Source organism: Wyeomyia smithii, chromosome 1 (assembly GCF_029784165.1).
Source record: "Wyeomyia smithii strain HCP4-BCI-WySm-NY-G18 chromosome 1, ASM2978416v1, whole genome shotgun sequence".
Lineage (NCBI taxonomy): Eukaryota > Metazoa > Arthropoda > Insecta > Diptera > Culicidae > Wyeomyia > Wyeomyia smithii.
In genome coordinates, this window is record NC_073694.1 from 25,376,801 (window position 1) to 25,647,465 (window position 270,665).

At 37.5% G+C, this 270,665-nt stretch overlaps 5 protein-coding genes across 14 annotated transcripts; 3 read left to right on the forward strand and 2 right to left on the reverse strand.

Moving 5' to 3' along the window:
* The first annotated feature begins 898 nt into the window (after positions 1 to 898).
* LOC129718107 (uncharacterized) lies at positions 899 to 3,334 on the forward strand. Its single transcript, XM_055668527.1, has 2 exons — positions 899 to 2,738; positions 2,799 to 3,334. The coding sequence occupies exons 1-2, from the start codon at positions 2,679 to 2,681 to the stop codon at positions 3,219 to 3,221; spliced, it is 483 nt and encodes a 160-aa protein (XP_055524502.1). The 5' UTR covers positions 899 to 2,678; the 3' UTR covers positions 3,222 to 3,334.
* Positions 1,493 to 2,498, reverse strand: LOC129718106 (malignant T-cell-amplified sequence 1 homolog). The gene is made up of 4 exons (XM_055668526.1): positions 2,336 to 2,498; positions 2,114 to 2,266; positions 1,752 to 2,054; positions 1,493 to 1,688 (listed from the first exon to the last, which is right to left on the reverse strand). The coding sequence occupies exons 1-4, from the start codon at positions 2,344 to 2,346 to the stop codon at positions 1,607 to 1,609; spliced, it is 549 nt and encodes a 182-aa protein (XP_055524501.1). The 5' UTR covers positions 2,347 to 2,498; the 3' UTR covers positions 1,493 to 1,606.
* A 3,864-nt stretch (positions 3,335 to 7,198) lies between the features above and the next one.
* LOC129716646 (uncharacterized protein K02A2.6-like) lies at positions 7,199 to 10,018 on the forward strand. The gene is made up of 4 exons (XM_055666481.1): positions 7,199 to 7,402; positions 8,739 to 9,012; positions 9,458 to 9,849; positions 9,920 to 10,018. The coding sequence occupies exons 1-4, from the start codon at positions 7,199 to 7,201 to the stop codon at positions 10,016 to 10,018; spliced, it is 969 nt and encodes a 322-aa protein (XP_055522456.1).
* A 9,400-nt stretch (positions 10,019 to 19,418) lies between these two features.
* LOC129718514 (blood vessel epicardial substance) lies at positions 19,419 to 228,547 on the reverse strand. 10 transcript variants are annotated; one of them, XR_008727133.1, is made up of 10 exons: positions 228,487 to 228,547; positions 227,852 to 228,039; positions 195,739 to 196,943; positions 62,403 to 62,560; positions 38,065 to 38,167; positions 37,850 to 37,999; positions 37,627 to 37,786; positions 36,800 to 37,227; positions 36,462 to 36,494; positions 19,419 to 20,879 (listed from the first exon to the last, which is right to left on the reverse strand). XR_008727133.1 is itself a non-coding variant. In XM_055671321.1 (8 exons), exons 2-8 carry the CDS (start codon positions 196,576 to 196,578, stop codon positions 20,815 to 20,817), a joined length of 1,509 nt encoding a protein of 502 aa, XP_055527296.1. In that variant the 5' UTR covers positions 196,579 to 196,943; positions 227,852 to 228,542; the 3' UTR covers positions 19,419 to 20,814. The 10 variants fall into 10 exon arrangements, 2 of the variants coding, with proteins under 2 accessions (XP_055527296.1, XP_055527822.1); XR_008727361.1 differs by having other exon boundaries at positions 195,739 to 196,088; positions 196,287 to 196,943; positions 227,852 to 228,542; XR_008727328.1 differs by having other exon boundaries at positions 195,739 to 196,088; positions 196,176 to 196,943; positions 227,852 to 228,542.
* On the forward strand, positions 100,894 to 103,196 carry LOC129721367 (transmembrane protein 205). The gene is made up of 2 exons (XM_055674275.1): positions 100,894 to 101,312; positions 101,758 to 103,196. Exons 1-2 carry the CDS (start codon positions 101,056 to 101,058, stop codon positions 102,467 to 102,469), a joined length of 969 nt encoding a protein of 322 aa, XP_055530250.1. The 5' UTR covers positions 100,894 to 101,055; the 3' UTR covers positions 102,470 to 103,196.
* Positions 228,548 to 270,665: the final 42,118 nt, after the last annotated feature.

Below are 270,665 nucleotides of genomic sequence, written 5' to 3' on the forward strand. Positions count from 1 at the left end.
AAACAAATAAACATTTATCACTTGTATCAGCTGTACTGTACACTGTAAAAAATCGACACGCTACTGCCAAGTGGATTCCACTTACTTCTGTGCTAATAGATGGAATATTTCATATTCACGTGGGCAAAATTATTCAAATACCCCCTGATATTAGGTTCATAGGTCAGAACTGACTCCCCAAAGCCGAAAATTGGTGTCCGAACATTTGGTATAGTGAGGGTTGTTTTTCTGTATCGCAAGTTATTCAAAACTTGAGGAAAATGTGAAGATAGTGGGATTTTTTGAGTTACATCATTGACAGATGCTCCTCTACGTAACATCTTTTCCTGCTAGGATACCATTAAGATAGCAGCATAGTATGTAGAAGCGCTATCGTTAGGCTGACCAGATTTTCTCGGGATAAAAACGGGACAAATGGTTTCAAAAAACGGGACACATGATAAAATTGATTTTTGGAAATTTTCACCAACCAAAGCATACAAACAATTTTTCATTGCTTTGATGAACTTGCCCGATCCTGAAGAGTGTGATTTTTTGAAATGAGTTCCTGAAACTTGTCACATGATGATCGAGATTTTGACTAACAATTGGGTTATTTAGCTATTAACGGATTTCCGATTTCCGAGAGAGTGTAATTTTCTGAGCAAAACGTATTTTTTAAAACTTTATATCATTATTCTTCGATTTTTAAATGAAGAATAAAAATTCGCTCTAAATCGCTACAATTGAGCAAGTTGAGCTGGCGTACTCGGATGAGACAATGCTGCTGGGTTTGAGTCGCAATTGTCGTTGGATTACACATCTGAAATTAAGTGCTTTTGCTTTTAACAACGAAAGCTTCGGTGACTGCATAAATTGGTTTTCGCTTAGGGAATTCACTTGAGTCGTATCAACATAGATTGGTTGTTACGGCACCTATATTGAAGGAGCTTAAAGCTTTTACGCCCGAGACATTCGAGCTAAAGTGGGCGGTGAGTTGAGATCCATCGGAATTGGGAGTAAAGTGGCTTCGAGTATTCTAAACTCGGTTTGCTTAAATAATCTTTCCGAGCTGGTGCTCTACGTTAGTGGCGCTAACTGCAGTGCGCTGGAATTGGTTGGAAATTTAAACATGCTTGGGAACTTGAGAGAGCTTACGGTGAAATGTTCTAAGTCCTGTTGGGGACTTGATTTGAGTGCCCTGTTCGGTAACGTATGCGTTAGCCCGAAGTCAGCCCGAATCTGGAGAAGCTCACTATATTTAGCAATCGTTTTAATGTGGTGACATTGCAATACTCTGACCTGCGGTCATTGGTTCATCTGGAAAAGCTGGAGACGCTAGAGATGCAATTCGTCAAGTTGTTGAATGTCGGAGAAATGATTCGGTTGAACAATCTTGTGGTTGTTAGTTTTTCCGGCTGCGAAGCGACCGATTCCGATGGGAACAGCATAGACTTTTTCATTGTGACAGATAAGTCTAACGCGTTGTAGAATAATCACAAGACTGTGACCATTTGCATCAAGCGCACATCAATTTATTAAACCTTACCTGGTAGGAAATTTTACATTTTATATCTTGTTTAGATTTATAAGAGAACACAGCTCCGAATAGGATGGTGGTGGACCTTTACTTAACCGGTTTCATTTGCCAGAGACCATCGTTGAGGTAGTGACAGTTCTCCACTCCCACGCCCTTGTTGACTTTGGCACTAGAACAAAAAAAAAAAATAAGTGTCACAGAAATAGGAAAGTTTAAAAAAAAAAACACTCACATATCTTCGGTGGAAAGTGTCGTCTGTCCGATCGCCAGTGCGTGCTCTTTCCCCTCGGCCATAATCGCCACCACGGTGCCTTTGTCGACCGGAGTCATACAGGCCCCCGGTGAGGTCAGCCCCGGGCACATAATGTTCGCTCCGCTCAGCACGAACCGGATGGCACCCTTGTCAACCTGCTGCATCGGCAGGAAGAAGGGAAACCTGTGAAACAGCCGCAACGTTGGCATCCACGAGCCCTCCCGGTGCCGAAAGAACAGCTGGTCGCCGGAACTGCTCACCAGGATCTCGATGTGGTCGTGACTACATGGTAAATAAAATTAATTTGTTTTTGTCATCAAAAAGCAGCAAGGAAAGGTTACCATTTTACGATGCGAAACTGGTCCTTCTTCGGCAGCACCTGGTCAATGTGGGTCTCGATGTGCGGAAACTGCTCAAGCAGTTTATTCCGGATGCCCTTCTGCACTGAGGACTTTAGCTGTTGAACACCGGAGATGCTCTCTTTTTCGTCGAATCTGTCAGGGTGCAAAAAAAAATCAAATTTTCTACTAATTGTAGCGACTAGCCACTCCATTTGAGCTTACTTTTTAAACATCCTGTACTGTTGTCCTGTCCTGAATTCAAAAACTTTTCGGTGGAACAGTTTGTAAGATCGAAATAATTACAGGATGTTTTGGAATACCGCACCAAGACCGCCAGGCAAGCTGCATTCGGTTCCGTTGACGTTTGCTGTTTTTTTTTTTGCTGACGGACAAGCACGGAAAATGACAGACGTGAACGAAGAATGATGTTCGTCATTTGTAAGGTTCCACAGCCGGCTGTGTCAAAACGTCAACCGATTGTAAACAAGATATAAGTCGGGTAGAAAAATTTAAACTTCTCGATAATTTATACCATTAGAGTAACAAACTGAGAAGTTCTATTTCAATGGATATTCTTCATCCGCACATGCTTAGTAAGCAGCAGCTGTTGGCAATATTTCATCAGGTAGTTTCAAATTACAACAGTTACAAATTGAATTGCTTTCTATCAGTTTTCAACCCTCAGCGTCACTTCCACATTCCACGCCTGGAGGAATTAAGTCGTGATGAGTTAATCGAACTCTACAGTAAGCATCTGCTTCCGTTACCCCGAAGGGGTAGCCGTCCCAATAACCAATCGTCAGATGTAGAAATGAAAGACACTTCGCGTCCCACCAGCAGTTCAAAAACACCCTCGCCAAACGTCCGGCAGCGAATTGTATACTCGGAAACTGCAAGCCCACCGGAAACAGTGGACAACGTCAGTCACGGAGTGAAAAAGATTCGCCTAGTCTCCCCTGCTAATGGTGTTAGCCTGAGTACAACACAGAATCAACCAAGCAACGGTAAACGACGGCTGCCGGAAGTTAGTCCGAGTCGAGGGGTTAACTGCGCACCTAGCAGACCACTGCAGACTTCCAGCAAGCGACAGAAAATTACCTGGCCGTAGGTTGGAGTTAATGGTATGTTATTTTGAGATTACCCTGGAAGTATGTAAGTTTTTACTCCCTCTGTACTGACGTCAGTATTGACCATTAGATAAGATGAATAATTTAGAGCAGACCATTTATGTCGATATTTGTAATTGTTTTGAAGATGCCATTTTAATTTAAAGCTTTTTTCGAGTGAGCGTATAAAGTTGCAAAATTTATTAACATATTTGGGATACGGTTTGAACCCCCAAAACTGTGACTAAAGCTGTTTACGAAATTTTTTTAAACCGTAGCTTCTTAATCATGCGTGAAAAATGTATTTGACAGTTTGATCGCTTACTAACCTCACTTAAACTAGCGGAGGTAAGAAGACGCATTGTTTACCCAGACGAAGTGGCATTTTGTTAACCCTAGCAAAAAATTCTCTGAGATCGAGAGACATTTGCGAGCATGAGGATAGTTTTTCACGAGATAGCTCGGAGAAAGTACGCACATTCGTTGAATAGTTCTAAACAAAAGGTAATTAGGTAGTTAGACCGTTTTTGAGTGAATTTTATAATAATTTCTGAATAACTACCGCAGTTTCTTCATTATGCCGGACTGGAGTTTGCTTCCATTTGATCCACTGGAAGGCATTTTTTGGCTGCTGGCATTTAAAGATCGCCTTGCCTGTACGCTCGTGTGTCGCCGATGGAATGAGACGTTTTTCTCCTGTCCGGCGTTGTTTGGGAAAGTTTTGTTCGAGATTGAAAACCGCCCCAAATACGATCCATTGTGCGTCACAGTCAACGTAACTATCGCAATTGGGCCTTCGATTTAGATCGCTGGGATCCGGTAACAACTGTTGACGTGTGCCTGGCGGAAGCTGGGAATCGATGCACGTTGAAAGCTGTATATCTAACTGGCTGTATGACGTCGCTAGTCGGTTGTTTGCAGCGGAATGCCGCAGTGTTTGGTTCTATAACAGAGCTTAGATTGAAAGCTACATCCTACTCCAAGTACGGATTCAGTTGTCCCATAGCGCAGACATTTGGTTCTCAACAGCTGAAGATTTTTATTTATATTCAGGAATATCTCCATATCGCACAAGTTCCAGTGGCATTAGTTCTCGAGACACCTAATTTAGTCTTCAACTTCAATGATAGTACGCTTACGGGAAGAGTATCCTTATGTTATCGAGTTCCCTATTGAAAGCGAGTTTTCACTAGCAGTGGAGTTGAAAGATAGTACGAAATTAGAGCAGCTCGATTTAATTGCTGCAAATCATATAATAGGAAACTTCTTAGCCCAAAAACGCGACTCCTTGAAGCGTTTGAACATACAATGTGTGAGAAACTTGACAGTGCAACAGGATTGGAATTCAGTCTTCGTAAATATGCCAAATCTAGAGCAAGTTGAGTTTGAATACGTTGACGAAACCATTCTGGCAGCTTTAAGCCGCAATTGTCGAAAAATTACCCATCTAGAAGCAGATGATTTTGTGTTTGAGGATGGAAGTTTCGGCGACTCCATAAATTGGTCTTCGCTTAAGGAATTGCGTTTAGCTGGTACACTTGGTTTAGGCAGCGGTTCGACGCTAATTCACTTGGAGAATTTGACTCTTCTTGACTTCAAGGGCTATAACTATGGATCGGACCGGCATAAATTGATTGTAACAGTACCTTATATAAAAGTGTTCAAGGCTCGTGACGTCACACATGAGACATTCGTCCTAAACCCGGGCGAACAGTTAGAATCATTTGATTGTGGCCATGCAGTGACGCCGAGTTACTTCAACTCGTATTACTTGAAAAATCTTCGTGATATGGTGCTCCGTGTTGATAAAAGTGCGCTGAAATGGGTTGACAATTTCAGCATGCTAGAGAATTTAACACGGCTTAGAGTGAAATGCTCTAACTTTCGTCGGGTTCTTGATTTCGGCGCCTTGTTCAAAAGTATATGCGTTAGCTGCCCGAACTTGAAGAAGCTCATTATAGTAGGCTGTCGTCCGATTAAGGTGACATTGCAGTACTCTCACCTGATGTCAGTGCTACACTTGGAAAACTTGAAGACGCTAGTGATAGTATGCGTCAAGTTGTTAAATGCTGGAGAAAAGATTTGGTTGAAAAGCCTTGCGAAGGTTGATTTTTCCAAATGCGTAGTAACCGGTTCCGATGGGACCAAGAAAGAATTTCCTATCGTGAGAGATGGATGTGAGGATGAAACAGATATCTATTGCGATTAGTTGGCGTTGACACTAAAGATTTCATGTCAAAATATAAGGATACTATTATAGCACGAGAGGTTGCAAAACTTTTTTCGAAATTTTTTGGTCGATTTTTTTTCCAAAATTTGGTTTCATGTTATAGATAATTAAATAAGTTTTTTTATTAGTTTCCTACTTTCCAGCGAAAAAAGGAGGACACCACTTCCAATTATATCTTAATTGAATACAAAATATTCGAGTCATCCAGCACTAGAAACACTGTTATTTTTATTTATTACCGAAACAGCGAAACCATGCCTGATGGTTTATATTCAACTAAAATCGCATCGGAAAACTGCATTGCAAGCGTTCTTTGTAGAAATTTATTCCTTGCGGAAACAACTTCAGTCTACCGTGCTGGATCGAAATCCGTACACCTAAGCACATGATAATCTTCGACAGTCAATATAAAATCAAGAAATCACATATTGCTTTGAACTGACATGTTTAGTTATAGGTCTACTTATATTTTATCACTATTTTCCAGCAAAATGATTAAAATCACTCCGAAACTCGAAAAAATCATCTTTAAATAGAACATGTTTTGAATCAAAATCGTACACAGTTTTTTGTCTGAATCAAAACCCGTACACTTTTGAATCGAAATCCGCACACACGCGATAAAGACTGGATCAAAGTCCATACGACAATAAATCAAACTCCGTATAGATGAAGAAGTACAAAAAAGAACATCTTTTATTTATAATTTATCTTTAAATTACCGAATAAGTATATATTGAGGATCAACTGGCTTCTAAAGTTTCACACGGTTTTCTAATTTTTGATATCAGCTGAAATAGTGCAACTTTCGTAGCGTTTCGTAGTAACCGGAACGCCGGAACCTCTCGAAGCTTCCCGGTACGACTTTCCCTTGCGCACCTCAGTCACTGCTCGTTTAAAATTGTTTGCCGTATATTTATACTTGTTTCCTTCCATTATATGCTGAAAACAGAAGAAAGTTCAACAATATATGCATGATACACACGCTGTACGTATTTCGATTCAAGCAAATAACAAGAATCAAAATCCGTACGGCACAGTTTTTGTTGAATAAATACAACTTACACTATTTATTAGACAACATACAGCTCGAAAATGACAAAGACTTACCTTTTCCATCAATTTTAAAAAGATTCACAGAGTAAAACACTTATATCCCACTTGAAAATTGTTTTTATCTGAAGAACGTTTCCTTAGTAAATTCTCTAACGATACAACGAAATGACAACTGAAACCGATACACGATTGATTTTTCATTTTTAATATTTTTATTTCATGGCCTACTGGCCATAGTTTAATTTAACAGAAGGCCAACAACTCAACGGATATGTACATGTAACTATCATATGAATTTTCACTTTTATAATGCTTAAAACTGAAGAAAAACATCAAGGTGTACGGATTTCGATACTGTACGGGTTTCGATCCAGCACGGTACAGAGTGTTATCAACTTTGAGTGTTCGCTTCTGTGTCACTCCAAGATGAGAGTGTACCATAGGCATAACAACATCATAGGCATGTTGCCAGGTTGGCCATGATTTGTAGCTATGGTACGAAGCCAACAAATTGAAAAGTTCTGCTCATTATCATCGTAACCACCGAACTGATCGAAATACATAGTTACTTCTATTGTAAAGAACATTACATTTTTAGGCGACGAGGAAAAGTGCTGTTCCCTGAAGCAACTTTGTTCCTGTAATGATAATTGAAGTTCGCACTGAAACTCTCAAACTGTCACGAATTAAAGAATGGTCGATCAAGATCTGAAGGACGCGATTCTCCGGTTGACGGACCTCATTGCAAACCAGCAACAGCATATTGCAGCTCTTCAACATGGTAACGCCAATCTCGTTGGTAGCGAGAAGATCATCGAGTCACTCTCCTCTGGAATCGAGGAATTTCACTACGACCCAGACGGCGGTATTTCCTTAGATTCGTGGTACGCACGCACGGTATGAGGACGTGTTTAAGGAGGATGGAAAGAATTTGGATGACAAAGCTAAAGTTAGACTGCTTCTGAGGAAAATCGGCAATCAATTTCACGAACGCTACGTCAATACTGTTTTACCAAGCCATCCCCGTGATTTTTAATTTGAAGACACCGTTAAGAAATTGAAGAAATTCAACGCACGCTATCAGTGTCTCCAATACGTCAAGAGCGAAGCCGATGATGTTTCGTTATACGCTAAGGGGAGACAACTGGGTATAGATTTGCATCCACTTTGGGAACCACTCGCTGATTGGTTGAAATTGAAAACCCCGAGTGCGTTAAGGTGAAACGGGACGTGGTCGCGATCAACTCGAATTTTGCAATCTAATTTTTTCTTGATTTATGAAAACTACGTACATGAAACTTTGATCAATTGTTTTCACAACTGTTGCATGCCTGAGGTAGCAATTTGAGCGCTGTTTATTTAGTGGAAGCCGAATTTTTACGCTCAAACTACAAAAGCAAAAAGAACTCTAACCTCAAAATTGTATAGGAAAAGGCCACAATCCCGTTTCACCTTAAAATTTATCATCAGGCTTGCTGGCAGTGTTGCTGCACAACATGTTTCGTTGTTTTGATTTATGTTTTTTCATGATGTCATCTGTTATAATATAAAATATTTTCAAGTTAGCATTTGAAATAAAGTACAAAGCGTACAAATACGGGTGTAATAAGAGATCCGACTTGGATCATCACTGATACCAATTACCAAAAGATCTAAAAGTGCGCAAGGAGTTAATACGGTTTTGCGTGAAGCATAAGAACAGCACCGCTGCTCATTGTCGGAAATAAATAGTGTAGTGTTAGCTTATTTCTACTTTTGAGTCCGTTCTGGATTAAGTTAGGAACATACCAGGCATATTCAAAAGGGTCAATGAATCATAATCATTGATGGATGACACGTTTGATTTTAAGGATATTCAAGATGCAGATTCTCCGGTAACCCCCAGACGATTAAACTATCGCCTGCAGGAGGAATTGTGCATAATGCTGATAAAAAGCATTAATAACATTCAAGTATTTTCACTCGGAAAATGAATGGAATGGAATGGCATCACTTATGAAAAAAACAACAGGGATCATCGAGGTGGGTGAGGAAGAAGAGTAAGAAGCCAGATGTCTTCCCTTAGTTCATACGCAGCTTCGGTCAACAAACATTGTGTAGCGTTTCAGATTGAAAAACTATCCAGTGACCAACGCATGTCAACGCAATTTCTCGTCATCACGCTTCAGATAAAAAAGAGAAGTAGTCACCAAAAACACCTTGCTGGTTCTGTGGGAATTTTCATTATGTCAAGGAGTGTCCTTACCAGCCGCATATCTGTACGAAATGCAAACGAAAGGGCCACAAGGAAGGGTACTGCTCTTTATCCGAAAAGAAGCCATCAAAGCAAATCGACAAGCCGAAACCTAAAGACAATGATAAGTCCAAGGGTATTGCGGTTAAGAGAGTTGATCTTATAAAGAAGCGGAAGTATATAAAGATTGCCATCAACAGATCAGCAGCAACGCTGCAACTCGATTGTGCTTCCGACACTGCCATCATCTCCAAGCTCACTTGGAAATCGATAGGTAAGCCTGTCATCGATTAAACGGAAATCGCAGCCGTAAGCGCATCAGGTGACAGCAGCAACATCGTGAGTGAGTTCAGAACGAAGGAAGGACGAGTCTTCGTTGCAAACAATCCGGATCTCAACGTTTTCGGGATGAAAACAATTGAGCTGTTCGATCTCTGATCGGTTCCCTTCAGTTCGTTAGTCAACACCATTCAGCAACATTCTAAGGTAACAATGCAGAAGTTGCAAGCTAAGTATCCTGAAGTTATTTCAGTCAACCCTCGGATGCTGCAAACAAGCTAGAGTGACAATCTACTTGAAGCCAGATGCATGACCAGTGTACTGCCCAAAGAGACCTGTTGCCTACGCTGCCCTTCCGAAAGTTGACGCAGAGCTTCAGAGACTTCAAGACAACGGCATCATCTCACCAGTCCAATTCTCCGATTGGGCTGCACCTATAGTCGTGGTTCGCAAATCCGATGTCTCCGTACGCATTTGTGGTGACTACTCAACCGGCCTCAATGGCGCACTCGAGTCAGATCGACATCCACTGCCGCATCCGGATGATATTTTCGCTGAACTAGCCGGCTGCCGTTTTTTCTCCTGTATCGATTTTTCGGATGCCTATCTCCAAGTCGAAGTTGAAGAAGAATCTCGAAAGCTGCTCACTATAAACACGCACAAGGGTTTGTTCCAGTATAATAGATTACCACCTGGTGTTAAATCTGCGCCTGGAGCGTTTCAGAGAATAGTCGATAGTATGGTTGCTGGAATACCATGTGTGAAGCCATACCTGGACGGTATATTGATCGCTGGAAGGACTCAGGAAGAACATGATTGCAGTTTAAACAGTGTACTTCAGCGGATTCAAGAATTTGGATTCCACCTGCGTATCGAAAAATGTTGTTTTTTCTCTTCCGCAGATTAAGTTTCTGAGTCATATTGTCGACCAACATGGTCTCCGCCCAGACCCAGCCAAAACTGTTGCTATTTCCGAAATGTCACCACCAAGAACGGCTTAAGCGCCGAAATTCTGCATCGCTTCCCTGATGAATCTTTTAGGCGTCGCACACAAATTATGTAACGCTAACGCAGTCTGACCCCCCTCCGAAATTTTCTATTCGAGCAAACATTACAGTTACGTAGCTGTCTCCAATACCCCTCCCCCTTTCCCTTACGTAACAATAAGTAACGCAGACGCAACCCGCCTCCCCTCCCCCTTCATGCGCTACGTAATTTGTGTACGACGCCTCAGAGCTATTGCATACGCGTCAAGGTCGCTTACGCCCGCGGAAACGAATTATAGTCAAACTAAGAAGGAGGCGCTCGATATTTGGTTGTAAATTCATGCTACAGACTGACCATAAGTCACTTCTCAAGATATTTGGTATTAAAAAAGGAATTCCCATATACACAGTCAATCGTTTTCAGCGTTGGGCGCTAACGATGTTGCTCTACAATTTCGATATCCAATACATTTCAACCGCTAATTTTGGACACGCTGACCTGTTGTCACGGCTGATGACCTGTCACAGTAAGCCAGATGAGGAATATGTGATTGCTGCACTTCAAATGGAGACTGACGTAAAAGCAATACTCGAAGATGCGATCTCTAGTTTGCCAGTTACATCGAATATGATCGCCAAGGAAACCCAAAACGAAATAAATTGCATCTATAACGGCTGGCCAAAAACTGCGAACGAACTCCGTACTCCCGCTGCTCAACAGTTCTTCTCCCGACGAGATGGTCTTCAAGTTACCCAAGGATGTTATGTTTTGCGATCGTGTTGTAGTGCCTGTACGATTTCGCAAGCGTATTATTCGATTACTTCACCGTGGACATCCCGGAATCGATCGAATGAAATCACTAGCAAGAAGCTACGTTTACTGGCCCAACATCGATGATGGAGTTGAATCATTTGTGCGCCAGTGTCGTTTCTGTGCAGTTGCAGCAAAATCGCCTCGCAAGACTTCACTCGAATCATGGCCGACGCTTATTCCATGTGGCCGGAAATCTCCAGAACCCGGAGCACAACCACTACTGTGACGTTGGAAATTTTACAAGAAACATTCGCGAGATACGGAAACCCGCAAACTCTTGTATCTGACAATGGTACGCAATTCGTTAGTGATCGGTTTGAACGTTTCTGTCAAGAAAGCGGTATCCAGCGCCTGACGATCAAACGGACAAGCTGAACGCTTCGTCGATACTCTAAAAAGAGGACTAAAGAAACTTGTCGAAAGGGAAAAGGCAGTGACGTTTCAGCATCTACAAACGTTTCTTTCAGATTATCGGTCAATGCCAAAAAGAAACGTTCCTGAAAACAAGACTCCTGCACATCTATTCTCAGATCGACCTTTGCGGATAACTTTGGACCTGTCAAAGCCGTGTCTTCCAAGTCCAACCATGATTAACAACAAACAGAATGCTCAATTCAACAAACGACACGGTGCGGTGACTAGAGCTTTCGATTCCGAAGCATTGGTTTTCGCTCAGGTTCATCACAACAATTCTACCAAATGGATTTTTGGGCATATAATCGAGCGCAAGGGTGCTGTTAACTACACTGTGCTGCTTGAGAATGGGCGCCTCATTCGAACACATACAAACCAACTACGACAACGGTTTTCAAGTGAAAGTGATGCTGTCTTGGGACATAACAATCAACTTCCTTTGGAGCTGCTCATTGACGAATTCCTACTTCAAGAGTCGCAAACCCTGGTTACAGAAAAACTACCAGAAAATCGGGAATTGGTGAACCAGATTCAGACATTACAATAACGGGCGGCTCGAATGTGGCAGTTAAAAATTCTCCAGAGCATGTTAGACAAGAGTAGCTTTTAAGAAGCACTAATATTGATTGCAAGGTATGTAGAATTGTTATATTTACAATATAAATGCATCTTAATGATATATTCAACGATACGGATTTTTTTTCCAGAGGCTGTTTATAAACAAACATCTTCGCAATCAAACATGTTTCCAATATGGCCGATTCTGCATTTGACATACCGTTACACCATGTCTCTATACATCATGGCAGAGGCCTGAAGACAAATGATTTTACCGTAACACAATATGGCGTCGTTTGTTTATATTAATTAAGGGAGATTGACCCTTTATTGAGATGTTGGAAATCCTAGAATATTATTAAATTAAATTAACTATAAATAAAGATTTGGATACGGTAATAACAAAATTATTACCGGTATTCGAACCGGTGATATCTTTGTCGTCGAGCATATCCAACTCGGTGATACCTGCAATCATCAAACTCGGAACTGCACTCGGCAATAACTTACGCTCGCCGTTCACTAAATATTTTGTTCGCAGAAGTGGCGAGAACAAATCCTTGCGCTTGGAAATGGAGAAAATTCGACACCAACGACGATTTCTTTTGTGATCAGTTGGAAATCTTAAATGTCAATCTATTAGTGGGGCTTACATGTGATACAAGCTGTACTATTCACTTGTGTGTTGAAACTCCACATTTACTTCATGAAAAATGCATGTTACTATCACAGGACAGAATAATGCACTTCATCTTTCACAACATGACACGATAAGCGTTACAGTAACGGTATATTCGATAAAAAATCGCAAAATTAGCGAAAGAACCCGAAACATAAAAAAAAACTCGAAAATATGAAAATGTAACCACGGTTATACCAGTCTCCCCTACTCGTGATTGCGCGTGAAAAGAAACGTCAAGGAACCAATGATTCAGCAGGGCGGCGGTTCTTGTTACGCTCGCTTTATATGTAAGCTGACAGCCACTTCTAGCCCCTGGTTTTATCTCATTCATCAGTTACCATTTCAAGTGTTATTGTTTGGTTTTTAATTTTTCTTCTTCATTCAAGCTCGGCTCTTTTTATTTTGTTTAAATTTTATTGATATTTCTTTATTTCATTTTCTTCATGCTTTATATTTTTAGTTTCTGTCATGTTTTATATCTTTTCATTTTTCCATTTTGTTTGTTCTCATTTTATTACACGCTTTTGTCTTTTTTAATTGCAATTTAACTATTTTTCTACTGTTTATTTCTTTTTTTCTGTTTTCTTTCTAAACCATACTTTTTTTCCAATTCTTCGTTCTGTTTATTTGTGGTAAATACAGTGGGATTTCGATTCTATCACAGTCAAAATAACACTTTCCGGTAAATCTAGCGAAACTTTGGATTCGAAGAAATAATGGAGCTTAGCATTTTTTGTTACATAGCAGTGAAAACTAACGAAAAAAAATAAAAATGTATCGTTTATTCGTTGGATTCACGGGAGGATGTTTTTTTGATTGTGATAAAACTGAAATTCTACTGTACTCTGTCAGGAAAGGAACCAAAATAAAACAAAACTATTAATAACCCTTTTTGCCTTTCTCCTAGAAAGGTATAGCAATCACTGGAAAAACCAAAGGTATAAAAGTGCTCCAAAGGGTCGAATCTCGTATATCAATCGACTTAGTTTGACGAGCTGAGAATTTTCTGTATGTGTGTGTGTATGTGTGTGTGTATGTAACGCTCTCCCAATCTCACTCGATTTTCTCAGAGATGGCTGGACCGATCTTCATTAAATTAATTGCAAATGAGAGGTCTAGTTGCCCCATAAGACCCTATTGAATTTCATTGCAATCGGATTTTTAGTTTAGAGGTTATGTTAAAAAATGTGAAAACCACGAAACATCATTATCTCAGAAACTACTGAACCGATTTTAACAAAATTGGTTTTAAATGAACGAGCTACTTAAAAAACCCTTAACTTTTGAGTTTCATGAAGATTGAACGTGTGGTTCAGAAGTTATTTAAAGAAACGTGTTCTGGAGAGTGTTTAATCTCACTCATGTTTCTCAGAGATGGCTGTACCGATTTTCATTAAATCAGTGTCAAATGGAAGGCCAAACTGCCCCATAAGACCCTATTGATTTGTTTTGCAATCGGACTATTACTTTGCCTGTTATGTTTAAAAATGTGAAATCCAGCTATGAAAAGAAACATATTCCGAAGACTATTTAAACTCACTCAATTTTCTCAGAGATGGCTGAACCGATTTCCACGAAATTAGTGTCAAATGAAAGGTCTAGCTGCCTCATAACACCCTGTTGAATTTCAATGTAATCGGTCTGTTACTTTGTCTGTAATGTATTAAATATGAAAATCACGAAACTTCATTATCTCAGAAAGTACACAACCGATTTGAACAATATTGGTATCAAATGAGCGGGCTAGTTAAGGGTTAATTGACGAATTTTATAGTGATTAAACACGTGGTTCAAAAATTGTGAAAAGAAACATGTAACGGTTACTTTTCAAATTCACTCGTTTTCCCAAAAATGGCTGGACTATCAACAATCTTAGTGTCAAATGAAAAGTTTGGCTTTCCTATAGGTTCCCATTTTATTTGACTATAATCGTATTTTTATTCCAACCGTAATGTATTAAATTATAAAAACAACGAAAGTCTATTATCTCAAAGATCACACGATTTATTTGAACATATCTAGTGTCATTTGAACGGGTTGTCTCTCAAACTCTCAAGTACGAAATTTCATAGCAATTTGATATGTGGTTCAACAGTTATGAAAAGAAGCAAAATTCAAAGACTATTTAAAACTGTAACTGCTGTGATCAAAACATATGGCCTCAACAAAATTTAAATTTGGTATTGTGCTATTCGTACGTTCCCGGTATTGCTCGTGATAGAAGTGTACGAAATTCAAAGTCATTTTTCCAATTTCGCTATTTCTTCAGCACGGATATTTTACTCCTAATTAATAATTTTGTTAACTTTTTGCCTTTCTCCTAGAAAGGTATTTTGCAATCACTTGCAAAACCGAAGATATGAAAGTGCTCCAAAGGGCCGAATGGCATATATCACTCGAATCAGTTCGACGAGCTGAGCATTTTCTGCATGTATGTGTGTGTGTGTGCAGATTGTTATTTTCACTCACTTTTCTCAGAGATGGCTGGACCGATTTCCACAAAATCAGTGTCATATGAAAGGTCTAGTTAACCCATAAGACCCCATTGATTTTTTTGCAATCGGACTGTTACTTTGCCTGGTATGTTTAAAAATGTGAAATCTAGCTATGAAAAGAAACATATTCCGAAGAATACATAAACTCACTCACTTTTCTTAGAGATGGCTGAACCGATTTTCACGAAATTAGCGCCTAATGAAAGATCTAGCTGACTCGTAACACCCTATTGAATTAAACTGTAATCGAACTGTAACTTCGTTTGTAATGTACCGAATTGTGAAAATCACGAAACTTCATTATCTCAGAAAGTACACAACCGATTTGATCAATTGTATTATCAGATGAACAGGCTAGTTAAGGGTTGACTGATGAATTATGATTTAACACGCCCTATACGTTCCCATTTCATTTGATTATAATCGAACTAAGCAACCGTTATGTATTAAATTGTTAATGAAACAACGAAATTCTATTATCTCAAAGATTACACGACTTATTTGAACAATACTAGTTTCATACGAACGAGTCATCTCTCAAACTCACAAATAACAAACTTTATAACAATTGGTTCAAAAGTTATGGAAAGAAAAGAAATTCAAAGGCTATTTAAAACTATACCTGCTTTGATCAATATATGTGGCCACAATATAATTCAAATGTGGTATCGTACCATTTGAATGTTCCCGGTAACGCTCGTGATTGAATTGTTCGAAATTAAGAGTCATTTCTTTTATTTCGCTATTTATTGTGCATTAACATTACGTCAAATTTCATATTTTATACTTCTATTACAACATCATTATTTTAGAACCCAAAAAGTGAATACACATTTATTGGATTGAAGCGTTCGAGTAAATCTATTTTTACAAATAATAAGTTTGAATGAGAAAGGCTGGGTCTGACCGCTAGGTGGATTAATTCAGGTTTTTTTACTCACTTTCGAACCCTAATGTTGACTGCTCAAAGGTGCTTCCGACACATCTCCGGGACGACAAGTCAACTTGGCCGAGTTTCTTCACATCTCGTAGTCTGGTCAGTGGATTTTTACTTCTCCAACTCAGGCAATAAAACTCCTGAAACACCGAACATTTGCAATACCGAATGCCGGAACGGAAAAAATCCATACCCACCAATGCTCGTTGTTTTGGAAATATCCGGGTTCAACCGAATTTATTTTACTTCGCTGTAACGCTGAAGTCAAATTCGAAACGAAAACCTCGAGAAAACCTAAATTAATCCACCTAGCGGTCAGACCCAGCCTTTCTCATTCAATTTTTTATTTGTAAAAATAGATTTACACGAATGCTTCAATCCAATAAATGTATATTCACTCTTTAGGTTCTAAAATATTGATGTTGTAATTTTCACATATAAAAATGCAGTCAAGTCTGTTTGTCTGTCTGATCCATATAGGCCCGAAAACTACCGAACCGATCGACGTGAAAATTTGTATGTAGGGGTTTTTGGTGCCGATAAAGGTTCCTATGATAGTTTGAGACCCCTCCCTCTTCTGGAAGGGAGGGGTCCCATACAAATGAAACATAAATTTCTGCACAACTCAAACCAAGCAAATGAAACCGAATTTGGCATGTGAATGTTTTTAGAGGTAAAAAATATGTTCCATAATCGACCACAGATAGCATTTTAAATTCTAAGATGGCGACTTCCGGTTTCTGAAAACAGCAGAAAATGACCAAATACCACCCAATATGAGCTTTTCTTTAACCAGTATGCCGTTCAAAATCCAGAAATTGTCTCCAAATGCCATTATGAAATCCAAAATGGCGACTTCCGGTGTCGGAAAAACAGCGGCAAATGACCAAATACCACCCAATATGGGTATTTCCGGAACCGTAATGATGCACTGGAGCCACAAATCGACTTCAGACAACATTTTGAATTGTAAGATGGCAACTTTCGGTTTCTGGAAAATAGCCTGTAATGGACGATTCCCATTAAATATTAGTATTTCTGGAATCAGAAAGATGCACAGAAGCTAAAAATTGATCACAGACACAATCTTGAATTTTAAGATGGTGACTTCCGGTGTCTGGCAAACAGCCGGAAATGACCAAATACCATTCAATATGAATGTTTTCGGAACCAGAACCTCGCCCAGATGCCAGAAATTGATTTCACAGACAATTTTAAAGTCCAAAATGACAACTTTCGGCTTCTGAAAAACAGTCCAAAGTGACCAAATATCACCCAATATGAGTTTTTCTTTAACCAGTATCCTAAATACCATTTTGAAATCCAAGATGGCGACTTCCGGTTTGTGAAAAACAGCCTAAAATAAACAAATACTATCCAATATGAGTATCTCTGGAACCAGAATGATGCAAGGAGCTAACAATTGACCTCAGGCACCATTTTGAATTACTAAATGGCAACTTATAGGCAACAGTCGGAAATGACCGAAAAATATTCAATATGGATATTTCCGTAAACGTGATGATGCATAGAAACCAAACAATGACCCTGGACACTATTTTGAATTTGAAGACGACCACTGTTAGTTTCTGGAAAACAACCAAAAATACCTCCCAATATGGGTATTTCCGGTGTCAGATTGATGCCAGAAAATCTGCTGATAATGACAGAATATCACCCAATATGAATATATTCAGAATTAAGGCGATGTACAGAAGCCAAAAGACGAGGATGTTGTCATTTCGATAAAACCAATCATTTCAAACGATTTGTTATTTGACTTTGATCATATCCTATGGCCAATTCGTCGTGCATTTGCAGACTTCAAACAAACCGCAAGGAATCAATGAACTTGGAACGTTCAAATAGTACGACACACATTTAAATTATGTTGAGGCCACATATATCGATCAAAGCAGGTATAGTTTTCAATAGTCTTTGAATTTCTCTTCTTTCCATAACTTTTGAGCCACATATCAAATTGTTATGAAGTTTGTTATATGTAAGTTTGAGAGATGACTCGTTCGTATGACACTAGTTATGTTCAAATAAGTAATGTAATCTTTGAGATAATAGACTTTCGTTGTTTTATTTACAATTTAATACATAACGGTTGCTTAAGTTCGATTATAATCAAATGAAATGGGAACGTGTAGGGCAGCCAAACTTTGAAACCACGTGTTCAATCATAATTCATTAGTTAACCCTTAACTAGCCCGCTCATCTGATAATAATAATCAAATCGGTTTTGTAGTTTCTGAGATAATGAAGTTTCGTGATTTTCACAAGTCGGCACATTACAAATGAAGTTACAGTTCGATTACAGTAAAATTCAATAGGGTCTTCTGAGGCAGCTAGACCATTCATTTGACACTGATTTTGTGGAAATCGGGTCAGCCATCACTGAGAAAAGTGAGTGAGTCCAAGTAATGTTCTGAATATGTTCCTTTGCATAGATGGATTTCACATTTTTAAACATAACAGGCAAAGTAATAGTCCGATTGCAAAACAAATCAATAGGGTCTTATAGGGCAATTAGACCTTCCATTTGACACTGATTTAATGAAAATCGGTACAGCCATCTCTGAAAAACATGAGTGAGATTAAACAGTCTTCAGAACACGTTTCTTTTCATAACTTTTGAACCACGAGTTCAATCTTTATGAAATTCAAAACTTAAGGGTTTTTTTAGGTAGCCCGTTCTTTTGAGACCAATTTTGTTCAAATCGGTTGTGTAGTTTCTGAGATATTGATGTTTCATGATTTTCACATTTTTAAACATAACCTCTAAACTAAAAATCCAACAAGACCTTTCATTTGCAATTAATTTCATGAAAATCGGTCCAGCCATCTCTGAGAAAAGTGAGTGAGAATAAAAATCTGCACATACACACACACACACATACACACACACATACAGAAAATGCTCAGCTCGTCGAGCTGAGTCGAGTGATATATGCCATTCGGCCCTTTGGAGCACTTTTATACATTCGGTTTTGCAAGTGATTGCTATACCTTTCTAGGAGAAAGGCAAAAATATCACAATGTCAACGGTTGCTGTGATTGCTATATGAATTACGAAATACAAAAACGTCCGCAGTAACAGTGCTGTCAGCGAAAGGAGTGAATGCGTGTGGAATGCATGCCAACTCAAATTTAGTCAAAAAATCGGTAATTGAAACGCAACAGAGCAAATGAATGTAAATTTCGATTGAGCTGAGGAAGCTACTACTTTGAAGAAGTAATATTTTTACTTCTCTATTTAGTAGACTCTTCTAGCTAATCATTCTTAAATATTATGTCAACATTGATTTTCGGATACTCTCAAGGAAATTACTTTTTTAAACCACGTCCTGAAACTATTCATTTACGTTCTCAACCTCGACACATTAATCTCAGAATTATTCGTCTGTTGTTAGAAAAAATAATAAACATGAACTTACCTGGGCGAATCAGAGCGGAACCGGAAGTGTCATCCATCAAACTATATTCCCTCAGAGGCGGGGGCGGGAGTCTCAAATTGGCGTATCTCTGGTTTATTTTAAAATAATAATTACTCTTTCGATTAGAACGATTAAATCTCTATCTCTCTCTGTTTTTTTTTCTGTATTAGGTATGTATCGCTAGCACTTTTTTGTTTCATTTTCGTTCCGAGAGCCGTTCCGTACTTTGCTTTCGCTGCAGCAGTCCGTTTAAATCTAACTAACCTACAAGATAGTTTCTCTTTCTCTCTTTCTGACAGACAAACACACAGTCATTCGCTTTTTTTTCGCTTGCTCGAAAACAAACTTGTAGTAAGGTAATGGGTTCCATTTTGCTCGTCCCTTGGTTGTTTCACTTGTCATCAGCTCGTGTCGTGTTAAGTTATTTTTCTTCTCTTTTTAAATTATTGTTTCAATACATTATTAACACTGGAAGTTAACTTCATTCTCCTTCGGGATTAGATTGATTTTTTTATTAATCTCTGGTTTAGCTTATAGGTTGTTATTCTCTTGGTTTTAGCTCGTTTTTTTATTTGATCCTACCTACAACTTTTAACGAATGTTTTCCATCCATTCGTTTTTTCCTTTCAATTGTAATTCCCAACTCTTTTAGATTTTTGTAACGTTTGGTTTTATTTCTTCTGCTGGTTAACTAAATTTAACTTCTAACATCAAGAGCTTCAAGATTATAACTTCATCATAATCATCTATAACAGTAACTATATTTTATGACTAATTATTTTACACCCTTTGTGTGTTGATTCTGTTTCTGTCTAGTGAAATTTTGTGTTTGTTTATTTCTACACACGGATCCTTTCCTTTGATCACAAGATAGCACAAGAAAATTCAGCAACAAGGCTTCCATCTTTTGTTTCTCTATGAGTGCTGCTTCTAGGGTGTTCATCTGAGGGGGAAAACTTCTTTTCGCTTTGACTCATCATTATAAGAACTACAGATATACGTATAAATATAAATATTTCCTATCGAACAATTGTACAACAAAGAACGCAGGAACTAAGCCAAGAAAGTATATAGGTATTTTTTTTTTCTTTGCAAAATACTAATTAGCGCAGCGAGGAAACAGACGCCCGGACCTGCTGCTACTTGCGGCGCCCTGAAAGGTGATCTGTTTACGCAATAATTAATTGATTCTGGGAACGGTAAAAAGCGCAGCTTTTTACCACCCACTGCCATTCGATTCGGTGCTCCTCCTCTCCTGCTGCTGCTGCTGCAGTGCTTCTAGCCGTGTCCAGTCGACATCCAGTGCGATGATGCCGTGATGCAGATCCCCCGGCAGGACATTGCTGCTGCTGCTGCCACCACCGGTGCCGATCGGTTGCCCAAGGGGACAAAACTGCCGCTGTTGCTGTTGATGGTTGGGAGGAAGTTGCCGTCCGGAGGAGGAGGAGGAGCACCGCCAGGCCTAATATTAAACGGCCGTCTCGTGGTCGGTTTCGTCGATTCGGCCGAGTCGCCACGCGTTCGGATCCGCCGCTGAGAAGAAGTTCAATTTAGTATGTTTAGTAGTTCGTGGAAAATGAAACAGGAAAAAAAAAATCTAGTAAATGGGAACTTTTCATGCAGGTGAAAACAGTTAGTGATTACAGTTATACGTCACAAATACACCGACAAACGAAAATAGTATCACAGTTAGAAATAATTACTAAAACTATGTTGTTAGATTATATTGTAGGATATGGCTTTTTATAAGGTATGACTAAATTGTCTCCAACATTCGGGAGCACTTTTACATTTGAATCAAACGCTAAAAGAACTCTCCAACTCACATAAATTATCCCTTTTTTAAATATTTGATATCATTAGTGTCATATTTGTATTATTTTTGAAGCATTTTCATGACAATTTAATGTCGTTTGATGTTCTTTTCGATGTGTTCCAATTCCATTGTTTGTTTTATTTGCAAACTTTTTTCTTGTATCATGAAACCCGTAATCAAAAAATGGCGATATAGAATATAATCAAAATACAAAAAAACATCACCTAAGTTTAAGTAACCTATAAATTCTTTACAAAGACGAAGACCTTCATGAAGGCAACCACCAAACAACAAAAATGACATGAAAGTTTGCTAAAATACACAAAAGGGCAAAAGGAATAAACATGACATAGGAATAATGCTTATATAAAATAAAAATAACATCAAATCAGTCATAATTATCATAAGTGATAGTGATATGATTGACGCCATAAATAAACATTAAACCGTAAACACGATAAAAATGATATATTATCAGAACGAAAATAAGGTAAAATGGTAAAAAGTAATATAAATTACTAAATATAATAAATTTGTTATTTTCGTGGAGATTTTTTGCCATTTTCTGTTATTTTACATAAAAAATTATGATATTATAAACAGAATTCGATATTTTACGTGAGAGATACAACAATGATATTAAAATGACAAGAATATAACAAATTTACTAAAAAAAATAAAACGACAACAACATAAGGTGACGTTTATAAAAAAATGAAGACATTGATGGCATAAAAACAATAAACTATACACAATCAAAATAGAGAATGACATAAAATATTACGAAAAGAAATTGTCATAAATGACAAAACAACTACAAATACCTTAAATATGTTTCTGTTTGGCACAAAAAAAAAACAGACTAACAAGCAAACGATAAAAAGTGTGTAAAAAACAGTTTGTGTGCGCAAAAATATACCCTCCGAATTAAACCCCTCGTCATGCTGAATGGTAGCGTAAAGTGTGATGTCGCTACCGTCGCCGTGGAGCGAACGTCATAGCAAATATATTTCAACGTCAGTACCAAAGGGAATGAAAAGTACATACACTGATGAACATGCAGGTTGTTAAGCGACGGTAGCGACATTACACTTTACTGTACCATTCAGCATGACGACGGGTTTATTTCGGAGGATATTTCGTAGCTCACATACACAATTTTACACACTTTTTTCCGGCTGTTTATTCGTCGCCTGTTAGTCCTGTAAGTCTATTCTCTGTGTGTTTGGTTTGATAATGAATTTTAGTATTTTACAGCAACAAATACAGACACCGGCATAAAAAAGATCCACCCCTAGGAAAGAAATTTTCGAAAAAAAAACACCATTATTTCTATTTCAGGAATATGAAAGTTAATCTCCTTACTTCATTTTGCTGAAGCAGTATCTATGTTTTTCATTTAAAAAACATTTTAATAGAGTGTTTACTTATCGGTTTGTTTTTATTAGGTATGACAGAAAAAAGATATTTTTTCCATGTAATTCACAATTCAACACCCCCCCCCCGTTTTGACGCTTTAAGTCTTAAAAAGTGTTATTTATAGAGCTGTGGAGAAATGACAGGAGGCAAATTTTTCATGCAGGTCCGAAACCTTATTCTGCGTGATGCTAAGCGAGATGAATCTCAACGAAAAATAGCGGAAAGTTCGGAGTGAGCCGTGGAGCAGTGCAAAAAGATCCTAGTAAAGCATAAAGAGCTCGGTACTGTTGCTTATCGACCGGGAAGAGGTTCGAAACGCAAGAGCAGTACGCCAACCTATGACCAGATCATCCGGCAGATCAAGAAAGATTCACGCAAAACCGTGCGAGCAATAAAGGAAATGTTGGATTTGGCCATCTCAAATCGTAGTATTCGACGACGGGGTTTGAAGAACATTTTTGCTAAAAAAAAAAAACAGTGATTAGCGACGTAAACAAAATTAAACGCCTTCTCTTCGCCAGAAACCACATCAACAAGCCCGTGAAGTTCTGGAAGCCTGGTCATATGAGTCGAAAATTGAGCTCTTCAACAAGAAGCGGCGATCAAGAGTTTGGAGGAAGAACAATGAAATCCTCTAGAATAGATATCTACAGCCAACAAATGGAGCACAGCGGTGGGAACATTATGGTTTGGGGCTGCTTCTCATGGTTTGGCGTAGGAAATTTGTCCGAAATCAGGAGGAGTCGATGCTTAAAATGGGACTGGAAAATAATTATGTCTTTCAGCAAGACAACGACCCAAAACACATAGCGAAGAAAACACAAGCATTCTTCCGGTTAACCCACATAAAATTAATGAAACGGCCAACCCCAATTTGAACCTAGTTGAAAATCCGTGGGCTATTCAGTTTTCCACGAGCAGTAATGGCGGATAGTGCACGCAGCCCATTTTGACGTTTCCTGTAGGTCTGGTAATTTCCAACCGCGGTAACGGAGTGAAAAACTTAAATATTTCGCAACGTAGCATAGCAACTTTAATAAACAGTTTTGTTTACTTGGATCCGCGCATGCGCACGACCAAATTTAAATAACAAAACACCCATTGTTTGTTGAAGTTGCTATGCAACGTTACGACGTTGTTATATTTTCTACTCCGTTACTGCGATTAAAACTTCCCTGACCTACAGAAAACGTCAGAATGGGCTGCGTGCACTGTCCGTGATCCAAGTATAGATGACAGTTCTACAAGGTGTGCTACATTTTTGTCTATCTACGCAAACAAACAAATCTCGTTATGAGAATTCTCGCGTTTTGTATGGAATTCGGAACATTTTTGCAAATTTCTCATTTTATGTTGTTTTATATTTGATTTTTTTAATAGGAGAGCGAATCTCCAGTTGAAACACACTAAAAATTGATATTAATTTAGATTAGGTGTGAAAAATTGCGACAATATGTCGAAATAAAATATATAAAAATGCTATATTTCAAATCGTTGGAGCATAATCTTAGTCATTGTCATAGCTCATGACTTTTGTTACTGTTACAGCACTTAACCATGGCTGTTGCGTAAAATCCAATGGTTAAAACCCCTAAGCTAAGGTGTTATGCGACCCGTGCCGATGGATGACGTGGTGGGGGGGGGGGGGGGGTTTAAGAAATACCCAGCCTCTAACGGAGCCTGTGGAGTACCAGGGCACCCTTCACAGTAATTAGCCCTTACTGCATCACGCGGGTCACTGATGCAGCGGACTCTTCTTTACCCAGCGACTCGTGGGAATTTTATGAACGACAAAACTTCACAAAATTCGGCAACCGGCAGCCTTTCTTTGCCGGAACCCATGGACTCATCGGAGCGTAGTCCAATAAAAACAAACGCACCGGGCAGAACGGAGGAGATGGAGCATGAGGATGATTTCAACCTCGACAGCGAATCGCTGGACGGAGGACCCTCTGCTTCATCCTTAATCCTACATTCTCCACAAGGGAATGACGAAAGTCAAATGGAGTTAGTTCCCGGTCCACAGACAAGGCCCGATGACGAAGGGAAACCCGAATCATCGGCACCCCTTGTCAAGCGACTTTCAAATGCGCAGAGGCGGCGACTGAGCAAAAATCTCCGCTCCGGTCTCTCGTACGAAGAAGCCAGGAAGCTGGCCCTCCTTCCAACAGAGCAGCCTGCTCAGTCGAACCAAGTCGCCGTCAAGCGACAGCGGTCGGACGACTTGGTGTCCCCAAATAGCAGTACTAAGTGTCCCCAGCCTAAAAAACTGCGGAACGGCACTGGTTTGGGGTCATCGGGTTCGAAGCCGCTCTCGAAGGCCACATATAGGGAAATGGTGGGAGCTATAAGCCTTGCGGTTACTTCTGCTACCCACCCCAGCTCCCTACTCACAACGGACCAGCTTCAGGCCGTCCGGACCTTCATCCTCGATCACATTGCGGACCAGGAAAATCCAACCACCAAGCCCAAGTTTAACGGTTGCCATCTAAAAAATGGCTTCCTGCAACTTGCCTGTGCCGACAATGACACAGTGCAGTGGTTGGAAAGGGAGGTACCTTCTCTCGTACCATGGGAGGGAGCACAACTTCGTGTATACCACATGAAGGATCTGCCGAAGGCCAGGCGGTATGCCGGTTACTTCGCGGACAGTGCGAACTCTCCGGACGAGAAGATTCTTCGTTCACTCCAGAATCAGAACGACCATCTCTCTACCAAAATGTGGCGAGTCTGTAACCGCAAATTGGTAAAGACCTTGGTCGAACTAGTTCTGGATATTGACGAAGAATCGGCCAAACTCGTTGAGAGTAGTAATAATGAACTGCACTACGGTTTCGGCAAAGCACGCATCCAAAAGGTAAGCGGAAGGCCGAACGTTACAGGCGGGAAAGACTCCGTCAAAATGTCAGGGAAGGTACGTGCGGGTAACTCCTCCGGGAGTACTCTGCCACCACCCAGGCAAAACGATCCTGCGAATGGGCTAAAGGTTCGCGTGGGAAACTCCTCCGGCAGTGCCCCACAACCACCCAAACGCAACCCTGCGATTGGGAAGGTACGCGCAGGATGCTCCCCCGTGAGTGCCCTGTCACCACCCAAACAACGCAACCCCGCGGCTGCTCGGACGGTTCCGCCGAAGACTCGCAAGAGTGTGAAGCATCAACCACCGAAAAGTCGCACCCCCCGGAGTCAAAAACCGCCACAGTGTGCGCGACGACCTTCTGTTGCCAATCGACTGCTGCAACCGAAGCCGGACAGTGAGGAAGAGCAACTTTCATCAACCAGCCAAACCACTGTTGGCAGCCGTCAGCCAATACCAGGATCATCTTCCGATCCGGACAAAGACGGCAACTTCACTGCAAAGTGAGCAGCCTTCGCTGCGTGCAAGCGAATCTCCATCACGCAAAAGGCGCCTCGGGTGTTCTTTGCAGGAGATTCGCCAAAGAGCAGCTAGCGGCTGCATTCATCCAGGAGCCGTGGATCAACGAATCCAAAGTTCTCGGACTTAACGCTCCTAACGGTAGGTTAATCTACTGTGACACGCAGTCCAAACCAAGGACTGCAATTCTGCTAAATAGAGAACTAAAATTTTTACCTATTACAGAATTTATCCAACGCGACGTCGTTGCCGTCACGGTTGAAGTACCGACAACCAGAGGAAAGCAGGAAATGGTTGTCGCGTCGGCCTACTTCCCGGGCGACCAAGGTGATATACCGCCACCCGAAGTTGCTGCGCTCGTGCGGTACTGCAAGGCCATCAACAAGCCGTTTCTGATCGGCTGCGATGCCAACGCTCACCACACGATCTGGGGCAGCAGGGGTGAGTACCTACTTGAATACCTTACTTCTAACGATGTCAATGTATGTAATGTAGGGAATAACCCCACGTTTATCAACGCTATCAGACAGGAGGTCCTTGATCTCACTCTGTGTAGCGCCTCTATTTCTGAAAGGATTAAAAATTGGCATGTCTCCGATGAAACTAGTTTGTCGGACCACAGACACATCGTTTTTAATATAGAGGCTAACCCTCTGAAAAGAGAGCTGTTCAGAAATCCTAAGAATACAGATTGGGAACCCTTTAAGGAACACCTGATCGATTCACGAACTTTCAGTTACAGCAACATTCGAAATTCAGTTGACCTGAATTCGGCAGAAAATAATCTACAAAACAGAATCATGGAAGCTTTCGACGCTGACTGTCCACTAACACAGCGGTCAGTATGCCGTGACGTACCCTGGTGGAATGATCAACTTAGTGACCTTCGTCGGGAAACTAGGCGGTTATTCAACAGGGCAAAAGTCACGTCTAACTGGGACGACTACAGGGCGTCCCTCACTAAGTACAACGCCGAGCTACGCAAGGCTAAACGGAAATCCAGAGTTAGTTTCTGTGAAAGAATCCAAACTCTGCCGGAAGCTACGCGGCTCCAAAAGGCGATGTCCAAAGACCATACTAACGGTTTAGGACAGGTGAGGAAAGAGGATGGATGCCTCACTGTCACTACCAAGGAAACGCTGGAGGTTCTTATGAACACCCACCTTCCTGGATCGACAGAGACCGAAGAACTGAATAGTGATGGGTCGCGGCAGGACAATTCGAGACATATGGCGTCTCGGGAGTCCATCCTGCTGGCCCGTCGACTGTTCACGGAAGCTTCAATAGGTTGGGCTCTAAGCTCATTCGACCCTATGAAGTCTCCTGGTCCAGACGGCATACTACCCATCTTTCTACAAAAATCGGCCGCAGTTATCATGTCCGAGCTCATCAACCTCTTCAGAGCCAGCTTTATCCTGGGCCATATTCCGGATAACTGGCTGAAGGTGAAGGTAGTGTTTATCCCCAAAGTTGGAAGAAAGGACAAAACCCTACCCAAAACTTTCAGACCCATAAGTCTGACTTCATCGCTTCTCAAGTTGATGGAGAAAATAATGGATAAATATATCCGTGATGAGTTTCTTAAAGACTCCCCGCTGAACAGAAACCAACATGCCTATCAAAGCGGCAAGTCAACAGAAACTGCTCTTCACAGCTTAGTGACGTTGATTGAAAAATCCCTGAGTTATCAGGAGACGGCGCTATGTGCCTTTCTTGATATTGAAGGGGCCTTCGATAACACGTCCTTTGCATCAATTGATACGGCTCTTTCTCATAAGGGAATCGACCACACTTCAAGGAGCTGGATACCCGCAATGCTCTCTAGCAGAGTGATCACAGCAACCTTGGGAGATTCGTCTGTAACAATGTCAGAGATCAAGGGATGCCCGCAAGGAGGAGTTCTCTCGCCCTTGTTATGGTCACTAGTTGTCGACGCACTTCTCAACAAGCTTTCACAGCTTGGTTACGAGGTCATTGGATACGCCGATGACATCGTCCTCATCGTCAGAGGTAAAGATGACGCAACTCTGTCGAGCCGAATGCAAACGGCTCTGAATACCACCATGTCATGGTGTTTACAGGAGGGTATAAACATAAAACCCTTAAAAACAGTCCTAATTCCATTCGGCAGACGAAGGACGATCTCCATTACTCCTCCAATACTGAATGGAGTTAGACTGGGCTTCAGCAATGAAGTCAAATATCTCGGAATTATTCTGGACAAGAAACTGAACTGGTCTGCACAACTGGATCACGCCGCTGAGAAAGCGATCTCAGCGATCTGGGCCTGCAGAGCTCTGTTCGGTAAGACCTGGGGACTGAAACCAGACTTGGCACTCTGGTCTTACAAGACCATTGCCCGACCAAGAATCACCTATGCTGCCCTAGTGTGGTGGCCTATGGTTAACGAAGTGACTGCGCAAGCCAAACTCAAAAAAGTTCAAAGACTTGCATGTCTTTCGGTTACCAGCGCTATGCGAACAACTCTAACTGCAGCCATGGAAGCTATGCTTTGCCTACTACCTCTACATCTTCATGTGAAAAAGGAAGCAGAGCTTGGCGCTCTAAGGTTGCAAAGGAGGAAAACCATACTTGAAGGGGACCAAATCGGCCACCATCGCATACTTAGGGAGTTCAATCTAACTCCGCTATTAATCACAGTCTCCGACTGGATGGACGTTAGGACCAGCATGGATATTCCATATAGAGTGATTGAAACAAACCGCTCTATGTGGAACAATGGAGGGCCTAATCTTCCACCTGGCATCGTCAGTTTTTATACGGACGGCTCGAAAATGGGATCCCTAACGGGATCTGGTATATACGGACCCGGTATCAGGGAAACGTTTTCCCTGGGAAAATGGCCCACTGTTTTTCAAGCAGAGGTATATGCCATATATATCTGCGCAAAAATATGTCTGCAACGCAACTACAGACATGCGAAAATCGGTATATTCTCGGACAGTCAAGCAGCACTACTAGCACTTAAGTCCGTCAAATGCGCTTCCAAACTTGTTTGGGAATGCATTGAAACTCTACGGGAACTTTCCCGACAGAATTCAGTTTTTCTGTTTGTTGAGTCGAGGGTAAAGAACACGCTGACTACCTAGCAAGACAGGGATCGGCTCAGCGGTTTATTGGCCCCGAGCCGTTTCTGGGTACGTCTATTTCCGCTATCAAAAGCGAACTACTAACTTGGGAAAGGCTAGAAATAGTATCCCAATGGCAACAGGCATAGGGTTGTAGACAAGGCAAACAGTTTATCTATCCGAACCCTGGAACCGCCAGAAAGCTACTTAGTCTAAATCGAAGTGACCTACGGATAATCACGGGACTCCTCACCGGACACTGTCCCGCTTTTTATCATTTAAAGAAAATCGGCGTAGTGTTGAACGACACCTGCCGATTCTGCAAATCTGAACCAGAGAGTTCAGAGCATTAGCTTTGCTCTTGCGAAGCTCTTGCTTCCTCTAGGTACAACTTCTTAGGAAGTTACCTTTTAACTCCATACCAAGCATGGAGCTCCAATCCCAAGCAGGTCATTAGTTTCATCAACTATGTTGTACCTAATTGGGGTACAGGTTTACAACAAAACACCAAATCAATGAGTACGAACAATCCGTAACCTGTGCACAGCAATCGGGGCCCGCCACAAAAGACAATCAGCAAGAATGTCGCAGTGGCATTTCAGTACCCAGTGCCCTTCAGGCATACAGAGAAAAAAATGCATCGACGTGAATAGCATACCTTTAAGAATTGCCATCTATACTTGGGTCCGCGATTACCGTTCGTGGAAAGCTGGATGCTTGACAACAAGGTGGATACAACAGGTGTCACCAAAACAAACAAAGTTTTTTTAGCCCTGCAAAAGGCTTGGGACGATTTGGACCCACAGAACCTCCGGAACCTCGCCGAAAGCATGCCAAAGCGTCTTCAATTGGTGATTGAGAAAGTTGAATAGAGCTAAACCACATCAATACTGTGCGGAATAAGTACGACTGATGATCGAAATTGAAACCTGTACCCAGGGTTGCCACCTTTATTTCTGTATTTTTTCTCGAAAATATCTGTATATCTGTATATTTCACGGGCTAAATAATCTGTATAAAAAATCTGTATCGAGCAAACTAAGAATGTTGGATAAAAAACTTATTTCTTAAAGAATATTTTGAAACAAATCATCGTTTTTTGCTCTAGCTTGATTTTTTTTTTGTTTCAAATTTATGATCAGGCGATGAGCAAATTTAATAACTGAACACGGTATTACTTATTTTTCTCTACGTGATGTTCATGCATGCTTTTGTTAATGTAATTTTAATAGCCCCTGCTTGGGCGCATCAAATTATTTAAATTTTCCAATTTCACGAATGTTTTGGGATTGATTAAAGCTACCGTTTTTACGACAGGTTCGGTTAAATCGTACCGCTTTGCCTTGTCCAAACCACGTCCCGCTTCTTCTGCAACGATACCAACATAAACAACATCAAGTTTTTTCACAAAAGTTTGAAAGTCGTTGGATCGAATTCAACATTTGAAGAAATTGATTTCAGAAGAATCGGTACATAGCATCCCTGCCTGTACCAAAAAATCACTAATGGAAAATGAACCACGGTTTCTTGAGCGCCGAAGTTCACCGAAGCATGTGTGCATAATACATATTCTGATTTTGATCTCTGTTAATGTATTCATTTTACAACTGTTTCGTTATGCATTTTACACAACCTTTGTGCGTTGTCAGAGCAATCATTGTGCGTTTTGAAAGGACACTTCGGTTGATCGAGGCTTGAGCTTTTGCGTGCTACTAAGCGTCTATTCCTCAGGTAAGGGGCGGCTCACAACAGCGTCTTTCCCACAACAGCGGGCGGCTTAATTGAGAAACGTGCTCTCCTGAACGCTATAACTGAGATGGCAGCCCTATCGCGAGACTCGGTAGGTTCCCTAATACAAACAATAAAAAATATAACTCGGAACATTCCACAGTGTCTAAAAATTAAGATTTGCGGCTAAAATTGTAGCAAATCTTATTTTTCAAGCAATAAAATAAGGTCGATAGTGTATACAACCGAAAGATCATATTAATTTTACGTTGTCACAACGTATTTTGGATTGAATTGGTATGATATACGAAGAATTGCGTTGACAAATCACCCAAAAATTCAAAACTTATAGAAAAATGAAAAATGTTCAATCTTTTATTTCTACAAAAACGCAAATTTTCCACAAACTTTTAACATAGATCCTTGAAAGGCACAGGTAGGGCTCTTAGGCACAAAATCAGGAACTGTGCTTATATTTGATGTTTTTGAAGGTCAAAATCAGGAAAACTTTGCATATTTTTACGAGTCCTGTGGCAAACTCTGCGGTGTTAAAATTAATTACTCTTCAGTAGGATTTTAAATATTCCAACATATTCAGAAAAAACTGTTTTCTTCATTAATGAAAAAGGTAGCTTTGTAGGAGTTTTTCTACATGGATCGTTTTTATGTATCATGATTTCATTCGGTAAAAATATAGATCAAAAACTACAAAATAGTTCAATAAAAGAAGCATTGAAACAACAAAAAAGATTGTTCAAGTTTCGGAAACGAGTTGATAAATATTTTTCAACGTCAAAAAGCGGGAGCGATGACGGATAATTATTCACAAACAGTAGCAATAGGGTGCCAATGAAAATGGACTCTCGTTTGGTGGTAGGCTCAAATGTTTCGTCCTCTCGGAAAAAGTTCCCAAAAGTTGAATCCAGAATTTTGAAAAAAGATCACCGGTAAAAAATGCAAAAATGATAAAAAAATCCATTTTTTGACTTCCTCCAGCTCAAAATTTTCTATGTAACACCAACGGAAAGAGTACCTACAAACAACAGCAGTGTCCCAGTTCCCGGTATCCTAGAGGTCAAAAGGGAGAATAAGTCACCAGAAAACAATAGAGCCGCAGGCAAGAAGAAACTGTCTGTAAAACTCTATAAACACAGTATAAACAATACTGAGTAATTTTGCAGCATTTTGGGAGACGAAAGACTACCGGTAGAATGAATGGAAGGAGTTGTATGCCCTATTTATAAAAAAGTGATCTGCTACAATGCAACAAATATGATGATATAACGTTGATTAACGCCTTCCACAAAGTTCTCTTTCAGGATTAGTAGTATCAAGCGAACTTCGAAGCACGAATCAAATTTTCACTCTACGGCGTATCCTTCAGAATGGTTGGGAATACCCACAAATCACGTCTTTGTGGACTCTACCATATCTTGGTGGTAGAGGAAATGCTTAGCCAACCTGTTCACCAAGATGGTGCGGCTCAAAACAGCGTCTGTTCTTCATGTTAAGGGTGGTTGATCAACATCCTGGTGCCAGCATAGGACTCTAAACAGTGCTGTCACGATGGTCCTCCGGTGAGACTGGAGTTTGATGCAGGGTTTACAAGCCAGCCGTAAAAACAATCAGTACTGGAAGAAAATAATTTTGAAACGGATCGGAACAATCGGCATAGACCTAGGCAACGAAAACCGATCAACGATAAAAAAAACTCGGATCTTTGATCTGCAATCTGTTATTTTTTTTTTTGGAAAGTATCTGCATTTTTTCCGACTTACTGAGGGTCCGCAAGTTCGACATTATAGCGCTGCAGAAAATGTGCTGTATGGGAGTATAAGTACCTACGTACAGAGTGGGTTACATCATCTATCAAAGCTGCAGCAACACGCACGAGCTGGGCACAGTTTTCATTGTGATGGGCGTAATGCCTTCTGTCGCCAACATTTGATGATTTCCATGACAGGCTTCAATTAAGCGTGGAAAGGGAGGAATGTGGGCAGCCTCAATTCTTCGACGACATGATGTTGATCAGAAGAAACGAAACTTTGGAGAAAAGCTGGTTACCCAAACAGGAAAAAGGGCGGTATCGAACCTTAACTCTGAAAGTCCATTTACGCATAAACGCAACACGACATTGGCTCTCGTGGACAGAGTAATCAAATTGACGGATGCGGAAGACTATCCACAGACGATTGAAAATGTCAAAAATACATTGAAGTGCAACAACTATTCTGATTGGTTCATCCAAGATGTTCTGAAACAAAGAGTACATAAGCACTACAACGGACCTTAGAATAATGGTAAAAAAGAGGAGACCAAATATTTCGCTACGTCGTATGTTTCACGCTTGAGTGAGTGACCGTTCCGATAATTATAAATACACTTACGATCAACCGTCATTTCAAATAACGTGCAGTATTCAACCAAACGTTGGCTGCGTCCTGTTGTTTACATCGAAAAGAAACAGATGCTATCATTTTATCTAACATTTAGTGCGAAATTTCGAAAACGCGTGGCCTTTCTCCCGAGCAAAGAAAGCGAATTGTGCACAAATGGGGTCTTTCTATAAGAAAATTAGCCAGAGAAGAAGGTATAAGTGTCGGAGCAGTTCAAACCGCATTGCGGAAGTACTGTGAAGAGTGCACATTTACTGATGCCCCAAGACGTGGTAGAAAACCTGGGCCTGTTGATCCCACAATGGACGAAAAGGTTAAGGAATACTACAAGCGGCATCCTTCAGTATCAGTACGAGATGTGGCGAGAAAGCTTGGAACCTCGGCAAGTAACGTTATGCGTGCCAAGGGAAGAATGGGTCTGCAGACCCGTCGGGAGCAGAAGCAGCCAAAACGAAATCCAAAACAAGCTGAATCTGTGAAACCGAGAGCTCGGAAGCTTTATGACAAACTTCTGACCAAAAGAATGGGGTGTGTTATCATGGATGACGAAACCTACATAAAACTGGACTATAAGACTCTGCCAGGACCGCAATTTCATACATCACCGAAGGGAAAGGATGTCCCTGGACCAGTGAAAGCCATTTACACCGAAAAATTCGGCAAGAAGGTAATGGTTTGGCAGGCCATTTGTGAATGTGGGAAAATATCTCGTCCATTCATTACGAATGATACAATGAATGGTAAAATTTACGTGAAAAAGTGTTTGCAGAAAAGGTTGTTACCCATGGTTAAGCAGTATAACAATCCTCCAATCTTTTGGCCCGATCTTGCTTCCTGCCATTACTCTAAGGATGCACTAGGGTGGTATACAACAAATAATGTCACATGTGTCCCAAAGGAGATGAATCCTCCAAACTGCCCTGAAATTCGCCCTATTGAAACTTTTTGGGCTTTGACTAAGGCAAAGCTGAGGAAATATGTCAAACCAGCGGACAATGTTGAAAAATTCAAAAAAGATTGGCTTAAAGTGGTGAAAATGGTCGGAGAATACACTGTGCAAAAGCTTTTGAGTAGTGTTGAGAGAAAAGTTAGAGAACTCGCGTATCCTACGAAAAATAAATATTTCAGAATAAAATGACCCGAAAAATCCCGTATTTTCTGTTTTATTCAAGAAAGAAGATGTATTTATAATTTTCGGAACAGTCTATAAGGCGAGGTCTTTCCTGCTTCCTGTTCAACATTGCGCTTGGAGGTGTTATGAAACGTGCGGCTTTTAACATGTGGGGCACGATCTTCAATAAATCCAGCCAGGTTATCTGCTTCGCTAACGACTTGGATCTTGTCGGAAGGACGTTCCTAGCGGTTGTTGAACAATACACCAAGCTGAAGGATTAAAGGTGAATACGTCGAAAACCAAGTATCTGCTAGTAGGGAGAACAGAGCGCGTATGATCCCTATGATCGCATAGGCAGTAGCGTACTGATCGACGGAGATGAATTCGAGGTGGTTGACAAATTTGTGTACCTCGGATCATTGGAAACGTCAGACAACATCTGCAGTAGATAAATCCGTGGACGTACTGTAGCTGTAGGTCGTGCCTACTACGGACTCCACAAGCTGTTGAGATCTGGCAAAATCCCCCCCGTACCAAGTGCACCATGTACAAGAGTTGTCAAAAATACATCCACGTGGACTGTGGATGACTTCTAATATCCTAATACGATTTCACCCTTTCTTTCACGCTTACCGCCTCCTTCGTTCTGTCAAATACCGCCAATTATAGTTCCCTGCCGAACTTTCATATGGGTACTTCTGGCCAGTTTTATATAAAGGGAGGGTAATTGGTGACTGAGTATAAACCCATGCCTCAGTCGTCTGGCCTGATTCTACCAAGATTTGAACTTAGGGGCCGTTCCTAAACCACAGGGTCATATTTTGATCGCCATCCCCCCTCCCTTTTCGACTTTAACCACGTGGTCTTTTCATATGCCAAGTGCCAAAAATTCGCTTAAATTTTTTACAGTTTTATTATTAACCTTTCAGTACATTCTATATTTCTAAAATGCAAAAGCGTCATTCTTGACTTGTTGGTAATAATAAATTATAAGTCAGTTAAAAAGACCACGTGGTCATTCCGTTAATTCCCCCAACCCCGTGCGTGGTCTTTTGACAAACCCCCCCGTCCCCCTCTTTATGACCACGTGGTTTAGGAACGGCCCCTCACGATCACCCGCTTGTCAAAGAAGACTCTGTAACCTTGCAGCTACTCAGCTCACCTGCAAAAAATCTAACTTTAGGAGTATTTTCTAGGTCGATAATAAAAACATTTAAGAGCTAAAACGATTTGTTTGATCGGTAGATATAGTAAAAATATAAAAAAAAATATAAAATATTAAAAAAAGATTCATACACTGTGAAAAATATCTAGAAAAATGTTGTTTTTTTTACAATTGTTTCAGGCTATTTCTTTAAGTTTAGTCAACAGTTGATATTTAGTTCAACTTAACGTATTTTTAACTTCATGTGCTGGTCAAACACATTGAAAATATTATTAAAATGAAAAGAAACTGACACATATGTAATGTGAAAATGATTTCAACGGTATAAAATGGTATGGAAACGTCGTGAAAATAACAGAATATCTCGTAAAACAAAAAAAGTACATAAAAATTATGTGAAAACCATAAAACTAGCGAAATATTTACAATTGATTTTAACAGACAATATTGTTGTTTGATTTGATCTTGTTAGTTGTTTAGAGTCATAACAGTGGAACAAAAATAGTATAATCAACACACAAAAATAATTGAAAATGAACATTTTTAGTTCAATGATTATAGTTAATTATTCCGTTTAATATTCAATAAATATATTACAGGTAAAACTTCAATTCTGAAACGATTTTTTTTGTTAGTTAGAATACTTTAATTTCAAGAAACAAATGTTGCTCTTGGTGTGATGGTTGAGAAATTTCTGCACACAGAGAAAAATGTCAAATAAAGTCGAGGTCTAGAAAACCACCACGCGTCTCCTTCGTTTAGATAAAAACTGGTTACTAGCAGTGCAGATAAGTGCCACAACATTGGTGCAGGGAGTGACGAAAAGTAAAAAAAAAAAAAGACAAGGACAGCAAACATGAAAGACGTTAAGTGCATTGTTTGAAGGGAGTTTACGGATTACAGATGCAGAGAAACGCACAGTGAGGTGTTTTGTGGATGGTGCGATTTGAAACATTCCCATTTTTCTCTAATTTAATAGGTTTCTCAAACGAAACCCACTTGAAAAACTTACCACAGTAGTAGTATTTCGATATCCTAGGCAGAGCTAGGGTGGGGAAGCGGAGAGGAAAGCAGTCGGTCGTTTCAGAAAAATCGCATTCGGTGGAAAATGGGATGATGGATTATGGAGGAAAATGTTGGTGGGTATAAAAAAAAATAAAAAGAGAAGAAGTAAAACGTATGAATTAGGATATTAAAAGATCAGCTATAATGAGTCATCGTTTGATTGGTAGATAAAAATATTAGGAAGCAAAAAACCGCCATTCAAGCTTAACTTTTAGTTTTAGCAAAACCACGCCAAGTTTAAAATTCACAAACCCAAACTAAAAAAAAAAGAAAACAAAAACTTACCGAAAAAAGTTACGCTCAAAATCAGATTATGAATAAAACAAAATAGGTCAGACTTGTTGAGGAGTTCGTTGCTGTACGTTCCGTTCGAATTCGTTGTTGTTGTTGATTGTCGTTGTTAGGAGACTTCTTCGATTGCGTTGCAGCTTTCAAGACGTAAATAGTTTTCACGTAGACATAGAAAAATCTCTCTCAAAAGAAAGCGGTATGATCAAACTAACAAACAAATATAGGTAAAAAAATACAATCTCAAACTGAACCAATTTGAGGGACTAGACTTCGAAACGTTGTTGTTGAGGTGCCCGGGGCCCGTCACACGTCGTAGATCTTCTTGATGAACTTGTTCTCGACCGAGTGCAGCAGTCGCATATGGAGTGACATCAACGGTGACGGATTGGCCGTGTTCAGCAGCAGCGGTAGACTCTCTTCTTCTGGTTGTTTCCCGGGCCGGATAGGGTAAGTTGGGGTATGATGATTCATAATGAAAATAAAAGCGAAACAAGGTAGAAACATGCACAGGAATGTAGAATTTAAAACAAAATTACAATGTAATAATCAATTGCGAAACGTTCGAATTTGCGTAAAAATCGTCAACATGAGCAGTTAAGTAAATGGCTGCTTTGAAAAAATAAGAATAATTTGCATACATTCCACTCGCACAGTCTTAATGGCATTAATGAACATTGGAGGCATTGAAAAAATAACTGACATTTGCCTTCAACAGAACTCGCAACTACCGAAAAACTGTAAACGCCTAATAACGCATAGAGAGAGAAACGCTAGAAAGCTCTGGGCAGGTCCGAGCGGTCGGCCCCAAAACGGTCACCTACCCTGCAGCTGCCGGTTGATGAGTGCTGTGATCCCGTGGCCTCCACCGCCGTTACTCTCGCCAGATTTGCTGTTCTTCATCACCAGCATCGGTTTGTCTTCGGCGTCCTCACCGTAACCGGAGGAAATGTACCCGTTGCTTTGGGCCATCGTTTCGCTGACCTGCAATTGAAATTAAAATCGTAAATCGTGTTTTTTCTGTGTGTTCTTGATTAACACACAAACCTGCGTCACCTGCATCAGCTTCTTCACGACATCCCGCCCGAGGATGTGATCGAACACGGCCTGCAGGAACGGTTCCGCCATAATTGACAGTTTCAGTTTGTCCCGGTGCCAGATTAGAACCCGAGACTCTTCCATCGCCATGATTGATACCTGCGAGGAAAGAAGAAGCCGGGATTAATTTGTGAACTAGTGTGCATGCCGCAGTGCAAACTCACCTGAAAATAATCATCCGTGGACACTCCAAACCACTCGGGTGAGTCCAGAAATTGGTGCGGGAAGACGATGTGCAGTGCTTTTTGATTCTGGGAAACCACCAGCCTGGATGAGATGAGAAGAATGAAGCAATCAAGGATTAGAGATTTTATCGTAACATAATTGACGTTCAGCGAACGTTAAGAGTTTTCGACCTTGGCTAAAATATGGATATGACCAACCGCCACTGAGCTCAATAGGTGAGAGCTAATGGACTTCATCAAATGCTATCGGGTAAGATAAATGGCACCTCATTTAGTTGTCTCTGATTGCAGCGAATGGCAGAATAGCCACGGTAAGCTCGACCCCATAGATGCTAGTGGGGCCGGTTATGTTGCTATGCCAAGATGTATCCAAATTTGAATTCGAGATGTTGCTTAGAAGCAAATTCAAAATGGCGATCGATATGTCAAGTATATCTCATCCTATTAATCTACAAAACGGTTTCTATGAAATATTGATCAGTGTGGATTCAACTGATGAAATGATTCTACGAAAAGGTCTTTAATTTTATTCGATCTGCTTGAACATCAGAACTTCGAGAAACGTAGAATTGATGTTTTTATACATAGAATTTACTCAGAAATGAAAAATAACAATCTCAAAAACATATGAAAATCAACCGAAATTGACGAAAGATGGATTTTAATTTGAGCAAATGACAAAACTGAACAAAGAAAGTCTTCTTTGAACAAAAAAGGTTGTGATAGTAGATCTATTTTGATATGGTCCGCCTTACTCTAGATGCATTAAATTTGACATAAAACTATTGCTGAACAAATGTCCAATTTGATCTGCTTTTATAATTTTTGTGATTACCGTAAGCCAGCTACAGCATTCCAACTTTTCTCTTAAGACAATCCTCTCTCACTCATCAAGTTCCGTTCTTGAAACCCTTAATGAAATGCCACAGAAAGGTTCTGGACCTCTAAAATTTTCAGAAGAACTTTGTCTTACTAATGAATCGGTTTTTTCATTGCATTCAATTCTGCAGTGTCTCGGTACCCAGCTTAAAAGAATCTGTTTGTTTTTTGCTAACTTCCGAAGTGAAAGAATGCATTCCCACCCTAGTTAAGACTGGCAATTGATGCTTTAGAAGCTTTGAGTGCTGCCTGATTCTTGGAGAAAATACCGATATTTGCATGTCGGTAATTCTATTTAAACAAACATTAAATTATTGCATACATTCCAGCTTGGAAAACTATTGGACAGTGTTCCATAAAAATATACTAATTTATTCCAGGCCCGGTGATAACAGTTTTGGTGGCTTCATTTAATGAAACTGTCGGTGTAGAAGATTATTGAGCCCTGTTGAACTACTGGTCCTCCATTTTCTTAAGTTTGTCGGGCTACTTCTCATAACTTTGCATATTGATACACGATTTGCGGTCGTACCATTTGTTTTTGACTACCATTACTATATCGTCAACAAAATCCATCACCTCAAAGCCCTCTTCACTCAGGCTCTTTAAAAGATCATCAACAACTAATGACCAAAGCATTGGTGAGAGAATGCCCCCTTGGAGGCATACTTAAGTTGTTTTTCTCTTTTGGTATGTGACCCTAGTTGAGCTTTTCTTTTCCGATTTTTAAACATAGTATGAATCCATTTTTGGTCGATCGGTTTGCCGCCCACACGGTTGTGATATCGGGTTCGATTCCCGGTCAGGTCGAGGATCTTTTCGAGCTGAAAGTTTTCTCGACACCGCGCTGGGACCCAGTGTATCGTTGTACTCATCTTATCCTACACATGAAAAATGTGCCAAAAACAATATCGATAACGAATTCTTCAACTAATCTAGTTGATCGAGACCGCTATAAGCCCCACAAGCTAACGTGCGATATTGTTTTTTTATGAATCCATTTCACTATACTTTCATCAATGCCGTGCTTACCCATAGTTTTTTGCATTGAATGATAAGAGGCGTTATCAAATGCTCCTTCGAAGCCGAGAAATGTGGAAAATGCAATTTCTTTCGTTTCAATAGTACTCTCGATTTTGCTCACCAACATATGCAACGCATCATGTTGACTTTTTTTTTATCAGGGGAATAGAATTACGTTAGAATAATTATTTTTTCAAAAACTTAATCTTTCGTACAAAAATGTTATTCATTTCTCCATGCTCGACTTTCTACCAGTTCGTCAGTTGGTGAAATATTTTTTTTCCATTGCGCTTTTTTTTCTAGAGCATTATGAGTTGTCTACAATTCGGTCTTGGACAATTTTTATGTATGTACAACTAATGATGCCAAATTGCATACACCCTTTCTAAAAATCAGTCTTGAGTCTGAAAAAATCCTCCATTGATGAAAAATACTCAGTTTGCTTAGCCAAACACGTGTGCAAAGTTTCATTCAAATAAAAATGGTCGATAAAATTTTCGCGAATTTCTAGATCATTTGGCATGGAATTGTTCAAAAGTAACTGATTAACCATTAGATGGACTATTTTTATGCCATCAAATGAAATTCAGTTTTTCCATAATTTTTAACAGTAAGAATGTTAAGCTAATTGATCTAAAGGCTTCCGGGAGCGTTTTATCTCACTTTCCAGTCTTTGCCATAAATATAACTTTAGTTTGCCTCCAGCTTGTAGGTATATAATTTAGTGTTAGACTTGCGCATCATTATTTTTCGCCCTTCCAAAGCAGTTTTGATTTCGTCAACATTTTTGACATTGTTAAACACATTCGTTTAACAATTATTGATAATTTTAAGCATTTTAATGGAGTTTCTAACAAATTGCAAGAATTTTCAACATATTTAAAATATCCTATTTTTAATAAATTTTGAAATTTTTCATTTAAATGATAAAAAACACAATTAACAATAACAATTTCTTTTAAATGTTAAACAAAGAGGGCCAATTTATTTGTGAAGAAAAAAAAAAAAAGAGGGCCAATTTCAAAAAGTTCACACAGTTTGAAACTGTTTTAATATAAGCAAAAAACCGACGAGAAAGAGATAGAAAGTTCTTTTAAAAATTGAAATGTGAAAAACAATAAAACGATACAGAAAAAAATAAAAATTTCATTGAAAGGGACATCCATAAACGACGTAGCTTTTTTAGGTTTTTTGAACCCTCCCTTCCCCATCGTAGCATTTCGTCACAAAGTCAGACCCCCCTTACGTAGCTTTAAACCCCCCCCCCACACGACATTTTTTGTAAATTTTATTATTAAAAACACAACCTTATATCATAAATGAACAAGGAAGTAATAAAAATGACCCTAAACAGACAAAACAGTGATTAGAAAGAACAATTAGAAAAAATCCAAACTTTTTTCTTAGTTTCATATTTACTACGTAACTTGGAATGACCCCCTACTCTTTCCGTCATAACACTTCGCCTCAAAACTGCAACCCTCCCTCCTCGAATGCTACGTCATTTATGGATGTTCCCTAAGCTGATAACTGATTGAATATCTTTTTGAAATTTTCAAGTCCTTACCATTTGGTACTACCCTTTTTTGACATGTTTTATTTAATGGCATTTTCGCTTTTTTTACATTGTATACCTTTTTGAACCTCTAGTAAATTGCTATCTTTATCCTTCATTTTTTATGTTCAATTCTTCATTTTTCTTTCTTTATTCGTTATTCGTTATTCTTTATTCTTTATTCCTTATTCCACATTCCTTACTCCTTACTGCAAATTTCTTATTTCTTATTCCTTATTTCTTATACCTTATTCTTTATTCCTTATTCTTTATTCCTTATTCTTTATTCCTCATTCATCATTCTTTATTCCTTATTCCTTATTCGTTACTCTTTATTCCTAATTCCTTATTCCTTATTATTGATTCCTTATTCGTTATTAATTATTCGTTATTCCTCATTCCCAATTCTTTATTCTTAATACTTAATTCTAAATTTTTAATTCCTATTTCCCAATTCTTAATTCCTAATTCTTTATTACTAATTCTTAATTCTAGATTCTTTATCCTCTATTTTTTATTATTTTTTCATCATTCATTTCAATAAAGAATAAATTCTTTGTTCTTTGCTCTTTGTTCTTTGTTATTTGTTCTATATTCTTTATCCTTTATTCTTTATCCTCTATTCTTTATTCTTTTTCCTTCGTTCTTTATCCTCCATTCTTTGTTATTTTTTCTTCATTCTTTATTCTTTATCTTTTTTATTCTTTTTATTCTTTTTTAATTTTTTTATTCTTTCTATTCTTTCTATTCTATCTATTCTTTTTATTCTTTTTATTCTTTTTATTCTTTTTATTCTTTTTATTCTTTCTATTCTTTTTATTCTTTTTATCCTTTTTATTCTTTTCATTCTTTTCATTCTTTTTATTCTTTTTATTCATTTTATTCTTTCTATTCTTTCTATTCTTTCTATTCCATCTATTCTTTCAATTCCTTTCTATTCTTTTTATTCCTTTTATTCTTTTTAATGTTTTTATTTCTTTATTCTTTCTATTCTTTCTATTCTTTGTATTCTTTTTATTGTTTCAATTTTTTTATTCTTGCTATTCTTTCTATTCTTTGTATTTTTTGTATTCTTTGAATTCTTTTTATTCTTTTTATTCTCTCTATTCTTTTAATTCTTTTAATTCTTCTAATTCTTTTAATTCTTTTCAATCTTTTTATTTTTTCTAGTCTTTTTATTCTTTTAATTCTCTTAGTTCTTTTCATTCTTTTTATTCTTTTTATTCCTTTAATTCTTTTTATTCTTTCTATTCTTCTTTTTCTTTTCGTTTTATTTATCCTATTTATTCTTTTTATTCTTTTTATTCTTTTTATTCTTTTTATTCTTTTCATTCTTTTTGTTCTTTTTATTTTTTTTATTCTTTTTATTCTTTTTATTCTTTTTGTTCTTTTTATTCTGTTTTTCTTTTTATTCTTTTCATTCTTTTTACTCCTTTTTTATTCTTTTCATTCTTTTTATTCTTTTTATTTTTTTATTCTTTTCATTCTTTTTATTATTTTAATTCTTTTTATTCTTTTTATTCTTTGTATTATTTTAATTCTTTTCATTCTTATTATTTTTTTATTTTTTTAATTCTTTTTAGTCTTTTTATTCTTTTTCTTCTTTGTAATATTTTAATTATTTTATTTCTTTTTATTCTTATTATTTTTTTATTCTTTTTATTCTTTTCATTCTTTTTATATCTTTTATTCTTTATATTCTTTATTCTTTATTCTTTATTCTTTATTCTTTACTCTTTACTCTTTACTCTTCACTCTTTACTCTTTACTCTTCACTCTTCACTCTTTACTCTTTACTCTTTACTCTTTACTCTTTACTCTTTACTCATTACTCTTTACTCTTTACTCTTTACTCTTTACTCTTTATTCTTTACTCTTTACTCTTTACTCTTTACTCTTTACTCTTTACTCTTCACTCTTTACTCTTTACTCTTTACTCTTTACTCTTTACTCTTTACTCTTCACTCTTTACTCTTTACTCTTTACTGTTTACTCTTTATTCTTTACTCTTTACTCTTTACTCTTTACTCTTTACTTTTTACTGTTTACTCTTTATTCTTTACTCTTTACTCTTTACTCTTTACTCTTTACTCTTTACTCTTTACTCTTTACTCTTTACTCTTAACTCTTTACTCTTTACTCTTTATTCTTTACTCTTTATTCTTTACTCTTAACTCTTTACTCTTTACTCTTTACTCTTTACTCTTTACTCTTTACTCTTTACTCTTTACTCTTTACTCTTTACTCTTTACTCTTTACTCTTTACTCTTTACTCTTTATTCTTTATTCTTTATTTTTTGTTCTTTATTCTTCATTCTTTATTCTTTATTCTTTATACTTTATTCTTTATTCTTTATTCTTTATTCTTCATTCTTTATTCTTTATTCTTTATTCTTTATTCTTTATTCTTTATTCTTTATTCTTTATTCTTTATTCTTTATTCTTTATTCTTTATTCTTTATTCTTTATTCTTTATTCTTTATTCTTTATTCTTTATTCTTTATTCTTTATTCTTTATTCTTTATTCTTTATTCTTTATTCTTTATTCTTTATTCTTTATTCTTTATTCTTTATTCTTTATTCTTTATTCTTTATTCTTTATTCTTTATTCTTTATTCTTTATTCTTTATTCTTTATTCTTTATTCTTTATTCTTTATTCTTTATGCTTTATTCACATGCTAAATTTGGTTCCATTTACTCGGTTAGTTCTCTAAATGTGCAGAAATTTGTTTCATATGTATGGAACCCCTCCCTTCCAGACAAGGGAGGGGCGTCGAACCATGGACATATTAGTTACCCCTTAAAACATCCACATGCCAAATTCGGTTTCATTTGCTTGGTTTGCTCTTGAGTTGTGCAGAAATTTATGTTTCATTTGTATGGGACCCCTGCCTTCCAGAAGAGGGAGGGGTCTCAAACTATCATAGGAACCTTTATCGGCACCAAAAACCCCTACATACAAATTTTCACGTCGATCGGTTCGGGAGTTTTCGAGCCTATATGGATCAGACAGACAGACAGACCGGACTGCATTTTTATTTGAATAGATCATTATTCTTTGTTGCTTCCGGCACTTTCAAACACTTCTGACGCTTCCTAGCGTTTTTGGCATGTTTTACCATCTTCGCCTTAAAATTCTCTGACACTTTTCAACATTTTCGGTTTTTTAATACATTTATGATACTTTTCTATAATGTTTTTCGTTTTTTGGAATTTTTGACTATTTTTTGCAATTTTCATTATATCGAGGTTTTCGACACTTTCTAGCATTTCAAATGCTATTGAATGTGTTTGACTTGGGAAACCGCTTCAATATTTATCTCAACACCTAAATTCATCTTATCGCTCTGATTTGTCTAATTTACCGTTAAATCTCACTATTTTTCTTCGAAGTAAAACTTTCGACTGAACTCGACTGAATCGAGAGGTAAAATTACAATTACATTTACTCCGAAAAAAAAACAGTAAAACTTGACGGTAAAATAGACAAAAAAAAGGCAATGAGATTAATATAAGTGTTAAGATGAATATAAAAGCGATTCCCCTATTTGAACATATTTAATTTCTTTTACAATTGTCGATTATTTTCAAAATCTTTTAAAAAATTTACCAAATTTCAAAAGTTTTCAACATATTTAACACGTCGGATTCAAATTGATATAAAATCAATTTTGATAATGAATAAGAGCAACCAATTAGGTTACTATGGAGAGGGGTACTATAGTAACGGAAGAGATTTATCAAATCATTGATGAAGCTAAAAGAAAAAGAAACTTGAGGTACACCGGATTTATCTGGTTTAAATGAAAACAAAGAGCCATTACAGAACACAGCTAAAAGGCAATTTTCTAGATATGATTTTGTTAGGTTAACGGCAGTGATAGAAAACTGGAAAGAAATATAACATTAAATTATTGATGCTATGAAAAATATAATATAGGCGAAACAAGTAAAGTTCGAATCACAGCAAAATTGCCCAAATCAATCAAAACTGAAAATAATAACGAATGATAAACAATAAATCTGAAAAACAGAATAGAATAGAAAAATTCGTTACAAAAATGAAAAAATTGACAAAAACTTGGAAAAATCGAAGCAAGAAATTTGACAAAAGCAAATAACGTTTTTTCCACCAGAAAATGGTAAAAGATTGATGTAAAAAACCAAAATCACGAAGAAAGAAACTACAATGACAACATTTGATTTTGTTTAAAATTACACTTTCGGTGAACAGAAAAAAGTTCATCCCAATAAATTTACCAAGCTTGATTTATTTTATTCATTTATTATTTTACTGATGAAAAAAAAAATGAGAATAATGAGCACCCTAAAAATGACAGAATACTACTGGTAAGCAAAATTATTAACTAACAAAATTTGATAAAGGAGTGAAAAGGTGGTAAACCTTGATAATATTACAATAATAATATAAAATAATATTTGGTCACCAATCAATGAAAAATTTTGTTTATCAACAAAAAAAAAAACGCGGAAAATTAAAACTTATATACTTTTTTTTTTCTTCACAAATCATTTGTTTGACACGGCACAAATACAATTCAATGTTTAACGGCGCCAATTATATCGGATGACTTAAAATCTATAAGCAAATTTTTTATCCTCGCTGCCGACTACGAGCTGAAATTAAGTCTATCTTAAAACTAGCATGTATTATTCCATCAGTGTTTTGTAGTCTGATGATCATCGAATGAATATGCAGCATGTATGGATTTGTTCTGCTAAGCCACGATGTCATGAGCTGGGACAGGGGCTTCAAATCCTCGGGTTCTGAGGGTATTGTGCGGGGTCTAGTTGCTGGTTTTGGTTCGTTGTTGTTGTTCGCTGGTGTTCAAGTTGCCATATGGTGTGTGCCGCTGAGCCAAGATATAAAGAAAGGCCTCGGGTTTTCCTGGCGAGTTCGTGGGGTTCAATTGCTGGTTCCAAAATCGAGGTCTACGACGTGTTCTTGCCGTTTTGTTGAATGTGGGTGGAAAGGAATGGGACTAGACTTGGGCATGGATGGATTTCAGGAAAATGTATATAAGGGTCATGTAGGGTAGGTCGCGACTCGCCAAGACATCACGAACAGGGACAGCCGGTTCTCTACCCTCGGCCCGGAGGGAAGTTATAAATTTAGACCTGGCGTCACGGTGTACAGGGCATGACCAAACAACGTGCTCTATGTCGTTATAACCTTCACCACAGGCACAGATACCACTTTCTCCGAGCCCAATACGACGGAAGTGCGCATCAAATCTATAGTGATTGGACATAAGCCGAGACATCACGCAAATGAAATCTCGACCTACATCCAACCCCTTGAACCACGGATTCGTCGATACCTTGGGTATAATGGAATATAACCACCTTCCCAGTTCCCCTCTGGTCCAAGATTTCTGCCAACTGATGATCGTGTTCTCACGTACAAATGCGAAAAATTCATTAAAAGCAATTGGTCTTTCATAAATTTCACCGTTTGATGCGCCCACCTTAGCCAAAGAGTCCGCTTTCTCATTGCCCGGTATCGAGCAGTGAGAAGGGACCCACGCTAAGATAATCGGATACGATTTTTCGGATAAAGCACTCAAATGTTCCCGTATTTTCCCCAGGAAATACGGAGAGTGCTTAACATCTTTCATCGATCGGAGAGCCTCAATGGAACTGAGACTGTCCGTAAAGATGAAATAATGGTCCTTGGGCATTTTTTCGATAATCCCTAGGGTATACTGAATAGCAGCTAATTCTGCGACGTAAACAGAAGCAGGATTATCGAGCTTATGGGAGACGGTTAAATTGTTATTGAAGATACCGAAGCCAGTGGACCCATCGAGAAGTGATCCGTCAGTGTAGAACATATTGTCGCAGTTGATGTTTCGATATTTATTGGAAAAAATTTTGGGGATCTGCTGCACGCGTAAATGATCCGGGATTCCACGAGTTTCTTCTATCATGGATGTATCGAAAAACACAGTAGAATCAGAAGTATTTGATAAGTCGACACGATTTGGAATATTCGAAGAAGGGTTAATATTTTGGGACATGTGATTGAAATACAATGTCATAAAACGGGTTTGAGAATTGAGTTCGATTAACCTTTCAAAATTTTCAATCACAGGACGGTTCAAGACCTCACATTTGTTAAGATTACGAGAAGACAGGCTCCAGAAGCGGTTTTGCAACGGTAGAACTCCGGCTAAGACCTCCAAACTCATCGTATGGGTCGATTGCACGCAACCTAAGGCGATACGCAAACAACGATATTGTATTCGCTCCAGTTTGATCAAATGTGTGTTTGCTGCGGAGCGGAAGCAGAAACACCCGTACTCAATTACAGACAATATCGTTGTTTGGTAAAGCCTTATAAGGTCTCCTGGGTGGGCTCCACACCATGATCCGGTTATTGTACGAAGAAAATTTACTCTTTGCTGACTTTTCTTCATCAGATACCTAACATGGCAACCCCAGGTGCCCTTAGATTCGAACCAGATACCAAGATACTTACGCACCAAAACCTGAGAGATCGTTTTACCCATTAATTGTGGTTGGAGCTGAGCAGGTTCATGCTTCCTAGAAAAAACTACTATCTCAGTCTTCTCCGGAGAGAATTCGATACCTAGCTGTAGAGCCCAAGCAGACAAATTGTCCAAGGTATCTTGCAATGGTCCTTGCAAATCGGCAGCTTTGGCTCCTGTAACAGAGACCACGCTGTCGTCGGCAAGTTGTCTTATCGTGCATGAATTTGCCAGACATTCGTCGATGTCATTTACATAAAAATTGTAAAGAAGGGGGCTTCAACATGAGCCCTGGGGAAGACCCATGTAGCTAATCCGAAAAGTTGCCAATTCGCCATGCGTAAAATGCATGTGCTTTTCGGACAACAAATTGTGCAAAAAATTGTTCAAAATTGGAGAAAATCCTTGTCGGTGAAGTTTACCCGAAAGAATGTCAATCGAAACGGAATCAAAAGCCCCCTTAATGTCCAAGAACGCAGACGCCATTTGTTCTTTACGAGCATACGCCAGCTGAATATCTGTTGAAAGCAACGCAAGACAATCATTCGTCCCTTTGGCTCGGCGGAAGCCAAACTGAGTATCTGATAGTAGAGCATTTGATTCGACCCAATGGTCTAAACGACGGAGTATCATTTTTTCCATCAATTTCCGGATACAGGATAGCATTGCAATCGGCCTATAAGAGTTGTGATCAGAAGCTGGTTTCCCCGGTTTTTGGATGGCGATCACCTTCACTTGCCTCCAATCCTGCGGTACAATGTTTTGATCCAGGAACTTATTGAACAAGTTCAACAAGCGCCTCTTGGCATTGCCGGGTAGATTCTTCAACAAGTTGAATTTGATTCTATCTAACCCAGGCGCGTTATTGTTACAGGACAGGAGGGCAACTGAAAATTCTGCCATCGTAAAAGGTGATTTTATCGCGTCGTGGCCCGGAGACGTATCGCGAACAAAGTTTTGCGCAGGAACAGAGTCCGGACATACTTTCCTGGCAAAATCAAATATCCACCTACTTGAAGACTCCTCGCTTTCGTTGACCGTTACGCGATTCCGCATTCTTCGGGCTGTGTTCCAAAGAGTGCTCATTGATGTCTCCCTCGATGTCTCGTTTACGAACCGACGCCAATATCCGCGTTTCTTTGCTTTAGACAAGCCTTTAAGCTTGGTATCAAGCTCCGAATACCGTAAATAGTCGCCAGGTATACCTCCCTTCTGGAAGGCCAAAAACGCGTCGGATCTTTGCATGTAGACATCGAAGCACTCTTTGTCCCACCACGGAGTTGGAGGCCGCACTTTGATCGTTACGCCGGGATATTTCTTCGTTTGGGCTTGCAACGCGGCGTCGAGAATCAAGCCCGCGAGGAGGTTGTATTCTTCAAGTGGTGGATGATGTTGAATCGACTCGACCGCTTTTGAAATCATTTCCTCGTATAACTTCCAATCGACATTCCGTGTGAGGTCATACGGAATGTCAATTGGTCGCATGCGAGTTGAACCGTTAGTAATTGAAATAAGAATAGGCAAATGGTCGCTACCGTGAGGATCGAGGATTACCTTCCATGTGCAATCCGACCGTAGCGACGTCGAACATAAGGATAGATCCAAAGCGCTTGGGCGCGCTGGAGGTTTCGGGATACGTGTCATTTCACCGTTGTTCAAAATAGTCCTGTCGAAGTCATCGCAAAGGTTATAGATTAAAGAGGAGCAGTTAGAGTTGAAGTCTCCCAAAATCAAACGTGGCGAGGGAAGAAGTTCTATTAAATCAAAGAGCAGCCGTTGCCCAACCTGTGCTCTGGGAGGAATATGTATTGAGGCAATACAAAGCTCTTTACCTTGTATTGTCATTTGACATGCGACAACTTCGATGCCTGGAATCGAGGGGAGGTTAATACGATATAAAGAATAGCACTTTTTAATCCCTAGAAGTACTCCTCCATATGGGGTGTCTCGATCAAGGCGAATAATATTAAAATCATGGAAGTTGAGATCAATATTTGAAGTAAGCCAAGTTTCACAAAGGGAAAATGCATCGCATTTGTTTTTATTTATCAAAACTTTAAATGAATCAATTTTTGGTAAAATACTTCTACAATTCCACTGTAAGACAGAGATAGGATCCTTCATATACGCAGATGAATTAGGCATCGAAGAATACAATCGCAGCAAGGAGGGGCCATTGGGCAGTCAACTGCTTCAAAAATGATCTAACTGTTGGGAGAAGTACTGTGAGGAAATTTTTAATTGGATCAGGTATATTGAAGTTTTTAAAAATCCAGTCCACGATGTTAGAAAAATTCACCAATCCAGAGTTTATTTGATTATCTGGGTGTGCAAAAGGAACAACTGGGGTTTTAGATGTTCCAGGAAGTGCTGGGAACTCCTTCTGGGACTTTAAATTTGCAAGCCCAGGAGGAGTTTGCTTCGGCTTTTCCGCAGCACTTTTAGATTTGTTCGTATTATTCATTCCATCTTGAGAAACCTTAGGTCCTTTCCTGGGAAGCTTAGGAGAGGAAAGATTTTTCCTCTTCCTAGACTCCCCAAGACAGGCAAAAGAAGTTCCCTCTAGTGGTTCGTCAGAGTCGGTTTCATCTGAAGCCAACAGATCAAAGGGGTTCGATGTTATGGTAGAAGTGGTCACGGTCTTCTTAAGAATCTCAGCGTAAGAACGCTTTGAGCGCTCCTTAAGAGACCGTTTAATTTTATCTCTGCGTTGCATGTACACCGGGCATGCGGAAAGCTCATGCAGATTTTCCCCGCAGTGAATACACTTTTCAGCGCTTACACTGCAGGAATCTTCCGCATGAGTCTCCCCACACTTGCCACACCGTGCCTTATTGCAGCAGTAGGCAGCTGTATGGCCTAACTGCTTGCAATGGGTGCAATTCATAACACGTGGCACATACAAACGCACAGGCAGACGAACCTGGTTGATAGAAACGTGGCTAGGGAGTGCAGATCCGGCAAACGTAACGCGAAACGAGTCTGACGGAGTGTATACTTTTTTACCGGAGACGAGCGACATGGACCGTAATTGCTTAACATCCAATACTTTCGCCTCGGTAGTGGATTTTTTGAAGCAGCCGACGCCGCTTCCCAGAATACACTCAACAGTCAGACTCGAATCGGTTATTACACCGTCGATCTCCACGTCTCGTGCAGGTACATACACGCGATACTCGCGTGTAAAGAGCTCAGAGCGAGCTATATCGTTGGCCTGATCCAGATCATTGACCACGACACGGAGCTTGTTTGGTCTGACTTTTGCGATTTCGGTCACGGCCTTGTATCGTGACGTCAGATCTTTCGCGATTTGTAACGTGTTCAGTGATTTTCCTCCTGGTTTGGGCCTCATGTAGAGAACCAGTGGATCCGTTGATCCGTCTGGGTAAAGCCTGGGACGAGGAGTGACTAAAGCAGGGACAGAGGGGGGGGGGTGAACAGGAGGGTCAGGGTCGGGTGGGTTTGGAGACGGGGGATCGGGGGCTAAGGGATCCACATCCATTGCGCTCAAACTAGCGCAACAGTACAGTGGCAAAGAATCACGTACCTCTTTTTTGTCGTCTTCAATAGCACAATGGCCGAGTCTTTCGGTGCTGGAACGGGCAGCTTCGCAGCGACACAGCTATAACACAATAGCAGGATGGTCATCCTGGATTATCAGTTTGTCTTTACACCGCACTTCGCACTCTTTGAAACACGACCGAGTAAGCAATGCTTTTTTTCTTCTTCACACAGTAGCGATTTTAAAGCGAGACAATCACTTAATGCGTCCGTTTTCGTCGAGCGTTCGGGACGGAATGAAAACTTATATACTGATTTTCGATGATTTCCTAGAAAGAAAATATTCAATTTTCGACTCTGGTCTGTGACCAAAATAACAGTGCTAGTAAGATTTAGTAGTGAATCGGCAATACCTACTAGTAGTGACAACCTTGGGAGTAAACCATTTTATAATGCTCTGGTGCAAAAAGTGGGATGATAAAAAACATATGCTGATGCGCACGGAGCATGTGAGGATGCTTTGCTCACTGAAGAGCGTAAACTCCGAGAGAGGTAAAGAAAATAGAATTTCCTGAGTTGTGTGAACTCTCCTTCACTAAACGTGGGAAAATTCTTCTCACTTCATTCTCAACACTTTCAGTATCCATCTGTTCGCTGATCTTCGTCTTAAATTCCGCAACATAACCACAAAAGAAAGATAACATTTGCTTGCTAAGAATAAAATCAACCTTTTGTGCAGCTTCGTTACCTTGTCAAATCAGGAGTAGCAAGTCATTAACCCACTCTCATCATTCGCGCCCCGACCGCATTGACTGACTGACTAATGGACCTGTCCAACTGCACTTACTTAGCGGGTAAATAAAAGAAACAGCCGCGACAAAAGCGCGCTCACGGGAATCGCGATCAGCAGCAACAACAGCATACATGAGGAGCGACGTACACACAAAACCAACACGAAACCGCCATCTCGGTGCACCACACGCGGGAGAAACCCCACGAGACACTGACCTGCGCCAAGCCGGTCCTGCGCGGGCCATAAAATCGAAAGTAAACAAAACAAACTCAAATCGGACGGAATCGACGACCACCAGCAAGCGAACGTAAACCGGTTGTGTCCGTTCGGATTCACGTGTGTGTATACTAAAAAAAAAAAAAACACACAAAAGGTTGTCAAATATGGTATTGAAATTCCGCTATCAGTTAACTGACAGCAAACTGATAAGCACTTACGTGTAAGTCACAATTTGTAGACAAGGCTATCCCGGGAGCGAGTGCGGGGTTACCTGATTGCTCCAATTGTGCGAAAGTTTGACTAACTGACCGCAAAATTTGGCTTGTCGTTTGAGCTGGGATGATTTATGATGACACCGATAGCGAGCGCGCGCGGTCCTGGCAACAGAACCCACCAAAATCCAGTTCACAAAAAAAAACTTCTCCCGTTACGTTGCGATGATTGGTCTGCGAAATTTATGCGCTTCTCTCCTGAGTCTAGTGGTAATTTATGTGCTGTACTTTAGTCTAGTGTCGCATTCCGTACGTCCTCCATCTGGTCAACAACTCAATTGTTTGTTAGTTGCTTACTGTGGCCGACCCCGAGAGCTTGATTAAAAAAAATGCCGTCAGAGGGTGCGAATTTGATAAACAAATTTTATGACCTATTTAGGAGCGGAAATTTTTCAGCCGAACGATTCCCCCCTCGGACAACAGCTCAAGCTTTACCTGTCTTCTGCCTAATCAGCTGCCTAATTTTTTATCAATAAAATCTGAAACCAATATGACCAAACGTGGCACCGCTACAATTGCATCATACATCATTGACACCGGTCCTCGCGGCAACGGAATGGTAGGTATTTGATTCCACCAGGTGAATTTTTCCCGCTTTCGATAACGTAGTTGTTGGCAAGTAAATGGAAGAAGAAAAAAGCAAACAGTTTACCTACGACGTGCGCTCGCCATGACGTAATGGTTAATTGATTTACGGTTCCGCGAAATTGCCGAAAATTGACTCAATAAGAAGTGCAGCGGACTGAGTGATGTACCGTGATTCACGTAGTTCCACGTAGTTTTGATATCTTCGTTCTGACAACTGCTTTTTTCCAGTAAAAGAAATGGCAGAGATTACTTTTTCTATTAGAACATGTGTATAAATAGAAGCTTTCTATAATTTGGTTTGATTGTTCTTATACTTAGCAAACTGCTTCTGCTATCTAATGCTGCGATGTCGATATGATAAAAAGGTGAAAAATAGAATTGCGAAAACTTAGTTCTTGCTGGTTGGTGTGCTTAAAGCTTGATAAGTTTTCTTAGATTCGTTGCTATTCTATGATTTTCTTTTTTACTTTCTCAATTTGATTGATTACCTTGCAGTGCTGACGAAAAAAAAAAAAAACAATTCACGATTGTGTGATATCGCCAACATTTACTGCAAAAGACAGGAAGAAGCACCGTGATTCATTTGGTTTACTTTGTTTGATATGAGAACCGCTTGATTACCTTTCTTATATATTCAAATATTGAATACAGTTCAATGTTTCTTACTAGACTTTGTAAAAAAGCTTGCTCAAATATCCAATAGTATTTATTTTGTTAATTTTCTACAGATATTTCAATATACAGTACCTACTTTATAAGCCATTTTCAACATTCTAGACAAGTTTTTGTCAGCTGTTTTTTTCCTAATTTCGATTTTTCACTCAAATATGCTCAATGGTCATGTTTTGTCAAGTCTGAAAACATTTCTTTCACATGTTTTTTGTTTGGTATCATGTTCTCTAATTTTTTTTATAACTTTTGTAAAATTTGTGAGCTTGTTAGCGATTTTTTATTCTGGTTCTGATTCCAATACAAGTATACCATCTTCATTCATCAATAGATGATAAATGGCCGAATAATTCGAATTAACGAATCCACAAGGAAAATTTTAAAAAGAGAAATCGAGTAAATTTTTCATGATATCATGAAATCATGAAAACAAAAGATATAATAAAAATAAAAATAGGCTTAGCACTTTATAAGTTTGTGATAACAAAAAAACAAAACTAGACAAATATGACAAAAAAATACAAAATGGGTATTTTCTTATTTCAAGTAACACCCAATTGTAGACAAAAACAACAATTAAAATATGACGAACAAATATAAAAAGTCTAAAAAAAAACTACAATTGCAGGTGAAATGAAGAGAAAGGGTGAAAATTTGTAAGCAAACGAAAGACAAGACGAGGTTCTAAATTAGGAAAATATATTGGAAAACAAAAAAAAAACAGGTAATAAAAATTGAATGCCAATTACCGATTCTGAAGGTTGTATTATGTTGCGATTTTATGTTAGTTTCATTACAATTCAGATTACATTTAATTCGCTTTATAATGATTCTTCATGTCGAAAAAAAGAAATTCAAATGATCATCGCAAATAATTAAATATTTTTTCATCTATTAATTACCTATTCAATTTTGAAATACATAATGATAAAATATTACACTGTTTTCCAAATACACTAAGGTCGCTTTTTACGCGTTTTTTTTTACGCGGGTTCCGGAATTTACGATTTTTTTTTACGCGGATTCCAGAATTTACGCGGGTTTTTTTACGCGGATTCCGGAATTTACGCGGTATTTTTTTGCCCGGATTTCGGTTTCCCTTCACTCGGAACGCAAAATTAACGATGGTTTTTTTACGCGGATTCCGGAATTTACGCGGTTTTTCACGCGGTTTTTTTTTACGCGGCACGTATCCCCCGCGTAAAAAGCGACTTCAGTGTGTTTCATTCCGCTGCTCATTGAGTTTTGGAATAGTTTTTACTATCACAAATATGGCTTTTCAGACATTTCCTCTACTTTATTTCAATGCCTCAGTTGATATTCTATATTCTCAGCTAATAAACCAAATATTGATAAAACCTAACGAATGATTAACGAGAAGAGAAATGACATAAAAAAGGCATTGATAAAACCAATTAGAGCACTGGAATTGTAAAAATATACAAAAATAAAGCGTAAATAAAACAATAACAAAACATTAAAAAAAAAAATAACAAAAAACATAATTATAGCTTTACAAATTCAACCAAAGAGTAAACAAAAAGAAATACCTACAAAGAACTACGGAAAGATCTTAATCTCTATCGAAAACAATAAAAAATCGCCAAAACAAATGGAATGTCAACAGAGAAATAAGAATAGTAGAACAATGAAAAAAAAAAACATAGGTTACAAATGGAGATATTGTTTGTTAAAACTTAATACCAAATTGTGAAATTAAGGGAAATATCGACAGAACATAAACAAAATCAACTCTGAAAGTATGATGAGTCGTAGGGTTGAACAATATTTTAAAAACAGTTAAAAAATCGGAAAAAATAAGCAAAAATGAATAACAACAAGAAGTAAAATAATCGAGTTGAAAATTTGGAAAACGTAAATATTTTCAATTGTTTGAAATTAAGGGATTAAAAGTCAAAAAAAGACAAACTAAAGCTAACAAAATATAATGAAAAACTATCTTGATTTCTAGGAGAAAAAATCGAAATCGGCACAAAAAATGAGTTGGTAATGTTATCTAAATGTCGAAAAATGCTGAAAACAGAGTTATTTCTATCCGCAAATTAAGATCAAAATCAGCAAAAAAGAAAAAACAAATAACAAATAAGAGCAGTTAATATTCGGGAATATGATTTTGTAAATGTAGCCTACTCTCTGGTTTAACTATTTGAAGAAATAAGAAACTAGAACGTAACGCATAAAAAGCGACTTTAGTGTCAAGTAGTTGATATTGGACCTTTCCGAATTAATTTCAAATTTTTTGTGCTTCCTTTTTTTTTTTTAATATTACTGTTGATTAATAAATTATTGTTTATTCGTTGATTGACATATTTCGGTGTGTTTTTTGTGATAATTTCCCTTCTAATTTTTTTATGTCTGTTTTCCAGGTTTTTGCGCAGCCTTAGTTTATTTCATACTTATTTTACCCTTTATACACTATGAAATATTTAACATTTTCTTATCACTTTCATGTATCTTAATCGGTTTTGTTTATCACCGGTTTTTTTTTTCATTGTGAGCTAGTTTTTTGTTAGTATCAGACCTGCTACAGGTTGGCTGCGATATTGTATTTTAAAATCGTTTAATTCGTTCCCAAGGGAGTCGCGATTTGTGTTAACACAATAGGCGTAGACGAGAGACTATCTTGTTAGCCTGGGCAAGTATTCTTTGGTCTCGAGCAGCGTTCCTGAACAGAGTCACAGCAGGACACTAGATTCAAGCAATACCCGGATGAAACGTCCGGGCCGTTGGTTGTCTTCTTCCGGACCAAATCGAAACCACATTTATGTAACATTTATGTTATGCAAAATTAAGCAGACAATGTGTGCAGCAGGGGAAGCGAAAAATAAGCAAACTGGAAATATGATACAGATTTGGAAAAGTATACGGCATCCCGACGGGACTTGAACCCGCATTCAACTGTTACCGAGAGCTTCAAGGTTCGCCCAAACAAATTTTCGGTGACAGTCAAATGCGATTGCTTGCAGTGAGTTTTTTCACGCGAGAATACCGTCTATACATCCCTGCTAGCATTGTTGAGATCGACAGTGTCGTCACCAAGCTGTTCTGACTGGTGACGACTTGCTGTGTTGGCCGATTTAAGAATATCAACATTCAGCCAGTAAGGCAGCTTCCAAAAATTACGTAACGCTCATAGGGGGGAGCGTAACGATTTGTTACACAGGGAAGGGAGGAAGTAAGATCAGCGTTACGTAACGAAAAATCTCTGAGGAGACTCTTCAAAAACTAAATAATGACCAATACGATAAATAGGTTGTAGCAGAAGTAAAATAGTAAACGGGCTAAATTAAAAATTGAAAAATATCAAACCAGAGCAAAAATTCGAAACAAATGTATTGAATAAAATTCACGAATAAACTGACATGAGAAATAACGAATGAGATGAGAGATAAATACAAATAGGCTGGAGGTACAGGAAAAAGAGAGTAAGTAGTATCCAAAATAGCAGAAAATTTAATTAAAAATTACAAAAGAGGCAAAGGAATAAAATATGACAAACCAAAGCATAAAAAGTAAATAAAAATTGGTTGGAATATTCATAGAAAGTTAGAAAAGCTGTAAAAAAGCTAAAATAAAACCCATGAATCGCAAAGAAAAACAAGATGAAATTAAAATACAGTAAAGAAACAACAGCTAAAAAGAAACTGTATGATAATCACATAAAACAAAATCAGGAAAAAACTGTTAAATTATTCGTAAAGAAAAGCTTTCATTTTTCATGTTTGTAAATTTTTCATATTTTTGTATAGTTTTTAATTTTTTCAATCCTTTTGTAGGAACCGATTGAAGTTATAAAGAGAAGTAAATTAAATCACCAAATAATTATTGGATATTTACAAAAAAGCACAGAGAATCAAATAAAAATGATGATGCAAGAAATTCAAAGAAAATAAAAAAAAAGAAGAACAAATAAAGATAAATATCTATGATGAGAATCGATAAATATTAAGCTAATGGTAAATTATATGTTGCAATCATAACATGTGGATAGTCTAATCAAGCTGTCGTTCGTTCTTCAATTTTAACAGAAAATATCTTTTCTGAATTTTTACACCTTTTATCCTTCTCTGTAATTGTATTTTTTACAATGTTTATGACTAGAATTCTTTTTAATGGTTTTATTCCGTTTGTTGTTCTTTATTGTTATTATTTTTGTTATTATTTTTCCTTTTCTACGACTGCTGAAATAAGCTCCTCATGAGTTTTTATGTTCAATTTTCATTTTAAATTTTATTCACTAGTTCATGAACCCATATGTTTTCGATGTTCGTTTATACTATCATATGTGTTAACATTTTCACTATACCTAAATAGGTATTCTAGGTAAACGTTCTAGGATTTTTTTTCTTATAAACTATCATTCCTTTTTCTAAATATACTAAATTACTTTTTCGTTCATTTTCAATTTCATTATGGTCGTTTCTTTATTCTTTGTATTCATTTTATTCTATTCTAACCTTTTTACTGCAATTTTGTCATTCAAAATGTTTTGCAAATTATTACACTATCTGTCTTTTTTTCTATTTATCGTTTTTTTTTTAATTTTCGTGCTTCAATTAAAGTTCAGACTTTGTTTTTATGTTCGTCTTTCTGTTTGTTTTCCTTTAATGCAAGAAACTAGTGAAACCACCTGGGGAAGCTAGTACTAATCCCCATCTTTCGAGTGAAGACTGTTATTTTTGCAGCTTTTTGTAGCTTTTCGAGAAATTTTAGTTTGAAAAAGTGCATTTTTTTATCTAAAATCTCCTAAACCCTATGAAAAAGTTGAGAATTTGGCCAAGGTATGTTCGGCAGAATAATATATTTTTTAAATTAAAAAAATGCCTAGAACATAGTAGGCCTCTAAAATCACATCAGAAAAGGCTGTTTGGTATTTTTCGATTTTTATAAACATCAAGAATGTATAAAACTACCTGTATGTGATTGATTTTGAAGAGATAGAACCAAAATGTCTTCAGCAAAGTTTTTCTACATAAGATTGTCTACAACTTTGCTGAAGACTTTGTTTTGATCTGATAAATAAATAAAACAATAAAAATTTTATCTCACTTTTAGGTGGATTATTCAAAAGTTTATTTGCATCAAAAGATGCCGCTTAAGATCTACAAAAACTTTGTCTAATACACTCTAGCATTTAAATGACATTTTCATACTCAAAAGGCTGACGATCACGTTTTTCGTGTTTTAAACCACTGTGTGGCGGGGAGATCCAAGATGGCGGCCAATTTTTTTCTACTTTAAATGAAAGCTCTATCATTCCTCTTTAAAACGATGTGTTGGTTGCAGGGGGTTCAATGACAAATTCAAGAGAAGTAAATCAATAAAAAGTTCAAGAATTGCTCAAAAATCAATTTTTGTAAAAACCGTTTAACCGATTTGTGCCCGAGGGGTCCATCAATATAAACTAACCAAAGTGGTTTTCTCATTTTTTCACTACTTTCAATCATTTAGACACAAATATATCCTTTTTGATAGACCTCATGTCACCAGTGCCACAGTGTTTTATTATGCTATTTCGTGCGCAAAATTAATAGCGTTTTCAAATTTGATTTTAGTGATATACTTTATTGGGAAAACTTCCTATGTATTTTATTGTGCATCTTTTACGATCCAGTGATTAATTCAAAAATTTATTTATTTATTTTTTCAGGACAGTGAGATAGATAGCTAGTGTCTTTGAAAAAGTTGTGGCAAATGGTTTAACTACCAACTTTGTCGAAGGTCTTGGATTTATATCTCTTATGTTAAAAAAGATATAAAAAGTTTTACATGCAAAGTTCACTCAAATCACATTTTTGGTGAACATTTGATCTTGCTATGTTTCAAAATAAAAGAGTTATTCAACCAAATACGGTTTTTCAAGGGTTAGTTTAACTTTAAATTACTCAGCCGTATGCAAAAATACGCAGATAACTTTTTGATGTTCTGAAAGCACGTCTATTCTACTTCCAAAAAAAAAAAAAAAAATAGAAAATCATTGTCTAATAGAGTCTTTTTGTTTTTCAATGAAAAAATCTTTTGCATGAAACTTCTGACTTTATCAAATAACTTTGTTATTTCTGAATATAGCGTGTTACGATCTTCAGCAAAAATTTAAATCCAATAGAATCGCGTGATTTTTTCATCATGAAAGATCATAAACATATAGAAAATCATAGGAAAGAGTTAAAATGAAAAATATGAATTTTTGGTCAAAGTACAAATAAGCTAAAAATCATGGTTTACTAATACTTGCTACCCGCTGAGATATCTACTTCACAAAATTATTTATTTTTTTCAAATTTTGTATAATATTTTCACTTGAGTACTTCAAAAACTTCTGTACTCGGAAGAAAACGACGTAATTATTCAATTTCTATCGAGAAAAAAATTTTAAAAAATAATTCGAGTGAACTCATAAAAATATTACAATAAAACGTGAAATTCAGACAAAATTTATAAAAACTCGTAGATCTCTGAAACTTAAAGAGTTAGAAATTTTGTATACACTGTAAAGTTTCATGGAATTTAGAAATCTACAACTTTGTGGAATACCGCAAAGCTCTAGCGCGTAAGGGAAAGAAGTTAGCATCGCAACGCCACCGTAGCGGCTAAATTCTGAACCAATTCAAACATCCAAAAGGACGCCCTAACTATACCAAGAAACTTTGTAGAAGATCGGAAACCGATTGGTCAAACCATAAGAGCGCTATTAATTTCGTTCCGCTAGATTCCATTTCTGGCCCAGTGTGCAATGGATGAAAAATTTATCTAAATGTTTGAAATGATTGAAACAAGTGAATAAACCAAGACGTTAAGAAAAGAACAATATTCCAAAAAAGATGCATAAGAAATAAAAATTATGGAACAAAATCTACACGTTTTACAAGAGCATAGAGTTATTTTTAAATTTTGGAAAATATGAAAACTGAGAACAAATAAACCAAAATTAAATATCTAAACTAAAAATATATCTAGTAGAATTAATGTAAAACGAAGGAAAAAATAAGAAAATGACAAACAAAAAAAGGAATCAGTCTGGTAAGTATTGTAGGAAAATAAACAGAAAGACGAATAAAAAGAACAACGTCAGAATTTTCAATGAACCACTGAGAAAATTTTAAAAAAACGTTAAAGAGGAAAAAAAGACAGACAGTGTTATAATTTGCAATACATTTTGAATGAAACAAATTGCCATGTTAGAATAGAATGAAATATATAAATAAAGAACACAGTATCGGCCATAATAAAATAGAAAATTAATGACAAAGTAGTTCAACACAATTGGAAAAATGATCAATACTTGATACAAAAAAAATATTAAACGTTGAATGAGTCTAGTGAAAATGTTCACGAAAACGATAGCATAAGCAAACATCGGATAAGTATGGGTTTTAAAACAGCTGAATAAAGAAAAAACATAAAAAAAAGAAACAAAATCATGGAACTGTGTAAATACCCGTAAAGACAGCGACAAAAAGCATTTAATAAAAAATGCAAAAAAGATCTTAAAGAGGCGAACAGAATTAAAGAAAGAAGACTGCTTAAAAAGAGAATCAGCAGAAATGAAAAAAAATATGAAAAAGAAACACTTATGAGCAGCAAAGTGTTGAATAAAACCAACAAAAAAAAAAACATTCCAATAAAAAAAAAATTGTGAGAAATGTTATTAAAGAGCAGAACAGAACGCTTAGGTGAAGAAAAAAAAGCAGAACAGAATATGTGAAAACTAAAAAGGCATTTTTTGTTTGAAATGGAGGAAAAAGAGCTAAAACAGAGTACAACAATGAATCCAAAAATTATTTTGGATAAAAGAAAAACTGTAATATTCATAAATAGATAACAAAGTTAGGATTTAATCGGCTAGTTTGCACTCCTTGGGTTAACAATTTTTTGGACCGAATTTTTGCAACTGTTTTTTAGTTCACGCGTCCTATATAGAAACTTTGTCAATTGGGAAAAATTAACACTTCTACGCATGATTCAACAAGAATTGCTTTCGTGAGTGGCAACCAAAAGCGTTTTTTCCATATTTTGATCACATTATGCAACAAGTTGAAAACATGTTGACACGCAGCCGCCCCTGATCGCTTTGTTTTTTTTTTTTGTGCATATTGAAAACATCCGAAAAAACCAATCATAAAAATGCTGATTCTTGAATGGATCCAGCAGAATTCGTCTTGAAGCAGCATGATGGAATGAATTCGCAATAAATCACCACCTGTTTTTTATGGTGGGTTATCCAAGAATTGCGCAGAGTCACAGTTAGTCTAACAAAGTCACGGTGCAGAATAATCATACTCACTTCCCCGACAGCACCAGCGACAGACTGTCCACCTTGGTGACCTTCTCCTGTGCGTAGATCTCCTGGTACTTGAGCGACCGGACCAGTTTCATGCAGTTCAGCACCTTCTTGAACTGATGCCGGGACACCCTCAACGGTTTGAAGAGGGCCACATACACCTGCGTTACAGAGAGAGAGGAAGAAAAGAGAATCCGGTTAATATTGGTTGTCCTTAATTCGCTCGGTCAATAGGGTGAAGCGAAAAACATGTTTTTCAGCCCATTGATAGACCGAACCAGGCCGATGCGATGATTGTCTCTAGGCGCGCATATGACGACCGTGGCGTGTGGGGGTGGAACATGTGATGGCAATAGACAATTGATGTTTTTTTTCAGAAAGGTAAATTTTACGCTGGCAGACGTCATCGCCAGAGTAGGTACATCTTGGTTGTGGGTGCGAAGATGAGTGAGTTGTTCGCTTTTAGAAGGCACGGTTTTTTTCTGCCCGCATACACACAACATCGCGTACGCAGTACGAACCAATTGAAGACGTCAAAGCGTTAGTCAGTGTTTCTATTTTGCTTGCTTTTTGTTTGCTCTTAACGCGCAATACAATAGTCGGAACGGAATACAGACAGGACCACGTGGCGGAGATCGTCACTAGGAATGTCACGTTACGAGTGTGGTAAAATTTTTATCACAAAGTTGTCAAGTGCAGCGACCACGCAGTGACGTCGTGCTGCTTGTAATGAGATCCAATAGACAATAACTGTTGTTATCTTGCTGTGGGTTCAATATGAAAATTTTATCAACAGATTATTTTGTTGACTGCTCCGTCTGCAGAAAACAGTGGAAACGAATTGAGCTAACCTACGTAATCGGAGTGTTCAGTTATATAAGGCAAATTGCAATTTAAGAAAATTGTTTGTTAAATTATGTCGATTTAAACATTTTTTTTCAAATTCTGTAAATTTTTAATTCTGAAAAATATGAAGCAGAAGCTTCTGAACCAAAGTATGACCTTTCTAAGTCAAACTGCAAATGACCATAAATACACACAAGATGAAGAGTAAACATAACTTTAAATGGCTTAGATAAAACATTTTTATGGCATTTCATCCTTAAGCCCATTATTAGTCAGCTGTGAACTCCCATGCTCCGATACCACATCTAATTTCACCCAGATGGAAATCATCCTATTATCGATTGAAACTATCGTGATTCACGCCGGCCAGTCTCGTGAAGCAACTCGAGCACAGAAGGCCCATTCAGGTGAAGCACCATCAGCGTGAGCATTTCGGCCGACTGCCCACCCACGGACCGAAACCCGTATCGTAACGAATTTAATTAACACTTTGCCACTTTGATGGCCAACTCCTCAGGACGGGTCCAGTACTCTAGGCTTGCAGTCTCCATTGACAGTCCACATGGACGACAGACCATGGCCGTGTAGTGTTGAAGCCCAAAGGTAATTGGGAGTCGATGGGGGTTTAATTAAAGTGTGCGAAGCGAGGATACAAAATTGAATTCCTCCAGCTGGCCTTTCTGGGTAGGAAACTGATCCATCCCCCGTCGACTCTTGAAACCGGTATCGTGCTGGGATGATCGAGTGGAGATGTTTAAGCGGTTAAATATTAAATAATTATAAAAGCCAGAGTAAAAAAGCTTTCCCACGAAATGGGTTTCACGACGTGACGGAGCTTATTAGTTATGCTAATGGAATGTGGACAAAATATTTCACAGATCGTAAATGCGGTTGGCGGCGCTTCGGAACCTTCCGAGCAATGATGGATTAAAGAACATTGACAAATTACTGACCTCCCAAAGTGGGTTTGCTTGTGTCATTTGTGTTACGACGTCGAGCAACATTCGGGCCTATCTTATCAAAACTGGTGCGGATTTTTCATCCGATAGTCGGTTTTCACGTGTAAAGCTATGTATTACACAGTTCCAAAAAATGAAATTTAAAACTGACATTAATTGGAAACATACAAAGGAATCAAGCACATAAAGTGAATTACATACACAATTTTACATCGTAATTGATGCACATTACAGGATCATTTCGAAACATGTAACTTTACACGGTAAGTGATGTAAACTTACAAAGCATCTGTAAAGTTCATCGTCTAGATGAACCATGGTACATGCATGTACGAATATGTTGTGTTCATTCATGTGAATTTACATCGACAGTGAAAATTTAAATCAAGGAAGAGACGAAATAGCTTGCTGAAAATCGTGTGCTAGTGAGCTCATTCTGTGTAGGTCGTTCAAAGGTGGAAGTAATAATTCAATCGGTAACGGAAAAAAAATTAAAATACTAGTGTTAACATGTTATATTGTGAACATTTTGGATAATTCTCACTATGAAACAATTATTAGAAACATTGATGATTTTATAGATAGCACGCCTATTACGGTTTTCCGCGAAAACGAACAATATCTTTTTATAAAACACGCATTACCTATAGTTTAAGGAAAAAGTTATTGCTTATGGTTAGAATCATCATGGAATACACAATTTTTAAAATATGCGGTTCATCACGCAATGTACGATTGGCTATTCCAGCATTACCAGATGTTTTAAGTTTACTTGAGCAAGCTAAGTTATAGAAACTTTAGCGGTACTAATGCAGCGCTCATACACAAATACTGTATCGTAAAATTAATTAACTCCATTGACGTGCAATGGAAGATACTCAGTTTACAACTGGATATTTGTATAAAAGCGCTATGTGAATACCGTCCCATTAATGGAAATTAATTTTCTAAATATTGTTATTTTTCCCAGGAACAATTGCTTTCGGAAAAAAGTCGATTTAATCGTCACAGAATCAGATGGATGCCGAATAACAACTGAATTAGCGTTACTTGTATTCCAAAACACTATGTTAATGCTACTTCCAAGGGATGAATTCTGGACTCCAAGCTTTCTGTCCGAAAAACAGCCAAATCCGAGCTGTATATCTCCAAAAGGTATGTTCATATATCGGTCACAGGTTTCCTTATTGTTTCGAGTGTTGTGTTGTCTTCTAGTTTTGCGTTAAAATGAAGGTTTAGGATTAGTTCAATCAATTCACGTATTTTACAATGCTGTATGTGAATATCATGATATTTTACTTTTAGGAGCAATCCGCCAACCAAACTAATATTGATAACGAACATTACCTGACTTTGACACAAGAGTTATTGATAATATTATTGCTTTTTGGTTTCTACTCAGGTCTCAGAATGACAGTTTTCTATTATAGACACTATATGTATAGACCTGCGGACTGAATTGTAGTGAGCAGAGATGCCATTTATTTTAAACAATGTTTGCAACTACAGTAAAGTTTTTTTTACACTTTTTTCTACGCGGGTCGCTTTTCTTAATTACTCCGAAACAAAAACATTACAAGTTCGAATTCATTTCAATCACGTTTTCCGTTTAAGACCAAAGGTAATCATAAATCTGTTTCCAAAAAAACACAATTTTTGTTGTAAACTGAAAATTTACTAGGTTGAATTTTGGTCCTTAAATTGACCAAAATCATATTGAAACGAGGTTCAAACATCTGAAGACGGTTTTCTTCGTTAAATTTGCAATTTAAAATAGTCTTTTTACGCGATCCCATGCAAATTTCAAACGCATCCCTCGTATATGTTGTTGTGTATACTGTATGTTGTTGTAATTGTATATGTCTTATGAACAGTATAGTGTTTGAAATATGTCCGTGCTTGTAAGGAAAAATATTTGAACAATACGTGATTTTGAGTCACGTCGTAGATCTTCAGAAACCAGCAGATGGAAACAAATTTTTAAGTGACGCATAATTTAACGGGACAGGGAAAACTAGCAATACTTAGAGGAAGAGATATGCGAAGAGAATATCGTGAGCCAAACGAACATGTCAAAATCCGAGCCAAACGAACAAGAAAGGTTACACATTGAAAGGTATTGCAATCAGGAACAATAAAGGATATATTCATTTTTACACGTTTTCGCTAAGCAATGAATTGGGAATGCTCCAAAATCGCTTTATCACAGTGATTTTTAACTGGTGGCTCACAAACCTTTTGTTTGGTAAACAAAACAAAAATCAAATATGTTGAAAGTATATAAAATTAAACATGAACATAAAATTTAACACTTTCACGGTTTTTGTGATGCACTTTATTATTCACCAGGGTTGGCATTGCGCAGCTTGATTCGAGCGATTTTCACTATTTTCGAGTACGTCACATACTGCCAGTTTTGCTTTAAGCTCAAAAGGAGCTGTCATTGTCATTTATCCTTCGGCTCATCTAACCCGCAAAGTCGAAAAAAAAACAAGAAAAACGAAACGTAACGCCCACCAGCAATCATTTAGTTTTGTTCGAGTTACTCGAAACGAAATGCGCAGCATCACCCCAGGACTTCCACCGTCACAATCAGTTATACGAGTCGAAAAAGTTAGTCAACATTGCACTTTGAGAAGAAACCCGGCACCTCTGACATGTTAAACCTAGTTGCCATATTGGCGGTTTTTCCATCGCTTATCTCTTTCTCTCTCTCTGAGCAGAGTCTATGTTTATAATAAGAGTCCCGCAAAGATGAAACCAAAGGAACCAAATCAGTGTCAAACGAGGGCACCAATCGAGCAATGTAAATAAACAAGGTGATAATGTTAGGAGTGGATGAAAAGTGTTGTAATTGAGCGTAATGAAGAATATGTGTTTTTTCCGAAGTTTTACTTACACATTTTAATCCAACATTGAACCTGTACACTGGTTCACTTAAATTTAACAAAACATCACCGGTGTAATCTTTCAAAACTGTGTACCTTGTGAATAATTTAAAAAAATGATATTCGCTTATGCATGGTGAAAAACAGAACTGTATAGTTTTTGGCAACAAACGGCACAAAAACTGTGTTGCCGAAACGATAGATTTTCTCTTTGCGGGACTCTATACACACATAGACTCTGGTTTTAACGAGCCATCTTGGGTTGGAAGAGAAGTGAAGTTATTGGAAAAAATAACCTGGCATCCCTGTTCACGACGACGTTTCCAATACCATAGTCAATAGTGAGCTTGTTTATAAGCACAAGTTGATTACATTGAACTAAAGCTAACAATGAAAAAATCATAAGAACTAATATCAAGCTGTTTTGCTCTGCGCCTTCGAATCTGAACAAAACCAGCTTGCTAGTCGTAGCGTTTATTGTTTAACCACAAAATCAGTTGACAAACAATTTAGAAAAAAAATCATACATATTTTATCTTCATATTGCTGAGAAAACTAGAACCAAAGCCGTGTTAAAGTGAAATTAGGACTACTGCCGTTTTACAATTACAGAGTATGCGGTTTTAACAATCAATCGCATTTCTTGAAAAAAAAGGTTGTTTATTTTTTACCTAGCAAAATGCATGTGTTTGTGAAACATAAAACTGTTCAAAAGCATCTATGCAAATGTGATTCGGGTGAAATTATTTTGTTTCATGCCAGCCCATTGGTGCCAGTTAAAGAATACCATTTTACAGCACCAGCATATGGTCTTTTATCGCTCAATGTTTCCATTATTATTTATTTTCAGTTTATGCAAAACTACAAATATTTACAAATTGTGAGGCGCCATAATTCCGTGCGGTTTCTTATCCCGTGCATTTCGTATCACAATGTGAAAAAAACCCTATGCATGAATTTCGAAAAAATATTTTACTCAATACAGAAAGTCATCATCAAACATACATTTTGAAATTTTCCGGTATTTGAATATTTTACATTTTGATACGTAGTACACGGAATAAGGAGCCTCACGGAATAAGGGCGTCTCAAGGTATCCAACAAAATTAATAAATCTTCCGATGTAAACGTATTAAATTTATAATGACAGTGATTTGTTTTCTTTGAATTGGGTCATTTTACAAATTTGTTATAGAATTTTGATGTACTACTTTTGTCGTTGTTTTTAATACTAAGAGTATAAATCGCCGTTTTTATACCTGTTATATTTTGTATAAGAATTTATGGTTCTTAAACAGCTTCTTTTCATTTTCAGCTATGACGCAAAATGAGACTGTTCAACTTGAAAAATTTTGCGACGAGAATCAAACAAGTTTATATCTGGAGACAACGAGAAATGCGAAGCGAGTCGAAATCCCGACAGCTTTAACTCATTCTGATTGCGAAATTTCTACTGATACGGCACTAGATGTTATATCTGAAAATGAAAATGTAAGTGATGTTAGTGTAACAGAAATATATGATGAACCGATTTTTGCAGTAGGTCTAAATGAGGAGAACATTTCGCCGAATATAAATCCAGATGAACCAACGAATGAAATTGTTTTAAAAAAAGACACAAGAAGCATGCTTCAATAGAAATGAAGTTTAGATGCTTTGTAATCAATTGGGATAAAGTGAGTGATAAAGTTATTCAACGCCTGAACAATCTGCAAGCGTTCAAGGATAATAATCCCAAAGTGGCCGTGCCATGTAGTATTCGATTCTCGAAAACGGACTTGAACGATCTCGTGAATATTGTTGTTGATCATTTGAGAATGATTGACACTCAGATTGCAGCCAAAACAATGGAATCCGTAGCAAAAATGATTTTCACTAAATTCCCGTGTCTCGATTTTGAGGACGATGATGGTTTTGGTGAAGGAAACGGTCATATCGCTTTAAACTATAAAATGATAAACCGTAACACCTATCTTAACAGGTTCAAAGACCCTAATATTCCGCACGTTTCATCTGGTCAAACAAGAAGGAGAAGTAACATTAGAGCAGGCACTATAAAGGAGTATTGGGAAAAATCGACGAAAGATTGTGCTTCGGATGTTTTATCAAAACTACTGCGAAATGAACCGGACTTACTCACCCCAAGTTTCATAATTGAAACACAAGCCTACATTCGCAATCGCATAGATGAAAATAAAAAAATGTCGACTCTTATAATGGATTTTCCTGTTTGACGTCGTCGTAAACTGGTTTACTACCATTTTGAACAATGCACTGGAATAGAAGCGAAATCACTAGAAAACTACTTTCTAATGAAGAGACAAAAAATTATCAGTTTTTCTAAAAAGCGACCAAAAAAGTTACACCTCACAGAGGCGTGTACGGACATCCAAATCTTTCAATTTTTATGCAGTCTTGTTGGGGATGAATGGAGTGAGCTCCTGTGTGTCAAAGAGGTAATATAATGAATAATAAAAATTTATTGATATTAATTTTAGTTTGTATGCAGTTAGGAACAGGCTTGGAAGGCATCGTGACTTATTCACCAAGCCCTATGTTGGTTTAAATAGGTAACTATTGTTCTGTTACATTGATCTGCAAGTAGCATACTTATACATTATTCACATGGTGCAATATTTAAATACACTTTTCACGCTTGTGGTAGTTGTATATATACATATATTAGGGTATGTTTAACTGTGTATGTGTGTTTATTATTGCCTATTTGTGTGTAGTGTATTACCGTGTATTGTGTGTAGTGTAGTGTATTATTAAAAACATATCTGCATCTGCATTATTTGTTTGGATATAAATATCTGAGCTCCGGCTGTTACCTATAGATTAAAATGAGGCAACGTTTCGTAGAAATTGGAAAATGTAAGCAATTTTACGATGTTTCGTGTAAAATTATATGTACATGAAATTTATATTTATGATGTATTTGAAATCGCGCTGTAAAAATAAATGTTCATATAAATTTACAATATATTATATTACATTACATGTGATTATAATGCAACACATAATATTACATGGTTTTCGATGCTCCCTTTATGTGCATGTAAACAAACGTAAATTTACACGAATTCTTTTTACTGTGTAGGTAAGCATTAGGCCTACCCAATAATTGATTAGAGTCGTTCACGTTTGTAGTAAAAATGCGTACAGCTTACCATCTAAATGTTTGTCCGATAAAAAGTTCAACGGTTTGTTGCGAAATGAAATAAAAAGAAATTACTAACAGTAAAATAAGAGAAAAATGCCGTACGGCCGTCACTTTGTCATATGATCTGACCAACAACGCTGTCAGTAAACCCGAATTCATCGTACGATAAGACTTCGTGACGTTATCACGCGACTGCATCTCGTGTCTTTCGTTGTAGCGTAGTTCTTTCTTACAAGCAAAGTTGATCCATTAATTATTCTCTAGGTGATATAGACCGTTCCGATAGTTATAAATACACTTACGATCAACCGTCATTTCAAATAACGTGCAGTATTCAACCAAACGTTGGCTGCGTCCTGTTGTTTACACCCGAAAGAAACAGATGCTGTCATTATTTCTAACATTTAGTGCGAAATTTTGGAAATGCGTGGCCTTTCTCCCGAGCAAAGAAAGCGAATTGTGCACAAATGGGGCACCGTGAGTGGTCTTTCTATAAGAAAATTAGCCAGAGAAGAAGGTATAAGTGTCGGAGCAGTTCAAACCGCATTGCGGAAGTACTGTGAAGAGTGCACATTTACTGATGCCCCAAGACGTGGTAGAAAACCCGGGCCTGTTGATCCCACAATGGACGAAAAGGTTAAGGAATACTACAAGCGGCATCCTTCAGTATCAGTACGAGATGTGGCGATAAAGCTTGGAACCTCGGCGAGTAACGTAATGAGTGCCAAGGGAAGAATGGGTCTGCAGACCCGTCGGAAGCAGAAGCAGCCAAAACGAAATCCAAACCAAGCTGAATCTGTGAAACGAGAGCTCGGAAGCTTTATGACAAACTTCTGACCAGAAAAGTGGGGTGTGTTATCATGGGTGACGAAACCTACATAAAACTGGACTATAAGACTCTGCCAGGACCGCAATTTTGTACATCACCGAAGGGAAAGGATGTCCCTGGACCAGTGAAAGCTATTTACACCGAAAAATTCGGCAAGAAGGTAATGGTTTGGCAGGCCATTTGTGAATGTGGGAAAATATCTCGTCCATTCATTACGAATGACACAATGAATGGTAAAATTTACGTGAAAGAGTGTTTGCAGAAAAGGTTGTTACCCATGGTTAAGCAGCATAACAATCCTCCAATCTTTTGGCCCGATCTTGCCTCCTGCCATTACTTTAAGGATGCAATAGGGTGGTATAAAACAAATAATGTCACATGTGTCCCAAAGGAGATGAATCCTCAAAACTGCCCTGAAATTCGCCCTATTGAAACTTTTTGGGCTTTGACCAAGGCAAAGCTGAGGAAATAGGTCAAACCAGCGGACAATGTAGAAAAATTTAAAAAAGATTGGCTTCAAGTGGTAAAAATGGTCGGAGAACACACTGTGCAAAAGCTTATGAGTAGTGTTAAGAGAAAAGTTAGAGAACTCGCGTATCCTACGAAAAATATTCCTAACTTGAATTGAAACTGGAAAGAAAACACTTAGTATCTATATTTCAGAATAAAATGACCCGAAAAATCCTGTATTTTTTGTTTTATTCAAGAAAGAAGATGTATTTATAATTTTCGGAGCAGTCTATAAATGTTGTTTTGGTTACTCGAATGCACAACGACCCGTCCACCGAGAGTATAACCCTCGGTTGTCACGAATAAAAGCTAGCATGCACAAATTTATGTTTCTTTGTCTATCATTATTGTCACTGTTGCAAGATTGGATCGACCAGCAGCAAGCAAGGCTGCGGCATGCCGCAGTGCAACAGACGGCGATTCGAAATATAATATGTTTGTATGCTGCATTGCTGCAACACCCGTTCATTCGGTCGCAGCCTTCCGTTGTAGCGGACGGACCAGCAGAGGAAATCGGCGGACCACATTGGTGAATGAATGTCACCTTCCACAGCGCTAAAGTTTGGATCTTCCGTCTGTGGGGAAAGCATCGTTATACTGACATGTCTGTAGCATTGCCAATCATGTCCGGGCATTTTAGTGATTTGAGTTTTTGGTGAGCAATTTTTCATTTTGTCAACTTTTGTTTATGCTTCGTTCAAGCTTTTTAATTTTATTTTACTTTTTAACAATGTTCAATTTTCAAGTGAATGATTTTGTCATTGTTATGAGTTTCTATTTTTGGTTAGTTTTCTGACAGTTATTCGTTGATTTTTGGAATCATTACCCAATTACTATTGATTTCAAAACCAGTATTTTTTTCTCGCTTTTTTGCTGATTTTTCATTTATCGATTTATATTTGAATATTTAAAACACTTTTCAACTTTTCTTTTTGATCAGTAAAAAATTTAGTAATACTCTTCTCAAGGTAATTTTTGATAATATTAAGCTTTGACTTTTATGATCGCTACAAATGGTTTCAGAGATTGTTGATTAAATTAGATTCTTGAAAAAAAAAATTCATTCATCACAATTTTGTCTCTTCCACAAAACGCTGTTTTTTTTGAATTTTTTTTTATTTGTTTTTATTTTTTGCTTTCAACAGTTTTTAGCTCGGTTCTCACAATGTCATTATTCATTATTTTATTATTTGTTTGGCATTCCGTCATAATGACATGGCCTGATTCCCAAAGTTTTCCAATTCACTCGGTTATTGGCTGCCGCTCTCCAATCTCTGGGACACCGTGTACTCCCCGCCAGATCTCGCTCCACCCATTTTGCCCACTGCGCTGCGTTGTCCGGCATTGCAACATGCCCCGCCCAGCGTATCCGTCCAGGTTTAGCCACCTTCTGAATACTGGGTTTGCCGTAGAGCTGCGCCAGTTCATGGTTCATCGTCCGCCTCCATATTCCGTTCGCTGGCACACAATGTTCTTCATTCTGTACTCTTGCCTTTCTCTAGCCTCCAAAAATGTGTGATACGTCAAACTTGAAATCATTTAGCAGTTGATCATCAGCTGATTGATTCATCGGATTTCTGGTCATTTTGGAAGGAAAAAGCAACTTTTTTCAGATAATTGGTTAAATTATCTGGTTGGTTAAAAGCTAACCGTTTCCCAATTAGGAAACCTTTTCAACAATTGTTGACTCTTGCCTCTCACAACCGTCAAAACTGTGATAAGATCATTTGAAAGCCAATTTGGAATTGTTTCCTGCCTCTTCCTAATTTTTAGCAGTTTTCGGCGATTCTGAGCCTAGCTTAAAAAAAGTTTCTATTTTAACATTCACCAAGATTCTACTACTAAATGAACTTAATAATTATAACAATGTAATAATTAACTTACCTACATATTTTAAGAAACAAATTACTATTTTTTGTACTACTCTTCGTTTTTCCTTATTGTGTTTTATCAATTTTTATCAATTTGTGTAAAATACATCTTTATTTGTCATGAATTTTCTAGAATTTTCGGCACCAATTTCGTTGCTGAATTCTTGATTTTTCGAAACTTCCGTTCATCGGTTACCTTTATGTTGTAGTTATTCGTTATTTTTACTTAACAGTTCTTGAACGTTGATGTCTGAATCAATAGGTGAAGTTTCCCCAAAACTTTTTTAAAAAAATTAACGATACATTTCAGTGATATAGTGAACTTATGCAAAAAATTAGCTAAAATCAATTCTAAAAGCAGCGGCTAGCCAAACACAAACTCGCTTTCTGTTCACGATGTTGATTATAGACCCGTGTTGTGTGTCCCCACCTTTTTCAAATTACGTCATTCCCCCAGTTTCGCAAGGCGCAGAGAGATTTAGTTTCGTGTGAAATGCGAATGTATGAAAAGGAATGTCATTTCACGTTAGTTGTCCTAATAACTGGACCATGACATTTTTGATCTTCGGCTCTGAGAATAGAAATTTGGATTTTGCTAAGGATTTTTGGGCATTTTCGAGACAGTCATTGCAAAAGTGTTTTTGGAGTCTCTTGAAATCTTGATATTGGAGACTTTTTCAAAACAATTTTTAAACATTTTCGAAACACTTGACACAATTCGAAGGCATTTTCTTTTTTTTTGGGTTATTTTTGTGACATTTTGGGTAACATTTTTCAGGTAACATTTTTGACAAAGTAGTAATCATTTTCAGAGATTTTTAAGACCAATGCGTGATTGTGAAGGCATTTTGAGACACTCAAAAGGTATATTTGTAAAGTATGAACCTATGTTGTGATTGGCTCTGCCATTTTTCCAAGGCCTGCCATTTTCATAGTTTCGCAAGACGTTTTATTTCAAATATACGAAAAATGAATCTCTTTTCGTGTAAGCAAACAGTTGAATTAGACCGATGAAGCTTTCAGCCAGGCAGCAAAATAACACATTGTACATATGGTGTTGCGGGCTCGAAGGAAGGCCAAGGTTATTTTTGTTCTGTATTGTTCTATTTTTCTAGTTTGAATATATTTTGAGGATATGGCTAGTTGATGTTGTTTACTTCAGTGCTGTGTATTTATATAACATTGTATTGTAAACTGATTTAATATGAAACGAGAGGTCTTCTTAGTTTAAAGCATTTGTTCAAGTTCAAAAAATGATTGTTGGTTTCAGATGCATGCATGCATTGGTGAATCAACGAAAACCAGAAACCCAGAGAACCAGTAGCAACCAGCAAAAATGTTCCCTTGTTATGACGCGAGAGTATCGATTCATTCCGAAATGCAGTCTGCAAATACCTACAGTGCAAAAATCCCACCAATGATATTCACAGGTTTCTGGAACAAAAAAAAAAAACCCACTCCATCAAGGATTCACCTCCAATCGAATTTCCAAGATAGTAAAGTTTTTCGCACACCTTCACCACAGGTCATCCCCTCAAGCCGGATTTACCCGAACGCTCTGCTAATCAGTTCATGAGCCAGAGCGCAAGAAGCAAACGTGCCAAATATCACATCTTCCAGCAAACAATTGCTCGAAAGCAGCTGTGTAATTGGGTCCTTCGCTTGCAATTCGCGTCCAGACAGAAGTGGGAAAGAAAAAGCGTTTATCATCTTGTGATATAGGTACCTGTGCGACAACGGAACGCCTTTTACAACCGTCGATTTTACGACACCGGTGGAGCAGTAGATTGGCGTTATCTTCTGGCGGTGGGGGAGGGTACTGTTTCACCCCGAAACGCGTGTACGAAACGATTTTTGTCCTCTGACCCTAGCCGTTGAGTCAAGTTTCAATTTTTTGTTACTCATTGAAGATAGGTGAAGTGAACTTTGATCGAATAGGTTTTATGAAAAAGCCCTCATTTCAAGTCGATAATTAGGAATTACAGCGAAAATATTAGGCTGAGTCAGAATAATTTCACAATGTGCGGAGTATTTTACGATCGATATTGCACTCAACCGAGTCATCCTTGTTTACGGACACTCGAATTAGGTTTATGTGCTATCCATATCGCACTACCAAATAGGGTGTGCGGCTCTTTGGAGTGCGTAATTCTGGGGCACCACAGTTCATGCGTTGACCACCTGCAAAGTTCGAAATCCAAAGTGTGGAGTTGTGATTAGAGGCCGCCGTGTGTTTTTTTTCTTTGTACTCTGATTTACACTGTTATCGAGTGGGCACGTGTAGCGCCATTCATTGCGCTCGTGTCGTTAGAACGCAGAGAGTGAGCCGATATGGGGGACCAGTTTATACTGGTTTTGTCTGGGCGCAAATCCAGGTGATTTTTGCTGAAGCGATCAACTTCCTTTCTTCCTGGTTTCAGTGTCAGTTTTGAGATAAGAACATGGAAGTACTCCAACTCCAGGTAGTTAGTGAATATTGTGTAACAGATTTGCTGGACACTATTTAGTTGTGAAATTTGCCACTACACGCGACTACAAAGCAAGTTTATTGTATGTGATGCCGAAATTCAAAAATTGTAACATTGTAATCATTTCCATAATAAACAAAATTCACGATTTTTTTAATTTTACCTTCAAATTCAATTTGTTGATGAAATACGAATAACTATTTTGTATAGAGATTTGATAAGTGAATAGTCATGAACGGACTTCCGCTTACCTCTGGGACTTTACAGCCTTCTTGTGTGTTATTTCCTTCGTTAGAAATATTTCGTAACGACTTTTATTTTCAGACACTAAAATTTTACAGTTTCTTCATAATACAAAAACGATTTCAAATATAATATTATTTATCTGCTTGAGCTTAATTCGAAAAGATTGCCAATTTATAACGGTATTTTATAATGAAATATATCAGCTTCGATAAATAATGTCGGTTAGTTTAAACCAGTACCAAATATAAATAAGCTAAGTGTGCATCTCTAATCAGCCGATTGAACGAAAAATAAACTTACAACAGCTTAATAAATATGTGTAGAAAAAAGGCCTAATAGAATCGGGTATAAATATTATGTATGATCACATCACTCATCGAGGTGAATCCTGATCCAACTTACCCTTCCCTACTAACAAAAACCTCCTTCCTGCGGCTTTTGTGGAGATGCAGAGGTCAACACGGTCTCGAAATAGCAAGAGTCACGCTAACATCCCTTGGCTTTCTCCCACCTGAATGCAAAGACGTGGCCGGCGTTGTTATTGACCCTTCAAAGTATTAGGTCAATCTCGGAGTGCAACCACTGATATGTGCAGTCAGTTAAGCTAAGCTGAAACGTGTCAATTTTGATAAATTAAATGTTAATTAATTTCAAATTGAACTCAGAATTTTGAAAAAAAAAAAGAAAATGTCAAATCGAAAAGTAATCCTAAATTAAGCACAGAATCTCTAAAAATCGCATTTAAAGGTCATAGAAGGTAAAACTATAGATTGAACCTCTAACTATGCTGCCCGGGAAAGAGTACCACTCTCTTTTCCAGAAGCACCAAAATAGTACATTTTTCATCCTTCCTTCACGATAGTTGACACCTTATATCCCATGGGAAACAACGACGGTCGCATGGCTCAAGTGTACAGCGAAGTAATTAAAAGCGATAGGGCTAGAAGAGGACAAAAATTAGAATTTTCCAAGATTTAGAAATAATTCATAATTTATTTATCTTGGGTGCTTCTTCGGTAGGGTATGAATAAGTTCTGTTCATTCAATAAAATTTACATACAAGGACTTCGATATCACAAGTTCTAGTCTTCGCAGCAGAAAACACTCAAGAACTGAATAATATTTTATTTATTGTAACACTTTTCATTTAAAGCTTAGGAGGCTGCCCACAGGAAAATTGTCGATCAAATGATTTCTATGTTAGCCTTGGCCTTCGAAGCCTTCAAGAACATTCACTTTAATCTCTCAAAAGCAGAAAAGTTGCGGACTTCAAACCAAGAAAATGGTAAAAAACATGTCAACAATGTATTAAATGTCGAAAATGTGAAAATATTTTAAGTTTTAAAACTGCAAAAAATGCCAAGACTCGCAATACTTGAACAATACTGAAAAGTCACAATAGTGATAAAAATTATTATCAAGGACGTTGAAAACGTCGAGAATGTCAAAAAAGACCATAAGAATCTTAAAAATATCGAATATCTCGAAGAATGTTACGAACGATCAAGTATTATTGGAAGTTTTCAAAAATTGTTGCAAATAATTGAAAATTTCAAACATGTCAAAAAAAGCAAAAAATATATTTTTCACTCCAAATTTGCATTTTTCCAAGTTTGCCATTTTGAGTAAATATCACCGTTACGTAATTGTCTCAGCTGACTCTTCTCCCCTTCTCTCATGCGTTACGTAATTTGTGTACGACGCTAAATTTAAATGTAGCCTTAAGACAGAAAGGAAATTAGTTCAATGGGAGAACACCGACTGAAAGTTCCGATCTTGCAAGCCATAGTTATAAACAGTATGTCACTGATATTCTCTGTGTGTTAGGTGACACTCTATCCCAGTTATAAACCTGACTTTCACATGGTAGTGTGTAGGGAGGCGCAATTACGTTTTCCGGTACTTTAATTCCGGTAGTTTCCGGTAGTTTAATTGGATAAAACACCATACCGGAGACATCGCAACTTCAATCCTCGTTCATTTTTCGCATTCTCGTAAAGTTACATACACTGTCTACTTACAAATAATTTAACTCCAGTCCAAACTTAAAATGTAAGAGAAAAAAAATGAGGGGAGCTGCGTAGCCGCAAGGTTACAGAGTCCGCTTTGTCAAGCGGATGGTCGTGGGTTCGAATCTTAGTAGAACCAGGCCAATCCGATGTCAAAAAGGACTTAAGCATGGGTTTATTCTCAGGCTTCCCACCAGTTACCCTTCCTTTACGCTGAAATCTACAATACCTTTGCGTGACTTCCTCTTAACAAAAAATAAGTCCCTCTTATCAATTAAACTGGCCAGAAGGACGCACGACGAAACTTTTCCAGGGAATTATAATTGGTGATATTTGGCAAGAGGAACGAGTATCGGTATGGTAGAACAGTAAGTATCTCACAATAGATCTACGATTCTGGTCGCAGTGAGGAAGTCCATACAGGAAAAAAAAGAGAAAAAAGACGAACCAATTCGTGAAGTGAAAGCCCATATCGACGATAGCATGTATGGTTGTATATAACATTCGGAAAACGATACGCACATCCTTCAGCACACAGCCGCTCTATTACCGAGTTTGCTTTCGCACGAGGCCTGTCGTTAAGGAGCCGAGGAGTCTGTATTTTACTCCTACAGCTTTATATTACAGCCGTCACACGACATTCGTCATAGGCAAATAAAAAAACATGTCTTCAGGAGATTTGGGCTGTTAACGCACTGTTTGTGTAGTGTTGGCACGAACGTCTATATAAAAAACAGCGTCTTCTTTCTTCTACATTCGCTATTCCGAAGACATCTTTCGAATACTACCGAATCAACATGCGAAGTACATTTTTTGTTTCCTTTTGTGGTGCTCTGTTGCCAAAACGTTCTCAATATGATTACCCGACTGCTAGCTCGGGGAGCTATCGCAAACACACAGCAACAGAAAAAGTTTTTTGAGAAGACAGGTAAAACAAGAGGTAGTCACGGTGCTCCCACAGACCGTTATTAAAAAAAAGCACCAAAGAATCTGAGTACACCATTCGATTCGTTATAACGTCCAGAATCTCTGGTCAAAATTTCAAAATCATCGTACGGTACATTTTTGAGTAATGCCCTTTTGAAGGTCGTAAAGTACAAAAAAGTGATATAAAAACGACGAAATACTCAATGTAAAACACGTTTTTCAGCCACAATGTTATAAAACAACTTCCAAAATAGTTTCTACACATTCCAAGTATGATATTTCAAGACATTTGCAATTGGTGGAAAGATTTATTTGAAAATCTCACAGTGCACAGTGTTCTAAATTCGACCGTACGATGATTTTGAAATTTTGACCAGAGATTCTGCACGTTATAACGAATCGAATGGTGTACTCAGATTCTCTGGTGCATTTTTTTTATAATAACGGTCTGTGGGAGCACCGTGGTAGTACTTTTGGAATGCCTGGTCAAAGATGAAAAAAATGTGAAAAATCACGAAAAATGTTTGAAAATACCAAGTTGTCCTAATTTTTAGACATACTGAAAAAGATATCCATGTTGAGAATTTCAGCAATGATATGAAATGTCTAAAAAGGCAAAAACCTTGAAAACATCGAACATGTTAAAAATGGTACGAATATTGAAAATGTCAAAAGTGTCATCGAAATTGGAAATGTAAAAAAAAAATAAAAAATTGTCAAGAAAATCAAAACTGCAACTGAAAAATATCAAAAAGTAAAACAGGATAAAAAAAATGAAAGGGGTTTATGAAAAGGACAAAAACAGAAATAATTTCAAAACTTCCAGCAATTTTTGAAAAAGAAGTACATTCATGAAGTTAAAAAAAGTTCTTTTCGATAGAAAAGTAAAATTAAAAAAAATTACCAAAATCCAAACACTGTAGACCGATAGAGGCTACCAAGCTGAAAAATTTCTAGCAAAATGTGTTTTTTTGATATTTTTTTTCTACTTGTTTTCTTTTTTATAAGACTGGAACTTTAAAAAATACTGTTTTGAACAAAAAAACTATAAATAAAATATTTTGAAAAGTTCACTGGAAAAAATTTTTTTTTAGTAAAACTGCATAATGTTAGGCGAACATTGATATTTCGCATCCCGACGGGACATATCATATTTCCAGTTCGCTTATTTTTCGCTTTTCCTATTGCACATATTGTCTGCTTAATGAACTTGAATGTTAACGGGTAAAAGCCGTTTTTAAAAATAGAAATTTAGTTCGACAAACATTGATAGTTGTTCAAACTTGTAAAAATAAAATTTAAAAAAGCTACGATAATCGAAAAAACATTTTTTTTTAATTTTTTGCACTATATTTTTCTTTTGAAGGACAAAAGAAGGTAATTCCAAGGCTGATCTAAGGCAGCACAAAAACTTTGTACTGCCTTAGATCAGATTTCATGAACTGAGTCTCTTTCAAAGCTAAATAATATTGCTAAGAACCAAAACAATTTGTTTTCGGAAAACTTGTGGATAGTGATTTTGTCTTCCAAAGAGATTATACACTTAAACATTCGTAAAATTCTTTTAATATTATATTGAACTTGAACAATCATCAATGTTTAGCGAACATTGTGTGGTTTTTGTAAAAAAAAGAGATTTTCAAAGTGTGTGCTTTTTTAAACTATTTTTTTGCCTTTCTTCTTAAAACAACACTTTGTTTTTCTACGGTTTATTTTATTTCTGGAAAGACAAAGTTACTATCGACAACTTTGCCGAAGAGATGAAACCAATTCAACAAACTGTTCTGTAAAACATATTTTTCTTTAGAAAATTTAAACTTTTGTTTTTTTTTATTTCTTCTTGATCAATTTGCCTGATTGTACCTCTTTTTTTCTTGAAAACAGTTTTTAAAACAGTACTGTACATTTTTTCGGATAGAGAAGTTCACCATTTACAACCATGCGCGAGATAAGATGCGTTTCGCGCAACTGGGAAAATGACACAATCTGAAAAAAAAGGTTGGGCCACTTACAACATTGCACACTTATTTCAAAGCTGCAAAAACGTGATCGAAATTATTTTGAGTCAAAAAAAATATTTTAGAGCCGTAGTGTCGTCAGAAAAGTTGATCCATTGATTATGCTCCATTTTATAGAGGTTACAATTTTATGATTAATCCACTTAACAGTGAGAAACAAATTTTCCTTTTTTTATTCTTGAATATAAAATCCACTTGGTGTAATAAATTGTAGAACATTTCAAAGGGAACAACTTTAATGAAGACATATCTACCTATTTAAAAGGAATTTTGTGGACTTTTTTTTATAGATTGCCACTAAAATTTTTTTAATATAACGCTTGATAGTGATTTTCTACCATTTCTCAATGTTCTACAATGTTGTTTGCTTTAACAAGACAAACAATTTCATCAAAGAAAGTATAATTTCATATCACATACTGCTTTGGTAATGATTGTTATTGAAACAATGCACTAATTCACTAAAAGATATTTACAAATTATGCAAATATCTGCAGACAAAATCATTTTTACATTGAGTTAGGCATTTGTTTCTTGCTGCCTCCTGCATTTTTGCTGTGTAAATGTCTGTAAGTAAATTAGAGCATTATATAAAAAAAAAATTCTCAATAACTAAATAAATATAAGAGATAAAAATAAACTTTCTTCGGTGAACTTGTGTGTTTAATTATAGTGAACAACATTGTAAAACATTGAGAAATCACAATAAAAAATTATATTGAAAAATGATTTTAAGGGGCATTCTGAAGAAAACTTCTCAAAGTTCATAGAAGTATGGTTTCTTTGACAAAGTTGTTTCCTAAAGAATGCATAAAGGAACGTGTGTGCAATGTTTTAGCCAAATCGAAACGGTGCGGTTAAAATCGTTGTTCTTTGTTGCTAATTGCTGAAAATTGTATATGGTTTAAGATGTTTGCGTCCCGCGAAGCTAGGAAAATGACATAATTTGAAAAAAAGGTGGGGCCACTTACAACATGGGTCTGAAATAAACAACGTGAACAAAAAGCGAACAAGTAATTGAATAACTACTGTTTTTCCAATCGATTATTAGTAATTTTTGCACTGGTTTACAATTGAAAAGATGTCATAATCATTAAACCAAAAGTTTGGAGAAAAATTTCCCTTATTGATTAAGATACTGGTGTTCAAGAACGGGTTAATAAAGGTATTAATCCATGCATTTAAAACGGCACGTTCGATTCTAGACAATACCATCCTGTTATCAGCTATAGAAGCGAGCTCCTGTTTGGTTTAACGCTGCGAAATTGAACCAAAAATAGTTGACTTTCAACTCAAGTATTCATAGATTTACTATTGAAAAGATAGGCCTATTATTATACCACAGGTTTGTGGTAACCTTCACCTTTCGATTATACAACATTATACAACATAATACGCATTTTTAAAAGACACATTTACGCTACACTTTCTACAGCACGCCATCCTGGCAAAGTAAGACGCAGTCCTACGTTAAAAAGGGTCAATAAATGGCAAAAATGACAAGATACGCACTAGAAAATAGCGGTAAAAATGACACAAATGATAAGAAATAGCCAGAATAATAGAAATAATACAAGTGACCAACATGTCAAAGAAAAAATGATAATAAAATTAACAATATGACAAAAAAGACGAAAATTTCAGAATGCTCAAAAATGTGAAAATTAAGAACAAATTGAGAAATTTAAGAAAAAAGAAACCGACAAAATCAAGAAAGACACAATTGACGAAAAGAGCAATAGTAAAGTAAAAATAACAGAAATATCTGAAGCTGTACTTAAAACAGATGAACTCAAGGAAAAAAATTGTCAACAAGCCCATAAAAGAAGAAAAATTCAATCCTATACACAACGAACTCAATACACGACTTTAAAGAACCAATAAATGCAGAGATACAATGGAAAAATATCAACAATTTGTCAAAGTGAAAATACACTTATTTCAAACAATGATGATACAAAATCGAAAATTAACGGTAGAGTTTGAGAGAGATGATTATATTTTATATAAAATGTGGAAGATTTAAAAAACAAATGTTCATTGCAATGTATAAAAACGAGTTACAGAAGATTAGATTACGAAAGAGGTGTTAAGACTACAACATATATAAGCAAGGTTTTTCAAAAATACAATTAAACAATGATTCAAAAGTCGAATCAATGCATAATTAAGAAAGTTATCAGTTCACGGATATACACATTTACGAAGAGTTCGATTTCCTGCATGGATCGAATGATTTAAACAAACGATAAGTTGAAGGCAAGAACTGCTGAAAATTGAAGAGTCAAACCTAGAAGAAACCCTTATAGCTTTCGTCTAAAAAAAAATTTGTCAACTAGACGGATCATGCGCTTTGACTAAGCCAAAATATAAACAAAATCTGCTGTATAAGCATCGCGTTATTCTACCCACTGTTGCATGTGTTCTTAGACCTACTTGAAATGGTACCGAACACGGAAGCGTCAAGGCGATCCGCTAGCCATGCACGCGTACGATCCAACCAAACTGTAAACCGATCTTCCTTGACCCGTGTCACCAACAACAGTTTTGTTTTTAAATTTATCATCAATTTATTATCCTAAAATAAACATAAACTAACACGGCTAATGTCGCTGGAAGCGAGCAAATCATAAAATTAGCATTGCTTTCTTTGAAAAATGAGAAAATTGGACTCCCGCTCGACACTGCTGCTACTGTAGCCGTCGTTCACCGTGCACGTTCGCCAATTTCTCGATCATGAATTTCCCAGTTTAACTCTACAGTTTATTAAGCCTATGATGATGATAGGCGGGAGTGTATAATGGGACGGTCGGTCGGTCCCCTACATTAGCAATCGTCTTTCAACGTTCGAGCGGGCGGCGACCGGCGACGGCGCAACGGTCCAGCCGAAAGTGGACTGCAGCCCAGACTGCATAGCGAAGCATATAGCCGAGGTATTTGCAAAGGAGCGTGAAAATTCGCGTAAAACTGTCTACTTGAGACTGGTCACGTAGACACTTTTCAGTCCAGAGCTACTCAGAGGCGTTCGGTCTCGAAGCACGGTCAGCTGAACTACTTTCCGAACGTCGGCCGGCCGGACGGACGGGCTGGCCATATTCTGTGCGTCCCCACTGCACTGCTGCACCCTTTGCCCATGCGAATCGTTATAATGCAATTCGACAAACGGGTAACAAACTATACCGAAAGGTATAGTTGGAGAGACCGATTGTACCCTTGATTACCGTTTGAAAGAAGGGTGGAGAAGTGGGGTGCTGCTTTCGCCCGACGTCGCTGAACTCTGCCAGGTTCGAAGAGAGAGCGGGATAGCGGGAAACCGCCGGATCTGAACTTTTGAAACGTGAAACGTCCGTACCGTAGACTAGAAGCCGCGACGAACACCAAGACGATGAAGAGGACTCCACTTCACAAATCAGCTGGAAGGAAGCGCAAGTCACCGCCGCAGCGCCACACGAGCACGAGTGTGGGTCGGTCGGGTAAACCAGCGACATGCGGTCCTATTTGTTGTGGTGTTTATGACTCGCCGCATTAGATTTCGATGCAACCCGATGGGACTACTGACGACGGGGCGTTCGAGTTTTTTTTCGCATTTTTCTTCTCTAACGCAGGTTGATACTGTTGCAAAAAAAAATTATCGAAAAAAAACCGTCTCGTCTGTCTTGGTGAAATGCGATGGGCGCGTGAAAGCGCTAGCCTCAACTGAAGCGAGAATCGGTGAGTATGAGCGAGAGTACAGCCGCCGCCGCCGTCGTTCGGTAGAAACCAGCTGTCGGGTTCGGGACAGGGTTGAATTTGACCGGAAGCTAATCAGTCCTAATGGGGTCGATCCAGAAATGAATGATGATTCCATACGGGTTGTATTTCTATACAGGCAATTTAAATAAATTACCCGGTAAGGGCGATGCGAATGTTGGCAGAAGTTAAAACGTTATCTTCCATTAGGAAGATAAATAAAAATTGAATACGAGAAAGATTGGACCCATTTTCAGTTCTACTTCTCACCATTTTTTTTGTGAATCAGAAATTCAGACTTTCGGGGCACTCACCGCTCGAATAACGTGTACAATTTTAGTCCAGGATTTTTTTCACCGTTTTTACAGTAGGTTTTATGTTCTACAACAACACCATCGTATTTCGTCAGCAACTTTTTGTTAAGGTTCCTCGAGCGATTTTTCTTGCTTCTATAACTAAATGAATTTCGGCTTCTTTTGTATACGAGCTTTTTTTCGTGCTCAAAATTGCTTTTTGTAAGCCAGCTGGTGGTAGCTGTCGAAAAAACGAACTGATTTTCGTCTTGGCTATCGTAACGGTCAGAGCGAAGAGCTCAAAATGACGCTGTTGTGAAGTTTATTCTAAGTTAGATTCTACTTTAGATTGTAATTGATGGCGTAGGACACAGCTGTTCATTTCATAACTTTTCACTTTCAATTGACTTAAGCCTAGCCCTAATGTTGCCATGAGTGAGCTTTGACATTAAAGTGAAGGACAAGAAGTAGTACCAGGACGCCAACGGTTTGTTGAAAAGTGAAAAAAGTATTGGTCTGGAATTTGTTCCTTGCGGAATATTGAAACGAGTAAGCAGTCTTTAGACTTTGAATAAAAATGAGGCACAATTTTTTGTCTGAAAAGATCTTATAAATCAAGCTCTTGCATAGTAGCTTTCAGCCTAGAAAATCTCAAATTTAATTAAAACTGTATTTAGGAATCAGACCTCTTCGAAAGCCATTCCAACAGGGTTGATTTTTCGTTTCTTATTGGGGTATTTTTGATGGGTGTCCAAAATGTCTCCATTCAATATGGCATTTTTCATCTTCATATCTCGATATCTCAGGTATAGTACCTGTAACAGTTCTGAAATATTGACCTTTTCCTAATTAAAATGTCCACTTTCTTAGAAAAAAAAGAAACATAATTCGGCAACATTTTTTCCGATTTTTGTTCGCCTGAAATCCTATAGTGCGCTACCCCTACAGCTGATACTGTCGCTACCGCACAAAGGCAACTTTTTACTAGAGGAAGATCACAACTGACACTGCTATCGCTACTACTGTTACCTGCTGCTACTTGGTTGGGTCTGTCCTAGTGGCCATCCACTAGTAAACTGATTGGTTTTAGCAGAAGCAGACTCTTATATAGCCCGACGAGTACCGATTAACTAGGCATAATATTAGGCATTAGGCGACCTTCAAAAAGTCGACATTTGAGTTTCAACAAGGCTTGACAATTTTCATTAATAACTTAGTTCAAATAATCAAATTACAATTTTTCGCATTCAGGCGGATGCATAAATAATTTTACAATCGATTGCTGCAAGAACAAAGGATCTCAATTGAAAACTAACCGACAATTAGCATTTGACATTTTTTCCCTTTTAAACCTCTACGTAACCGAAGTTTCTGAGAGACGTATCTCTCACATAGCATATTGTTCCTGAGAGACGTATCTCTACGTCAAAAAGTCACATATAGTTGAAACAGTATCTCTCCAGATAGTTATAATTGACGATACTTGGCGGGGTAACTAACGAGGGTCGATAAAGAAGAGCAGTCGGCTCTAAATATAACCGTGTAGAGAAAAGAGTAAAAGTTAAAAAATCCGTTAGTGACAAAAGTAACTCCATCCTCATGCAGAGGTGAACTCGGTCTCTGGCAACAACGACTGTAACACTTCCAACTTTCCTTCCCTAACCGACCGTAAGGACGTAGTCGGCGCGGTGAGACTTCTGACAGTTTTGCCACGTTTCTCTGTTTTTTAGTTTTTCCAAGTAACAACGCTCCTAGTGAAATGAATACAATTCTAGTTGCAATCATTCTTGAAAAGTTAGGAAAAAATCCAAATTATTGATTTTTATTTTACCGGTGAACATTCACTCTGCTTTTGTCACGTATTGAGGAGAATAACAAATCTAGTTCCTTGATTCTCTAAAAATTCGTTGTGAAAAAACTTCCAGAATTTCCTTTCCTTTTTTGTTTTTATTTTCGAGTAAAAATCGACTTTCGCATATTTTCGGAAACTTGATTCTCGGTTTCTAAGGATCATCCTGGTTGTAGAAACTGTGAATAAAGTCATAGTTTTCTACAGCTTCCTAGAAACCGGAAGTCGCCATCTTGAATTTTTAGGTAGCGACGAACATCATGTTCCGGTTTTCAGAAATCAACTTCTGAACTCCAGACTCAGGGCCCAAAAGACATCGAATTCATTCTAAAAGTTTCCATAATGCACGAAAAATCTTAACTATCAGCCCCCTCCTTCTTTGGTGGATGTCTCTCCCTCTTCCTTATACATCTATGACCACTTCCTTTGTACGAAGAATACTTTTTGGTGAAAAATTGATGAAGACTACATGTCGTAGTTCGGAATACGTACCTGCAGACGAGTAAATTTAATATTTAATTTTGAAGTTTATAGTAGAATTAAACAAAAAATTGTCTTTGTTTCGATATTTAAAAATTGTTCTTTCATTTCTCCATGCAGGGTTTTTCATTCAAAGTTTGGGAATATGTTAGGTTTACATAAAAAAACAACAATGTTAAGTTTACATAAAAAAACGATTTTCGGGGAAAGATTTCATCCGTTTAGAATTGAATGTATAATTGAGTGTTCATTTTTTAATTTTCTCAACTTAAGCCCAAACTAACATGCAAACGGATGCATAAACGAAGTTAACTATTCCAGTTTTTTGATTTAAATTGACCATTCAAATTAAATACTTTATCAAATACTTAACCTTCCAGAAACAAAAGTTTTTCATTTGGTCGGTGTGCGACCAGACCGAACCAAGCGCTAAAAACATTATTTCGAGTAATCGGCGATCAAAGTTTACTCATCCCGTATGCTTTCTGTAAGCTTCTGCAGAGAAATTTTGTTATAATACCATTATAAACTGTTTAAATGATTTCGTTTTTTTCATGAAAGATAGATTAGCAATTTTAACATCCACTAGTGTTAAAAACTCAGTTCTCAAAAAAATGGCGCTTGGTTCGGTCTGGTCGCATGCCGACCATTTCTCCATCCCAGACTTTAAATTAAAAGTTTCATAATAACTTCAAGTTTCTTTAAAAAAATAAACTTTTTTTAATAAAAATTTAGTATAATTTTTTTCAATAGAAAAAAACTTCGTTTCATCGTATAGATAATTATTCTCGATTCACTCACAGATCTTCAAAATTTTCCGTATGAGTTGCAACGTCAGGCAGCAAACCCACGTGAACGTTCTTTTACAATATTTCAGCTTTAAATAAGCCATACTTGGAACTAGAAGTATTTTTTCCTATTATATATATATATATATATATATATATATATATATATATATATATATTTATATATATATGTATATATATATATATATATTTATATATATATATATATATATATATATATATATATATATATATATATATATATATATATATATATATATATATATATATATATATATATATATATATATATAGTCAAGTCAAAAACTGTGTCTAATCTCATCATAGAATTTATTTATATTCAAGTCAGACATGTATTTGATTTCTTATTTTTATTGAATCGCTGATTATTCAATTCAGATGCTTTTTCGAACACGATTCAGCACATTTTGCGAATTTCCAGCATTTGTGATATTGCCACTACGGAATACTATTTTATTCTATTTTGCAATAGTTCCATGTTATTTTTGTACGAGTAGGTGGCATATGATGTCCCGCAAGAACAGGTGAACTTTTCTTTCTGATTCATACAGGGTGATTGGTTCCTTGTTGGAAGTATTTTAGGGGCTAGAAGAGGACCACATTTGATGAAGAATATTCTGCTACGCATATGCCCTAACGTTAATCTACTCAGAGTTATTAAACTTTTCTTGTTTCTTGAAAATTCTTTGCTTAAAGTAGCTCTAATTTTGAATGTATTTCACTTAGAAGAATTCCATTGATTTTATTTGAAAGCTGAGAAATGCCTATACCTACTAGATACAGCCTTCGAATGTCAAAAAATAAAATAATATTTTGGAAGCAAAAAAGGATAAGAAATGGCACAGTTTTGAATTAATTTCGATGTTTTCTCACAAATAATCATAGTTATTATTGTTGTTTTTAGCTTAAATTGAACGTTTGAAACCATCTCTACAGTTCGTTCTTCGACACCATATTTTTATCTGCTACAGTTTTTGAGAAATTTCAGGTTTAATGCAGCATGTTTGGTGGCTGGCAATCCAATCACAAGTTTTGCAGCATTCAAATTGTTTCTTTAACTCAAGCAAATTAAAGGTTGGTGTCGAAGAATGAACTGTAAAGCGGTTTGAAATGGTCAACTTAAGCTGAAAGAAAACAACATTAACCAGGTTTATTTGTGAGAAAACATCCAAATTCATTCAAAACTGTGCTATTTTTCTAACATATTGTGAATATTTCAAATATTTCTAACTGATTTGGTGTACACTGACCTGAAGGCAGCATTTGATCGTGTCGACCATCTTATTTTGTTGAAGACGCTGAGACGTTCAGGTTCTTCGGATTGACGTGTTTTGCATGTATCTTTGTGAGAGAAGAAACGGGTTATCGCAGTTAGAATGGTTCTGCAAAAAGTCAGGTGTCCCGTAAGGAAGCACATTGGGACTATTGTTATTTTCCTTGTTCATCAACATCGTCACGTTTCTGTTGCCTCGTGAATGATCATCAAATCTATTGATGATTGCTTTACATTGCAGAGGTTGTTAAATATTTTTGCCGGTTGGTGTCGCAGGAACAGACTTACGCTTAGTATTGTAAAATGCAATGTTATAAGCTTCTATTCATTAATATTATCAGTATTATTTCAATATACTATTGATGGGAGTTCTTTAAAAAAAATCAATGCGTCTATGGCTGTCTATCCTGAAATGTTCATCTTTAAGTGTGTCGAATTGTATTTGTTGTATTTTTATTTGTAATTTATGTTCGAGATCGGTTTTTGGACTGGTTTGTGAAAGGACGTGTTGTTTCAACTCAAATTGGCGAGCTGAAAAAATAATTAAGAGCTGATTGATAGATGGTGTAGAAAATTCTATGGGCGAAACAAGCTTCGGATTTCGGATAAAAAGAGCCACCGAAATAAATTAAAGCATTTTGCGTTTTTTGTAGACTGTGGAAAGACTGAGAGAATTGATCTAAAATAATTTCCCTGGGGCATAATGCATCAGAATGCTCTAAGCAAATGCGAATCTATGACTGACGGATACTTCAAAAAATTACTAACGATAGCTTGATAGATTAGAGCTTGCCCTTACAGTACTTCCGTTACTAAACGTCAGCTGGCACTGTTTGACTTTGGAACAGTGACTTTGTTTGTACTTACAACTAGCAGAAGTCTGACGCCTGGTTCTAAGCTTGGGAAAAAAATCCAGCAGGGTGTGAGGACTACGATTAGCCCCCACCTTAAAGTACGTGTTAGCAATGCACTATAGACTGTTTTAACAGTATACTAAGTCGTGTACGGGTGACTGTTTACCCGCAAATGTGTAAACATAAATCTCACCTCTAATAACAACACATAACATGAAACCGCGCGTTATCACTATTTTCTATTTATTTCAAACGGGTTGGATTTGTACGGATTGACTTACATGCTTTAGTCGCCTGTTCGGTAAGCTACATGTGCCTTGTTTTTTTTTTCACTTACCTGGAAGATAAAAGAAAAAAAATAAAATTAGCTAAAAACTTTCGCAGACTACAACCCAGAGCTCCCACAGAAGAAGAAAAACCCCGCAATTTATCACTCAATTATTTCTTCTTAATTTCGAAGCGCATCCGTTATGAACTGGCCAGCAATAATAATTCGATAATATCTGCGAAACATGTTTGCGCATCCCGGGGGGAAATTTTTTCCAGCTCCGGCAATGGATCACTTAGCAGTCGCTGTTTGCCTAACTTAACACCATGTAACCGTTTTTTAGTTTTTTTTTTCTGTCAGTCTGACTGACCAAAAGAGGTAAGTTGGCGCGACCTCAGTGCCGTGCAGAACCGCAGGGAGCGCTTCGAAGTGCATGGCCCTACTGCTGCAGGGCAGTGCAAAAAGATTCGCCGACAATCGAACGAAGTTTTGTCTTTGCGATGGGGTGTCCGCGAGGGGATATGAAAAAAATTAAATAAGGTAACTGAACCAAGGATTGTGGAGGGTATAATTTACACGTGCTTGCAGTGGCCGATGCTGTTGCTAACCCAAGCTAGCAAACGTCCAGCTCTGGACTAGACGTTGAATGAAGTCGGTGAGGTTTGTTTTTGTCTTGGACAAATAGATAGATAGATAGCAACAACAGTTTTGAGATAGTCATGCTGCAGTTGCACAAAAAGCTTTGTGTTTGCTCCGGATTACCTACTTCCTAAATGGGCGGTTTTAACAAAGGAAGCTCCGGAAAGTTCTTTCTGACTGTCTCACCTCACTAAACCTTGTTAAACCCCGGAAAATAACATGATAGCGAATTATAAAAATTACATAAAGGAAAGGTAAAATGATAAAATGAACGAATATTCTGGAATTTGATTTCGCAAAACTACTCGACATTGTGAATAAGCGAATTGAAAAAAAAAATCTAAATTAAACGGAATGTTTTCTGAAAAAAAATTGAAATCTTGTAAGTACTTTTTAAACGCAATAAAAATGGAAGTAATTGGACGTTTTTGTCAATAGTTATTCAAGTATAAATATATACAAAGCAAATAGAAAACACATTAAAAGTATGTAAAGTGCACAAAATGATGGTAACTTCGTATAATTTTTTTCCAAATCATTTTGAAAAAACAAAATTCAAAACGCCAAGAAACACTCAAGGTACAAACAGACAAGACGATAATGTGAATAATAGTAGAAATGTCATAAAATCAGGCTTTGCTAAAAAAAATATTAGAAATACACTGCTAGGTGGACAGTTTCGTGTGTTTTTCAAGGATAGAACCTACGATTTATTATTGCCCAGTCATGCTTCGGTGGCAGGAACCTTTGTGTAGTTTTCCTACGGATTTCAGTCGGATTTATGGAGACTTATCATTGAGGTGAATCGTTTTAGCTGTATCACCCCTATCGTTCTCTAACTGCTCAAATTACGTAGAGTTCATCTTCTTTCACGCACCAGAGTTCGAAAAAAAAATTGAACAGTAACCCAAAACTGAGCGGTAAAACTCCAAGCAGTGATTTTCGCATGGTCTGCGATCCGCAGACAGTGTCTGCTGTCCACCGGAAAGAATTAAAATATTATCAAAACAATGCGCGGAGCGGAACTCGATGATCCGGCCAAATCTTTGCGCATCCACCGATAACTGGATAGTCGCTTCTTTGTCGGCACAGGAAAAAACCCAATTGGGTGCAAACATGTGCCACCTGCGAACACACACACACATACACAGGGGAAATTTCGTCTGCCCAGCCGTCGGCTGGACACTTTCCGGTGTTAGGAGATTCCATTGTTGCTGAAATAAAAAAAAAAATACCACAGCCAGACGATCATTTGCAGCAAGCGCTTGTAAAGTCGCATTAGGGGCGCGTTACTTTACACAGATGCCGCTGCACTGATAAACGCTAAAACCCATCGAAGAGAACGCAGCAGCAGCAGCAGCAGCAGCTTAACGGGGATCAGGCTCTGGAGAGTCTCTCGAGAAGGGACTTCATTTCATTGAACAACCGGAATTTCGCAAAAAGAATCCAACCCGTGCGCGGTTATTCTCCATTGTTGTTTTCGTTTTATTAATAGACTTTTAGTCACTTAATCTGGGCGGGTCCTTCAGATAAGTTGGATTCCAAACACGGGGAGGAGTGAAGCTTTTCCACCAAGACCATCCAGGATGGGAAGACGTGAGGGTCATTCAAGGACTGACCGTTTCGATTGCGAGATAATAAGCTGCTGTCATGTGCCATGGAGAGCATTTTTGTTTGTTGTTACTCAACTGGGGACTCATCCGCGTTTGTAATTGCTTAATGCCTTGATAGTGCTAACCAGATCGGATTAAATTTAAGTGAATGTTTTTATTTTAGAAACACTTGCGAGCGGGGAGACTTCGAAAGGAAGCGATGAGGGTTATGCATTGTTTATCAATTGGTAAGGGAAAGGTTAGGAATTGTACTCTGCGATGTAAAGTGTACGTGACAAGATAATTTCCTGTTTTCATATTAAATACTCGTAAAAACTTGATAATGGTTGGGATTACGAAAAGGCAAATGTGGCAACTCTTTACACTATGCATTATGCACGACTCAAATGATTTAATATTTTTGCATTCATTCATTGTCTCAAATAAAAGTGTCAAGAGTGTTGAAATGTGTCGAAAATCGTATAAAAAAATGGCCTCAGAATCACGAAAACGCTTTTTCAAAGTCTAGATAAGTTGAGTTCAGAATCATCAGGAAAGCCTTTTAGAGGTTAGGAAATAAACGTAAGATCGTTTAAAAATCGTAAGCTGCACAAATCTATGTCAGAGTCGTTAGAAAACTCTTGCAAGGCTCTACAATGGAAATTATTCTTAATTTGGCTTAGAATCACAGCTCAAAATGCTTCCAAAGAAACAAATAAGGAAAAGATCTCAAACTAAGTTGAAAATCAGGAATGATACTGAAAAAAAAATGAGAATCACGAAAAGAACGCTCCTAAAGACAAGAAGAAGGAAACAAAATGCTTAGCAAAAAAGGTCAAAGGTAGTTATTGAAAAAAAAAATAATAAAAGATTCCAAATCTGGTTCCAAATCGCAAATCACGCAGGAATATTAAGCTTGAAGCCTTTCACACTGGCTCCTGAATTTATTTTATTTCAGCCTTGATTTGGGTTTTTTTTTTGAATTTTCAGTTTTTGGTATCACAAAAAATGCTTGTAAAAATCATAAAAGGTAGCCTTAAAAAAACAACTCTTGGCTTGAGCCCTCTAAAAATGCTCCTGAAAATTGTTTTTGTTTTTCAATGGGACGAGATCAAATAAGGTTTACTTTATTAGAATCGTGAGAAATACGCTTCTAAAGGTTGAAAAATTTGAATTCTTGGAAAAAGTAACTGAAAGCGGGAAAAAATCACTCCAAATCGGGAAATTACGCCTGCAAAATAAAACAATACTAAGGATGATGATCATGACAATTCAGCAAAATATGATCCCAAATGAATCACAGACTCGCGAAAAATCTCTTTTGAGAACCTGAAAAGACTGGACAAGAATTTGATTTTAAATTAATTTTGGAATTTTTCACAAACTATTGCCAAAGTCACAAAAAAGTTGAAGAGTTTGTTTTAAGACACGAGCCCAAGCTTAACGTAGAATTACGACAGCATTTCTTATGTCAATGTTTTTTCTCGCAATAGGCTTGGGAATACGATCGAAACGTTCTAATGTTGATACTGTTGAAAGAAAGATGAAAAAAAAGTGAAGCCATTCGATTGAGAAGTAGTTAAGAGTTTGCCACCCGCACGCATTGTTACATTCTGTTGCCTATCTGCGAGCTATCATGAACAACTGAGTAACTGATAAAGTTCTAAAAATGATAGAAAATGCTGTCAAGATAAGGACAAACCAAGAATCATTCCACACATTATGCAAATGGCAATCAATTTTTACATTACAGTATTTAAAATTTTTCTGCTACTAGCGCATTGTACACAAGCTTTCCATCTTATTCAAGCTATAGAAAACGGCAAAGAAATGTTTCGTTTTATCTTTTTCAGTTTGTCGTCTGCATAGCTCCTCCTTCTCCACGATTTTCTCTCCAAAGCCTGGTATAGAAGGTAGAAAAAATCAGAAACCGAAATGTACCTTACGGGTGGTCTGATCGTGGCAAAGAGAATTTGAGTAAACTCAATTTAAAAACATGACAAAAATTTAAATAGTTTTATATATTATGCATAGAAAAGCAGGCAGATTTATTTTTCTGGTATTTTTTCTTGTAACTAGAAATAATTACCTTCAATTTGATCCAAAAAGATTCAAAATCGATCAACTGATTCAAAAGGTATGTTTTTTTTTTAAATTAAATACATCGAATCGACTGTCGTTTTTTTATGGTCACCCTATTTCGAAGTTGGTCACGCAAATACTTCAATTGTGCTCAAAATCGCAGGGATGAATCTATGTTGAAAATAATCAAACCCGTATTTTTTCGTTGAGTTGTTAGGAGGACTAGCTCCGAAATAGGGTGACCATAAAAAACGGCTATACGATATATTTTATTTAAAAAAATTCATAACTTTTGAACCAGTTGATCGATTTTCGATCTTTTTGAATCAAATTAAAGAAGATTACTTCTAGTTGTAAGAAAAAATACCAGAAAAATTAAACTATGTGCTTTTCTATGCGTAACATATAAAATTATTGAAATTTTTGTCATGATTTTAAATTGAATTTAGGCTGATACAAATTTCGAATTCTTTTTATGTCCGAGGTTATCAAAGTTAGCAAAGGGGGTGGCAAAAAATAAATAACACCGAGACGAAAAAAAAGGAATATCTTTGATCAAAGTTTGTGTGAAAGTTATGACGTTTGTAACTTGCATTCAAATAAATGTTGAAAAATAATATTTTTTTATTATTATTATTTATTTCGCTTGTCTTTTGACGACACTCTCGCTGTCAGTGGACTTGTTCGTTGCTAAATAAAGCATTTATGCTGTCAGAAAACCAATAAAATGAACAAAACGGTTTGAGCTTTTTTTTCTTCCCCTTCCAATATTCAAGATTTTTGAAGGGGGGGGGGGTGACATAAAATGAAAATAAAATTTGTAACGGCCTTACTCAAATTTTAAAATAACATATTTTAAAAAATTCTTCCATTTATAGAGTCAAGTATACCCTTCGAAATGAGACCAAGAGATATTTTCTATGTTTGCCCCAAAAAGAATGACAAACAAATGAAAAACGCATATTTTTTTATGAAAAACATTAATAACTTTGAGTAGAATTGAGATATTTACGATATCAGAACTGCAAATTGTTTCTCTTTATCATATGCAACAACTTTCTAGAAGAAAGTTTATCTCTAAACCATTGTTTTAGAGCTCTAGGCCTAAATTTCCCCCTAAACTTGGTTTCTGGACCAATTGTGCACCAGTGGTCTGACAGGCAATGAAGACATGCTAACTTTTATACGTGACTATTGAGATATATACTTTCGGTGGGCGTGCCGTTGTGCACTCGAGCGAGCGAAACGACTACAACTACAAAACTTTTGTGTAAAAAATATGCATTACGCAATTCACTGAATAACGCTTTTACAATCAGAATGAAGCAGAAAATATTAGTATGAAACCAAAAAAAAGAAAACTTAAAAAATAGAACAAATAACGTGTGATTTCAATTTGGACTCCAAATATCAAGGCTGTTATCCGTTCGAAACGATTTTAGTCACGAGAGAAAAAAAGTGTCTGAAAAGGCTTCTAGTGACCAGAGACTGTTAAAATAGATAATAATCCCCAATTGACTTCGGAATGGCGTATAAAAACGAAAAGGAAAAAAAATAGTTCAAATGGGGTTACTCAAAGAAAAGGTTATGAAAATTATCCTAAATTAATATCTAAATTGTTGGAAACAAAAAAAAAAAAAAGGTTGAAACACAATAAACCGTTTTCCTAAAATTAGAAAAAAAGTTACAGTCAGACTCACAATCCCTAAAGTCCCAAATTACGAAAATATATTTATGTCAGTTTAAAGTTATGTAAAAAAATGACAATGGAATTAGGTACAGAAGTACTAAAAAAAGTCAGAATCGCGATAAACAATGTCAGAAAAGGCACAAAAGATATCCCAAATTAAGTAGAAAATAATTCTTCGAGACACGAAAGAGCAAACACAAAAGACAAAAAGAGACACGAAAGAGCAAACACAAAAGAACAAAAAGAAATCATGATCAAATCTAAGATTCCATAAAACAAGTTTTTTCTAATCTCTAAAATAGATTATGATTACAGTTTGAAGCGCATAAAAAGTTTGTAATTAACTTAAAGATGAGACTGAAGTCTTGAAAAAAAAAAAGCTAATGAAAATATGTTTTTATGAAAACATTGTAGTATCTACTTGTCATTGTAGAACTATCACGAAACTATTTTAAAGGTCAGAAAAGTCTAAGTAAGAACGATTCTTAAGATAATCAAAAGTAAATTTTTAACGAACAACAGTGGTCCTAGAGTGCTACCTTGTGGAACGTCATACGATTGCGATTACTTTTTAGGTCAGTGATGGTCACAAATTGTTGTCGGTCAGTCAGGTAGCTTTTCAAGAGTAACCATGCGTTCCCTCCTATACCATAGCTTTCGAGTTTGAGGAGTAGAAGCTCTTGACTTATGGTATCGAACGCCTTGAGAAGTAACGCTCCTGCATATTTTCGATTACCAATCGTTCTTGCAGTTTCATTTACTAGCTCACATGTGGTGGTGAGAACACAGCATCAAACCCTTAATCCGTATTGTCGTTCATAGATTAGGTTGTTGGAGAACAAAAACATTGACACTCTTGAAGCAATCATCCAAAGGTTTCAAAATTTTACTAATCATTGGCAACACCGCAATAGGTCGATAACTATTTGTAAATTTCGGATCACCTGATTTAAAACTTGGCACAACACGGGCTGTTTTCAAGCATACTCATGCGGAATTAACTCTCTTTAAGTCTTGCGAATCTGGATGAATAATATAACTTGAAAAAAGGTGGGGGCACTAACAACATGGGTATAAAATAAACATTGTGAACAGTGAAGTGAGCTCGTGATTGGTTAATCGCTACATTTCGAATTTATTTGTAGTAAATTTTTTGACTGGTTTGCAATTGAAAAGATAACCATACTATAAATGATAGATTTTTACCTCAGCTTTTCATTAAGTTACTATTGAAATGGTATGCTAACTATTATAGCACAAGTTTTAGGACATTTTAGGAGGACACATTTCGTTACAAGAATTCCATCCTGCTAAAGTAAGCTACGAAAATTCTTCTGAAAACCAGAGAAAATTCAAACTCTTTAAAATGGCTACATTGCGTTTAAGGGATAAATCCACTTCAGTGTAGATCCAAAAATTAAAGCTGCGAATCGTTGAAAATGCATCCCAAGATCAGAGAAATTCATTCAAATAAGTAGAAGCTCAGATTTACTAAATATCGCTTCTAATAAATTCAAAATATAGAAAATAAAACGTGAACTCGAATTAGCCCTAAATTTGAACATTTGTCTAGAAGTTAACCCAAACCAGGAAAGAGAATGAGTCTAATTTGAGCTTGAAAAAGTGAGTCCAAAGGCCATAAATTACCAAACATAGATGGATCCCAAGCTAAGCCAAAAATGGAAAAAAAAAAAAACCGAATTAGCTCAGAATTGCAAACCGAAACGGGCTCAGAATTTACGGCGGGATTTTTTTCGTTTTTGTACACGTTTTTACGCAATTTTGAGATCAATCACTTTTATAAAATAAATAAATTTACGGTAAACGATCTTGTATAAAGGAAGAACATCCAAAGGTCAACAGTTACGAATCACAAAGAAAAAAAAAACGCTTGAAAAATGCTAGGAATAATCCACACAAGAAATGATTAATTCATTAAGTTAAAAAAAAGATTTGAAAAATTTACCCTTTACATTGCTTGGATCAATATGGGTTTTCATGTGGTGACCGGTTTAAAGGGGAAATTTAATTCCTTTTTTCGGTGATTGACCATGTGCAATAAGTTTCCTTCTAATCGACACAGTAATTCTTGTGATTACCTGGATGCAACTCGACATTTCAGTGTCAAAAATATCTACCCTTAGCTTGTTCAAATTTTATGTTGATTAGATAAAAATATGAGACCTCAAATGTGATCCTTGAGGAACTCTATATAAATTTTAATGATTCCAAGTGCGTATTATGAAAATCAATTGTTAATCAACATGTAGTGTTCTATCATTTAAGTTTGATTCACAGCGACTTTTTTCCAGTAATTTGGGAATAAAAATATCAAAAAAACATATATTTTGCAAATTTTGTGAGTGAGCACAATCTTTTATAGAAATTTTATCTAAATCTATGTTACAAAATGGCAGTTTTTAATTTAGAATAATGCTTTTGGAAAATTGGATTTCAAATTTTAACACGGAGAGAAATTAGTTTTCACCTCACAAAATGATCTTCAAACTCCTATTATCCAACAACATGCCAAAAATGGGAAAAAATTAGACTCAAGAGTCATATAGTAAGCATAAATTTGGATTTAGTGTTTGTTCCATTTAGGTTTTCAAAGCGATAATATTACATGCAATACTAGTTTAGATATTCAGTTCTTACGCTGTACTTTTTGAATGGAATGATTTTTTTAATGTTTAGCATATTATTTTGATTCCAAAAATTTAATCATATATTTTTGTTGAAAATAAACTAAACTTAAAGCTGAAATTGAAAAAAAAAAATTCCAAATTTATCTCAAAAAATCTGAGAAAAAAAACTGCTGAAAGCTTAAGGAGAATCCAAATGAGGTTGGAATCACGAAAAATGCTTGCAAACACCAACAATTGCCATCCTAACATGGAACTCAATTTAGGCAAAAAATCGTTTAAAACGCTCCTGAAAACTAGAATAGGCCAATACGAATAATCCTAAACCAACTTAAGATTCTTTTAAAGCCGAAGAACGAAATGATTCCAAATTATTTTAAATAATCTCGAAAAGTCCTACGTCTGAAGGTCGGAAAACAAAATGGGTTTTAATCGTGCTCAACATTTAATAACCAAAAACAAGAACAGGTTCGGATAAGTTAAAGACAGTGAAATTTTATGTTCTTCAAATCCAAACAGTCCAAATCAGAAACGTTGAGGCTACGACTCAAGAAGTCCAAACGAAAAATATTATCCCAAATCAAGCTTAAATTCGCTTCGTTTCCCGCGTGAATCCGGTGGGAAACTTTAACTAGCCGACTGCCCGGCAGGACAACCGAAATAAAAAATGAAGGGTTGTTTTGTGAAATCCAATAAACAACTTCGGATGGACGTTTCTTTGAAGAGGGATGCTGGTGGTTAGTGTCCCTCGAAAAAGGCCCCCACGGGTGGTAAGCGATGTCAGAAAAAGGTATTGCTGTGCATAATAATTTTGTTGGCTGATTCGATCTGTTTTCGTATAGATGATTGAGTCCCGAGTGGAGAAAAATTTTTCTGCTTGTAGCTATTCAAATCAGCAGCGAAGTAGATTTTTCGATAGCTTCAAAATGATAATTTTTCTTGTCCGGTATTTATGAATTAGTCACATGCCCAAGTTGACGATCTGCCAACAAGCAGTTCTGGGTAAAAATAGCGCAATCACATGGAGGTGCAAATTTATCCCTTTTCCTGTGCCAATAATTTTCACACTGTTTTGCCGGAGTTTCCGACCGTACGAAGAAGCCGACGCCGAACCACGTGCGAAAAACGTCACGCCGATCTGCGCTGTCCCAGTGGATCACCACGCGAGTGGATCAAAACGGCGATCGTCGATCGTGACGCATCATCGGGCGCTCGGGTTTCCTAACTGCTGCCGATCGATACCGGCGACGTCATCACGTGGGCCGGATCGAATCGGGAAACGATGACGAGAAAAGCATCCGTTCGTGTGTGCATATTACGAAATATGATCAAAGTCTCGCGGTCACACCTCCCAAAGTGTGTGGTGTGTGTGCGCGCAAAGGGGTGGCCAACGGTGGCGGTGCGGTATTTCCCGTCGGTGAGAATCGGCGAGAGTAGTGATGAGACCGGCTTATCGCGCAAATCGAGGCGACTTTGAGTGTGGTAGTAAAAACTCGACCTTATATATACGATGGTCGCTGCGAAGAAGGCTTCATAATCAAGCCGCGCATCGAAGAGCAAACAACAGTGAAGTGAACAGCAAGTAATAAACCAAAGCCTGAGTTCGGAGTGATAAGAACTGTTCGTGCTGTGCACCGTTTGTTGGAAAATTAAAAATAAAATAGTCAAGTGTAGCGAAGCAATATAAAAATAAAAATGTGTCTAAAGGAGATGGATCATCCGGTTAGTAGGCTGAGTGATCAGCTGTTGGCTGATCGAGTTGAAGGTGATCCAAGTGTGCGACGAAATGGAGAGTTTAAATTGTCTGAAAGTGGGTTGAAAGTGGCCAGTGCCACCGCAGTGGAACAAGAGCTGTACCGGGACATTTTGGCTGGTGGAACGGAAGCCACCAGGAAGCTGTTCGAGGGCATCATGCGCGGATGCGAAAAGCTGCGCCGAAGCACCGCCTACAAGTAAGTTACCAACTTCCGCGATATGGATCGCGCTCTCTATCATGCGTCAATCCTGCGCGTGCAGATTCACAATCGTTATCACCTTGGAACAGAAGCGTGGCAAAAACAGCCAGCAATTGATTGGCTTGAAGGTGTGCGAAGGGAGGGCGCGGGAGCACCGGGGTGACGATTGCGGGGAGTTGTGCGAAAATCACGTACGCCACTCGAGAGTCGAGAGTCCAACCGCAACGTCACAGTGCTATAGTGCTACCCTGCTCGCACACTGCTCAGGTACTCAACTCCGACTCCAAGTTTCTTTTGCAAATCTTCTTTTTCTACCTGGGTGATGGCCAGTGATGTGTCGATGACCTCTAAGACCGTTGAATTAGGAAGCCCACAATTAGATCCGTGGAAATGTTTCGGGGGCAATTTACTAATGAAGTTGCAATTTTCTCCTTTGTTTCAGGATCCTCACTCGTACCACGCAACCATCGCATGCAATTTCGATGCTGTTCGTTTCCTTCATGCTGTTGGTGCTGTGGCCGAACATTGTAGGCCAATCGGCGGATGCTGACAGTGAGTGTGCCCGACCGACGGCAAGCCGTGCCGGTGTGCTGGTTTCCTTGGCCTACATCGGTTCCTTCGCGATGCATTTTGGGGCCCAAATGTGGATGACCTTCGTGTCAGGTTTGGCGCTCTACTTCAACCTGCCACGTCACACCTTCGGGCGGATTCAGGAGATCCTGTTCCCGAAATATTTCTCCATGGGAACGGCACTCAGCGTTGTAACACTGCTGGCTTTTATAAAACTACAACAAGCCGCCCATCCGGAACTGAGTACGGCTTCTTTAAACAATTGGGAACCTACGCTGCTACTGCAGGTTGTGGCGCTGGCTCTGTGTGCCGCCCTTGAACTAATCGTGTGGCTTTACATGGCCCCTCCAATGCTGCGTCTGATGCATCTGAAGTACAACTTCGAAGCCCGGGAAACCGTCGGCCAGGAAGTGGGCCAATTCAGTGGCACGGAAAACGCCCAGCTGCGTCGCTCGAACCCGTACCAAAACGTGCACAAGCGTTTCCGCCAGATTCACATGGCGACCGCGATGACCAACATGGGTTCCCTACTGTGCACCTTCATCCATTTGCACTATCTGGCTTCGCGGGTTGAGCTGCGCTGAAAGGGTGAGAACGACCCGAGATAAACTAGGACGCCATTTTGTTGCAGGCGCTGGCGCTGCGTAACAGACTGAGATGAGATGAGACGAGATGAGAGATGTGTGCGTGTGTTCACAGCGTCCCCCCCCCTCCGGGGGAGGGGACAATTCCAGCTGTAAGCACAGTATTATCCATGGGAGATATTAGAATCAAAATTTTGCCACAAAATCTAGTCCATTTTTCGCTTTAGCGAAAGTTAGTAAGGTCACATCGAAAAAGCATACACACACATACTAAATCTACTTCAGATCCATTAGCACTGAACTTTTAGTGATTATTGCAAGATGAGATTAAAACTACCGTTAGAGGTTTAGTTAGTAAGTTTCGTTTTTATGATCCTATTTATTGCAATATTCGAAAAATTCTGTGTTAGGAAGCAAAACAGGTAAACCAAAACAAAAAATTGTTAAGCGAGAATAAAAGATCTGAAGTAGCGTTTTTAGGGTTTTAGCATAACTTTAGGTTTAAGTAGTATAATCAATTGTAGCCAATAGTTTGCCCAACTAGTACCAATCGTGGCAGCTAATCTATTTATTTGTGTTCCATACCCCTAGTTAGCAGCTTACGTAAGAGAGCAGCTGGTATACGATCGTGTTAGTAGAAATTCAATTAATGTAAACTTACGCCCGATCTTCGTTCGTTCCGAACGAAGACAGCAGTAATAAATTCAGAAATTTATTCAAATCAAAATCCGTTCATTCAATGCTTACAAAAAAACAGTAAAGAAATCCAAACCAAAAAAAAATCATCAATGAACCGCCAAGAATAGTGCGTGTGTCCGAGTCGGTCGGATCTGGTTCAGAAGCGGTATCGTTTTTTTTTCTTTTTCTATTTCGTTGAAAGGTGCAAATCGATAAAAGAGAAAAAATAAAACCCGTGACAGATAAACGTCACGCGTTTACTGCGCGGCGACGACGATAATCGGAGCACATTCAATCCCTCCTTTCACCCGTACGAGAGTTACGAAGTCGGAAAAAGGCGTGCGTAGTCGGGAGGTTCTATTTTGCTCGATACGATTGTTCAAAATTGCCGATCGTTGTTGTTGTTTTCTATTTTACTTATTTTTGCAGAGGGCGATCCACGTCAATCCGAGCGATCGTTTTGCGTTTGATCTTCATTAGCTGTTTCCGAGCATCCTGTCAAACTGCGGTCGCAAAGTGCAAGTGGTGGGCGACACCAATGGTGATATACTACGCCGTAGATGGAAATTTTTTTTTCCTCAACTGGCCATTATTTTTTGCTCGGAAGAGGTTTTGGTTTGAATGAAAACAAACGGAAGTAGGGTCTCCAGAAGACACTTTCAATTTTTGGTTTGGTTTCAAATTGTTTTAATTTTTTTGTTTTGAGTTGTTGATTTGTGATTCTAAGTTTTGATATTTTGGACGTTTTATTTATTTATTTTGTTATTTTTAAAGGTAAATTACTTCTTAATTTAGTTTTTTTATACATTATGTTCACGAATTTCATTTATTTTTTTTAAATTCTAATTTAAGATGATTTTTTATTTTATTTCAATTTTGATTTTCGTTTTTTTTATTCGATTTCTGTTATTTTTTTTGTCATTTCTTAAACTATTCATTTAGATTTTTTATTTTTTGACTATCGATTTTGAAAAATTTACCAATATATTTATATTTCGTTTATTATTGATTTTCGAATTGTTGATTTTCGAATATTTTGCATTTTGCTCTTCTTGATCATTGAATATGTTTCATTTTCAATTTTTTACCTCGCGCTTCTCAGATTTTTTCGATTTTTTTGTTGTTTTGATTTTTTGTTTTCACGTTTATTTTTGTTACGTAGATTTTTGAGTATTTCATCATTCATGCATTTCAATATCCGAATTAATTCTCATTATTTTTCGATTGTTTTTCATATTCGTTAGTTTTGGGATTACCTGATGTTGGTTTTTCATATTTATTAATTTCTCTGGAATCCTAGTTAAGTGATATCAAATGCTTCGGTGTTCTTGATTATTTTAAATTTACTTTTGGCTTTTCGTTTTTTTTTTGTGCTCGATCTTCATTAACATTCCGATCATCCTAGCTTCGGTCACACTGTGCAGAGGAGCAAATGGTGATCTCTCTAGAGCGACGTAAATTGGCGGGGACATGATTTACTACGCTGTAGATATGTTTTTCTCAATTGTCTATTTATTGCCATGATTTGCTCGGAAGCGATTTTGGGTTGAATGACAAGCAAACGGAAACAAGGTCTTTGGAGTGCACTTATATTATGTTTTGGTTTAATTTTAAATTCTTTTGGTCATTTTTTTTTTGCATTTGGTAAATGTGTGACTGATTTTGACGTTTTATTTTATTGTTTAAATTTTTTAAACTTATTTATTGTGTTTTATTCCTGTCGTATTTCTATTTGGATTTCCACAATTCGCTGGTTGTAATGATTTTTAATTTTCGTATTTATTTTTCCTTGATTTTGTTCGATTCTAAGTTTTTGTTAAGGTAATTAGGACGACATTGATTTTCAATTTATGTACTATTTTCAAATTTTGCAATCCGTTCTTATTTCGCATATTCTTGATTTCCGACTGTTATTTAATTTGACATTTACCTACAATAATTTCATTTTCAATTATTCCAATGTTCAAATTGTTGGTTCAAGAGTATTTAATTTTTAGTTATTTCAAATTTCACTATTTCTGGTTGTCGACGTTTTTTTATTTTTTTTTATAGACGTAAAATAACGTCTTAGGGCAATATACCCAATCCGCACGAGAGTCATAAATAAAATAAGGCTTTGTCCCCCGAATGTTTGAAAAAATAACATGGAACAACAGTTTTTGTAGTCGAGTAACTAAATTTGTAAAATAAAAATGTAAATATTCAAAATACTACAAGGTATACAGCCCTAGGGGTTGTATAAAATGGTGACGTAGGACAAAATGTATATATTATATTATATTATATTATATTATATTATATTATATTTGATGGTCGTTACTGTAAAACTAACCATGCATGAATACCTGAAAATTTTACACTATTAGTAGTTGCGTAAATTCCCATAACTCTTATCTTCAAGCATCTATAGTTCTGAAAAGCACCGATTCCATAATCTTCAGTATGAAATTCGTGCTACAGAACGCTGATGATCGCATCATCGGTAGCATTGAGTATTTTGCTTGACCGCGCATAATAAAGTTTGATCTCCGCTATGCCAGCTAAATACTCTGCACCGTACGATGATAACTGTTGCTGCCGTATGCAAAATAAAGGTAACTTGTTCCGCAGTGCCTGGAAGATGACATGTATGCAGCTCTCGTTTCTCAATTTTGCGTAGCTCTAACAGCTCTACTCCACTCGCTATTGTGTGACAAACTAGACTGAAGCCGAGTTTTATAAACGCAGTCTTTTGTATCGAGTTCAGGGTAGATTTTTGCCATAAGGGCGTGGCCACGCAGTTTCGAGAAAGACAAACGTAACAAAACACTTTGTTAAGTCAAAATATGTAGGCAGTGGAATTTATTCCGTCCATGTTATTGTTATCCGTGCTCGGGAAGCAAGGGAATAGCAAGGAAAATGTATGGGAAAGCTTGACCTTGGACCTTTTTTCACCATTAAGTAATAAAGCAACAATGTTAAACATTATATCAAACAATTGTCACACATTTTATCTATCCACCGATACCTAAAAGACTAAGATGCATTAAGTCGTTCGCTTGCTATAATCGTTTGAAATCTGACGCAACATTTGCCAGTTTCATTTTCAATTTCACAAAACGTAATCTAGTATAGAAAACAAAGACGTAGTCCTACGTCAAAACACAATAAAGCCATGATTTAAAAATATTTTTTTTTTGTCTCTGTGACAATTGAATTACAATTTTTTTCACATGCCCTAGTACTTTTTATTGTATTTTACGATTCAATTTTTAATAATCTCACATTATAGGTACATGATCATATTGTTACATTAATCCAATTAAAACATGGTCATATCACTTATCAAAGTGAACCCTGATCAGAAACCCAGCCAACTAACAAAAACTGTCATTGTAGGGATGCACAGGTATACTCGGTCTCTAACAAAGCAAAAAATACATTCTAACATTCCTTTCTTACGGTAGGCTTCGTGCGGCACTGGCACTACTCGAAATTCATAGTTCCATTTGTGCCGGTTTTGCACGAAACCGACGCGTGGACGTAGACGTGACTGGCGCCGTTTTTTGTCTATAAAAAATCGGCTCATTGAATAATGCACAGTGAGAACGAATTACCAATCCAAGTAGTCTTTCAGTTGATTCATTGTGCATCTTGAATGGCTCGGACCCATCATGGAGTAGCGACCATTGATATCTAAACCAGAATGAAGTTGCTTAAGTACACCGTAAAGCTATCTGGTGTTGATAGCGAATTGTCACGCATGTTGTAATACGTGTTATTGTTGGCAGTGTATGAAGTGAATAATAAAAGAACTAGATTCTGCACATGTCATCGGCTAACGGTGATCTACAATAATGATCCATTTAACAAAATTTTCATGGCACGTCTTAGCGCCTCAAAATTATCAAATTAAGGTAGTTATTATTTTCCGGCTACTCTTTAAAACGTTTCAAATAGTGATAAAAAGTTGTGTTTTTGAACTTTTTGTTTCTGGCAGCATTTCTCCTAACTCAAGCCATAACTATATGCTTGCTGACGATTATACAGTAGACGAAAAACTAATGTACTTCGGACACAACGCCCGTCCCCTTTTTCAAATTCTTTCATTCTACCACCTACGTCGCGCTGCCTCGTTGTTGCGTGAATTCGATCCGTTAGTATTTAAGACAATCATATGGGTATTTTCCCCATTACATCGCTGTTCCGCTCAATCGAACATGCAAGTTACAATTTCTCATGCAGAGCTTCAATTCCCGGTAGGTCGAATTCATTTTATGCTGCCTAATGGTCACTTCTAATGTTATGCCGAATATCCAAGCTGTTTTGCTCCCGAAAGAAACCGACAAGAAAGCATAATTCGAATAATTCCCAGCTTTGTAAAAACCAAAACCAATCGTCCTTGTAAGGACAATATTATTTATATAACTTAATAATAATATCATTTTTAAAGTTTTTGTCTCCAATTGAAATTTAAAATTGGACATGACATTTTTACCTAGCGTGGTTCAGGTCCACCCACACTGTTTTGTTTCGATGGTGAAGTGGGTACTCTACCTGCAATTGTGTTCTACATTCAACATTATTTTCGAATGACTTTAGGTCAATGAAACAAGGTATCTCTTCAACATTACCAATCATTTATACTGAAATTTAACGCTTCACACCATCAAATTGATCAACTTCAAAAAGTCCTATCAGAGTTTTTGTTACTCCGATGATACTCAAAATACCTATACAGATCGACTCGATTACTCGGCGACTCGGTTATACGGTGACTCGATCATCCGGGATTCGATTATCCGGAATTTTAGACTCGATTATCCCTGGAATATTTTTTTTGCTGTTTCAATATGTTTTCAATATGTATTCTGAAATTTTAGCTTTATTATTACTTTCAGCACATTTGTTACCATTTTTGTCCTTTCTGGCATGTTTGGGACATGTCCGAGTTAAGTGAAATAATCAGTGTCAAATTTTGTTGTTGCTTCTCACGAATTAACCCCTTTTTTCCACAGAAATGATTTCTGGTTGCGCCACTGCACCATTCAAGCAACATTACGAAAGAAAAAAATTATTTTACGTTCGGTAAAGACAAATTGTGTGGGAGAATTCGACTGTTTAGCAGTCGGTTTCGGTTTAGCAGTCGTTCATCTCAGTATTTAGAACGAAGTTATTGTCATTCGTCCCAGCGTTTCAGCACTTGTTGGTGCCTTCATCAGGGGAAACTGTGTAAAGGAGCTGTTTATTTACAATTTTACAGCTTACAAATTTTTTCGCGACATACAATAATAATTATCGGACTACGTTAGGTGGTTGCATCTATAGATCACCAATCAATAATTTTAAATTTTCTTAGACAATCCGATATAAACTCTAAATAAAATAATATAACATGAAAAAAATAGCACACATTTTTTGCTTACGTTGATACGTTTGGTGGTTGGAGGAATTAATTTTCACTATCGGGGTGTATTTCCTCGTTAAGACTAGTTTTTTCATATTATATTAATTTATTTAGGGTTATATTGGATTGTCTAAGAAAATTTAAAATAATTGACTGATTATCTTCAGATGCATCTCTACCTGACGTAGTCCGATAATTATTATTGTAAGTCGAGAAAAAAATTGTAAAATGTAAATTTGTTAATAAATAGCCCCTTTACACAGTTTCCCCTGATGAAGGCACTAACAAGTGCTGAAACGCTGGGACGAATGACAATAAACTCGTTATGAATACTGAGATGAATGACTGCTAAGCCGAAGCCCAATTATTGGTGAAGGCAAATTCGTAAAAAATTCGTAAAAAATAATTGAATAATTGAATCCGACCTGTACTTGAACTTTAACGATTTGTTTTTCTAAAATAAGAATGGCCAAAAAATCAACTATTTTAAAAATTTACAACTTTTAAAATTTGCAATTTTGGAGCCGTTTAACCTACGTTGGGGTCTTTTTAGATCCAATTTTTTGGGAATCGATATTTTTAAACCCGACTATATATTTTGGATTAGATTTCTCTACTTTGTTGCTTGAACGTTAAGGCATCGAAAAATACACTTTCCATTTTTCTCCATTAGGTGGTTGTTGTGATATTTTTTTTTGTGGAAATTCGGTAAGATTTTAACGCGATTTTCATGTAAATAATATCTCATAGCTTATTGTACTTTTGCTGTTTACACCAGTAGAATTATTTACAACGCTATTTCAAACAAAGAAATTTTGTTAAAGGGTTGAGTCGGTTGTAGAAATTAATAAATTCGTTTCCGAGAGAAACGAGTGATAAAGATTTTTCAGATGGTAATGAAAACGAATATGTTCCAAAAGTAGTAATAGAAAATGAAGAATTTGTGGAGTGTAACGCAGAAGTCGTTTAGAATGAGAAGAGATTTTCCCACATTTTTTCAATTTCGTCATGGGTAACCTAACCCAATATATGAGGGTCGAAAAAGACCCTCTAAAGTAAAATTAGTCGATTTTTTTTCCAACGTTGGTCTACGGGTAATCGATTCAAAATCTTCTCGCATCGAATAGGTTATTAAAAGTCATTATTGACACCGTCAAGGAAAAAATTTTGATACAAACCGTATTTTGCCGTTGTAGAAGATTTGAGACCCAGGACACCCTTTTCGTCGATAGTTTATTTCGGATTCCTTACCAACTTTTACATAAAATATCCAATTTTAACGGAGATATATTTTATTATTCTTGAGACTGAATTTTTTCAATCTTCAATATCCACCTTGACTGACTACCATGCGTCTCCATTGAAAAAAGTTTCCTCAATCCAAAAATATCAGCCGATAGGGTCCCCTGGGTTATGAGCCCTCCAAAACAGCAAAATACGGTTTGTTTCACGAATCACCAGTACTTTTTACTCAATGGGCACGGTGGTCATGGTGGATATTGAACTTAAAAAAAAATTGTATTCCAAAATAAAAGAATCCAATCCGTGAAATTTTGAAGTTTTATTTAATTTTTTTAAGGAACTCAAAACAATCAAACGATGGGGTCTTCTGGGTCTCAAATCTTCCAAAATGGCAAAATACGGATTGTAAATTTTTCGAACTGAATTTCTATTTTTAACGAAGGCTTTTACCCGTTAACACACAAGTTTATTAAGCAGACAGTATGAGCAGTAGGGAGAGCGAAAAATAAGCGGACTGGAAATATGATACAGATTTGGAAAAATATACCGCATCCCCCGCTTATTTTTCGCTCTCCCTACTGCTCATACTGTCTGCTTAATGAACGGTTTGTAAGTATCATAATTTTTGCATTTTTATTCAAAGTACAGTTTGACATTTTTCCTTGCCTAATTTGAATCCAAAATATTCGAAATCGGACAAACTACTTAAAAGATACTAAATTTTGAAAACCAAAAATTCAGAGCAAGATTGACTTTTTTTTGGCTACACTATTTCAGAAAATGTTAAAAGGACCAAACAAAAAATACGGGTAAAAGACCTTTTCGATGAAGTATAAGTATAGCAATTTCGATCGATGATCGAAGCAAAAAAAATCCGATAGAACTTTTTTGCATGGAATTGCTGTCTATGTATTTCAATGGATTTTCAATGCGATTTTTTTAAATTTTTTCTAATATAGACATTGGAGTGTTTCGATTTTATTAGTTTTCGCCTTCAGATCTTTCTATTTGCGATTTAAAATTTTAGATTCTGCAGTTTTAAATTTATTTATTGTTTTTATTTCTCATTTTAGGATTGAAAGTTTACAATTTTCAACTTAGTCTGGACTTTGATTAGATCTTGAATGCTATCGACATTCTAGTTTCGTGATGTCAGATGTGTCTGTTTTTTGTTTATTTCCAAATATTATAACCTGTTTCTACATTTTCTATTTTGTTTATTTTGTCCTCGATCCCCATAAATTTTCCTAGCATCCTGTTTAACTGAGGTTATATAGTGCAGGTGTACAGCTGGTGATCTTCCGAGCGACGTAAATTAGTGGAAACATGATTTACTGCGCAGTGGATGATTTTTTTTGGAGTTCTTTGTTTGTTTCTTCGAAGCGGTTTGAGCTTAAAAGCAAATACCGGAAGGCAGGGTTTTGCGACTCAATATTTGGTTTATTTTCTTTTCATCATCGATTTTTCTACAATTTTGTTGAGTATTGACTTTCATTTTTGATATTTGCAGCTCTTGTCTAAATTGTTTTTTGAATATTTGTATGAATTTTAATTACTTTGTTGTCAATTTGATTTTATATTCGTTCCGTAGTTTTATTCTTTCATTTTTGTTCGAGTTTCCTTGTCGGTCACGGTGTCTCTGGTTGAAGAACTTATCAAAAAAAAAATTAGTATCGCTCTGATACTCGTCATTCGAAAGCTTGAGCTGTCCCCTTTAATATCCTACCAAAATTAAAATGTTCTATCGGGGGGTCTAGAACAATTTGTTTTCGAACATATATTTGTAATTGAAAAACTAGTGAAATGGAAATAAATAATATGTTTCAGAAATACAAGAAGTTATCAGGGTTCTCTGCTCGTACTGAAATATTCAGGGTTGTTTTTATTTATATAACAAAACAAAGCTTTACATAATAGCAGATTTTTTGAAAAGGGTTAAGTGGGGTCTGCTGTGGTTTCATTATAGGATATTTGCATTTTTCTTCAAAAAATAGTGATTATTACAGCTCTTTTTTGCTTGTCAACAAAACTGGACCCTGTATCCAAGCTATACGTTTTATCGAGCAACTCAAGAGCTTTCATTTGATGTTATTAAAAACTGGGCCGTTTTAGTAACGACCGAGAAAATTTCATTATTCATACATGTTTTAAATCATTATTTAAACTCATTGTGTCAGGAGCGCAATTACGTTTTGTATCGATGTCCCCTAATCGAGCTTAAATTTCTTTGGGACGTTTCATGGGAAAGGACTTAGTGGAGTGAAATGCAGAGCGGGATTCGGGTGTTGGGGGCCTCTTTCCTCAAAAATATTAGTTGAAATGATTTAACGCTTCGCTGGAAGGTGACGAGCAAAACAAAAAAAAGGTCTCCAACCTGTATTCACGTCTGGTCTAGAACCAGGGCGGCCCCTCGTGTCGAAAAGTCCGGGGCATTTGACCCCCCCCCACTTAAATCCGGGCCTGGTGAAATGGTATTTAAACTCCAGGTGCTGCTAAAATCATTATGTTACTGTAACTTTGAGTATAATGCATCGATTTTTCTGCAATTCGGTATGCTTATTGTACCATTAGGAATGTTTGAAGTACTGGCTACTAGAGATGGTCAGGTTTGGCTTTTTTCAAACCCGTACCCGAATTTTGTTTTTCGGTTGAAACGCGAACCCGACCCGAACCCGAAACTTTTTTTTCCGATCAAACCCGAACCCGAAAATTTTATTTTTGGCAAACCCGAATCCGAAGCTGTGAAACCCGAGCCCGAGATTTTTTTTGGAGGTCAATTTTTTAAAATCCAATTTGAGACTGGGATGTTATAGAGCTATAGACTGCTATAGCCAGCATTTTAAATGCAGGTACAAAATAGAGTTGCGCTCCTTGAGTAACAGGTTGAAATGAAGGTCTAAACCTTGTTATGAAAAAATCGATTTATTTTTAAACGGTGCACTTTTTAAATACCTCCAATAAAAACTATTGAGTTGATTTATAAAACGTATTGTTTAATTGAAAGACCTAGTTCTGATGACAAAAAAACTCCAAAAATCACCATGTTTTTGAAGAAAAATGTAAATATCTAATTATGTAACCTCGACAGCAACCTTCAATAACCGATATTGCATATTTTTATAGGATAGAATTACCATATCAATTTTCAGAGAAATCGATTAAGCGTACAAAAAGTTATAGCTTTTTTTTGTATTTTCAGTAGTTTTTGGACTCAAAATTTTCGAGTCTTTTTTACCCCACTTTATCCTTTTCAAAAAATCTAAGATTATGCCAAATATTGTTTCATTATATGAAAAAACAAAACTTGAAGGTTTCAACACTATCTGATCGGGCCCCCCAGCACCTAAATCCCTTGATAAGTATACAAAGTTCCCATTCCACCAGCTTTTCAATTACAAAAAAACCTAAATTAATCCACCTAGCGGTCAGACTCAGCCTTTCTCATTCAAACTTATTATTTGTAAAAATAGATTTACATGAATGCTTAAATCCAATAAAAGTATGTTCACTCTTAGAGTTCTAAAATATTGATGTTGTAATTGAAGTATAAAATCTGAAATTTGACGTAATTATAGTGCTCAAGAAATAGCGAAATAAAAGAAATGACTCTTAATTTCGAACAATTTGATCACGAGTGATACCGGGAACGTTCAAATAGTACGATACCACAATTAAATCATGTTGAGGCCAATATATTGATCAAGGCAGGTATAGTGTTGAATAGTGTTGAACAGTCTTTGAATTTCTTTTCTCTCCAAAATTTTTGAACAGTATATCAAATTGTTATGAAGTTTGTTATTTGTAAGTTTGAGATATGACTCGTTTGTATGACACTAGTTAAGTTCAAATAAGTAGTGTAATACTTGAGATAATAGACTTTCGTTGTTTCAACAATTTAATACATACCCATAGGGCAGCCAAACTTTGAAACCACGTGTTCAATCATAATTTATCAATTAACCCTTAACTAGCCCGTTCATCTGATATCAATATTGTTCAAATCGGTTCTGTAGTTTCTAAGTTAATGATATTAAATTCAATAGGGTGATATGAGGCAGCTAGACCTTTCATTTGACACTAATTTTGTGGAAATCGGTTCAACCATCTCTGAGAAAAGTGAGTGAGCACAAGTAGTCTTCGGAATATATTCCTTTTCATAGCTGGATTTCACATTTTTAAACATAACAGGCAAAGTAATAATCCGTTTGCAAAAAAAGAAAATCAATAGGGTCTTATGGGGCGACAAGACCTTCCATATGACACTGATTTTATGAAAATTGGTCCAGCCATCTCTGAGATACATGAGTGAGATTAAATAGTTTTCAGAACACGTTTCTTTCCATAACTTCTGAACCACATGTTCAATCTTCATAAAATTCAAAAGTTAAGGGTTTTTTAGGTAACCCGTTAATTTGAAACCAATTTTGTTCAAATTGGTTGTTTAGTTTCTGAGATATTGATGTTTCGTGATTTTTACATTTTGATACATAAACTATAAAGTAAAAATCAGATTGCAAAAAAATTCAATAGGGTCTTATGGGGCAACTAGACCTTTCATTTGCAATTAGTTTCATTGAAATCGGTTCAGCCATCTCTGAGAAAATCGAGTGAGATTGGGAGAGCGTTACACACTCATGTACAGAAAATGCTTAGCTCGTCGAACTGAGTCGAGTGATATACGACATTCGGCCCTTTTGAACACTTTCATATTTTTAGTTTTTGCGGTAATTGCTAATACCTTTCTAGGAGAAAGGCAATATGAGAAAGGCAAAAAGTGAAATGATAGAAATGACTTTATATTTCAAATTCAATTCCAAGCAAGGCCGCAAACATTGAAATAGTACAACATCAAATTTTAATGATGTTTAGGCCACATATTTTGATCGTAGCTATAGTTTTAAACAGTCTGCGGGCTACGTTTCTTTCTATAACTTTCAAACCACATGCTTAAACATTATGAAATTCATTGTTTAAGGGTTTAAAAGCCCATTTATTAGATTTTCATCTATGTTCAAAGCTTTTGAAATATGAGAGCGATTTTCACATTCTGACGCAGCGCCAAAACTAAAAGTTTGATTACAATGAAATTCAATAGCAACCTAAGCGGCAAATAGACCTTTCATTTGACACCAAGATAGGAAGAATCGATCAGACCATCTCTGAGAAAAGTGAGTGCGAAAAAAAGGTGCACATACACACGTACACACCCACACACAAACATATACACCTATACATGCGTACATGCAGAGAATGCTCAATTCGTGGAACTTAGTCGAGTAGTATATGACATTCGACCATTTGGATCACTTTTCTACCTTTTAACTAGCCAGTGATTGTTAGGAGAATGTCAACATGTTTACTTGCATTATGTGATTTCACATTTTTAGGAACAACGAAAAAAGTTACAATCCGATTACAATGAAATTCAATAGCAACCTATTGGGCATATAGAGCTTTCATTTGACACTAATTTTGTGAAAATCGGTTCAGCCATCTCTGAGAAAAATTAATAATAACTTTTGAACCACATGTTCAATCATTACGAAATTTAGAAGTTAAGGGTTTTGGAGGCAGCCCAATCATTTGAAACCAGTTTTATTGAAATCGGTTATGTGGTTTCTGAGATATTGATGTTTCGTGATTTTTACATTTTGATACATAACCTCTAAACTAAAAATTCGATTACAATGAAATTCAATAGCAACCTATGGCGTAACTAAACCTTTCATTTGCGATTAATTTTATGAAAATCGGTCCAGCCATCTCTGAGAAAAGTGAGTGAGAAAAAAAAGTTGCACATACACACACACACACATACACACATACATACATACATACAGAAAATGCTCAGTTCGTCGAAAGGGGTCGAGTGGTATATGACATTCGGCCATTGGGACCACTTTTATACCTTTGGTTTTTCCAGTGATTGCTATACCTTTCTAGGAGAAAGGCAAAAATTGTTCTGGACCCGCCGATAGAACATTTCAATTTTAGTAGTATATTAAAGCTGAGCTTTCGAATGATGAGTATAAGAGCGATACTAATTTTTTTCGGATAAGTTTCTTCTACCAGAGACACCGTGCGGTTTTAAAGTTTCCAATCCTTTGGTATACATGACGAGGAAGATTACAAGTAGTAATTGAAAAACGTAACTGCGGACGAGTAAATTCATCATTTACTTTTGAAATTGATAGTAGAATTTAATGGAAACATTCTATTTTTTCGATACTCTATATTCATTCTGCTAATACGCTCGAAATATATTTTCCTCGGAAATGACACTTATCTTCCGCTGTCTTGGCCTTTTATGATTCCGATGCTCACTTCTCATGTAAATATACAAGGATATGCCTTTTAATAGTATTAATTTGATTTACTTCGAACTTTTAGCTTTTACTTTTGACCTGCATTCTTTACATTACATACAATCGGTTGTTTTCAAAGATAGAGAAAAAATCTTTTTTACGAAGATACTTAAAATTAATGGAGCTATAACATTGTAGAATAAGTTTTTCTTTTATATACAATGGTAAAAGAGTAAGATACTCGATTATATCGAAAATTTTGGTCACTCTAATTTTCGATAATTTTTTAATAAGCGCTTTATCATATTTACCAACTTTGTAGAACAAAGTTTTTCTCTAAAATATTGCTATAGAGCTCTAGACCCAAATTTCCCCCTAAATTTGGTTTCTGGACCATTGTGCAGTGAGAAATAAAAATCATCAAAATCAGAGTCTGTAATACAGAACCATGAAATTTGTGATCCGCAATCCACAGTCGTACATGAATTAAAAAAATTACAGTTTGTTCAAGGTTTTCTACGATATAAACTATTGAAAATTTAGTATTCAGTTTAACATCTCAGTTTTAAGTCAAGTATTTTAAATATTGTAATATATATTATATATATTATTAATATTGTCAATCCAGGCCATAAAAGCCGGGTTCTAACATTCGAGCCGAAGTGAACACAAAAACTACAATCTTGAGATTAAACTTCTGTACTTAGTTGACAAAATACAGACTCGAGAAAAACTTATTAAAATCAAAGTAGATAACAGAAGAAAACTGATAAAAAAGTAATACCACAAAGCCCGGAGTTCTGAATCTAAAAGACCAGCAACAGTGATCTATGGATTTAAAATGCAAAATATGTAGTCTTGAATTGATAATTGAATTATAACGCAATTAAAGTCGAAGCAGAAAAAAAACGAAAACGAAAGAGCACGAAAAATCTCAATGCAACGAGCTTTCGATTGACCATAAATTCTGAATAACAAGCGATGCATCGTTTTAATTCAATTTATCTCCCGAACTCGCAGCTCAATAATTCGAGAGAGCCAACTCGAACAGAAAACGATAATGTGGATAGTCTGCTGAATGGACATCATAAAATAAAAGGCTGTCCACACGCTGTTTGCTTTTAAATTTGTTGAAAGTTTAGTCGCCGGAGGCTAGAGGTGCTAATTGTTCTCGAAATCGTCCAATAATACCGTCGTGTTTTCGGTTCGAAATTCCCACTCCTGACGGTCGGTAGATTTCATTCGGAGGATGTCACACGAATGGCTGGCGGGTCTCCAATATCTGAGAGTGGTTTTGAGAAGGAGTTAACCGCCATGCGGTTGCTCCCCAGTCGGTCTAGTGATTCGTTGGAGCATTCACAGTAAGGCTAAACTTTATTGCAGGGATTTTTGAGCGACGAGTTCGCCCGAATAGGTGCAGAATGGAAACGATACCCGAGAACAACGGTTGTCACCGCAAGCAAGGATGATGTGCATATCCCAACAAAAGTGTATAATGAACACGGTGAAAGGGTGGTTTGCGGTTCAGGAAGCAAAACCGTGTTAAAATGATTGGTTTGAACTGGTAAAATCTGGCCAGTGAGCAAATTATATCACTTCCAGTGATGATGGCTCTAGCAATCATTTCAATAAAAGTCGGATTACTATATTTACCGGGTGTTTTTGTTCCCCAATCTAGCATTTCCATGCCTAATTACTGAATGATTTGCTGCCGATCCCAACTCAATCGACGAGTTTATGCAAGCGCCGATATGAATTTATAATTTATGAAAAAAGGTTTTCGGCCCCCCACAGAAAAATACACCTGGTTTTGGTGGTAAAAAATGGTTCCTCCAGACTGCGTACGTGATTTTTGGCTCGTACGAAAAACGGATCTGGAGCATATAGATTCACTTTTGAAAAAAAAATGAGCATTGAAAACGAAAAAAAAAGAAGGGTCATAAAGGGTATTAAGTTATAAAAGGCTCAAAAAAGGAAGCGCGAACGTCCCCAGAGCTTTGAAACTCCATACAAAGAAGGGTTTACTTGATTGGGATGATCACTGAAAATAATTTTAAGTGCAATGCCTTGCTCATTTCAAGATGGCTTGACAAAGTTTTTTTTTTGATTCTTTTAGCACCAATATTTAGTGGTTAATTTGTGGTTTCGAAATCCAATTTGTGGTAATTTGTGGTTGAGTAATTTCTGAGCAATTTTCAGAAAACTGAGTCAAGCCATCTCTGAAAATGATTTCGCTTCAAATGAATCGGACAACGATGGTAATACATCAATCGAAAGCTCTTAATTTGTGGTTCACGAAAATGTAGTTTTTGTAGGCATACTTCATAATAAAATAATTAAAAAACTATTATTTAAATTTTCGAATATTGTTTACCTCTTGTTGTCAACACAGACCGTACGCGGCGCTGGTAGACCATCAAGATGATTTTTTCTCAGAAAGCTTTCGTGTAGCGATGAGTATGGTGAAACTAGAGATACTCAGAGGGAGAGATATGCGGTGAGCCAAACGAACAAGAAAGGTAACACCACATTGAGAGGTATTGCAATCAGGTACAAAAAAGAACCTGTTCATTTCTATACGATTTTTTGTTCTATTGCCAATGAATGAGTGATTTTTACCCGGAGTTCAACAAACCTTGTGTATAGGTAACAAAATAAGTGAAGGTGTATAAAATTAAACAAAAGCATAAAATATATCACCTTAACAGTTTTTGCGAAGCACTTCACTATTCTTAAGGACTTTCACCGTCACCACCGATTATACAAGTCGAATGTTAGTCAACATTGCGCTTTGAGAAGAGATCTGGCACCTCTGACATATGAAACCCAGTTGCCGAATTGGCGATTTTTTTCACCGCGAATCTCTTCCTCTGAGTATTTCTAGGTGAAACAGTATGTAAACAGCAGCGATACTATATGTGCAGATTTGCTGCGAAATGCAAATGTTGATCAATTAGCAGATATTTGTAGTTGACAAGCCTCCGTGTGTTTTACGTAAATTTCCTCAAAATAAGTGATGTTTTACGTAGACATGCGAGCGTAATTTTCTCGATCTTCGGTCGAATCATTTCCGGAAATGTAGTTTTGCCATTTACCGATTGTTTGAAAAAAAAAAAAAACCTAAATTAATACACCTAGGGGTGTGATCTGGTCTTTCTCATACAAAATCTATTATATGTTAAAATCTATTAACACATACGTTTTAACTCTTGGAATAAATTACAGCCTGATAATAATAAAGAACATTTTTTTGTTTCGATAAATATAATAATATTTTGCAGAGGCGACGCGTGACCAAGTGGGCCACCTGTTCAATCGACATTTGCAACATTAAAACAACAGTATTGCGATAACAGATTTTAAAAGTTTTATTTATCAACATTTATTTATATAACAAAGGAATCCTTCGGTTTACTTTTAACGCAAACTTGTCGATAATATCGTCGTAAAATAATGGCGTCAGCATCATCTCATGGAGTAAATCTTTCTCCACAGCCATCATCATAATACCAAATAATCGATTCTGGCCCGATTTAGACCGCAAATAATTTTTGATCCGTCGGAGAACCGAAAACGTTCGTTCGACGGACGCCGTTGTATTAGGCAATGTCAGTATCATTCTGGCCAGGCGAAGCGTTTCGGAGAAAGTTTGATGCAGGTTTTGTCCAAGGATAAACGAAATTAAATACAATATATTTTTGCCTCTGAACTCTTCGCGCGAGTAAAGAACGGTCAGCTCATTATACAGCATTCGCTTCATCGAATTTAGAATGGTACGAAATAAGCATTTTCAAATTCTTTGTAGGGAATGTGACATCGAATTCGGCAAATTTTTCGTGATTCAACAAAATGATGAATTTGTATTCATCTAGTTCTTTGAATCGTTTAGACATTTCGTCAATAATTTTGTCAATGATAAAGTCATATATGGGACGATAATTGATACCGTTGCTATCAGTGATCGTTTCGCCAGAAACATCAATTGCATCATTAAGCGTTCTGTAGAAATGATGCTCTGCTTTGAGCTCTTCGATAGAAGCGAGGCAAGCCTTGACGTTACGTAAACATTCTACTACGTCCAATTCTTTTGTTTGCAAAATTTGATACAGTACATCTGTATGTGCAAAAATATTAGCAAAAGTTTGAGCGAGAATACGGTATTGAATTCAAGCATGAATGCGTGAAGACCTCTGGCTGTTGTACAAGTTTCAGCATCAAAGACACTGTCGCCAAGATAAATCTCACCCAAACATTCATTAATCGCTGCATAATTCGAATCAATTATTTTGATCATACGCGAATTATACGACCATTTGGTCTTGCAAACATTTGGTATGTGGGTCTCCATAAATTGCTTTAATGTCTCGCTGCGTTTAGGTGACTGCGAGAAAAATGCCGCGAGTGATGAGATCGTGTTGAAAAACCTTGCTGATTTCTTGTTATTTGTGCACGAGTGAAGTAGCACCAAATTAAGCACATGTGAGCGGCAGTGGATATATCCAGCTTTTGGAAACCGTTGCTTCACCAATGTTTGCACTCCAGATTTGTCCCCGGACATTACAGCAGCTCCATCATAGCTCTGAGCTACAACTTTGTCACCATCAAGACCAAAATACGCTGCTTTTTCATCAACGTGTCCGGCCAACGCAGCGGCGGTTTTGTCACTGCTAACGTCTGCCAATCTAACGAGCCTTTCAACTGGTGTTCCTAAAATTTTGATGAACAAAAAAATGTTTGAGCCTCGTTGAATTAAAAAAAAATCAACTATTTGTTAACATATTTGCAAAATTTATTTTATGAATATTTCTTACCATCGGGTCGTAAGTAGCGCAGAGTACAAGATAGTTGCGATAACCGAGCCGAATCTGTTGATTCATCCATCATAATGGACACGAACTCAGCATCAAGAACTTCTCTTTTAATTGTTTGAAGCATGTAGCTTTCAATGCATTCTATAAGCTCATTCTGAATTCCTCCCGACGTTCCACTGAAAACATTATTATTTTTAAAATCCTGGAACGCTGGATCCCTGGCGGCGATCAACGTGCAGAGGTCTTTATAATTTCCTCTGTTCGTGGAATCGGAACATTCATAATGTCCGCGAAAGGCGAGACCGTGAGTGCCAAGGAAACAGGAGATCTCAATTAAAGTTCGCATACCCTTCCGGTTTTTCGTTACTTCTTCGTTATGCTTAATGCGGGCGATCCGCCGGCTATGGTCAAGTGCTTCGTCTATCCTCATTTGCCCGAACATCGATAAGGCAAGTGAATTGTTTATGTGATCTTTAGAGCTCGAATGCGTTTTAATTGACGCAGAAAGGTGATTCAGATCACTATATCCTTCCTTGCTCCAAACATTTTTTTCATTGGCGCTACGGAAAAGCAACCATGGCCAGCAGAAAAGTTTATTTAATTTCGCCGATCCACAAGGCCATTGCTGGTCATACGATGACACATTAAAGTTGCGGGACATAATTTTCCCCTTCAACTTATACGTGGATTTTAATTGTTCCATAGGTGGACGAGGAACCGGATGTCCAATAACTTTAATTTTTTCTTCCATGGTTCTGGCGGCAAACGGGCGCTTTAGCATTTGCTCAATAATGCAATGATCCATAACGTTGTCCATCTGGAAATCCACGCAAACAATCTCCAGTAGGTATATGGTAGTTTGTGGTGATTAATTGAAATATAATATGATGAAGTAATTAAGCTTTACTCACCACGTATCGTTCCTCAAACGAGATTGAAATTTCACACAAGAAAGCAACAGAAATTTGAAGGATGGAGCAATGGTAGTCTTAGCCGTCACAAACAAATCAAAAGCAACCGTAACGTGAGCAGTCAAACATGTACTATACCGACTATACCATTCTAGTTACCATACTATGGTTCAAGTTATTGAATGAACAACATCGAGAAAAAAGGCTTGAATCGAAACCACACATCAACGAAAAAACACCACTACATCTACATCTGAAATTTGTGGAAATAAATTGAAAATCAAAAAAATGTTCGAATGTTCGAAATAACATTAAGGTTACAAGAAAACTTAATGATGTCGGATCCATGCTACAAATGAGAAATAATTCGAGTAATTGTTCCGAAATTGTCTACCTGTCCTATGAACAGGTTGAACAGGTGGACGAGACGCCTCTGATATTTTGGTAACCAACTACGCAACTGTATTCGACTGTTGGGTATTTTAGGGAACGGTTGAAACGCATGGTAAATGCCCAAAGGTGTGAGTCCTGACTAGAATCAAAATTCGATATTTTCTCGTCTCAGTAATATGCTACTACAACTACCCCCTGAATAATAAAACAAAAAAGTTTTCAACGGCAGCTACAACTGTATGTCGTATACAGTAAGGTCGCTTTTTACGCGGTTTTTTACGCGGGTTGCTTTCCTCCATTACTCAAAAACGGTACAAGATATCGACCTCATTTCAATCACGTTTTCCGTTTTAGGCCACGAGTGATCATATATCAGTTTAAAAAAAAATCACAATTTTTGGTGTAAATACTCAAAATTTAAAATATTGAATTTTGGTCTCTAGATTGGCCACTATCATATTCAAACGAGGTTTTAACGTTTTAGGACGGTTTTCTTTGTTATATTTGCAACTCAAAAAAGTCGTTTTTTACGCGGACCCATACAAATTTGGAACGCATCCCCCGCGTAAAAAACGACCTTAGTGTATATGAACGACTGTCGATATGTTCTAGATGACCCACTAGCACTAACATCGGCAGGTGCCAGTACTATGCTCATCCAACGCCGCGTACGGTCGGTGTAGACAACAAGAGGTAAACAATGTTCAAAAATTCAAATAATAGTTTTTTACTTATTTTAATTTGAACTATGCCTACAAAAACTACATTTTCGTGAACCACAAATTAAGAGCTTTCGATTGATGTATATATCATCGTTGTCCGATTCATTTGAAGCGAAATCATTTTCAGAGATGGCTTGACTCAGTTTTCTGAAAATTTCTCAGAAATTACTCAACCACAAATTACCACAAATTGGATTTCGAAACCACAAATTAACCACTAAATATTGGTGCTAAAAGAATTAAAAAAATACGTTGTCAAGCCATCTTGAAATGAGCCAATGCCTTCCTGTTCTAATAGAGTTTAGTATTAATCAGAGGAAGTTTAATATTAATACAAAGAGACTCAGCATGATTAAAAAAAAACATTCTCTAACATCTGTCTAAAATTAGCAATAATTATGGTTTATATAATTTAGACACTTAGACAGTAAAATTTGATGATTGCAATTGATTGAAAAGATCAAAAAAGAACATAATTCCAAACAAAACTTACGAAGGCAAAACTTAATGAATAATATAAAAATAAAAATAAAATAAAATGATCCCTAATCGAGCTCAGGACGGTAAAAAATCGCTTCTAGAGACAAGAAAAGTAACAGAATCTCATAACTCATAACTTGGAGGTTGTTATCAAACCTTTTTTTGGAGTGGTAAAATATAGTATTGATTAGGCTTTTGGAATTTCTAAGGTATTTTGAAGTGTTGATGACACAGTCGTTGGTCTGTGTTGGCAAATTATCACATTTCCAAAGCGCTGATGCCAAAATATGGTGCCTGGCGAAACGCCAGAAAAATTTCAGTCGAAACATTATAAATAGAGTTCATAAAATCAATGTCAAAACTATGCTTATGAGTGTTAATATCAAATCAAAATGAAATGTTGATGACAAAATAAAAGTTACAACAGTCTGAATATATTTGAAAGGATTTGGACTGGTAATATTTTACAAACAAGCAATAAAAATTATCATTAACGATTTTAGCGTATTGTGTTGTGTCTGCTCGTGCCACAAAAAACAACCGATTCTCCTTTTCCTCTTAGCACCGAGATGCTCAAAGAATGGCACACACTGCCGGCCAGTTAAGAATTCAGCTTCGATTAAATATCACGTTTCCCAGTTGCACAATTCTGGCAGACTCTCTCTCTCTCTACAGCGCATCGCATGCAGTGCAGACCTTCAGAGAATTAGTCCGTCAGCTGACATTATTATGCTCGCATATGCTGTGCTCTTGCTGCGCCGCCGCCGCCAGCACCAGCAACCCTAACCTGGCCCGGTCGGATACGGTGACGTTATTGACCGAACCGCGACTCGCCGGAGTCTGGTGACGGTGGTGTTTTCTTCTCTGTTGCTACGCCGGTCGTTTACCTTCACAGCTTCACCTTTTTCTCGCAGTCTCCCCGCAGTTCGGTCGAATTGGTCGTCTTGGTACCGGGTCCCCTCACTACACCCCCTTTCAAGTCCTGGCTACTGTTGCTGGGTCGAGGATTTCACCGCGACTGAGTTTAATTGCATCATTTCGGGTTTTATTGGCCGTTGGTCAGACGAGCTCGCAATTTACGACATGCATCCTGCACTCATAACCCAGAGCGTATTTTATACTTCATTTTCATAGCTTCCGCTAGTGTCTGCATTACAGGACAGGGTTTGCACAACTGTCACTTCCAGAAGGTCGCCCGGGGAGTGTTTCAAGACTTGTCGTGCTTGTAGAAAAATACTTTACGTAAATTACGCTTAACGCCCGAGAGCAGAAAATCACCATTTTGACATGAAACCTAATCGCACGTTCCGTGCCATTAATGATACATCACTTAATAAGCCATAATCAAATCATAATTACTATGCTACTTATTCATGCGATCGTACCGTTTAATTATTTTTTTCGTTAGCGTCACCACGCCGCTTACTGATTAAAATGTGTTCGCACTTTGCAGCGTGCGGCGTCCGGTTTCGGATTCGGTTCGGATGATGCTGTTTGTCAACCACACTTCACACACGCACGTACACACAAATATGTACGTTAAAAAATTCCGCTCAAAACAGATTTATCAGTCGCTGCTGCTCGTCACGATTGCGTATCATCAATGTCAATTTTTAGCACCCATATAGAAGTAGAACCGGCCCGCGCGATGATAACAGTAGCTTTTTGCACACGTGTGAGTGTTTCTTTGTAGAACCACGTTGTCAATTGAACTATTTTCGAAGTGTGTTTTTTTCAATTCGTTGTGTCGTAAAATTTTACAGCTTACACTTTTACCGCCTGCCACAGTTGGACGGAACGATGTTTAACTTAGTAACAAGTTCATAGAAACTTTGCATGTTTTTTGGGATCCCTCTCTGTATCAACAACTTTCATATTGATGCTATACCATCTACCACATACTGCGGCTTCAGGTGCTTTGATGTGATGCGTACGAGGCTGCGGACATGAAAAAAGAACAAGCAGTTTATTCCCGTTTATTGAATAGCCGTTCTAACAGGTGACAGGAGGTGAAGCGAAAACTGGTACCACCGCACAGTGGTCCAATAAGGCAAAAAGTGGAACTTAGATCCATAGCGGTCTTTTTAAATTTTTATATCTGATTTTTATGGTTGTCATCTTTTTCTACATTCCAATTTAATATAGGATATTTTTGTTATTAATTACCAGAAAAACAAATTTTATTGTCTAATTTTTTTTTAGTTTCAATTTTCAATATGTTTTAATTTTCTTTTCTTTCTTATTTTTGTTTTATTTACTCTTATATTTTGTGAATTCCTGTCTACAAAAATCTAATTTTTTATTTTATTTTATATATTTTGATTTTTGATCAAGCCGATTTTTGAATTTTCTTGTTTTTTCTTTATTTCTACTTCGAATTCTGACAAAACGTATTGAGAATACTGTCTTTTTCAATAAATTTTATATTTTCTGACCAAGAAGATCCCGAGTAGAATCTAAAACAAAATATAAGTAAAAAATTTTAAAATGTAAAAGTGATAAGGCAAAACTCATATACCAGAAAGAACAAAATCTATAATTTACATAGAAGAAAAAAATTTGCTTCCATAATCTGAGGAGTCGAGTCAGAGCTCAAGAACCATACTTTTTCAATTAATTGTGCATCAGCAATATTTTAATACTCTATAGGACAATAAAATTTGAGCTTGCTGAAATTAAAATCCAGCTTAAGAGCTTAATTCTAGGCCTTTCAAATCCAGAACCTAGAGTTCTATAAAAGCTCGAGGTTCTCAATTCAATCTCAAACTTTAAGTGGAACTTAGATCCATAGCGCCTTTCACCTTCATCCTAGCTTAATAGTGTCTTCGGAGCAATTGTTTGTATGAATGACCCGCATAACAGCAAATTGTCAAAAAATATGAAAAGTTTACTATACTAAAAATAAAAACAGTAACTTTTTTGTGTTAAGAGATAGAAGAATAGTTTGTTCAGCAAAGTTGTAGAAAATTCAAAAATATGAAACTTTGTTGAATAAATAAAAATCCTATCTTTTTTCGGTACAAAGTTATCTATTATCTATTTATATAAAAGAGAAGTTTTGTATGTATGTATGTATGTATGTTCCAGCATAACTCTCGAAGGCCTGAACCGATTTCAACCAAACTTGGCATACGTGTTTTTTGTGTAAAGGAAGTGGTCTTAGAAATATTGGATAGGGGAAGGGGTCACCCTTAAAGAAGAAGAAATGGAAACCTTTCATTGAGTTTTGATGATTTTCGGGATGTCCAGAGACCGAAACATGATGTTCGATGCCATTTTCAATCCAAGATGGCGACTTCCGGTTTCTGGGAAGCCATTTAAAGCTGTGGAAAACACTAACAAACCCCCCAATGTTGCAGTTTTCGGAGCAAAAATGACTCTTAAGGACCGGTAATCATTATCTGACGATACTTTGAAACTTGGGTTACCGACTTCCGGTTTCTGGAAATCTGCGAATATTAATAATTGAATTATATGCTTGGCAATATGGGTATTTTCAGAATCGGAATGACGTCGTCATACGAAAATCGATCATATATTTCCAAATAATGGCCTTTTTTGAAACGTAGTGACGTCTGTTTGCAGCCGAAAATCGGCTTTCGTGCAAATGTTTCTAGAGAAGTGTTTCAAACATCCAACCCGCTTTGATTCGTTTTTGGAACGATTTCTTGACATATTTCTTGCATAATTTGATAACGGAGAGTCCAATTTAGCGTTTTGGATAAAAAATATGTTTGGAAAAGTTGCTGAAGCTCAACTATTACCGAATAAAAATTTAGTTAAGGGCATCGATCAAATAAGATAAGAGCTCCTACAATCCAGCTATTTATTTGAAAAAAAGTTTTGTATGTATGTATGTATGTTCCAGCATAACTCTCGAATGTTTGTACCGATTTAAACCAAACTTGACATACGTGTTCTTTGTACAGAGAAAGTGGTCATAGAAATAGTGTGAAGAAGGAGGTGCAACCCCCAAAGGAGGAGAGGGTCTTAATTGATCTAAAAATCTATTTTCATGCATTATGGGAACTTTCTGAATGAATACGATGGTTTTTAGGCCTTTGGTCATATCTGGAGACCGGAAACTGATTTCCAGAGACCGGAACATGATGTCGAAAAGAGCAAGGAGCAGCTATCAAAGAGGGAGGGGGTCTTAATTTATAAGAAAATCAGGTCTTTTAGTGCCCTATGGAAACTTTTTGAAGAGGTACGATAACTTCCATGGCCTCGGTCGGTCATGGCCAGAAGTTGATGTCTAGGGGCCGGAATATGATTCCCGATGTTTTTGGCGACTTTTGGTTGCTGGGAAGCAGTATACAACTGTAGAAAACGTTTACAAACCTCCAAACATTGGTATTTCCGGAACCCGGATCTTTTAGAAAGCAGAACTAAAAATCCCATGACATTTTTTAAATTCAATATGGCGACTTCCGGTTTTAGAGTTTTATGAAAAACGAATATATGCTCTGCAATATGTATATTTTCGAATTCAAGATGACTTCCAGAATCCAAATATTCATCTCCGGCCCAAATTTTTAAATCGTGCATGGCGGATTACATTTTCTGGAAAGGTTACTAGAATACAGAAGAAGGCTTGGACGAAATATTGAAACGTTGTTTAGAAATCAATTCCGCGATTTCTGCTTTCTGTCAAGCTGTGTAAAACTAAGTAAAATGGTTAACTAATGTCAATGCACTTAAGTAACTTTTTACGCGGGGGATACATACCGCGTAAAAAAACCGCGTAAATTCCGGAATCCGTGTAAAATAAAACCGCGTAATTTCCGGAATACGCATAAAAAAACAGCGTTAATTCTGCATTCCGAGTAAAGGGAAACCGAAATCCACGCAAAAATAAATACCGCGTAAATTCCGGAATCCGCGTAAAAAATCCGCGAAAAAAAAAACGCGTAAAAAGCGACCTATTTCTAGAAGGAGAACTATGTTCAGAAAATGACAACGGGCGTCCAACGCTATTTTCAAATTCCTGAAGAAAAATATTCAAATACTCCTTGATATTAGGTTCATAAGTCAGAGCTGATTCCCCTAAATCGAAAATTGGTGTCCGAACGTTTGGTATAGCGAAGGTTTTTTTCTGCACTGGAAGTTATTCAAAACTTGAGAAAAATCTGGAGATAGTCCCCGTATCTCCAAATTATTAATTAATTCATGAAGACTGATGTTCAACTATAACGATGATATTGATATTGTTTACACAAAAAAAGTAAAACGAGAAGACATAGCAAGCAAAAATTTTAACTATTAGAGATGAGCCTAGGCTATTGATTATGTAATTTGAGTTTATTGTAAGTTAATCGATACCGTCGAAGATGCTGATGAGGCAATCCATTTTCCAACGGAATTTTTGAACTCACTCGACCCAATTGGAATGCCTCCGCATCGATTGTGAATCAACGAAAAAGGTGGTATATAAGCAAGTTTATTACTAAAATAGAAATATTATTTGAAATGCTCGGGCTGGAAAAAATATATGGAAATATAGAAAATCATAAAAAAGCAGCAATTTTTACACGAGCAAGGCCGGGTTCATTCAGCTAGTAAAGTATAAAACATGGAACTTATTTAAAAGTTAGTTTTTTGTACTTAACTTTTGTTAGTTGTATTTTACACGAAAGTGTAGTTCGGAGGAATTGTTGAAGCGTACAAAACACACATTTTTACCAAAGATCATATATCTCCCGGACTCTTCCTTACAAAGTTATATCATATTTTAGCTTATGTTTCCGATAACTTCAAAAACGTATAGGTTAAAAAGGGGCAAGTGGAATCATGATGTCAATACTTTTCCTTGAAGTTAAACTGAAGTACTATAAACTCCTTTAGATTCCATTTGTCCCAATCCACTCATATTAGAGTACGGCGAGCTTATATTACAGTAGGTTTTCATATATCAAAAATACTAACTTTTTTGTGTCAAGAGATAGAGGAATGGTTTATTCGGCAAAGTTTTAGAACGTGAAAAAATATGAAGCTTTGTTGAACAAGCAAAATTCCTATCTTCATTGGGAGCAGAGCTACAGCGTATATTCTATGAAAGTTAGGTTTTTGTACTTAACTTTTGTTAGTTACATTTTACAAGAAAACGTTGTTCTAATGAAGCATTTGGACATACAAAACACACGTTTTTGTTGTAGACCACACATCTCCAGGACTTTTCCTTACAAAGTTATAGTTCATTTCAGCATATTTTTTTGATAACTTTAACAACGTATAGAATAAAGATTAGCTGGATTGAGACGGATTAAACCTATAACAGTTTTGAGCACTCAAGCTATACTTCGAGAAAAAGTATCGACATCATGATTCCACTTGCTCCTTTTTACTTCATACGTTCTCAAAGTTTTCGAAAAAATAAGCTAAAATATGCTATAACTTTGTAAGGAAAAGTCCTGGAGATGTGTGGTCTCCAACAAAAACGTGTGTTTTGTATGCCCAAATGCTTCTTAAAAACAACGTTTTCTTGTAAAATGTAAGTAACAAAAGTTAAGTGCAAAAAATTTACTTTGAAATAAGTTTTATAAAAAATACTCTGTAACTTTGTACTCAATGAAGATAGGAATTTTGTTTGTTCAACAAAGTTTCATATTTTTGCACGTTCTAAAACTTTGCCGGATAAACCATTCCTCTATCTCTTAACACAAAAAAGTTATTATTTTTGATATATGAAAACCTCTTGTAATATATGCTCGCCGTACTCTAATATAGGTGAATTGGGACAAATGGAATCTAAAGGAGTTTATAGTACTTCAGTTTACCTTCAAGGAAAAGTATTGATTCCACTTGCCCCTTTTTAACCTATACGTTTTTGAAGTTATCGGAAACATAAGCTAAAATATGATATAACTTTGTAAGAAAAAGTCCTGGAGATATATGATCTTTGGTAAAAATGTGTGTTTTGTATGCTCCAACAATTCCTCCGAACTACACTTTCGTGTAAAATACAACTGACAAAAGTAAGGTACAAAAAACTAACTTTCAAATAAGTTCTATGTTTTATACTTTATAACTTTGTGCCGAAAAAAAATGGGATTTTCATATGTACAACAAAGTTATATATTTTTAAATTTTTTACAACTTAGCCGAAAAACTATTCTTCTATCTCTAACCACGAAAAAGTTAATTTTTTTATTTTTAGTATAGTAAACTTTTCATATTTTTTGATGATTTGCGATTATGCGGGTCATTCATACAAACAATTGCTCCGAAGACACTATTAAGCTAGGATGAAGGTGAAAGGCGCTATGAAATTGAGTTCCACTTTTTGCCTTATTGGACCACTGTGCACCGATCGGACGGTTTAGGTTGATGACACTCGCGGAGGCTTCCACTTCAATTATACGGTTTTAGTGAATTGAGATCAAGCAAACAGTAGCTCGGTTGATTGTGAGTGCTTTCGATGGTTATAGAGATTGTCAGGAGCTATGTTTTTGCTTTCAGCCTCAAATGAGAAGTGGATGGTATTGAATGTCCCCACTGCTTTTTCCACTGTAGATTATGATGTGCGTTATTGTTCAAAAAATGTTCGATGACATGTTTTATACAATCATCTTCATTTTCTGCTTTAAGAAGTACATACTTTCAACAATTGTAAGCCTGTTGTCAAAACTGTTACTACCTTCCCTAGCTCTGCCATCAAAAGTTTTTCCGGTCGATTCTTAGTTAAGCTTAGGATAATTTTCTTTTGTTAAAATTTCTGGATTTATTGTTCATGATTTTTATCGTAAAAAAAAAAATGAAATGCTTTGATTATTGATATCAAAAGCAATTATCCAATAGAGGAATCTGTACTGGCTCCCAAATCAAAATATTTGGCGGAGCCCTCACATTTTTTAATCAATGAAAAAATTGAGAAAGTTTTTCTAATATTTCGAAAATACAGACGCCCCGCCAAATATTATATTGATAGAAAAAAAGTATACAGCGCTAGAGGTTGTGTAAAATGATGACGCGGGATCTTAACAGAATCTTGACAGAATCAGGCAATTTATCTAGTGGCTCACGCATGTTTATTCTCAGGCTTCCCGTAGATCCTTTCTTCATTGTACATTCTACAACATCCGAATAAATTTTGTTTACACTTTTAGATATTGTGTCCGTCATCGTTGTGGAATGAGCACCATAATTTTACCAGCATGAAACCCAGAAAAGAGAATCTACACGGTAAGAGTGTAGTTCTAGCGTATCTACACCGCAAAAACGAACTCGGCATTAAATACGTTTATAATATACGGCATTACATGTCGCTGTCAAACAGAGCATGTTTGTGCAGTTTTAACAAGAATTTCATGACGAGCAAATTCAAAATATAACACGGAATATAACGTCAATTGATTTTAAGACTGGAACAAATACAAATTTCACAGTTTGGTATGATTGATGGTAAACGTGGCTAACTACTGGTCAGATTCGTACCACAAAGATCCCTTTCAAAATTTACGAAAAATCTAGTGTTGTAAGTATCGTATCGATTTTTAGTTGTGCCAGTTTTGAAATCAAATTAGACAAAGTAAATATTTGCTATTATTGGTACGAGTTTTATTTGCACATCATGAAATCCGGACTAAAAATAGCAAACGTTTGCTTTGTTTAATCTGCTTCTAGACTGCTTAGTCACCTGCATACCAGGGTGGGACAAAAAAAAATGCAGCAGTATTGCTAGTAAAATTCAATGGTGAGCCGTTCGTCAGATATTCATTCAGTCTGGGGTGAATATCTATTTTCACAAGCAAGGTAGCGCCTTGCGGTCTTCAGAAGAGTTTTTCCCAGGAAAATTTCCTATAAATATCATGTATTGATATGTTTTTAGGAGCCAACTGGACATCTGTATAGTAAAAGTTTTGAAAAAGTGGCTTTTCCCATATAAAATCGTATGGAAGCTTTAAAAATCGGGCGCAAACCGGGCGTTTCACCGATCGATCTGAAAAGTTACACAGTTGTTATAGGACCCATAAGGAACACGAAAAGTGCATGGGAGCGAAAAAATAACACCATCGTTTTTTTCCCATATAACCGAGTCCCAGTCTAATGCCCATGTTCTCCAGATACTTTTTCACTGTTTTACCGCATGCACCATCCTCCCGGCCAAGTGCACAAAACGATTTAGCCACTTTTCCCTCGGTCTTCCTCTTCAGCATCCTTTGAGGCTTCTTGTCGCTCAGGGTCGTCGGCCGTCCAGAACCGGGTTTCTTTCGATACTCTGATCGTTGTCCAATAGTGTCAAGATGTTGTAGATGCCGGAACGCTTTTGACGCGGCGGGGTACCGTTCTTTGAAAGCGCAAACTTCTGAACGGAGTAGCTTCACTTGTTTCGCCTTCACAGTTAGAGTTTGACTTATAGAGCTGTCAATTTTTTTGCTAACTCATGGGTTACTATGATTAATGATGCATGAGTAGTGTCGTCAGTGCGATTGAAGGTAAACCCATGTAAAAACGGCAATTTTCGTCCATTTTTTTAACGCAAACGTTTTGTTTTATCCTGTAAAATAATCAATTATTTTTATATTTTCATGCAATTTTTAATCAAATTTTATTCCGACTTTTAGTCACTATTTGGTCACTTCTTCCATCAACTTAGTCGCTAAAACCACTATTTTTAACATCGTTGACCGCTACCAGTCCTGGCCTTTATAGATATTCTAATACAAACGTGAGATCATTTTTCCTTCAAACTTTTTCAACCTGCAAGGCCATTTGTTATCGTTAGAAACTTAATGTGGAATCAGTTTCTAGTTTGAAAACATGGGATCAATCAACGACTCCTAGAAGTCTTTTTTGTTGTTTTTGAGCTCAACTCAGAAACATTTTAATTTTTTGAACTTCTCTGAATTTTAGTCTAAGATAAAATTCAAATTTCTCGAGTATGGATATATTTTGGGTTCAATTTCATCCCCGGCATCATCTAGTCGTTTTTTTTTGCAATTCTGAGTCGAATTTTGGTTTGTTTTCAGGCCTGGCTCTTTTCGGGTTGAGTTAATTTTCATTTGCATTCTTGCGCTGGTCTTGTGGATTTTTTTTCGTGATTGCAATTCGTGATTTTTTTGCAGTTTGCCTAATTTAGAATCGTTTTGCATTTGTCTATTAAAACAATTATTATTGATTTTGAGACAAATACTCCTATTTGAATTTGTCGACTTCAGGATATTTTGTTGGTGAATTTGAAGCAAACTAGGAGTTATTCTTTGGTGGCGCAGCATTCATCGTTTATACAAGCTATTTCCGATTTACTGAGAGTCTTTTTGATAAATTTAGGCAATATGGAAATTCTGAGATAAACTTGGGGGGTTTTGAGACCTCTGGCTAACATTTTTTCTACAAATCTGAGATTAGTTTGCACACTTAATTCATCTCGGCTAACTTCCCAACAGCTGATTGAGCTCGGCGAAGTTTTTAACAAATGTCAGCAATATATTTCGACGAACACTCAGCAAATATATCGATTTACCGTAAACCAGCAAGTATTGACATTTCATGTACCGAAGTTCTTGAAAATTCCACCGAAAACTTGGAGAACATTTCGCTGAATTTATCAGCTGTTGAGTTCTCGGCAATAAAATCTAAGTGTGTGGGATATTTTTACCTTTTCTGGTTCTAGAAACTTTGCCTTTATCTGAATTCATTTTAAGGACATTTCCCTTTTCAGATATTTTTGGGTGTCATCAATTCTCCGCAATCCTGAATTTTATTTTTACGCTCGGTTTTGAGCTAAATTTTTGGCTTTTTTAATTCCTAAAAGCGGATTTTTTGACGATTTCGAATTAATTTTGGAACAACATTTGCTCTACCGGAACTTGTCCTCAGTTTCCCCAGAAGAAAAAAGCAGAACACTGTAGGTTAATGAGGAAGAACGGGGTTACCGTTACATCCGCCCCCACCTCCAACATGGTGTGAGTTTTCTAGAGGAGAAAGACTTGCATCATCCTGTTATACTGGCATCCAGGTATAAATCGTATACTTATGATGGTCTATTTAAATTTTACAATTTTTCGTGTATGTAAATCTAGATAAGTGTAACTGATTACTTATGAACAGGCTGATTTTCCCGGAAGAAAAACAGGACAAATGGGTTCAAAAACGAGACACTTAGGAAAAAAAAAAGATTTCTGAATATTTTGAATAACCAAAGCATTGATATTTTCTGTTTTTTTAGCTTAAGTTAGTTTTTCTAAGAAATAAGAGGAAACAGATTAAGAATCTGTTTAAATTACGTGACGAAAACTTTAAAAGGAGTTTTTTTTTCAAAGTCATAAATTTCGTTACCGATTTAACTAACCATTTTATTTCGCAGCTCATCGGAACGTGTGAAATTGCATGCAAAAGGTAGCCCCACCCGACAAACGACGGCCGGAGGTGAAGGCAATTTGCCTTGGCTTGAAGCTGTATCAAGCTGAAGCTGGTGTGTAAGGTCGCACCGGCATTGACTGCCATTCTTGGCCTGCCTGGTCGGAAGACACGACGATTTATTGAGGTTCTCCTGCTTATCTTCCTCCTTTGGGTGAAGGTAGGTCATGCATTGAAGAAAGAATATATCAAGCCGATGATCGAATTGGTACAATTTAGTTGTTTATGTTTATCAGCCGCAAAATATATTTTTAGAAATAAGACTTCTGTAGCAATTAGAAGCTGTTGTGAATAAATTTTAAAAATACAAAACTGGTTCTAAAGTTGTGACAAGCTTGCACCTGAGACATAATCTAACGTGTAAGGTTAAATTAAATTTTTTGCTTTCTGTAGTGAGCAAGCCGTGATCTTCAGCCTAAATGGCGGCTATCGACTGTGATACTAGAATATGTGCTGAATTGGATAAGCACTAATAACTACAATGCCTACGTTCAGGCGCACGTCTGGCTGATGCTCATGGAAATTAGGTTGGTAAAAAAAATATTGTGTCAAAATATAGATATCTAACAATAATGTCACTTATACTTTCCCAACCAGAATATCAATTAGCAATAGGATAGACATCTCTAGGAGCTTTTCCCTTCTTAGAACTTTTTCTGAGCACTCTTTCGAATAGTCTCCGCAAGGACCGTTTTGCGCAGAGTGCTTCAAATTCAAAAGTTTCTAGATTTTATCAAAAAAAAAAAAAAAAAACAACTCCATCCACGCGCCCCAGGGCAGCCCACCGCAGTTCAGCGGCTCCGGTGTGGTAGGGGTGGAAAAAGAATAAATATCCAAACGTGATTATCGTTCACAAAGTTTGTGCAAAGATGTGAAAATCGTTTGAACGTGGGCCAGCCACATTTTTCCACTTTGTGTCTGTTTGTTCGCTTTCCACTTTGCTCCCCTCCTGTGACGGCCGGCCAGTCCACGCGATGTGGTCGATTCGAGTGGATGCTCCGTGTGAAAAACTACCCCGAAAAAAGCCTCCCCACAGCGTCACGGTGGAAGCGGGCGGGAGGAGAATGTTTTGCATTCCCAGCCTTCTATAATGGCATTCGTAGCAAAATGGAAACCATAAATTTGATACGCCTTGTAGGGAACCCCCTGTTGATTGATGGGTGAGGAGGGGGATCAGAATCAAAGCGTTGAAAAATTGATTAATTTGGCAACAGAAAGCTTGCTGGCGGTGTGTTGAAAGAGCGACTGACGCGGAGCTCATTTGCGATAAACGGTTCCCACAAGGCGACGCTAAATTGTGTATTTTGGGGCGGCGGTGGACGAGGCCTACACGTGCCAACAGCCCTAAGCAATTGGATTTGATTTCGAGAGGTAAATGTGTTAGCTTTGGGGTGGAAGTGTGCCGTAAAACAAGGACGCCGTTCAGCAATTTCCGAAGCTACCCTAGCCGCGGTGGGAAAATTGGCAGCTCTTTTGACGTTCGTTGGTTTGAATTGGTGTACTTATCCTAATTCAATAACCAACAGAGCATAAATAGGGTTTCGTCACATCCGCGCCCTGTTGGGATAATTGGATTTGTCCGAAAAAAAGGATAAATTTGATGCGGTGATATTTAAATTTCCCCAGCAGAATTTCTCCGAAAGCCCCCCATAATCTTTCCGCTCTGTTTCCAATTCCTCCTTTCAGAAAAATTTCAATAGAAAGCCCTTCCCGCCTTGACATTCAACGGTATAATGACGCACGGATCCACCCTTCAGCTGGGGGAAATAATATATGTACTCACTTCGGCTCGTTACGGCGGAGCTCAGCTAAAGGTTACTAATACCGTGTGCACCGTACAAGGTTCGGATGAGGATTCTTTTCACGGTGAGTTCACCTCTTTACCAGTAGCAGCAGCATACAGAAAAAGCATACAACGTTTTTTTTCGTCGGCGATTCACTTACCTGTAAAGAAAGAAAGCAAAAAATTCATTTAATTACATTTGTTGGGATAATTGTATAAGCAGAAGATAGCACAACGATAACGCTGAGATGGAAGGACAATATTTGAAGAGATGCTGTCGCAATCCGTTCCATAACAAAGGGCGACAAGGTGGATGATGTAACTCTGGAGTTTCTACCTGAAGAAACTTGATAATAATGCAATATAACGAATATTCAAAATCAAATTCAAATTTTCTCCCTGCTTGTGCACTTGTTTGCTGTCAGCTTTGATCACGGTCCTCTTAAATGTTCTTGTGGTTACAGTATTTTTTACTTGAATGATTTTCTGCTTTCACGCTTTTTGCTTTTTTCTTTTGGTACTACACTGCCCATAATTCAAAAATTGGCTAATATGCCAGTTTTACCAAAATCGAGAAAACAGTTTCTCGTGATGGTACACACCCTAAACAAGGTCCCTACGGAAGCCGATTGTCAAAAAATGCATTTGGGAAGGCAGCAAACGTGAAACAATTTTGGCTAATATCCAAAATAATTGAGAATTTGGCTAAAATCCAATATCCAATATGAACCTGTGGTATGTTCACGAACCAGTGTATTATTACTGAACTGTGTTTCTTCTAACTTTCGAAAGTGTGTTGTAGCTTGGTGGTTACTGGCGACAGGTGAGCGATCGTAAGGCCCTTGCATCAAATTTGACTTTTTCACGAAGAATATTTGATGCTACAAGAATTTAGTTGTTGTACTGCGAAACCCAATGATCAAAACGTGTGACTGTTTCCTCCTGTCATAAATCTTTACATTTTAAAAAAAATGATATTTAGCTCTTTGATTAGGAGTAATATTAATAAAGAGAAGATTCAGATTACATTTTGGATTTGATGAGAAAAAATAGGAAAGTGGATTGTGAGATTACCATGAATAATAATATTTTCGTTATATTATTATGGTGCTTATTACGGGAGTCACTTCACGGTGAAATATATTTCACTCTCACGCTCACTTCACTTTTTTAGACCTATTCCAGATTCCACCTCAAGTAAGGTGACAAAGATCACCTCCGTGAAGTGAGATTGGCAGTGAAGTGAAAAAGAAAATAGGACAAGTGAAATGAACGAGTTTCCCAGCTCAAAAATTTCCCGAAGTCCCGGAAAGTCGATTGAGCTGAAATTTTGTATGAGGACATTTTTCGACAAGAGGAATCTTTTGAGCCCTACCACTAAACGAAATTCGAAGGTAAATTTTTCCCTTACGTTCCATCGGCCGCAGCTCAAAAATTTGTAAGTCCCAGAAAGTCGATGTTTTTCAAGGGGAAAAAAAAAGATTAGCCTTGTTACTGGAAAATAAATCCCATATATTTCATCCCTAGATTATAAATCAATCGATTTTTACACTTCCCTATCTTCGTGAAATCATTTCACCGTTCAAAATGGTCGTGAAATAATTCCACGCGAAACGTCGCTTTAACCGTTTCCATTTCACTCATATGACACTCATAATAACCCAGATTTCACGGCAGATGTCACCTTGCGACGTTTTTCTCACTTACGTGAGTCCCGTAATAGGACTTCATTCACTTCACTCTGATTTCACCGTGAAGTGACTCCCGTAATAAGCACCTATATTGCTGCACGCAACAATTGTCTCGTCGTCCTTTTCATCCTCACTTGTGCTTCCGTGTTGTTTTGACGTAGAATACGTCTTACGGCAACATATACAGGGGTCCAACTTGAATACAGGGATCCAATTTAGAAAACCGAAAACATCGAGAGCGTCACGAAAATTGTCCAATTTCAAACGTTTTAAACTCAGTCAGGGTCCAACTGATTTCCGTCATTTTTGCAGCAATCGATTGGAAAATCATTTGAGCACCCGTCCAAATGCATAAAATTGTAATCTGATTGTTCGAACTATTGTACTATTGAAAATTGTTGAACCTTTTCGAAACGTAAATGTCGGCTTGCTGCCTTTCCTTAAAAAGGACGACAGAATGAAGTACCTTGTTAGCCGGGAATGCACTCGTTGGGCTATATAAGAGACTGCTGCTCCTCAAGCAAGCTCAGTTCACTAGCAGCGGGCAGCAGCGGCGGACAGTAGCAGCGATGGCAGTGGGCAAAGGCGGCGTAAAGCAACAGCGGTGGCGGTACTGGTTAACTGTATTTCCTATCTTTTTAAGTTCGGCTCCCCTTCGATCTGAGTTGGACCCCACCAGCGGTAATCCAACTCATATATCGTTGGGTGAATACAGCCAGGAACTGAATGAGACTCGCACCGCCAGATAGTTTGAGAAGCCACCATCATCCAGCGTGTATGTATATATAAAGGGTGTGTGCACATTTATAACGTGTGTGAATATCTATAGCGTGTGTCGCTAGCGTGCGTGACTAGCTATAAGCGCGTGCATGTCTATCCAGCTTTTTACAGCCATAATGGCGGGTGCAATAATGCGCGTTCGTAATTTGTGAACCTTTCTGCTTACGTCAGATTTGTGATTTCTGCAATTTTGGCAATATTAATGTTGCCAGATTTATTGATTTTCCTGCGAAATACATGAATAGTCAAACTGACGTAAGCAGAGTTGTCAAAAGGGTAGGTAACCTATTAAGAATTTTTCATTAAAGCGTCCGCCATTAAAAAGCTGGATAGCGTGTGTGGCTTGCTATATAGCTTGCGTGCTAACGCTATATAGCGTGTGCATGTCTATAGCGTGTCTGTGCATGTTTAAAGCGTGTGTGGCTTGCTATATAGCGTGTGTGGTTAGCAGTATAGCGATGAAAATTATCATACAGTTGCAAATAAATCACCTCATGTTGATTTTAAACATTACAGTAAATCATTCAGAACTAAATCAAGAATTTTCCATGTTGAAAAAACAATATTCAGTTGTTAACATATGGCATTGACAAACACTATTAACCTCTTTTGACTTCAGCTAAGCCTCAAAGTTTACTGAGTGTATTTCAACATTTATTTGAAGAATGTTTGAGCCAGTGAGGCTGAATCACATAATTTTTCGCTCAAGTCCTACTATTTGCAGAAATCAGTTGGAATATTATCTACGCTACCGCAAACTGCACGAAATTGTTCGTATTATAGCTAGTTAACCGTGAATGCACTATTGGCCCTCGTCTATAACCTCTTCGTAGCCACTGACTAAATTAAGCTATCGCAGTGAAACTTGATACAAAAAATAGCCTCAAACAACTCAATTTCATTCTTATTTTGGATACGGCAGCATGTGAAACTGCATAGCTGCACATAACTTCTACTGTTGTTCATTGTCGTTACCGGTGCCGTCTGTAGAGGTGAACGTCATCTGGAGCAGAGAGAACATTAAATTAATTAGCTCCATTGAGTGTATTCCCAAACCTATTGCAAGAAATACATTGACTTAAGACAGTCTGTCGTATTATACGTTAACTCTGCGGTTATGTCTTATAAACAACCTCTTCAACTTTTATTAAATTTAAAACCATTTTCATCACCAACGAGTACGATATAATTCACATCGTATGGATATTAGCCAAATCGCACACCGTTTTGTCAACTGACCTTTCGTTTATAATTGAAAAAAAACGGCTACTGTGTTAAAAATACATGGCGGATGGAATTTTTCTACAGATTTCTCTGTTTCAACTCAACGGCAAGGTTCCAGCATATATGAAGGGTGAAATACTCAATAAAAAAGTTGTCAGGAACAGTCAAAATATGTTGTACCGACAAAAAACTTTCAAATGCGTTTTTCTCGATTTGATGCCTAAATTGGCATATTGGCCAATTTTTGAATTATGGGCAGTACAGTCATACCTCGATATAAAGCAACCTCGATATAACGTAACTCGATATAACGTAACTTTTACCTTGATATAACGTAACTTTGAAAATGTATTGAAATTGAAAATAAATGATACAGCAACTGTTTTCGGCGTATAAATTGCTTCAAAAAAGTGTTTGTAGCAAGTTTTAAGATTAATGAAACTAATGCAGAAATTGTCCTAAATGGGCATAAAAAAGGTTTAAAATACTAATAGGTGATGAAAAATAGGTTTTCACGCATCCTTCAGTAACAATTCACAGTCTTGCATCAATTAGAAAAAAATTTTTTTTGCTTGTTAAAATTTTCTCTAAATGGGCATAAGAAAGGATAAAAAATACTGATAGGTGATGGAATATAGGTTTTCGCGCAGTAACCGTTAACAGTCTTGCATCAATTAAAAAAATTTTTTTTTGCTTGTTGAAAATTGTCCTAAATGGGCATAAGAATGGTTTAGAATTACTGATAGGTGATGGGAAATAGGTTTTCACGTACTTTGAATAACCTGTGTATCAATTGAAAAAAAATTTTTTTTGCTCCTGAAAATATTTCTAAATGGGCATAAGAAAGGTTTAAAAATACTGATAGGTGATGGAAAATAGGTTTTCGCGCATATTTGAAGAACCATTAACATTCTTGCATAAATTAAAAAAAAATTTTTTTTTGCTTCGATATAACGTAACTCGATATAACGTAACGAAAATAAAAATAAAGTTGCCTTTAATCGAGGTATGACTGTAGTACTATTACTGTCTTCTCCACATTTTTTTTATTATTTTAATTTTACTTTTTTCCAATATTCGGCTAATATACTTCTGGTTTTTGTACTATTTTATATAGCATCCCCTTTTTTATTGTTTTAATGATCTTTTTCTTCTGTTTTTTTTTCATATTCTCGAAATGCCATTTCAACGCGATTTTTGTCTCATCGCATCATCGCATTCTCGTTGAAGGTTCATTGTTTGTTGTCTGTATTTCATTTTGATGTTCACTTTCTGTCCATTCCGCACGAGGTTTTTCTGATTTTTTTTCTATTTTCGTAATGTTTTGATTCTTAATGTTCTAGTCTAGTTTTTTTTTAAATAGTTTTGTGTTTCCTCTTCTGATTTTATTGTTCTTTTTTTCTTTCTTTTTTATTCTTAAATTCTAATGTTTTTGTCTTCTTTTAATACAATTTTGCCTTCTTTTCTTTTCTGTATTGATTCTGTATTGAACTTCACTTATTTTACTAATTTCCTTCTTATTTCACTTGTTTTTTTTTTATTTTCATGGCGTTATTATTTCCCACTATCGATTTTTAACCTTCATTCTAGGTTTTAATTTATTCTCTTGGTGTTTGCTTTTACTTTCTAACTATTTCTCTTTAACATTTTTTTCTATCATTTTCTTCAACAAGGCTTAGTATTTCGTCGCTGTTTTCATATTTTTTGCCAATTTTTATCTTATTCTGCAGTATGTTCATCATCCAGTCGTTGGTTATTCAATAACTGTACGCCCTTTGATTCCTTTTCTATTTGTTTGGCACTGATTGCTTTTCGTTACTTTCTTGCTTGCTGTTTAAGAAAATTTTTAATATTGTTTGGTGGAATTCCAGTTTCCTTTTTGTTTTTTTTCATAACCTCATTGTTTTCTCATTGTTTTCTTTACAATTTGGACTGTTTTGTTCCACTTTCTCGAGCTTTTATGTCCTGCTGTTGATTGACTGTTTCTTCGAGGTTGTACATATGTTTACAGTACACTGCTGATGCTATTATTAGTAATTCCAGTTTTCTTCTTTTTTTTTCTCAAAACCTTTTCGATTTTCTCATTTTTTATCTCTTCATTCTTCATGTTTTCATTGCCTAATGTATTCTCATTTTTTAATTGTTTTGTTTATATACACTTTTTGTCCACTGCATATTTCTGCTATGTCTTTCGTTTGTGTTCTTTTCTCTCCGCTTCGTCTCACAATTCTTAGCTCGGAGTTACCAAAGTTTGTTTTTATAGCTTTCTCTTCGCTACTTGCATATTTCTGCTGCTGTTTTTTCCAATTCCATTTTTGTTATGTTATTATAATTGTTATTTGTTATCTTTTGTTCTTTCCTTATTCGTTTTCCTAATTTGTCATATTAAAATTTGTCACTTATCTCGATCCTGTTGCTTCAATATTGTCAATATTTAATTTTCTATTCACAGTTGCATTTGAAGTGTTTTCTAATCGCTTTTTTCGTATGCTCTCATTTTTATACTGAATGTTTCCCTTTATTGTTATTTTGTGTACTTTCAAATTTGTGTGGTTTTGCCTACACGCTTGAATAGTCGCTGATTTTCTCTTAATGTTATCACTGTTTCTTTTTTTAACTGCTTCTTTTATCTAGCTCTCGTCGTTCTTTGCTATTATAGTCTTTTCTCTTGGTGCTACAACTCTTTAATTTTTTTAACTGATAAACAATATCGTGATTTCCTTACGTTTTCTTTAATATTTCTACTACTCTGAGTTCGAACAATTATGCCGTTTTCCTATTATTTTTCTTTTGTTCCGCTGTTACACGTAAGTTTTTGATTGGTTTTTAAATTGTTTTGTTTTGTTTTATTCACTAGAATACTTACTTTCTCTATTTATCATCCTGGTTTCACTCAGGTTTTGCTTTATTACTCTGTTGATATTTTTCTCTCCTCTCGTTCTTTAGTCTTCATTTACATCTCGGTTCAAAGTTATTTTCTCAATTTTGTATCATACTTTCTCGTTGTTTTCACATTTTTTGGTCTCTCGCTGTTTACAATAGGTTTCTGATACTGTTCATAGTCTTTTCATTGTGTCGTTTCCTAGTTTTTTTGCCTTTGTAAAATTATTCTCCACACTCTACTTTTGATTTATTTTTCGTAACTCGCTGTATTGGAAATTTTTCATCACTGCTTTGTTATATTCTCTTACTATTTATGTTTATACTCATTATTTTTTTTTGTCTTCAAATTTTTTAGAAATGGTCCATTTTTTAAATTTTTTTCTTTAATTTTTAATTTGATTGTCTATAACCTGTTGTTGATTTGTCTTTAACCTGTTGTTGATTTACTCTTGTTATGTATTTCCCTCACTTCGTTTACTTTTAACAGGTCCGGTGATTGTTATGTTTATTTATTTTTCTTTATGTTGTGTTTGTTGTTTGATTTGTTGTTATTGTGATGTTAGTCAGTTTTCTTCTGCTTTCTCGATATTCTTTTTTTTTCATACTATCACCATCATATTGCCTTATTTTCTTTCTTGTTTCATTTCCTCGATGATCTGACTAGTTCGATATTTCATCGTTAGCTCTCCTTTTTTCAAGATGATTTTTTTAAATTTTCTTCTCAGTACTACTACTGCCTTTTCTTTACAATGCTATCTGTACGAACAGCTACTTTTCACGCTCTGTATCTCTAGTAGTTTCATGTTTTTGCTTTGTTTACTGTATGTCATCCTTGGTTAGTTAGTTTGTTTACGTTAAAATTTATTTGGCCTGAATTTCACTTGTTTCTCGTTTTTGTTGTTTAAAAGTTGTTTATTCTTCATTATTGCACTATCTTCTCTTACTGTTTCATTTTTTTTCTGATTTTTATATCAAGTTCTAACTATCATCTGTACATTTTCTTTAGTAAAACTGGTTATTCGGCTATCCAGTCATCTGCTTATTAAAAACGGAGATTTATCTTCTATTTCCGACGTTTCGATTTAATATAAATTAACTCACTATTGAATCGGAAATAGAAAATAAATTTTCGTTTTGATAAGCAGATGACTGAAAGCCGAAAAAAACAATTTTACTAAAGTAATTATCAGTTGTACATTTTCTTCGATTTTTCTGCTATTTTTTCACTGCGTGTTTTATATTTTTCTTTGTTTCCTTACTGTTATATTGCTATATTAAATTATTTCCAAACTGTTTCATGTTTTTATTCCACTTTTTGCTTTTTTCATATTGATTGTAGTATTTTTTCCTATATTTTTCACCTTTGGTGTACTCGAGTTTTGTTCCATTTCCCTGTTGATACTTTTTTTTCTCATTTCTTAGCCTCGTCTTATTCGTATTCTTATTTTTAGCTTTTTCTTCTTTTGTCACAATATTCTACGTTTGCTTTATTTTTCATTGTTTGCTCTCTGTGAATTTTTCGTTGTTTTGTTATATTTTCTTATTGGTTCGCTATAAGTTCTTTTTTGTTTTCAAATTTATTCTAAATAGTTTATTTTTTTCTTGATTTTTTAAAGTTTTCTGACTTTTCATTTGATATTTGTTTTGCAGTTTGCATTTGTTATTTACAATGTTATAACCTTTTTCGGGGTTTTTAATGTTTCAATTCCATTTCTATATTTTTTGTTATTGTTTTTGGTTATAATTGTTTTTCTTCCATTAGTTTCTTGTGTGCTATTTTTCTCAGACCGTTTCGGATAATTTTCTTTTATTCTTCTTATTTTTATATTTTTTGTTTGTTTCTTAGTTCCTGTCAATCTAAGTTTTTTCTTCGATTGTATGGTCCCTTTATCCTCAATATTTTATCACTGCTCCGCTATATTTGTGTTTTGTTTATTGGATACGGCTACTTTTTTATTTTCTTAAAAATTTTTTCATTGTGGCCTATTTTTTCTGGATTTATTGATTTTATGATTTCTTTTTCTGATGTTTTCATTTTATTTGCAGTATATTTTCATTGTTTTTTTTTATATTTTCATTGTTTTTTTTTATTTTCAAATTTATGTGGTTTGGTTTTCATGCTTTCCTTGATGTATGCTTTCTATGATTTTACTAATTTTATATTTGTTATAGCACTCTTTTCTGTTGAGTCTATCACTGTTAGATTTTTTCGCTGACTTTTTATCGTGTTCTGTCATTTGTACATTCTCTTTGATTTTCCTGTAATTTACACTGGTTTGCTTGAATTTTTCTTAACTTTCTCAATGATCCCGTAAAAAAGTCCCTCTCATAACAAAACTAGCCAGAAGAACGCCCAACGAAATTTTTTCAGGGAATTATAGTTGGAGATATTGGAGGGAGAAACGAGGCTCGGTAGAGCAGAGCAGCAAGCGTGTGAAAGGAAGGATAAAATCATATTGCACACAAGCACGGATAAATAATAAGCATGCCACTTCTGAGTGGCGGTATTGCTAATAACAGAAGTGCGGAATACAGCAGACACCCAGCATATCTAACAGTTGATCAAAGATTCTGGTCGCAGTGAGTAAGTCCGTACAGGATAAAAAATTTCGATCGTTATTTTACATTGTTTTCTTAATTGGTTTTAATTTTTTTTCTTAACGTTTTCTTGTTTTTTCCTCCTTGGTTTACTCATGTTAGGTTCTATTTGCCTGTGTTATTCTTTGATTGTCTCGTTCTTTAGCTTTCATATCCATATTGTTTTCAAGATATTTTTTCCTACTTTTATGTATTTTGCCATCGCAAGCATGTTGTTTTTTGTTGTTTCATAAAAGATTTTCTTATTTTTTTCCCTTATTTATTAGTCATTTTTTATTTGCTTACTATTTTCTGTTTTCTCGTTGTTTTCACAGAATTTTTCTGTGTTTTCAACTGGTTTTGCACAATATTTATCATCCAATTGTTTCCTACTCGCTTACTGTCTTTCGTTCGATTCTATTATTTTTTATGCCTTTTTATTATAGCTCTGATTTTATTTTCTTGCAGTATCTAGCAGGTTTCCGCTACTGTTTATCGTTATTCCATTTTCCTTAATTTTTTTCTCATAGCCTACTTGTCTTCTGATTTTTTATCTCTTTATTCTTCATGTTCTACCTGGTTTGTAAAATTTTTCTCAATATTTTACTTTTGCTTTATTCTTTGTAATATTTTTTATTGCTTGCTGTATACTTTTACTTATGTTTTTTGTTTTGTTTTTAATTTTTTTGTGAGCATGCAAAATGACGTAGTTTTTTTGGGTTTTTTTGAACAGCTCTTCCCCCTCTTCCATCGTAGCATTTCGTCACAAAGTCAGACCTCCTCTAGATAATTACGTAGCTTTATAATAACCCTTCAGTTCTTCAGTTTGATTTGTGGTTTAGTAGTTTTCATTTTTTATTTAAATAGTTTTATTTTCATTGGGGGTTTCACTATTTTATCTTCGAATTCTCAATGTTTTTACCCTCTGTTGTTGTTTTGTAATTATTATTGTTCTCCTTCCAATTCGTTTTGGAATGTGAGACACGGTGTTTGTTATGTTTTATTTTCTATTTTCTTCATTAATTTAATTTTGTTATTCCTTTTTATCCACTAGTTCGAAATTTTTAATGCTGTTTTGGTAGTTTCTTCTTCTTTTTTATGTTTTTTGTACTAGTTGCATTTTCGTTTGTTTTCTAATGCTCTTTCGTTTTCTTATTAATTATTTCAAAGTTGTTCGTATTAATGCTTTGTTTTGTTTCATTTTCTCGATTTTTTAGCTGAAACATTATTTCCTTGTTTGCTCTCTTTGTTTGTATTTTTTGCAAATTTTGTCATCAAAAACATACATTGTATCATAAATGGACAAGAAAAGACAAGAAGGTATTGAAATTCACTTTAAACAGACAATCAAAAAAAACAATTTTGTTCCTAATTTCATAGCTTGGCTTGACCCCTCATCCCTCGTCAAGTTCATCACAAAACTGCAAAACCCCACCCCACTCCCCTCGAATACTACGTCATTCATGGATGTTTCCTTTCGAAACGGTTCATTTTCGTCTAGATTTCTATGACTTTCTTCTTCAGTTTGAGTTGTAGTTTAGTATTTTTCATTTGTTATTTACATTGTTTTTTTTAATTTTTTTTTAGGTTTTTTACTATTCCATCTTCGAACTGTCAATGTTTTTACCCTCTGTTGTTATTTTGTAACTGTTATTGTTCTTCTCCCAATTCGTTTTGAATGTAAGACACGGTGTTCGTTGTTTTTTTTAATTTTCTCCATTATTTTATTTTTTATTGCTCTCTGTTTAATGCTGTTATGTTGTAGTTTCTTCTTTTTTTTTACTTTTTTATGTTTTTTTGTGCTATAAATTGCATTTTCGTTTGTTTCCTTTGTTCCAAAGTTGTTCGTAACAATGCTTGATTTTGTTTCATTTTCTCGATTTTTTAGCTTTTTTAATGTTTCATTGTTTGCTCCTTTTATTTGTTGTATTGAATCTTTGTTTCTCTTTTTTTAAATTTTACTTTTTTTCCAAATTGTATTCGAAGTGTTTTTTTTTATTATTTTTGTAGCCTCTATCATTATTTTTTCCATGTTTTGGGGTTGTTTTGTTTGCTTACTTCTTATTACTTATTGTTGAAATGGTGCTTATTCTTTATTTGTGTTCTCTTTTCTATTAAAGCTAATACTGTTAATTTCTTTTGCTGATTTTTTACCATGTTGCGTATGTTTTCTGAATGTATTTGCAGCGATTTTCATTATCTTGCAATCACCCGGGGAAAAAAAGATCGATCGTTGTTTTACATTATTTTCTTAGTTGTTTTGATTTTTTTTATGTTTTCCTAAGTATTCGCTTCTTCTTTTTTCCTCCTTGGTTTACTCGTGTTAGGTTCTATTTTTCTGTTGTTATCATTTGCTTGTTTCGTTCTTTAGCTTCTATATCCAAATTATTTTCAAGATAATTTTTCCTTCCTTTTGGTATATTTCACATCGAAAACATGTTGTTTTTGTTGTTTCATAATAAATTTTCTTTTTCTGTTTTCCCTTATTTAATAGTAATTTTTTGTTTGTTTACTATTTCTGTTTTCTCGTTGGTTCACAATATTTTTCTGTGTTTTCTACTGGTTCTACATAATATTTATCATCCAATTGGTCCCTACTCGCTTACTGACTTTCGTTCGATTCTATCACTTTTTTATGCTTTTCTATTATAGCTCTGATTTTGTTTTCATGCAGTATCCAGTAGGTTTCTGCTGCTGTTTATCGTTATTCCATTTGCTTTTTGTTTTTTGTTTTTCTCGTAGCCTTTCTGTTTTCTTATTTTTCTTCTCTAGATTTGCGTTCTTTACCTTCCTTTGTTCAATTTTTCTCAATTTTCTACTTTCACTTTATTATTTTATATTTTTTATTACCTTGGTGCCTGTTTGAACTTATGTTTTTATTTTATTTGGTTTTAATTTTTTTCAAAAATGAAACAAATTTTTCGCATCAATTTTTATTACGCACTTTTTACTGATTTTAAGTTTGATTTTTGATATTTTTTTGTAGTTTACATCTGTTGTTCACATTGGTTTTAAACCTTTTTTCGGGGTTTCAATTGTTTTATCACTAAGTGCTCAATGTTTTTTACCCTCTGTTGTTGTTGTTTTCCTTCAACATCAATTTCGAAAATTAGACACGGCGTTTGTTATGTTTAATTTTTTAAATTTTATTTATTTGTTTTATTTTTTATTGCTTTCTATCCACTAACTGTAAATTTTCAATGCTGTTCATAAAAGTTTCTTTTGCTTCTTGTTATATTTGTGTTTTTTTTTTTGGTTTTTCGTTTTGTTATGTTATATTATTATTTGCACTTCTCTTGTTTTCTCATTGGGCCATTTTCGTTCTAAATCGTTCATTTTGGTGGCTCCTCTTGTTGCACAATATTTTAGCTTGTTTTATGTTTCTTGTTTGGTCCCTGTATTCGCAATATTGAGTCTCTTTTTCTCAATTTCTCTTTTTTTTTCAATTTTCCTGCTTTTTTCACAGTTGTATTTGGCGTTTTTTATTATTATTGCACGTTTCATGATTATTTTTCCTATGTTTTTGTTTTGTTTAATATTTTTCTATTTTTCTCTATCCTTTTATTTTTTTCTGTCTTCATTCTGACTTATAATTTCTTGATAAGTTATCACTATGCTCCCACAGTTTTTCAGTTTTTAAATTTTTTTCTTCACTCTTAACTTTGTTAATAATTCAAACTTTTCAAACTTAAGTAATTTTATGTCTAACCATATTTTCCTTGTTTTAACATTGTCCACAATCTGTTTTTCCGCTGTGTTTTCTACAAGTTCTCTCGTCTATTTTCTTATTTCAGGGACCGTCCACATTCCACGTGAACAGCTCTGGGAGGGGGAGGAGGAGGAGGAGGAGGGGGGGGGGTATGTGTAATATCCACGGTCCATATAAAATTTTCAGAATTTATATGGTCAGTTGTCCACGGAGCGAAAGCGGGAGGGTCAAAATCGTTAAAAATCTGTCCACGTGGAATGTTGCTGGCCCCTTGTCCCGTTGTTTATTTTGACCTTTTCGTGCCACAAACACGACGGCAAAAGTTCACAATCGCTCAGTTGATCAGTAAATTTGCTCCATCACTGACTGAGCGTCGATGATGGTGCTACTGGCCACCAAACAGACAGCCCGTCAAGGCTCAGTTCAAGGCCGAAAACGTCAATCCATCCGGCAGCAGCGACCGGGAGCCTATCGTCTACAAAAGATACAAAAGTGTTTTTTTTTTCTCTTTTTATTCATCCCTTAGACTGGTCAACTTTTTTACGCTCGCGAAACTGATGTGATGTTTCCTAGACGTTGACTAGCATTTCAAAATTTCAGACGAATGTAGACTATCGATTTTTGTTTTCTGCCCGGTCAGCCCAAAGCTGCGTAAAACGAACACGAACCTCCTCCCGGCACGGCAGTGGCGCCTCACTGCTTCCCCAATATGTGCCAACATCGATAAATATTTTGTTCTACCCCGGAGACAACAAAGCCACAGAAGCAAAGCGCGGTGACAGAAAGGTCCTGGAGGGATGGGGAAATAATGAGATCTATATTGACTTGACACGGGTGGAAACGTTGTTGGGGCGACAGTTTGTCACAGCGAAAGCGTTGAAGCGAAGGACGAGAAAAACCGCGACAGAGACGCGCGGGGTGTTTACATATTTGATGCTTTCTGAAAGGCGAAGCGGCTTGGGCTCATGAAATATGTACGCGAATAAACTACACAGCTATTAAACATTCAGGTATTTTCTTCGGTTGTTTCTACTAGATTCGCCTTTAAGATCAAACGTTGTGAAAAACAGAAAGTCGGTTGCACTTAGCTTCAGCTAGCCCTCGAGTGGTACCTAGAGCGGGAGTGTGTGTAAAAATAAAAACCTCTTAATTTTCCGCCTGTGCATCGTCCACAACTAGCTTTTCCGCACGGGCTGTTGCCTGCCGAAAAAAACCTACCTACCACTTTTATCGAGCACTTACTTTCAACTCTCGCTTTTTCCGGTTTTCCTTCGGCCTCCGGCCGGGCGAATCTGAGCTGCACGTGTGTCGAAATTCCGTTGCATCGGTGCATTTTTTGGTCCACCAGGCTGAAGTTTTCCACAGACAAACGGAACAAACCCTTGATTGAAATTCGTTTGTATATTTGACGTAAAAAAAAACTTCCATAGTCATGAGGTCAAATACATCACCGACGTTTCGGTCATTTTTTAACGAACTTCTTCGCAGGGAATCATAGTGCGTCCACTTGTCGCGTATCCGGCGGCCTGTTTTACAAACTACTTTTGCCAGAGGAGTTGTGCTGCTGTTTAATGTTTTTCTCATAGCTCAGTCTCATCAATGATTCAAGCGGTGTGGCGTCAATTCAAGAGCACACATATTCACACACACATCGGGAGTGGTTGGAATTCGACCGGGAAGCCATTCGGTTTGGTGAAAGGGAAAATCCTGGCGGCAGGCAGCCAACCAGCCAGCCGCGACAGACGGTGGCGGTCTCTGTGGTGCTGTTTGCATTGCAATATGGATTATGTATCCGAGTGTGTATGTGTGTCTGTATGTGCGCGGAATGTGCAGAAAACCCATTTTCTTTGCAGTGTTCACATGAAAGCAAAGCTCTCTCTCTCTCTCTCTGCCAGAAAAGGGTTGCGACTGTGGCCGTTCGAGTCCTTCTGGCGTAAAAGAGGAAAGTTTGCTGCGGGTGATGATGGTGATGTAATCGGCTTTGCCTTCCGGCGTACGAAATCCTTATCGTATCGATGTTATTTACTTGCGTTCAAAGGGGGCTTGCTCCGTCCGTACGTACGTTAGGGTAATCGCTGCAAAGTGGATGAAAATCGATCTCTGAGGAGAAGACAATTTGTTCCAATGGTACAGCTGACTACATGCCGTTTCGTAAAGAAATCGGGTGATTTTCCAGTAAAAAATTCTGAACCTGCATATATTTCATTGCTTTATGAAGATTGTTTGATTGTATTACAAGATTTCTGGGAGCTGACAAACATGATTATTTAAATGGGGTTTCGGACTCCGGAGCACAGAAGAAAAAAGTTGTTTTATTCTACGATAATTCATCAAAGCTATGCAGCAGCAGACAACGTTATTGCTTTATGATGCTATGATTATGACTCCCATGTACTAAACACTTTGAAAATGCCTGTTTCATATTCACATGTTCCTCAAGGCAACACGCTTGAGTCGCTTTTTTTTATTTTTTTTATATATTTCTATTTCTCGTTACGTATATATAAAAAAAATCACCACTTATATTGAAACTCCAAAAAAACTGCATAAACACGTTTTTGAGCTTTATTTTTTTTAAATAAACTCATACAAATACTATATCCTACTTAGTTACTGCAATGAAAAAATCCAAAATTCACCGTAAAGTATAAACAATGTTATTGCTTCGATTCAATTGAAGAAAATTGAAAAAAAAAACTAGAATAAAAATGGGGACACCTAGAACAATAGACAGAAACAGGCAGAAAATACAGAGAAACAAAGAAAAGACGATTACGCGATAAACCCCAAAAAAAAGTTGAGAAAATACAAAAACAATCGATAATAAAACAAAAACAATACAGCCAACGGCAACGCAAATTTCTATAATTAGAGAAAAATTCAAAGAACTGAAAACAGAGAAAAAATCGAGTTAATATTGGTATAGAAAAGGAGGAAAAACAGCGAAAGAAAAAATACAAAATAGAAAAAAAAATAAACAAAACAATAAAATAGCCTTAAACATTACACAAAAAGAGATAAAATATTAAAAATTGAAAGAGCACACATAAAAAATGAAAACAAAAACAGGCAAGAGCAATGAAACAACAGAAGACAAATAAAAACATGAACAATAAAATAGAATCATGAGAAACGTTATTAGAAATATACCGGATACAGCAAAAGAGAGATAACCACACGAAATTAGAAGAAAAGCCAACGAACATGTAAAAAGCAATGTGAAGAGAGAGAGAGAGAAAACGAATACTGTAGTAAATTTAAAAAAAAGCAACATGGAACTTTATGAAAAATTTGAAGAATGTAAAAAAAAAGAAAAGTAATGTAAAAGAAAAACAGAAAAATAGCAGACTAAGTAAGCTAACAAGCAGAAAAATTAGAGATAACGTAGAAAAGATATGCACAATATGGTAGAAAAATCAGCAGAAAAAATTACAGCAACAGCTCCAATAGAAGAGAGAAGAACATTCAGCAATTGTAAACAAAACGACAAAAAATTGAAAGTAAACAAAATAACAATAGGGATAAAGAGCGTTTAAGGTAAAAAAAATCTTTGCAAGTGTAAAAAAAAAGGAATAGTACAACTGAATAAAAAACGAATTTTCAGAAACGAGGATTCAATAATGACAATACTAGGAGCCAACAATAAAATATAAAACTAGGTAGAGCATCAATAAAATGAAATAAAAAATGGTAATAGAACAAATGACAAAAATAAAAGTTAAATAAAGCTAGATGAAAGAGCATCGAAAATTTACGGTTACTAAATCAAACGTAATAAAAAGATAGAAAAGAAAAATAATATGTGAAATTAATTAACAACGAGCTAAACAAATCAATTCAAAAATTAACTGTTTTTTTACCTAGCTTCTGGAAACAGACAGTAATAATTATAACAAAATTGACACTGCAGGTAACAAACAACGAAAAATAAAGGCAAAGTAGAGTATCAAAAAAACGAGGTGAAGTAGAAAAAAGAGTAAAATAATAACGGGGAAATAAAAAAAATACCTTGTTACAACCAGAGTGAAAAAAAGACTGCAAATACTTTAGAAAACATAAAAAACATAACGTAACGATAAGTAACGTTCGATATGACTCCCCCCCTAAAATTACGTAATGCTGGACAACCTGCCTCCCCCCTCCAAATTTTCAATTTTGAGCAAACATCATTGTTACCCAACGGTCTCAACAACCCCCCCCCCTCCCTTCTATGTAACAATAAGTAACGCATACTCAACCCCCCTCCCCTTCATGCGTTACGTAATTTGTGTACGACGTCCAAACAAATAAAATTACGAGAATTTAAAAGTTAGGAAAAAAACGAAAAAGGGATACATACAGTAAACAAAATAAAAACATATAAAACATAATGATGAAGAATGAAAAAAATAATTAAAAAAAAACAAAGTCGAATGTGAAAAAAAGTAGTAAAACTGAAAAAAAAAACAATGAGAAAACGAAAAAATTAAACTCAAAAACAAAACAGACAACAGAAAAAAAGAAAAACCTAAGAGAAACAGCATTAAAAATTTACAGTCAGTGAATAGGAAGCAATAAAGAATTTAATAAATATCTATACATATAAGAATAGGAAACTTGTATGTAGGGTTTTTTGTAGGGTTTTTCTCATATCATATCATATTTCCAGTTCGCTTATTTTTCGCTTTCCCTACTGCACATACTGTCTGCCTAATGAAATTTTTTATTACTTTCTTATTTTAACTTTGCTTTATTATTATTATTAAATCTTAGCTCAGTTTGGTTTCAGTTCAGTTCAATTTCGGTTAAGTTTTAGAGTGGTTTTCGTTCAGTTTCATTAACATCAAAATCGATTTACTTTCAGTTTTGTTCAGATACAATCCAGTTAGAGTTCAGTTTCAGTCTAGTTTCCATTCGATTTCAGTTCAATTTCAGTGTATTCTTCGGCCGGATGTGTTTTCGATTCCACCGTGGAACTTGCAAGTTTCAGTTTAGCTACAATTCAGTTTCGGATCACTCTCACTTCAGTTCTAGTCGTGTCGATTCATTTCCAATTGAGTTTTAATTTAGTTTCTGCTCGGTTTCTACTTTGTTTCAGTTCAGTTTCAAATCAGTTTCAGGTACATTCTAGTTCTGTTTGGTTTGGATGCAATTGCTGTTCAGTTTAGTTTCAATGCAGTTTCCGTTCAGTTCTGTTTAGATACAAACCAATTGCAGTTCAGTTTTTAAGTAGTTTCCAGTTGAGTTTTAACCTAATATCAGGTCAGATGGGAATTACAAAACAGCGAAACTTGTAAGTTTCTATCTAGTTGCAGATCTCTTTCACTTCAGTTATAGTTGCTTCGATTCAGTTTCAATTGAGTTTTGGATAAGTTTTTATTTTTTTTTGTTCGGTTTAAAAATAGTCTCAGTTACATTCCAGTTCTGCTTCGATTTGGCTGCAGTCACAGTTTAGTTAAGTTTCAGGTTGTTTTAAGTTGGGCAGTTTTAGTTCGTTTACACGTGAATTTTAATTTAGTTGTAGTTAAGTTTCGTTATAGGCTTAATTAGATTGGATCGATTTGTTCCAGTTTCAAATCAGAATAAAATTTTATTGAGTTTCGGGAGGGCTATCTGACAAAGTGTTGCAACCCATGCGGAAAATTCTTTTCTTCGCAAAAGGAGAGGGTGTCGAAAACAGTTATTTATCCGCTGTATAATAATTGAACGTTAATTGATTCATTATATAAAACATTTTTTTTAAAGGCCAAATATAGAAAAAAATGAAAATTATTCAAAACAAATAATAAAAAAATTTAAAAATGTTTCAAAAAAAATGCAAAAAAAATAGACAAAAGTAAAAAAAAATAAATTAAATAGAAAATTTAAAAAAATTAGAATAAAAAGTAGGAGGTTGTATCCAAGACACGACCGCATAAATGACGAAGAACTACGTACACTATTAAAAAATGCATTGAGTGTTTCATTACCCTAGCAACACAACTGGTTTTATCAAAGTTTTATAGCGCTTTTTTGGCTGTATTGAGCGCTATAAAACTTTGATAAAACCAATCTTTTTACTTGGGCAATAAGTTATAATGTCTACTAATGAAGGGTTCTGAATTTCGTGAACCGGATTCAGCAGTTAGCAGAACGTGCCGAGTTAAAAACCATACACAGCACACACACACACAAATCATACCATATCATAGACACACACACATCATACCATATCATACAGACACACACACATTATATCATATCATTCACACACACACATCATACCATATCATCATACCATATCATACACACATACACACATGATACCATATCATACACATACAGCAAGCAAGCGACCAATCAGAGGACGTTATTTTTATTTCAACAAGGCTTGACAATTTTCAATAGTGCAATAGTTCTTAGATTCAAACAACATTTTTCTGCATTTGGGCAGATGCGTGTATAATTTTCCAATCGATTGCTGCAAGAATGAAGAAAATCGGTTGAAAACCAACCGACCTATGAGCATTTGAAAAGGGACAAATTTCGTCCCAGTTTTTCAGTTTGCATCCCTGTGTTGTATGCTAAAGTAAAACGTAGTTCTACGTCAAAAGGCATTTTGCTGTTCAAAATCGGTTGCTGATCGCAACCATTGTACTGCCCCACCAGTGGGGGAGTTAAGATACACGGACAACATGCACTGTGGAAGCTATTTCACCTTCTGTAAATTAGACGGCCGCGACAGATGTAACTGCTAGAATCCGCACAGAATGCTTGCTTACGTTGTCAAAAATTATTAACTTTCAATGACTTGTTTATTTGCCTTGAAAAAAGGCATTTTGCTGTTCAAAATTGAATTTGGTGATGACGATCTTCATGCTGCCCTAACACGGGGGAATAATGGCAGTCTGGCGACACACGCTGAGAAGAACCGCGCTGCTCCTGAGACGTGGTGACCAACCACAGGGCTAGTACTGCTACTAAGGAAGGACGACTGCTGTTGACAACTTGTCGCTGTCCAGAACTATTATTAGCGGCTTCGGCTGAAACAGGCTCTTATATAGGCCAAATAGCATGTTTTCAATTTCAAGGTATATGATTCTGTCGACCGTGCTTGGGAAGCAATCATATAACGACCAATCAGAGGACGTAATTTTCGTTTAAACAAGGCTTGACCATTATCAATAGTACAATAGTTTGCATAATCAATCAACAATTTTCTACATTTGGGTGGATGCGTGTATAATTTTCCAAACAATTGCTGCAAAAATGAAGGAAATGGTTGAAAACAAACCGATTTATAAGCATTTAAAAAGGGATATATTTCTACCCCTTTTCGTTAATAGTTTTCCTATTTACATCCCTATGTGGTAGGCTAAAGAAAAACGTAGTTCTACGTCAAAAATACTACAAGGTATACAGCCCTAGAGTTGTATGGATTGGTGACGTGGGACTAAACACTGTAATTAGAGGGATTCTTTGTTACAAAATGCGCATACAGGATCAATTTGTTTGCTCAATGATTCACGTATTTTTATTCTCAACTTTCCCTTCAAATCTATTTTTGAAAATATATTTAACAACACTCGAAAAAATTTTGTTTACATCATGTTGTGCCTGTAGTATTTTGTTATGCAAACAACATTTTTCAACGAGGCATAAGCATATTGTTCTTGTTGAAAAAGCACCAAGAATTTCTCGTAATGTGTCAATATCGGAATTAACTATATTTACTCCCAAACCAAATCCAATAATACTTACGTTATCATAATGAGTAATTTTATCTTATTTAACTATGATTAGATTTAATTTTTTATACGGATCTTACTTTTAAAATAATATGAAAGCCTTTACATAGGTTCACTAATAGGCAAACGTAAGAAGATATGTTAAACAAAATTATCAATAAGTTCCAGCAAAAAATCGTATCAATCAACAGTTACAACGAAATTGAAGCTCAAAAAGTTTCATTTTTGTTCTTTTGCGCGCCAAGTTTTTTCTTTTCCTAACAATTACTTTCACTGTATTACGAGGACAGCTACGTATATTATTTGTCATGTTACAAATGAAAAAATATCATCTAACAATGTTCAAGTTTTAAAATGATTGAATAAATCTTAGTCAATGGACAACAAATTCACAAGCATCCGCGGGTTCTTACTCTTCCATAAATTTGTATATTTAGGAAGTTACTTATTTGATATTATCCAGTCATGAATATTTGGTGGATATCGAAACTGAAATGAAATAAAAATAACTTATAGCTTATAACCGTTGCAAAAATGTAAGATTCTTGTTGGGTGATTTATGGTGATCATATTCATGAGATAAACTTTTAAACACCATCAGCAGCAGCTATTCAGTTTTTCCCCGCTTGCACACGTATAAAAGTGTACGAATAGAAGTGTACCGCTGGAATCATAGAAGACGAGAAACCTCTGGCTCTCTGCTACACATATACTGTACGGTACTGTAGCTTTCACCAGCATGTTTTCTTTCAAGACATCAGTTTTTATTACGTTCTAACAGCAGATTTAGAAATTGTTCAAGAAAAAGGGTTATTTTAAACCTTCTGACAAACCTTTACCTTCAAGACATCAAATTAGTCTAAGTTCATGAAAGCAAACATAAATTGACCTATTGAGATGGGGAGACTCTGTCAATTTTTCTTTTGGTATTGATAAAGAGAATATGAGAGGGAATGGTTGGTGTCTATTCATGTTGTCTTTGCTAGGAATGCTCGCATGTGATTGGTTCTTGTTCGCGTAAATTTGTCCTTGGCACTTTTTATCAATTTTCAGCGCTGAGCAATGAAATAATAATAATAACTAGTGTATTACAAAATTGTCCAACTTTTTATCTATCCAACAACATATTGGTTATTGTTATCCAGATTGTTATGCTGTTATTATCGTTTGAAATCTGACGCAACATTTGCCAGATTCATTTCCTTTTTACAGAATCCCAGTATAGAAAACAAAGACGTGGTCCCACGTCAAAAAAAAAATATTAACGAATTTTAAAAAATATAAATATATCAAAAAATCAAAAATAGTAAGAAAATAAAAAAAAATGAGGTTTCAAATTTTTTTTACGTTAACGTTTACAGTAAAAAAACCACGAGATTTGATTGTTTTGTGTAAGAAAGGTGTAAGTGGGTTAATCAATAATAAAATTCTTCTTATTTATTCATAAAACAACAAAGCAAAATGAACAAATGATTGTGATTCGATTATATAGTAATAGTAATTTTTGAGAAAATTTGATTATATAGTTATAGTAATACAACATAAAAACTAAAAAAAAAATAGAAAAATGCTTTAAAAAAGAGAATGAAAATAGAAAATATAACACAGAGAGTAAACAACGATGGACAGATAAATACTGAAAAAATGTAAGGGTTGTGTCTAAGACACGATCGCCCAGTTGACGTACAACTAGGTGAAGTCCGTTTTGTCATTAAAACGAGAAGAATTGATGATCGATTGCCGCTAATAACTTTTGCATCCGATAAGATATGATTGAAATATAAGCGCTGTTAGATTCTCAATTTGTAACTGTAATTTTCAGTGAAACGTAGACCTACGTCAACATAAAATGACCTGGTTCTAAAAGAAATAAAATACAATTTTAGTAGCGATATGCAAACAAGCAAATATTGCAAGAGCATACTATACTCAAGGAATAAAACAAAGTGCATTCAAAGATGTGAAAAAATCGAAAAATTGTGTAAAAATTATAATTTAAAGTGACGGACGACACAAGGATCAAACAGAATAATAGAACAAAGGAAAAGGATAGCAGCATACAACTGTAAGAATACATAGAGTGAAGGTTCAGCAAAAACAAGGAAGAAAAAATGAGATAAAATGAATACAAAAGAGAAATCAAAGAAAAACCAGAGTAAAACTGTTAGGAGGAAGGAACACTTGTTTGAAACTGACAAGAAACGGTGAAAAGCAGAAAAGAAATTAAAAGAAAATGAAGCTCTACCAAAATATTGCGAATCTGTCTGTGAAAAAACTGGAAACTAAACGACCACTAAGAATTAACAGAGACAAAAAAAAAAACAAAAAAACACATAATAAACAAATCATAGAAATATTAGAAGTAATTGTGAAGAAAATATATAAAAAACTGCGTAAAGAGGCTGAGAAAGTACACAAAAAAAAACAAAATAACATTAAGTCAAGGAACAGAGCAAAATTCACTCGAAGAGTTGAAAAAATTACAAGCCTCTTTGTAAATAATCGAAGAATTATAAATAAAAGCAGTGACAGACGATACCGAGAATAAAAAAGTGTAAAAACGAGCGGAAATGTAGTAAAAAAAGGAAACAATATTTAAAACGATGGTATGAATAAAACGAAAAGAAAGTAGCAGATAAGAAACCGAAAAAAAAATACTTTGAACAGGAAACAGAAACGGAAGCAATCAGGAATAGCGCTGAATCAACAAGAAGAAGAGAGTTCAGCGCCAGTTTAGTGTTCTAGTTTCATTCCAGTTGCAGTTTTAGTTCAATTTTAATTTAGTTTTAGCGTAGTTTCAATTTAGTTTCAATTATGTTGCCGCACAATAAAATTTTATTTTAGTTTCAGTTTAGTTTCGGCTCAGATTTAGTTGAGTTATAGTTCAGTTTTAATGAAGTTTCAGTTGAGTTTGAGTTTGTACTCAATTTCGGTTCAGTTTGGTTTTCATTTAGTTTCCGTCAAGTCTTCAGTTCCAGTTTTGTTTTACCTGAGTTCCAATTTAGTACTGAGTTTCAGTTCAATTCACAATCATTCATATTTGAATTAAAATCCATTCTGTTTAAAACTGATGCATCGAGTAGAACGGAACAAAAGGAACGCTAACTAGTTCCGGTTCGCGAAACAACTATCGCGTATCGCGATTCCTGAAATCAGAGCGTCAGAATCGATCGGTGCAACTGCATTGCAGTGTTTCTATATGCAAACGAGAAATTCCAGCTTCGCTGGTTTCGCGATTCTTTTTCACATTCAATACTGAATGTGCGATATCGAAAACAAACCCCACAATCAAACTTGTAATTATACAAAAACCAATGTTGAAATATTTGCCATAAAATTATCATCAAATCGCTCTCTATTGCGGTGAGTGTTGTTGTAATAAAAATTAAAATAAACACATTACTTTGGCAACCAGCAACCCAGAACAAAAAGCCCCTGCAAGTAGGCAGCACCACTTGCAACCGGAATTTCCATTATCCAGCGGGAAAAAGCACTCCCCGTGACCTCCTAATGGTATAATATGTCAGAATGGAAACTGCATTGTTCCGCATATGTGTGAGCGTTTTTGTGTGTGGCGCCACGACCGTCTCAGTAGCGTCACTTCAGTTTTATAGCACATCACGGCAGCAGCAACGCTGAACGAGGAAGTAGTTAATATTTCTCACTTACACATTCCCTTCTGGTGGCCGGGACCCTCCTCGCTTGGACCATACGAGGAGTGTTTTTTTTGCTGCTCTCAAAACTAGCGGCTTCGACCAGCAACGTCACCGCGGTCGTGGACGGCATAATGGTTGATTGTTGCACTTCTTCCGGTGCCCGCATTTTCCATACCAACCACGGGCAGAGGAAAAAGTTTCCGGTTCAGCTAGCAAGCGGCACGAAGAAGCTAAAGCATCAGTATACAACAGCTAGCCACAAAGTAATGGAAGTTGGAAGCACTCAGAGTTGTTTAATGAAAAAACTTTTATTCCAGCTCGCGGCTTGGTTTGTTCTTCGTTTGCGCCCGTCACATCGGAACTAGGGGACACTCACACCCCGTCTTCAAAAAATAGCTGACTAAAAACTATGAAGCCAATGCAAACAACTTCGATGAAACGGGCTGTTCAAAATATAAATTTTATAAAGTAGCGATTTTAGAATTATTAGTCACGCGGAATATTCCAACAGTAAAAAACATTCTAAACGAAAAAACCTTGAAAAGACCTTCAACTAAACGCTCCATTTCACCGAATCTTAAATCTCAATCTGCACAAGCGAGATTTTGTCATCAACAGTAAGTCCCCTTCAGCACAAGCGGCACCACAAATTGGTCGCCATGCCGCAGTGCTAAGCCAGTTTCTCCGTTCCACCCGCAGCAGTAAATAGGCTTGATTTCCGGATGGTCGCATCCAGTTAAATCCTGCTTCGCACTGTTTTTTTTTTTCTACTCGAGTGAAGTCCCATTGCTCGCAGGACGAAGCCAGAAAATGTGCTTTCATAATTAATTTATGCCCTCCAGTTGGAACGAAGCCCGAGAACTGGAGATTATAACGCTTCGCAGTTTGGCTGAGGTTTGTGTCCTAAGGGGGACTTTGGAAACTGCACGCCAACATTGGATTGTTATGATTATTTCACGGACGTAAATTGCTAACGAACAGATTAATTGCAAGATGCACCAACGAAAATAAATCTTACGTTCCAGGAAAACGTGATAAATTGCATTGAATGCTGAGGTTAGTGTTCGAAGCTACCAGAATCAGCAAAAGAGAACCTTGATTGAGTACGTGAACGGAATTAATTATTAGCTGTTAGAAACATTTTTTCACTCCTTCTTCTATAGGATCACGGCTCCAATCGGAAAACCAATCTTTGCGGATCGAATCGCGCTCGGAAAACGTGCCACAGTCATTGAGTCGGCAAACGGCTTCCAAGGTCTTGCCCCACTCCTTGCGAAATCCCCGAATGCTAGCTTGCAGACGTTGCCAAAAATGCTAATTTTCTATCGAAAAGTCGCAAAACTTTCCGACAATAGCGCTTTGCCAGTCTGCCTGCCTGCCTGCCTGTGCCTGCCAAGCGATACGCAAGTGTATCTTCCGGTTGACGGATTTTCCTGCAATCATTTCCACTTTCTTCTGGCGTTTCTGGCTGTGTGGCTAGAAACAAGAAGGGAGAGAGAGGGAAAACGCGATAAAACTTTTCCACAAGGTCAAACAGTTCATTTTCTTTCATTTCGTGTGTGGAGATTTTGCGGTACACGTGTGGCTGGCTGCTTTTTTGGCGGAAATTCCTAGTCATTTCCGGATAATTGGTGATTTGGCGCGTTGCTGTTTGAGATGATGCAGCTGAATAAACGATTTAATAGATTTAATATGAGAAATCTAAAAACTTTGAGTATGAGTTTTGGGAATTATAGAAATTAGAGAACTGGCAAAGTTTTAAATGTTTTAGAGAATTTACAGTTTTTCAAGAATTTTATATATACGTGTTAAAAACGGATAGAAATTAGAGGAAAGAATTTATTACAGCAAATGGAAAAAAAAATCAATAATTAAACAGAATAAAAATAAAGAACGTAGAGAGACAGGCGGTTTTTGAGTTGAAATTAAGTTAGTATGATAGTGTAATAAGTTGAAAGCTTTGTCAAAAGTTGTCACGAAGCTTCAAGGTAATGGGAAAAGTGTAAGTTGTTTGTAACTATTGCTGAAACATTTAAAAAAAAATACCAAAAAACAAAACAAGAAGTTCTAGAAACAATCGTTGAAGTTTCGCCAAAAATTGCGATAAAATATTTAAAAGTCTAACAATCATGAAAAATAGTTCAATCTTGAAAAATATAAAAACATCCATTAAAATGCCGACATACAAGCAATTAAATATTGTTGAAAAGTCTTCAGAAAACTAGGAAAAAGACCAAAATCGAGTTCGATTTACAAAAAAATAATCAACAAGGAAAATGGTACGAAATTGCTCAAAATCTGCAACAATTTGGGACAAAAGATGTAAAGAAGTCGTTAACACTGAAAAAAAAAACTCCAAAAAGTCGTTCAAAATTTAGCAGTCCAAAAGTGATAGAAAAGTTCTTGATGAGTTTATCCAACAAAATTATAGAAAAATGCAAACCGTTATTAAAAAGATGTTAAACGGCGAAAAAAAAGCAAAATTTCTCTTAAATATTTCAAATGATAAATAGAATTTATATTCATATTGTCTTGTCTCCTAAATTCAGAATTCCCTGATGAAGGTGCAATATATACCGAAACGTTGGTTGGAAGAGCGATATTAATTCGTTTTATTGCTGAAAGACTGCGAAGCCGAAAAACACCCCCTGATAAAATCCCTCAGTCGATAGCCTTTTCCGTATCGGAACTCGACCTTCTGTTTATTATACACAGACTTCGCAGCCAACTGTTGAGTGTACAGGACAATTGCGGGGCTAGCGTTACGATCCTACTGACACTCACAGTCTCTCCCGAGCCGAGACTCGAACCTACGACAACTGGCTTGTTAGGCCAGCATCCTACCTCGAGACCAAATGTTGAAAAAATGTTAAAACATATATCCAAAAAATTAGATGTTGCAAAAAAGTAAGCCTAAAAAAAGTTATTTTGAAAACCTTCTGAACAATACACCGCATTCCAAGTTATGGAAAAACATTAACACAATACTAGGGAAGTCTTCTAAAAATACAAATTTAACGCTGTCAATAAACGGCACGCTAACCGTTGACAGCAAAACCATCTGTGAAGCATTTAATGAACATTTTTCGACGGTTGGTTCCAAATTAGCTTCTGATATAAATGCTACCAATGGGAATCCGTTACGTTACATAAATCCGGTTTCTGATTCTATTTTTCTCCACCCGTCATCAATCAATGAGGTTCTACTGTTGATCAATGAACTCAAAACTAATAAGAGTGCAGGGCCTGATAATATACCGGCAAGAATAGCAAAAAATAACGTTCTTCATTTCTCACGAATTTTGTCTGAATCATTTGATTCGATGATTGTAACAGTGAAGGAAATGAAATGATTTTGAGCTGATTGTTTTTTCATCTTGAGTTGTGCACATCATGAAGTGCACAGTTCATGACTAAAATTGTATCCTCTCAATACGTAATAAAATGTTGGTGCCTTGGTCACTCGGAGATGACAAATACAACAGTTGACTACATACAACTCTGAGAATAGAGTGAGAGTCCCATAAACGTTGGTTGGATTGCATCTCGCATCGCAGTGACGCAGCAGCGATGATGCGGTGCGGTGATGATGGGAGGGAGAGTAAGTAGTTCGGAAGGTATTTTTTTCAGCAGGTTTTCTATAGCAGCCAAACAGATACCTAAATGTGCTATGTTTGTTACCGAGAAATCATACGTTTGTTGTATTGCGTTGCGATTTCGTCAATGACATTACTCACTAGTTTTTGTTATGATTAGTGAATGGAATATTTTCCTCATACTAATTTGGGTAGTAACGTTATGGAAGAGTGAGAGGGGATGGAGTTTTGAAAATTTTTGAATAATGCTTGACTTGCTTTTGAACTGGTTTTGGATGCATCATTGCAGATTTTGATACTGCATTTTCACGTTTCAGTGCTGCGATTTTCAGGTTTTAGTGCTGTATGCCAATTGTGTTGAACCGAATATATTTGTACAGAAGTACAGAAATAACACCGAGAGGTAAAATAAGGCTTCTTTAGCAAAATCTTTAGCAAAAATTTGTAGAGGTTTGTAGAATTATCATTCTTATTAAACATATGCTGGCAACGACATTTTTATTATCACTGGACTTGTTTATTCATACTAAATTCAACAAGGAACTTGGAATATAAGCATAACAACTCAGATCTTTTTTTCCCTTCCTTTTCAATTTTCTATATTTCTGAGTACAAATGACATAAAGTATTTACAGATCAAATTTGTAACGGCTAATTTAACAAACATATTTACCCTAGTAAAAATGTTATGCAACTTAAATCCAAACAAAATATGGCAAGTATTTTTTACTTCTAATACCTGATTAATACCTGATAAAATCTGCAATATTTTGCAAATCATTAAAACTTTTTCTATCTTTCACAACAGTTCGAAAAACATAGAGGAGAAACAATTGGTATAATAAAAAGCTCATCGAAGCTTTTTTCCTGATTGGTCTGATTCCAATTAGTCGAATGTTCGCGGAATACCAGTTCAAGAAACACTAGTTAGGGCCAACAATAGTGCTCTTAAAAGGCTTCGCGCTCATTCCACAGCCCTCCGACCGAAAAGCATTGCCACAACGATTATAAGGTTAGTTTCAGAGCTATATGCTCTGTACTGAAAACAGTTACAGTTTGAACCTTTGTTTTTATTTGTTTTGTAAATATTCGAACTGTTATTAAAATTTGTATACACTTGTAACAGCAAGGAAAAAATTCTTAATACATATTTAGAAGAAATTTGTTTTGTAAGTTCTCCGTACGTCACAATTGAATCAGTTGTAACACACCCTGTTGACACAGTGCGGTTCGATGGTTCGATTTTGGTAACATATTTATTTGCTTTCTTTGACCACAGGGGGTTTGTTTCTGAAAAGTTGGTTGGTTTGTAACGACAGATGTTGTTTGGCCATAATGGGTCAAGTAGGAGAAACATGCTGTTAGTGATAAATCAAACGGGCCCGTAACATCAAAATTGCACAAAAGCTTGAAAACTCCGAAATTCAAAGAGTAGTAAATCTAGAATTTGTTTATATTAAAATGTTAATCTGACTTAACACAAACTAATTATATGTAAGGAATAACCCATCGTGAAAAAGTTGAAGAGGTTGTTTATTAGACACGACCGCAGAGTTAACCTAGAATACGACAGCCTGTCTTAAGTCAATGTATTTCTTGCAATAGGTTTGGGAATACACTCAATGGGGTTAATCAATTTAATGGTCTCTCTGTTCCAGATGATGTTTACCTCTACAGACGGCACCGGTAACGACAAAGAACAACAGCGGAAGCTATGTGCAGCTAAGCAGTTTCACTTGACGCCATATCCAAAACAAGAATGAAATTGTATTGTTTTGTGGCTTTCTTTTGTATCAAGTTACACTGAGAAAGCTTAATTTAGGCAGTGGCTACGATGAGGGCCAATAGTGCATTCCCGGTAACCTAGGTTTAATACGAACAATTTTCTGCAGTTTGCAGTAGCGTAGATAATTTTAAAACTGATCGCTGCAAATAGTAGGACTTGAGCGAAAAATTATGTGATTCAGGTTCACTGGCGCAAACATTCTTCAAATAAATGTTAAAATACACTCAGTAAACTTTGAGGCTTAGCTGAAGTCAAAAGTGGTTAAAAATGTTTGTCAATGCCATTTATTGACAACTGAATATTGTTTTTTGACATGGCAAATTTTTGATTTAGTTCTGAATGATTTACTGTGTAAAATCAACATGAGATGATTTATTTGAAACTATATATGATAATATTTATAGCTATACTGCTAGTCACGCACGCTATATAGCTAGCCACGCACGCTGTAGATATGCACACAAGCTATATAGATAGCCACGCACGCTATAAACATGCACAGACATGTTATAGACATGCACAGACACGCTATAGACAAGCACAGCAACTATATAACCATGCACACGCAAGCCACGCACGCTATAGACATGCACGCGCTATATAGCAAGCCACGCACGCTAGCGACACACGCTATAAATATTCACACACGTCATATATGTGCACACACCCTATATATATACACCCTGGAAGATGGTGGCTTCTCAAACCACCTGGCGGCGGAGTCTCATTTAATTTCTGGCTGTATTCACCCAACGATATCTGAATTGAATTATCACTGGTGGGGTCCAACTCAGATCAAAAGGGAGCCGAACTGAACAAGTTAGGTTCTGCAGCTAACCACTACCGCCGCCGCTGTTGCCCGCTGCTGCTCCACGCCGCGTTTGCCCACTGCCATCGCTGCTACTGTCCGCCGCTGCTGCCTGCTGCTAGTAAACTGAGATTGCTTGAGGAGAAGCAGTCTCTTATATAGCCCAACGAGTGCATTCCTGGCTAACTAGGTACTCCATTCTGTCGTCCTTTTTAGGGAAAGGCAGCAAGCAACCAATCAAAGGTCGACATTTACGTTTCGACAAGGTTCAACAATTTTCAATAGTACAATAGTTCGAACAGTCAGATTACAATTTTCTGCATTTGGACGGTTGCTTAAATGATTTTCCAATCGATTGCTGCAAAAATGACGGAAATCGGTTGAAAACTGACTGAGTTTAGAACGTTTGAAATAGGACAATTTTCGTGACGCTCTCCATGTTTTCGGTTTTCGAAATTGGATCCCTGTATTGAAGTTGAACCCCTATATATGTTGCCGTAAGACGTATTCTACGTCAAAAAAATCAATTTTGTCAATGATCAAGGAACAACTTTATTTGAAATAAAAAAGTCTCTCTCTCGCTCGGGGAAAACTAATAGTGTCAGAAGGATCGTAGCTCTAGCCCCGCAATAGTCCTGTACACTCAACAGTTGGCTGCGAAGTCTGTGTATAACAAACAGAAGTCAAATTTCAAGACGGAATGTAGCACCAAGGCATTGCTTTACATTATCAATACACAAAATTTAAAATTGTTAAAAAAGTTGTTTGAGTTAATATTTCCGAAATCTCATTTTTTGTTATGAAAACACTTTAAACCCCGTTGAGTTGAGTGAGAGTAGGAAAACACGAACTCTCTTTCTTGAAAAAAAAAAAATCCCCATCATTGAGTAAATATTTACGATCCAACTTCTCTTATTCATTACTTGTTCATAACGCGACTAACTTTATATTCTCAGCTGTGCACATAGAGAATAACATATATTGCGTGCTCCCACGATGAAAAGTACATCGTAAGAAGGAAGGCGGAGAGAGTGCACCAGTAACGATTTTTTTTTATATGGTGCTCTTTTGTGATCTTCGTTATTCACCTACCATGGAGGTCTGTTTGCAAATGTGCGAAGAATAAGAATAACTCGCACACTGACGACGATGTCAACGCATCATAGGCTTGGTTTATACGTAATTATTAGTCGCTAGAAGCGATTTTTTTCCATCGGTGATTGTAACTTGGTCTAATCCAAATTAAAAAAAAAAACTAAAATTAAAACTGCCAAACTAGTGCCTATATTTAAATCTGGGGACCCTGGCGACCCATATCAACGTTATCAGTGTTCAACAAAATATTCGAGAAGTTACTAATGAAACGCTTGATTAGTTTTCTGGAAAAGCGTGATATATTTTATAGTCTGCAATATGGTTTTCGTTACGGAAGTAGCACTACAATGGCGGTAGCTGTGCTCAAAAAAACGTTCGACACGACACGTGATTGAGTCACGAGATTTTAATAAAAAAAACCGCACCAATATGCGAACAGCATCATTCGTTGTTACTCTAGCAATAGAGCTTAATACGTTGCTTATGAGGGCGAAACAAGCTCTAAAAGAGACATAAGTACTGGAGTCCCACAGAGAAGTAACATTGGCCCTTTACTTTTTCTTCTCTATATCAACGATATCAGTGAAATCAACCTGGTGGGTACAATTAGATTATTCGCTGATGATACAGCTATTTTTTATCCTCATATCACTTTAAATAATATTATTGCAAATATAAAGCTAGATTCACTATTGCTAGTTATCAATGCTACAATAATTGAGAAAGTTGAGTCCTATGAATATTTAGGAATCTACCTTGACTCTACTTTATCTTGGGATCTTCAGTCACTAGTAAAATCTTTTCCATGTGTGGATTATTGAGACGTGTCAGTTCCTTCCTTCTCCAAAAGGCTATGTTGCTTTTTGAAGTAGAATACTTCTCTCAGGAAGTTCGGCTACATAGGGATGTGAAATGAAAATCTAAAACCGAAAAAAGTGAAAAATATGTCCAATTTCAAATGCTAATAAATCGGTTAGTATTCGATGGATTTCCTTCGTTTTTGCAGCAATAGATTGGAAAATCTTCTAAGATTCTTCCCAAAATAAGATAATTGTAATTTTATTATTCACACTATTGTACTATTGAAAATAGTCAAACCTTGTCAAAACGAAAAATTCGACCTCTGATTGGTCGTTATATGCTTGCTTCCCAAGCACGGTCGACAGGATCATATACCTTGCAATTGAAAACATGCTATTTGGCCTATATAAGAGCCTGTTTCAGCCGGAGCCGCTCATAATAGTTCTAGACAGCAACAACAGCAGTCGTCTTTTCTTAGCAGCAGCACTAGCCCTGTGGTTGGTCACCACGTCTCAGCAGCAGCGCGGTTTTTCTCAGCGTGTGTCGCCAGACAGCCATTATTCCCCCCGTGTTGGGGCAGCATGAAGATTGCCATCAGGAAATCCAATTTTGGAAATCAAAATGCCTTTTTCAAGGCGAATAAACAAGCCATTGAAATTTAATAATTTTTGTCAACGAAAGCAAGCATTCTGTGTTGCATCCTAGCAATTTAAATTTGTCGCACCCGTCTAATTTACTGAATGTGAAATAGCTTCCACAGTGCATGTTGTCCGTGTATCTTGATTCCCCCAACGTTAGGGCAGCTCAAAGGTTGTAATTAGCAACCGATTTTGAACCGCAAAATGCTTTTTTTTTGCAAGGCAAATAAAAAAATATTTGAAGGATATTAATTTTCTGGCATCAACACAAGCAGACATTCTGTGCGGGATACAATCAAATTCTGTTGTAGTTGTCTAATTTTTACTTTTACTTTATTTAGTAAACCCCCCACTGTAGGGGCAGCGCAAAGGCTGCGATCAGCATAACCAACTTTGAATTACAAACTGCCCTGTTAGACCGCATGCACAAAGACAGTTAGTTCGACTATGCAGAGCTAATATGAAGTCGATTCAATCAATCAGCAGTAACAGAATTTCGTCGTCTCCCAGTTGCCAAGTTGCAACATGATGCAACACGCAACAGCGAGCAAACGTAATCGCTTGATGTTACAAACCGCAATAAGATACGGGTTAAAACCGTTGCGTATGTGAGAGCACCATCGGTGTTTATTCGCTGGATACAAAAATCAAATGCGAATTGTGGAAAAATTTGTCTGAAGAACATTAGGGAATGGAACAACTGAACTGATAGGGCGTGGCCTATTACGTAGCACCCTTCGGCTATAAAAGAGTGTTTCTGAAAAAACTAGCTACATTCATTAGTCGGAAGGTGAGCTGGATGGACCGTCTTCAACGTTGACAGCAGCAGCAGCAGATATCAGCACTCAGCGGTAACAGACTATATCAGCGGGTTGCGTCTGTGGCTGCTTTCAAATTAAACAAATCACTTGCCCTGTGGTTGGTCACCACGTCATCATCACCGCCACGTCATCATCATCGCCACCTGAGAACGAACGCCAACGCGAGCGATCGGGCGAGGTTTTTGCCGTACATCAGTCGGCGCTTCCTCTAATGGAAAAGTTGGATCATTTTGTTCAGAAGAATATTACTGTCGGTAATATTACAGAGCTGTGATTGCATTATATCCGATATGGTATTGAACAAATGTTCTTTTGAGGATAAATAAAACACTTAATTTGAAGAGTTAATAGTTTTGGGTACCAGTAGCAGTATGGTAACAGCCTCAGCGGTAGGTGCAGCCGGTACTTCCATGAGGCGGATGTTATAAGGAAGTAAATGAAAGTGGCATGGCGAAACAGTTCGGGTGTGCTTAGACGCGCGTCATTTTTCGTTGTTGATATTATTCCCCACATGAAACGAAGCGCTTTCGTACGATAGCGGCGGTATTAGCGGTAGACGCATTTTCCAACACTTACGCCACTAAAGCCGTGTTTAATTTTCAATGTGAAAACACCTTTCTATTGTCTTGGCCGTGCACATTAGGCCTCTGCCAGGCTAAACGCGAAAAGCGGCGTGAACCGTTTCGCCCGGTCGTAAGTTAATGTGCAGCCGTAAGTAGAGCTGTGTAAAAGTATTCTACTTCAACCTCGCGGTCGTGGCTTTGCACACAACCCTCCTGTGATTTTTACTTTGTATATTCTCATCTGAGACATTTGATCATTGTATGCGATAGAGCTTGTAAGTCGAAATTAAAAAAAACTCCAGACCTTACAAAACCGTTGTCTTAAAAATATTCATAAATTACCCTTCTTATTCCCATCGGTACAATTATACACTGACTTTTCCGATAAAATATTACCAATCCTCGGGCTATGCGAAGAACAAACATTGATCCTAATCCACAACTGCTTACACAACCCACAGCAATTGCATAATTTACTTTCAAACATGCCTTCCAGAATTCATAATAATAGACAATTCTATCACCTCTCAAGATCCCACGCGCATTCTAATTTTGGTCAAAATCGAATTTCATTTATAGGACCAACAAAGTACAACAATTTGCCGAGAGCACTTCAACAAACAACCAACTCATTCCGAGTTGTGCTCTCGTCGTGTTCGGTCGCAATTTTTTTTTCGATCTCGGTAGTGCCGACCAGTAATCCGCCTTCAAGGTCACCGTGCATTGTGTCGCGTGTGCACTGCTGCTCGTTGCCGTCGTCGCTGTTGAAGACAGCAAAAACTTCAAAACAAGGAAGAAGAAGTCAACAACAGCCAGTGCGTTGTGTCGCTACTTGGAGAGATCCAGTACCCGGCGCACTGCTGTTTGGCTGTATTGGTGCTGCTGTGTGGCTGGAACGGCGGCAGCTTTTGCTACCGGACTCTTGTGTGAAGGACTGGAGATTGGCATCGCCCGTGCGCTGATTGTGGTGAAGAGCGGCTGCAGAAGCTAAGTAGTTTTTTTTTTCTTGGTTTTTTTGCTACAATATTATTTGCTGATTGGCATTTTGCGTGTGTGGCTCACGTGTCCAACATGGACGACCGGTTGCCGGAGGGAAAAGCTGGTATTGGGGCTGTATTTTTCCGGCCGTAAGTAAAAGCATTGAACACAATGCAAATTTGTAGAGATCTGGCACGGTTTACAGCCGTGACTGAAAGTACTATAGTTATAGCCCAAATGAACTGCGTGTTTTGGTGTCCAACCTCAAGCAAGCAAACGAGATTGCTGTTTGTGAGCTCTTCATGCGGGAGTACCACGTGTACATTCCAGCTCGCGTAGTTGAGATTGACGGTGTGGTCAGCGAATCGAGTCTGACCGTCGAGGACCTGTTGAAGGCTGGAGAAGGCATTTTCAAGGGCTCCAGCCTTAAACCAGTCAAGATACTCGAATGTGAGCAATTACACTTAGTATCGCTCGACAAGGGTGTAAAAACATACACCCCATCAGACTCTTTTCGCGTGACTTTCGCCGGGTCTGCTCTGCCGAGCTATGTGCTCGTGGACAAAGTGCGTCTACCCGTGCGCTTGTTTGAGCCGCGGGTAATGAATTGCCTCAAGTGCAAACAGTTGGGCCATACGGTCTCCCACTGTGGCAATAAAGCACGTTGTGGCAAGTGCGGAGAGCAACATGCGGATGACGCCTGTAATAAGGGTGCTGAAAAGTGCCTTTATTGTGGGCAGACTCCGCATGAGCTGTCTGCATGTCCCGCGTACAAACAGCGCCAAGAGAAGATCAAGCGGTCTCTGAAAGAGCGCTCTAAGCGCACTTTTGCAGAAATGCTCAAAGAGGCCGCTGCCAGCAAACTGGTTTCCCCGAATCTTTTTGAGGTCTTGACATCCGATGAGTCTGATTCTGACTATTCAGTTGGGGAACCTTCTTTTGTTGAACCCGGGAAATCTAGGAAGAGGATAAACCTTTCTTCCCCTAGGCTTCCTAGGAAAGGACAGAGAAGGTCTCCATCTGAAGTGACTGATACTAAGAAACAAAAAAGTGCTGTAGAAAATCCGAAGCAAACTCCTCCGGGATTGGCAAAATTAAATTCAAGTAAGGAGTTTCCGGCACTTCCAGGAACATCAAAAAACCCAACTTTTCGTCCAAGATTCAGCAAGAATCTGGACTGCTGAAGTTTTCAGATATTGTGGATTGGATTTTTGAAAATTTTAACATAACTGATCATCTTAAAAGTCTTCGGCTGGCATTTATACCAACAGTTAAAACGTTTTTGAAGCAGTTGACTGCTAAATGGCCCCTCCTTGCAGCGATCGTATCCTCCGATGGCTAATTCATCGGCTGAGATAAAGGATTCTATCTCTGTTTTACAGTGGAATTGTAGAAGTATCATCCCCAAAATTGATTCATTTAAAGTTTTGATTAATAAGCATAAATGCGATGCATTTTCCCTTTGTGAAACTTGGCTCACTTCAAATGTAGATCTTAACTTCCATGATTTTAATATAATTCGCCTTGACCGAGACACCCCTTACGGAGGAGTACTTTTAGGGATTAAAAAGTGCTATTCTTTCTATCGTATTAACCTCCCCTCGATTCCAGGCATCGAAGTTGTCGCATGTCAAATGACAATACAAGGTAAAGAGCTTTGTATTGCCTCAATATATATTCCTCCCAGAGCACAGGTTGGGCAACGGCTGCTCTTTGATTAATAGAACTTCTTCCCTCGCCACGTTTGATTTTGGGAGACTTCAACTCTCATGGTGTGGCTTGGGGTTCCCCTTCTACTGATAACCGTTCCTCTTTGATCTATAACCTCTGCGACGACTTCGACATGACAATTTTAAACAACGGGTACATGACACGCGTTCCGAAACCTCCAGCGCGCCCCAGTGCTTTAGATTTATCTTTATGTTCAACAGCGCTACGGTTGGATTGCATATGGAAGGTAGTCCTTGATCCCCACGGTAGCGATCATTTGCCTATCCAAATTTCAATTGATAATGGTTTAACTCGCACGCGATCAGTTGATATTCCGTATGACCTCACACGGAATATCGATTGAAAGTTATACGAGGAAATGATTTCAGAAGCTGTCGAGTCGATTCAACATCACCCACCACTTGAAGAATACAACCTCCTCGCGGGCTTGATTCTCGATATCCCGGCGTGATTATCAAAGAACGGCCTCCCACTCCCACAACGCGTTTAAGGCCTTCTTTCGGGTGAAACGTAAACCCGACGACTTTAAGCGGTATTTGGAGCTTGAGACCAGGTCTAAAAGCTTGGTCCGAGCAAAGAAACGCGGATATTGGCGTCGGTTCGTTAACGAAACGTCGAGGAAGACATCGATGAGCACTCATTAAAACACAGCCCGAAGAATGCGAAATCGTTTAACGGTCAACGAAAGCGGGGAGTCTTCAAGTCGGTGGATATTTGATTTTGCCAGGAAAGTATGTCCGGACTCTGTTCCTGCGCAAAACTTTGTTCGCGATACGTCTCCAGGCCACGACGCGATAGAATCACCTTTTACGATGGCAGAGTTTTCAGTTGCCCTCCTGTCCTGTAACAATAATGCACCTGGGTTAGATAGAATCAAATTCAACTTATTGAAGAATCTACCCGGCACTGCCAAGAGGCGCTTGTTGAACTTGTTCAATAAGTTCCTGGAGCAAAACATTGTACCGCAGGATTGGAGGCAAGTGAGGGTGATCGCCATCCAAAAACCGGGAAAACCAGCTTCTGATCACAACTCTTATAGGCCGATTGCAATGCTATCCTGTATCCGGCAATTGATGGAGAAAATGATACTCCGTCGTTTAGACCATTGGATCGAATCAAACGGTCTACTATCAGATACTCAATTCGGCTTCCGCCGTGCCAAAGGAACGAATGATTGTCTTGCGTTGCTTTCAACAGATATTCAGCTAGCCTATGCTCGCAAAGAACAAATGGCATCTGTGTTCTTGGACATTAAGGGAGCTTTTGATTCCGTTTCTATTGACATTCTTTCGGGCAAACTTCACCGACAAGGATTTTCACCAATTTTGAAATTTTTTTTGCATAATTTGTTGTCCGAAAAGCATATGCATTTTACGTATGGCGATTTGGCAACGTTTCGTATTAGCTACATGGGTCTTCCCCAGGGCTCATGCTTAAGCCCCCTTCTTTACAATTTTTATGTGAATGACATTGACGCATGTCTGGCAAATTTATGCACGATAAGACAACTTGCAGACGACAGGGTGGTCTCTGTTACAGGAGCCAAAGCTGCCGATTTGCAAGGACCATTGCAAGATACCTTGGACAATTTGTCTGCTTGGGCTTTACAGCTAGTTATCGAATCCTATCCGGAGAAGACTGAGATATCAGTTTTTTTTTCTAGGAAGCGCGAGCCTGCTCAGCTCCACTTACAGTTAATGGGTGAAACGATTTCTCAGGTTTTGGTATATAAATATCTTGGTGTCTGGTTCGATTCGAAAGGCACCTGGGGATGTCACGTTCGGTATTTGATGAAAAAATGTCAACAGAGAGTGAATATTCTCCGGACAATTACTGGATCATGGTGGGGCGCCCACACAGGACACCTTATAAGGCTTTACCAAACAACGATATTGTCGGTGCTTGAGTACGGGTGTTTCTGCTTCCGCTCCGCTGCAAACACCCATTTAATCAAGCTGGAACGATTGCAGTATCGTTGTTTGCGTATTGCCTTAGGTTGCATGCATTCGACCCATACGATGAGTTTTAAAGTTTTGGCGGGCGTTCCCCCATTAAAAGACCGCTTTTGGGATCTGACTACTCATATTTTCATCAAATGTGAGGTTTTGAACCCCTTGGTAATTGAAAATTTCGATAGGCTAGTTGAACTTAATTCTCAAACCCGTTTCATGACTGTGTATTTCAATCACATGTCTCAAAGTATAAATCCTTCCTCATACACCTCCAATCGTGTCAACTTGTTAGAAACTTATGTTTCTACTGTGTTTTTCGATACATCCATGATGGAAGAAACTTGTGGAATCCCGGATCATTTACGCGTGCAGCAGATCCCTAAAATATTTTATAACAAATATAAAAACATCAACTGCGACAATGCGTTTTATACTGATGGATCACTTCTCAACGGGTCCACTGGCTTCGGTAGCTTCAACAATAATTTTACCGCCTCCTACAAGCTCGTTAATCCTGCTTATGTTTACGTCGCAGAATTAGCTGCAATTCAGTATACCTTAGGGATTATTGAAACAATGCCCACGGACCATTACTTCATCTTTACGGGCAGTCTCAGTTCTATTGAGGCTCTCCGATCGATGAAAGATGTTGAGCACTCTCCGTATTTCCTGGGGAAAGTACGGGAACATCTGAGTGCTTTATCCGAAAAATCTTCTCAGATTACCTCAGTGTGGGTCCCTTCTTATTGTTCCATTCCGGGCAATGAGAAAGCGGACACTTTGGCTAAGGTGGACGCAACAAACGATGATATTTATAACAGACCGATTGCCTACAATGAATTTTTAAATATTTTCACGTCAGAATACACTTTTCAACTGGCAGGCCTCGTGGGATAAGGGAGAACTGGGGAGGTGGGTACACAGCATCATCCCCAAGGTTTCCACAGAACCTTGGTTTCGAAGGTTGGATGTAGGACGAGATGTCATTCGCATGATGTCTCGAATTTTGTCCAACCACTACGGATTAGATGCACATCTCCTGCGTATTGGGCTGGCGAGGCGAGCAGTAATCATTGCGTTTGTGGATTGGGGTATCAAGACATTGAACACGTGGTTTGGGTGTGTGTTGAATTCCGCGGCGCCAGATCTCTACTTTTGGATACCCTCAGGGCCCGAGGAATACAGCCCTATGTGCCAGTTCGTGATGATCTCTTTTTTTTTTCAGGGGGATTTGTTAGTAGCTTAAGTATTTATGATAAATATTAGTAAATAATGAGTATGTGTGTCCAATCACAAATGGTGACTTCTCAACACTGTTAGAAATTTGTAATTTTAATTGTTAGGATTTGTTTGCTTTCGCAATTAGGACTTATCATTCGTAGGGATTTAAACCTACTTGTCAGAAAAGGGGAAGTAAACTTACAACTAACTTAATTGCTAACTTATTGGCTATAAAGAGAGCTTATCGTAGCAATTGAGGATTGCAACGATTTTTGTCGTAAAATTGTTAATAATTTTATTTGACATAGCTTCTAATGGTTCAACACCAGTAAGTCTATGTAATTCGAGTGTACCAAACCAAGGAGGACGCTTCAAAATCATTTTCAGAATTTTATTCTGAATCCTTTGGAGCGTTTTCTTCCTTGTTGAACAGCAACTTGACCAGATCGGTACAGCACTAAGCATTGCTGGTCTAAAAATTTGTTTGTAAATCAAAAGTTTGTTCTTTAAACAAAGTTTAGAATTCCAGTTAATGAAAGGATATAAACATCTCGTATATTTGATGCACTTGGCTTGTATACTCTCAATGTGCTCTTTGAAAATAAATTTTTTTATCATAAATTAGTCCCAAGTACTTAACCTTGTCGGACCAACTTAAAATAACCCCATTCATCTTGACAACGTGATTATTGTTTGGCTTCAGGAAAGAAGCCCTAGGCTTATGCGGAAAAATTATCATTTGAGTTTTAGAAGCATTGGGAGAGATTTTCCACTTTTGCAAGTAGGAAGAAAAAATATCTAAACTTTTCTGCAATCGACTGCATATGACACGAAGACTTTTTCCTTTTACGGAAATGCTTGTGTCATCGCAGAACAATGACTTTGTGCATCCTGGAGGCAAAACAGGAAGATCTGAAGTGAATATGTTGTACAGGACTGGACCCAAGACTGAACCTTGAGGTACACCTGCTCTGACAGGAAATCTATCAGATTTTGAATTCTGATAGACAACCTGCAGAGTTCGATCAGTAAGATAATTTTTTAAAATTGCTTTTTCTATGTCTAAAAGAGCAGCTCCAGTGGAATAACCTTCAGATTTGTTAGCTCGTATCATATTAGTAACTCTGAGCAATTGATGAGTTGTGGAATGCCCATGGCGAAATCCAAACTGTTCATTTGCAAAAATTGAATTTTCATTGATGTGTGACATCATTCTGTTAAGAATAATTCTCTCAAACAGTTTACTTATTGAAGAAAGCAAACTGATTGGTCGATAACTTGAAACTTCAGCTGGGTTCTTATCCGGTTTTAAAATGGGAGTAATTTTTGCATTTTTCCATAATTTGGGAAAATATGCAAATTTGAAGCAGCAATTGAAAATTTTCACTAAAAATTCCATTGTGCTCTCAGGGAGATGTTTGATTAGTATATTAAAGATTCCATCGTCACCAGGTGCTTTCATATTTTTGAAATTTTTAATAATTGATTTAATCTCATTCAAGTTAGTTTCAATTATTTGTGCAGGTAAAAAATTCTGGGAAGAAATTAAATCGAATTGACGTGTGACTTCATTTTCAATTGGACTCACAAAATTCAAATTTGAGATATGAACATTCTCAAACTGCTGAGCAAGTCTTTGAGTCTTTTGTTCATTGGATACAAGAAAACGTTCACCATCTTTTAAAACTGGAATAGGCTTTGAAGGTTTCTTAAGAATCTTCGACAGCTTCCAAAATGGTTTTGAATATGGTTTCAATTTTTCATCTTTAGTCTCAAAATTTTGATTTCTCAGAAGAGTAAATCTATGCTTAATCTCTTTCTGTAAATCTTTATAAATAGTTTTAAAAACAGGGTCACGAGAACGTTGATATTGACGTCTGCGGACATTTTTCAAACGAATTAGAAGTTGAAGATTTTCGTCAATTATTGATGAATCAAATTTCACTTGACACCTTTGGAACAGAATAATTCCTGGCATCAACAATTGCACATTTTAATGCTTCCAAAGCGGAATCAATATTCACTTCGTTTTGCAAATCAAGCTCATTATTGAAATTTCTCTCAATATGAGTTTTGTATCTTTCCCAATTAGCCTTGTTATAATTAAAAACAGAGCTCATAGGGTTTAAAACTGATTCATGTGATAAAGAAAAAGTTATTGGAAGATGGTCAGAATCAAAGTCAGCATGTGTGATCAAATCACTACATACATGACTTTGATCTGTAAGCACCAAATCAATTGTTGAAGGGTTTCTTACAGAAGAAAAGCATGTAGGACTATTCGGAGACAAAAGAGAATAGTATCCTGAAGAACAATCATTGAATAAAATGTCACCATTGGAATTACTTTGAGAATTATTCCATGAACGATGTTTAGCGTTAAAATCGCCGATTATGAAAAATTTCGAACGATTTCTGGTGAGTTTTTGTTTTTTAAAATAATTTTTGAGCTCGCGTGTGCATTGAAATGGTAAATATGCTGCGGCAATAAATAAAATCCCAAGTTCAGTTTGAACTTCAATTCCCAAAGTTTCAATAACTTTCGTCTCAAGATGGGGAAGAGCACGATGTTTGATTCGGCGATGAATAACAATTGCAACTCCACCGCCGGAACCCTGAATCCTATCATATCTATGAACCACGTAATTGGGATCATATTTTAATTTTATGTTAGGTTTCAAGAATGTTTCAGTAATAATTGCAATATGCACATTATTTACTGTTAGAAAATTAAAAAGCTCATTCTCATTGGCCTTCAATGAGCGAGCATTCCAATTTAATATTTTAATTTTTTTTATTTAAAATCATTGCTAAATTTTAAATTAAAACAATTTTAATAGTAAAATTTGTGCCTATTTGAATGGCTTCAAACATTGATTTTGCCTGCAACATGGCGTTCATAAGATCGAACATTGCCTGTTGCAAAAAAGAAAGTTTACCTGCCGTAATAGGCCCCAGGCAGTTGACATTAGAAAAAATATTTTCGGCAGCAATATTAGCTGGAGTAATAGGTGTACAATTATTTTCTAGCGTGTTTTGCTTACCCATATTAACGGTCATTTTCGAACTACCAACACTAGGCGGTATAATGTTCGAACTACCTGTAACCTGTGCATAAGTTAAACGGGTATGCAAAGAAGTAGGTAAACTATGCGTCACTGGTACGCTTGGAGAATTTTGTTTTGAAGTTGGTTTTAATTGAGAAATTGAATTTTGTTTACCTTGCCTTGCCTTAACAATTGCTAAACGGACTGGGCATTGATAAAAATTTGACATATGGTTGCCGTTACAATTCGCACAGCGAAAATTTTTACTCTCATTCACAGGACATGTGTCCTTTTTGTGAGAAGAGTCTCCACAATTAAGACATTTTTGGTCCATGTTACAGAATTTGGAACCATGGCCATAACGTTGGCAAGTACGGCATTGGGTGATATGCTTTTCACCTCCGCCATACTTCCTATAAATTTCCCACTTTACACGCACATTATACAAAGCATGTGCTTTTTCAAAAAATTTCAAGTTGTTAACCTCATTGCGGTTAAAATGAATTAAATAATTAACAAGGGAAATTCCAGTTCTCTGTCTGTTTTCGCCTCGTGATTCTTGTTTCATTAGAATTACTTGGGTAGGGGCTATGCCAAGTAATTCTGTTAAAGTAAGTTTGATCTCATCGACGGTTTGATCGTTGGTGAGACCTTTCAAGACAACCTTGAACGGCTTGGCGTTCTTGGTGTCATATGTAAAAAAATTGTACATCTTGTCAGTTAAATACTGAACAAGACGATCACGACCCTTTACTGAGTCGGCTAATAAGCGGCATTCACCTCTACGGCCAATTTGATAGGTAACTTTAACGTCAGAAACAAACGTTGAAAGTTCCTTTTTGAATATATTAAATTCAGAAGAAATAGTTACCACAATAGGTGGAACTTTCTCCTTTTTTAAAGATTTTATATTTTGTATAGTTTCATTATTGGTAACTTCCATTTCACCAGCTTCTTGCTCAGGCAAAATATCAAAAGGATTGTCACTACAGACACTCGAAGTGTCAGAAAGAGATGCCTCTCTTTTCCTCCCCGCAGCGATGCGAGGTTTCTTTTTCCGTCCAGCCATTTCAGGTGATACGAAAAAAGTTAAATGTTAAATTCAAAAGTAGGTAGTCTTGAGAAAGACTGATGGGAAATAATTTTCAGGTAGTCTTTAAAAGACACACTGACAGAACACAAACTTTGAAGCTACAGGCAGTCAAAGACCAGTCCACAAGCAACCGAAAAAACGTCTGATCTGTAGGACAGTTCAAGACGCACTGATCGTGATGATCTCGCTCAGCGAAACTTGCCATACATGCTACATGTTTATAGCTACTTGAAGAGCATCAAGGTGCCAATTTAACAGCGAAACGAATCTCGGATAAAAAAAACCATGTTAGTTTTAGTATTAGATTTAGTTTCAGCTCGTAGTCGGCAGCGAGGATAAAAAATTTGCCTTTAGCTTATAAGATATTTTAGACCATAAGGCATTAAATTAAATTGGCTCCGTAAAACATTAATTTGTATTGTGCCGTGTCAAGTAAATGTTGTGAAGCAGCTTTTTTCAAATAGACTCTTTATTATTGTTTCTGATTTCTTTTTATTCACGAGTTATTTTGTTCTCTAGTTTTTGTCATCACTGTTTATGGAAGTTCAATCTTTTTTACCATATTGTTGTGAGAATAATTTTTATACAATATTTCAAAGATGCAGTCTGCGATTGCTGTTTGCCGAAAAAAAAGTGAATTAAGCGAAAAGAGCGCAACTGCAAAACGACGTTCATTAGTTGCTTTGGGAAAATATGTCATTAACAAGCGGTTCCACTTAGTAATGACTCCCCAGAAAGCGTTATTCGCTCGGTAAGAAATCAAAACGAATTACTTTCGCACCATTAAATCCTCCACCGCTCGGTTCGGCTGCGCTCGCTGAATCACTCCCGATCACGCTAAGCGCGCAACCAGGAGTCAACCGTGACCGAACTTTGGTCGGGCTTCCGTGCCCGCTGACCCACGGGGCCGAGCGGGTGGTCGTACAATAATAATCTACCAAACACAACATTCACTAATTATGTTTGGAAATTTACATCCATATGCATACTTAATTAGGAAGGGAAAAGCCGGTCTTCGTCGGTGTCTTGGAGAATTTTCCGCCGCATCGGTAGCATTTCCGTTGGAGCAGAGAACGATACGCCCGGCAAAGGAACCGAAAGTAAAGACGCCGTCCCTACAAACAACCCATCGAGTAGAAGGTAGAAGGCGGCACGTTTCGAGTAATTAAAATTTACGGGGGCAGTTTTCTAACAGCGTCGTAACTTTTGACTGCTACTGCTGGTATTTTATGCACACAAACACTGTGTATCACACAGAGCCTGGCCAAGCTGAGCGAACAGGTATCCCGCAAGAAAAAGTTTTAATTATACCCGGCAACAAAATTTCGGGTTTCAACCTGATATAATCATTGAAACTGTTCCCACCCGGGGAGCAGCGTTTGCTTTTCTATGAAATATAATTACTGGCTATTCGCCTTTTAAGAGTGGAACCCGAGGTGGAAATGCGAGCAGCAATTTTATTAGAATTTACGGTGGAAATTGTTTCAATTTAATTGAATTTTTGCTAAATTATTTTTTTTCGAAAATTTTAATCACTATTATTGATAGCAGTAAATTTAGTTTTCCGAAAAATCTCAACTGTTCTAACGGTGTAAAGAGTGTAAGTTCAACGAACTAACCGTCCGGATACCGGCGTTCATTCGCACCTCTTGTGGCACTGATCCAAATGTCTTATTTATACAGGGCACGACTCGACAGCGATAATAATAACACCATGCACTCTGGCTGAGGCACTTGCAAAATGCTAAACACCGAGCGTTGGAGTTTTCCGCCAACGTACCCCCGGACGACCCAATCATCATCGGCCATTGTTCTTCCACAGCGTTAGTCTACTTTTGCGCGCGCGAATTCGGGTTTCACTGCCATTTGGCCGTGTTTGGTGTGTGCCTGTGCAGAAGAGGAGCTCTCAACGATGTAAAACTGCGCGTGGCCACCAGACCAGGTCGCAACCATTAGCCAATTTGCTTTTCTAATTAAGTCGTCTTCCGCCGTTTATGTCGGACCGGAATCCGGTCCGGGGTGGCAGCACCGGTTTGACTTTTAGTAAGTCTGTTACACGGAAGAGGCGTGACTCTCTAGCCAAGCCATTGTTAACCATTTCTTTCCGTCGGTTGTGCCACCGAAGCGGAGTACCTAGTAGAGATTCATAAATAGAGGTTCGTTATTTGTTCTGAGTTCGCTTGCCATCATAAACATGTCAATTTTTATAGTTATTCTATTGTACTGGAGTTAAGGTATGGCGATGAACGGGTCAACTTCGAAATTCGTTGTTCTGGGAAAAAACTAACTAAGGTTCAGTTCGGCTTTGATTGCTATACTATAGTTCCGGGTCCGGATAATCCCAATTTTCAAGTCGTTTTTTGAATTATCAAACTAGCTCCCAAGTTTATTTATTAAAAGTTAACATTTTTATAATGTTTTTAGGAGCTTTTTTTACCTCTTTGGCGATTCTAGACAAATCCAAAAACTCTGGCAATAGTTTGATGATTTAGTTTTTCTCTGTTTTCAACGACCAGTTAAACTTTGTCTGACAACTTTCGGGTAATTTTTCGTAGCTTTTCGGCTCATTGGGAAATTTGCACGATGATATAAGAGTATTGGATATTTTTTTGCAATTTATTTTCACAAGCTTTCAGTAGTTGAAAAATTTTTTTGACATATTTTTAAGGAATATCGATTTTTTTCAAATTTACATAATTTTTTGTTAACTACTTTTTGACAACTTTGGTGAGCTTTTTCACGCTTCTAAAAACTTTTAAAAATACTAAGCGATATTTTGGCAGTTATTCAACAATATTTGAGACTCTGCCTCATTTTGATTTTTCTTCTGCTGTTTCCCAGTTCTTTGCACCATTCCTCTTTTAATTTTGATTTCATTTCCAGCAATCCAACGGCGACCGTATGACTTTCTTGTCAAGTGCACCGAACAGCGCTGCTTAATGTAGCATCAAATGAATATGAGCGAAAAGTACGCCGCCGGCGGCTCTGTCTTCTTCCTCCTTCTATGACGATGGAAAAGTTCATTGTCATGAATGTCACATCGCTCGTTTTGCAAGTTGTTATTAATCATTAATTCATGATAACATTATTCCCATCGCAAAAGACTCAAGAGCATGGGTTTGTTTCGTATTTTATACGACGTGGAGGTGCAAAATAAATGCGAATTACGTGACAATCGTTTGCCGGTACGAGAAAGGATTGTAGTTCTTTCGTTAGCAATGGGAGTGTCATCCATTAGTGGTAGATATTTTTTCCACGAAATCATACCTAAGCACTAACAAGCAGTTCAAATAGTAATTTATCTCCATCTCTGCTGCTACGCTTGCCCTAGATGGTTTTCTGTTTAGCGAAAGGCTGCTAACCGAGCCAAGTCAGTCCACGTGAAGTCAGTGCAATTTAAACTCTATCAGTCATCAGGCAGCGCGATTCCACGCGCGCGCTCGCTTCGGAAGGGTAGATAATAATATGTAGCTGTCACAGTCTGTCTATCATAAGCTACCTGTTCCGTCTCAATTAGTTTATTACTACCGCACCGACGACGGTTGACGCCATCGTCAACTTTTGACGATAGAAAGCACTAGATTGTGTGCATCGACTTGGCGCTGCTGGTACGAGCTGAAAAATTACATTCCGGGCAAAAATCTCTCGTTAAATGGTGCCAAACGTCTACCACAAACACCGGTAATACATTGTTGCCCCGGTTTGAAATTCAACACTGTTCTTACTGTTTGTGGCTGTTGTGCCCTGCGTTGATTGGATCAAACGATTTGACCTTTGTGGTTGTGCAAAGGCATGCGAAGGCGGCCGGCAGCGTCAGTGTGAAGCCTGTGCTGTGTGCCAGTAACCGAAACCGCAGTTAATTGGGTTTGGCGTTTGATTCGATAAATCACTGATATGCATGCTGGATTTCTGCTGATTTGAATCAACAAGTAACACCAATTTTGAAATCGAATAAGGGGTTATACACCTTTTTGTTCTTGAAAAACGACGAAAGAAAAACCACAGCCCTACCTTAAAGTATTACTTCTGAGAACATTTTCCCTAATCATTGTCGATTGCCGAAAAACTACATAAACGATTTTCTACATCTTTTTTAAGTGTTCTTTAATAACGTTGTCAGTACTAGAACGATCTTGTTTTGATGCACAAAAAGTTATAACGGTAATGCAATAAAAAAAAAAACTAGACACCTTAGAGAAAAATCTAACTTTCCTCATTTTTACTATACATTAAGTTCACTTTTTACGCGTTTTCTACGCGTTTTTTTACGCGGATTCCGGAATTAGCGCGGTTTTTTTACGCAAATTCCGGAATTTACGCGTTTTTTGCACGGATTTCGGTTTCTCTTCACTCGGATTGCGGAATTTACGCGTTTTTTTTACGCGGCACGTATCCCTCGCGTAAAAAGCGACTTTAGTGTACATAACTTCTTACCGATTAACTTTTTTGTTTAACATGGTTTGAAGACAAGTATCGATAAATATATAAGAAACAACTGTGGGTTCATGTTGCTACCTTGTGGAACGGTAAGATACCAGAAAAAATATACACTAGGAGGGTACAAATAAAGAGAATTCAGAAGGAACCAGCGAAATAAATGTAAAAGACATAGAAAAAATACACTACACTACAACCCAAAAGATAACAAAACAAAAAAAAAACAATGGAAAAAATGAAAAAGAAAAGATATTAAACAGAAAGTAAAGAATACCAACCAAAATACAAGATGACAGGCTTAAAGATGATATAAAACAAGGAAGAAAACAGATTTCAAATAGTTTAAAAAAAATAAGCAGAAAAAAAACAAAAAAAATCAACTGACTGTCAAAAGACCAAATATAAAAAAAGGAATGGCTAAGACAGAGAAAAAAAGAGTAATGAATAATAAAAAATAGGGGACGAATAGGGTAAACCAAAAACCAGAATAATAAAAACTGGCACAAAAAAAAAATCAGGAGAAAAAAAATAAAGCAATTAGCTGATTTCAAAATGAAAACAGGGAATGCACAATTATGATAACATCTGAATAGAATGAGCCAAAAATAGCTGGCAAAAATTGAGCAAAAGAAAATAAAACACATGAATTGGCACCTAAAACGTAATAAAATATAACTCCAAACTTTCGTAACCGAAACATCATACAAAAGTAGAAAGGACGAAGAAAATAAAAATAAAATAATGAACAAAACAGAAGAGAAGTGAAAACGGCGCAAAATACGTAGCAAGGTGTGTAGCAAGGGATAGTGGAAACATCATTGGAAGAAAACTAAGATGAAAGAAGCTTAAACTGGAAAAAATAAAAAAGAAAAAATAAAGAAACAAGAAAAATGTAAAAGAAAAAAAAACTGTAAATTTCAACCTCCACCGAATATTATAAAAAGTGCACGAATGAGAAAAAAACAGGCAAACTTAATTGCCAAGAATAATGATAAGCTCTTAGACTATTCAGAGAAAACAAGTTGATGGAACATGAGACATTAAGAACAAAATAGGAACGAAGTATTCGAGAAACAAGTTATAAATTAAAGAAACAAACGGAGTAAGGAAGAATCTACATCTTTTTAGGTGTTCTCCATTGACGTCGTCTGTGCTAACGGAGAACACCTAAAACGATTATTTTTCGATGCACAAAAAGTTTTAACGGCAATGTAATAGAAAAACTTACTAGACACCTTATAGAAAAATAAAACTTTTCGCTTTTTTGCTATATATAACTTCTTACGGAATACAATTTTTATTTAACACGGTTTGAAGACAAGTATAAATATATTAGAAACAACTGTGGTTTCAAGTTGCTACCTTGTGGAACGGCGAGATACCAGAAAAAGCTTACATTAGGAGCACATAAATGAAGAGAATTCGAAAGGAACCAGTGGAATAAATGTGGAAGACATAGAGAAGATACACTACACTATAACCCAAAAAATAAAAAAGCAAAAAGTGAAAAAAAGTCGATGCGAAAAATAAAAAAAAAACAGATATAAAACAAAAAGAAAACAACACCAAACAAAATTGAAAAAAAAATAAGGAAACAGGCATAAAGAAAACAAAAAAAAGAAAGAAAACAGATTTCAAATAAATTCAAAAAAATAAGCAAAAAAAAAACAAAAAACAAATAACCGAGTGTCAAAAAATCAAAAATAGAAAAACAAGTGGCTAAGACAGAGAAAAAACGAGAAATAAAAAAAATATAAAAAAGAGTGCACAACTAGGGTAAAGCAATAAACAAAAATAATGAAAAATAGGATAAAAAAATCAGAAAAAAAAACAAAGCAATTAGTTGAATACAAAATAAAAACAGGGATCGTTTTTATGATAGCTTATGAATAGCCAGAAAATAAATGGAAGACAGCTGACAAAAATGAGAAGCAAAAAGAGATAAAACATAGAAATTGGCGTCTGAAACGTGATAAAATATAACTCCGAAAAGAACACACATAATCTGAAAACAATCGTAACCAAAAAAGCATTTAAAGATAGAATGAACCAAGAAAAAAATTAATTAAACAGAAGAGAGAAGAAAACGGCGCAAAATAAGTAGCAAACTGGGACTATAAACTGGAAAAAATAAAAAGGAATAAATAAAGAAACAAGAAAAATGTAAAAAAAACTGTAAATTTCAACTTCGGTTGAGGTTTATGAAAAATGTTTATGAAATTATGAAAAAGTGCATAAATGAGAAAAAAACAGGAAAACTTAAGTGCCCAGAATAATGATAAACTCATGGGTTTATTCAGAGACAATAAGGTAATAGACAAAACAAAATAAAAACATTGTATCCGAGAAGAAAAAAAAAACTAATTAAAAAAACAAACGGATTTAGAAAGAAAAAAAATGAAAGGTATGATAGTATAAGCTGTGAAAATATTGATAGAAAACCAGCAGTAAATAAACGAATTAAAACCAGCAGAAAAATAAGAAAACCAGAAAAGCAAATGCGAATAGGCACGAATCAGTACAAGAATGGAATATACGAGAGAGAAAAAACGAAGATGAAACAGTAAGGAAGAAGAAAAGATGACAAGAAACTAATAATAACAATGACGAAGTGAAGTTAACCTTTTCTTGTGGTTAATAGCAAGCAAAACAAGGAAAACTGTAAAACCAACAAATCAACTACCACGGCATGAAATAAAGCAAAGAAATAAAAGCAGTAAAAAACGAAGTTGAATAAAAAATAAGTGAAAGAAAGCCGAAAGAAATGAAAAAATGAAATGAGATAAAATCAAATGATACAGAAATAAAATAACAGTGAGGGAGCAAAAAGAAATGATAGCATATAAAAAGTCAGGAAATGGATCCGAAGTACATGACAAGAGTGATTCTGAAAACATCAATAACCTTAAAATAATATTATGGTAGAAAGAAAATAAAATAACAAAAAGATGAGCAATTCCAAACCAAAAGAAAAAAAAAACAATGAAAGAACAGATGACATGACATTGGAATTGTTTTCAACAGGCAAAACAAAAGTTAAAATAAAAAAATAATTAAAACAGGAAAAAGTGAAAAAAAACTTTAAATTGCTTTAACTGGAAAAATATTGCAATAAACAAAATTTAAGTCTCTCGAAAGAGAACGAGGAAACGTAAATTCCAAGAACAATGAGACTTTTTAGAGGAAACAGGAAAGAAGTAAAATTAAATTTAATACAAAGAAAATAGAAGTCAAAGGACAATTGGACTTGCTTTATTTCCAAAGAGTATGAAGAGAACATGGAAGGTGAATGATGCGTAAGAGAGGAATTGAAATAGAAGAAAAACAGAGTTGAAAGCTGGGAACTGGAAGTGAATGTATAAAAGAAGACAATAAAACAATAACTGATTGCATGATTGCATTAAAATTGTAAAAAAATAAGAAACGAATATCACAAACCAATTGGATTAAGGGAAGAAAACAAAAAAAACCAGCTCGTATAATTTAAAGTAAAAACAGGTTTTCAAATTAACAAAAAATAAAACAATGAGTAAATGGGAGTACAAAAAAAGCAACACGTTGTATCGAGTTGGAATAGACAAAATAATATAAAAAAATGAAAATACAGAAAAAAGTGAAAACGGCACCCAGAAATGAATTTTAGGATATAAAGTGAAAATTTCAATAAAATGTTAATAAAAATGTTTAAAAGTACCAGGACAAAAAGCAAAGCGAAGCCTTGGTACTACATTCCGATTCGGAAGTTGACCTTCTGTTTTTTTTATACACAGACTTCGCAGCCGACTGTTAAGTGTATAGGACAATTGCGGGGCTAGCGCTACGATCCTACTGACACTAACAGCCTCTCCCGACTCGAGACTCGAACCTACGACGACTGGGTAGTTGGGCCAGCATCGTACCTCAAGACAATCTGGAAGATTTACCAGGACAAATAATTAATAAAAACTGGACATCAAAAATATATAAAAAAAATCTTAGTAGAAAGGAATCAAATGTTGAAACAAAAAAAACAGTTTAACATCGCAGAAAGTGAATCGAAAAAAGAGGGGGAAAATGTAACAAACAGTAATTTTTGTGCTTTAACATCATGTTTAGAAACAAGAAGTAAACAGAATTATGATAACAAACACTAATAATAACAAAAAGAACCGGAGAAATTAAAAATAATTTACTGAATGTCAAAGAACAAACTAGAAATAAACAGAAAAACTCGAAGTTTAAATAGATAATAAAATTATGAGAAACTGGTGAGACAAAGAAAAAGAAAACAGAGCCAAAATAGACGAGAAACTACAGAGAAAGAAAGGAAAAATTAAACAAGAAGATATGGTTGGGAAAAACCTACAAATGGAATGAAAGCAGAAATAGAAAAAAAAATGATTCAAAAGAAACAGAAAAAAATAACGAAGTAGGAGCAAACAACAAAAAAATATCGAAAAAAAGGATAATAGAAAACAAAACGCAAAAAGGCTCATAATGAATGTGAAACCAACAAATTATACAAAGGAAAAAACAAATGCCGAAGATACAACGGTTAGATATAACATGATAAAAAAGAGACGTAAAAAAAACAAATAAAAATTAAAAGGCAAACGCAGGATTCAAAACGTACAGAAACTCGAGAGAAAAAACCAAATGAAAACAATAAAAGAAAAATTGAATGCAGAAGAAAGTAATTGAACTAGCCTGCAAACAGGTTTAACTGAGAAAAAAATTGTCCGAGATCAAAGTTAAAAAATTCTATCACAAACCTATTAGATAATAGGGAGAAAACAAAAAGGTCGATCGGAGAACCGACTCAGGCTAATCAGAGAAAAGGAACACAAAAAATAATCCAAAAATTAATAAAATATATGTACAGAAGAATAAATCATACGTAAGAGAAATAAAAACGGTGCTAAAAACTATCTCAAAAATGAAAATAGCGAAACATAAACAGAAGTAGTGACATGGTTTGGAAGAAAACCGACATGAAAAAAAACGTTAGGGAAAATGTTGCAAAATTCCAAAACAGACCAGGACCGGAAACGAGAAGGGAAACTGGAGAACAATAATATTAGGAAACAAAAAAAAAAACAATGATAAACTTATGAGACAAAATGGCGAAAACAGAACGAAAACAATAGAAAAGTTAGCAAAGCAACAGTTGAAAAATGCAAAAAATAGAATAGGATAGTAAAAGGGCGATAAACATGGGGAAAAATATCAAAAAACAGCAATTTTCATGCATGAACAACATGTCCAGAAATAGAAGATGAAACAAACACAAACAATAACAAATACGCCTCGAAAACAAGCAATAACTCACTGAATATCAAAGAACAAACAAGAATCAAGCAAGAAAAGCCGAACTTTGAATGAACAATAATATAATGACAAACTAATGGCACAAAGAAGAACGAAGCGAAACAAAAAACCAAGAAGATTACCACAAAAGCACAAATAGACGAAAAATAACCGAGAAAGATGGGGATAATTAGACAAAGAGATAAAGTAGAAATTTCTTGACAAGTAGGTTTAAATCCCTACGAATGATAAGTCCCAATTGCAAAAGCAAACAAATCCTAACAATTGAAATTACAATTTTACTAATAGTGTTGAGAAGTCACCATTTGTGATTGGACACACATATTCATTATTTACTAATATTTATCATAAATACTTATAACTACTAACAAGCCCTCTTGAAAAAAGAGAGATAAAGTAGAAAGAAACCAACAAATAGTTTGACGGTAGAGTCGAAATAAAAATGTAAAAGACAAGTAATACAATAAAAAGCACAAACAGAACACATAATCACGAAAATGTGAAGAATGTAATTTTTGGAATTCAAGAAAAAACAATAGAATAGAAAAAATTTTCTATATCAAATGCAAAAACAGAGTTAAATAAAACGCTTCCAAAAACTAAAAATGAAATGAAAAGATAAGAAAAATGTGGAAAACAGAGTTCTAATAGCAGGGAATTTAAAAAAAAAAGAGAACATAAACTGACATACATAAAAGTTCTATGCATTAAAATAAACAATGCAAAACTAAGAAAAACAACAAAAGTTGGTAGCAAACCAGAAAAACACCAATTAAATTGATAAACTATTTAATAAGATAATAGATAGGCAAACAGCACAAAAGAGAAAAAAACGAGGGTAAAAAATTTAGAAAATAGACAAGAAAACCAGAAAAAAAAACAAAGAAAAAAAGAGACAAAAACTAGAATAAAATAAAAAAGAAGAACGAAAACGAGAAAAAAAATAACATACAAAAAAGAAAACGAAATATAAATACAAAAGGAAAAAACAACAGCAACAATATTCTATAGAATAAGGAAAATATATGAATCTCAAAAAATGTCGAATTGACAAAAAAAAAGAGAGATAAAACAGACTAACAGAGAAAAAATTTCAAACGCAACCGAACAGAATAAAAATTCAAAATAAGAGAAAGATAACAGTAGTGCAAAGAGTGGTAGCATTTGAAAAATCAGAAAATTTGATCAGAATTAGCAGGCGAAAATGGAGAACAAGAGAAAAATTAATAGTAAACTAGATGCAAAATATTGTTAAAATATGGTACACTTAAAGAAAAATGGAGGAATGTGAGAGCTAGGAGAATAATAGGGAGAAAGACACAGAAATGATAGGGAAAATTAAAACCCAGCAAGAACTAACTGAATATCGAAGAGCACACAAGAAACCAACAGAAATAGTTGAAATTTAGATGAATAATAAAATAACGACAAGCTGGATAATGAAGAAAATAAAATAAGAGCGAAAATAATAAAGATATTTTAACAAAAGCACAGATAAAAGGAAAGGAGCATAAAACAAAAAGACAAAGTAGAAAGAAATCAAAGAATAGAATCATTGCAGAAACAAAAATAATAATATCACGGAAAGAAGGAAAACAGAGGAATGATGGCAGAAAGCTAAAATAGCGCAAATAAAAGTTATATGGAGTGATGTAAATTTAGAATGAACAACAAAAGTTAATAGAAAACTGAAAGAACACCGATTGCATTAATAAACCCACGGGATCATAAAAAGGTAATTGAAAAATAAAAACCACAAAAAATCGTTACGAACCAAGGGAAAAATGGGTTATTTAAAAGGAAAAATATTAGCAAAAAACCAGCTTCAAACAAACGACTTCAAATCAGCAGAAAAGATAAGACAAGAAGAGCATCACCAATAAAAAATAGACAGCGAAAAATAAAACAAAATAGGAGAAATAACAAAAAAAAACGTAATTAGAGAATAATTAAAGAAAGAAACTAGTCAACTAATAGCTAACAGACAGAAATTAAATTCAAAACAAGAATCGAACAACACATAAATAAAATAAAAACGAAGATACAACAGAGAGAAGGAAAGATGACAAGAAAAAGAAAAATGCAATAAAAAAAACAAACAGAGAATGAAAAGCAAGGACAGGAATTAAAAAATACGAAAACGAAAACAAGACAAAACGAAATAGACAAAAGAAAAGATAGGTAGAGAGAATAGGAAGTGTGAAAAAACAGAAAAAAATGTTTGAAAAACCAATGTAAAAAAAATACAGTCATACCTCGATATAAGGCAACTTTATTTTTATTTTCGTTACGTTATACATATCGAGATACGTTATATCGAAGCAAACAAATTTTTTTGTTTTGGTTACTCAAATATGCGCGAAAACCCATTTTCCATCACCTATCAGTATTTTAAAACATTTCTTAAGCCCATTTAAAAATATTTTCAGAAGCAAAAAAAAATTTTTTTCAATTAATACACAGGTTACTCAAAGAGGCGCGAAAACCTCTTTCCCATCACCTGTGAATTGTTACTGAAGGATGTGTGAAAACCTATTCTATATCACCTATTAGTATTTCTGAACCTTTCTTATGCCCATTTAGGACAATTTTCGCACTAGTTTCATTAATTTTTAAACTTACTACAAACATTTTTTTTCAAGCAATTTATACCCCGAAAACAGTTGCTGTATCATTTATTTCCAATTTCAATACATTTCCAAAGTTACGTTATATCGAGGTAAAAGTTACGTTATATCGAGGTTGCCTTATATTGAGGTTGCCTTATATCGAGATATTACTGTATAGCATTATGAGGTACGAATATTGGAAACAAAAAACTATGAGCAGTTCAACACAAGACAAGTTGTTATATGCATAAAGTTGTAGAACAGATAAAAGAGATAAAATAGAATTTGAGCTTGACGACCGTACATTTCGTAGTTGCTCCAACGAACAAAGTAGGCAACTTGGGATCAGTTGACCATCTTCAATGTATATCAGTTCAGTAGCTTTCGCTTTATATAGATCGATAACGGCGCCGGCTACATCCTCACGGTCGTTAGGGTGAAGAAGGAAATTGTTAGGAAGAAGGGATAACAATCGTTGCTGTCGGAGACCGAGTTTATGTCTGCATCTCTACGACTGCCACGGAAAGAAAGGGCTGTGTCATCGTGGTAAGTGACGAAATCGAACAATGTTGCGCTCGAAGTTAACTTATTACAAAGCCGAGCGATGAGTATCTTTCTTGTCAAACAGCGAGAATCGTGCGAGTTTCCAGGTATTTAAATATTAGTCTAAAATAGTCAGTGCACAATCATGGTAACGTATAAACAGTCTGAATAGTAATAAAACGCGACAAATTCGAAGAAAATTACCAACAAATAAAAACCAAGAGGAACAACGAGACAAAACACAGAAAAAAGAGGGATAGTAAAAAAAGAGGAGAAACAACACACGGATAGATAAAAAAGTTAAATAAACATAACACAATCACGTTCTTGCACAGAAATATGAAAAGCAAGACAAAGAAAGAGTAGAACGAAACTAGAAAACAGAGACAAAACAAATGATAATAGCAAGAAGAAAATAAAACTCAAAACTATAATACAAAAGAAACGTAGAAAAGAGCACACAAAAAAACAGGAGGAGAGATGACGATAAAAGGAATCGAAAATGGAAATCAAAATTTAAAAAACTAGCAGACAGTGTAGAACAAAGTAAAAACCAAGCACAAGGTGAGAGAAAATAAGATAGAATCAGATCAGAAAACAGGAATATCGCGGAGAGAAAACGAGTGGTAACTAGGAAATAGAGATGAATCATAGGTAAAAATTCGAACGAGAAGAGAAAAAATTTAACCTTAATTAAAAATTAAGATCAAAACATAGATAACAAAATTGAATCAGAAGCAAAATATACTTTCTAAAATTGGGTACAAACAGAAAAACAGCGCATAATAATGGATAAAAACAAGGGTAATCAGAACGAAAAAAAGAGCACGTAGAAGATAAACAGTCAGAAATTTCGTTGAAAATCATACCAACAGAAACGGAATAGTTACAAAATGATGATGATAAAAATGAAAAAGTAATGAAAATAGAAAGAATATCGGAGAATTCAGCTAAAAATAAATTAACTGGTACAAAGAAGATGTAAAAATAGAATGTTTAAAAAAAAGTAACAATATGACGAATTATAATACAAACAAAAAACATCAGAATGTTTGATATATAGAACAAAATTGTGCGAATGTATAAAATGTCCAAAATTGTGCGAAAACTCCAGGAAGAATTTTACTTTTTCTAATTAGAATACGTTTCATGTTCTAGTTTAGATTGCATCTCATATTTTAGGATTCAACTCATCACATATTTTCTATTTGTATTTTTTAAATTTTGCAATAGCGTAAAAGTTTTGGATTGGAATCAAAAATAATTTTCTTCGAAGATATTTCAAACCACCATCTGTTTTGTTCGTTTCAGAGTTTTCCCAAAATCGGTATCGAGAACTGGAAACAAATATTGCGAGTCAATGCATGAGTTACGACAGCCCCACCCGCTAAACACATCCCACACCAACACCAGAAAAACACGTAACCGTGTCAATCAGAGTCCCGTCGTTGTTGTCGTCGTCGTCGTCAACAACTTCACAAGTCGGACAATATTACCATAGGTCAGTGCCATCGTCGTCGCCGTTCGTTCGTTCTTCCTCCTATCGGGAGACAGGAAACGTTTAGCTGCGCGCGCGCCCGTGACCATTGATTAACAAAACGGTGCTGGTTCCGATCCGTTGCCCCACGATGGATGGCGAGGCGAAGGAAGCGAATCTAATTGCGAGGCCTGTCGCGGCGCATAATCAAGCCGTCTGCCAACCTTGATCAGCGCCCAGGTGGAACGTGTGGTTTATTTTTATTTTTCCCTCTCTCTCTCTATCTAATGCGCTACCTTCTCTTAGCGGGAATGCAGGCTAAGCTAGCGGTTTTTTTAAAGCGACGGCGCGAAAAAATTGCAGAAAAATTGTGTTTAATTGATTGATTGGGCCTTGATAACTGCTCGCATGCGAGCTCGAAAGTAAGATTCCAATGGATAAAAATAAAAAAAAAATCTCATGGGAACTTACCGCTTCAATCTCCTTCTCGAACTTCACCGGGCGCAGTTTGCACAGCAGTGCTCCCACGTAGATGGCGTTGATGATGAGAAAGAGGCTGGCCCAGATGACGGCATCGACGGTGCACTCGACCTGCCAGCCCCAGATGATCAGCAGCACGCAACCGGCGATCACAACACAGCGCAACCAGAGCATCCCGAAGGGAGCGTTCGGTGCCAGGAAGGCCAGCAAGAACAACCCATTCCCGATCTGATAGTACAGATGGTGAGTCCTGCGCAGCGAGAAGCACTCCATCAGTGTCCACTCGTTGCCACTGAAGAACCAGGTCCAGCTGAAGCTGGAACCACCTCCGGCGCCAGCCCCTGGGACAAGATAACGGAAAGTATCGTTACTATCGGGGACCAGCGGAGATCGATGGGGGTCATCACTAGGGTTACTACTACTACTACCGCTACTACTGGAGCTGGAATCCCTAGAGGATATGGGCTGTGAGGGGTGGTACTGATTGTGGTTTGGCTGTTGTTGTTGGTGGTTGTGATGGTTGTGATAATTGCTAGCACCTCCTCCTCCAGCAGAAACTCCACCTCCACTACTCCACACGTCCTTCGCCACGATGTACTGCGAAGATGGTGCGATCGGTGAATCTTCGATTATCAATCCACTGGGGCTGCCAATTCCCGATGGCACCGGAGGACTGTTCTCCGCCGGTGGCACTGCTTGGGGGTGTTGCAGGGGTAGATGTGGATGTTGCTGGGTCTGCGGTTGAATCACACTTAACGGGCTGGAAGTCTCCACCAGACCCAGAGCTAGCACCCAGCCAAACAGAAATATGACGCGCTGTAGCCGATCCATTCTGAAAGCCGGAAAGAATCGGGGACACTCAAAACGGTCACCGGGGACCGTTGTTGGAACTCGCGTGTAGATCGCTTCTTGCGCTTACGTTTCGGGGGCATTAACGCGAAACTCACGCCGTGTTACACTTGTGGTTGGGGTGGAAGGGAAACATCATTTTCGGGTGAATGCCAATTGGAGATTACAGTAATGATTTTTGTTGTTTTTTTTTTCGAATTCGGGGGGAACAAACCACACTCAAACACGGTCTAGCTAATATTTTTATTCTCTAGGAAAATATTTCGTTTAATTGAACTGTACGGCACCACACTAATTATATTGTTAAATTTCCGATTAACAACGATGGTTGGATTTTCAACGATGATCTGTAAAAAAAAACAACGAAAAAAAAAGATTAGGCTTGAATTCTTAGAGCATCGATCAATATAAAATACAATAAATCGTGTTAAAATCAATTTAGGATTATCGTGAAAGATATCAGTCTAAAGGACATTAAGCTTCAGAATTTCAGGCCACCTCTTGATACGGGATAGAACTTTTATTTTCAATATTATAGAAAGCCAATTGAAACGACAATCAGACAGCAAGTCGTCAAAAGTTATGGTTATTGATTTGGAAAATTCCATCAAACGGAACCAACTCCAGCACGATTGAATTTACGGTCGCTTTCTGGCAATGAATCATCCTCTAAACGTCTCAAGTAGTCTCAAGAATAAGTGAAAGGAAGGCTGAAGAACAAAAAAAAAAACAAACAAAACCAATTTGAATATTATGCCTCCAACGATATAATTGAATTCCACTCCATACTGCAAATAACATAATAATTCTTCGTGGCAACATGCAAACTTCCACAGCGAAGAAGCCCGGTTAAATCACGAACCAATCGAGATCCACCGCCGGATACAACAGTTATTAGCTAATAAATAAAACATTCATGAATGAAACCGTCAACCGCGGTGCCAGACGCGGTGTCATCCAAGACGACGACGTCGACGACGACAACAAACGAATCAATGCTAATAAAAGTTGTCATCGAATAGATGAAGGACGAAACGGAACTAAAGTAGAACAACATTTCGGGGTGCTGGCTGCACGTATTGTTTGTTTGCACGAGAAAAGTTAACATATAAAACGGCCACCCCACGAAACTGTCATCACCGTTAATGCGTCGTCGTGTTTTGTGTATAACTTTATTGGTAGGAAAAAAATACTGGTGGTTTTTCATTCCTGTAAGATGGCAATGATGATGGTAAAGCCAAGACGGGATTTGGAGTGGAGAAAATATTGGCATGCTGTTGGCGGCACCAGTCGTGAATTATGTACTGTGCATCTTTCTCGGTTTAATGTGGATGTATGGCTGCACTGCTCTCTGTTCGTACTTCAAGTAGAGGAGAGACTTGCTTAGGTTTTGAACGATGTCAGGCACGATGATGGCTGGCAGAGTGTGGGTGGCGGAGGCAACAGATGATGTATTAACAGACTGAATATATGCTACACAAGAGGAGGCTCCTTTTATGAGGCAAAATCATGAAACAGCCCACAGCAACCTTGAGGATAGGGTGATGAGTCGTGGTTTGACCTATTTTGAAATGCAAAACTAATTTGTTTTGTGTGTAAAAAAATAGCTTTTTCAATAACTGAAAAACGCTGTAGTTTTTGTAATAGAATGTTCTCATAATTTATGGGATCATAATTTATATTTGCTTTGGAATCCAATTAATTGAAGAAATGCGAATTACCTTTTCGCACGATTAAGCCTATTTTACTTCTGAGACTTCAGCTCTTCACTCTGCCTGTGTGTTGTTTTAATTTTCCAAGAATTGCCTCCACTTAATTACAAAAGCAACTAATAAAAATATGTTATTTGACAACCCCACACAACTTATAACGAATTTCTTTATTCGCAGAGCACACTGGGGCCTATCTGGCATCTCTTTTTTGCATCGTAAACCGCAATATCGCTTCTCTATTCCTGCATAGATTTCCGCTGACTTCGTGAATTAAAGAAATTCGCTATTAGTGACGCTGGTGCCAGTAACGTGGAATTATATGCATATTAATAAAACCAGAACCAAAAAACCAGAGTCATAGATAAGTGCAAAATGTTTTTTAAACAAATTTAATGCCCTTACGCACCTTAGAAACGCACAAATTTGTAATGGTTACACAACATTCAACTTTTGCGTGCCCCATGAAACAAACACTGTGCACTGTGTGGTGCTATTTTTCATTCGTTACGTGCCGAGATAGAGACGAGCATCATGCACCGATTACGTGTTAGTTAGGACGGAGGTCAAACGAGGTTGGTACGAACGGTAAGCTTTACCTCAGAGACATTAAAATAGTCCTGGCTCAAAAAAATAAACATTAATTGACCTGTTAGAAGGAGGAAATTCTGTACATTTTTTTCTGATTATAATATATAGGATATCATAGCAGACGGTTGGCGTCTATTCATACATCGTTCACGGAAATTCGACCTTGACACTTTTTATTAATTTTCGCTGCTTAACAAAGAAGTAATAAGGATAACTGGCATTTCACAAAGTTGTCCATTATTTTATCTATCCAACGTTATATTGGGCAACAGCTTGCTGCGGCGCTTGGAATAAATTCGCAATGCATATCATCGTAATCATCGCAGATGGCGGACCGTTCGAAGTGGATACGATTTTAAGCGTGCCAGTGAGAATTACCGGCGATTACACGCTAGTCTTTATAAATTTTATGTTCTGGGCACTCAGGCTAATTTTCAAAGAAACCTAAAAAAGATCTGGACATCCTAAACTCGAAGAGAAAAAGCTCTGCCATCCCGTCGGAAGCTCCTCTACGTTCTTCTCGTCAGTGTTTGCATCCGATCTTGTCCCTACACGATCTGTCGAAAGTGCTATATAGAACGATCCGATTAATTGCCTTGACTTGGACGTCTTTGGAATTGCTCCCGAAATGGTCATCACTCCTGCCAAGTAATTAAAAACGTCTTATTTCGCTGATGGGATTCCAACTGTTATATTTCGCCGATGCGCCGAATTTCATGCTGAGCCACTATGCTACATCTTCAAAAAATCTTTCGCACCAGGAAAATTCCCGGATATCCGAAAAAATTTCCATAATGTTTTCAGTTCTCAAAAATGGTGATCGCAGCAACGTAAAAAATTGAAATTATCGTGAGCGCAGGTTTTATGGTCACTACGAATCTCCTAGACTTTACCTCTAGATGTATTAACGAGGTTGCAAAGCACAGCTTGATAACTGATATACACGTATAAATCACCGAACACGTCTGGACAAGATTTTACGAATGGGAGCTTTGCAACAATTCGTAAAATGACTATGCTCATATTGGTGTGGTAGAGTAGTGGGTCAGAATTCGTGAAACGGATCACTAAAAATCGCGATATCTAATTTTTTTTAATAAGTATTAAAAACTTCAAGAGTTTCACTCGGGAAGTTGATTTTTTAGATCAAAAGATATGAGCCTTCGAAGTTGGTGCCGCTACGCATTTTCAAGCGAGAAATGCTCCTAAAACCCAGATTTCTTCACTTCTCATACCAAAAAGTGCACCATAATGACTAAAAGTAATGGCACAGGCGATCTTACCCCGCTAATGCGTTGTGTACGGTTGTCCCCTAACTAAATTTTGCATTATTTTTTTAGTAAAATGTTTAGGTAGCCTTGCGACTTGTTAGGGGCATAAAGTATATTGTCTTCATCATTAAGTTGGGTAAAAGACTAAGCATATTTTGACTATTTTGCGACTAAAAATCATTTCTTTCAAACTAACTTTACAAACCCTACAGAATTTTTGCATATAACTGAAACTGGGATTTTCAAAAGTGGTACTGCACTCGCTTCTCGCTTGAAAATGCGTTGCGGCACCAACTTTGGAAGCCCATATCTTTTGAACAAAAAATAACACCACCTCGAAATTTTCAGGGAAGTTTCGAAATTTCGTAAAAAATACTTGTGATTATTTTCAGATTTTTCAGTGCCCCAGAACATAGATTTTCTACATATTGTTTTAAATAGTTAGTAATTGAAAAAAATATTTTTTTCTTAAAAAAAAATTTTTCGTAAATTACAGCTTAGTATGCATCTGCTGTGGAAATTTCATCAAATTCGATGCAATATTTTTGAAGCTATGTCTGTTTAAAAACACAATAACAACTTGAAAACTTACTCAAATTCAATTAAAATTGGAAAATCAACTTTTTTTTTTTCTTCATCTATAGTTTATTTGACACGGCACAAATACAATTCAATGTTTAACGGCGCCAATTATATCTGGTAGCTTACTTTCTAAAGTATCTTAATAACTAAAAGCAAATTTTTTATCCTCGCTGCCGACTACGAGCTGAAATAAATCTAACTTAAAGCTAGAATATTTTGCATTAAAAGCACTGAATAGCTGTTTGATGGTTTTCATTGCCATAGGTAAGCAGCATATTAAATTTGTTTCGCTGCTGGGCCAAGATATTACGGACTGGCATATTGGGTTGTTTCCATCGGGCCTTGAGAGTATCGTGCGGGTCTGATTGCTGTTTCGGATCCGGGGTCTTAACGTGTTCTTGTCGTTTGGTTGGATGTAGGCGGAAGGGGATAGGACTAAACTGGGGCGTGGATGGATTTCAGGAAAACGTATGTAAGGGACATGTAGGATAGGTCACGGCTCGCCAAGACATCACGAACAGGAACAGCCGGCTGCCTACCTTCGGCCTGCAGGGAAGCTATTAATCTAGACCTGGCGTCACGGTGTACAGGGCATGACCAAACAACGTGCTCTATGTCGTGATAACCTTCACCACAGGCACAGATACCACTCTCCCCGAGCCCAACACGACGGAGATGCGCGTCAAATCTATAGTGATTGGACATAAGCCGGGACATCACGCAAATGAAATCCCGACCTACATCCAACCCCTTGAACCACGGGTTCGTCGATATCTTGGGGATTATGGAATGTAACCACCTTCCCAGTTCCCCCTTGGTCCAAGAGTTTTGCCAACTGATGATCGTATTCTGACGTACAAATGCGAAAAATTCATTAAAGGCAATTGGTCTTTCATAAATATCACCGTTTGTTGCGCCCACCTTAGCCAAAGAGTCCGCTTTCTCATTACCCGGTATCGAGCAGTGAGAAGGGACCCACGCTAAGGTAATCTGAGTAGATTTTTCGGATAAAGCACTCAGATGTTCCCGTATTTTCCCCAGGAAATACGGAGAGTGCTTAACATCTTTCATCGATCGGAGAGCCTCAATGGAACTGAGACTGTCCGTAAAGATGAAATAATGGTCCCTGGGCATTTTTTCGATAATCCCTAGGGTGTACTGAATTGCAGCTAATTCTGCGACGTAAACAGAAGCAGGATTATCGAGCTTATGGGAGACGGTTAAATTGTTATTGAAAATACCGAAGCCAGTGGACCCATCAAGAAGTGATCCGTCAGTGTAGAACATATTGTTGCAGTTGATGTTTCGATATTTACTGGAAAAAATTTTGGGGATCTGCTGCACGCGTAAATGATCCGGGATTCCACGAGTTTCTTCTATCATGGATGTATCGAAAAACACAGTAGAATCAGAAGTATTTGATAAGTCGACACGATTTGGAATATTCGAAGAAGGGTTAATATTTTGGGACATGTGATTGAAATACAATGTCATAAAACGGGTTTGAGAATTAAGTTCGATTAACCTTTCAAAATTTTAAATCACGGGACGGTTCAAGACCTCACATTTGATAAGAATACGAGAAGACAGGCTCCAGAAGCGGTTTTTCAATGATAGTACTCCAGCTAAGATCTCTAAACTCATCGTATGGGTCGACTGCATGCAACCTAAGGCGATACGCAAACAACGATATTGTATTCGCTCCAGTTTGATCAAATGTGTGTTTGCTGCGGAGCGGAAGCAGAAACACCCGTATTCAATAACAGACAATATCGTTGTTTGGTAAAGCCTTATAAGGTCTCCTGGGTGGGCACCCCACCATTGTCCGGTTATTGTACGAAGAAAGTTCACTCTTTGTTGACATTTTTTCATCAGATACCTCACGTGACAACCCCAGGTGCCTTTAGAGTCGAACCAGACACCAAGATATTTGTGTACCAAAACCTGAGAAATCGTTTTACCCATTAATTGTGTTTGAAGCCCAAGCAGACAAATTGTCCAAGGTATCTTGCAATGGTCCTTGCAAATCGGCAGCTTTGGCTCCTGTAACAGAGATTACACTGTCGTCTGCAAGTTGTCTTATCGTGCATGAATTTGCCAGACATTCGTCGATGTCATTTACATAAAAGTTGTAAAGAAGGGGGCTTAAACATGAGCCCTGGGGAAGACCCATGTAGCTAATGCGAAAAGTTGCCAAATCGCCGTGCGTAAAATGCATGTGCTTTTCGGACAACAAATTGTGCGAAAAATTGTTCAAAATTGGAGAAAATCCTTGTCGGTGAAGTTTACCCGAAAGAATGTCAATAGAAACGGAATCAAAAGCCCCCTTAATGTCCAAGAACGCAGACGCCATTTGTTCTTTGCGAGCATACGCCAGCTGAATATCTGTTGAAAGCAACGCAAGACAATCATTCGTCCCTTTGGCACGGCGGAAGCCAAATTGAGTATCTGATAGTAGACCATTTGATTCGACCCAATGGTCTAAACGACGGAGTATCATTTTTTCCATCAATTTCCGGATACAGGATAGCATTGCAATCGGCCTATAAGAGTTGTGATCAGAAGCTGGTTTCCCTGGTTTTTGGATGGCGATCACCTTCACTTGCCTCCAATCCTGCGGTACAATATTTTGCTCCAGGAACTTATTGAACAAGTTCAACAAGCGCCTCTTGGCATTGCCGGGTAGATTCTTCAACAAGTTGAATTCGATTCTATCTAACCCAGGCGCGTTATTGTTACAGGACAGGAGGGCAACTGAAAATTCTGCCATCGTAAAAGGTGATTCTATCGCGTCGTGGCCCGGAGACGCATCGCGAACAATGTTTTGCTCAGGAACAGAGTCCGGACATACTTTCCTGGCAAAATCAAATATCCACCTACTTGAAGACTCCTCGCTTTCGTTGACCGTTACGCGATTCCGTATTCTTCGGGCGGTGTGTCCAAAGAGTGCTCATTGATGTCTCCCTCGACGTCTCGTTTACGAACCGACGCCAATATCCGTGTTTCTTTGCCTTAGTCAAGCTTTTAAACTTGGTATCAAGCTCCGAATAACGTTTAAAGTCGTCGGCATCGTCTGTATCCCGGAAGGTCAGATACGCGTCGGATCTTTGCGTGTAGACATCGGAGCACTCTTGGTCCCACCACGGAGTGGGAGGCCGTTCTTTGATCGTTACGCCGGGATATTTCTTCGTTTGGGCTTGCAACGCGGCGTCGAGAATCAAGCCCGCGAGGAGGTTGAATTCTTCAAGTGGTGGATGATGTTGAATCGACTCGACCGCTTTTGAAATCATTTCCTCGTATAACTTCCAATCGACATTCCGTGTGAGGTCATACGGAATGTCAATTGGTCGCATGCGAGTTGACCCGTTATTGATTGAAATAAGAATAGGCAAACGGTCGCTACCGTGAGGATCGAGGATTACCTTCCATGTGCAATCCAACCGTAGCGACGTCGAACATAAGGATAGATCCAAAGCGCTTGGGCGCGCTGGAGGTTTCGGGATACGTGTCATTTCACCGTTGTTTAAAATAGTCATGTCGAAGTCATCGCAAAGGTTATAGATTAAAGAGGAGCGGTTATCATTGTATGGGGAACCCCAAGCCACGCCATGAGAGTTGAAGTCTCCCAAAATCAAACGTGGCGAGGGAAGAAGTTCTATTAAATCAAAGAGCAGCCGTTGCCCAACCTGTGCTCTGGGAGGAATATATATTGAGGCAATACAAAGCTCTTTACCTTGTATTGTCATTTGACATGCGACAACTTCGATGCCTGGAATCGAGGGGAGGTTAATACGATAGAAAAAATAGCACTTTTTAATCCCTAAAGTACTCCTCCATATGGGGTGTCTCGATCAAGGCGAATAATATTAAAATCATGGAAGTTGAGATCAATATTTGAAGTAAGCCAATTTTCACAAAGGGAAAATGCATCGCATTTGTTTTTATTTATCAAAACTTTAAACGAATCAATTTTTGGTAAAATACTTCTACAATTCCACTGTAAGACAGAGATAGAATCCTTCATATACGCAGTTGAATTAGGCATCGAAGGATACAATCGCTGCAAGGAGGGGCCATTGGGCAGTCAACTGCTTCAAAAATGATCTAACTGTTGGGAGGAATGCTGTAAGAAAAATTTTAATTGGATCGGGTACATTGAAATTTTCAAAAATCCAGTCCACAATGTCAGAAAATTTCACTAATCCAGAGTTTGTTTCATCAACTGGATGTGCAAAAGGAACAACTGGGGTTTTAGATGTTCCTGGCAGTGCTGGGAACTCCTTCTGGGACTTTAAATTTGCAAGCCCAGGAGGAGTTTGCTTCGGTTTTTCCGCAGCACTGTTTGGTTTGTTTGTACTTTTCATTACACTTTGGGAAATCTTAGGACCTTTACGGGGAAGCTTAGGAGAAGAAACATTTTTCCTCTTCCTAGACTCCCCAGGATTGGCATAAGATGTTCCCGCTGATGAATCGTCAGAATCGGTTTCATCAGAGGGCAACAGATCAAAGGAGTTCGATGTTATGGTAGAAGTGGTCACGGTCTTCTTCAGCATCTCAGCGTAAGAACGCTTTGAACGCTCCTTAAGTGACCGCTTGATTTTATCTCTGCGCTGCATGTACACTGGGCATGTGGAGAGCTCATGCTGGTTTTCCCCACAGTGAATACATTTTTCAGCATTAACACTGCAAGAATCTTCCGCATGAGTCTCCCCACACTTGCTACATCGTGCCTTATTGCAGCAGTAGGCGGCTGTGTGGCCTAACTGCTTGCAATTGGTGCAATTCATAACACGGGGTACATACAATCGCACAGGCAGACGAACCCGGTCGATCGAGACGTGGCTAGGGAGTGCAGATCCGGCAAACGTAACGCGAAACGAGTCTGACGGAGTGTAAACTTTTTTACCGCCGACGAGAGACATGGACCGCAATTGCTTACAATCCAAAATCTTCGCCTGTGTTTCGGTATTTTTGAAGCAACCGGTTGTGCTTTTTAGGATACACTCGACAGACAGACTCGAATCGGTTATGACACCGTCGATCTCCACGTCTCGTGCGGGTATGTAGACGCGATACTCGCGTGTGAAGAGCTCAGAGCAAGCGATAGCATTGGCCTGTGCCAGATCACTGACCACGACACGGGGCTTGTTAGGTCGAACCTTGGAAATTTCGGTCACGGCCTTGTACCCCTTCGTCAGGTCTTTAGCAATTTGCAGTATGTTTAAACGCTTTGAATTCACTCCTGCCTTTGGACGAAAATAAACAGTATAGCTGCCCTGTTGAGATCCGTCCGGGTAAAGCCTGGGGCGAGGGGGGACTGGAGAATGAACAGGGGAGGGGGTAACAGAAGGGTCAGGGTCAGGGGGGTTCGGGGATGGTGGCACGGGAGGCGAGGGATCTATATCCATTGCGCTAAATGTAGCGCACTAGCGCACTAGCGCCGACAAGAACACGTACCTCTTTACTTCTTCCTTCCAGCAGTGGTTGTCCGATCGTTCGAAGCTGCACCCAAAGCAGCCAGCAGCACCAGTACAGCAGCACCAAAACAGCCACCAGCAGTGAGCCGGGTGTGAGATCACTCAGCACAGCGACACGGACTCGACTGTCAACTGATGGCCTTGAATAATACACTCTTTTGTTTGGCTATTCGTACACACGGACCGGATTGTAATAGAACGATCACTTTGCACGTCCGTTTCTGTCGGGTGTTCGACGCGGAATGGAAAATCAACTTCTCGAGTAAAACTCTTGAAGTTTTTAATACTTCAATTGTACCAGAAGTGTTTTGGATACAGTAAAAGACCCGAAAATAGTTTTCAAACGCACAAAACATGTTCCAAAGATGTTTCAAAATGGTTTCACAAAAAGAATAAAAATGGTTACAAATGTGTCTCGAAACTGTGCAAAACTTATTCAGAAAAGTCTCACGAAATGACAAAAATTACTTAGACATCAAAAAAGTCATGAACTCAAAACATGCCAAAATAATTAGAGCATACATTTTGGTTTTGAAATTTGAGTGAAACCTTAAATGTTTCTAAAATGGTTCTTCAAAGTTTTAAAAACCTCATAAACAGCATCAAGATCGTTGTTCTTTAAAAAAATAGTTTATTTTTTCATTGGTTGTATTAAAAACGTAAAATAATCGTTACAAAAAAGTTTGAATAGAAAAAATCTCGAAATGTTTAAAAACATTTGAAAAACGAAAGTGTTTCAAAAATGTTCCAAACATCTTTCAAAAATGCTATGAAAGTGTTGCAGGACGTTTGGAATATGATTTCGTATTAAATGTTTCTAGAATATTTCATAAATATATAGAACACAGATTAAAAAAAAAATTGTTTTAAACATGTTTATAAAATGTTTTTAATATGTTTCTGAAACGTATTTACCTTAATACGTCAATAATAACTAAAAAAAATCTTTACAAAGTTGCAAAAATGCATTAAGAATATTTGAGATAAGTTTTTGAAGTCTATAGAATTTTTTTTCCTCACATGTCATTTAATAGACACGGCACAAATATAATTTACTGTTTAACGGCGCCAATTATATCTGATGACTTAAAACTAAAGACAAATTTTTTATCCTCACTGCCCTCGGCCTGAAAGAAAGCTACAACTGGCGTCACGGTGTACAAGGCATGACCAAACAACATGCTCTATGTCGTGGTAACCTTCACCACAGAAGTCTATAGAAATTGTTTCAATTATTAAAAATCAATTAAATGTTCCAAATAATGTTCAAACATTTAAAAATGAAAAATTCCTAATGTCTTGAAGCAGTTCCAAAAATTGATAACTTTTAAATATTCTAAAAATGTTTCAAAAATTTTTTGAAAAAATACTTCAAAATGCTTCCAGAATTATTTGAATATTAAATATTTCAATAGTATTCAAGCTGTTAGAAAGACTTAAAAATGTTTAACACTTTATGAAAATGATCCTGAAATGCTCTCAATATGTCAGAAAAATGTGCCAAAAGAATATGTACTAAATTTCACCCCTAATTTGGTTTATACATGTCTTTGAGATGTTATATGAATGCTACAAACAATGTTTCAGTCACACTTTCAAACGATCTAGAAATGGTTTAGGAATGTTCCAAAAATAAAAAAAAAATGTTTAAAAAAAGTTTCTGTTTTATTATAAGTAGGACTTATATTTCGTCAGGAGGAAGGAGTTTCATCGGTACTTCGTTCTTTCTGCCAATATCATGCCATAATCATTCTTGTCATTCTCCTCAGTATGTGAAAGGAGAGTATGTATGTGCCTGCGTGTAGCAAATGCTTTCACCACACTGTTTCTTTCTCCACTCCAAAGTGTCTCAATCAGCTTACAGAGAGACACACACACTTCCAGCTCACCCCACATCTGACAGAAACAAGAGGGGTGAATCACTCTACAGAGAAAACGCAGAAGTATACAACAGTGTCTACTGGCGAGTAGTCCGGAAGGTGAAAAAAAAAACCTACCGGGCAAAAATGTAGTCTTCGTGTAGCTACACTGCGAAAACGAATTCAACCAGAGTAAATTCGACCGGCACGAGCGGCACGAGCAACGCAATCTATTTTTTTTTCTCTCAATCTCTTTTCCTCTTCTGCCATGCTCAAGAAACCAACTGTGAACCGCACCACAGATAGCTCTGCAGTGTAATTATTGTGCGTGATGTCCACAAGTGTGAGAAAGTACATACACCATAGTTCATTGTCTCGCGAGAGAGAGATTTCAGATTTCACCGCAGTGCTTTCAGGAAGCTCAGCAGATAAAAATCGTTTGTTGCTCTCTTCTACATAGCATGAGCGTTGATTTGCTCTTTAGTGTGAGAGCAGTAGTTTTCACAGTGCAAGATGATCTCCTGCAGTCTAGAGGTTTTCTGAGGAGAAAAGACAAGCATGGCCGTGGTTACAATAATTTTTTTAAATTTTAATAATCTTGACAAGCTTCTAATTTTTGATCTTCACTGCAAAAAACATTCATCTGATAACAACTTTTGAGAAGGGAGAGCGGGGGCCTAGTGTGGTTGGTAACGTCTCCGCCAACCACGCTCGACGCCTGGGTTCGAATCCCACCGCCGACATAGGTGTCGATGGTTGTGAGGTGGCGTGATCCACTCACAACCAACCCTACTGGTCTAGATTCAATCCTAGCCGACACCGGGAGATTTTCTGAGGCGAAAAATCTCTGGGATCACGCCTTCCATCGCATGAGGAAGTAAAGCCGTTGGCGCCGGTCCGTTGATAAACGGGTCGTGAGTTAGGGTCCTGGGTGTGGAGTCGCCTCCCTGGGCGTCGGTGATTGGCCACAACAGTGACGGAACAAGACCGACGGAAAATAAGCGAGAATAAAAAAAAAAAAAAACTTTTGAGAAGTGCAGATCGATTGAAACACGAAGTACAAACATTTTAGGCACATCAATAGGTACGGGTACATATATACACTTACTCATTGATCACACATTTTATTTTGGCGGAGAATCACGATGATTCAAAAAGAGCGTATTTTAATAAATAATTCCGATTTTTTTATTTGAATCTTGCAAGAGGATGCTTTCTTGGCCACTCTGAGCTTCATGAAAAAAATTAAAAACGCTCTGAAACTCTTTCAGTTAATTATTTGTGAAGTGATCCAATCATTATGCAAATTCACTTTAGCTTTAGTTTGAAAAAATAAATCAAATTTAAAAAATAATTATGTCGAGTGTTCCACTAATGCGTATTTATGTAAACTATAAAGGGGTCCTTTTCCAATGAATGTAAAATTCGGATGCCTTCATAGGAAAAATTTGACTTATATTTCCGCGCACCTTGAAAAAAGTTACAATCGGTCCAATCATAAATCATCACCCTAGTCTGAAAAAGAGGCACCAGTGTACATAAATTTTCATTAAAAATCTATTACCTTGGAGGATAAAGAACTTAGTAGTTCAGTCGGAAACAATTAATTAGCAATGACTTTAACGAACTGAAGACAAAAATTACGTAAAGCTCATCAAGACAGAAGGCAGTCAGTAAAAATATCCAAAATTTTTTTTGATTCCATTCAACACACATTAAAGAAGTTATTTTCCATTGAAATCATCGCTGGTAGGCGTTAAGTTCCATATACGAAGCGAAGCGCAAAGTCGAAGCCGCAAAGTGCCGGATAGACTACCTAATCCAGATCTGGTTTGCGGAGTGTTTTTTTTTTTTTTTGGACGCCTTCCCCACTACTAACCAAATCCGGCGCGCGTGCTTTGCGATGGCGATTAGCTCATCATCGTCGTTTCCCGTTTAGGTTTTTATGGTGACATTCAATTAAGCTTGTACGCCCAAGCCGAAATGGGTGTGGGCTGTGCGGACGATTCATTCATGATTTCTTGAAGGCGTTCATTGCGTTTAAAAAAACACGCAGTGAAAAGTGTAGGTCTAATGAAACTAGCAGCCAACGCTCTAGGGCGCAATTTACACGCGACATAACCGAAAGCAAACAAAACAACGAACATGAGCATGTTCAACAGCTACTGTAAGGAAAATAAACACGAAAAAAAAACGGATTTGCATCGGCTATTTGGCAATCTACCACTGCAGTGAACATGTGTTCTGTTTCACATTGCAGGCAAGGCACCGAACGGCGAACTTTTCCACCTCAATAACGATGGACCGAACGCAGCAAAACGAAACAAAACATACAAAAAAAAGACTAGCCAACATTGAGTTCTAGTACTGTGTACTATAAGTAAACAACAACAACAAATAGTGCTCTCTTACGCCAGGCCCAATCGACAAACCAGGTCATGTCGGTATGACCGAACGCGACTGATGGAATGAAAGGGGAAACCGGTTATCGGGACACGCGGGTTGACATTCCCTTTCGGATCAGAGTCCAGCGCGGTGACTTGAAAGATTTTTTTTTCCGTAGGTGACTCGTGCGGATCTTATACCAGGTTGTGACATTTTGAAGGGAAATTATCCGTTGCAAGGACGGCGGAGGAGGTTTTTTCACGAAAAAAATCAGAATAGCATTCTTAAAACGTAAATTGCACAAAACGCTTGGAAGCACACAAGAAAATTATTTTATTGAAAGCTCACGTAAAGTTCAGCTTAGTTAAGACGATTTTAATGGTAGCTCTAGTTTATCTAAGAAATTTCCAAGCAAAATATTCGATGAAAATGATATTCAGCGAAAAGACACTAACCGGCGAATTTGAAAGGAAAAAAAAACTAATTGTCAAGAGTCAAAATGAAAAAAAAAAAAAAGAAGACAAATATTGCACCAGAAAAGACAATTCCACAGCGAGTAGAGATCCCGTAGCCGTTGCGGACAGAGTCAACAACATGCTAAACCACCACTTGAGATGCAAAGATCAGATCGCGCGGCCGCTCGCAGCACTTTGTGCGGCTCATTTCATGCCAGCCGCCGTGGAGATCATCATATCTCTGTGTTCCATTCGGAGCCGAACTGAGCCGAAGGCAAACAAGCGCATGAAATGAGGCAACAAATTGAAAGCGATGATAACAATAAACCAGACAGCCAGAGATCAGGGTAGACAGATCTGTCGATTTTTCTTCGCATTCGATACCGCTTTTATTGTCGTCAGGGTCGCCATGTGAAGAAGCCTAGAAGCAATCGTTGTCATGAGGGTACGATCAAAAATTGACGTCATCGAGCCCGAGATCGTGTATGCATGTGTGCGTGTGCATCGTGCAACATCTGCAAGATATTACGCGATTTTTACTGGTGATGCTGGCTGGCTGCTGAACCCTTCCGCGAATCGGATCGGATCGCGTTCGCACCAATTTCGGGCAATAAGATTTATTCTATCGAAAAACTCGAACCTCCCTAGCCAGCAACCTATCAGAGCGCTTCTCCCCGACTGCCGTATCTGTGACCGTTCTGGGTGATGAGTCAGCGCCCAGTTTAATGTTTACTCTTGTGTGAGGATGCGCCCGGTTGATAAATGTTTTATAAATAAAATTCCACCAGGCGCACGAAATTTTCGAGCACACTGACTGCCCTTTGCCGGCTGTTTGATGTTTCTTTCGGTTGCCCAAAAAAGAAAAGTGAAAGGCGTTTAGAAGAGCTTGAATGCTTGTCATGATGAATTGCTAGTTATGGGATCGATTTCATTGAAAAACTCAAACTGCATTCGACGTGAATTATCAGTTGGAAAGTGGCTGCCGTACGTCGCGTCGAAAATAAAAACAAAGAAAAAGCAACGCAAGAGAGACAGTGATTGCAGTGGATATCAGCACGTTTTGAACGCCGAAAACTAATTCACTTATTCAATCACTACTCGGGTTGTTGTTTGGCTTTTTTTAAATCTATGTATTATTCCCAAGTGAATCTTTTTCACCAGTCAATTTACGCCGGCGACGGCGCCGTCATTGAACGAAAAGAAAACCGAAGTCATACGAGTACATTAAATTTAATTAGATTTTCATTTCTTTTTCGATTTCCCCGCATCGCGTGATCTCCAGTGCTCTCCACACACTCACGGTAGCCACCAATGGCGGTTGTTTTTTTCTGTGTTTTTCAGTGTCTGGCGAGACCGAAAAGCAACAAAATTTTTCCTGCCTTTTTGGATACTGAGTGACACATTAGACAGTATCGATGATCCCCGGTATTTTTCTCGAATCAAAACATCCGATTGCGCGGGCAAACTGAAAATATATATTAATATTTATATTCTATGAATCCAATTTAGGGAAATAATTTGTTCTCTTCTTGACTATGGAAGCGTTTTCTTACCGGCGTCAAACAAGAACATATTTACCTTTACCGAGAATGATTTTAGAAGTGAAAATGTGATCTAAATTAAATCGTGAATCATCGAAATTCTAACGCTTCTTTCCCCAGCCCGGGTGTCTACTGTATTTCGCACTTCTATTATTACGAATACCCCTGTTAAGAGTAAGTGGAATGCTTATTATTTATACGGGCTTGTGTATATGTGTTTCACCCATCTTTTTACGCTTACTGCTGTGCTGTACCTGGATTGTTTTACCAATATCACCAATTTTATTTTCTAGAGTTTTAGCAACATATTCGACTGCCCAGTTTTATAATAATAAGGACTTATTTTCTTGAGACGAAGTCATTGACGTATTGTATAAAACTAAGTGTAAAGACAGGGTATGTGGGGACTCTGAGAACAAACCCGTGCTTAAGTCATTCGATATCGAATGATCTGGCAATAGTAGGAGGAGTCGTAGTAGACTTATCACTATTGATATCATATTATGTTAAAACTTTCTGATTAACCCTTCTGAATGACCAGAAAAGGGTAGCAGAAATAATTCCAAACCGTGGGCAAAAAACATGGATCTGCACAAACAATGTTTCAAAACGAAGTAAGCTTTCAAAAACCTGACAAAATGCATTAAATTGAGCTCAAAATCGTAAAAACAACCATACCGTATGCTCGAGAAGGTAAAAAGAGTAACAAGATTTTCTGTGTCCATGTTTTAAGAATACTTTTCCAGTTTTGTGTTTTTTGTATCTCGTGCGACATTTTATTGTAGTTCGAGGAATTCCATAATACGATGAAATCGAGTGTCCCCATATATCCTTCACACGAGTGGTTTATTTCTCTAACACAGACATCAAAAAAGTAGACGAAACAAATCCTAGTATGAGTAAAAAGTTAATACAGAAGCTAGGTACGTCCACGTCGTTCACATCTTCATCTGGCTTTAGAAAGTCGACATTTGCCCTTTAGTTGGCAGTGAATCGTCTTCCAAAAGGTTCGTCAGAGTCACCAACAGAAAGATTACCGAGGGCTCTTTTTGCCTTTACTCTTTTATGAAAAACATTGATTCAAAATGCGGATAAGACTAATACTACTACGTAATTAGAGGAGCCTGGGTTCCTGGATATCCATAACACGATCGATAATAATCAGCTTCTGCTCAAACCAATCATTTTACTAGTGGACGGATGTTTATATGTGCTATTTTAGGGTGGCGAAAGCCAGGAAAACCCTGGCAAATCAGGGAATCTATTTTTCGATCAGGGAAATCAGGCAGTATCAGGAAAAACTGAAACACAATCAGGAAGAAAGAATTAAGCCGAAACGCAATTCGGTTTTAAACGGCCCTTTAGCACCGAAGCGAATTTTTTTCATATCAGATCGAACACTTTTTTCACAGGGATTTTAAAGTTGCGTTCATCTACGTTGTACTTTTTTGTGCTGAATGCTGAAAAATATCAGGGAATTAATGTTATATTTAAAAAAAAAAAAACAGGGAAAATCAGAGAATTTAATTGTGGAAACTTTTTTGCCACCCTGAAATTGAAATTCGACAGCCCTTCAACTCCAGTTTTGCACGAAATTTTAAAAATATTTAATACAAGTGATACTACAAACAACCTTATGTAGTTCTACGTCAACCTTGCGGTCGTGGCTTTGCATACAACCCTTTTGTTATTTTTGCTCATTGTCTAGTATTATTGTATACACTATAAAGAAGTTGATTGACACCCGCGCAGTAAGTAAGACAAAACCGGACGTCGATAGTGTCAAACTTTTACGATTGCTTCCATATCTGTCAACAAAGAAACACTGAAAGGAAATTGTAGGGCCTCGCGTTCTTTTCTTCTATTTGAAACTGGCATGAAAATAGTTTAATTGAACTGGAGGAAAGCTTTTCCCTAACACCGATTTCATATGTCACTTTCGGTCTATCATTTTTAGTTGCAATTAGGAGGATTTTTTTGCCTGTATGGACTTACACACTACGATCTATTGTGATATGATTTTTCTAATTTACGTTATACGTGGAGTTTATAATTTGAAGAAAAGGTTATTTCGTTGATTGTTCCGAAACATTTACATTGAAGTTTTCGTTCAACAGCAATGAACAATGAATAGGAAAATAAAACAGGCGCAGCAATATAATTAAACAGGAAAAATCAATAAGAGAAAATGGAAAAAAATGCTAAGAAAATTTAAAGATATTTATTTATTTATTTATTTCGTCAAGCAAAAGTAAACTACAGTTAAAATAATACAATGTTTTTTTAAATTCTATACATTACTTCCAGTAGTTAGTCGTTTTTTGATTTGATTTCTGCCGATAGTGATGTCGATATTTTCGCAGTTTGTTCTTAATTTTTTTTAGTTTTTATTAGTCGAAATTTTCGTATTATAGTGACGCATCATGCGATTTATTGGGCCATTTTTTGAGTAGTTAGTTTTGTGAAAGTTTTCCGAAAATATTTTACGATTTCTTAATTGACGACTGGGTGCATAAAAATTTAGTTGCGTTAACAATTCAGAAGATTGCACGCGTTGAGAAATAATGTCATTGATAAAATAAAGCATTGAAAGTTCGCGGCGTTCTTTAAGTGCTTGTATGTCTATAGGCGTGCAGCGTGCTTCCTATGATGGTAAGGGAAATGCTGTCCACTTTAGCTTACAAAGCGCGTACAAAAGAAATTGTTTTATGACAGATTCAATGCGTTCTTCATGTGTTACAATATAGGGATTCCATACAATGCTACAGTATTCCAGCATTGGTCGGATGTATGTAATATATAATAGTTTGATTGTATATGGGTGTTGAAAATTATGGCCGAAGCGTTTCATAAAACCCAGCATACTATTTGCTTTGTTGATTATAGTGTTATAATGAATGTAAGTTTGGAGTCTAAGACTTCACGATTTTTCATTTTTCTACTGGTTATTTCCTAAGAAATGTCTGTTGGTGGTGTTACTGTTTTTCTGCTGAAGGCTATTGAATCACACTTCTAATGTTGAGTTGCAATAGACTTTTGTTGCATCAAGTGTAGAATACATTAGTTTCATTCTGGAATATTTCGAAGTCTTCTGCGTTGATTATTTTTATAAAGAGCTCCATGTCGTCAGCATATACAACCACATGTATTGATTTAAGAAGAAAGGAAATGTCATTTACATATAATATAAAAAGAAGAGGGCCCAGGTGAGAACCTTGAGGATCCCCGGAAGTTACTTAAATTGGGTTTGAAAAGGAATTTGTAATTTGTAATGGTATGTGTAATATCCACGGTCTATACAAAATTTTCTAGAATTTATATGAGCAGTTGTCCACGGGGAATGGAGGAGGGGGGTCAAAATCGTTTAAAATCTATCCACGCGGTATGTGGATGGCCCCTTTACCAATTTGGCGATAAAAATGAACAGAAAACAGGAAAACAACAAGGTAACAACACAAAACAACGAAAGAGAAGAATGAATTTATAAATAAAAACAAATCTTGAGGAAACGTTCAACTGCAAAAAATAACAAAATAACAGTAAAATGATACGAGAATAATAAAAAAACGATTAAATTACATAAGAATGTGAAAAAAGGATATGAGAGATGTAAACTGAATGAAAACAGTTAAAGCCAGTGGGTAAATTGTCGGACAATCTGACAAAAAAAAATAATAAAAACCAAATATATACGAATGTGAACAGCGATAAAACTAAAAAAAAATTACGCAAAAATAATGAAAAGGGCAAAAGTTTGCACAGGATATGGAAGAAAGTGAAAACGTAATATTGAGAAAACAAGATGAATTATTTTGTAAATACAGAAAAAAATGAGCAACGAAAAAACTCACTGAAGCCGCGGAAAGTTATGAAAACAATGAAACTGAATCATTGTTTAATCAGTGCGAAATTACATAAGCACAAAAATTATACCAAGAGAAACAATAGTATTGCCATTTTTACTATTTTTAGGTATTTAATATTACCTTTATATCATAAAACTAGCTTCAAAAAATAGTAGGAGGTTGTATCCAAGATACGACTGCAATTGGAATTCACAAATGCTTTGATGAGAGTGTTTCTTTAATGAGTCATAAACTGTCTACTGTTATTCGTTCAAATCAAGTAATTCTTCATTGAATAGCCCACATGGAATATGTATGTGCAACTCGAAATGATGAAAATGATGAAAAGATGAACAATGCAACTAATGCGAATTTCGCAACAGCCCAACTTGCGAGCAAACATCCCGAATAAACAATTTTATATAATTTTATTCTATTTGCAACCAGACATGTTTGCACGAGAAGTTGATAAACTCATTTGTTATTGTGCCTTATGGGTAGGTATTTACGCTGCTAATTATTATCTTTTTTAAGTATGGCTTATTCAAGAATGTCGTTGATTTTTGCTATTGATAGTAAACTCACGTGTACAGTATAGTACTGAGATGTGAAAAACTGAAAGCAAGTGATCGTCCATGAAAGGACGGTTGGGTTTTCTACAAAGCTGCGAATCATTCGAAAAAAAACCTTTTTCCTGTTTTCCCGAAGCATAGATATTTGGGAGAGCATTTCCCTGAATAATTAGTGCCGCCGGATAGAAGCCCGTCCAGTTTCTTATCATTGTGAATTGCCACTTGCAGGACGATTCTCGATCCATTATCCCTAGCAGCGCTCCGCACCAATTCCAACACTTCCACAGTAAAGTACATTGCAGCCGCCAGATCAATAAGTACTTGTGTACCAACCCGCATAATTTACGAGCGCGTTAGCAGCCTTAGAACAGACTGTGCGTCTTCTCCTATGTTTACCACCCACATGTTAGGAACATAACCGAATTTGAAATATACACCTTAATCGCGAGAAAGTCAGTAGACGAATAAATGTAAATGTGATGAAATAAACCTGTACGATTGTCTTAAATACCTACGGAGAAGACTAACGCGACAAGTGGACAGGGTCACGCACACGGTATTATGGAAGAGAGTGAAAAAAGGTTAGGCTGTGCTGCGCGTTGTTTTTTATTGCCATCTGCAGTCAAAATATGAACACTAAGTAGAAAAGCGAGATTCCAAAGTTTTCATCACTATTAGTAACGATCTGGCGAGTGGTAGAAAAATAATGACTATTTCGATTGAATAATTTTGATGCGCTTAAAAACAAAATTCCGTTCGCAACTGCATGCTGTGATCAAATGAACGTGTGTTACAGCAAAAATATACTTCTGGTGAGCGTATCGTTGTGCACTCGAGCGGCAAATCATTTGTATACTTAAGTGCACAAATGAGACACAAAATTCTGCACAACTCGAGAACCGATCAAGAAAATATGTTCATGGGGGTTCGACATCCCTTCCTCGTCCGGAAGAAAGGGCTCCCATACAAATAAAACACATATTTCTTTACAAATTCAGAACTAATAAAGTAAATGGAACCAAATTTGGCATGTGGAGATTTTTGGGAGCAAAAAATTTTTATTTTAGTGGTGGTTCGACACCCCTCCCTCTTCTCAAAGGAGTCGGGCTTTTATACAAATCAAATATAAATTTCTATGGTGGTTTGACACTTCTCCGTACTCTGGAAGGGGGGGGGGAGGTCTCCTAGACAAGTTAGACAGATATTTCAACCAGTTTATCCGGAATATAGCCTAAAATGATCGGAATGATGCGCGATGGAAGGCGAGATCCCGGAGTTTTTACTAGAGCAATTTGTTCTCTATCCAACGAGATATCTATGGTCGAAATCCGTTCAGTGGTAATAAAGTTGTAAGCATTTGAAATCCTTCTTGCTGCCGTTTCACTGTATTTTCAATATTTCGGAACGGCACCTTATTAAGGTATACGAGTTGTCTGCTAGCCTAGTCAAAATGTTTAAACGTAGAACTGTAACATAAGGAGTGTAGAGCCGAGCAATATATAGGATGAACCTTGAGAAAGTAAAAAAAAAGTTGAAGAAGTTTTGTATGAAACACGGCCGCAAGGTTAACGTAGAACGTAGAAATTTTAGTGATATTTCTCTTTCAACTCCCTATTTCTTTCAAGTTATTGGTAGCTTTGAAGAGGAGCTTTGTTTAGATGGCTTAAGGCCATTTGAAAATAATGCTGAATGTTGCTGGTACATTCACACCGATTATGGAAACATCCGTATTGGCCGATATTTAGTCATTTTTAGCTGTTTTCCAGTTACCGAAATACGCCAGCTTGAACTTCAAAACAGTGTCAGAAGTTAATTTCCAGCCTATGGATATCATCCCGGTTCCAAATTCATCTCTTGGTCGAAATGTACATTTTTCAACAGTACAATAGTTAACATCATAAAAATCAAATATGCAATCAATATGCTCTACAAACTGAGGGAGATTTACAACCCACCACAGCAGCAGGGGACGATCCAAACGAACGCTCAAACCTAAAATTAGAGTAAGTCTGAAGACGGTCAAAACAAAGAACAAGTAGACCGAAGCCAACGCCAACTGCTCTGAGCTGTTAGAAGCTTCATAAAAACAATCAAATTCTCAATTTTGTAGTTCTATAGTACTTCTGTTCTCTAGAACAAATTTTATGAATAATAAGGAATTCCAGTTAACTTTCTTTTAAACCACAACAACCCCTCGTCACAAATCCTACTTTTATTCATTAATTCATTTTTGTTCTGATGAATTCACAACACTTAACAACGATTGTTTTAAAAGATTTGGTTTTTCAGTAATAAAAAACAGTGATATTGTCTTGATGAAATGTATTTGATGGCTGCAATTAATCGTAAAAAATCCCACATCCTCCTTCAATTTGAGAATGAGTCACCTTATTTTTTGTCGTTTTTCAAAAGATTGTTGAGAAAGTTCTGGACCCTGAAAAATGATTGTACTTTCCCTAATCCCTGGTATACAAAAAAGCTTTCTTGCAGTATCTCGAAAATTAGTCTCAGGAGAACCGGTACCAGCGAAACAGATTACCCACGCAAGCGTCCTGAGAAGTTTGTACTAGACCTGCCTGTTTGGTAATTTCCAACGTTTCAAACCAAGCAACAAGTCACGAAAAACAAGATTACATTCCCTATCACTTTTTTTGTATTTTTTTTCAGTTTATATAACACAATACGTATGTATGTTGCAATCCGCCATTTCCAGTATGCCGAACAGGTACAGGCCAGGCCGCCCATTCGACCGGCGGATCGCCGATCCCGAAACGAACTGACACATAACTCAGCGAGCATCACGTGAATGCTTAAACACTTGCTCCTTAACCTGACAACACTCGCTGCTCTGCTCTACTCTGCTAGCCTAACCGAAGCAAGACCGACCGAGCAGCGGGCGGCGTTCACCTTAAATGCGAGGTGAATACCTAATTGCCGGTGACACTTGGCCCACTCCAGTTGCTTCCAGCTTTTTGGGGACAGAGGCAAACTGTCTTGAGCTTGAGGTCGTCTTTACGAAAAAAAAAAGAAACCAGTGTGGAGGTAAATGGCAACACTTTTGGCAACCAGCCAGCGAAAGAAAATATATCCTGACAGACACACCAGAAAATAGGTAGGTTGCTATTTCACTTTCCAACCCCCTCTCGAAGACAGTGCGCCGGAAATGGGAAAAAGGCTGCTAGCTAGCTAGCTAGCCAAGGCCAAATGTCAGCAAAATTTGTGCCCTGTGTGTTGTGGGGCATGCTGCTCGAATGGATTTTCTTTCTTCCAGCCGGGTGTTGTAGATGGGTTTACCGAAGTTGTCACGTGACGTACGTTCATTTTTTTTTATTAATTTTGAGTTTACTTTTTAGTTACTATTTCGATTAATTATGTACGATTTTGTCTTATATTTTAACAATCAACGGGGATTGTTATTTCATTTCACACACCAATAAAACGAAAATTCAATTGAAATTGGACCACAGACTTTAAAAACGGATTCATTTCGAGCAATTTAATCTCTGGCGAGAAATGGATGTGAATCTAGCCTAAATTTGTTCAAAATCTGTCTAATCTTTTGTCAAAAGCTCTGCACGACTAAATTAATTACGAATTGCTTTGGTTCTGCGGTTGAAGTTGCCAGGCTGCTGTCTTCAAGTTGGGTGATAACATAAAATTTTGTTTCCAGATAAAGGTCAATAATACTTTCGGTGTAAAAGTTTCTCTATTATCATGATTGTTCGCATCATCTGCAGTTGTAATGACGCAGAAATGGCAAATCGATATTAAAAGAAAAGTTTTTCGACAGTTTTTGTGTGTCCTCAAGAACTGTTCTTCAACGATTCCGAACTTGATTCTGTTATCGCCTTTACTGACTCTTAAACATTTGACGATTTAAGAATGGGTTTGATATCTTTTCTTGTTTTCCGAGCGTTGTCCGTTAATTTCCGTGTTTATATTAAGTTTGTGCTTGATTCAGGATTCCGTAGCTGGTGTCTTTTTATTCAAACTAAATTTCGGCGCCTTTGTGCTAAATTTTTGGGGATTTTTGTTATTTCCCTTGAGTTTTTTTAGTTTACCTTCTCGACGTTCTTGGGTGATCTTTTATGAGCCCTTTGTGTAAATATGAGACGAGAAGCAAAGAAAATTGGTTTCTTTATTGCGTGACACCTCACTACAACACGATTGAAATGTTGAATGTTATTCACACGTTTCTCACAGCCAAAACATACATGACACAGTCATCACATCAGGAAATGCTTGCCAACATGAGTCAACTACGTTGCGTGACACCAATTTTGCACGGTCCCCGTCAGTTTTGTCTAACTGCGTAAATTACGTAAGATCCTGGTGCAGCGCCAAGCTTATCCCTGGTCCGCTAGGTATGAATGCAGCACAGCACAGAGAAATGCCTTTTCCCCCTTCAGTAATTATTATTGTTGTTGTTATTATTACGGTACAGCTCAGAAGTCTGTTTCGTTTGTTTCGAGAACAAGCACAAATGTTTACGAGTTTTTTTTTGTACGGAAGACCGACGAATTATAAACACAATACGCGGTGCCCTGCATTTCGATGGGGTTTGCCGTGTTGATTGCACTCTAATCAGAAATACGGTAGCGCGAAGATAAACAAAGTTTTGTCTAGGATTCGGGTAAAGCGTTGAACTTTGCTAGAGGCTCCGTCTTCTGAATGAGGCGAAATGAATTAAGCGTGTACCGTTCCCTGTGTTTACTGGCTCGCATCTGTTTGGCAGCAGTTCCCGGTAGTTACATTCTTCACGGGTGTTTATGCGAGTGTTGGTATGGAGGGATTTCACACAAAATCCTCTATGGAGTTTATAACACACTCCCCGATTGTGTTTTTTCACTATCTGTCATATAGAAAAAGTTGTAGGTTATTTAAATAGTAACTTGACTCCGTCATAATTTCTTCTTTTTTGTTACTCTTACCGATTTAAGGTTTGGTTAAAAGAAAACCTATTCAGGAATATGCCTTTACTAGCAGCTTAAATATTTTAAGAGTGGTTTGGAGTACTTTTGGACCAAATTTGTAATAATTCTTGGCTTCTTTGTTGAAAGCCAACTGGCAATTTTAGGACATAATTTAGGATGAGCTCGCTATTTTTCTGTCTTTCGGAGCTTCGTCATTTCGTGCCGATTAAGGTAACATTTGTTCGTATTTTTTCGTCATTTGGGATTTGAATCAATTGTCGCTATTACGATTTTGGACCAAAATTGAAATTACCTTTCTTTTTGCTTTTTGGGGCTTTTAGAACAGAAATTTCAGACCTGCTTGAAATTGTTTTCGTTCCTGTTTTTCTACCTTTTTCGATAATTTTCAAAATCGATTTTTGCCTTTTTCAACTTTGGAAATATCTTACAAGGAGCAAAGCTTTCCTGGCCTCAAATGATCTCCAATAAAACTTAAAAATGTTTCACGCCTTTTCGTTTTTGTATTCGTTTTTGTAGTAGAATTAAATGGAAACAATACCTATTCTCAATAAGCCTTTTCTGGTATTCGACATATGTCTGAGAAATTTCGTGTTTAACTGGGATGTTTGACGCAGATATTCGTCTTACGGCAACATAGGAATAAAAAATATCGACGGCGTCACAAAAAAATTGTTCACTTTAAAATGCTCAAAACTCAGTCAGTTTTTGCGTCAGCGATCGAAAGAAAAATTAGCTATGTAACCACCAAAATACGGAAAATTTTTGTGATTTTGTGACGTTAACTATTGTACTATTGAAGAATGTAAAGCCTTATTGAACGCAAATTTTGACCAATCGAAGCTGGAAACAAGGTCAAATATTAGGTGAAACTTCCAGTCTCAGTATGAATCAAATCAATCACTACCTTACTTTCCCAGCACAGCAAACGTTAACACATTCAATTGTGGCGTAAATATCTGCTTGGAATACTGTTGGCCAATTACCAATTTCCACTGATATCTGTACTCACAACCCTAGGGGACTAAAAGATTTGGGGTTAATTCTATCTCTATTCCCTGTTTCTGGTATAAAGATAACCCGCACTGACCTCCATTTCGACGGAATGTAGTTTAATCTTAAACTAGCCTTAAAAATCTTCCTTTTCTAGTAACGTTATCAGGGTTGCCTCACCTTTTTGAAGTAATGCAGGAAACACTCCGTCAATACCTGCAGACTTGGAAGGCTGTAAAGCTCTCATAGCATTTTTCACTCCGGTCGACGTGAAATTTTAGTCTTCATTGTCTATCCGATCACAGTTGCAAGAGAATGATTTACTGTAAACTGAATCAACTAGCAGCAAGCAGAGCTGCGGCAAAGCACAGTGCAGCAGACGGCGATTTCAATGTTTGCATGATTTTTGCTACAATACCAGCCCATTCGATTGCAACCTTCCACAGCGGACGGACTAGCAACTTGCCGGTTTCACTATTGTGATACAGCAATGGCACTTTTCAGCGCCTTCGAATTATTCAATTGAAGTGGTGATATTTATTCTGTCACTCGCCAAAACGTTGCTAATAGTGTTAAAAAGAGTTATTTTTTAAACAATTCCTTTTTTCAAAGCAAAATTCAGTTCTACACACAGTGATTCACAACTTCAACTAGATGATTTAGGGGCGTTAAGAAGTGACATTGGTATTGTCACAATGGTATTATCAAATGCATATGATACACGACTCGACTACACTACTTTTTATTTATTTCTTTATATCATCTGACGTAAAGTCTTAATGAATATTAAAAGAGCCATTAAAAGTTTCTACTATTAGTTATTCTATGCCCAAAAATACGACTTGGCTCACCATACTTAAATAAATGCTCTACACTCGTGAAGGTTCTTACACAAAACGCAGCAGGTTCATAATAACCAAAGATTGTACAATGGTATTGGTTTACAAGCATAGAAGAGGGCCTCTGCATGCGTTGAGATGCACGAAAATTCATCATGGACAGCAGCTTCGGTGAATCCAGTTCAGCATTCAAAATCTTGGCGATAAATACAGCCTGCTGTTACTTACGACGGCGTTCTAGAGTGTCAAGTCCAAGTAGATGACATCGGTTCGGATAGGGTGGTAGGTTGGTAGGTTCACGCCAAGGTAAATCTCTCAGGGCCAGTCGAATGAATCGTCTTTGTACACGTTCAAGGCGCAGGTTCCATGACAGCTGGTGTGGAGTCCACACCACACTAACGTTTTCAAGGGGCGCACTAGCGAACAATACAGTGCTGTCATACAGTGAGGGTCCTTGAAGTCACGCGCAACTTTAGCGATGAATCCCAATTGCCTATTTGCTTTCGAAATAACTGCAGCGCGATGTTTATCAAAAGTAAGCTTCCGGTCAAGAATAACTCCAAGATCAGTTACGCAATCAACTCTACGCAGCACTTCTCCATCGACAGTATAGTTGAAAATGATTGGCGTTTGAGTGCGATGAAATGTTATCACTTCACATTTTTACCACGTCACAAATGTATTCAAAAGTGATTGTAAACGTTAAAATTCCTCGATGTTGCGAATCGTCAAGTATATTTTCAAAACATCGGCGTAAACTAATCTGCAACCGATCCCAAGAGCATCAGCGACATCGTTGAAGAAAATAATGAAGAGAAGCGGCCCAAGGTTACTACCTTGTGGTACACCAGACTTATTCGTGAACGCAGACGATACACCCGATCCCAGCTTGACTTGTAAAATTCTATCGCGCAGGAACGAATCAAGCCACTTAACGAACCGAGATGAAGCACCAAGACGGGAGATTTTGTTTAACAATATTTTATGGTCGATTCGGTCAAAAGCAGCTTTAAGGTCTGTGTAAATGACATCGACTTGTACTTCACGTTCGAGTTCTGAAATGCAATGCGACATGAAATGCATTAGATTCGTTGTTACAGATCGTCCGGGGAGAAAGGTTATGTTGGTCCGAAAAAATGTAGTTGCGTGCGCTACTCAATACAACAGAGCTTACAATAATCTCGAAAAGTTTAGACGCGGCAGACAAATTGGTTATTCCACGATAATTTTTGACATTACGACGATCACCACTTTCGAAGACCGGGAACATATAGGAGTGCTTCCAGACCTCGGGGAACTTCCCTTGTACCAAAGACTTGTTGAATATGGTGCAAATCGGCACAAAAGCACGGCCGGTATTCCATCGGGACCAAAAGTGTACGAACATTTGAGTTACTTAGCAGCGGCAGTAACCATATCATGTGTAACTTCGAAGATGTCAAGATAAACAAGATCTGCTGGCACATTCGCAGCGGCGCGCGCAGCATCGTCATTCGAGGCACAATCGGAGGCGAATACAGAGGAGAAAAACTTCGCAGAAAGTTCGCAAGAATCAGAATCCGAGCAGGATATCATTTCCTCCAAATACACGTCTGTTGGAGTCGAGAAGCATTTCCGTTTTAAATTAAGAAAAATTCCAAAACTTTTTCGGGTTTCTGCGCAGGTCTGTTTGAACTCCCAATCCCAACACGTATGACTTGTAGAGACTTGAGTTCAGCCGTCGATATTCTTCACTACTTTACCGAGCATAGCTAGTTACACTGTTCAGTATTGACAATTATACGTGCCTGGAGAGGCTACGAGCTCTCTTCAATCACAGATTTCTAACTCATATAATTCAAATAAGCTGTATAATAAAAGGCAGGAGACTTTGTGCATGAGATATGACCGCAAAATTAGTGCAGAATTACGATAGTCTGTCTTAAGTCAATGAACCAATTTGATGGTCTAATGTGGTGATTTTTCCGATCGCGACAAGTACAAATATCGATAATGGCAAAGAGATGTGCTATTTTCTTTGCAATTATATCGCTCTCGAAACGCCGTCTCCACTAAGAGTTTCGCTTGTCGGTTGAATTCAGTTTTCTTCGGGTTTCTTCAACATACAAGTAGCAGTTTTATTTATCGTCACACTACTATTCCGTTCAATCAAATTTGCAAATTACATTATCTGGTCTTGGCGAAAGAGGCAAAGTCATCGAAAAGACAAAGTCCCGTTAACACTGGCGTACCTGACCTCTCCAAGGCCGACAAGATGAAAATTGACACTGCCAATGAGATCTTGGCCGAGGCTTTGCTCTTCTTCCTTACACAATTTCTCCTAGTTTTTCTTCAAAGCTTAATCGCGTTTGAATGTTTTTCCACTTTTCTTCAGCTTCTTCTTTATTATCGCCCAAAACTTTTCGATCGGATGGAGTTCTGGTGAATTTGGCGGGTTCACCTCCTTCGGGACCACATTAACGCCCTTCGTTTCGTACCGCGTAATGGCACGAAGCGAGATCCGGTCAGAACAATGTGGGACCACGGCAAGAGCGATGGAAAGGCAACAAGCGCTTCTGCAAGCATTCCTCTCGATAAATTTGCCCGTTTGAGGTGCCAGTTGTAACGAACAGCTTGCTGTACCGTCCCTTTTCAATCGCTTCCACAACAGGTACTCCTACGCGAATTTGTTCGTCTTTTTCTTCGGGAACTTTTCCGAAACCTCCTTCCGGGACCTACCGACAAAAAACTCGAGGCCAGAGATTTGTTTGGTGTCCGCTTGATGTGTGTCTCGTCGTCCATGATGAGGCAGCCTGGATGTGTTCGAATCGCCTAAACAATAAAAAAATTGTCTAATTAAGACGAATAAATATTTTGAATTATATTCATCGTAGCAGTAATAAAGCTTGAAAAGCACTTTTTCAGAAAGACGTACAATTTTAGCCATGGAGTTGTCATATAAGCGTTTATTCAGACTATACAAGCTGTACAAAGAATGAATAATCGCTTCTTCAGAATCGATCAGCATGTATAAAAGTTGTTCAAACGGCTGAGTTTTTTCTTATTAGGCCCTTGTTCGGCTATTTAGGAAGCAGGTACAAGTAGCTGATTTAGTTCTCCAAAATCGACTGATTAAAAGTTGATATAACGCTTAGAAGTACATTATTCGATCTATGTCAATCCGTCAACTGAACAAGATTAGTGTTATAAAAGCGCTTTTTTAGCCAAAAAATGTTTCTTGGGCAGTTTGATAAGTTATGTCGATTGGCATACCTCCTTGTGTGAGGCTTGTGTTGAATTTTAATCCTTTTTCGATTGGATTTGAAATGGATTTAGATTCTTTCTGGAATAGATTGGACTTGGATTGTATTATGGTTTGATTTGATTAAATTGGCATTATTGAAAGTTGAGTTGGATTTAAATTAGAATGTTATTGAAACTAAATTTAATTTTCATTTTAATCAAATTTGGAATTGGGTTTATTAACTATACCAGATTTTATATATCATCTTAAAAAGCTGCGTTTCTGAGCAATACGTGAATTTGAAAACTTTGAATCTTTGAATTACGGATTTAAATGGTTCGAAATCCATTGAGTGACAGTTCGTTTTTGTTGTTCAACAGATTTCAAGCAATTTTCGTTCCTTGTTTAAAAATCGAAAGACGATACACACTTTTTAAAAAATCACGTTTTGCTCAATAAACTACTCTGTTTTAGCCGATACATAGAACCCAAGTGTCTCTAGCAACAATATCTCCCTCTTTGTGGGTTTAGATGTTTTCTGATTGGTTTGGAGCAATTTTAGACCCGACATCGTATTGTGGCTGGTCGCATGAGTTGACATGAAACCCCTCATATGTGCGTTTGTTGAAATTATGGTCGGAACAATTCGAACGTAAACAAGGGGCTGCACCCTATTTTTTCTGACCACATTCTAACTAGAATTATTCCCTTCTCGTTTCCCGTTGCTTTATGTACGCTCTATACAGCACAAACGTTACCCGTTTCTAATTGATCTGTCAACGAAGATATGCGGGCATTATTTTTAATCTACAATCTTCTAAGCTCTATTGAAGCGCCTGGTTTGATCTAGAGAATCGTATCGATTTTTCGATACGATTCTCTTGTTAAGCTTGACTTCGATTTGCAATTCACAGGAGCCAAAACGAAACATGAGATTTTTGACAGTCAGTTTTAATTGTGGCATGAATAATCCACGACTCACGTTTTGTAATTAGATGAGAGCCGCAGATTTCAATGGGGTTGAATCACACCAGCAGCAGTAGGAAATGCACAATTCTCACTTCCTATTATTTTCAGTTGGAAATTCTTATCATAAGAAGAGATAGCCACAAATACACATATCCGACGTCGTCGTCGTTTTTTTTCTTCTACTGTATTAAGCCACTTACACTGAGCGAAGAAAGCGATAAGCAATCATTCCACAAGCGCACGAAGATACGAAGCTGCACTCAAACACAACGCACTCTCTTCTGTGTATTTCTTTCTTCTCTCTCCTTTTTTTTCTTTTTTCGCACAGCTAAACCCACTGCTTTCAAGGCAAGTAAATCACACACATCGTAGTAGGCACCTATTTTTCTCTCAATTGGAGGCCTTTTCGGCAGCCAAAACCTCACGAAAATCACTTCCTTGATTGCGTAGCAATCGCAACTTTTCGCACAAATTTCAGCCCAATTAAACCCAGCGAAAAACCAAATAAACCGCGACGCCCTTGACGATCTCGAACGGGTCCGGCCCGTACAAGCAAGCACAAAAAAAAAATCGCTGGGTTGGGTTTGGGTGCTAGCTGGAGTAAAGCTAGTAAAACGAAGAAAACCGATCCCCGAGCCTTGTGCGAACCGTGAACCGGAGTAGCGGCGAACCGACGTCGTGTAGCGTTCAGCACGCGAGCAAGTCTCCACACAGAATGGAAAAAGCAAAACATTGCAGGTTGGACGACGACGGTGGCGTTCACCGCGTGCACACATACATGCGCAAGGGCTCGATCGGTGAGAGCGACGCTGGGTTCACAAACATCAGCTGCGCTACGGTTTTGCTCTCTGCTTTTTCGGGCGTCTCCGCGGTGAAAGTGCGTCGCACTCTCGCGCGGCGTTTGAAAGACGCGACGAGCGTCGCGTTGAATTATGGACTGATTGGCAGTGTTGTCAATATACTTCAAGTTCTTAATGAATGAGTTGATTTTCACGGTTTTATATGTTTTAATATTTTCATGCAGTTTCAAAAAAATACTTTTTTAAAACTAAATTAACGAATAGGTACAATTGAACTGAGTACTGTCAACACAAGCTCAAATTTGAAAATTGATATTCCAGTTTTATTCCAGTAAAACCAATGAATCCGGTTTTTGATGTGGTTCTTACTTCAGTTTCACAACTAATTTTACTCAAATTCATGATTCACCTCTTATATTTCTTTTATTCCACCACTTTCTCTGTTATTGTTTTCATTCTGGTTTTAGTCTTGGTCATGGAAATGTTCTGAGATTTGTCATAGCCGGATTTACGCTTGTGGTTTTGGGCCTATACAAAACCAACCGGATAACACTTCTTATTAGAATGCTTTTTCAATAGAAACGCCGCATGTCCTTTCACTGACCACATAAATTAGCTAAATCAGTGTACTACCAAGGGATATGTTGAGCTTTGGTGTAAAAATACTTAGTTTTCCATCATATATAGAAATGCCCCGATATGATATCAAGAAACTTTTTGAAGTAGAATACTTCTCTCAGGAAGTTCGGCTACATAGGGATGTGAAATGAAAATCTAAAACCGAAAAAAGTGAAAAATATTTCCAATTTCAAATGCTAATAAATCGGTTAGTATTCGATGGATTTCCTTCGTTCTTGCAGCAATAGATTGGAAAATCTTCTAAGATTCTTCCCAAAATAAGATAATTGTAATTTTATTATTCACACTATTGTACTATTGAAAATAGTCAAGCCTTGTCAAAACGAAAAATTCGACCTCTGATTGGTCGTTATATGCTTGCTTCCCAAGCACGGTCGACAGGATCATATACCTTGCAATTGAAAACATGCTATTTGGCCTATATTAGAGCCTGTTTCAACCGGAGCCGCTCATAATAGTTCTAGACAGCGACAACAGCAGTCGTCCTTCCTTAGCAGCAGCACTAGCCCTGTGGTTGGTCACCACGTCTCAGGAGCAGCGCGGTTTTTCTCAGCGTGTGTCGCCAGACAGCCATTATTCCCCCCGTGTTGGTGCAGCATGAAGATTGCCATCAGGAAATCCAATTTTGGAAATCAAAATGCCTTTTTGAAGGCAAATAAACAAGTCATTGAAGTTAATAATTTTTGTCAACGCAAGCAAGTATTCTGTGTTGCATCCTAGCAATTTAAATTTGTCGCACCCGTCTAATTTACTAAATGTGAAATAGCTTCCACAGTGCATGTTGTCCGCGTATCTTAATTCCCCCAATGCTAGGGCAGCTCAAAGGTTGTAATTAGCAACCGATTTTGAACAGCAAAATGCTTTTTTGAAGGCAAATAAAAAAATAATTGAAGGTTAATAACTTTTTGGCATCAACACAAGCAGACATTCTGTGCGGGATGCAATCAAATTCTGTTGTAGTTGTCTAATTTTTACTTTATTTAGTAAACTGTAGGGGCAGTGCAAACGCTGCGATCAGCATAACCGACATTGAATAATAAACTGCCCTGTTAGAACGCATTCACAAAAGCAGTTAGTTCGACTATGCAGAGCTTATATGAAGACGATGCAATCAATCAGCGTAAACAGAATTTCGTCGACACAAAACATGTTATTTTGTTGCTTCAATGAGAGTGCTATCGGTCCGGCTCGACAAGAAATCATTTTTGTGCATCCGTGCTACGAAGCTGAGGAAAAACTTTAGAAACTGAAAAAAGAGGTGGAGCTTATCAAATGATCGCTCTGAGCCGGAATGAAGTCACACATATTTTTCAAGTTATGTCATTCCACCACCTACGAAAAATAATTCATTCCTATTTTCATCCCTATATAAGAGCCTGTTTCAGCCGGAGCCGCTCATAATAGTTCTAGACAGCGACAAGTCGTCCTTCCTTAGCAGCAGCACTAGCGCTGTGGTTGGTCACCACGTCTCAGGAGCAGCGCGGTTTTTCTCAGCGTGTGTCGCCAGACAGCCATTATTCCCCCCGTGTTGGGGCAGCATGAAGATTGCCATCAGGAAATCCAATTTTGGAAATCAAAATGCCTTTTTGAAGGCAAATAAACAAGTCATTGAAAGTTAATAATTTTTGTCAACGCAAGCAAGCATTCTGTGTTGCATCCTAACAATTTAAATTTGTCGCACCCGTCTAATTTACTGAATGTGAAATAGCTTCTACAGTGCATGTTGTCCGTGTATCTTAATTCCCCCAGTGTTAGGGCAGCTCAAAGGTTGTTTTTTTTTTATTCTCGCTTATTTTCCGTCGGTCTAGTTCCGCCACTGTTGTGGCCAATCACCGACGCCCAGGGAGGCGACTCCACACCCAGGACCCTAACTCACGACCCGTTTATTAACGGACCGGCGCCAACGGCTTTACTTCCTCATGCGATGGAAGGCGTGATCCCAGAGATTTTTCGCCTCAGAAAATCTCCCGGTGTCGGCTAGGATTGAATGGAATGGATTGAGTGGATCACGCCACCTCACAACCATCGACACCTATGTCGGCGGTGGGATTCGAACCCAGGCGTCGAGCGTGGTTGGCGGAGACGTTACCAACCACACTAGGCCCCCGCTATCTCAAAGGTTGTAATTAGCAACCGATTTTGAACCGCAACATGCTTTTTTCAAGGCAAATAAAAAAATAATTGAAGGTTAATAATTTTCTGGCATCAACACAAGCAGACATTCTGTGCGGGATGCAATCAAATTCTGTTGTAGTTGTCTAATTTTCACTTTATTTAGTAAACCCCCCACTGTAGGGGCAGCGCAAAGGCTGCGATCAGCATAACCGACATTGAATAATTAACTGCCCTGTTAGTACGCATTCACAAAAGCAGTTAGTTCGACTATGCAGAGCTAATATGAAGTCGATTCAATCAATCAGCATAAACAGAATTTCGTCGTCTCCCAGCTGCCAAGTTGCAACATGATGCAACACGCAACAGCGAGCAAACAAAATCGCTTGATGTTACAAACCGCAATAAGATACGGGTTAAAACCGTTGCGTGTGTGAGAGCACCATCGGTGTTTATTCGCTGGATACACTATCTACTGAACGCAATAATCTGCTTACATGCGACACGGGGACGGGAACATTTTCTTCAACCAAGCTGCACAACACGACACAAAACATGTTATTTTGTTGCTTCAATGAGAGTGCTATCGGTCCGGCTCGACAAGAAATCATTTTTGTGCATCCGTGCTACGAAACTGAGGAAAAACTTTAGAAACTGAAAAAAGAGGTGGAGCTTATCAAATGATCGCTCTGAACCAGAATGAAGTCACACATATTTTTCAAGTTATATCATTCCACCACGTACGTAAAATAATTCATTCCTATTTTCATCCCTATATAAGAGCCTGTTTTAGTCGAAGCCGCTCATAGTAGTTCTGAACAGCGACGACAGCAGTCCTCCCTTAGCAGCAGCGGGAGCGAGCAGTGGGTACCATCGATAGCGGATAGTGGCCACAACTGTGGCATGGCTGCGAATAAGCGTAGCAGTTTCAGCGGATCTCACCATCGATAGTAGCAGGGCCAGCAGATGCAGGTACAGCGGATACCAATGGCGGCCACAACTGTGGCATGGCTACGGATAGCGTTGCAGGTGCTCAGCAGTTGGGCCAGCGTATAGCGGCCACAACTGTGGCATGGCTATGCATAGCGTAGCTGTTGCAGCGGGTATATCAGCATCGATAGTAGCAGGGCCAGCTGATGCAACGACACTCCCTCCACTAAAATGCTGTTTCAGTGTGGTAGCGGGAAGCATCAGCAGCAGGCTTGCATGAAGTGAATACATCAGCCAGCAACTTTCTCTAAGGCCTCTGCCATAGTAGACGCGAAAAGCGGCGCGAACCGATTCGCTCGGCCGTAGGTTTATGCACAGCTCTACTGATGGCTGTACATTAACCTACAGCCGAGCGAAACGGTTCGCGTCGCTTTTCGCGTCTATTATGGCAGAGGCCTAATGGGAAAGTTGTATCAGTTTGTTCAGAAGAATATTATTGTCGGTAATATTACAGAGATGCGATTGCGTAAATCCGATTTAGAATTGAACAATTGTTCTTTTGAGAACAAATAACACACTTATTTGAAGAGTTAATAGCTTTTGGTACCAATAGCAGTATAGTGACAGCCTCAGCGGTAGATGCAGATGCAGCCGGTACTTCCCTGAGGCCGATGTAAAGGTAAATGGGAGCAGCACGGCGAAACAGTTCGGGTTATGCTGAGACGCGCGTCATTTTTCGTTGTTGATATTCCCCACATGAAACGACGCGCTTTCGTATGATAGCGGTAGTATTAGCGGTAGATGCATTTGCCAACACTTCCTCCAGTAAAGCCGTGTCTAGTTTTCAATGTGAAAACACCTTTCTCATTGTGTTGACCGTGCGCCTTAGTCCTCACTATCAAGGTAACACAGAGATGTAAGATAAACACTACATCCTATGATAAATTGAACAATTGTCCTTATAAGGACACGAATGAATTAATGAAGATTTAATTTTGAATTAGAATACTTCTCTCAGGGAAGTTCGGCTACATAGGGATGTGAAATGAAAATCTAAAACTGAAAATGTGAGAAAAATTTCAAATGCTAATAAAGCGGTTAGTTTTCGATGAATTTCCTTCGTTTTTGCAGCAATCGATTAGAAAATCTTCTAAGATTCCTACCAAATGCATGAAATTGCAATTTTATCATTCGAACTATTGTACTATTGAAAACTCTTAAGCCTTGTCAAAACACAAAATTCGACCTGATTGGTCGTTATACCGCGCTTTCCCAAGCACGGTCGCAGAGTTATGGACCTAGTAAATTGGGAATGCATCATTTGGCCTATATAAGAGCTTCATCAGATAATAAACAAACATTTCATCGGATATTAAATTGAACAACTGAAATTTGAAGAACACAAATGATTATTTGAAGAGTTAATATTTTCTCGTTTTGCGCTATAATCTAAAGTTAATTATCCTCATCTACATGCATACTCTGACTATTATTACGTGTTTGCGTCGCTTAGTGTTTGGCTACGGTCATGCAGAACGCAAATAACGGCGCGATGCGATTCGGCAAGACGAAATCTGTTGAAATGTATAACTCTACTTCGCCTTAAAAAGAGCTGTACATTTCACCACGGTAAGGCGAATCGCATCGCGCCGGCATTCGCGTTCTGCATAACCGTAGCCTTTGTTCCGTTCCCGTTTAATGATGTCGTATTAAATGTGTATATTACAATTCGGCAGCACTTCAACTTCTCATTTGCACAAAATTTAAAAATATCCAATGAACTTCATTCAAAATATCAGACAAAAAGAAATTACAATACTGCCAATGAACGGTCAACGTTTATTTACTAGAAAAAATGACTGACACGCAAACAGCCAGGTTATCTTTCTTGTAAAAGTATTCTACTTCAACCTTGCGGTCGTGGCTTTGCATACAACCTTCTTGTGATTTTTCATGTAAATTTGCGTCACGAATCTCGCTTACAGGTAAAACATTCAGTTGTTGATGGAAAGATAATTTCATCTGTGTTTCTCAACATTATGGGAAAAATTCATTTCTCTGCAATGTTTAAAAAAATAAAAATAATCCTGCAAAAATAAAAGTATATACGAAAACATGTGGAAATCGAACAATATTGCAAAAAATGTTTTTAGCTTGAAAGTCATTTTTTCATAAATCACGTTTGGACACCCAGCAAACTATTTGCTAGAAAGTCGAAATATATTACAAAATAGTACTTTTGTACCTTTCAATTTAGGGTTGAGCGCCTTGACTTTTAAGGCATCATTTTTTTTGGGAACTACGTACTCCTTGAGACTCTGCAAAGAAGCTGCTGCAGGTTTGAGAGTTGTGGTCGTCTTCTGAAGCAATAGGATTGTTGCATCAAATCTGTCTAGAACATCATGCCAAAATCATTCCTTACGGTATCCTTCTCATCAGAATGGCTTGATGGATGCATATCCACACTTTAGTGCTTTTATAACATTTGCGCGACATGATCTATTCGTATCACTCAAGCTCTTGACAATATATTTTCGTTCTGTGTTTTTCAGTTCTTGCTGCACAATATCTCCTGTTGATGCTGTAAAAGAACTGAACAGACTTTGAATGGAAGAGAGAAACAGAGCTGAGCGTCTGCTGCTGCTTCGCCAACATGAATTTAGCGAATTTTCTAAAATTGTTTGCAAAGCTTCATCTCCCATTAATTTAAATGACATTTATCCTAGTTGCCATGTTTTTCAATGTATTGTGCAAGACAGGGATCGTATTCAGCTAAAAGTTTCATTGTTAGAAGATCCAAAATATTCATCATTCTTTTGAAGACTTCACTCTAGTATTTTACTGTCTACTGTTCTTCGGGAGGAACAGAACGTGTTTCAGTTGTGTTCTAATTCTACCAAAATAATTAAACTCCTCTTAGACACTGCATTCAATATGAGCAGAATGGTTTGATCGTAATGACAAATTAACAACGGATTCTATGCGATTCTTAAATTTTCTCGGGAACGCTTCCAGTGAGATAATCCTTCACCGGCCGAAACTCGATAACGAAGTACTCACTCGCATCAGCAGAAGCAGAGCATTTTTCTTGTAAAAGTGGAGAAGCAAAGCCAATCTCGGAAGATCTGTTGGCCACTCTGATGTTTCTGATAAAATAATGTTATTGAACACTTCCTAGCATCATTTCTATCTACTCATTCCCAATTTTTGTTGTAGGTCGCTCAGTTTGATTGGAACTTTTTCAAAGCAAGAAATTCCTTCTGGTCTATTTTACGAGCGGAATTTTTCGTTCAATTGAATCAATAAATACGTCCCAGTCTCTTGAGGTTTCGATGTTTCCCATCGTTCCACGACGCGTCTGCGTGAACACAGTGGAGCAGAAAATTGTAAACCTTACAACACTAAAGTGAAATAGCAGCTAAACTAAACGAGTTAGATGCATGGTGTTAAAGAACAACTTGTAGAGTAGACTGGAATGTTTAGTTTAGTTAACAACAAAACCCATGTTTAACACACATTTCAGAGAAAAAATTGCAGTTTAGCTCTCAGAAAACATCTAATTTCACATTTATTCCTTTCTAAGTGCTTCTTATTCCTTCTAATTTGACGTTTTCAAGAAACTATTGATTACGAAATTTTGTCAGCTTTCGAACGAACCCAACAGAATTGAGTTAGCTATCATATTGCCGCTATTCGCATAAAAGTCCTATGTTAAAGTTGCGAGTCCTACGTAAATTTTGCGAAAATGGGTCCATTTTGCAATGTTCTTTAAGAATAGCCATTAGAAAAGTAAGGTTTGATTCCCACAACCTCAATTTTAATGACTACTCTTGTAGAGCATGCTAAAATGGATCCATTTCCGCAAAAAATAAGAAAACATAGGACTTCTACATAGGACTGTTATGCGAATAGCGGCAGCATACTTCTCGTGCTATACCTCGTTAAAGGCAAACATAACCGAAAATTGAAAAATGGAGTAACTCTGCAGTAGTTAAATTTTGGCCATATGCGTAGAATGATTTTAAAGGAAATAGGGTCCTCTATCACCCCTTAAAGAATTTTAAGTCAGCTCCTTAACACCCTGTATGTTGTATATTTCTATTAATATTTCTCTTACACCTCGATTCTCATCATTATCCAACTGTTTCCTTGGAAGAAATGGTCTCATTTTCAAGCAGAAAAACAGCATAGGCATGCAACTCGCGTTCATTCCCAATCTGGCTGTTGTAGCAGTAGCATCAGCGGCAGTTCTTAAATATCTTTCGATAGATGATGCATATAAAGCACATACAATTATGCAACTTTTTCAAGTTCCGTCATTCTCGCTTCTGCGTTTACGAAGCTAGTCGTTCTTGTTTTCTAAGGCAACGAGCTCTATCTCTCAACGAAAAGTCGATTTCCATTATCACCCTTATGCCTTTTTCATTTCAATAGACCTTCACTCTTTGGATATCTGCATCAATATCTTCCTTACCAGCGATATTAGCTCGTCTTCCCCTTTTCTCCAATACTACAAGGTATACAGCCCTAGGATTGTGTGAATTGGTGGGACTAAGCACTGCAATTAGGGGATTTTTTGTTACAAAATATACAGAGTCTGCAGACAGAATAAATGTGTTAGCTCAGTGACTGTACGTATTTTTATGTTCAGCCTCCTCTGGAAATTATTTTTTGAAATATATTCAACAACACTCGAAAAAAATAACGTTTATATTTGGCGATATTATGGCTGTTGTATTTTTTGTGTGCAAACAACATGTATTTGCAAAGGCACAAGCATATCGTACTGTTGAAGAAGTACCAAGAAATTCAAAGTCAAAGTCAGAATTAACCCTCAAAAACCAAATGCAATAATACTTACGTTATCATAATGAATGGTTTTGTCTTATTTAACTCCGATTAAATCAAATCTATCTTACTTTCAAAATAATATAAAAGCCCTTACAAAGGTTCATTAATTGGCAAACGTTAGAAGATATGTTAAACAAATTTTTTTCTAAGCCTAAAGTCACACCTTCTATTCCCGTTCATTTTCGCATCCTCGCAAACTGCATACATTGCCCGCTTTACTGAACTTAAAATGTAAGTCATATGACAAAAAATGAAATTAGTTCGTAAAGTAACTTTAAGTGAATGCCAAATTCTAGTTACAAACTGGTTAGAATTAGAAGCATTCTATCCCAATTGTATGGCAATTAGACTCTAATGTTTTTTCTTCAATATTTTGAAGTAGTCACTGAGGCCAAACTCACTTACCCCTATTCATATGTATACAAACTATTGTTACATTCCGGAGTCGGATTGATGTCTGCATCGAAATCTTTCTCTTCAGCGATATTAGCTCCTGCTTTCCTTTCTACGGAACGAAGTCGTGAAGAAACGTAGCATAATTCTGTTTTACTAGTTGCTTCAAATCCTTTGGCTTTCCCAAGGAATCTCGCTCACTTTCAAAAGGTTTTAAAATCGGAACAATTTCTATCTTTCAACAGTAAAAGATAGAAATTCTTCGGTCAAAGGGTTTTCGTAGTATATACTGGATTAGGAGATCGATATTCAAAGCAAGAAAGTTCTTTAGTTCCATTTCACGAACCTTGAATGGAACTTTTCGAAATAACGAACACGACGCAGTCTTCTGGGGGTTTCGATGTTTCACGTCGTTTTATTCTTCAACCTTTCGATCGAGGTATGGACTGGAGATGATCTTTCTTCTAGATCTATAAGCTTCTTCAATGCACTTCAGGATAGGCAAACTTTACAAAGCATAGAAAAAATAATTGACTTAGGTATTATTTAAAAAAATCCAATTTAATGGTAATCTCCCAGCTATGAACAGATTCTGAAACTTGTTCGTTATGCCAGCCTCAGCCTCTACCTGTTTTGTGGTTAAATTTCTTCACTTGTAATTTCGTTATTGAAATTTGCGATGTTTTTGGCACGTTTAGTTTTTCCTTACAACCCATAACCCATGATACCCATAAGTCAATTCATTGATCTTTAGTGGATTGGTACAAGTCACTAAAGTAAATTGATATTTTTCATAATATTCGAAGCCAGTGCTATGATCTGCAACCGCCTTTTTTGGATGATTTACCCTCCTAAGTAGAATTAGAATTTCGAGATGAGACGAATAAAATTCAATAATTCTTCTCCACAATAAATATCAAGCTTAAGGTACTAATCAGTTGCTCCGTTATTGTCTTGCGTATTGTCTATGAAATATGGTAAAATTTTGTGATAAGTGATAGGACTATTCGGATTCTAATTCAATCTTATGTTATCAGCTAAAACAGGTAAAACCGGCCCGTTTAAGAATCTTCATAACGCTTGTAGATCAATTGGGTTTGAACATTGAAACATTAAACAGACCTTCCGAGCGCCTGTTTGTTTTTGGTTGTCCATATCTTACTGGGATAAAATTATTTTGTACAGTGATGGCTTTCCTTGAACGAATTTTCCCATAGAAATTGAGCAATCTAAAGAAGCCGGCATTCATCAATTTCTCCGCTAGAAAATCAGAAACTGCTGCTTTTGGTGCCGTTGGTGGAAGTTCTTGGTGTCAACGTATCGGGGATTTTGTATTTTCAAAGACCGCAAAACAACTGTATTTTATAAACAATCAACATGGTAGCCATAAGAAGGGAAAAACTGTGCACAGTTGTTTGAAAAATCCATTATGGTCTGCATCTAGGCTAGCTAAACAGCTGAAATCGCCCAGAAATACCGTGAGGCGAGTTATATGGTATGAGAAATCATTGACGACGGTTCGGAAGCCTCAAGCCAATCATCGGGGTGGAACTGTCGACCGGAAAACTGCGTGGTAAGATTTTGAAGACCATCTAGAGGAATCCCAATCTGTCGGATCGTGAGTACCGTGAGTGAATTCGACCCCGGGAAGGAATCAAGTTGTATTGAGCATGATAGCAAACAGCCAACCGGACCATAAAACAAAATAATGTGACCAAAATCCGTGCTCGGAAGCTTTATGGTCAAGTGTCTTCTGTTGGACGATTTGAGCAAATCGCAGGTCAAAAATTTTACTTAACAACGGCTCGGGGGGATGTTTCACCCAAATTTGAATTTGATTTTGACAAATTGGCATGAAGATTTGCAGCTGCGACAGTGAAACGAAAGTTTTTGTTACAATAAGAAAATGACGTCGGAACTGTACCAAAAAGAGTGTCTCCAAACACGAATTTTGCCGTTAATTCGATGCCACGACCATCTCGTGATGTTTCGGCCAGATTTGACGAGCTGTCATTACAGAAATGTCGCTCGACAGGGTGGCAAAAAATCTGGAAAAACTTGGGAAGTCAGGGAATGTCAAGGAATTCAATTGTTGATTAGGGGAAACCTAAAAAACAATCAGAAAATTTATTTTCAACGAGACTCCATTTTTTGTTTGACCGTTTACATTGGTGCTAAAACGGATTTTTTCAGCATGAAAGGCTAATACGAGACCTCAACTGTTTGGTATTATACCCGATGGAATATTTTTTGACTGGGATTTCAGAGCTGCGTTCTTTTAGGGTTCACTCTTTTGTGCCGAATACTGGAAAATATTAGGGAAATTAAGGTTATATTTCAAAAAATATCAAGAAAAAACAGTGAATTCAATTCTGGAAAATTTTTCGCCGCCTTGGTATGCAGAGAAAGGGGTCCAATTTGTTCCGAAAGGCTTTATCGCAGGAGCAATCCGTAACCAGATAGCGCTAGCAGTATCGCCAGCCTCGTGAACCAGCGAAAAAAATGTGTTGTAGCGATAAGGTCACCAGGTGGCGCTATTGTACAAGTGATTTATAGCGCAATTCACTTTGAAAATTTACACGGAAATTTTGATCAATGTTGTTTTTGCTTGGACGTCTGTCTGTGGCTTTATCTCACCCAATTGCCTCCAGTTCCGCCCTATTAACCCTCTCTTTACCATGGTTACTCTAGAGCACCACAGGTTTGGTATCAAAAATCCACTAGGAATATTTACCAATACTACTCAAAATGCATAAATATATTCTTGAAAAATCAGTATATTGTTTATGAGCATATTTATGCATTTTAAGTAGCATTGGTAAATATTTCGAAAGACTTTTTGCATCCAAACCTGTAGTGCTCTAGAGTAACCATGGTAGGAGAGGGTTAAGTAACACTGGGTAATCATGAAGAGGAGACTCAGGGCAAAGGAAACAGTTGCAAAGACATCAGGAGATGACCTGGTGGAATAAGAGAGCCAAAACGATGGACGATCAAGGTTTGTGCCGCCTAATGTGCCGTATCACAGGAAAAGTGCGAGAATTCCTTCGAAACCATGATGAATGATTTTATCTGTGTTTTTTCTTAAAAGTTTGAAAAAAAATGCTACATTTTTGTAAGAACAAATCTTGATTTTTTTCATTTTCTCTGAAACTAGAAATAATAACCTTTGCTTTGATCCAAAAAAATCAAAAATCGACCAACTGGTTTAAAAGTTATGAATTTCTGAAAGTAAAATACTTTGAATAAAACTGATTTTGTTGTCCCTTTATTTCGAAACTGGTCACCTAAAGTGCTTCAGTTGTGCTAAACATTGCAGGGATGGATCTTCATCGTTAATAATGAAACCCGTATTTTTTGTATGATCTTTAGGCTGATACAAATTTCGAATTCTTTTTATGTCCAAGGTTATCAGAGTTAGCAAAGGGGGTGGCAAAAAATAAATAAATAACACCGAGACGAAAAAAAAGAAACATCTTTGATCAAAGTTTGTGTGCAAATTATGACGTTTGTAACTTGCACTCAAATATATGTTGAAAAATAACGCTTTATTATTATTATTATTATTTATTTCGCTTGCCTTTTGACGACACTCTCGCTGTCACGGGACTTGTTTGTTGCTAAATAAAGCATTTCTGCTGTCGGAAAACTAATAAAATGAATAAAACGGTTTGAGCTTTTTTTTTTCTTCCCCTTCCAATATTTAAGTTTTTTGAAGGGGGGGGGGGGGGGGGAAGGGGTGACATAAAATGAAAATAAAATTTGTAACGGCCTTATTCGGAAGTAGCAAAATATATTATATGGAGCATAATTGTTCAAGTTTGATATATGCCATCAGTGCTTCTCCAATTATCGTAGTTTGAAATTGACAAAACAAACTACAACTATTTGTATATACGAAATGAAGAATAACTTCTAAATCTTAGTTGCTGAATTCTGCTATGAAATATTATATTATTATTATCACCGTTAAAATAGATCCAATCTGGCAACACCAGCGAGAGTAATCGGTTGCAGTGACGCTGCCCTGCCATGCGAGTTTCAATGGTTTTGACAATTGGTGCGCCTCAACCCGGCACGGCACCACGCTTGCTTGAACAAAACCAACTTTCGCTATAGGGGTTAATCAAAACATTGCCTTTATCAAGCGATTGTGTGTGTGTGTGCGTATGTGCGTGTTGTGTCTGCTGCTAACCCCGTAACAGAGCGCGTGATCGTTGCAAAACGGCGCATGTGTCGGATACGCACACGTGCAGTGTGGATTTTTTCCCGGCGAGCATGAGTAATGTTTTTCTCTCGCTTTTAAGCAAAAACCACAGGGAGCGTGAGGGAGAGTGGACCTTCCCTCTAGAGACCTCTGGTGTTGAAAAGCGAAAGGCGAACTGGAAATGCTGAATGCAAGTCTTTTGTGCAATTCACGATAAGGCGTGTTTTATTAGAATTAAATTTTAATCACATCGTTTACTTTTATTATTGTCATGTTACCATGTGTTTAATCTACTGTATCAAAAATTTGGTTATCTCTGGCAAAGAACTCTAATAGTTTTTGGTCATTTCAAATGAAATTAGGAATGATAGTAAACTGTCAACGCTAATGACAACAAAATATTACGAAGTCTAGTTCGTTTCATTTCATCTAGAACATTGTAAAAATGCTTTTTCTCCTTATCCAGTCTACGCATCAAAAAAGACAGCCTGGCAGTAATCTGAGCTTTCGCATCACTTTGTCGGCAATCTCTGTGATTTCAGAAGAAAAAAATTGCTCACTCATCAAGTGGACCCGAAAAGCCAGGCAATTCCGCACTTCTATTAATAGTCAGTCTAACTGCACAAAACTCATGTGCCGCCAGAACCTAACCTACAAAGCTGCTCTCAATTCTCGCTAGCCATCGGTTAGTAAAGCCGTGCTTTGGGGACAAGTTTTTTGCATCCATCATCGCGTTTATTCCCCCTTATAGGCATCCCCGGTACACAACATACACACAGAATCCTGCGCTGTGGAACCCACAGAAACGATTCTATCTGTGCTACCTACTTGCTCTGTAAACAGTCCGGTCATCCATAAACTAGCATACTGTCGGAGTCTTGTTCCGACTGACGGCCATAAAAAGATGACTGGAGCAGCATGAGGAGGAGGCTTGGAGCGCGCGAAATATCCGCATGAAATATGATCAAATTTAATTCGGCTCCACTTGTTTTCATTCACTTCAATAAAAAAAAATCTACTCATCTCGCACCGTACACGGGCCCCCAGCATCCTCCAACAGCGCGGCCAAAATAAAATATTGTTTTCATGATTACTGCCGGCAGTGTTGGGGCGGCGCCGAAGGAGGCACGCAAGTGGAAACCAGAGTCTCATTTCAGCCCAGTTCCGTTTTAGTCTGCATCCACTCGGTGCGTTGTCGTTTCAATGTTAATCCGATCTGTGGTTTTACTTTTCGGCAATCATCCGGGCAGTGATTCAGACGAATTAGTTCCAGAGCTTCAAAGTCGCGCTCTCCTATCTGGTTGCCATCCTGGGGGTGCGAGTGAGCTTGATCAAAGACCTGTTGTGGGACTTTGAATTACCGATCCCTTGTTAGAGTACACTAAGGTCGCTTTTTACGCGGTTTCTTACGTGAGTTTTTTTATGTGGCTTTTTTACGCGGATTCCGGAATTCACGCGGTTATTTTTTTACGCGGATACCGGAATTTACGTGTATTTTTTACGCGGCACGTATCCTACGCGTAAAAAGCGACTTTGGTGTTTTTATTTCGATTTGTTTCGCTTTGGAGTTACTGGTCGTTATTCTTGTTTCATATATTGTTTCACATATTATTCATTTAAATTTCGTTATTATAATAAATATACATTGAATTTTGTTCAAATCTCTTAAAATATTTTTTTCAAATCAAAAGGCACAGTGCCCCCCAGACTGTTATTGTAAAAAAAAACTGTCCATCAAATCAAAACACGGATCTCGATAATGATTTAACTCTTCAAACTGGCTTAAAAGTGGAAATATTCAAGGTAATTATATAAGGATTATAAATTTCATTCTGTTATGTCTTTTCTGCAGTATCTTCTGGAACTTCGTTAACTCCAAAAGGAAATGCTCTTTCGTACCAAGGAATGTACAGTTCGATAGTGGTGATTCAACATTGGAATCCGAGTTATGTAAGCTGTTTTCAAAGTTTTTGCTTCCGTTTTTGCTGATAACGTTGCTTATGACTGCGAAGCTCAATTAGCGGCATCTGATGTTACCTTCTGATGTTACCTTCACAATTACGACCGACATGGTATAGAGTGCAGCTAAAATATTGAAACGGTCATATTCGCCAGGTCCTGATGGAATTTTTACTGTTGTTTTTAGTCGTTGTGCCACCACTCTTGTAGCTCCGTTATGCTACATTTTTAACAAATCTTTTACGCAAGAAAAGTTTCTTGCAGTCTGGAAGCAGAATAGATTGGGACGGATGGAACTTGAAACAGTTTTGAGTACTTTGACTGACTACTAAACTAAACTACTAAACTTTGAGAAAAAGTACTGATCATGGTTCCACTAGCCCCTTTTTACCTTACACGTACCTAAAATTATCGAAAAAATAAGCTTATTTATGCTATAATGAAAAAGTCCTAGAGACGTGTGGTCTCCAAACAAAAACGTGTATTTTGTATGCTCAAATGCTTCCTTAGAACTTCCCTTTTTTGTAAAATAAGACTAACAAAAGTTAAGTATAAAAAATAAAAGTTAATTTTAATTTTAAAACCATTCTATAGAAAACTCTGAAACTCTGTACTCAATGAAGATGGGAATTTTGTTTGTTCAGAAAAGTTTCATATTTTTGCACGCTCTAAAACTTTGCAAAATAAACCATTCTTTTATCTCTTAACACAAAAAAGTTAGTATTTTTAATATATGAAAACCTACCGTAACATATGTTCGCTGTACTCTAAAAAGGTTGGAATGGGACTAATGGAACCAACAAGAGTTTATAGTACTCCAGCTTAACTTCAGGGCAAAGTATTGCCATCATGGTTTCACATGCCCCTTTTTAACCTATACGTTATCTGGAAGTCATCGAAAAAACAGGTAAAATATGAAATAACTTTGTAAGGAAAAGTTCTGGGAATGTATAGTCTTTGAAAAAAATGAGTGTTTTGAGTGCCCTAACAATTCCTCCGAACAACCCTTCCATGTAAAATGCAACTAACAAAAGTTCAATACAAAAAACTGAATTTTAAGAAAGTTCCACGTACTTATATTTCGTGCAACGCCGCATGTTCCTGGATCGAAGCGTCCAGCGAAAGTCAAAGTAGGCCCGATTTCCAGCTTGAATACGTCGTTGCATCTCCTTACTCGTGTTATTGTCCATTGTTATTGTGACCAGAGAGCCCAAGTACCGTGCTGGATCGAAACCCGTACAGTATCGAAATCCGTACACCTTGATGTTTTTCTTCAGTTTTAAGCATTATAATAATGGAAATCCATATGATAGTTACATGTACATGTCCGTTAAACTGTTGTCCTTCTGTCAAAGTGAATTATGCGCCAGTAGGCCATGAAATAAAAATATTAAAAATAAAAAAGCAATCGTGTATCAGTTTCAGTTGTCATTTCGTCTCATCGTTAGCGATATAACTAAGGAAACATTTTTCAACTAAAAACGTTTTTCAAGTGTAAAATAAATGCTTTATTCAGTGAATCTTTTTGAAATCGATGGAAAAGGTAAGTGCTTATCATTTTCGAACTGTATTTCGAGCTGAAAATGGTGTGAGTTGAATTTATTTATCAAAAACTGTGCCGTACGAGTTTCGATCCTCGTTAATCGCTTGAATCGAAATCCGTACAGCATGTGTATCATGAATATATTGTTGAACTTTCACTTATGTTTTCAGCATATTATGGAGGAAAATAAGTGTAAATATACGGGTAACGATTTAGAGAGAGCTGTGACTGAGGTGCGCGAGGGAAAGTCGTACCGGGAAGCCGTAACAAATCGCTACGACTCCCAGTCCAAGGGAGCTCCACCAACCTTCACTGCTGGAGAGGAAGACATGATCGTGAAGTGGGTGCTATCCATGGCCGCGGCAGGTTTTCGGGTGGGGGAAAAGCAGGTACGTAATTTGAAAGTTGCTTTACTTTAATACGCGTTCTGAATATGATCGTATCTTATGTGAATACGTTGGTTTTGCAGCTAATCCTCTACGTTGCTAAATTGGCTGAGAAGCTCAAGAAAGAAGATGCGTTTAAAGATAACGGTCCAACTCGCGGCTGGGTGAAGCGTTTTATGAAACGGCACCCCGAATTGGTGAAGAGGACGGCCAACAATATGGCGAAAAAGAGAGCCATTACCGAAGCAGATGTGCGAGGGTGGTTCGCTGAGATCCTCGCGTATGCGGCCGCTAACAACGTTGAAAATGTTTTGGCGGATCGTTCAAGGATTTTCAACATGGACGAGTCAGCTTTTTTTTGGTCCCGCGCAAACAAAAAGTTTTCGCAGCAAAGTAATCAAAGAACGTTCAGGCTCTGTCCTCCAACAGTGACAAGGAAAACTATACTGTCCTGATTTCGGCTTCAGCTGCTGGTAAGCTAGCACCACCGTTGATACTGTTTCCGTACAAATCAAGATTACCAGCCCATATTGTAAGCAGCGTGCCGAAAGGGTGGGCAGTTGGGCGATCCGAATCAGGTTGGATGAGCTCAGAAGCGTTTTTTGAGTATATCGCGAATGTGTTTTATTTGAGACAATTGAGTTCTGTAAGAAGAACGGAATAATATTAGTGTCGCTTTTCCCGAACGCCACCCACGTAATGCAACCACTTGATGTATCATTTTTCGCTCCTTTGAAAAACGCTTGGCAAGAAGTGGTTAAGCAGTGGAGGTTCGAAAACGATGGTGCAATGATATCTAGAGCAAATTTTGCTCCATTATTGGAGAAAGCAATAGATAGCATGGAAAACAAGGACACAACGCTGACCAACGGATTCAGAAAATGTGGGTTATACCCATTCGATGCAGATGCCATTGACTACAAATCGTTTCCCAAACCCCTGGAAAACCATCGACAGCTCCAGCCACGTCTTCAGCAAAAATTGGATCAGAAGAAGACTTATCAGACGCCAACGATGCTCCAATTCCAGAGAATAGAGGTTTCCTTGAATCATTAAATTCTAGATTGTCTTCCGAGAAACTGGACGCTTTTCGAGCAAATCGAAACAATCTCGTCTGGTCTGGACCCGTAGAAGATGTGAGTCTATTCTACCTGTGGAGAAATGCTGTGAACGAAAGCGAAGGGCCACAAGGGCCAAATTCATGGTGATTGATGCGCCTTTTCTTACGATTGAGAGAAACGGTGTTTGTTATGCCGAGGATTTCGAACCGAACAACGCTGAGAAAGGTTAGATTTGTTAATTTAAAATTAACTTTTGAACATAATTTTCTTTCCTTATTTTATTAACAGAGACATACTCTAGAATGGCTACTGCAAACGACGGAGAAACTCTCAACCAAGATCCAAATTACGATCAAAAGCAACATGCTGACTAAGACGATAATCAAGACCAAAGTACTGATCAAAATGGTAAATCTCAAGAAATTGATGTTTATATTCAATAAATCAACTTTTAATACGTTATCATCAATAGCATCGATTCAAGATCTTTCAAATTTATACCAAGAGAACAACAACGCAAATTTCCTGCCAAACGAAACCAACAAGTACAAGATTACTGAACAGAAGCGGGTAAAACGAGCATTTCCTTCTGTAGCCACAAGCAAGCAATGGGAAGACATGTATATGAAGGAACAACAAGCAAAAATTGAAAAGGAAAATGCCAGAAAAAGAAGAATTGAAGTACGAGAAAAGAATAGGATCTCACGACAGGAAGACAAGGACAAGAAAACGCAAGAGCGGAAAAAAAGAAAGGTTGCGCGTCAGGAAGAGCAGGAGAGAAAGATGCAAGAACGTGAAATAAAAAGGGTTGCGCACCAGGAAGAGCAGCAAAGGAAGATGGAAGCCAAAAAGCGAAATCGAACATTGAAGATTGAAAAGTCAGCAAAGAAAGACAAAACGAAGAAAGGTACAAAAATTAACAAATTTAATGTTGACTAATTTTCATGAGTTTAAAATAATATTTTTTCCTAATGATATCACCATTATGCTTGTTAAATAAAATCTAGACTTAGTAACATATTTATGTATTTTTATTTATTTGAAAAAGTTGAAAAATTATTTAAGTTCCTTCTTAGTTCCTTATTATCACATTAGTTCCTTATTATCAAAGCAAAAAATAGCATGCAATTGGTCTCTTTAACGTACATATCCGACTCGATTATTTTTATATTTTAAGTAAAACATATAAATGAATTATCGGGGGCATTAGAAGCATTAAACATATTAGCCTTCTGCTTTGTATTTAATAAAAATCTCATGCATTTTCTAATATAAATTATTGAAAAACGCTGTTCCCTAGGCTAATTTTATAAGTGGTTCATCAACACTTTCGCTATGAATTGCTTAGAACTCACTCATTCATCTCAGTAAATCATTCCACTTAAATTCTTTCTTTGCTTATAAACCATTAGCACTGGCAGAGAGTTGAGCAGAGGGCGTCTCGTAGCTGACAGTTAAGAGAAACTTAATTTTTTCTTCTGTAGTATTATTCAATTGACCCTCAAAATATATTTATTAGATGAAAAGATGTTCATTATTGTACTTTATATCTGTACGGATTTTGATTCATTGCTGTACGGATTTTGATTCAGCCTATATCGCAGTATGCGGATTTCGAGCCAAAAGTGTACGGGTTTTGATTCAGACAAAAAACTGTGTACGGATTTCGATTCAAAACATGTTCTATTTAAACATGATTTTTTCGAGTTTCAGAGTGATTTTAATCATTTTGCTTGGAAATAGTGATAAAACATAAGTAGACCCAGAGCCGGATTTAGGGGGGGGGGGGGGGGGGGGCAGGGGGCCCGGGCCCCGAGCCCCCACATTTTTGGGGCCCCCACAAAACGCGAAAAAGTTCTTTTCTCAATCAAAAATGAGATTCAATCAAAAGTTCAATTTACAGTAAAAAAATTTGAACAGACCATTTCAATCTGAAACTTTCCTTCGGTGTTATTTTTTCGCGAGCGCCAATATCACAACCACATCCATAAGATTTCACCTTCGATTCTCTTGGAATGACACACATTAACACACCATTTGATTCAAACCAGCGCGCATGGGAAATCAAGCAGGAAAGAAGATAATCCACAAGTTTTTTTTAATACATTGCTGTTGATTCCGAAAATAAGTTTACCTGTCCGAATCAGGGATACTAGATTTGCGTTGCAAAATGCAGATTTTCAGAGTCCGTGTGCAGATTTTATTGACCTGCAGAAGTGTGTAGGGGTAAACAGGGTAAGACCGCCCTGCGGGGTAAGACCGCCCACTGTAGTTTTACTACCAAGTTATAAAATAATTGAAAAATTTCTTCAACGTGTCTATCACAGTATAATTACATAACATTTTGCACGTTTTTCTGTTTTGATAGTGCGCGAACGGTCGCAGAAATAATCAAAAACAACTTTTCAGCTGGCAACCAGTCAATGCGCTATTGTTTTGCGGCAACGGGACTTAAGGTTTTTCAGTCTACAAATCTATTGTTTTGTTCGTGAATATACGTTTAATCGCTTGCCTGAATCTATCTTCTTTCGGGAATATCGAAGGCCGTGAGTAATCTTGTAATTTTGACTACTTTTTCGGTCAAATATGAAAATGTTCCACTGGGGGTAAAGTCGCCCACTATACAAGGGGTAAAACCGCCACGTATCCAACTGCTTGTTGTTTTACTTCAAGACCCAAATGCCTCGACACTACAAAGGGAATATTTACAGGATCAGTAAAACAACTTCAAGCCACATAAGACATCGATGTTAATCAACCATTTTCGATTTGGTTGAAGCTTTTCTAGTAATATACTTATTTTTGATGGTGTTAATGAACCAAAATAATTTTAGAGACATGACGGTTTGTTTGATTGGTATGACGTCTCCGGCAGAATTGAAAATAGTAGTTTTTTACTTCCGAAAAAAATACACACTCTAAAAAAATTTAAAGAAAAGATATAAAAATAGAATTAAAAATATATTTTTTTTTTCAAATTTATTTGAAAAAATAAGTTTTTGCCTGTAAAATCTACAAAAGGTAAGCTAAAATTTTATGGTTGTTGGATCATGGAGTAATAGAAATATTAATAGCTAAATTTTTGTGAAGAATTTTTTTTTTGACGGTTTGTTTGGTGTATAGAGTCGTTGATAATTTTGTTCTTCAAAAAAAAAAAAAAAACATAGAAAATTGAAAATATAAATAAACGAAAGAATAATTATTAGTACTTTTCTATACATAATAAGTCTTCAAAAGAATTATACAGACAGGTTTGATGAGTTTTAAATTTTAGCTTAAAGATAGGTATATTATGAATTCAATATCTTGAAAACCCCCAATTCTGAAAAATCTATTTATTTTGAAAACCAAAAAAGTTACCTAAACATTGATCTGAACTAGAATAATCAGAAAAAAAAAAAAAAACAAAAAAAGTTGAAACTTAGAATTTTTTTTTTTCAGATTTTTCACAGTGTATATTTTATTTAAAAAGAAAAAAAATACCATCCACAACTTTGTCAGAGACACTATACCGATAAAATCAACCGTTTCGGCCCTAAAAATATTGTTTATCCCTAAAAAAATGGTGGGCGATCTTACCCCGCTGGTGGGCGGGCTTACCCCGCATGAAAAAGATCTGCACATTTTCAATGAATTTTTAAAAATTGAAAAAAAAAATTGGAAAATAAACAAAAATATTTCAGTTCTTATTTTTTAAATGCGGGTATTGAATAGAAGAACCTCTTAGCGAAGAAAAAATGAAATTGCAGCCGCAACTTTTTTTTCTATAAACAGAATTGCTCAAGGGGGCGGTCTTACCCCGCTTACCCCTAGTTTTTTCCTAGGTTCTGTAGATTATTGCCAGCGTAGCCTTATATTTGCGCAGTCTTTTTCAAATTGTGTGCAAATTTTTGCTTGCGGATCGCATTTTTTTTCGAATTGCGGTAGGTTTTTATTTTTCAGATATCAAGAAAAAAATTCCGGATTTCGAGCAGTTGCATACATTTATTTATTTGAGCCTAATGATCTCGAACGCAACTGGAGAAAGATCTTTATCGAAGATGAAACTGATTGAAAATAGGTTGCGTACGACTATGAAGAGTGAAAGGCTGTCAAACTTAGCATTGTTAAGTTGAGAGTACAATATTCTGAAGGAGCTGAATGTTGATTATACAATCAATAAGTTCTCTGCAAAAAAAAACTCGTAAGAAAAAATTCTAGCAAATTTTTGGTAACTTTTCAATGAGAAATAAGTGTTTTTAACTCGTACGATAAAAAAACGGGTTTGTTTTATTCTGGGGCCCCCACTGTAAACTGGGCCCCGGGCCCCCACAATCGTAAATCCGGCTCTGAGTAGACCTATAAGTTAATATGTCAGTTTAAAGCAATATGTGATTTCTTGATTTTATATTGACCGTCGAAGATTATCATGTGCTTAGGTGTACGGATTTCGGTCCAGCACGGTATACGAACTCATCTACCACCTCAAGTTCATTGCCGTTCAAGATCACCGTACTCTCAAATTTTGGAAATTACACAGTGAAGTGCCGTTACTAGTGCCTCTTTGTTGTATTTATAGTGCTCTGTCGGTAGTCTGTTTTCACCTGTGCCCCATAGGTTTTTACTGACACAATTTCCCGTTTAATCTCCAGGATATCGAGAACTGTTATTGTTTTTAGGGCACTCCAAGGTTAACTTCCCTGCCGTGGGCTGGGATTTTAACGTAAACGCCAAATTTAGCAATTTCGTTTTTTTTACGTAATGCTATAGTATAAATAGCCCACTTCAAAATGCTAGTTGCCGTTTATAAAAAAATATCAAAGACAAGAAGTGACGTTAGCGCCATTTTATATAGAAATGACGATGAGGTAGGAGTGCTGCGATGCTTCTGGAGCGGTTTTGTGTTTCTGGCGCTTACGTCAAAACGCCAGCCCACGGCAGTTCCCTTCCGCCTTCTTCCGTTGCTCCGCTATCGAGGTGCTCATCGAAAAACTGCTTCCACTAGGCGACCACCTCGCGCTCCCTTGTGGTCCGGTTCCTCTCCTCGCCGTACATATAGGGGAACTGCTCCATTATTCATCTCAGCCCATATATTCATCTCATACAACATGAAAATACAATTGATAACAGGAAAAAATGCATATATTCTTCTTAAACCAAACTGCTAATCCATGGAATGGATTCTTTTTAGTTTACTTCAGATGCCTCATAAAGTATAATCCTCAAAAACTCACTTAAAAGTACTAAATTTGATATTATAGTCGGACATCTGCGCTCGAAAACTCATTTAATTCAATCACTTACCTCAAAAAACAAAATCCGCGCATCGTTCTATACGGCTACAACGGGACTCGTTCAGCAACCAACCAAAGTTTTTCCATCACCAGCGGACCACTTTTTATTTTAATTACTAAACAAAATCATTCACTACACTAAGAATACCTTAATCTTTGAAATGTTCTGATTTTCCTAAAACAAGCTTGAATTAGCAGAAATATATGAGATGAATTTCTACAATTCCTAAATTTCAACTGAACGGATTTCCATCTGTTTTCACTGCGTTGAAGAAAATCAAAAGTTGCCGAATCAGTTTCTGTTAAGACTGATACAAATTTCGAATTCTTTTTATGTCCAAGGTTATCAAAGTTAGCAAAGGGGGTGGCAAAAAATAAATAACACCGAGACGAAAAAAATAGAAATATCTTTGATCAAAGTTTGTGTGCAAGTTATGATGTTTGTAACTTGCACTCAAATAAATGTTGAAAAATAACACTTTAGTATTATTAGTATTTATTCCGCTTGCTTTTCGACGACACTTTCGCTGTCACCTGACTTGTTTGTTGCTAAATTAAGCTTTTATGCTGTCGGAAAACCAATGAAATGAACATAACGGATTGAGCTTTTTTTTTCTTCCCCTTCCAATATTCAAGGTTTTTGAAGGGGGGGGGGGGGGACATAAAATGAAAATAAAATTTGTAACGGCCTAATACGAAAAAATCATACTGAAAATGTTGAATTATTTCGACATAATTGACACAAATCAACAGCACTGTAGTGGTTACCTAGGTTACCAATTTTGCACGTAAACAACAACAGCGGATATCTAGGTAACCTACTTCGACGGACTGTGGCTACGTTTATTCATGATAATGTGATTTAAACAAGATGTGATTTAAACATTTGTATCTGTTCTCTATGTGTTTGAATGTTATGTTTTAAATGTTAGGTATGGTTTCACTGTTGGCTACCAAAAATTTGTTATTCAGGGTGAAAAATAAATCCAGCAAATGCTATAAAGGTGTTTTTTTTCTGAACATTGAAGTGTTCGTGTGAATCCATTTTAGCAAATAAAAAGTTTGAATGAGAAGGGCTGGGTCTCACCGCTAGGTGGATTAATTTGGTTTTTTTTTAACTTTTATTAAAACTAAATTTTTGGGCTTATAAAAAATTAGTTGGAGGAAAGGTTACATTTCATCGGTTTAAATATCGATTAGGAGGCGACTTCAGCATTAAAAATCATATTATTTCTTTTCATTTCACGTAGTTGAGTGAGTTTAAGCACAATTTCTAGTAACCTGAAAACCTTTACCCTTCCACAGACGTGTTTCTTTTTTCCTGTTTGAACTCATCACTGCAATCAGAGACATTTGATCTATTGTGATATTGCCCAGGTGTTTTCTGTACTCTTTACTGTACACTTTATATTATCACTTGCCCCTCCAGTGCCGAAAAAATGAAATGAAAAATGTCCAAGTTGCCAAATACCGATCGCCAACACTTTTTTTTCGCGAAAACTTGAAGTTTTATATGTCGCAAGCAAGGTTTTGGTACCCTGTTTAAACTAGTCAGTGTCCTTTGGAAGGGTACCTACCATAGGCGTAGCCAGAGTGGTGTCTGGGGGCCGTTTCCCTCCCCCCCCTTTTGTTTTCAATACCTCTAATAACGTTTGCGCTAGAAAAAATAGACAAAAATTGCCAAATTTGCATAAGTTTACCTTTACACGCACTGACGAAACTACGCTTGCAGCAACAAACATATTAACCCATGAGTCATCAGAAAAAATTTGATTTGCGCGTTTAAATAACGGTACCCCGCCGCGTCACCGGATACCCCCATTCCGGCATTTACAACATCATGGCACTATTGGACACCAATCAAAGCATTGAAAGAAAGCCCGGTTCCGGACGGCCGCCGACCCTGAGCGACAAGAAGCTCCAAAGGATACTGAAGAGGAAAACCGAGGGAAGAGTGGCTACATCGCTGCGTGCGCTTGGCCTGGAGGTCTGTGCAACCGATCAAACAGTGCTTGGCGAATGGACACTAGGCTGTCCCAAAAAAAATCGATGTTGAAAAAGTCAAGGTGCTCAGCCATAAATTGAAAGATAATGTTATTTATAGCTTCTTTGTAGAACATTTCGACTTTCTAAAAGGTCGTTTTCAGGTTGCCCAAACGTGATTTATGAAAAAATGACTTTTTCAAGCTACAAAACCACTTTTTTGCACTTTTTTCAAATCTGTTCGATTCCTACAATTTTCCATATATTTTTTTATGTTTGTGGGGTTGTATTTGAATATTTTGCATAGTTTGGTTCAGCATCGCATTCAATTATTTGACTCACAGAGCCTACTGAACATCACAAAAAAGTGAATTTTCCTTATAATTTTTAGATAAAACCCTTCAAAACACATATAAAAATTTTTTTTGATCAAGAACTGAAATTTTTACTGCAAAGCGGAGTTCAAGACGAAAATTTACATGAAAAAAGATCCATGATATTTTATCGGGGGCTGAGATATCGGCGTTTTTACATGTGATGGAAAACTATGCATTTCATCGAAAATGCCACTGAAGCTCAATATCTCCATTGTACAGATTCAAATGTTGATTATAGCCATGAGGTATGTTTGGAGCAGTTTCAGGATATTCAAAAATGCATCTTTTAATGTAGAAAGAAGGGTGATCAATCCACCAATAAGTGAGATAAAAAATTTACTTTTTAATCAGAATGAGATAGACGCAAGGTGTCTTCGACAAAGTTTTAGGTTATCTTGAAAGTTTCTTACTTTACTGAAGACATCATGTTTCTATCTCTTACATATTACGAGCAACATTGAGTTTTCTATTAGAAGGCACGAAAAATCATAATTTTCGTTCTAACTTTTTTCGCAGATTTTTGCAAATTTTGAAACCTTCTACCAAGTTATCAGCCATCCAAAAATGCATTTGTTTTCTGAACATTGTATTTTTATCTCCCAAAATAAAACACTTATTTAACATATTTGTTAAAATGCATAGTTTTCCATCACATAGAAAAATGCCGATATCTCAGCTCCTCGATAAGATATCAAGTATCTTTTTTCATGTAAATTTTCGTCGTAAATCCCGCTTTGCAATGAAAATTTCAGTTTTTGCTCAAAGTTTTTTTTATTTGTGTTTTGAAGGGTTTTAACTAAAAATTATTAGAAAAATTAATTTTTTTGTGATGTTTAATGGGCTCTGGGAGCCAAAAAACTGAATACAATGCTGAACCAAACCAGGCAAAATATTCAAAAACAAACCCACAAAAATAAAAAAATGTACGAAAAAATGTAGGAATCGAACGGAATTGAAAAAAGTGCAAAAAAGTGGGTTTGTAGCTTAAAAAAGTCATTTTTTCATAAATCACTTTGGGCAACCTGAAAACGACCTTTTAGAAAGTCGAAATGTTCTACAAAAATGCTATAAATAACATTAACTTCCAATTTAGGGCTGAGCACCTTGACTTTTTCAACATCGATTTATTTTGGGACACCCCAATGGACATACATGTCAAACGAACATGGACGGCCAATACTCGTTCACTAGTCTGCAGGCAATGAAGCAGCGGCAGCGCCTGAATAAAATAGTCAAATCGATTTTCCCGGCAATTCACGACGTGGCAGTGGTGATGAACGACGAGACCTGTCTTACCCTGGATGGCAACGACTGGTAGGGCACTTTGTATTTTACTTTCACCACGGAAGAAATAAGCACTAAGGTGAAATTTCTTTCACACACCAAGTTCCCCAAAACGGTGCTGCTGTGGCTGACAATCAGCGAGAAGGGGATGTCAAAGCTGCTCTTCTTTCGCTCCGGACTGGCCGTGAACGGGGGAATTTATAGTACGAAGTAGTGCTGGGACTTTTAACCGGCCACTCGTGAGTTCCGTTTTACCGCGACAACAAGTGTTGAATATACGTGGCAATAAATTGGCAAATATCGAGTGGTTTCGGAGTTTCTTCCCGAACCGTATTACTGAAAGTTCATTTCGAGATAGTTTTCTGTTCCCATAAAGTGAATATTTTTGATTTAACACGGAAATGAGCACTAAATTTTACTATTAGTGTTGAAGGATGCTGCGAAATAGACGCCATCCCCATTGTGGGGATGTATTACATCAGTGAAACAATAGATAAACCGAATCGTAGAGAAGCCAAGAGAGCGACCACAATTAAGAGCGTGAGTGAAGATCGTCGTCCAGTGCAGAGTGAGTGCCTTGGATCCATACAACAGTGTGTGGTAGCTACAGAGCGCGTGAACTCTTTTGCGCATCAAGTGTCAAAGTAGAATAATTAACCTGTGCGGATAAATCTCTTTATTGTCGAAAAACATAGGACAGTGTGTGAAAACTAAAACAACAAATTGCGCCGCGATTCCCTCTGCTAACAGAGGTCTATACTAGGATCTAGCACAACCTCCTGGCATGTTGTCGGGGGGTTTTCCCCATCCCTATGTGGACCCAGGTGATCCTGGTCCTGGACCGGGAAATAAAATTGATAATGTGTTCACTGGACGAAGCTTCCCAGCTTGGGGAGATCCGAGTGGGGATTACGGACAAATGCGAGTACTCCGACTAGAAGGTGTAGACAAGAACCTACCGAAACGACCCTTTGAAATTCGTAAAGCCGTCGAAGCCCATCTCGGCATTCGCATCAAGGATGCCAGACCAGAAGGAAATGGAATTTCTTATATTATCAAAATGAGGAACCAACAGCAAGTACAGAAACTTAAGGTGATGAATAAACTTCCGGATGGAACCAAAATTAAAATTGCTGATCACCCTACCAAAAACCAATGTCATTGTGTTGTTTACTGCCCAGAGTCGACGGTGTACTCAAATGAGGAACTGCAAAGTGAGCTGAAAGACCAAGGAATCATAGAACTTAGAAGGATTACGCGAAAGGGAGGGACAGAAATCGTTCCTACTCCTACAGTAATACTAACAATTGACGAAACCGTGATTCCAGAGAGCGTTAATTTCGGATGGATCAGAGTGCGCACTCGTCCCTATTATCCAACACCGATGTTGTGCTACGGTTGCCTCAATTATGGACATCCCCGAAAACGATATGGAGCTAAGAACGTGGTATGCGGTGTTTGCTGTGGGAATCATGCAAATACCCCTGAAATGCCATGCCTGGAAACGCCGTACTGCAAGAACTGTCAGAGCGATTCCCATCCTGTTGCCAGTAAAAAGTGCCCGATATACATGAAGGAAGTAGAAATCCCACACATAATGGTAGACCATGGCATGGGACATGCAGCAGCTCGGAGGATTTATGATAGTAACCACTGCAGAAAATCCGCTGCTGCCGTTGTTGCTGAAGGGAACGATGCCAGATTTGCCGATCTCAACGCCAAATTTGACAAAATTCTCGTCGAAACCGGTAAAAAAGATCAAAAACTAGAGCAGATGGAACGGGAAATGGAAATACGGAACCAACAGATCGATGAGCTGTTTGAAGCCTTGAAAAATAAAGAACATGCACTTGCTCAAAAAGACCTCGAAATTGCAGCTTTAAGAGCCGCTCTTACTGCCGCTAACATGCCAATACCGTTCACCACCAATACCAATAACATCACACAGGACAGCATCCCAACGGAAACCCTCAAACCGATTGGTGCAACCAAAAAGTTTATGAGCAGCAGTGAATCCCCATAGAATGATCGAAAAGCTCGGTCTCGATCTCCCCAGAATCAAAAAGAAACTAGCAAAGAAGAACGTCGAAGCCGTGGCTCCCCCAGGCGAGCCAGACATGCCAAGCAGAAGTCTAGTCACGATAGAACGGATAATAGCAAATCCAGAAGCTACAAGGATTCTTCTCGGCAGGGAGGAAAAAACACACACTAAAAAAGAGGATATGTATAACAAAAACCACGAAACACTTGACAACAACAGCTCTTATGTTATTTCCGACAACGAAACCAATGAAAAAGAAGACGATATGAACATTTCATCAGATGAGCATTGCGCCAATCCGATGGAAGAACACCCATAAACAACTGACCTGCACCGTCCTCTCTTGTCGAATTATCACGGTAAAAAGACAACTATAACGACATCAATGTCTTCCACAGAAAACAACTTCGATAGTCACACACAACAAAGTAGAGAGGACAACGATCATACCACAGATACTGACAGGAAATACCAAAAATCAATAAGCACCGAAACAACTGCCTCGGGCAGCCGGGACCCTACAGGTGTAAAAGTCTTGATAGTTAACGAGTGGAGAAGCGAGACGGACAAGCGGTTGCCCCCGTATCCCTCGCAGGACAGCACGAATTTTAAGAATCAACGTTTATTGGAAAGCGAGACGGAAAAGCGGACACCCCCGTATCCCTCGCAGGACAGCGTGGGATTAACGACTCAAGGATCATTTGAAAGCGAGACGGGCAAGCGGGTCTTCCCGTATTCCTCGCAGGACAATGTGGTATGCAAGAATTTCGATAATCAACCAAAAAATCTGGCCTCTCCTGATGCGGTAGTCATTAACCCATCGAAACCAGGAAACACCCCTCGGCACCTGGTAGCAAACTCCACCTTCGATAAAACTGCCCCAGCCAACCTCCGCAGATCAGATCGACTAGCCAAGCGGAATATCATACCACCGGATGCTAGAGAATACGACCTATGGAGAGCGAAACTTGGCGACAACACACCGTCCGTACCTGGCTTTTCCCGCGCATCGTCATCTTTTCCTGCGGTTTTAGCACCTCTGCCGGCCGTGAGGGATTCGCAAAATACTTCTATCAATGGAGCTCTGGCAAGGATCGCTATTTCACCAAAGCAAACCGCCAGGCAAACTTATTCGGCGTCTAACTCAAGCACATCCGGAAGTTGCATACCGGAGAATCCTTCGCTGAACCGTTCATCCCCTATTAGCTCCCAAAGAAACATACGCCCAATCTCCCATAACGGGACAACACTAGCGTTGCAATGGAACGTCAACGGCTTACGTCAACGGCTTCTACAATAACCTAGGTGATGTGGAAATCATCGTTCAAAACTACGCACCAACCGTTTTGGTGCTTCAAGAGATACACAGGGCTGATATTTCTAGGCTGAACCGCTCTTTAAGCGGACAATACAAGTGGACCCTAAGAACTCGTCAAAATATCTACCATTCAGTTGCGATTGGCATTCGACAGCCATATGATTTCACTGACCTTCACATTGATACAGATCTACCACTAATTGCCATTAGAATCACTCATCCTTTTCCGGTGACAATAATTTCCGTTTACCTTCCCAACGAGAGGATTCATAACCTCAAAAAGTCTTTAATCGATGCCTTGGGAAGCATTGAAGGTTCCATTCTTCTACTGGGGGATTTCAATGATCACCATCCGGCATGGGGAAGCCGGAAACAAAATCGACGCGGGATCGATGTACTTAACGCCACACAGGAGATGGATTTAGTTCTCTTTAACAGTGTAATCCCTACATACATCCAGGGACAAAAAGAGTCGGCAATAGACCTGAGTTTCGCTAGTCCCAGTTTACTACCCCGGTTGCTCTGGCAAACTCACGATGACCCCATGGGTAGCGACCACTACCCTGTAATAATTCGCTCCAACGATATTCCAGTTACTACCACTAGACGACCGCGCTGGATGTATGACCAAACCGACTGGCAAAAATATCAACAAAACATCAACACGTTTATAGAAGGCTTTCAGAGCGATTCGACTACGCTCAACATGGGCTTGTTCACTGAAGGTATCATTGATGCGGCTACAGCTTCAATTCCCAGAACTAGTTCTACCCCAGGGAGGAAAGCACTTCGATGGTGGTCACCAGATGTTAAAGCAGCGGTTAAAGCCAAAGCGAAAAGCCCTGCGGGCTAATAAACGGCTTCATGCAGATCACCCGGAGAAGGAAAAAGTAGCGGACACATATCGGAAACAGAGAAATGAATGCAAGCGTATTATCCGTGACGCCAAAACTGCCAGTTGGCAAGAGTTTATTGATGGAGTCAGTAGTGATAACACATTGGTGGAACTCTGGAGGAGGGTTAATGCAATTGCTGGAAAACGTAAATACTCAGGCATAGCCTTAGATACTGGAAACGGGAGAGTAACGGACCCAGCTATAGTCGCCGATACACTCGGAGAGTACTTTCATGGTCTATCATCCTTAAACGGATATACAACCGAATTCATCACACGAAATGCCGTCTCCACCAATTCCATAAACGAAATCACTATTCCCAACGTCGATAACAACCCGCATTTGAATCAGCTTTTCCAGCCAAGCGAGCTTACACTAGCACTAGCAGTATCTAAAGGAAAATCAGCCGGGCCCGATGACGTCGGTTACCCATTGCTTAGCAACCTAACTATCAATGGTAAAGTAAAGCTTTTAGCAATCATAAACAAAATCTGGACCGAACATAGTTTCCCCCCTGAATGGAACCACAGCGTTATGGTCCCAATCAAGAAACTAAACAAGAATGGACGATCTCCAGAGGACTACCGTCCTATTTCACTAATATGCTGTGCATCGAAGTTGATGGAAAGGATGGTGAATCGACGTTTAACCCAGCATCTCTATTACAACAACCTTCCAGATCCACGACAGCACGCATTCCGCCCAGGTGGTGGTACCATCACCCACTTCGGTACTCTTAGCCAGGCATTAGACGAGGCAAAAAAAAGAAAACTTACATGTTGAGATTGCTGCGCTGGATATTGCAAAGGCATATAATCGTGCTTTGATGCCGGCCGTGCTACAACAATTAATCAACTGGGGCCCATGCTACACTTTATCAAGGGATTCCTGAGCCTACGATCCTTCCAGGTAATACTTGGAAATCAAAAATCGCGGGCTTTTTTTGAAGAAACGGGTGTCCCCCAAGGGTCAGTACTGGCGGTGACTCTCTTTTTAATAAAAATGAATAGCGTATTCGACAGCCTTCCGAAAGGAATAAGAATATTCGTCTATGCCGACGATATCGTATTGATGGTGGTTGGAAAAACAGTAAAGGCTCTTAGACGTAAGCTTGCGCAAGCTGTATCCTGGGTGGCAAGCTGGGCCTCCTCGACTGGTTTCCAACTCTCTGCAGCGAAAGGCGAATATATGCATATTTGCAACTCGAACCACAGGATTTTGGATAATCCCATCATAATTGATGGCGTTGCGATTCCAAGGAGCAAAACAATGAAAATCTTGGGAATCACCATTGACCGTCATCTCACCTTCACCCCACACTGCGATAAGATTAAGGAGGACTGCCGCAGCAGAATCAACCTTATCAAGGCCCTTTCTGGACGGCATACAAACTCAAATCGAGCGACAAGACTTAACGTGGCCAACATGGTTATAAACTCCCGTTTAACATATGGATTGGAGCTCACAATAACTGGTGTGCAAACCCTGGTGAAAAAGCTCGGCCCAACATACCGGCAAACTATTCGCATTACAGCCGGACTTTTACCGTCTATTCCTGTTAATTCAGTATGCGTCGAAAGTGGAATGCTTTCTTTCCATCATTATATTGTCAGAGCGATTTGCCACCGGGCGATTAGCTTTTTCGCTAAAACTTATGGGCCGGAAATGGAGGGGTTCCTCCTGACGGAGGCAAACCACCTTCTCAAGGACACGACCAACCATGAGCTCCCGCCGGTAGGTGAGGTCCACTGGTGCGGAACCAGAGGTTGGAACCAGCCCAGAATACACATAGGCTCAACAATAAAAAACAATTTCTAAGCTGGATCCAACCCACACGCTGTACGTGCATCCGCTACTGAGCTTCTTCGGACAAAATATATGGACCGGGTTGTTCGATATACAGATGGATCAGTGGCTAGGGGCAAAGTTGGAGTAGGAGTCTCCGGACCTGGCATCGCATTTTGTCGCCGACTTCCAGATCAATACAGTTTCTTCACAGCAGAAGCGGCAGCCATAATGATTGCATTATCATTCCCAACAGAAAAACCTTTGATAATTCTCACCGACTCTGCGAGCGTCATATCGGCGCTCAGCAATGAGAGATCTACGCATCCTTACATCCAATGGATACAGAAATTTGCTCCTGAAAATACTGTATTTGCGTGGATACCTGGTCACTGTGGTGTTCCGGGTAACGAAGAAGCAGATCACGTCGCTGGCTTGGGACGCAATAGGAAAAAATGGACACGACGCGTTCCTGCGGATGATCTCAAAAGATGGACGACTGACATTATCTGGGACGCATGGACAAAGGATTGGCAGAACACCGACAGAACTGGATCCCACGAATCCTTCCTCCGAACAATAAAAGCTGATACTCGTCGCTGGGAAGACCCAATTGATCACCGATCCCAGGTGGTGATATCTCGAATCCGATGCGGACACACCCGCATAAGTCACAGTTATTCCGAACCAAATGCGATGCATGCGGAACCTATAGCTCTGTAGAGCACTTTATTTGCTACTGTCCACAATACCAAGGCCCACGAAATTTATACGGAATCTCAACAAACATTAAAGAAGCAGTTGGAGACGACCCCTGCCGAATTGCAGCCCTAATCGCCTATCTAAAAGAAATATTACTATATCAGGACATATAACAAAATGAAGACCACCGCAAAAATAGGACTAAGAGAAGGAGTTAAAACAACGATAATGCTACTAAAACATGATGAAGACCCTACTAAGATATCGACTTAAGGAAAGCTGCAACAATTATATTAACAGAACAAAAGTTCTCCCTGGATGTCCAGGACATGGAGCTGCCTCCTCAGGACTACTTTTTGTATTTTTACTTGACTTTGGGAAGGGGGGTAAAGGTGGTGAACCAGCCTGTGGCTGAAAGCCACCCTAATAAAGTAATAAAAAAAAACTTTTAACCGGATATACTCGAGATCCGGTTATCCGAAGCTCGGATCACGAATGGGTAAACGAATACTATCCGGATACGGTTCATCGAATAGTCGGATATTCGGGTATCCGGATATTTATTATCCGGATATCCGTAATTTTTTTCTGTCTTTTGAAATCCCGTCAAACAAAACGTAACACGAAAAATGACTTTTTTCACAATCCCCCATCCCCTCGTTAGTAATTATTTACATAATTTTCTTTAAACTATGTTCGGATACAAAATCCGGATATCCGACTATCCGAAAATCCGGATGTCCCGTCCGATAATATCCAGATATCCGTTGGATCCGGATTCTGGATATTTGTCGGATATCCGATGCCGGATATCCGGATATTTCAATCCGGATAGTCCCAGCACTAGTACGAAGTACCTGCCGGAAGTTGCGTCGTTCACCAAAAAATACCAAAAAAGGCCGAAGACACGGTGTTTTGGCCGGATCTGGAGTCGGCTCACTATTCGAGGTGATCGGTTGAGGAGATGAAACGGCTAAATGTCGATGTGGTGCCCAAGTTGGCGAACCCGCCCAACGTCCCCAAGTTGCGTCTCATCGAGGATTTCTGGCAAGCCTGAAGTGTAAGATCTACTTCAACAATTTTGTCGCGAAATTTCAGGAGGAATTGATAAATAAAACGAAAAAAGTAGAAGGTTATATCTGACACACAACCGCATTATTGACGTAGGACTACTCCGAGTAATCGTTCATTGACACACAACACAGTGAGCAAGTGGAAAGAAAACTAGAATTACCACATCTTTGATTTTTACATGCTCAAATCATTGATTTCAATTTCTTCGCCGCTCTATTTTCATTAGGTTTCATTGCAACGACATATCCAGCACAAAGCTTCTCCCTACCCTCACCCAGCGAATGACAATACTGGCTCGTTCTTGTCTTGTTAAAAAACACCAAACATTTGTTCGTTTCCGTGATTTATAATTTAGTAATTAATTTAGGTTTGAATTTATAAATTACAAATCGAACATCACGTCAAGCTCACCTGCCCGTTCATGTGAATGATTCAATACATCACGCGAAAGACTATTTCCTCTATGCGACGGACCAGCAACAGCTTCTGTCGGAATGCCCTCAGCTTCTCGCCTTCTCTTACGGTGCTGCCTGATGCGCTCTGTCATAGCAGGCTCACGCTTTTTAGTTTCACTGTTAGTTTCTTCTACTTGTTCACGAACGCGCTTCCGGTGATTCCGCAAATATAACGCCTGTAACCACTGCGACATAGCGATAAAGGGCTCTTCCCACTGGTTCCGTTCCGGGACCGGGCCGGGACCGGGCCGTGGCTGTTCCGCGTGTCGTCCGGGCTCGTTTGAGATTGATTGCATGCGTTCTTATGAACGCATTCACACCGACGCGCCGTGCCCAGACCGGGGCAGCGTTGAGTTGCCGTCGTGCTGCTGCAGTGCGAGAGAAAAACTATCGTTGCCGACGATACTTTGTGTTGGCCGGAGAGTGCACGGAAGGTACTCGGGTGGATGCGTGTATGTTGTAGTGACATATTTCGCGCGGAGTGAGCTGCGGTATGAAAAAAAGAGAAAGACGTTCTTTCACATACACACATCAACATTTCTCAGCCAGAGCGCAGCGTGGGCACGGTTCAAGCACGGCGCAGTGTGAATGCATGAAAAGTCCCGGACGAGCCCGGTCCCGGCCCGGTCCCTGAACGGAAGCAGTGGGAATAGCCCTTAAATATACACGCTCACTCACTGGAAGCTAGATTAAAAATGAATGAGTCAGCTGTGCTACAGGATATTGGAAGTGATTGACATTACAAGTAATATTTTCTGACGCGAAAACATGCAGCTAAGGAAATGAAAAAAAAATCAAACCGGGCGGAGCTTATTAGTTGCCAGTGTGCGAGTATAAAAGGAAAAAAATCGTCCGCGCGTTCACTCATTTCGCATTTTCAGCTAGACCTGTGCGCGTCGCGGTCGCAGCATTTCTGTTTGCAGTTAGCGGACTCCCGATGTTGCTGTTTGGACAACTTTAACACGCAGTTCACAAACAGTCCTTTTCAAGACTTTTATTAAATTAATAAAGAAAGTTATTCCAATTTTGCTCAACGATGGGATTTTCGAGCCCAGTGAATGGACAGTGAATAATAACAGGTTCGTTTTGCTTCAGAAACGGTGCGCTAGCTTGTTTTAACGGGCAGCATTACAGTTGTAATGTTAGACGAAAATCGAATTCCATGACTATTAGTGTTTTAAAATCGTTTCTGGGGGTTTTTACGAGCAGTGGCAAGCCGTCATAAATCAAAACTTAAATTGAATTCATTTGTCCTGCCGCAGATTGCTTGAGATAATTGCTCATTGCGTGTGATTGCGGGAACATATGCAGCTAAGGAAATGAAAGAAAAATTAAACCGGGCGGAGCTTATCAGTTGCCAGTGTGCGAGTATAAAAGGAAAAAAACCGTCCGCGCGTTCAGTCATTTCGCATTTTGAGCTAGACCTGTGCGCGTCGCAGCATTTCTGTTTGGAGCTAGTGGAACGGTGGATGTTCCTGTTCGGATTAGACAACGAACTCTAATCATTTGACTGATTCATGGCGCTAACACTGAAGACGCAGAAAAATAGTTGTGATGAAAGTGATGGGCTGTCGAAAGGCTACTCTGCCGTTCCAATCATAGTAGTCCCATGTTCTACACAAAACTTATGCACGCTGGGACAACTATGCTTGGAAGGGCAGTACTTGTAGTAAACAAATTTGCTGCAACGAAGGAATCTGCCGAAGCCCAGCATACAATTTTATCAAGCAGTTCAGAAACAGTCTTTTTCAAGACTTTTGAAAAATGTATAAGAATAGTTAATTCAATTTCATCCAACCAAGGATATTCATAGTTTTTCGAAGCTGTATTTTAAATGGAATAGTTGTTTAAAATGTCCAAAAGCGTAACAAAAAATCAATCACGACGTGGCATTTCAAGAATCAATTTTACGTTTACATGCGCCATGGTTTGTGTCTACTCATGAAGTCTGTGCCAGGCATGCGCGCACGTGATTGGTTCATTGTAGGGGAAATTCGATCTTGAAAGTTTTCACTAATTTTCACTGTTGAACAATTAAGTAATAATGATCACTGAAGTATCACAAAAATGTCCATCATTTTATCAATCCAACGACATATTGATCATTGTAATCCATCATGTGGTTACACAAGTATTACCGTTTGAAATCTTTCATTCCGGCGTTACACCTTGGTTTTTAGTTTTCTCAGAATGTATCTAGATATATTGCGGTTAGACGTAGTCCTACGTCAAAAGAAACAAAAAAAGAAAGGCCGCACGCAAGTTCGTAGTTTTTAAGCTCATTCGACCCTATGAAGTCTCCTGGTCCAGACGGTATACTACCCATCTTTCTACAAAAATCGGCCGCAGTTATCATGTCCGAACTCATCAACCTCTTCAGAGCCAGCTTTATCCTGGGCCATATTCCGGATAACTGGCTGAAGGTGAAGGTAGTGTTTATCCCCAAAGTTGGAAGAAAGGACAAAACCCTACCTAAAACTTTCAGACCCATAAGTCTGACTTCATCGCTTCTCAAGTTGATGGAGAAAATAATGGATAAATATATCCGTGATGAGTTTCTTAAAGACTCCCCGCTGAACAGGAACCAACATGCCTATCAAAGCGGCAAGTCAACAGAAACTGCTCTTCACAGCTTAGTGACGTTGATTGAAAAGTCCCTAAGTTATCAGGAGACGGCGCTATGTGCCTTTCTTGATATTGAAGGGGCCTTCGATAACACGTCCTTTGCATCAATCGATACGGCTCTTTCTCATAAGGGAATCGACCAAACTTCAAGGAACTGGATACACGCAATGCTCTCTAGCAGAGTGATCACAGCAACCTTGGGAGATTCGTCTGTAACAATGTCAGTGATCAAGGGGTGTCCGCAAGGAGGAGTTCTCTCGCCCTTGTTATGGTCACTAGTTGTCGACGCACTTCTCAACAAGCTTTCACAGCTTGGTTACGAGGTCATTGGATACGCCGATGACATCGTCCTCATCGTCAGAGGTAAAGATGACGCAACTCTGTCGAGCCGAATGCAAACGGCTCTGAATACCACCATGTCATGGTGTTTACAGGAGGGTCTAAACATAAACCCCTTAAAAACAGTCCTAATTCCATTCGGCAGACGAAGGACGATCTCCATCACTCCTCCAATACTGAGTGGAGTTAGACTGGGCTTCAGCAATGAAGTCAAATATCTCGGAATTATTCTGGACAAGAAACTGAACTGGTCTGCACAACTGGATCATGCCGCTAAGAAAGCGATCTCAGCGATCTGGGCCTGCAGAGTTTCGGTAAGACCTGGGGACTGAAACCAGACTTGGCACTCTGGTCTTACAAGACCATTGCCCGACCAAGAATCACCTATGCTGCCCTAGTGTGGTGGCCTAAGGTGAACGAAGTGACTGCGCAAGCCAAACTCAAAAAAGTTCAAAGACTTGCATGTCTTTCGGTTACCAGCGCTATGCGAACAACTCCAACTGCAGCCATGGAAGCTATGCTTTGCCTACTACCTCTACATCTTCATGTGAAAAAGGAAGCAGAGCTTGGCGCTCTAAGGTTGCAAAGGAGGAAAACCATACTTGAAGGGGACCAAATCGGCCACCTTCGAATACTTAGGGAGTTCAAACTAACTCCGCTATTAACCACAGTCTCCGACTGGATGGACGTTAGGTCCAACATGGATATTCCATATAGAGTGATTGAAACAAACCGCTCTATGTGGAACAATAAAGAGCCTAATCTTCCACCTGGCATCGTCAATTTTTATACGGACGGCTCGAAAATGGGACCCCTAACGGGATCTGGTATATACGGACCCGGTATCAGGGAAACGTTTTCCCTGGGAAAATGGCCCACCGTTTTTCAAGCAGAGGTATATGCCATATATATCTGCGCAAAAATATGTCTGCAACGCAACTACAGACATGCGAAAATCGGTATATTCTCGGACAGTCAAGCAGCACTACTAGCACTTAAGTCCGTCAAATGCGCTTCCAAACTTGTTTGGGAATGCATTGAAACTCTACGGGAACTTTCCCGACAGAATTCAGTTTTTCTGTATTGGGTGCCCGGACACTGTGGAGTCGAGGGTAATGAACACGCTGACTACCTAGCAAGACAGGGATCAGCTCAACGGTTTATTGGCCCCGAGCCGTTTCTGGGTACGTCCATTTCCGCTATCAAAAGCGAACTACTAACTTGGGAAGGGCTAGAAATAGTATCCCAATGGCAACAGGCACAGGGCTGTAGACAAGCTAAACAGTTTATCTATCCGAACCCGGGAACCGCCAGAAAGCTACTTAGTCTAAATCGTAGTGACCTACGGATAATCACGGGACTCCTCACCGGACACTGTCCCGCTTTTTATCATTTAAAGAAAATCGGCGTAGTGTTGAACGACACCTGCCGATTCTGCAAATCTGAACCAGAGAGTTCAGAGCATTTGCTTTGCTCTTGCGAAGCTCTTGCTTCCTCTAGGTACAACTTCTTAGGAAGTTACCTTTTAACTCCATACCAAGCATGGAGCTCCAATCCCAAGTAGGTCATTAGTTTCATCAACTATGTTGTACCTAATTGGGGTACAGGTTTACAACAAAACAGTTCTACTCCATCAATGAGTACGAACAATCCGTAACCTGTGCACAGCAATCGGGGCCCGCCACAAAAGACAATCAGCAAGAATGTCGCAGTGGCATTTCAGTACCCAGTGCCCTTCAGGCATACAGAGAGAAAAAAAAAAAAAGTTCGTAGTTTTTTTTGCAAGTAAGCTAACATAATTACTAGTGCTGGGCAGGGTTGATGTTGATGTTGATGTTGACACTCTTGAGTGAAAGTGAAAAAAAGCATCCATAAACGTTATTTTTTTGCAATCCTTTCAGAGTTCTCCCTTCCCGCTTTTTGCATGGAAGTGAACTGTCAAAACACCTCATTTCATGCGATGAAAGCAAGACAACAAAATCAGTTTATCAGTTAACGAAGATTGTCAAGGGATCGGTCAGTGTCAGTGAAAAAGTGTTTCGGTGAGGTTCATTTTGGTTGAGTAGACTGTTTGTTGTTCTTTTTCGCTTTGAAGTAAAGATCATAAAGAAAATGACTTTTATCAGTACTGGTGCTGGGACTATCCGGATTAAGATATCCGGATATCCAGCCTCGGATATCCGACCAATATCCAAAATCCGGATATTATCCGACAGGATATCCGGATTTTTGGGTAGTCGGATATCCGGATATCCGGATTTTATATTCGAACATAGTTTAATGAAACTTATTTACATAAATTGTTATGAGGGGGTGGGGGGTTGTGGAAAAAGTCATTTTTCGCGTTACGTTTTATTTAAATGGACTTTAAAAGACTGAAAAAAAATTCGGATATTTGGAGAGTAAATATCCGGATATCCGGGTATCCGACTATTCGATTATCCGTATCCGAATATCCGGATAGTATTCGTTTACCTATCCGTGATCCGGTTAAAAGTCCCAGCACTAATAATTACCTTTCATAGGGAATTTATGAAACTCAATTATTTGTCTTAGTTATTTTTTCACCACCATCCGAACAAAGTTCATTTTTTAACGCATACGTTAGCACAAAACGACATTTTTAGCCCATTGAAACATCTGTGTAAAGTATCAGCCAGATCGAAAATAATTGATTGAAATGCTTGGCCTATGTTGCGTGGGATTGCACAGGTTTTTCAGTTGATCCACCAAAGACATTGCAGCGGCAAAAGTACCGGGCAAATCCGTGTTGATCACTAGATACTAGTATTTATTTTTATACTTCAAAAAACCTTTTTTTTTACTTCTAGAATTTTGAAGAACTTGCCCCCCCCCTAATCGAAATTCTGGCTACGCCCTACTACCGAATACTACCGGGATCTAGGATGACCCCACAACCATCTTTAACTCGATTGGCGATTTGCGGTTTCTGAAAAATAGCCATAAATGGCCAGCCCACATTTGATTATTTAGGGAATCGTGATGATTCTCAGAGACCGGCAATCAACTCAGCCATTTTTCTGGTTTCTGGCGAACAGCCCAGGGTGGTCAAATACCATCCAGTATTGATATTTCCAAAAACAGGATGATGCCCAGAGGTCAGAAATCGTTCCCAAGATGGCGACTTTCTCCCTTTCCTTCCTTCCTTTAATCTACGTTCTGGACCGGTAGACGTCGGTACTGATCAGCATGCAGGGATCATTGGAGATGCATATCGAATAGCTGAATCCCAAGCAATAACTGATAAATTTGATCTGCAATTCCGGTCGATCCTGGTCAGTAACGAAGTGGCAACCGGTGGTGATCAATCAAGCTCAAGTTCATGCTCAGCTCTCAAACTCCTTTTAAAGATTGTTTTTCTATGTTTTTGTCGATTCACTTCTGTTTTCCATTTCTTACAATATTTTTTATCTTTTATGTTTTTTTCCTTTTTTAGCGTATTTTTTATTAGTTTATCTTTTCGTTTGTTTTTTATTGATTCTAGAAAAGTGTTTTTTTTGTTCTATTTTCATTTCTTGTTTTATAACTGATTTTCATATTATAACTTATTTTTGTTTTATAATTTATTATTCTTGTCTAACTCATTGTTCGATTTTCATATGTTTATTTTTCTATGAATTTGTTTTTTATATACTATTAAGTTCCCATTGCTGGGGAAACATGTGTTGTTCTTTTTTCACATTTCAATCGTTCAATAAGTTTAGAAAAAAATCGTCTTTTTTTTCAATGCACGGGAAATCAAACATGCTATGCAATGGATTATTTTTTCACTT

Coding starts and splice junctions, on each gene's coding strand:
- LOC129716646 (XM_055666481.1), top strand. CDS start 7,199: ATGGTCGATCAAGATCTGAAGGACGCGATTCTCCGGTTGACGGACCTC. Junction 7,403..8,738: donor ATTCGTGGTACGCACGCACG/GTATGAGGACGT, acceptor CATTATGTCAAG/GAGTGTCCTTACCAGCCGCA. Junction 9,850..9,919: donor ATGATTGCAGTTTAAACAGT/GTACTTCAGCGG, acceptor TCTCTTCCGCAG/ATTAAGTTTCTGAGTCATAT.
- LOC129718106 (XM_055668526.1), bottom strand. Junction 2,055..2,113: donor CAGTTTCGCATCGTAAAATG/GTAACCTTTCCT, acceptor TTTACCATGTAG/TCACGACCACATCGAGATCC. Junction 1,689..1,751: donor ACACTTTCCACCGAAGATAT/GTGAGTGTTTTT, acceptor TTTTTGTTCTAG/TGCCAAAGTCAACAAGGGCG.
- LOC129718107 (XM_055668527.1), top strand. CDS start 2,679: ATGGATATTCTTCATCCGCACATGCTTAGTAAGCAGCAGCTGTTGGCA. Junction 2,739..2,798: donor TGTTGGCAATATTTCATCAG/GTAGTTTCAAAT, acceptor TTCAACCCTCAG/CGTCACTTCCACATTCCACG.
- LOC129721367 (XM_055674275.1), top strand. CDS start 101,056: ATGTGTCTAAAGGAGATGGATCATCCGGTTAGTAGGCTGAGTGATCAG. Junction 101,313..101,757: donor CGCCGAAGCACCGCCTACAA/GTAAGTTACCAA, acceptor CCTTTGTTTCAG/GATCCTCACTCGTACCACGC.
- LOC129718514 (XM_055671321.1), bottom strand. CDS start 196,578: ATGGATCGGCTACAGCGCGTCATATTTCTGTTTGGCTGGGTGCTAGCT. Junction 62,561..195,738: donor TCGAGAAGGAGATTGAAGCG/GTAAGTTCCCAT, acceptor TCTGTAACGCAG/GTGTATGTGGCCCTCTTCAA. Junction 20,880..36,461: donor ATCGAAATACTACTACTGTG/GTAAGTTTTTCA, acceptor ACTTCTTCTCAG/CGGCGGATCCGAACGCGTGG.